The 248,403-nt window shown below is 38.3% G+C and overlaps 1 protein-coding gene and 1 pseudogene across 7 annotated transcripts; both read left to right on the top strand.

Annotated features, from left to right (window-relative positions):
• The first annotated feature begins 5,129 nt into the window (after positions 1-5,129).
• Plch1 (phospholipase C eta 1) lies at positions 5,130-179,031 on the top strand. Of its 7 annotated transcripts, none has more exons than XM_045131691.1 (25): positions 5,130-5,387; positions 27,958-28,076; positions 89,693-89,839; positions 92,416-92,659; positions 100,723-100,852; positions 103,690-103,860; positions 110,118-110,211; positions 112,177-112,380; positions 117,043-117,163; positions 121,350-121,521; positions 126,890-126,997; positions 149,732-149,893; positions 152,371-152,442; positions 154,727-154,818; positions 157,324-157,421; positions 162,460-162,639; positions 162,730-162,837; positions 164,618-164,742; positions 165,896-165,980; positions 169,791-169,937; positions 170,260-170,339; positions 171,922-171,981; positions 172,415-172,769; positions 175,284-175,311; positions 175,569-175,670. In XM_045131691.1, the coding sequence occupies exons 2-24, from the start codon at positions 27,998-28,000 to the stop codon at positions 175,292-175,294; spliced, it is 3,045 nt and encodes a 1,014-aa protein (XP_044987626.1). In that variant the 5' UTR covers positions 5,130-5,387; positions 27,958-27,997; the 3' UTR covers positions 175,295-175,311; positions 175,569-175,670. The 7 variants fall into 7 exon arrangements, with proteins under 7 accessions (XP_044987626.1, XP_044987627.1, XP_044987622.1 ...); XM_045131692.1 differs by having other exon boundaries at positions 175,572-175,647; XM_045131687.1 differs by lacking the exon at positions 175,284-175,311 and having other exon boundaries at positions 5,133-5,387; positions 175,572-179,031.
• A 54,997-nt stretch (positions 179,032-234,028) lies between these two features.
• Positions 234,029-235,046, top strand: LOC101596122 (annotated as a pseudogene).
• Positions 235,047-248,403: the final 13,357 nt, after the last annotated feature.

The following is a 248,403-nucleotide window of genomic DNA, read 5'->3' as shown; positions in this document are numbered from 1 at the left end:
CCTAACCCTAACCCGTAACTCCTAACCCTATCCCTAACCCCTAACCCCTAATACTAACCCTAGCCCTAACCCTAAATCCAGATGCATGTGTCCCTTTACTCAGATAGGAAACATTGTTTCTGGGCATTCCAACCTCTGTCCTGGTCCAGTTTGCTGACAAACGTCTTAATGGCTAAACCATCCCTCCAGCCTTACAATGTGCTTTAAGAAGTTAGTCAATTTCTAAGATGTATGAATCTCATTAATCCCTAAGCAAGTGTTTCAAGTGTTGTAGCATGGTGAGTATCATACAGCATACTTTTTATCCAAGTTGAAGGGAGTCTTCGATATGATGTCTGCGTCTTATTTGATGAAACCACTCGGTTATAGTCTTTATTCTGTAGGTTTTTCTGTCTCAAATGTTTCTTGTTGAAAGGCTTTGTTGCCAATTCTAAATTTTACTAACCATTTTTCAAAGTCCTTGATAACAATATTTATCTCTCCTTAATAGAAAAGGCTTATATATATTTTTTTTCCTTATTAAACCCTGTCAGCTAGAGGGCCAGGTAACATATCTCCCTGTTGGCTCTCAGGAGCTACAGAAAGTATCTGGCAGAGAACAGAAGGCACTGACTCTCAAAGTGAGTGGCCTTCCCCCTTTTTTTTGCTATCTTTCAAGGTTGGAGGATAACAGGAATCATTGGATAGACACAAACTTGTCATGCACCACCAAAGGGGACAAATCAAAAAACTCACAAGAGACACTGAAATAATGTTAACTCAAACAAATCAACCAAAAATATCTTTTAATCTTTTCCTTGCTATGCTTGCTTTTATCACCATAGGACAAGGTTCTGCTAATAATGATAGTTATAATTATTGGGCTTACATACCTAGCCCACCTATTAATAAAGAGTTACATTGGCTTTCTGATCCCAGCCCAGTGTATGTTAATGATTCCCAATGGATTCTTGGATCATATGATAATATAGGTCCTTTGGTCCCTGGAGAAGAAGGAAAAACTATAAGCAATTATACTGTGGGGTAGAGGGAGAGCCAATTTGTATAGGTCATGGAAAGGATTACTTGAAGCCCAAAACTCAAGCAGCATGGTAAGCAATAGTAAGAAATAGCTCTACTAATCCACCCTGGAGATTGTTTTCATTACAGGCTTCTGTATCTGTACACAGTAATGAGACAAAGGAATCTTCTCCTGATTTACCTTTTTGTACCTTGCCAGTGAACATTGAGATTAGTGAAAGGGTACGATGAGCTAAATATAAAGGGCTATATGGTCAAGAACTGGTTAATACTTCCTATGGAAGAGTCATAGATTGGAGTCTTGTAGGCTCTGCTTATATCAAGCTCCAGGGGAAGGAATTAAGATGACATAGAATGCATGATAATGAGAGTCCTATTATTACCACAAATGCTAGTCATGATGACATTGTGTGGCACTGAGGTGGTATATCTCTTCCACACCCGCATGTACCCTCTAGACCCCTACAATCACATTTATGGAAAATTCCCACCATTTTGAATGCAATGCATAGATGGGTTGGAAAAATAAATAAAAATATTACTACCAATTTATCATTCTGTTATTATTTGTATACAATGTTTTCTGTTTAAACAAGCTATCTAATCAAAAGCATATTGTTTTACAATTGCATTTGTGACACACTATGGTTATTTTGATATGATTTTATGAATAAAAGCAGTCTTGGAAGTCAAGAGCATCTGACTGCTCATGACTTTCAGATTCTCTGCAATCAACTCATCTGTGTCTGTTTCTTCTTCTGTGGCTCCATACCTAAACACCTTCAAAAAACAACTCCCCACCTCCCCGCGAAATATAAAGCACCTTTCTCCCCTAACAGTTAAAAAGATTTTCAAACACAAATCTTAAATGTGCAGCTTTCTTTAAAAATGCTCTAAGGTGTGAAGCACAGTGGGCTCACTGTGAGGTATATCAATTGTTTTACCATTTATGAGGCATTGCTTACAGGATTCTGTAATCCTGATGTCAAGACACATTAAATAACAAGGTGAGGTGATATGTAGACATCTGGCAAGTATTTGAAAGGTATCTGTGGCAGAAGCATACCAATATAATTAATGAGAGGAATCTCTCAGAGTGTGTGTGAGACGATAGAAGTGGAAAACATATCTTTCACAAGTTAGTGCCATTAAAAAAAAATCTTATCTTTTTCACTCCTGGGAGATCTTTAAGTCTGAGGAGCCTCTAAAGGGCTTTCAGTGAGTACTGTAGACTTGAGATCCTCTAGCAGGAGGAAGTAGGGAGATTCAACTCCAGACTACTTATCAGGAGTGAATCCAGCCAGTCCCTTACACCTGGAAAATTTTTCAAAAAATAATTACAACTTGAGGAAGAGACCATCCAGTAAATAACTTTACCATACATCTCATTTGTCTAAAATAAGTTTAATGCAGGTTTCATTTTCTCAAATTCTTCTTTAGCTAGTGAAGGAAGATGCTATTATTTGTTTTGTTTTTCTATTGACTCTGGTACTATGGAAGAGTTTGTGTAACCAAAAGAAATTTGTTTATTAGCCACTGCCCAGTTCTGTTGTTATTGTAATCTCTGATTAACGCACCATGCAAAAACAGTTCTTTCCAGCTTCTGAAAATTTAGGAAAGTAAAAGCATCTTCTTTATAGTCAGTGGCTAGTTTCTTTTCCTTTTTTTCCTCCTTTCTTTCCTTCCTTTCTCCTCTTTATCTCCCCCACCTCCCACCACTCCCTCTAAGATAGCATATCTCTCTATAGTTGAGGCTGGGTTGGAACGCACTATGTATCCTCTGCCTCAGTCTCCTGAATGCTAGGATTTACAGGCATAGAACACCATGCCCAACAAATTAGTTTCTTTGATAGTGTTCATTAACAAAGAGTTGGAAATGTAATTCCAGCACTTGGTAGGTGGAGAAAGAAGAATCAGGGGTTCAAGGTTATCCTTGGCTACATAATAAATTTAAGAGCAGCCTGAGCTACAGGAGACCCTGTCTCAAAAGAAAGAGAGAGAAAAGGTAAAAAGGAAAGAAAAAGAAATATTACTGCATATACATATACATACATACATATATATATATATATATATATATATATATTTCAGGACAGGTATGATTTCACCAAATTCTGAGTTACTACTATGTAAAATAGTGGGAGTAAGAAGGGAAAGGAGACAGGGTTTTAGCTGTATCTATGATGGTTTATGGGAGTGGGTAAGCAGAAGAATTATATTACTGTGTCTAGTTTTTGGGTAGGTTTGAAATGTTGCAAAAATAAAAAATTTGACAATTCATAAAATTATGGAACTTAACTGTCAAACTATCAGTCAGTAATGCATGGCATATGAGAGCTCTGGTAAACACGTAAAAACAAAACAAAACAAAACAAAACTTACATCTGAGTTTATTTTAACCTGTGCACCTACATTTTGTAGTTCCAGAAAGACACAGAAGGCTGGCTGGGAGTAGTTGGGATAATTGTAGTTGAAGGTTTATGTTTATTTACTTATTTTTCTCTATTCACCATAGTAATTGCAAGACAAACACATCTTGAAAAAAAATTTGCCTATGCAACAAAAAGCAATTTAGTGACATAAAATTATTTCCTTAATTTCTTTTTCTCTTTTATTTATTTATTTTTGTTTGTGCTTGATTGAACTCAGGGTCTCAAAGCACGCTAAGCAACTACACCCTTGGCCCTACTTACTTTCCTGTAACGTGTCAGATTTGTGTGTGAGCATGTTGGAAGAGGAGGAGGGGGAGGGGAAAAAGGGGAGAGAGGGAAATTTTCTTCCCCTATGGAACCAAAAAACTTGTCTTTTCTAAATTGATTTTTTCCCTCATACTGTGGCAGGAAGTTCATGTGGTTATTCTGGTTATTTATTCTGCTTTCTGAGGAGTTCACAGGATTGCTTTCAGGATAAAGTTTCTTCTTGTCCATAGTGCTTTGCTGTGACATTGTAATTGCCTCTGTTGAATTGAATAATACAAATGGGTTGTTTCTATGGTATCCGTTAAGTGGGATGAAAAGGCGAAATCCTAGATCTTGCGCTAAGAGGTCACAGTGCCATCCCCCTTCCCCTCCCAACACACACACTGTTTGCCAAAGTGGACAGGCAGTCAGGCCTTGCTCTTCAATCTCAGACTTCAGGTTTATTACTTCCTGAGAAAATTCACTCACTTAAAAAGAAAGTGACTTTGGTTTATGTTGTCACAGTCCAGAAAATTACTGCCAACCCCGTGCTGCCACCTTTCCTAGGAGTTTCTTATTGGAGGAAATTTTTAAAACGAGAGGTGAGCGAGGAGCAGTCTTTAAGTCCCTCCTTGCCAGGCTTTGAACTAACAATAGGGCAGGTTGAATGGAAGCTGGAAAACATAAATCCTGGAATCCGGCAGATGTACTCCACCACTGCTTAGGCATATGCCCCACTCTGGTCCTTCCCCTTGTCCTTTCATTCAGTAGATTCCTCTCACAAGCATTTGAGTTCCTGTTCTCTGCAAGTTTTCCTCTGCCACAGACAGATTCACTGAATGTTAGCCGCTCGAACCCATCTGATTAATTGATTTGTTCATGCGAAGGAGTAGCGTTTGGAAGATTGGGGATAACAAAGGTATTTTACCACCTGCACACCCTCTGGTACTTTACTCAAAATGGATCACCTCAGTTTACCAGCACGAACATGATTTATTTGAAACAAAACAAAACAAAACACAGGGGGAGAAATAAGATGGATGGTTCAAATTTTTCTTTCATAAGTGGTTCTACAATTTTGTGAAGCCTGCATAGTTTCCATTCCCTGAACCGTCCGACTTTGTTTCTGAAACTCTCTAACCCTCTCCAACCACCGAGGCATTACAGACCACACCACCCCAAATTGAGGGGATGTTCCTGAATTTGGGCGTAGTTGCAGCTCGTTGGAGAGGTTGGGGGAAAGTCTCCCCCTCCCCCACGCGCTTCGGGTCCTAGCCTAGCAAGGAGTTCTTTAGGAGGGCGTGTAGATGCCAAGGGATCCGTGCTCAACCTTTGGCCAAGTCCACCCCGTCACCTGAGCCCAGAGGCGGCAGTGGGCGCTCCGGTCCACCCTCCCGCGCTCCAGTTCCTGATTTCCCCTGAGCTGCGGGACCGGGAAGGAGGGGCTGCAATGTGAGAGTGAGGATTTGAATGAGAAAGCCGGTTGTGGCGGCGGTGCCCGGTTCTCTAACCAGTTCTTAAGCTTCTTTCGAATTCTGCTCACCAGCCGGCGGGGAACAGTGTGCGAGAGGGGGACGGAGGAGGGGCTTGCTGGCCCTCTGCAGGGCCTTGGAGCCAGTAGCCCATCACCGCTGGGCACTTGGGAGGTTGCCCCTATGACTAGAACTCCGAGGACTGAGAGCTGAAGAGGTCAGTGGTTTGGGGTGACAGAAGGGAAGCGGGAAAGGAGGGGACAACGAGGACTGGTATGCCTGGACCGCGTGCGGGTGAGCAGGTGGCTCGCCTCCCCTCTCGGACGTCCGGGGCGGAGCGCGCGCAGGGGAGCGGCGGTGCGGACCGCGCTGCCGCCCGTGGGGCTCCTCCGTCAGAAGACCGGCAGGGTCCGCGCCCGTGCTCCCAGTGGCGGCTGCGGCTTCGCCCGGGCGGCTCCGGCATCGTGCAGCATGCTCCCTGCACGCCAGGGTCTCGGGGGCCTTCTGGAGACTCCACTCCGCGGGGAGCGCAGCCGCGGCTCCCCTCAAACGGGAGTGCGGTGTCCTTTACAGCTGGGAACCCCCACGGTTTTCCTGCTCCCAGCTGCCCCACTCCGAAGCCTGTCGGGAAGGCGCGGTGCCCGCAGCTGAGGGAGGATTTTCGCGGCTGCCCCCTCCCGGGACCGACGGGGGCCGCGGAGCGACGCGGGGCGGCCGGGGCTCGCGGCGAGCGTACGCGCCTGCGCGGGTTCCCATGGCGACCGCGCCGCCCGCCGCCGACGCGGCGCTTCTGGAAGCCTGGTCTCCCGTGGAGCTTCTGGGCGCCCGCTCCCGCTCCAGACTCTGCCTTTTGTTAGTAGCTTGCAGTCCACTTGTGATCTCATTTTCGCTTTAACCGCTCAGCACTAACGTGATAAACAGCTGAAAGAAAAACAGAATATATACGCTTTTTCTTCTCTGTGTTAATTTAATCATGGAAGGGAAATAGTGGTGAGAAATTGCTTATGGGAGCATAGAAGTTCCCCCCCCCCCCCACTGTCGTGTAAAAGTGGAGACGAATAAGACGTTTTCCTGGTAATGTTTTTAAATTTTACTCAGGTGATGCCCTGAGTCTTAGAACATACGTGAAGTTTCTGGGCGGAGAATGGTGTGCAAAAATGACCCAGCAAGACTGCTTCCTCTTACTGGCACGTTTAGAAGGAGAAGCCCTGCAAAAAGAAGCAAAGTAAAATGCGCATGAATAGAAACAAAGACTTTTAGAAGACGCATTGCTTCTCCAGCTGCCCTAGCGTTTTGATTACTTCTGGTGTTTCTGAGCTGGGGTTACAATCTTATTCACAGAATGAAGGCTTCAAGAAGTCATATTATTGCTGAGCAAGTTTTCTTAAGCCGTCTGTTAAGAGTTATTTTTTTAAAATTGTGTCTTGGTGGCCCCATTTCCTTTTAAATCCCATTTGTTTACACTCAGACGAGCATTTGGCATCTTATAAGGGGGTATGTAGTGGGAGCTGTGGCTTCTTGATGGGAACTTTTCTCAAACGCATTGCTAGTTGACAACATGATTGGGAGTTAGTTATACATAAACATTGATCAGATTTAACACAACTGTTGATAAAAGTTTAAAGTATAGTTCCTTTTCTTGGAATAAAGTATGGCCTAAAATAACCTTGCATTAGGTAACATGTGGGCAATGTGGGCCTGCATATCATACCTTTAAACAAATTGCTTTCTATAATAGCAAGTGTTTATTTGTACTAGGAAATTTTAATATGATTTTATTTACTGCCACAAAGCAAATGGCAGCAAATGAAATCAACATACTATTTTTTTCAAATGATTGATAACATTCTGGTAAAGTTTTCTATTTTTATTATTGATACGTAGGTGATACTGTGCAACTTACATAGCTCAAATATTTTAAAGGTCCTCCTTTTATTAAAAATCTGGAAAAATTAATTTTCAGGTTCAGTATTTTGTGACCTATTAGGTCGCTTGTAACTGCCTCCAATTCCCTATTTCTCAGAACATGTGTTTTTGCTGGTTCCAGGAGGTAAACTACAGTTTTATCAGATTATGGGATAATTAGGTTGGTAGTGCTTGGTGGGGAAGGCTGGGAAGGAAATAAAGGGAGGGAAAGTTGATGGCCATATCCAGGATTTATAGTGGTACCAGATTTGTAATAAAATGTGTTGAGTCATTCTGTTTGACACATTCTCAGTTGATATTCTTCAAAAGCAATCATTGTAGGAATAAATACATAATAATTATACAAATAGACTTATAAAAAAATAATAAAGGTGTTTCATGTTAGGGTACCATAATATAGTGTGATTTTTTTTCTGTATTGAAGATTGAAGGCAGGGCCTCTTGCATGCTAGGAAAGTGTTATACCATAATCCTATATTCACAGTCCCTGTGAAGAGTTTTATAAAATGTTTTGTATTTATCTAGTCATTTAGTAACATATTTGTTGGAAATTTATGTATAAGACAAGATAAATAGCTTCAGATTCCTGCCCTCAGTGAATTAAGAGTTGTGAGTTTTGGGGACTGGACAGATGGCTCAGCAATTATGGTGCTTTCCTGCAAAGCCTACAACCTGGGTTTGATTCCTCAGTACCCACGTAAAGATAGATGCACAAGGTGGCACATGTGTCTAGAGCTCATTTGCAGTGGCTAGAGGCCCTGGCATGCCCATTCTTTATTTCTCTCTGCCTCTTTTTCTCTGTCAAAGAATAAATATATAAATAAATAATAAAAAATTGTGAGTTTTGAAATAATTCTAACCCTATGTATGGTTTCCATGGTGAAGACACTACCTTTGGTACTCTTCCCTTCCCCCCTTTTCTCCCATAATACTGGGATCAGACACAGAGCCTCATTTATGGTAGACAAGCACATTACAACTGAACTTCCTTTAGTATTCTTTGAGGACAACTGATTAAACAAATGCTTAATTTTTGGTTAAAAATGAATATATTGTCTTTGAGTAACTTCGATAAGACTATTGTATGCATTTATTTTGTTATATTTTCATAATGTAGACTGAACCCTACAACTTGTAGTCTTGGAAAGGGCAGTGCTGAGTTTGAGAGAAATCCAGAAACCTTCTTCTCAGGTTTCTTAGGTGAGCGAATCAGTAATCCTTTGTTCTGGCTCTGTGTTTCATGACATAAAGAACCTCCTGCCAGCTCCCTTCCAAGAATAGTGTTGGGCTGCATGCTTGAAAGATCATGACTATTATTTTTCTAAGGAAGAGAGGAGGGCACAGAATTATAGAAGGATGAAAGAAAAATTGAACATATAAATATGTTTAACTTTTAATCTAGAATAATTTATAGATATTTTCACTGAGTTTAGACTTGAAATCCATTACAGCCATGAGAAACCTCTAGCAACCTATGGAGTGGGGTTGAAAAATCTTTTCTTTCATCATTCCTAGGACTTAGAAGGTTAGGGAGACTTTGCTTTTACTTCCTCATTTTTATTTTTTTTGTTCTTCACCACCTCCTCAGTTTAATGAAGGTTATATAATTAGAGAAATTTGCTGAAGAGCATCTCCCATTTGGTTATTGCTCTTTGTGTAGGAAAATCAGACTCAGCTGTGAAATGTGGACCAAGTGGTGCAGAACTCATTTCTTTGAACAGTGCCTCTTCCTCTTGGTAAGCATGTTCTGTCTTCTCACTAGCAGCGGCTTATAACAGGCTGCTTTGGTCACAAGGAAAATCATTTAGACACAGTTCAGTGCACACTCACTCACATGCCTTTGACACCCGTAACCATTTTTGTTTGGGGAGAAATCCAGTATTGCTATGACAGTGGGTACCAAATTAGAAGTGCATTTTAAGAAACTCTTGAAGAAGTTTACACAGCTTTATGTTATCATCATCAAAGTTTCTGTCTTATGCACTTCAAAGTAGAAGAGAACAGGATGGACATGGAAGAAATAACCAAGAAAACTTTTATGGCAAAGTTAAAAGTGTTCTTACCAACTCTACAGTTTGGATGCACTAATAGCCCATTCCTTGAAGTCATTGTAGAGCAGAAAAAGATGACTCTACTATACTTATATAAATTAAGCCAGGAATTAAGGTTACTAAGTGATTATCTTAAAGTCTCACAGCTAGTAAGTGGCAGAGCTGGGATGAAACTGCAAAGTTACTGGTTTTAATCTTATTTACATTCATATGAAATTGGTATAATTATAGATACAAAGTGGTGTAACATCAGCAATTACCCAATCGTGAGTGGAACTGAGAGTTTATGTTCTGACAATATATTTGGTTACCACCATGAAAAAATATTTTGGATATATAAGAGTTCTTTAGTCCTATATATACTTTGGATTAAGGAATTTTGGCACAACAGAAGGGGGGATTTCTGGCAGTTTCTTGTCTAGTAAATATTTTAAAAAGTTCTAGAAGAAAATGATGAGATATTTCCTATGTCTCTTTACAACTCACAATAATCAAAAGGATTAGAGTTATTCAGTGTTACTGATGAGTCTCAACAATATTATTTTCTTTCTTAAGATGTTCATGAATAGAGAAGTGACTTAGAATCTGAACCCAGGTTTGTCTGTTTCCCTTTTGTTATATCATGTCACTTAGAAATGCAAGACTAAATTTATAAAGAACACTGAGTTGGTTTTATTTTCAAATTTGTTACTTTATGCAAAATGTAGTTGGGTAGAAATGTTTCTGATCAGGTTATTGTGAGTGGAGAAGCTTCACTTCCTAAATGGAGATTGGCAGGTTATAAATTTGGGTCCAGTTCCATAAAAACCTTCAAGGCTTTGTTTATAAACTGTTTACTATTTAGAAGTGAGTGGTGTTTAGGATCTCTTCTTCGAGGTCTTTCTACATCAAAGTGCCACTTTCTGTATTGTCATCTTGTGGTAGGTCTGGGAGGACCCTTTGCCATTTTAATGTCCACTCTTTGCAATCTCAGCCAGAACTTGGATTTTGGCTTTAATCATATGTAAACTTTGCCTGCTTAGTTTTTTGAAATAATATTGTAAGTCTTACTGGTTGTGTTATAGGGACCTGGGGTTCAGGAATAATCCTTGAACCTCAGACAGGGAGTTCATGTCTATAATCTAACCAAAGAATTGGATAAACCAGATTGAGAAGAATTATTTCATTTATTTATTTATTTTGAGATAGGATCTTGCTGTAGACCAGGATGACCTGGAATTCACTGTGTAGTCTCAGGCTAGCCTCAAACTCACAGTGATCCTCCATGAGTGCTAGAATTAAAGGCGTGTACCAACATGCCCTGCGAGAAGAATGGTTTTAAAACTAACACATTTTATTTAAAAAATTCTGGGACTAAGATGGAAAGGAAGGGTTCCAGGGCTGAAGAAGGGAAAGGAAAGTGGCTGGAGAGAGGGAAAATTCACCTTGGGGGTCTTGGGAGCCCATGTGGGAGAACAAACATGCGCCCTGGAAAAAAAATGTGCAAAACAATTTTTCTAAAAGGAGTTTGTTTCCAAAGAAAGTAACAGGTCATAAAAATAGTAACCAAGAACTATGTCTTCTCACTCTGGCATCCAGAGTGGGGGAGAACATAGTCTTACCAGCAAGGGACACTCAGGTGTGGAGTTGTAAGCTGGAGTAAAGTATTTGGAGACAGCGCTCCTGAAGAGATTGGCGCACCTGCGTCAGGTGTGTCAGCCAGTTGGCTTAGGCTCAAGATAGAAATAGAGATAAATATTGAGATAAATAGAGAGAGAGAAAGAGAGAGAGAGAGAGAGAGGGGGAATATTTGATTGGATGAGATGAACAAACGCTGAATCCTGCAACTGAGGTAGGCATAGCAAACTGCAGTAGGCAGGGCCACAGTGTGATGTAAAGTTCCTGCCTTGAGAGCCCTCCTAGCTGCCTGAATCAGAAGCTACCTGACTGGTCCCTCTGAGTAGAATGAAGTAGATGATATCTTCAGACGATGATTTTCAAACTGGGGATGAGAGTTGCCTTGGACAGTTTCTGGAAATATCTAAAGTCAGGCTAGAAGCTGACAGTCCTGAAACCGCTGCGCTGGGGCACTGGGAGTTTGCAAGTGGGTTGTACTGGGCAGGTTTCAGGTCCACAGTATTTTGAACCAGATTTACCCAAGTGGAAACTGGGGCTTAGGAATACCCATATCCACACAGCCCATTGGTGGCTGGGTGGGAATATGAATTTGTCTCAGGTATAATCTGATGTTCTTAGTAGCACATCACACATTTGAACACAAATGAACGTAGACCCTGCTTCAGTCACTGCACAGGCCTCTGGGAATTCCTTCTTTTTCTTTCTTTCTTTTTTTAAAAAAATATTTACTTATTTATATTTTAAAATTATTTTATTTATTTATTTGAGAGAGAAAGAGGCAGATAGAGAAAGAATGGGTGCACCAGTGCCTCTAGTCACTGCAAATGAACTCCAGTTGTATGCACCACCGTGGGCATCTGGCTTTACATGGGTACGGGGGAATAGAACCCGAGTCCTTTGGCTTTGCTGACAAGTGCTTTAGCCACTAAGCCATCTTTTTGCCCCCTACTTTTTTATATTTTTGAGCCCAAGTGGGCCTCAAACTTGCTATGTAACCAAGGATAACTTTGAATTTCTGATCCTCCTGCCTCCATCTCCCCAGTGCTGGGATTACAGGCTTGAGTTGTATTTTGTGGCTCATTCTATAGTGCTTTTCTCTATGGCTGGTTCTTCTGAATTTAGCCAGGAACTTACTGACTAGTCTGGCCATTCAGGTACCCAGGCACAGTCGTTAAATTGCGCTGGAAGGGTGAAAGGTCTAGTTCAGTGCTAGTGTATGTGAGTTACTGATTAACCAATGAGAGGCACTCACTGTTTCACTTATTTCCACTTCCTTGTTTCCAGTCTACAGAAATCTAATATTCAAATTTAACTTCCCATTTCCCTTTTCCCACACTCTTCAATTTAGAGAAGGGTACCTCTGGACCTCAGAAGATCTTCATTAATAGTGATAATTAAACCTCTACAAATTTATCCCTGGTAGGAACTTGGAAGATCACAGAGGTTTCAGGGACCAGAATCTTGGAACAGAAGTTAAGTGAATTATTTACTGGTAAAATTGTATGCATTTTTGCTTTCTAGACATTATGCTTTCTTTTTGAAAACTAGTAATTTCTTAACTTTCCGTGACATCCAACCTATTGAAAAGAAAGTTAATGTTTTCAAAAGAGACTTGTTTATTAGTCCCAGTATCTGTGAGGCAGAGGTAGGAGGATCACTGTGAGTTTGAGGCCATTCTGAGACTACATAGTGAATTCCAGGTCAGCCTTGACTAGAGAGTGAAACTCTCTCTTGAAAAAGAAAAACAAAAACAGATTTGTTTACAGAAAAAGGTAATGTATTCAGATAAGGAGTTGGGATTCTCGAGATGTTCTTTGATTTTTATTTAAATTTAAAGGTGAATTGTTCTATACAACTATTTGAAGAAAAAAAAAGAGGTTGAGAGAAAATATATTTTATATGCACATAGAGTATTGCTAAAAGGAAACACAAGTGGGTGCTGAGGGATAGAGGCCAGAGGTTAGGGTTAGGGCTGTTCACTATATACCTTTGTATGACTTGAATTTTGAAACTTTCAAACTATTAAATAAAATTAAAAATAAAAAGGGGTTAGATAGATGGTTCAGTGGTTAAGGCACTTGCCTGCAAGGCCTATTGATCTGTGTTTGATTGCTCAGTACTCACATAAAGCTAGATGCACTAAGTTGTGCATGTATCTGGAGTTCATTTGCAGCAGCTGGAGGCCCTGGCCCACCTATTCTGTCTGTCTGTCTCTCTTCTGTCTCTCTCTGCTTGTAAATAAATAAAAATATTTAAAAAATATTTTTGGCTTTCAAAAATAAAATGAAAGTAACTGCCTTGTAGTTCAATAGTGTTAGAAGTAGGAGACAGGTAAGTAGTATTAACTGAAAAAAAAAAGAAACAATTCTTACTGTTGGATAGTTTCATCAAAGTTCACATTTAGCTTTTTGGTTTTATGAGATAGGGAATGTAGTCCTAGATAGCTTGTTATTCGAAATGTAGTCCAGGCTGGCCTCAAACTTGTGGCAATCCTTTTGTCTCAACCTTTTGAGTACTGATATTATAAGCATTACAGGCATACATCACTATGCCTAGCCATATTCATTAACTATTTTATTTTTTAATTTATTTTCAAGACGAGAGAGAGGGAAAGAGGGATGATCACTATAAATGAACTCCAGATGCATGTACCATTTTGTGCATCTGGCTTTAGGTGGGTACTGGGAAATTGAAATCAGACTGTCAGGCTTTGCAAGCAAGAGCCTTTAACTTCTGAGCCATATGTCCAGCCCCTATATCCAGTAACTTTTATAACTAGTGTAACTATAAATTCTTGGGATGTATATAACACTACTATGAATATTTTTACTGTATTCCTACATGAGTTTTTTTTTTTTTTATTTTATTTTATAAGTCCAGGCTGACCTGGAATTCACTATGTAGTCTCAGGGTGGCCTCAAACTCATGGCGATCCTTCTACCTCTGCCTCCTGAGTGCTGGGGTTAAAGGCGTGTGCCACCAGATCTGTCTTTTTTTATTTTAAATGTTTTGTTTTCTTGAGGTATGGTCTCACTTTAGCCCAGGCTGACTTGGAACTCACTATGTAATTCCAGGCTGGCCTTGAACTAACAGATCCTCTTACCTCTGCTGAGATTATAGGCATATACCACACCCCCCTTTTTTTTTTACAGCTCTTTTTTATTAGATATGAACATACTTCATTTGTAAACAATACATGATGATGCCATCATCTCCCTCATCCCTGTCTCTTTTCCAAAGAGACCCTTCTCTTTTGGGGATGCAGGTCAACCCCATGGGGATTGTGGGTCATGCATTGTGGGGACAGCAGTTAATTATGGGGAGAGGCAATGTCTCTGTGCATAATGTCCAGCTTGAGGCTCTAAAAATCTTTCTGTCCCCTATTCTACAAAATTCCCTGAGCCATGTTTGGTGCATTTTAAGTCTACTTCAGTGATGGGCTCTTAGGAGCCTCTGGATCTCTGCTTTAGTAGGTGTTGAGTGTCTTCTGTGTCTATCTCCTTCACCCTTGTGCTTATAAAAGGTTCACTGAGAAAGCAGCACTCTTATTCATTTCCCCAATTCCTCGGTGGTTTCAGCTGGGGCCAGGGTGAAGCTCACTGGGGCATTTATCTCCTCAGGTCCTGCTCGATGTTTTATTGGGTGGCCAAGAAATCTCTATTCTTCCATGAATTGGAACAAAATTCTTATGAAATAGTGGAGTGACAGTGAATCGAAGTCTAGCCATTATAATATCATGTCTTACCTCCAGTTTCCATGATTTTAGAATGAAAATATTAATTACTCAAGGGGAAGAAACTTCAAAAGGATGTAATAGTTGAAAACATATATGTCAATGACAGTAAGTAGTTCTATGTCTTTTAATTTTATTTACGACTGTGTGTGTGTGTGTGTGTGTGTGTGTGTGTGTGGTGTATGAGTGTGCCAGGATATCTTGCTGCTGGAAACAAACATTAGTCCAGCATTACATGGGTGGATAAGGAACTGAACATGGGTAGACAGGCTTTGCAATAAGCACCTTTAACCAATAATCCAAAATTTTTATTTTTTACAGTGCTAGAAATAAAACCTAGAGCCTTGCACATGCTAGTCAAGTGCTCTATCACTGAACTACCTCCTCAAGCCCTTTATTATTATTATTATTATTGCTTGGAGGTGTTAAAGATTGAATCCAAAACTTTGCACATATTAAGCATACACTCTACCACTGACCTACATTGCAAGTCTTGATTTGCTGTATCTTTAAATTAAACAATTTTTATTATTAAAGAAAAAAGCTCCAAAATCCACATTATGAATTTTATTTGAGGACTCTGAAATATTACTTAACTTTATTTCTCTATTTGTTTCATTAGGGCTTTTTGTAATACCTTTCATCAGCTTCAAACAGGTTGCATATATGTCTGAAAAAAAAAATCAAGAACTTGTAAGTTTGAATAAATCAGCTTAATGTACAATGGATATATTTACTAGCTTCTATTTTTTCTCCGCTTCTTCAGTTTTAAAACTTTTATTTATTTATTTATTTATTATTTATTTGAGAGTGTGTGAGAGTGAAAGAGGCAAAGAGAGACAGGGAGAGAGAGAGACAAGGAGGGAAAGAATGAGCATACCAGGGCCTCTAGCTACTGCAGACAACTCCAGACACAGGCATCACCTTGTGCATCTGACTTTATCTGTATACTGTGGAGTCAAATCCAGGTCCTTATGCTTTGCAGGCAAGAATCTTAAGTGCTGAGCCATCTTTCCAGACCTTAATTCTTTTTTTTTTTTTATGTGTAACTTTTTATTGACAACTACTATAGTTACAGATGATAAACTATGATAATTCTCTCCCCACTCCCACTTTCCCCTTCACAACTTCACTACCCATAATACCCCTTCCCTCTCTCTATTAGTCTCTCTTTTACTTGATGTCATCATCTTTTTCTCCTGTTATGAGGGTCTTGTGAAAGTATTGCTAGGCACTGTGAGGTTGTGGATATCAAGGCCAGTTTCTGTCTGGACATTGCATTGCAAGGAATCGTAGCACTACATTCTTTCCACCACCTCTTCCACAGTGGACCCCTGAGGCTTGGAGGATGTGATAGACATGTTTCAGTGCTGGACACCCTTCCGTCACTTCTTCTCAGCACTATTTTGCCTTTTGGGGCAGTCCTGTGGTCACCACCATCTGAAAACAGAAGCTTCTCTAACCAAAAGTGAGAATAGCATTAGTATATGAATATGAACATTAAGTGTAGTGCTTACAGGGCAGTTTGGTGAACATAATATATACATTTAACCAGACAAGAGCAGTCTTTATACCCCTAAGGCTCTTGACCTCCCTTGCCATAGGCTATTTAAAAAAATTATTTATTTATTTGACAGAGAAAGTGGGGGAGAGAATGGGTACGCGAACACCTCCAGCCACTGCAGACGAATGCCAGACACATGCATCCCCTTGTGTATCTGACTAATGTGGGTCCTGGGGAATCAAACCTGGGTCCTTTGGTGTTGCAGACAAATGCTTTAACTGCTAAGCCATCCCTCCAGCCCTTTCATAAGCTTTGATTAGGTTTACAGTACCAGTCATGTATTCCCTCCCATAGAGCAGGCCTCAAGTCCAATTAAAGAGCAACTGGTTTCCCCCAGAACAGACATGCCACTATTGCACATGTTTGATCATTTGGCCTGTCTGGCAAAACTTCAGGCTTCTTCCAGTGTCCACTGTTTTCACTGCTGATGACTTCTGTCTCCATAGGGCTTCATACAGTGCAGCTTCTTCCAACTTTTAGTTGGCTGGTCTATAGGGAGGAGGTTTTTAGCTCAGCCCCAGCTTGATTTCTCAGTGACCTTGCCTCCCAGGTATGTAGAGTCTTCAGCAATACAGTCTTGCCATATGTTTCTTGTGGGAAACCAAGGGCCTTGGCAATAGCCTGTAATGTTTTGGAGGCAACATGGACCTCCCTGGCCAACTACTCACTGGAAGGTATCCCATCCCTGGCAGTGAAAAGTTTTCTAGTAACAGTCTATGGCTTCTGGATGTGCAATTATCTGAAAAAGGAGGCTTTTCATATGTCTAAAAGAAGTACTTTACTGGGGCTGTGGAGATGGCTCAGTGATTAAGTTGTTGTTGGTGAAGCCTCAGGACTCAGGTTCAATTCCCCAGTACCCACATAAGCCAGATGAACAAGGTAGCACATGAGTCTGGTGTTCTTTTACAGTGGCTGGAGACCCTGGCATGACCATTGTTTTTCTTTCTATATTTGTCTCTCTCACTATTAATAAACACATAAAATATTAAAAAAACTATTTTACTAATTTATTTGCAAGGAGAGAGGGAGGGAGGGCAAGAGAGAGAGAAAGAGAATATGCATCTGCCAGGGCCTCTAGATGCTGCAAACATGCATCACTTTGGCTTTATGTGGGTAGTGAGGAATTGAATCCAGGATGTTAAACATTATAGGCAAGTACCTTAACTGTGGAGTCATCTCTCAAGCCATTTTTTCACCATTGATGGAACTTCCCCTGGATCCTTAAGCGTGAAATAAATCCCTTGCTCCCATAAACTGTAGCTGGTTGGATGTTTGTTCCAGCAACATGGAGCTGACTACATATTTTTGCCATTTTCTTATCATTTTTTTTTCTTTGTGCTGTGCTGGAGATTAAACACAAGGATTTGCACATGATAGGCAAGACTATTAAACTACACTTCTAGTCTGCTAATATCTTTATATGTTCTTAATTGTAGTACAATGTATTTAACAAGCCTACTAATAATGTACCTTGGTGTTTGATATGGTTTGAATTGGTTTGTCTATACCAGAACCCATACTAAAATTTGATTGACCTTGTGGTAGAGTTGGGAGACAAGCTTTTAAGATTCAATTATATCATTAAGAGAATAATGCCTTTCTTTTGAAGGGGGGGAGACTAAGTTCTTGCTCTAGTGGGACTAGACCAGTACCACCCTCCCTGTTTTGTTCCTTTGCCTGATCTTGTTTGCTTTCTACTTTGAGAAAATCAGATGAACCCATATCAATGCCATGTTTTTAAATTTCTTAGTTTCCAGAAACTTTACCAAAATAAACCTTTACTCTTTTTTAAAAATATTTTATTATTTATTTATTTATTAGAGAGAGAGAGAGAAGATAGAGAAAGTGAGAATGGGCATGCCAGAGCCTCTAGCCACTGCAAATGAACTCCAGATGCATGAGTCACCACGTGCATCTGGCTTACGTGGGACCTGTAGAATCGAACCTGTGTCCTTAGGCTTCACAGGCATGCACCTTAACCACTAAGCCATCTCTCTAGCCCCTCCCCCTTTCTTTTGAGAAAGGGTAGCTTGCCATCCTTGAGCCATGCAGTAAGATTAGCATTGGATTCCTAATCCTCCTGATTCTACTCTCACCCACTCCTCCAAATTCTGGGATTGTAGGCAGGTATTACCATACCCAATTTTTGAACTTTTATTCTTAATTTTAATTTATTTGCAAGCTGAGTGCACGTGCATGCGCACAAGAGAGAGAGAGAGAGAGAGAGAGAGAGAGAGAGAGAGAGAGAGGGAGAGGGAGATTGGGCTCTACTATAAAGGAACTTGAGATGCCTGTGCCACTTTGTGCATCTGGCTTTATGTGGGTACTGGGGAGTTGAACCAGGGCTGGCAGGAATTGCCATCTCCAAGCCATCTCTCCAGCCCATAACAACAGAAAGTGGTCTAAGATTTCTTTTTTCTTGATAACCGAGAATAGTTTTTACAACATTAATTTTTATTTGAAATATCTTAATTACTATAATTCTTTTCTTTCCTCTTTTTAATGTATCCTTTGATGTTTGATTATAATCTCCCATCTTCCAGGAATTCTTTTCTGATTGCTTTGATTACTTTTTTTTTTTAAAGAAACTCTGATATGCCCTTTGATGTGATATATTTTTTATATTTGCTTGCTGTTCTCTTATATATACCAGTAGCTTCTTTAGAACTGGGACTATGTTTCAACAAACATTGCCCTCTCCACCACACGCCCTCACTCAGTACCTACAGTATTCCTTTGGCTGTTCCTGTTTACTTTCTACTTTCAGAAGAGCAGATGAATCCATATCAGTGCCATGTTTTTAGTCTTCTCAGCTTCATCAAGTGCTGGCATTATAGGGCTAAGCATATACAAGTGAGATATTTGATTAATAAATTGATTGGGAGTAGCTATAGCCTTTTATATTACATGGGTTCCTGAAAGACTTCAATTTTGGGTGACAAATAGAAAAAAGTGCATCCCTCATGTACCCTGCTGTGTTATTTGGAAGAAAGAGAGGCAATGTTTGGCAGGTTGGAGGTTTATTTGAGCTAGACACTTTCTTGTAGCTAAACCCCTTACTGCAGTATGGAAGAGTAGGGAAACAGGCAGAGATGAGGATCTAACACCTTCCTAATGATAAACTTCTTTTTCTTGCTGGTGTGGAATAGAAGAGAGGGCAGGAGGAGCTGAGTCATTTGAGGATCTGTCCTCTGAGAGGAGTGCTCTTTCTGAGACTAAATTTTATGTGTCATTACATATGCAGAAGTTGGTAGCAAAGATAGACTGAAGTTCATTTCTAATAGTTAATAAGTTTAAATTATTTGTTTAGGCACAATTAGTATGAATCAAGGATTTTTTTTTTTTGAGCGTGTGTGTGTGTGAGAGAGAATTGGCACGCTAGGGCCTTAGCCACTGCAAATGAACTCCAGAGGTATGTGCCTCCTTGTGTGCTTGTGCCACTTGTGCACATGTATCACCTCGTGCATCTGGCTTATGTGGATTTTGGGGAGTTGAAGCTGGGTCTGTAGGCTTCACAGGCAAGTGCCTTAAATGCTAAGCTATTTCTCCAGCCCAAATCAATGATTTTTTTTTTTTATGTCACAACCACACATAAGTAGATGAAATAAGAATTGCAAAAAATAAATGTCTTGTGTGTTATTTTTTTCAGTGTAATTTTAATGTACCACCTGTACTGTGTGCTAACTTTTAAGGTCCAAACCGGATATATTTATGCTTTTATTTTTATTGACAGTGTTCCACTTAGCCCAGGCTGGCCTCAAACATAGTGATCCTCTTATTCTCAGACTCACAAGTGTGGGCATTATAGGCATGAGCCATTATGCCCAGCTGAGGGGATTTTTTTTTTTTTTTAGTAATGAGGATTGCTAATATAGATGTGAATACAAGGAGGCAAGAAGTCCTGCTGAGGGCTCTGGATGTTCCTGCTCACTCTGCCAGAAGCCATGTTTAGCAGGACTTTCCTTTCTGGTCTTTCTCTTTCCTTCTTTTTGTCCATTATCTGCTGGGTAGTGGAGTCACACAGATCTTAAGACTAATCTTTGGAGTTATATTTCCCAGGTTTTGAAGCCTAGGACTATCACTTGATAGCTGTTGGTAAATTTTAATCTCTATATTTGTTCTTCTATCTGTGATACTTTGTCCTTGGGATAATAGAAGGATTATATAAAATAATAATTGCAAATTGCTTACAATGATACTTAGCACAGGAAGTTCTAAAGCATATTAGTAGTTGTTACCAAGTAGCAGGTCCTAAGTTAATATGTTTTAGAGATGCATCAGGTCCTGATTTGACTGTCAAACTATATTCTCTAAGGCCTTGAGTGAGTATTCTGAGAGTTTGGTTCTGTTTCTCATAACACTCACAGTGAAGTAATTTTATATAGTGCTCCATGAAATAAAAAGATCATTTTCTTAGGTGCAATGCTCCAATAAGAAATTAATAAAAACTCAGGCCAAAAGCTAGGTAAAGAGGGGTCAGTTAAACAATGAAAGTGGATCTTATCTTAAAGACATTTGACAGTTTGACAGTTATTTCAACATTAGTTTTCATGATTTCAGGAGACACAAGGTGGGATGAAACATGAGAAAGTTATTTTCTTTCCAATTTGTGGTGGCACATGAGTATAATTTCAGCCCTTGAAAGGCTGCAGCAGGAGGACTTCCATGAATTTAAGACCAGTGTGGACTACATAGTTAGTACCAGGCCAGGCAGGCTACATAATAAGGCCCTGTATCAAACAAAAGGAATAACAAAATAACAGTGGTGCTGAGCAAATTCACTGGCTTATTTGGTCCTGAAAATTTGTACCTGGCAGAAGACATTTCTTTTTTTTCTGCCTCTTTTGGAAAACGCTTATTATACAATAGCATTCTCATCAATGAAATTAGAAGCCAAGTAAACACTTCTTAGAAAAATACACATGTCCCCCCAAAAATTCTAGCTGAGGACAAGAAATTATAAAGAAAAAAAAACCAAATGAAACCTAAAATAAGGAAAATATAACAACTCAGTGGGTTTTCTTAACAGAGAAACCTAGCTGAACAGGGAATTAGCCAAAGAACTTTAATTCAGAATAAGAAGAGATAGAAAGCAAGCAAAGACAACATTTAAAGAGGTAATGCTTATGTATATAAAATTTTATATTTATAAATAAAAATTTAAAAACAAAAAAGCAGAAAAGATGTAAAAACAATAACAACAAAACCCCAGGAAAAACAGAACAAAAAAAAAAAAAAAGAGAGAGAGAAATAATGGCTGACATTTCAAGGAATGGTAAGAAATCATCACATATTCCTGAAGTCAGGATAAGTAAAGGAAAAAATAGATAAAATATACTTAAATTGCAGAGCAGAAAAATGAAGAGAACATGATCATATACAGAGTTAAATATGAAGCAGCTTCTCTTCAAAGGCATGATCAGTTATCATGAGTATGCAACAACAAAAGTCAGCAGACAGGAAACTGCACTAAGAAAAATTAGTCGCTATCATAGGATTCTATTTCCATAAAAATATCTGAAAAAAGGACAAAATAGAACAATCCAAGCTTATTAAAAAACAAGAGTTTATTCCAATAGAGCTGCACTGAGAAAGGATATATTCCAAGGAGAAGAAAATTATACCCAAAAGGAAAGGGATCAGAGAAAACTGGAGAGTTAAACTTTGTGAGTGAAAGCACATTCTGACTTTATAAAAAATAATAATGATATCTTCATTAAAAAATAGTGATATAAGTTTAAAAGCTCATAAAATTAGTATGTCCTAAGATTCTGGGGTAGTTGGGAAGTTTAAGATACCAATTATTGGGGATGGGGATGTTGGTAAGTGGGTAGAGCTCCTGCTTAGAATTCACAAAGTCCTGAGTTCAATCATCAGCTTTGCATAAACTAGGCACGACAGTGCATATCTGTAATCCAATCACTGAAGAGGTGAAAACGGGGTCACAAGTTCAAAGTCATCCTCAGCATAGTGAACTTAAGGCCATCCTGAGCTAGAGGAGACCTTGTCTGTATAATTTAGACTTTGATAAAATATGTTAAAACTTTTAAGGCAACCACTAAAATTTAGCAATAAATAGAAATAAAGTAAAAGATAACATTTTAGCTTACAGAAGTGAAAATGAAATGAGAAAATAATATAGAGAAAAACCAAGAAAGCTAAGAAGAGAAGAGGCATGTCTAAAACATAAAGCTCAGAAGTAAGATAATGGAAAAAGATAAATGACTGATAAAAACTAAAAGAAAACTAGCAATATTGACATAGTACAAAATAATTTTTGCTATGATTTTATATGTATTTTTATTTTTTCTGAGCTTTTAAAATATTTAGCTAAACCATCACTTGAAAAGTATATTTCAGGGCTGGAGAGATGGCTTAGCAGTTAAGGTGTTTGCCAGTGATGCTTAAGGACCCGGGTTCAATTCCCCTGTACACAAGGTGGCACATGGTTCTGGAGTTAATTTTCAGTAGGTGGAGGCCCTGGTGTGCCAATTCTTTCTCTCAAATAAATAAAGAAAATACTTATAAAAAGTATATTTCTAATTTGCTTACAGAGTAACATGTTTCCTTATGGCATTTATATATATAATCAGTTTTGTTTGATTCTTGTTCTCCTTTTCCCTGTCCCCCCCGCCCACACACATCTATTCCTTTTCACTGCCAATATTCCTTCTCAACTTTCATATCTCTACGCTTTTCCTTTTTCTTTCTCCTTTTTTCCTGAGGTAGGGTCTCATTCTAGCCTAGGCTGACTTGGAACTCCCTCTGTAGGTCTAGGCTGGTCTTGAACTCACAGCAATCCTCCAACTTTAGCTTCATAAGTGCTAGGATTCAAAGTGTGTGCCACCATGCCCAGCTTCAACTTTCATACCTTGAGTGTTCTATTACTCTCCCCATGTTCATACTTATAGCCTCTTTAATGGCTGAGCCATCTTTCCGGGCCCCTTAAAGCCTCTTTCTTTTTCTACATGATACTGTGAATAGAACCTTTGTTGCTGGAAAGAGGCCACACCTGCATAAAGCATTCAAGACTGATTAAAATTTAGTGATTGTGGGAAGTTTGAATGCTGTAAGTCGAAAGCCAAGTTATCTTGGGCTATCTTAGCCTCTTAAGTAATCACTCATTCCCCAACTCTGTCTAACCTCGTATCTTGTGTCAGTTAGGTAAAGTAAACCCTTTGGAATGTACAAACAGACCTCTAGCTTCCGACAATCCAAAAGCTGAGAATATTCATTAGATAATATTTGTGGCTTATAGGAGGGATTTCCTCACTTGACTATCATCCACCTATCTGCTGGCTTGACCAATGTGTTTAAAATGTATTGTGATTTATGACTTTCTTTGTTCTATTACTATAAAAAAATTCATGAATTTTTTAACATGATGGAATATGATATTGGAGGTCATCTAAATCCATGTTTCTGGGCCATGTTCATTCATATTTGGCTCTAGAATAAGCAATTTCTTAATGACTTTAAGGTTTTCTTTTTCTTGTTGTTTGTTTGCTTTGTTTTGTTTTGAAAGTAGGTAGGGTCTTGCTCCAGCCTAAGCTGGCCTAGAATTCACTATGTAATCTCAGGGTGGCCTTGAACTCAAGGTGATCCCCCTCTTCCTCTGCCTTCCGAGTGCTGGGATTAAGATGATGTGTCTATTTTGATGTGTCTATCTATTAATTATTTTTTATGCATTATCAGCCCCTTCTTAATTTCATGGACTTTACTCACACTTGTTCCTACCTAAATACACATATTTGGAAAGTAGAAACTAGAATCCCCATATGATAGAAAGCAGGCAGCATTTGTCTTTCTGAGCCTCAATTACCTCATTTATGCTATTTTTTTTTTTTTGGTTTTTTGGGGTAAGGTCTCACCCTAACCCAGGTTGATCTGGAATTCACTATGTAACCTCAGGGTGGCCTCGAAACTCAGGACGATCCACCTACCTCTGCCTCCCAAGTGCTGGGATTAAAGGTGTGTGCCACCATGCCTGGCTCCTTATGCTATACTTTTTAAATAAAGGAACCCAGTAGTTAAATATATCTCCACAAAGGAAAAGTCTAGGCAAAGATTGTTTTAGATTTAAAATTGTTTGTTTGAGCTTGGGTCTCACTGTAGCCCAGGCTGACATCATTCACTGTGTTGTCTAAGGGTGGTCTCAAACTCAAGTTGCTCCTCCTACCTCTGCCTCCCAAGTACATGTTTTTTTATTAGCAAATTTCATTAAATATTCAAGGAAAAATTTCACTGAATGGTCTTCTACCACTCGCAAGGCCCTCTACAAGCCCTCTACCATTTTAATGTCTTTTTTTTTTTTTTTTTTGCCTTCATCCAGCATCCATGACAAAATGTTGATACCCTCAAGATAGTGAACATTATGACAGCCACTGTGAGGACGAGAATGTAATAGCCACCTTGTCAGGATACAACATTCCAAATCACTCCTCCCCACCTTTCTGGCTCTTAAATTTTTTGTTCTGTCACCTCTTTTGCATTGTTCCCTGACTTTTGGTGATTGTGATCAGGATATTTCACTTAATGCTGAGTGTTTAACTATAGTTTCTTCTTAGCATCTTGATGAGTTTTGAGTCTCTCCAGTAGTCACTACCATCTGTGAAAAAGAAGAAACATGCAATTATGAAATTCATAGAAAAATGAATGGATCTGGAAAATAATGTACCAAGTGAGGTAACCCAGATACCGAAAAGTAAACACTGCATCTACCCTCTCATATGTGGTTTCTTGCATTCAATTTTTTGATTTGCATGTAAGTTAGAGAAAGAGTCCATAGTAATGATAGTTTTGAACTCAGATCCAGTTAAAAACTTGTTCAAGCTGGGCGTAGTGGTGTATGCCTTTAATCCCAGTACTGGGGAGGCTGAGGTAGGAGGATCAAAGTGAGTTTGAGGTCAGCCTGAGACTCCAGGTCAGCAAGATCCTACCTGGAAAAATCAAAATAAAAACAAACTTGTTCAAGGTCATTTGTGACACAAGAGTTGAAAGCAAAATAGCTCATTATTGCCAGGTGGGTTATCTATACCTCTGGTTGTGGATGGTAGAAAATGCCACTCCCTGTGGCTTAAACAAAACTAAGTAAAGCATACAAGGTAGATAGCAGTTCATTTAACAAAAAGGTTTAGGGATAGAGCTAGCTTAATGTATGACTTGGTATCAATAGGACTGGATTTCTCTCTGGTCCATATCCAATCACATGTAAATTTTTCCTTTGCATTGAAATATGGTAGCCAAAAGCTCTAGTTTCTGAGGCTCACATCTATACAACTTCAAGTTGAACAGAAAAATAAATTTCTTTTCTCATACACATATTGTGTCTTTCTAACTTAGTGGTCTAGAATAGGTCATGAGCATCTCCTCTACTATGGCCCTGAAGATAACAGTTCTTTGTGACTCTGTGTCTCTGTTTCTGATTCTGTTCTATTCGTCTCTCCCTTTCTTCCCTTTCTATTTTCCTCCCCTCCTCCCTTCTTTTCTCTATTCTTTTCCTCTTTTTATGTTGGAGATGGAGCCCAAGGCCTCACAAATTTCCAGGCAAGTGTTCTACTATCAAGCTAGCCCCAGTCTATGTTCCCAGAGAATTGACAGAGATTTTGATGTAACTGGACAGGTGTGGCTTGAAGTTCAAAGTGATTCCCAGATGATTTTAATATATAGTAAAGTTGAGACTTACTGGCTGTAGGACATACTTTGCAACCACCATATATGTAATTCATTATAGCTATCATGGCTAGAATTGTGGATTTGGAATCTGAAGGTATTGATTGTAAGTATTAATTTTGCCTTTTCTTAGCAACATGGGCAAATCCATCTGTCTAACATCTTCTCTTCTTTGATGTGATGCAAAGAGATAATAATACCTTTCTCATAAGACTAAGAGGCAGGGGAGGGTAGATGAGAACCATGTATGTACAAGTGTTTTTCTAACTATAAACAACTACACATTATTTCACCTTAAGATTCTGCTGTCTTCTTTGTTGGATTGACTATGAGCAGAGAGGGTAAAATGTCACACATGAAACCATCGCATCAACCTAATAAGGAAAACTGGGTATGAATGCTATGTGCTCTATTACTGAGCAGACTTTCTGCCCCAGCTGCATTATTTATATAAGTATCAATACTTTTTAATTTTTAAGAAGACATCTCTAAAGCTGTCTTTATATTAAATTAAATTAATTAATTGATTTATTTTGTTTTTTTGTGGTAGGGTCTCACTCTAACCTAGACTGACCTGGAATTAGCTATGTAGTCTCAGTGTGGCCTTGAACTCATGGTGATTCTCCTATCTTTGCCTCCAGAGTGCTGAGACTAAAGGCGTGTGTCACCACACCTGGCTTAAAGCTGTCTTTATAACAGGAAGTATTGGTTAGGGAGCAGGCAGAGGTGAGGTTGTTTATATAGTCAAATTTTTTCTATATTTTGTAGTGGTTCTACGCGGACTACCCCTTAAGGAGTAGAATTAAGTAGACTTATGTAGGGATGAGATAAGAAGGGGAAGGAGTCTAGGCAAGTATTGAGCCTGAGGAGAAGGGACAAGATGGAGTTAGGTATGATCCCCTTTGGGGATGGTTTAGAATGGGAGCTAAGGAGAAACTCACAGAAGCTTCAGGAGCTCCACCAGTGGTCTCAGTAACAAGTAGACCAAACTGAAAACGCTATTTTTTTTTCCAGCAATCCATTGACTTCATCTGGGGTACTTTTATAAAATAATAGATAGGTGTAATAAGTAGGACAGATGACAAATAATTTCACTCCTGTGGGCTTTACTCCTTGCCAGCTTTGCATGGTTTTGCATAGCTTGATTGTGTGAGTAGAAAGGAGGTAGGAATTTTGAAAAGTTGCTCTAGCTAAACCATTTAGAACAAAGGGGGTTAGGATTATGTACATCAGCTTTTGGGCTTTAATTTATCAGCTCAGATCTCTGCTTTTCATGTTCTGTTAGCATTGTATTGCTTTGTGCCTGGGGAGGGGGAAGTCTTCGCAGGTACAACTAAGCCAGAGGGCTGGTCTAGCACTAGTTAAACCACTAAGTTCAGCCTGGGCTGACCCAGGGGGCTAATAACCTTAAATACATACCTGTAAAACAAAAAAGAGACAAGCAAGCCTTTTAAAAACTCCATAAGGTATACCTGTGGCCTCATGGACATTTTAATAGTTTCTAACATTTTCATGAGTTGCTGCTTGTCCACTAGGATGGTACCAAAACAAAATTCAGGAGTTGGAGCTGATAGTTTCCTCACCTGCTAGTGAAATTTTCTGGAACATTACTAGCATCAACTGGTTTGGATCCTGGTTAATGCAAATGAGGTCTGGGTCATAAACCAGTTTTGGAACTTGCTTGATGGTAGATTTATTTTCTCAGGAATCAGTAGTAAGTGAGCCCTGAAAGGTGATGATTGAAAAAGTTACAGTTTTGGTGTGTTAAGAAACATTCCAGGGCTGGAGAGATGGTTTAGCGGTTAAGCGCTTGCCTGTGAAGCCTAAGGACCCTGGTTCGAGGCTCGATTCCCCAGGACCCACGTTAGCCAGATGCACAAGGGGGCGCACGCGTCTGGAGTTCGTTTGCAGTGGCTGGAGGCCCTGGCGCACCCATTCTCTCCCTCTCTTCCTCACTCCCTCCCTCTCTCTCTCTCTTTCTCTCTCTCTCTCTGCCTCTTTCTCTCGCTGTCTGTTGCTCTCAAATAAGTAAAATAAAAATAAATAAAAAACAAAACAAAACATTCTAGCCTCAGGAAGACTTGTGGGGGTTTCTTAGGAACTGAAGGAGTCCAGGTCCAAGTTGTAGCCCCCTAGTGCTAAGCAACTAATGGCATTCTACAACCAGTGTGAGCGTGTGGCTGTCATTTTCTTCATTTTTGTCTTATTCTATTTCCCTTGGCAGGGCAATTTGGTTTTGATGCTGTGCCAGAAATCCTCTGACAATGAGTTACTGGAACTTGGAGAAAAGAAGCTGTGTGCAGTACCGCCGGCATTTTCTGGTGGACAACAGTGTGTTTCATGGTGAGTTATCTACTGTATTTATATTGTTGGAGCTTTCATTTTGTTTTTTGTTTTTTTTTTACAGTGCTTTTATTTTAGCATTCTGTTAGATTGAACAAAGAGCTGAGTTAACTTGTTTATGGCTAATTACCCACAAAGTTCCAGTGTGCTCATGATCCATAGTTGTTAGCAATAGGGAGTCATCACAAAAACCACAATGGTGTTATTATTTTCTACCTTCAGGCCTTTCTGTATACCAGTGCCCTTGTTGACTCTGACAACATTCCTTTCTAATATTTGTAACTATTTTGGGTAGACCCAAAGGAAGTGTTGAGGAAATGTTTGTGTATACTCATTCAGTGCTTATTACCAAGATGGTGGGTGCCTTCCAAATTCAAATGTTAAAGGATGTTGCTGGTGGTCACCTGTTCTAGTCACTGGTTAAAAAGAAATGTACAATATACTGCTATTTGGGGGCTTTAAAGATTTACCTGTATATCAGGCAACACAAAAACAGAAAATGTCTTCAACAATCAATGGTTGGATTTCTTCCTCAATTTGGTGATAGACTTAATGTGTATTATTGCTTTAAATTAGGTCCTTGATAACAAATGTAATTCACATGCCTAGTTAGCTCTTTGGAATGTATGGAATATTTTTTCGCAAGATTCCTGTATCACCTGGCTATAAAGCTTTCCTGGCAGAAGGTGACTTTATTACATTGGTAAAAAAGGGAAGCAGAAATAAAATGACTGCTCAAGTTGACATAAAATATATGCCACATCAAAGCAAAAATTCCTGCCTGTGATTTATTTGTTTATTTTTGGTTGTTTGAGGTAGGGTCTCACTCTAGCCCAAGCTGATCTGGAATTCACGAAGTAGTCTCAGGCTACTTTTTGAGGAAACTGCCTCCGAAGTACTGGAATTAAAGGCATTTATGCCATCATGCCTTACTAATGATTTTTTTTTTTTTAAATTGCAGTGGTGAAGAACTTTTATCAGGGGAGACATGGGAATTAGGACCTATCACTGTGGAAGTGAAGTTCTGTTTTGCTTTTCCTGAACTTATTGAGTATCCTATTTATTGTTTCTTCTCTCCACTCAAGTCAAGTGGTATTTTCTGTTAGAACTTTTTTTGTAGAGATGGCATTTCACTGTGTTGCCTTGAGTTGGCGCTGAGGTCTTGTGACCTTCCCTCCTCAGCCTCCTAAGCAGCTGGTTTGTCACCATACCAAGCTAACTTCATTTATGCTTACAAAGATTTAATATGCTAATAAAAGAAATGTAAGAGCTAAAAGCACTAGTTTGATTTCTTTTTTTTTTTTGGTTTTTCAGAGTAGGATCTCACTCTGGTTCAGGCTGACCTGGAATTCACTATGTAGTCTCAGGGTGGCCTTGAACTCTCAGCGATCCTCCTACCTCTGCCTCCCGAGTGCTGGGATTAAAGGCGTGCACCACCACGCCTGGCTGATTTCTTTTTTCTGAACTTTATTTTATATAAGTTTCAAAAACCTTCAGATTTAAATACCTTACATTCAATATTATTTTCTTTTAAAAAATTTATTTACTTTTAAGGACATAGAGGAAGGGAGGGAAAGGAAGAGGCCAGCTTTACGTGGGTACTGGGGAATCCATCCTAGGATGTTGGGCTTTACAAGCAAGTGCTTTGAACTGCTGAGCCATATCTCTAGCCCTCAAGGTTATTTTCTTTATTTTAAATTAGCTATTTATTTATTTGGTGGGGGTGAATTGGTACACCAGGGCCTCAGCCACTGCAATAGAACTCCAGATGCTTGCACCACCTAATAGATATGTGCAACCTTGCACTTGCTTCACCTTTGTATGTCTGGCTTACATAGGATCTGGAGAGTTGAACATGAATCCTTAGGCTTCACAGGCAAGGACTTTAACCACTATGCAATCTCTCCAACCTTGTTTTCTTTATTTTTAATGCATTTATTCAGAGAACCAAAAGGCAATTACAATGAACAAAGAAAACAACTTTAATATATTTTATTGTTATATTCCAAGTAGTATATTACTATATTATAGATTTGTATTACTTTTCTTATTCCTTAAGGACAGAAGGGTTTATTTGAGCTCACAATTTAAGGGTACAAGATATGGTGATAAGAGTGGCTCTGGCATTGACAGCAGTGACTAATCAGATTTGTACATGTGTTCAGGAAGCAGAGAAAGATGAATATTCATGTTCAGCTCCCTGCTTTTTTCTTCTTTTTATTCAGTGTGTGACCTCAGCCCACAGGATAGCTGTATCCACATTCAGGGTGTCATCCTTGCTCAGTTAAACCTCTTTGGAAAGAAAGACCTTCACAGGCATGTTCAGGGGTTCCTCCTAGATGATTCTAACCCAGTCAGGTTGACAATGAATGAAAGTTAACCATAACAAGCACTTTATGGATAGAGTTTGGTGAACATTAGTCTATTGAATCTTTTCAAATTCTTTGCGGTATATTCTATTGTGTGGATGGAACTGAAGCTTGGGGAGGGTTATTAATTTATTTTTCTTCTGGTTTTCGAGGTAGGGTCTCACTCTAGCCCAGGCTGACCTGGAATTCATGATGGAGTGTTAGGGTGGCCTCGAACTCACGGCGATCCTCCTACCTCTCTGCCTCCCAAGTGCTGGGATTAAAGGTGTGTGCCACCATGCCTGGCTATGTTAAATTTTTTAAAAATATATTTTCACTGATTTATTTGAGAGAGAGAAACAGAGAGTGAGTATGTGTGCACCAAAACCTTCTGCCACTACAAACCAACTCCAGGCATAGTGCCTTTAGCCACTGAACCATCTCTCCATCTCAGAGTTTTATTTTTGTACTATTCATTTATATTTTATTTAAAGCTGACTATAAGATGAATATGCAACATTTTGGAAAAAAGACTGTCAACTTTGTTCACATGCTGGGCATTTACTCTTAACATTCCTTCATTGGGTTTGCTTACAACATTTTTTTTTTTTTTGTATTTTCAAGGTTGGGTCTCACTTTAGCCCAGGCTGACCTGGAACTCACACTGATCCTCCTACCTCTGCCTCCCGAATGACTACTAAGATTAAAGGAGTGCACCACCTCGCCCCGCTATGCTTACAGCATTTTTATGAATACTTTATTTTTTTTCTTTTTAAAGATTATTTATTAATGTATTTGAGAGAGAGAAAGAGGTATAGTGAGAGAGAGGGAGAGAGAGACAGAGACCGAGACAGAGAGAAAGAGAGAATGAGCACGTTAGGGTCTCTAGCCACTGCAAACAAACTGCAGACACATGTGACACCTAATGAATCTGGTTTATATGGGTACTGGGGAATGTAACCTGAGTCCTTCGGATTTGCAGGCAAGTGTCTTAACCGCTGAGCAATCTCTCCTGCCATACATTCTTCATATAACATATAGTGTGGAATACCAAAAATAAATATTTGATATTAATTCACTAAAATCTCCACAATAGTATCTGTTAACATCAATTTAATGAAAATTGAGATGATGATGTACTTATTAATGTACTGCTCTTAGTGGATCATTAGCTATTCATAACATGTAACTACCACCATTTATTTTTTAAAGACTTTTTATTCCATTTATATATTTGTGATGAGAGAGAGAAATAGAGAGAGAGAGAGAATGGGTACACCAGGGCCTCTAGGCACTGAAATCAAACTCAAGATACTTGCACTACCTCATGGGCATGTGTGACCTTGAACTTGCCTCACCTTTGTGCATATGGCTAACATAAGATCTGGTGTATTGAACATGGGTCCTTAGGCTTTGCAGGCAAGCACTTTACCACTAAGTCATCTCTCCAAGCCCTTATTTGCATTTCTGACACTGGAAGTTAGTCTAGGAACATTCTATAATTTCTAGTCTCAAAATTCATAATTATTCCATGAAATATGATTTTTCAATTGAATAAGAAAGATTTTTTTTGGAGAGATGCATTGAAGTAAATATAAGGGTATGCTGATAACCCCAACAATACACTGACATTCAAAATTTATCCCCACATTGTCAGTTTGTTTTGAACTACAGTTGGTGACTAGATTATAAATACCTACAAAGTTTTTACAAAATGAAGAGTTTTTCTGAAATTACTATTCATAAATTTGTGAGAAAATTACCACCTTAAGTGGTAATTAAGTTTGTACACAATTAAGAGTTTCATAATATAGTAAAAAGCACAAATGACAACATGGTCATTTCATGTATATTTGTTTATCTCATTTGTCATTCTCCAATGACAATGCAGTTTTCAGGATATTCTTGACTTTTGTCAAAGATGAAATAGAATATACAGTAATATTATTTTATAATTTCTGTTGGTTTTGATGACTGTATTGTCATGTGTCCACCTGCATAGTTCCACAGAAAATTGCTTCTTCTCACATGGTTTCCATTTATAAACATCATGTGATATGTATTGATTTTTTTGTTATCCATTTCTGTCATTTTGATTAGTTATTAGTTATAAATGCTAATCTTGGATTTTTTAAGTCATGCAAGTTTCTAAATATAATAACTTTACAGTCACAAACCTATTCAGCTTATTCTATCTTTTGTCCTTCAAGCAAATATTTGTGTTAAATTTGAAATCATGTGGTAGATAAAGTGTGGAGCCAAGCATATCATTTTTATCTTTATTTTTTTGTTTGATGAGGTATGCGGGGCTCCTTCCTGGTCAGGTAGGTAGTGCCAAGGGAAGGACCAGGCCTGCTGGTTCCTCCCTAGGGGTTGAGAAGGATGATGAGTGTCAGACGACTCAGAAACCTCTCCTGGCCACCTGAGAAAAACCATACTGAGTGGGGAGTCTTTTCAATGCAGGAACTCACAGAAACAACTCGTTTTATTACTCTGAGCAGTTGCCTATGTCATGTTGGGGACAAAGGCGGGGATTTTAGGATGGGGGAAGAGGTAAGGGCCAATAGTAAACTTTAAGTATTGAAATGGTAATTACAATTAATACGCGGAAGTGGCAGGCCAGAAACCATTAGGTGTCTTGGTGAGTCCTAGCTGGCCAGAGACAGGATGCCAAACTTTAGCTAGGCTCAGGAAGTTCCACTAGGCCTCATGCCTGGGCCTTTCAGAGCCCAACAGAAGTAGGATCTCGGTCTAGTCCAGGCTGACCTGAAATTCACTATGTCACCTCACTTTGGCCTTGAACTCATAGTGATCTTTCTACCTCTGCCTCCAGAGTGCTGTGATTAAAGGAGTGCACCAACCTGCAGAGCTAAGCATATCATTATGAAGTTAAAGTTGTGCATAGGAAATGAGGTGAATGTGTGTGGCAGAAAGTAAAAAGAGGTGATGCTTACTGGATTCTGAGATATATGTGTGTGTGTGTGTGAGATACCATGTTATAAAATAATAAAGTACCTCATTAGCTGAATTCAACCTTTCAAATGAGAGAGAAACCCCAGAAATGAATAACGGATTCTATACTCAGCATATTTTTCTTTCAAAAGTTAGGTAGGGGCTGGAGATATGGCTTAGCACATAAGGCACTTGCCTGTGAAGCCTAAGGACCTAGGTTCAATTCCCCAGTACCCGTGTAAGCCAGATGCATATGGTGGTACACGTATCTGGAATTTATTTGCAATGGCTAGATGCCCTGGCATGCCCATTCTCTCCCTTTTTCTCTCTCTTTCTCTCCCTATCTCTATCTGCTTCTCTCTCTCTCATAAATAAATAGATAAATATTTAAAAAGTTAGATAGACATTCATGAACTACAAATTATTGTATGAACAAAGGAGAGAATACATAGATAGAACTGATAATACACAGACACTATCAGATTGCAAAAACTCTTAATAGTTCCTTATAATGTTAAGATACAGTTACATGATCTGGACAGCAAAACTTTTATATATGGGGATGGAGCGAAGGACATAAGCCAGATGCACATATATATGGAGTTTGTTTGTTGGGGTAGGGGCTTCGGAAAACCCATATTCATTCTCTCTCTCTCTCTCATAAATAAATAAAAATTAAAAATATCTTTAAAAACTTTTTATATATTAAAATTAATAAAATGGATATGTAAACACAGTGGTATTTTTTTTCTGGGGTACAGTCTCATTCTGGCCCAGGCTGACCTGGAATTCACTACATAGTCTCAGGGTGGCCTCGAACTCATGGGACTCCTCCTACCTCTGCCTCCCGATTGCTGGGATTAAAGGCTTGCACCACCCTCCTGGGTCCAGTGGTAAAATTTATAGCTGCTCTCTTCATAGGTGCCAAGAGATGAAAAAAATCTGATGCTATTTATCTTGTGACTATATTGATATATACCACATCACAAAATAATCAAAATTATCAAAATTATAGAGTTTTATATTTATTTATGAAAGAGATACTGAATAGGTGTGCCAGGGCTTACTGCAAACAAACTCCAGAAGTATGCACTACTGTGTGCACCCATTTTTATGTGACACTGGGGAATTGCACTCAGACTGTCAGGCTTTGCAAGCAAGTGCCTTTAACCCTAAGTCATTTGTACTTGGTGTATTAGTCAGGCTTCTCTAGAGGAACCGAATTGCTAGAATGAATTATTTTAAAAAGGGAATTTATTGGATTAGCTTACAGTAGTCCAATAGCAGTTGCAGGCCCGAGAATCACCGAACCTGGTAGCTGCTCAGTCCACGTGGCCAGATGCCTCAGCAGTCCTGACCCGGCACTGCAGATGGTGCCGGAAAGCCTGGAGGCTTCCTGAGGAGCCGCTGGGTTTCGATCCACGCGGGTCTTCAGTTGATGCTGGTCTTTAGTCTGCACTGGTCTTCAATCCATGCTAGAAGGTAGGGAGCAGCTCCGGCAGCCAAGTGGAAGGAAGGAAGGAAAAAGGGAACTATTCTACCCAGAGCTTCCTTATATCAAGTCCCTCTCTGAGCAGGGCCGCCCACTCTGGGGGAAGGGCTCACCCTGGGAGAAAGACCTCCTCCTTTAGTTGATCCTTCCTATAAGCAGCCTGTGGATTACTAAACAGATCAAGTTGACAACACCTTAACTATCATACTTGGGGAGGTTTTGAAGTGGTGATCTGATACTCAAGTCCTGATTTTCCAGACTCTAAATCTGTACCATTTTTCTTTTTTGTTTTTGTTTTTGTTTCTGGCCTTCTGGGCTGTTAGTCCACTGTAATGGAGAAATAAGCACTCTGAGAAATGTGAGTTCTAGGCAATTATTACTACTGAACTACATCCCTAACTTGAGAGGTCTGAGTTTTATTCAAGAGTCTTTGCTCTTTTACTATATAATAGTGTATGAACTTGAACAATTATACTGATCTCCAGGAATGCAATCATCTCCTCTGTGAAATAAACATGTTGGGCTTGATGGCTTTTGAAGTTATTTCTAGTTCTAACCTCTTAGATTCCTTTGAAGTACTTTTGAGATTTACAATTATATGTTGTATGCTACCATAAAAGATACACAAGGGGGCAGTATAACACTTAAGCTATGAAATGGTTACTTTTCACATTCAAAAATTACTTGTGAAAGGAATTAGGCATATTAAATCATAAAGATTAAGAGGATCAAAGACAGTTAGTGTTATAATTCTGTCCTAAAATATAGCAATAGTTTTAAGGATTTCTGATAGCATAAATTTTCAATTTACCTGACTGAAGAGATACTTAGGACATAAAGGTGCCCAGAAAGATTCCATCTAGGCTCTTTGAGAGGCTCAGTACATTGAAAACTTTTCAAGGAAAAGTTGAAATGAAGGATTAAATAAAAGATATACAGTTAACCCTAAACACACTCTCTCATACGCATACACACATGCATGTGCAAAAAAAAAATGATACATTGAATTAGAAGAGGGACTAACTGGGAATAAGAAGAGGTTTGGTGCAAGGGGAACAGAGATAAGGACAGGAAAGGTAATAGGAGGGGATTATGTTCAATATAGTTTATATGCTTTTATAAAACTGTCAATAAAACAGGTCTTACAGGAGAAAATTTATTTGCGGTGTTTAACTTTTATAATCTATAATAGAACTAGTTCTAGAAGCAGCCTTGCCTAGTAGATTTCTTTTTACCCTCACTCTCAGATTTCCTTAACCCTAACAATGACCATTAGGACATAGGCATTCAGGGCTGGAGAGATAGCAGTTAAGGTGCTTGCCTGTGAAGCCTTAAGGATTCATGTTTGACTCTCCAGGTCCCATGTAAGCCAGATGCACAATGTGACACAAGTACACAAGGTCCTATATGTGCACAAGGTAGCACCAGCATCTGATGCTCAATTGCAACGGTTAGAGGCCCTGGCATTACTCTTTTTCTCTCTCTCATTTTTTTTAAAGGCTAGTCTGTTGGGCTTGCCTTAAAAAATAAAAAATAAAAAAAAGACATAGCATCCAGACCTACTGTCTTTTTAAGTCCTTGATGCTCAGGTATATCTTGCAAAAACACCAGAGGCCAATAATGAAGGTTTGGGTAAAGGAAGTGAGACTGACTCAGTTATGTCACTGTGTAGAGGCTGTTCTTCAGATTTTGGGTGAGTTGTTCTAGTTAGGAATGGATTTTACATACTAGCAAAATGCTGGTTATTGGGCCAATAACCTCTAACCTGTTTCTAACACCTATAAACAATGTTTTCTCCATTTTTTCTGTTTACTGTACTTTGAAATTCAGGGGATTTGGAGAATTTTCTAAGAATTAAATAACCGAATTTATTTATACTGTTTTCTTATTCTTTTGTTTGAGACATTTCATAACCATTCAGCACTTACTGATGTAACTATGTCTAGGTTAAGATACAAAGGAACCATTTAAAGGGAACTGGTCTTTGCCTTCTTCCTCAAAAGGAATTTAAGGCCTAGTTCCTCAGATATGATACATGGAAGAGAGATATAGGAACTAAGTTTAGCATATTGTACCTGGATACCTGTTTGCATGTAGTAAGGTATCAAGACTTTGTCTGATTCCATTAGTTTAACTCTGGTCTTCTCTATCACCAGAGATCTATCAGATAGGACCTGTTGTCTACTTTCAACTTCACCCCTTGTCCATTGCCAATTCCATCTCACTAGTACTTTTCTTTCCTTGTCTCTGAACAACTTAAAGGTATTTTCCACTTCTTTGAGACAGGGTCTCTTGCTGCTGCAGATGAACTGCCAGATTGTAAAGGAATGTCTGACTATCTTACAAATGAGCTTTGGCTTCTCCTGGCTCCACGTTTCATTGTCATACGCTCATTGGGATCACATGTATATGTGATATACATGTATATGAGTATATGAGCCATTTTGCATATGGCTTTATGTGGCTGTGTCTGGGCTTGCAGGCTTTGCAAGCAAGAGCCTTTAACCACTTTGCCATCTGCAGAGCCCTTATGAATCAGTCTTTTGTAGATTTTCTCTGGCTTTTCTAGTTGGTCAGAGGTATGTCCCTCAGTACCACTCCTAACTCAGCATGTCATCTCTTCCACATAAAGGGGCTTCAGGCACTGTGATGTCTGTATGGATGGAGTTTTCTACTCTCTTATTTCTAGAAAGTTTATTGACTCCTAGAACCACTCTATGTAGGTCTTTGTCTACTAGCATTTTTAGATTAGGGTGACTTCATGTCTCTAAAAGCACTGGGATTACTGTGCCTGTTTCTTGAAAGCTTGTATATCTGGGTTGGCCAGAACCGGGCAATGATCTGGATTTATAAAATATCTATATTGATATTACTCAACCTCTTTTCTTCATTGGGAATTTAATTCAATAAAGGAATTTGTCTGGAAAACATTGTCTGGAAAAAATTTCTCTGCCATGTTTTCTATGTCAAGGTCATTCACATGTTATATTGATGGGAGAGATTACTAGACTCCCTGTAGTGTCTAGTAAAATGGTGAATTGCAGATTTGGGAGTGTTGGCACCCTAGGTGGGTGAGAAGTACAAATGTTTATTCTTCTCTTTAGCATTAATTATGTGAAACAAACCTTTTGTCTTCAAGAAAGATGTTTGCCTAGCCATTTTCATTAGATTTCCAAATTCTTTCTTTTAAATTTGTGGCCATTGAGAGGCCAGCTAAACAAAAAGGCCCTTGATTATTTTACTCATTTGTGCTTGGGAATATTAATTTCTTAATTACTCAATTAGAAAGAAGAAATAATAGTCAACTTTTCCTTCAGATTTGCAGACTTCTCACATCTTAAATGGTTACTAAATGAGGATTATTTCCCTTTAGACCTGCGTTACACATTTAAGCCTTTGTTCTTTAAGCCACATCTCCATAATTATAATTTATTTTTCTCTGCTATCTCATTTTTCCAATTATCTCTCACACATTGAACCTAATGCATACAGAGATCGCATACATTAGGCACAGAAAGTGATAAGAAGATAAAACGGCTTTCCAGCAGTAGATTTATAGTTTTTCCAGAGCACCATAGTTATTTAGTTTAGTTACACAAAAGACCCTTAGATATGGACATACTGAGTATGTAAACAGCACATGTTGGTACTATCCTTTCCCTCATCCCTGCTGCACCTTTTCCGAAGAGGCACTCCTTGTTAGGGATACATGGGGATTGTGGGTCATGTATTGTGGGGGTAGCAGTTATGGGAGAGAGGGAATGACTGTGCATAATGTCCCAACTTGTGGCTCTAACAATCTTCCTGCCCATTCTTCTGCAAAATTCCCTGAGCCGTGTTGAGTGCATTTTAAGTCTACTTCAGTGATGGGCTCTTAGGAGCCTTTGAATCTCTGCATTGGTAGGTGTTGAGTGTTCTCAGTTCACCCTCATGTTGATATCAGGTTCACTGAGAAAGCTGCACTCTTGTTCATTTCTCCAGTTCTTCTGTGGTTTCAGCTGGGGCCAGGGTTAAGTGCACTGAAGACCTAGAGTTTTTCTTTGGGCCACAATGTTAATTATTAGCAATTGTATCTAATCATGGAAACATTTTATATTCTAACTATCAAAAAAAAGATTAAAAGAAACCCTACAATTTGTCCCTTTCTAATGTGTAAACAAAAACCCATCCCAATTTTATATTGCCTTGTTCTTTTCATCAAATATATTTCTGGTTATTATCAAATGTAAAAGGTTGATTTCAAATGAATATTCTGTGTTGTGGCTGCAGTGGAACTTGGTTGTCCTGTCCCATCACTCTTCTGCCCATTCTTTCTTGATCCAGTGTCTCTGACTGGTTGTTTACAAGAGTTCCAGTGTCTCTGAAGTCTTTGCTCGCCTATGGGAGTGGGGTTACAGACATGCATGATCATGTCCAGCTATTTGTGTAGGTCCTGATGATTGATCTCTCAGGCTTCCTCACGTCGTCATGCTTATACAAGAAAGTGCTTTTAAGTGGTGAGTCATCTTTCTAGTGCAAAATATTCAAGTCTTTAAGATGTTTCACATGTGCATAGTATTGATGCAGGATTGGGGAATTAGGGGAGGGATTGTGAACCCCATTTTGGGGTCCTTATCTCACTTTCACAAAGAAATGATGAAATAGTCTTGAAAAGGGTAAATTATCAATTATGAGGTTTACTGTAGGGGAAATTAAGATCCAGGAAGGAAGCTAGTTGGAAGACTCAAGCCAGGGGAGAATTCTCCTTTTGTGGTTGGAAAGAAAGAGGGGAGACAGAATCTTCATTACAGAGAAATCTTGGGGGTGAAAAGGCTCTTGGGAAGAAATATGCGCCCACACATGGAAGGCAGAGCATAAGCACCAAAAGATCCCTTCACATAAAAGACCAGAAGGTTAAGAAATAGTAATTAAAGAAAGATCATACATGTGACAAAATGAGAAAGCACCCGCAAAGCAAGAAAGATATAAGAGAGGTAAGATGAAAAATACCCAAGCAGAAGGAAGTGTTCCCCCCCCCACCAAGGCTGGGGAGGAGGAGAGATTTACACACTGGTGTACAGGCAAAACCACAGGGAGAAGAGAAAATTTACACATGTGGTTAGGCTCCTTTATGCAGATCAGACATCCAATTAGGGTGAACCTTGTAATCATGCTCAGATGTGTAAGGACAGACCTTATTGGTTTGTGGACTCAAGGGGCTGACTCAGGAGGGACCAGCAGTTTTTCCAGGACACTTAGATGCGCTGTGCTGAGGTAGAAACAGGAAGCTTCTGCTACCGAGTTTTGTTTAAAGCAATCTTGGATGAGACTGGATCAGACATGGGTCCTAGTCCTGCCAAAGCAGGCTGGTGGCATCCTTGGGCCTTTTTCTCTGGCTGACTGCTTATCAAAAGCTATCTTTCTCCTGTCTTCTCTTTGTGCTGTGTTGTGGTGCTGTATATGTGGCATATGCATGTATATGTGGTGATACAATATCTCATATGTGTACTTGCAAAGGACAGAAGACAATGTGCCCCTCCCCCACTCACCTATTGAATCATAGTTTCTTACTGATTCTGGAGCTTATTATTTTTATTTGCCAGCTCCAGGGATTCTCTCGACTCTGCTCCCCACAGGTCAGAGGTTATAGAAGTGCATGGCCCCATCTAGGTGTTTTACATGAGTGCTGGGGGAAAGCCAACTCAGGTATTCTCAAACCCCCTCTGGCCTTCATGCTTGTGCAGTTAACCACTGAGTACTCTATCCATCAAGTTTTTAGTTTAAAAAGAGTCTACAGCCTGATAGTTGTTAACCTCTGTGACTGCACTTGCATCTCCCATGTATTATGCTCTAACAGCGAGTGTGTTCCCCACTGAGACCCTACCTCAGGTTACATACCTGTGATGTAGTGTTATAGACCTGGGAGGGATTAAATCACCACAAAGATGCCTGCATCTCAAGCCTGTGAACCCCAACTTTAACTGGGGTTCAATTTTCCAGTACCTATGTAAAGCCAGATGCACAGTGGTGGATGCAATTGGAGTTTGTTTGCAGTGTTTGGAGGCCTAGGTGCATCCATATAAATAAATTTTGAAAAATGAAGTGGGATAAAGTAAAAATGCCACTGAAACAAGAAAAAAAGGTAAACACAAGCAGACATTTAGTATCTAACAACTGTAGGCACCATGTTTCTTGATATTAGTAATGTAAATTTTTTCTAGGCTAGAGCAAAGTTCTGTATAAATCATAGTTGTAAATTATTTCTAAATTTTTTTAATTTATATGAAAGGGCAAAATGTTATTGGTTTCCTATTTTATCATCTTTAGTATTCATGAAGAAGAAGCTGTTTCCTTTTTTCTCTAAGGTCTTTAACAAAATTAGCCTTTGTAATCATTTTGTGCTTATTGATTTATGAATGAAGAGAACTAATGAAGCAGAAAATTAAAATACTTTTGATGTTTTAATTTTAAAATTAATCACGAATCTATACTTCAATGCCATTTCTCTCATCATTTAGTTTATTGCTAGAAAGTATTTCTATTTTTCCTTAGCCTTATATAACTAAAAAAAGCTTTATTAGCTTCTAAAATTCTGGCTATTTCAATGACTTGTTAATGAATAAGAATTTTGGGACTAAAATTAATTTGATTATTTTCAGAAATTTTATTATTTATGTTCTTAAACATTTTACAACTCTATGTTTAAAAGTTTATTTTAAGCTAAGACACTTTAAGTGTAGACTGCAGACTGCTGTAGTGTTACTGTAAGCTATACCTTAGCTAAGAAACTTAGGGTATCTTATATATAAATTCACTTTAAGGGAGACTATGAATGTTTTTAAGACTTGCTATAGTATCACACCCATAGTTATTTTTCCTAGTAAAAATCCTCAGTTTTTTTTATCCATATAATATTAGTACTAAAAGACATGAAGAGACTACTTAATGCAGGTAGTTTCTGAGCCCTCTTCTGGAATGAAAGGTCTAGAAAATAGAAGACATGTCCTTAGAGCCTGTCATATCGGAGATGACCAATAAGTATGTGATGAATGAATTGATAATCTCCTGAGTGTTTTTATCAGTGAGTGTCCTGAGGCCTGGGAAGGTTCAAAATTGAGTCTAAGGTAAAAACTGAGTCTCTGGGTTCTTTGGTACAGAGTTTGGTAGCTAATGTGCTATACTGTATGGCATGGTTCACAACTACCTGGTAGTTTTCTGGTCTCTTCAAAACAGAGCACATTGCTAACTTCCTGCTGCTGGTGTAGCTATGAAGGATTTGTACATGCTAGGTAAGCAGTTTGTTAACTGAACCATATCTTCAACCCCATAAAACAAACCTTTCCTTTCTTTTCTATTTTATTTATTTGAAAAGAGAGGAGAAAGATGCAGATAGAGAATGGGTTACATCCAAGCCTCCAGCCACTGCAAACAAACTGCAGACACATGTGCCCCCTTGTGCATCTGGCTTATGTGGGTAATGAAGAGTTGAACCTGAATCCTTTGGCTTTGCAGGCCAGTGCCTTAAGTGCTAAGCCATTACTCCAGCCCTTCTTTTCTTTTCTTTTCTTTTCTTTTCTTTTCTTTTCTTTTCTTTTCTTTTCTTTTCTTTTCTTTTCTTTTCTTTTTCTTCTCTTTCTTTCTTTATCTTTTTTTTGTCTGTGTAGATATGTTTGTATGTGTGTATACATGTTTGCTTATATATGGGAGTATGTGTGTATGTACTTGTGCATATATGCATGTGGAGGTTACAGGTCAGTGTTGGGTTTGAATCCCTTTCCTCTTTAATATGATCAAAACATTTTTTTTTTGTGACAGCATCTCTCATTGAATCTGGAACTCACTGAATAGAATAGACTAGCTAGCTAGTAAGCCCCACTGACCCTCTTCTGTTTGCATCCCCAGTACTGGGACTGTAGGTGCATGCCACCACACCCAACATTTTATGCGGATGTTGTCAATCAGATCTTAGGTCTTCATGCTGTGTTATTATTGACTAAACAATCTTTCAGCCCCCAGAAGGAATCTTTTGTTATTTTTGGGTTTTGTAGTATCTTCCTTCCAGTCCTTCAAAAGATTATAGCCATTCTTGTAGACATGTCTTGCTTTCCAAAGAATCTGTGGTCATTGTCAAGGAGGCAGAAAACCTTGAAGTGTGAAGGGTTTGGGGCGATCCTGTGGTTCTCAAGCAGCTTTGGAGTTTGGCACCTCTTAGCAAAGCCTTGGCTTTGATTTGCCTGGAGAAAGTCCCCAGGCTGTTACTGATTTGACCTATTGTAGATATTGATGACTTTGAATTCAGGGACTCAAGGTTGTCTTCAACTTTCTTTGTACACAGAAAAGCTGTGTGAAGGAAGACTGGTATGGTTTATTATGAATTCTCCACCAAAAGGTTCATGTGTTGAAGGCTTGATCACTAGCTAGGAACATCACTAGCTAGGGGATTGGATCATGAGGCCAGTAACTTCATTATTGACTATTCAGAGATAAGGCCAAGTAAACATAAGTAAGTTATTGGGGGCATACCTTGAAGAATATATCTTGTTCTTGGACTTTTCCTTTATATCTCCTTCCTGGCTGCCACAAGGTGAGCATCTTTCTTCTTCCATGCATTTCTACCATGACATTTCTGCCTTACCACAAGTCAAAAAAACAGTAGAGCTAGCCGGCTATGGACTGAAACCTTTACAACTTTTAGCCAACATAAGTCTCTTCCTGAAATGGGAGGAGAAGCAGTTCTTTTGCCACCACAACTGGAGTAGGAGGGAGCAGCTCTGCTCTGCTGAACTGAATTCTTAGAGAACATCAAAGAATTGTTGGGCTGGAGAGATGGCTTAGTGGTTAAGCGCTTGCCTGTGAATCCTAAGGACCCCGGTTCCCCAGGTCCCATGTTAGCCAGATGCACAAGGGGGCGCACACGTCTGGAGTTCGTTTGCAGAGGCTGGAAGCCCTGGCGCGCCCATTCTCTCTCTCTGCCTCTATCTGTCTTTCTCTCTGTGTCTGTCGCTCTCAAATAAATAAATAAAAATTCAAAAAAAAAAAAAAGAATTGTTGCCTCTAAGTCAGGCTGAGACCATCAAAAGCTGGGAAGAGAGTGATTGGATATTAGCAACAAGCTTTATTTCAGACAATAAAGATAGTAACAACAGAATTTTACTATAAGCAAAAAAGCATTCATTAACATGGATAGGAGCCTCAAAAGTGGGAATCTCCAATTAAGGCTGGATTCAGAGGGTTGCAGTATATTTGGGGCTGTCGCTACCTACAACTGAAGGTGTCTTAAACTAATTGATTGTCTATTGAAAGTTTAGTAGTAGCCAGGAGATCTTTTGTGTTGTGGAGGGAGCAGGGCAGGGCAGAAGCAGTAATTAACTGCCTTGGCCCACCTCAAGTTTTTGGATGAACTTCCAGAGCTCCAACCTGTTCCCAGCCAACCTTGTAGTTTCTTAGTCTCCAAGCCATACATACAGTTTCTAAGTTACTTAACCACATAATTCTCAGAAGTGGGTTTTTTTCCCCCATTCTCCTTTATATTTTTGTCACAGTAGTGAAAAAGTAAGGCATTGAATTTGTTTAATAATCTAGTGTCTTCTGCCTACCCCTCCATGGTTAATTCTATGTTTGCAGATCTCCTGAGACCAGTGTGTATATGCAGAGTCCCAGATAAGTGTTTATCTGCACTATTAGTATTACCATATAAAAGAGCTTTACAGTTTGACCACATGTCCCTTTTATTTGAATGTATAAAATGTAATTCCTGTTTGACTGTAAGCTAAGATGTACCTTGGCAGTAGTATCATTTACCTTTCATTACAATCAGATATCAGCATAGGTCATGGAAACTGCTGTTTCAACCACCAGATATGATAAAGGTGGTTATTGTATAAACAAATAGTCCTCCCTTAGTTGGTGTGCTCAAGAATAACAATACTGAGGTTATTTATTTATTTATTTTCTTTCCCTAGCCATCTACCCAGTTGTACAACTCTTCCTTTAAGGGGAGGAGGACAAGGGTCTTCCGTTCTGGGAAAAGTTACATCTTGATTTCTGTATGGTGAATTTGAACATGTGGTTACCTAAGTTCAGAGAACCTAATTAAAGTGTCAGACCTTAGGGTAGATATTTGTTTCAATATATGTCACTGTCACCAGCCATTACAGGCTCTCATGAACCTACTGTATCTCTGGTTAATTCCTCTCTGTCAATTAACAGTAATGAGAAGTGATGGGATGTATATAAGCTGTGGTTAATGATCTACAAACTCAGGCTAACTAAATGTTTTAAAGTTAATTGTGTGTATGTGTGTGTGTGTGTGTGTGTGTGTGTGTGTGTGTGAGAGAGAGAGAGAGAGAGAGAGAGAGAGAGAGAGAACAAGAGAGCCCATGTGTGCCATAGTGTGTGTGGAGGTCAAAGGACAATTTTTGGGTCAGTTCTCATCTTCTACCTCATTTGAGGCAGGGTTTGTTGTTCACTACTCCATTTCCAAGGTATTTTTTTTTTTTCAATTGTCTTTAATTCCCTTCTCATCATATGTACACTGATTACAGAAGCCTGCCTTAGCATCTGTCCTTTTATGGGCTCTGGGGATATGAACTGAGGTAGTTAAGAGTTTTATGGAAAGTGCTTTATCCTCTGAACTCCAAGCATAAGTAGAATTTTTACCTATCCTGACATTATACCAAATGCATTTCAAGTATATTATGTGTACACTAAATGTCAGCTCATGGCTGTTTTAAGAACCTTTGAGAAAATCCTACCCATGGAGTCTTAGTTGTTTTCTAGTTTTTTCAGGCAGAAATCAAACATTGACTCTATCAGGAATCTTTTTTTTTTTTTTGCATTATATTGACATCTTCATGATTGACAGTGATGTGCCTATACATTTTTATATAAACCTATAAAACTTAATGTGGCACAATCAATAAGTAGTCAAGTATTTCAGACAACAGTGGAAAAATATTTTAAAGCTGAAAGTCTTGAAGGGGAGATCAATAAGTCATCAATGAAGCATCATTTCAAAGAGATGGTTCAGCTCTTTTCTGTGGGACATAGCAAAATCAAATTTGGGTAATTTTGGTTTGAGATTTAGATGTGCAAAAACACTCAATAACTACTTTCCATTGATGCATATCCAATTTTTAACTAGGTGAGCTGTAACTGGTTTATTTGACAAAGATGGTATGATGTATAAGATATGTTCTGCCATTAAAATGTATAGTTATATCCCTCCAGTGATGAATAAAAAGCCTCAGCAAGACTAAATGCTTTCTAACAAACACTCATTTTAACCATTCTCAGTATTTTTTCAGAAGTTATTGGATGAAAATCTGCCCCCCTCCTAGTCTTTATTTTACTTTTTATTTAAAAAAATATTTTATTTATTTATTTGAGAGAGAGAAATAGAGGAAGAGGCAGAGAGAAAAAGAGAATGGGCATGCCAGGGCCTCCAGCCACTGTAAATGAACTCCAGACACATGCACCACCTTGTGCATCTGGCTTACCTGGGTCCTGGGGAATCGAACCAGGGTCCCTAGGCTTTGCAGGCAAATGCTTTAACTGCCAAGCCATTTCCACAGCCCTTTATTTTGCATTTTGTGTAATATTATCTGAGAGCGTTAAACATCTTTGCTATTTACAGGTGTGGTTATTTCTGAGATATCTCAAGTTTTGGCATGTCAGTCTATGTTCAAACTAATGGTTAGTTCAAATCAAATAGGTGCATATAGTCATTTAAAAGGAGTAATAGTAATGATAATAGTATATATGTTGTGATTCTAAACATTTTAGGGATAAATTCTTGCTGTAACATATCAAGGAAGGGATTATTAGCATACAAATGTACAAATATAGAAACCAAGGAACAGAGAATTTAAATAATCTGATGGATCACACAGCTAGTTGGCGACAGAGAGGATTTGACTCTAGTCAGATGGGCTTCTAAACTCTTTTTTTAAACAATTTGTTTTGTTTATTTTTATTTATTTGAGAGCGACAGAGAGAGAAAGAGGCAAATAGAGAGAATGAGTGTGCCAGGGCTTCCAGCCACTGCAAACGAACTACAGATGTGCGTGCCCCTTGGTGCATCTGGCTAACGTGGGTCCTGGGGAGTCGAGCCTTGAACCGGGGTCCTTAGGCTTCATAGGCAAGCACTTAACCACTAAGCCATCTCTCCAACCCCTAAACTCTTAACCTCTGTTTTCTGTAGTAGCATAGATGTATGTTGAGTCAGTCTTGAAAAAAATATATTTTACTTATGGGTACCCAGGCACCTTTAAATTCAGCAATATTTTGAAGAGCAGTTAAGAATGATTAGTGGGGTTTAGATACTGGGGGAAGTAGCATGCAAATTGGGAAGTAGGTGAGTGGGAACTGGTATAGAGCTTAGCACCTTTACATAAGGGCTGGGGTAACTGTGGCCAGCTGGAAAGGTTGGCCTTGAAATGATGCTTGCTTGTGCAGAGTGAAGGAAGTGATTTGAAGTTGAGTAGAAAAAAAATGACCATAGGGGTTGACAATTATAAAGAATTTTGGGAGTAGGAGGTTAATCCTCAGGATGGAAAGAGCCAGTTGCAATGTTCAAATGGAAGATGATGATAAATTGCTTATAAAATGCTTGCCTATGTATCTGGCTAGATATATATTTATTGAATGTTGATTAAACTTTCAAGTAATACTTTATGGGAATACTATATTCTAATAATATGTTAGTTTATTCTTACTTTTTCAGAGTCATTTTATTTACCTTGCTTAGAATATTTTCTTCTTAAAACTAACCTCTTTCTAAGTTGTAAACATTCTAGTCTTTTCTGTGATGCCTAAGATAAAACAAGGAAAAGCTTCAACACTTTGAATAAATATGTGCTGACCATCACTAAAGCAGCCTGTGGTGCTCAGGACTGTGTCTAGTTTATTTTGTAATGGAAGTGTTTGCCTCTTGAAGAGATGTTTGTTTCTGAGAGCGTGCATGTAATCTGTATGTGTATGTGCCTCTGTGTGTCTGTGTGTGCATGCTCATTTTCTGCATTCAGCCTGCGTCACTACTATGGTAATCAGAATCTCTCAGAAGCCTCCTAGGTGAGGAGAGGTCTTTGATGGTTAAAGACCTACACTTCCCATGCATCAAATGTGCATAATGCCTTGAGGGCTTTAAGAGCTGCACTAAGCATGCATGTCTCATACCCAAAGTAGACATAGTGCCTGCATTCCCACAATAGCAGCAGCCCTGAGCAGATGCTTCCACTGTGCTTATCCGACTGTGCTGTTCACTTAGGGACAAAGTTCTATAATCAGATCTCATGGATTTGTTTTCTACAAACTGTAAAGCATGGATTATGAAGATCTCACCATGCCACAAAGGGCAGCATCAGCCAAGTTCTTGGAGTTGCTAAGGATTTCTTTTCTTCCCTCCCTCTTTTTGGAGATGTGTATCAGTAAAAGGCTTTGCCTTTAGAGAGAAATTTTACTGCTCTGTTCAGTAATGTGTAGCAATATCAAATTTAATGGCAGACCTTGAAATGTATAAAAACTTGAGTCCAGAAAAAGGTAAGATCTATACTACTAATTTTAAGGTAAGTGTAATATTCCTAGTAAAAGATGACAAGCATCTTCTTTCATGTTTAGTTAAAGATTTGTTTCAGTTGCTGACAACATACTTGAAATAACTGTATTTTAACATGAATTCAAAGGTAACAACGTATTTTTGGTTAGGTAAAAGTTTTTCCTTGTAAATGAGTATTTTTATGATGGTATAGATGCATGCTGGCAAACTGAAAGTGCTTCATTTTAATAAAGTAGTCAATTATAAAATCATTTGTATTCTTGGGTTATAAGTCAAGGACACAGACAAACCTAAAATTTTCATCTGATTTTAATTTAAACATTGTCAAATCACACTGACTTTGAATTAATGGTGAATACTTACATTTTAACTTTCTATATGGGGAGGGTGATTTCTATTTTGTATCAAGTAAAGAGTGTCATGGCAGAGAAAATAATTAGCTTTATAAAATGGAATGGCAAAAGTATTCAACATAGATAAAATGGAGGCAGAACCTGTGAATCATGTCTTAAGAGCCTGTCAGCTCTAGGCACATGAGAAAAATAAAGTATGAGCTAAGAGGTCAGAAATTTAAAATATATTGAAAATGTTCTTGAGTTATGAGAAATGTTCCTGTCTTGTCAGACAGAATAAATGACATGTCAGGAACTGTCTTGTAAACTTATCTTCAAGCTGAAATTCATCTGTTATTTCAGATTATTCATGTGTGCCAATCAAATGTAATTTTATCAACTCAGTGTCCCATCTAAAAGCTTGTCTGAAGAGTATCACGAGTTTATGATATCTCCTTCAACATGCCATGTTCATAGTGCCAGCACTGATACTTGCTTTTTATTCAGAAATGGAAACTGTATCACAATTGAGATTTCCTGAGTATATTTGAATTTTCCAACTCTGCAAAGGTTCTTTTGTTGAGAAATAGAGTAGGATTTGATTTGCATGATAGACATTTTGTTAGAAGGATTACCATTTAGAGTGTTGTCTTTCTACATTTGGAAACTTTTATTTGTAAAATGTAGAAGTGAATTGTATAACATGCTTTCATGATTGCTTTAATATATATATATATATATATATATATATATATATATATATATGTATACATATATATGTAAATATATATATATGGAGTGAATTTTATTATTTTTACCACATAATATCTTTAAGATCAAAGGTGAAGTAAGTTCTAATTCTTATGCATTATGGAAATTAGAATTAACTTTTTTAGTTAAGGTAGATGTGTTCACATATAAATTGTCTTTAGAGTTTTTTAAAATGTATGCATACATTTGATATTTTACCAAATAGATTTTCTTTGCTTTGTTTTAGTAATTTTTTTTGCTCACTGAAAAATTGTCTTTAATGACTCCATTCTGGTTTGCAATTGTTTTAGTTATTAATAAGCCCATTTTAAGACATATTTCTTCTGCATTCCCTATTAATTTTAAGAACATCTTAAGTTATACAGACTATGAAAAATTAATAGATTCTGAAGTCTCATCAAGTCTGTCTGACTTGCATTACTAAATAGTAACATTAGTGGAAGTGGCTTTAATTGATTGGATTGCAAAGGTGAGAAATATCTGTTCACATGTAGGAAAATCATGGAGAGAAAAGAACAGCTTTGGTGGCCGATCATTAGTCATAAATCTGCTTTATTAAGTGTAAAATGCATATTTGTACATTTTGTATTTATAAGCATAGTTTTACATTTTATATTTTTATACTTTGTATAAATGGATTTTCTATTTACTACATGCTTGGAAAACTATTGTTGTTATTATTGACCTATGCATTCTCTCTCCAACCTACAAGTGGAGAATGTTGGTGATTATTAAAATAATACTGAGAGATGGTGGAATTGTAAAATAAAATCAGAGATCCAAGCAAGTTTGAATCATATGTCCATAACTTCATAATGCCTATGGGCATGAAGTTTTTTTTTTTTTTTTTTTGAGGTAGTGTCTCTCTCTCTAGCTCAGGCTGATCTGGAATTCAGTATGGAGTCTCAAGGTGGCATCAAGCTGACTGTGATTCTCCTACCTCAGCCTCCCCAGTGCTGGGATCAGAGGCGTGTGCCACCATGCCTGATTTTTTTCTGTACAATATAATACTGTTTTATCATAGAGTTGTGAAAAGCATTACTATCAGAATGTCTTTGAAAACATTAGGAAGATGGAAAAGGATTATAGAAATATAAGATTATATAGTTATATATGTATAAGAATAGTATACATTTTGTCTGTTTAATTGAAAGGACATTGTATTTGTGCTGGAGTGCCAATGAAAGTCATTTTGACCTAGTACTTTTTGGTACCATCTGCTTATTTCCCCCATGGCTTAATGTAGCCTACATCCCAGAAGCATGCACACTGTGCATGCATGCCTTACTGAAGGACAGATGTCAATGTAGGGATGAGTCCTAGATTTCCTGAGCAGGAAGAAACCACAGAAGTCTAAGGAGAAAAAGTAGGCAAAGAGAGACTGTATAATTTTCTTGAAGACATTGATCAGATCTGTAGCTAGAATTGACCCCTGCAGTTCCTAGGTTTTTATGGCTAGACCTACTCTGTTCACTTGTATAAAGTTTTCCTTGATACTTGCGATTTTCTTTATGTTATGCCATTTTATTTCCTTGTACAAGTCTGCTATTCAGGGAGAGAGAAATGAGAGTATCTTATGGGAATCTAACTGCTAATGATTAGTAATTAATTTGCACAGTATATATGTATAAACTCACATATATACACAGTAGAGATATATATCAGAGAGATAAGATAGAACACTAGATGCTGGTTGAGGATATGAAGATAAATAAAGTATTTACCTTTTACAATGGCTTATGGTATGAGACAGGGCTTTCAAGAGCTATCCTTTTTTGTTTTTTGTTTTATGAGGTAAGATCCCACTTTAACCCATGCTGACTTGGAATTCACTCTGTAGTCCTTGGCTGGCCTCGAAGTCATGGTGATCCTCCTACCTCTGCCTCTCGAGTTCTGGGATTAAAGGCATGCACCACGATGCTCAGCTTTATTTGTTTATGGGGGTGGGGGGAATGGATGTGCCAGAGCCGCCAGCTCCTTCAAACAAACTCTAGACACATGTAACACATTGTGCATCTGTTTTACATGGGTTCTTGGGAATTGAACCTTGGTCCTTTGGCTTTTCAGGCAGGCGCCTTAACTGCTAAGCCATCTCTCCTGCCCTCTAGAGGTATCTTGACTGTCAAAAAGTCAGCATAAATTCCTGGAGATGACATTTGAACTGACCTTTAAGGATAAAGAGAACTATACTAAGTAGAGAGCATGACTGAAATTTAAGAAGTAGGTGAGGATAGGTACTATAATAAAGATGTGGTAATCCATATATATATGGCAATAGAGGGGTTTGAGCTGGGGAGAGATTAATTAGATACGAGTTTTAGAAGAGTCATCTCTGAGAGCACTTTAGATGGTGGAAGGGTTGGAGCTATGGTAGGGAGACCAGTAGGCCTCCACTGGAGTTAGAAAACTTATTTTTCATGAGAAAACATTGAGCTTTCATTCATTCACAAAGCTGCCCTTGAGTTTGCAATGCTTCTTCCTCTGCATGCACTTGTTATCCACATATTACCTTATATTTAGGATAAGTTAGTTAGAAGGAATTAATTTCCTAATAAGAAAGTTACCATTTGTACTCTAAGTTTGTGATATTTTGTCTATTAGAATTTTGTCTGTGAGTATTCCTGTTCCTCTTTTTCAGAGATCAAAAAACGTGAGAAGTAAAGACAATCCCTCTTTTGGTTGTGGGAATTTGGTTTGAATGTTATAATATTGTAAAATCCATCCAAAGTATTATTAAAGTAGGGAGGTGTCATTGTTTGATTCAAGTGTCCCCCCCCCCCCAAACTTAGGTGTCCTAAATGCTAGGCAACCCAGCTGAGGGCAACTGGAAATTAAAGCCTCCTGGAGGCAGTGTATTGTGGTGGCTGGCTTATGGATGTTACAGCTAGTTTCCTCCTGCAAGTGTTTGGCACACTCTCCTGTTCCTGTTGTCCACCATATGTTGGCCAAGAGGTGATGTCCACCCTCTGCTTATGCCTTCATTTTCCTCTGCCATCATGGAGCTTCACCTCCAGTCTGTAAGCCAAAAATAAACCCCCTTTTCCCAGAAGCTGCTCATGGTTGGGCGATTTCTGCCAGTAATGTGAACCTGACTGCAATTGCCATTTCATGGTCGTTAGTTTTATGGACTGTGCAGAAGGTAGAAAAGGCAGGGAATGGACTCTTTTCCAAAAGCCTAAGGGGAAAGTATGGCTCTGCTGAAACTTTGCAGACTTCTGGCTTCTATTACTTTTTCTTAGTTGAATTGTATTCCATTTACAGTTTGAGGAAAAAAGATTAACCTGTGGACAATGTAGCCTTCCTTTTAGGAACATTGTATTTAAGGTCTCTCTCTCCTCTCTCTCTCTTCTTGATTGGCCTGGAACACTTTTTTTTTTTTTTTTTGGTTTTCCAGAGTAGGGTCTCACTCTGGCTGACCTGGAATTCACTCTGTAGTTTCAGGGTGGCCTCGAACTCGGTGATCCTCCTACCTCTGCCTCCCAAGTGCTGGGATTAAAGGTGTGCACCAATATGCCTGGCTTAGCCTGGAACTTTCTGTCCTCAAATTCATGGCAGTCCTCCTGCCTCAGGTTCCTGAGTGCTGAATTGCAGGCATGACTCAACATGTTTCTGATTAGTTTTCTAAATATATTTTTAATTATATATTTTTAAAATTAAAATAGTTAAAAATTTAAATATAACACTACAAAAGAATCCAAAAAGTGTGGTTACTTTTAGCCCTCTTCATTATTTTCCTTAATCAACTTCTTTAAACTCATTTATTATTTGTTTAATAAGAGTTTTGCATTATTTTCATATGTCTAAATGATGAGCTTGTACTGATACCAATTTCCCAATTTTTTGATATTACCTATTGATTTTCTTCTATAGTTAATAAAGAATTCATTCATCTATACTACTTCAGTTACTTTATTAATTACTTTTTTATTTCTTTGGCACTTCACTTATACTTCATTCTTTCACAGCACTTAGGAGTGGGTTCAGGCCCTCACCTGCTAAGCACATCCTTTATATCTCCAGATGACCACTTACTCTTTGTCTCTTACTCTGACAACCAGAACCTGCTGCCTAATAACCATAGCATTTCTATTAACTCTTTTTAAATCTCTAGCTTCTCTTAATGTAAATAACTTTCCTACTTTTTCTGTACCCATACTTACTGTGTGGACTAATAATTACTTTAGATCATAGGTATATTTTAATAGTTTAATTTCAAGAGACAAAGTAGACATTAGTATGAATACATACATTTTTGTTATTGTGATTATATAAGTTGCTACCAGAGCAAGGTAATTAGTTATTTCAAGTAATGACACTACATCTAAGAGTGGTATTAGAGGATAAGGACATGTTTTGTAGATTTCTATAGCAAATGATAGAATCAAATTCATTAGGGAAAAAAACCTAACAATAACTATGGTGAATAGTAATCTTTGTAATAACTCTATGAGGTATGTCTAATTAGAGAGGGTTGAGGAGTACCTACTAGAGGAGTTAACAAAGAACTTATTTGATGTTAGCTGGAGTTGGGAGACTTGACACTTTAATCTTGTTACTTAACATTGGAGCCTGACTTGCAGTTATGTTTCCTGTATTTGGGATATTACTACTATATTGGAGTTGGGCAGATACTTACACAGGAAACCCTCAGTTGTTTTCTTTGTTAAGAAGTTCTCTACTATCTCTTAAAATACATCTTAGTTCCTTCTACATATGCCTTTTCCCTTGGCAGGTTGGTTTAACATTTCTTTGAATGAATATGCTTGTTAATAAGTACCTCCCCAGTGGGAGAAAGAGAGGTAAATGGTGTGGTTGATTACGCAGAGCTTGTTATAGGGATAAGAATGGGTAAGGTGGGAACAGATCATACAGAATTTTTTTTTTCCATTCAGAAGTTTTTATTGTATCTTTGAGCTTTTGGGCTGGCTTTAAGAAACAAGAGAAGGTGGTAAACTTTGGAGTAGATAAATGATATAAAAGCAGTATTTTAGGAAAAAGAATAAAGTGCTTGGAGAAATAGATACAACAATACAAGGTAAAGGATCCTGCAATCTACATGAGAAATTGGTATGGGCATATCAAGGCTATGAACTCATCATTGAGGCTTTGATAAGTGATGTTCTCTAATGACAAGTCAACAGAACAGAAGCTACCATGAGTGAGCTAGAGTTACTTCAGCTGTCTCTTTGAAGACAAATAAATGATTGTTTCTATTGATCTGTTTAAAAAATTAGACATAGTTACTAATGTGTGTAACATAGATTTTTGTCTAAACCAGTGACCTGTTGCTTCTCCCTTTTCTTAAGATTAATGTATTTTCTGTTTTTCCAATTAGGATATGCAAAGACAAATCTCGAAATAATATATAAGTAAAGGTCTGAGATACCTTCTGTTTTATTCCCACTAAGATGTAAAGCAGAAAAATTAAGTAACAAAATAAAAGGCAGCTCTAAAGGACATTTATTATTCTCTTATAATTTTATTTTGCACATTTGCCTGTGCCTAATTTCATACATTATTATTAATCTTTATTTGTTTTAGTTCAGATATCTAAAGTTATATATAATTATTATCTTATTAACTTCTACATGAACTTTCTCCTTGCATGTCTCACTCCTCAGAAATACTTGGTTAATATTTTGGCATGAGGGTTTGCACTCGTCAGGAGTATATGTTTGTACAGAGACATTAACACAAAAGAGTCAAGTCATATGTGAAGGTATCATAAGGGAACTGAACTTTTGTGTATCAACACAGAAAAAGAACTGCTAAATGTTGTGGACCATTGAAAACTATTTCTACTTACTGGGACTCTTATGAACATGAGATGGTATCTAATTTGGGCTTAGTAAATAAGTACTTCTCATACACTGAGCATTCTTCTGAATTTAAGATTTTGGTGAATTTCAATAACTTTATAGGTATAAAGTTATCCTCTCATCTCATTTTCATATTTTTATTCACTAATTTCTTTCCTCAGGTTCTCACTAAAGTTTGAGAATTAAAAAGACTAGAATATTAACTTTTTTTTTTTTTTAGAGCCATCGAGGCTGTGGGGTTATTTCTCTATAGAATATTAACTTTTAAAATGAAAGAAGGCAGGAATGGGGAATATAGTAGGTACTATTATACAAGTCATAGTGTGCACTCTCAAGATGTATTATATCTCAAATTTTCTATTGATCACTTTGTGGTCATTTGAATGTAGAATGTCCCCATATCCTCATGTGTTGGTGATTAAGCCATATACTTAACCCTCAACTCAACTGATGGAGCCTTTTGGTGTTGAAACCTTATTGGAGGAGGTGTGACATTGGGGACAGGCCTTGAGATATATTAGTCCATCTCCACTGGGTGTTCAGTGTTCACTCTTTACACTTTTTCCTTGCCTCTGTGACAAGCTGATACCAGCTAGCTGTCTCTGTTATGCTTTTCCTACCTTGATAGAAGCTTCTTCTTGAAACGATAAATGAGAAATAAACTCTTTTTTTTTTTTTCCTGTAATCTACCTCTGTTTTGGACTTTCATCCCAGCAATGAGTGGGTAACAATTGCAACTTATTTTTTAAAGTAAAATGAATATTTGTTTGGTCAGTGCTCTTCTTATTTAATCACAATGTGCAGTCATTCTCAACTTAGTACATATTCTCACAACATTTCCTTATAGTCTTCTATCTTGAGTTTATGCCTTTTTTCCCAGAAGAAGTGGTGGATAAAAGCAAAATATGTACAAGGGGACAAAGAGAGAATAAGAGGAATCAAGAACAAAACCATTCCATGTTCTTATGTTTGTATTTCTTTCTTTTCCATTCTAGGAATCTACTTTCTTCTGTTTTTATGATTTTCCTGCCTTTGGCTACTTTCCCCAGATTGTCTTAATCCACATTATTTTTTCATAGAAATCAAAGTTCAGCATATTTGGTTTATAAGCCCAAATGTAAAAATGTGAAGACAAGAATCAATAGTTGGGACCACCCTGGCTCTGACCCTTGGAACACAATGTGTACCATTCATGTTGTGCTAAGGGATATTTCCAAGGTGTGTTCAGTGATTTTTCTTGTTCTAAGTATAGAGCAGCATTAACAATAATAAAAACAAAGCAAAGCAAATATTAGCAGACATAGCAGAAGCCTTGAAGTTCATGGATAACAATAATCTGAAGAATATTTCAGACTTGTGTGACTTGCTATATATTGTATTGCTGGGTTCTGACTAACATTTTCTTTGTAATTCTTCAGTCATGTGACTGTTTTTTGTTTTTGTGGCACCAGAGCTCAAACCCAGGGTCTCATGCAGGCTAGATAAGCACTCTACCACTGAACTATACCTCTAGCCCTTGGGGTGTGACTCTTATTTGAAGAAAGGGTACAGTTTTGAGTTCTACATTAAAAAAGAATGCTGAAAAATTGGCATTTGTTGAAAAGTGCTAATACAATGGGGGAAAGGTCCTTTTAAAGAATAGGCCAAGCCTATCCCAGCCTCTAGGAAGTAGAGGCAGAAGGATTGCAAGTTCAAGGATTTCTTGGACTACAGAGAGAGACTACAGAGTGAGCTCAAGGTAAGCTTGGTGAACTTAATGAGACCCTGCCTCTGAATTAAAAGTAAAAAATGGGCTGAGGATATAGTCCCATGTTAGCATGTTTACCTAGCATGTATGAGCTCTTGGGTTCAACCAACAGAACTACAAAACAACAAGAAAAACAATAACAACAAATCCTAGGTTAAAGGACTAAAGATCATATTATTTCTCAGTTGAGCAAAGCAATTTTATAATATTGTAGTTTTTAACTTTTTTTATTTGCTACTTTTATTTATTTATTTGACACAGAGAGACTAGTGCACTCCGGCCACTGCAAACGAACTCCAGACATGTGTGCCCCTTGTGCATCTGGCTAACATGGGTGCTGGGGAATCGAACCTGGGTCCTTTGGCTTTGCAGTCAAGCACCTTAGCCACTAAACCATCCCTCCAGCCCTATTTTCTATTTTTAAAATAATTTTATTTGCTGAGTATTTGTCTCTTTTCATGTCATTATTTAATTGTGTTCCTTATTTTTTAGAATTTACATACTTTTACTTGAAGAGTATTCTTTTCCATGAGAGAGAGAGAGAGAGAGAGAGAGAATGCCAGAAACTTCTGCCACTGCAAACAAATTCCAGAAAAATGAGTTACTTTGTGCATCTGGCTTTATGTGGGGACTGGGAAATTGACCATCAGGCTTTGCAAGCAAGTGCCTTTAAAGCCAACTCTCTAGCCAGACTTGTAATTTTTTTGATACAATTTTAAGTTTACATTCCTTCTTCAATTTAATTTTTCATTTAGTTCCTTTATTCTCACATGCAAGCTATTTCCTATTTTACCTTGTTGTTTCTTTATGTCTAAGAGGGAGAGGAGTAGCATTTGGGTAGGGAGTTCATTAGACATTCTAATCGAGTATTTCCCCAGTGTTTTGGTTCAATGGGAGTGAGAAGGACATGGAATTTGAAATAAAATAACACTAGAAGCCAGAGATTTTAAAGGCAGCTTAATTTTTAGCCAATCATGTAGTCAGCTTCTCTTAAACACATTCTTTTCATTTTAACAATACAAAATTTGCATTTTAGAGTTGTGTGGATAAATTGAGATAATCTATAATAAGCCTTGCTTAGTGCTCAATACACAGGCCTTCAGAATATATGACATCATTCCTTAAGCTGCTGCTATTACTATCTCTCCTCCACATTCACATGCCTTGTCTGTGTTTCATCCTTTATTTTCTCTGAGGCTTGCTAACCAACATCAGTTTTTTACTGGCATTTCTCCTTTAGGCCTCCTTATATATTTATCCTTTAACTTAGTTATGTTACTCAGGGCATATGAGGAAAGCATGGGAATAATTCTAAGGAAGCAATATGTTAAATCCTTAGTTGAATTTAATTACCACACAGGTTATTACCTAGAATACATAACTGCAGAAACAGATTACCTAGTTAATTCTAATAATTCCAGTCCACCTACAATACTTAATACCTTTTGAAGGGAATTAACATGTGATCATTTGTGCTGACTGCTTTCATCTTAAGCCTTCCAAATACACATTCCTCTCACTTAGCCTAAAATATAAATTCAGCACAGTAACCTTGTTATGGAATCAAAGATTTAATACCTCTTTTAGCACATGGAAAAAGAGCAAAATAAAGAAATAAGGATAAACATAAATATGGAAGAAAAAAAATCAATAAAGAATGTAAAGTTCCCACAGGGGCTAAAGGCATTTGTATGCAATGCATTTTTCATTATCTTTGACTTGTTACTAAAAATGTATATATATATTAGACATGATATATATATATATATGTATATATATATGTGTATATATATGTGTGTGTGTGTGTGTGTGTGTGTGTGTGTTTTAAAATCATGACAATAGCTTCTTTAATTTTAACAAATGTTTCATACCTTCAGAGCCTATCATTGTACTATATAAATAATAAACTCCAAATCAGGAAATAGAAGATTGCAGCTCCAACTCAGGTCATTTGTTGGGCTCTCCCTACAAATTATGCTGATTCATTGATGGGCATTTTTATAATATTATGAGATACTTAAAGCACCACCTTAAGCATATATCATCTTAAGTTGAGTGAGTCTCTAGAAGTAGGAAGTGCCTACTTGCTTAAGTTTTCTCCCTTAGGCCCCTTGGATTGGCCAATGAGGAATAATTATTTGAGTGGTCCCTTATTGATTATATTACTTATCAAAAGGAAAAGAGACAGACCATAACACCAACTATATTTATTTTTATTCAGAATTTTGTGTGCAACTTTGAAGTTTGTCTTTCTTACTGTTGGAATGATATGGAAAATAAAAACTAAATGTCAGAGAGAAAAGAGGTGCAGACTGCCATATAGATATGTCCTTTCCTCCATTTTTATTCAAGGGTCTGGAGATGTGCTTGCTAATAGAAGGTGGTGGTTTTCTTCCCCGTTTAAATATTTCTGTCTCTTTGTACACCCTTTATGAGAGCAGTAAAAACAGATAGTGAAAGACTTGGTAAGACAAATGAAGTGGTCAACTGTGGAGTAAAATAAATTAAAACCTGGGCTCAGAATCTGAGTGACCCATTGACTTTGCTAACGAGTCCTTAGCCTTTGAACTCTATCCTAGCTACACTATGTCTTTATAGATGGGCTGATCAAAATATGTTTTATACCTTAAGACAGAGGTGCTTTGTAATTCATGTAAACATCCTTTGACTCAATGTTAGATTCACTTTGATCTGCTCTTCTCTTCATGAACTCGCTTATTGAAATTGAGGGTCTTTATTTCCTTAGCCAGAAATTAAGTAGGTTGTACTAAATGCATTGTTGGATTGTGCAATGTTAATTGGTTACCTCTTTTATAATATTTGAGGGTGTTCACCCCACCCTGCAAAGGGCAATGTTAACACAGAAGGCAGAAGACAATATTCCCCTATTTTCTAATATGCCAACTCTCCATTTGGCATTATTATGTCTAAAAAGCACAGGAAGTTAAGTAAGGATTTGGCTATATGCAATGTTCTACAGAACACATTAGACCTTTGATATTCACTAAATTTTTTTTTTTTTTTTTTTTTTGAGATAGGGTCTCACTCTGGTCCAGGCTGACCTGGAATTAACTCTGTAGTCTAAGGGTGGCCTCGAACTCAACGGCGATCCTCCTACCTCTGCCTTCCAAGTGCTGGGATTAAAGGCGTGCGCCACCACGCCCGGCTTCACTAAATTTCATAAGAAATTCAATTATATATAAGAGCCTCTCATCCTAAGGTATATAATAATAAAGTCAGTATTTAAATAGGAAAAGGAAAATTATAATTGTCAATTTTTTCCAACAAGAGATTTTGAGAAACTATTTATTGACAACTTCCATAAATATAGATGATATACCATGATCATAAATCCCTCTTACCACTGTCTACTTTCCCCAGCCTAAATCCCTCTCTGCTACATCCCCTCTTCTTTATAACCAGTCTCTCTTCTACCTTCATACCATCACTTTTACCTCCTGTTATACAGATCTTGTATATGTAGTATCAGCCACTGTGAGTTAATGGCTAACAAGACCATTTTGTGTCTAGATGACAGCATTGTAAGCAGTTCCCCCTTCCTTTGGCTCTTATATTCTTTCTGCCACCTTTTCCAAAATGGCCCCTGAGCCTTGCAGGGTGTGAGAGAGATGTCTCAGTGCTGAACACTCCACTGTCACTTCTCTACAGTATGGTGAGTTTCAACAAGGAATTTTTAAAGGGGACCTATTCATTTTCTTTGATAATATAAAATCTATATGTACACAAGATGAGGCAGAATGGGTACTAGAATTATTTCCAACTCCTGTAGCAATTGAAATAACTTAGCTTAAGTACAGGTGCAGCTGTAATTAAATCAAGTCAGTATTTGAATATTAGAAGAAAAGTATACATTCTTCAAAGGCAGAAATAGTGTTATTCTCCTTTGTAAATTCTAACAGTCTTTAGTGAAGTGCTGTGCATATTTCCAAGGGCTATTAGCTATTGCAGAGTCCTTACTATGCAAGCCCCACAGTGGCTTCTCAGAACTCGCCTGGACTTGGTCTGCTGCTATCACCTCAATCTTATGTGTCTTCAGTTATTGTGGCATCCTAAAGAATTTTAGAATTTTCTCTGAGAGCAAGTTCACAGAGAAAATAGTTAGTTAAAGTGACTGCTGACTTCTGAAAAGAATATAGTTCCTATAGCTGGAGTAGCCAGGTGGCCATGAGTACTTTTAGGAAAATTCTGAGTTTCAGTTCTGATCAGCCTGTTAGTCACTAAAGACTGCCATTCCTTTTGTTGTCTACAAGTAGATGCCTCTCAAAAGACTCATCCACTCTAGATGTCTGACTCCCTCATTTACAGGTATAGGTAATGAGTCAAAAGTTAGAAACACTGCCCATCTTAAGTAGGAGAAATAACAGTAGGCCCTTGATAAACCAGTGTCAAACAAAACAAAATTTCAGTTTCCCTAGGAATTGACTGGTATTGAAAGATTAGGAATGAATGGACAGTTCTTTGTCAGGCGCTATACCTGATGTTTCCAAATAAGATTAACTTATTAATTACTTCTGACCAAGGAGGCCTCCTTGGTCACTGAGGCATCATCTCTTATCATAATGACACAGGGACTGAATTATGCCTGCTGCCTTCATACCCATAGTAATGGGTATGTTGGATGCTTTCATGAAGCTGAAAAGGCTTGGCTCCTTTCCACAAAAGTCATGATTCAGGGACTGATGGGTGGTAATGTGACAGCTAGGAAGATGTTTTGACTCTTTCTTTGAATGTGATGCTTCTTTGACCTTTCATTCATCTCAAGTAGTTATGTTGGTTTTATAGTTTACTGGATAATTATGTTTATAAATAAGATTAACTTGATTATTTTGGGTTTTAATGATATATTGTTATATAATATATAGTTACCATTTTATTTCCCTTCCAATTCTCATGTGTTTGTATTTTTTGTCTAATTACATTGACTAATTCTCCCTTTACACATTTGAGTATAGTAGTCTTCTTGCTTTATTCCTGACAGATATTGAATGCCCTTAATGCCCTTCCACTTAAGTAAGGTGCTAGTTTTATGTCGGAGGGGAGATACATCTTGTAATGCTAGGTATCAATGAGGCAAGCACTGTATCACTAAGCTCCAGACCAATTTCAACTTTATTGAATTAAAGTACTCATAAATGTTACTAGATTCTGTTCATGTTCCTGATGATCCTTTTGGTATCTCTAGAGATAAGGAGATGATTTTCCTCTCTATAGCTAACAAATGATGTATTACATTGATGGGTTGTCCAGGACAAAAATGCCTTTGTGTTTCTAAAAATGTCTCATTTTTTTAATTAGTTATGTACACAGTGTATACAGTTGTGTTGGTACCATTGTTAGCCTCCTTCCTGCCCTCCCTCCTCCACAGGGACCCTCCTCATTGGGGAATATGGGTCGTGCATTGTGGTGTTAGCCATCAGTTATGGGTAAGAGGCAATGTCTCTGTGTATAAATGCTGGCAAGGATGTGGAGAAATAAAAACTCTCATCCACTGTTTGTGGGAATGTAAGATGGTACAACCACTTTGGAAAGTAATATGGAGACTCCTAAAAAGGCTGACAATAGAGTTACCAACAGACCCAGTTATTCCCTTACTGTGCATTTACCCTAAAAGCTCCATGCCTCAGTTCAGAGAGATTTGCTCAACCATGTTTATGTCTGCTCAATTCATAATAGCTAAGAGCTGGAATCAACCCAGATGTTCATCATTAGATGAGTGGATAACCAAGATGTGGTATATCTACACAATGGAATTCTACACAGCAGTAAGGAAAAATGACACAATGAAATTTGCAGAAAAATGGTCGAAACTGGAACAGATAATTCTCAGTGAACTCACACAATTACAGAAAGATAATCATCACATAGTCTCACTCATCTAGGGCTCCTAACCTAAATCTACCCAAGATGCTGACATACCTAATAAACAGCTTGAGGGCTGGACATTAGGGTGGGTGGGGCAAAAGGGGAGGGTAATGGTGGGGGTGGGGCACAGAAAACTGGACCCAAATGGCAATGGTACCATAAAATACTACATCCTAAAAGACAGACTGTTGTTGAACCTTCACCATGCCCTTAGAGGGAACACCTGAATCACAAGGCCCTGGAGATGGTATGAATGAAGATTGACCTTAATCTTCTGTTTCTCTCTGTCTCTCTCTCTCTTTTTTTTTTTTTTTGAGGTAGCGTGTTGTTCTAGCCTAGGCTGATCTGGAATTCACTATGTAGTCTTAGGGTGACCTCAAACTCACGGCGATCTTCCTACCACTGCCTCCTGAGTGCTGGGATTAAAGGAGTACACCACCATACCCAGCAAGTTTCACTTATGAATGTAGTACTATTTTATGTGCATATTGGGTTATGTGTGTCTTTATGCTTAAACATACACAGTCACATATGGAAGCAACCTACATGAAGCTCATGCATAGTTATTTCCTTTTCAATTCTTCATGAAAATGAAGTTTAGGCATCCATATTATATCTGTCTTATAAGACCATGGTAGTTTATGCTTTTTCTTGGTTTTGAAAAGATATAAACAGCATACAATTAGCAGAAATCTGATATAGTCTTTGTAGATTTTATGTCCAGATGCATGTGGCACCTTGTGCATCTGGCATATGTGGGTTCTGGGAAATTGAACCTGGATCTTTTGGCTTTGCAGGCAAGCGCCTTAACTGTTAAGCCATCTCTCCAGTCCTGTTTTCTCATTTTTTGAGTAGGTTTGCTAATGCCATTTTGTCTATGTTGTTTTCTTTTCCCCTAAGAATTTTAATTTCAAATTAATTTACTTAGTAATCTTACTCTCGGTTTGATATTTTATTTTGTTGTGTGTGTGTGTGTGTGTGTGTGTGTGTGTGTGTGTGAGAGAGAGAGAGGGGGGGGGGGAGAGGGAGAGAGAGAGGGAGAGAGAGAACTGGTGTGCCAAGATCTATAGCCACTGCACTTTAACTCCATACATGCATAACCATGTGTGTTTGGCTCATATAGGTTCTAGGGAATTGAACTTGTCCCTTAGGCTTTGCAGGCAAGTGCCGTAACTGGTAACCCATCTCTCCAGCACTGGTTTGGCTTTTATCTCTGATTTCTTCTTGAAATCTTTCTTGGTCTTCAGAGTGGGACCCTGTCTTTCTAGATAGATTTGTACCTACCATTCCTGTGTCTCCACAGCTCCTTTCTTTTCCATGCAATTAATGAAATATATTTCTGTGCTGTTTATCATATACATAGAACACTAAATTTGTAGTATTTTTCATTTCCTATTTATATTTTGGGTTTGGATTATAGATGGTTTTATTTACTTTTCTTTGATGTATATATAGAAGAGAATTCAGGCATCTCTTATTATATAAAGATTCTAAAATTCAAAAGACCAATTTAATATTCTAATAAAGTAAACAAAGAAATGAAGCAGAAAAAAGACTGATACTGGGTGTGGAGGTGCATGCCTTTAATCCCACCACTTGGGAGGCAGAGGTAGGAGGATTGTCCTGAGTTCGAGACCACCCTGAGACCCCATAGTGAATTCTAGATCAGCCTGGGCTAGAGTGAGACCCTACCTTGAAAAAAAAAAAACAAAAAATGACTGAAGATTAATATTTTAGGTTGGTTCTAAAAGTGAACGGTTTACAAAGATCCAAAAAGACCTAGACAATATATGACCTTTCTGTAGAGGCCTTAATAAAATGAGAAGTGAGTTATGTTATATCTAAAAGAAAAGTGTTCAAGGCTGGAGAGATGGTTTACCAATTAAGGCATCTGCTTGCAAAGCCTAAGGATCCAGGTTCAGTTCCCCAGTCCCTATGTAAGACAGATGCACAAGGTGGCACATTCATCTGGAATTTGTTTGCACTGGATAAAGGCCCTGGTGCATACGCATGCTCTCTCTCTCCCTCATTATCTCAAATAAATAAATAAAATATTTTAAAAAACTTGTTTAGTAAGAGAAAATACTAAGTACAAATGCTGTGCATCATAATCAAAGATGAGGTATTTAAGGAATAGCAAGGAGATCAGGACAGAGGATACAAAGATGTAGCCAGGAATCAGTCCATGACATTTAGATCCTCCCCACCCCAAAGGTTAGTTGGAAGATATTGTTGGCTTTAAAGTGGAATAGTGACATGGTTTTCCTTTAAAAGACCTCTCAGACTGCTCGATGGAGGATGGACTTATGATTAGCTAAGAGAAGACAGGGAGAGTCCACTTATGTTATTATTGTATGAAAAGAGGTTAGACTTAGAACATGACTTGATATGATTTTGTATTTAGTTGGCTATGGAGTGTGACTGAGCCATTCAGAATAAATGGGGTGATGATGATTCCATTTCTGAGATGGTGAGACCCAAGAGAAGTGGTATGTGTGGTATATGTGTGTCCTAGAGACAAAAGTTCACCTTTGGACATGGTAAGATTGAGATTGTGATTATATATCAAAATGTAGATGTTTCTATGATGTTTGAATGTTCAGTTCTGGACCTCAGGACAGAGTTTAGAATTATCAGCAAATTTAAGATTGTAGTACTTGCTATGATCACTAAGAAGTGAGAAGGTCACACACAAAATGAATCCTTGAATCCTTCAGATTTAGAGCCCAAGGAAAACAAGATCATCAATCAAATAACTTAAAGAGGAATGTCCAGTGGGAATGAGAAACACCAGAAAATATGATATACCAGGTCACCTGAGAAATGGCCACTGCATTTAGGAGTATGGTAATATGGGCAAACTTGATCACAATGGTTTTATTGGAGAGTTTAAAAGCCAGCTTAAGAAATGAAATGAAGAGGGAGGAGGAGAGATAGAAATGAAAAGAGAGAGAGAGAGAGAGAAAGAGAGAGAGAGAGAGAGAGAGAGAGAGAGAGAGAGAGAGGAAAGAATACCAGTTTTAAGAAATTTCCCCCATAATATGTAGCATGGGTACTAGACAGGGTTTAAGATATAAGGGTTTTTTTGGGGGAGGGTCTCAGGGTGGCCTCAAACTCACAGTGATCCTCCCACCTATGCTACCTGAGTGCTTGGGTTAAAGGTGTGTGCCACCATGCCAAGCTAGGGAATTTTTTTTTTAAATATTTTTTTTGTTCATTTTTTATTTACTTATTTGAGAGCGACAGACACAGGGAGAAAGACAGATAGAGGGAGAGAGATAGAATGGGCGCGCCAGGGCTTCCAGCCACTGCAAACGAACTCCAGATGCGTGCACCCCCTTGTGCATCTGGCTAACGTGGGACCTGGGGAACCGAGCCTTGAACCGGGGTCCTTAGGCTTCACAGGCAAGCGCTTAACCGCTAAGCCACCTCTCCAGCCCTTTTTTTTTTTTTTTGAGACAGAGTCTTGCTATGTTTTCTAAGCTGATGTGCAGTGTTCATTCATAGGCATGAGTCCACTATTGGCATAGCATACTACAACTGATCCTCATGCCTCAGTATTCTGAGGAGATAAGACTATAGATATATGCTACTCTATCCTAGGGGTGGAATTTTTAAAGGGGCTTTTTTTTTGAGGTAGGGTCTCTCTCTAGTCCAGGCTGACCTGGAACTCACTATGTAGTCCCAGGGTGGTCTTGAACTCACAGCAATCCACCTACCTCTGCGTCCCAAGTGCTGGGATTAAAGGTGTGTACCACCAGGCCCAGTCTTTTTTTTTGTTTTGTTTTCTGAGGTAGGGTCTTGCTCTAGACTAGGCTGACCTGAAGTTCACTATTTAGCTTATGGTGGCCTCGAGCTCACAGAAATCCTCCTACTTTGCTTCGCCCAAGTGCTGGGATTAAAGGCATGCATCACCACGCCTGGCTTAAAGGGACTTTTAGTAGCATATTTTAAAATTGTTATGAATTAATCAGTAGAAAGGAAACACACTGATAATGTAGGAGGGAGAGAAGAAGCAGAGATACAGGTAAAGATAAAGATGGGGAGCTTGCTACAAAATCTTTAATAAATGAGGGTAGTCCCTTGAAGTTCGTTTGAAGTTCGTTTTTTTTTTTTTTTGGTTTTTTGAGGTAGGGTCTCACTTTGGTCCAGGCTGACCTGGAATTAACTCTGTCATCTCAGGGTGGCCTTGAACGCATGGCAATCCTCCTACCTCTGCCTCCCGAGTGCTGGGATTAAAGGCGTGCGCCACCACGCCCGGCTTGAAGTTTGGTTTTTAATGGCAGTGAGACAAGGTAGCAGGTGTTATAGTGGAAGCTATGCACTTCATTTTTAGGAATGAGAACAGTAGGAAGGCAAGTGAGAAAAAGCACTTGAAGCCTTTCCAGCATATACACATTCTATAAATGATACATGATATGCAGTACCAAATGATTAATGAATTAATAACCTTGAAGATGTTAGGGCATGTTCAAAGTGACCTTATAAAATGTAAACATACTCATTAGGATCCTAATAAAGACCAAAACAGAATGTTCTTTGCTAACCAAAATAGGAATTCTAACCTGCTATACCTGTGGGTAGATTTGTTTCAGCTGACTCTAGAGAACTCTGGTGGATAATAATCTTAGTCTAGCCATGGGTTAATGCTGCCTTCTTTGCTTGCATTAGCTAAATGATGCAATACAAAAATGTAGACTGTTATCAAGCTCTTAAATGATCTAATCTGGAAAGTTTAACAGTGCTTTTTAGTCTAAATGGTATAGCTGTTTGAAGGATATAATAGCATGAATGATTAACACAGCAAAATGTAGTAAAAATGACTATTTTATATGAGACGATTTCTAGGATTTCATAGTCTTGTGCCATTTTATCAGGAAGATTTACTTTTTATGCTTATTCTAATTAAAAGGTCATAGATAAATTTCCTGTATAGAAGGATTTGTCCACATGAAGTGCCTCACCGAGCTTGAGTAGAGAATATATCTGTGCTGTGTATTGCATTTGCAATTTGGGTTAGCTTATTATTCTAGCAATTTTTGCTTATTGCCCAAAGCCTTATCTCCTTGAACCAGAGAATAGGAATCTGGCCTGTTTTCTATTTCATTCTTATTCCCTACTTAGTTAAAAAGTCCAAGCAGAGATTCAGTATATGGAAGAGATGAAGGAAAAGGCAGAGTTCTCTAAAGTTAGCATAAAAGAAAGAATTTATTTATTTATTTAAAAAATTTTGTTTATTTTTATTTATTTATTTGAAAGTGACAGAGAGAGAAAGAGGCAGATAGAGCAAGAAAGAGAGAATGGGCGCGCCAGGGCTTCCAGCCACTGCAAACAAACTCCAGACATGTGTGCCCCCTTGTGTATCTGGCTAACGTGGGTCCTGGGGAATCCAGCCTTGAACTGGGGTCCTTAGGCTTCACAGGCAAGCGCTTAACCATTAAGCCATCTCTCCAACCCAAGAAAGAATTTATTTAGAGTAACTTGTTAGATTCATCCCAGGGATAAGAAGGACTTTAAAGCAATTAATCTCAGAACCATATTCTCAGAAAATGAAATTTAGTGAGATAAACTAATATTAGGTAGTTAACATTTTATTGAATTACTTCCAATATCCACTATAGAAATTATAGAAAAATAGGTCTGTGGAGATAACTTGCTCAGTCAGTAAAGTGGTTGTATTCTGAGCATGATAGCCCAAGTTCAAGCCTCATTATCCATGTAAACATTCTGAGCATTGTGTCTCATGGTTATAATCAGTACTAGGGCGGTAGAGAGAGGATCTTTGGAGCTTGCTGGCTAGCCACTCTAGCCTGCTTGGTGAGCTCTAGTCCAATGTGAGATCCTATCTCAAAGGAGGAGGATGATGTTTCTGAGGATTACACCTGAGGTTGTTCTCTGGTCTTCACATTCACAAACACTGGTATACACACATGCATTTGCACACATATGGACTTGAACATACATACACATGTACATGTACACGTACATGAAGAAAACAGAAAAAAAGGATGCTTTTGGATATATAGTCTGATGTCTTTTTTTTTTTTTGCATATGTATGTTATGTGGTATCCATGTTTTTGTGTGTGTGGGCAAACATGCTCAGGTGCACTCACATAACTTTTATCCTAAATTTATGGTATCTCTTTCTACCTAACCATAAACAGTTTGCAAAGAAAGGTAACAATATTAATAGAGAAAATCAAAATAGCTAATTATTTGATTGTTTTGTAACTACTTTGGCCATTGCCTGCTACTTAGTTGTCTTTGCTGTGCAAGATGATGTTAGGTATATGATTATTCCTTGTAGAGCCAAAGTTGTGCCACAAAAAGAATGTTGTGACCTATTATTATTCTGTACTTTCTTGCACCTGACTCCATTTCTATTCTTTTTTAAAAATCTTGTTTAAAAATTTTTAAAGTTAATTTTATGCATGTACAAAATAATGGGTGGCATCATTCTTTGTTTGGCACAACCTTGGCTCTAAAAGGAATATTCATATACCGATACCATCTTACACAACACGACCTTGGTTTTGTCATGACATTTTTCACATATGTGTATCATTGTTCTTTGCTTATGTTAGCCCCATTACCCTCTTTTGTTTCCTTCCTGTTTGTCACCTTTTCCCTTCAAATAGTTCCCCTTTTGCTTTCATGTTGTGTGTGTGTGTGCATATTTTTATATAAATCTAGATTTTTAGCTGGGTGTGGTATTGCATGCCTTTAATCCCAGCACTTGGGAGGCAGAAGTAGGAGGATCGCCATGAGTTGGAGGCCACCCTGAGACTGCATAGTGAATTCAGGTCAGCCTGAGCTAGAGTGAGACCCTACTTTAGAACCCCCCCAAAAGGAATTTAGACTTTTCATTACTGTTATTCTCTCCAACACTCTTTTATCCTTCTTCTTTCCTCCTTATAACTGGCTCTAATTCTTTACAATAATCATCATTATATGTATATACATATATACATTAATATATATGAGATATTAAAATAAGACATGCACATGTAAGATTTATTTTTTATTTTAAAATACTTTAGTTATTTATTAGAGAGTGAGAGAAAGCAAGCAAGAATGCCAGGGCTTCCAGCTTCTGCAAAACAATTCCAGAACATGTACCACCTTGTGCATCTGGCTTATGTGGGTACTAGGGAATCAAATCTGGGTCCTTAGGCTTCCCAGGCAAGTACCTTAACCACTAAATCATTTCTCCATCTCTGTAAGATTTATTATAAAGACTTGGTTTATATGATAATGGGGGCTAAAATGTCCTATGGAGTCCTCCCAAACCAGGAGTGCTGATGATAATTCCCAAGGCAAGCACAAGAGAATACCAACATCTTAGTTCAGGCAATTATTCAGAGCTGAGTTAATATTCGCCAGACTGTTGCTTGTATGTGGACCTTTAACACATTGGAAGGCACTTGTCCACATTGAGGAGGTTCAGTCTTCTTCACAGAAATGCTTCACAGAAGGCTGGAGGTAAGGCTTAGCAGTTAAGGCGTTTGCCTGCAAAGTCAAAGGACTCAGGTTCTATTCCCCAGGACCTACGTTAGCCAGATGCACAAGGGGGTGCACACATCTGGAGTTCATTTGCAGTGGCTGGCGGCCCTGGCATGCCCATTCTCTCCCTCTCTTTCTGCCTCTTTCTCTGTTAAATAAAAAAATAAAATAAAATAAAATACTTAAAAAAAGGGAAAAAAGAAATGCTTCACAGATATTGGCACACCTACCAATCATTTTCTTTTCTTTTCTTTTTTTTAATTTTTATTAACATTTTCCATGATTATAAAATATATCCCATGGTAATTCCCTCCCTCCCCACCCCCACACTTTCCCGTTTGAAATTCCATTCTCCAACATATTACCTCCCCATTACAATCATTGTAATTACATATATACAATATCAACCTATTAAGTATCCTCCTCCCTTCCTTTCTCCACCCTTTATGTCTCCTTTTCAACTTACTGGCCTCTGCTACTAAGTATTTTCATTCTCACACAGAAGCCCAGTCATCTGTAGCTAGGATCCCCATATGAGAGAGAACATGTGGCGCTTGGCTTTCTGGGCCTCTACCAATCATTTTCAACCAGACATTTGGATGTCCTATAATCCATCAAGTTAACACACAAAATTACTCATTATAATTTATCTTGAATGATGTTTTCTTTTTGTTTAATTTTATTCATTGTAATTTATAATTAAAGTAACTCCTGAACACAGAGTATGGATGACAGGCTCCTATTCTACCACTCATTTGTTATGTGGTTTTAGGGAATGTAGTAGTTACCTTTTGGTGGTTGGGACAAAACACTCTACCAGAAGCCAAGGCTTATAGTTTTCAGAGGGCATTTTATCATGGAGGGGAAAGCATGGCAAGAACAGAAAGCAGAGTATCATAACTTATAATATCAGCAAGGAGAAAGCAGCAGGGTGAGCTAGGTAGCTCTGACAAGTGGGGCTAGATTATAAAATCCCAAGGCCCACTTGCTAGTGACATATATCCTCAAGCAAGGCTCCATCTCCCAAAAGCTTCACAAGTTGGGGATTAACTATGAGTCTTAATTACAAATACATGAGGCTGAGGAGGACATTCCACAGTCAGACCACAACAGGGAATTCATTAATATATTTATGATTTGGTATCTTCTGTTGTCATATAGTGATAATAATAGTGCATGCCTCTTCTAGAATAGGCAAGCACTGTGAAAATATTGTGGGTACTTATTAAGTGATTGATAAACTTAGTATTTTTCACTGCTGTAACACTGTCTTTACCATTCTTGTAACAGGAAAAAATTACTGTTAACCTAACCCTTTTTTTTTAAGTGTGTTAACATTCAGCCACTTATGAGTCTGAATTAGTGTATTTATTTAGATTGACCAAGCAATATTAATTTCTCACCTAAAATTTAATTGCTTCTCTGCCAGAAAAGCTGTTAGGTGTTGTTTTCTTTATTTTTTGAAGGTTTAGTATGAATTTTCATTTGGCAGGATCCAAATGTCTTAAACTTGAGTCTTTTTTGGAAATCAATTATGTTTTTTTGTTTTAATTTTTATTGATAATTTTCATAGGTGTGCATGATGTATTTTGATCACAATTCCTTTATAATACCTTCATTTGTCCCTCTCCCCATCTGAACCTTATTTATTTATTTATTTGTGTGTGTTCATGTGCATGGATACATCAGTATTTTGCTGAAAACAAATGTCAGATATATGTGCCATGGCTTTACATAGGTGGTTGGGGAATTGAACCTAAACTGGTAGGCTTTATAAGCAAACATACTTATCTGCTGAGCTACCTCTCCAGTCCCAAACTTGAGTTTTTAAAAGATATTTTATTTATTTATTTGAGAGAGAGAGAGAAAGAGAAAGAGAAAGAAGAGAGAGAGAGAGAGAGAATATGGGGTGTGCCAGGGCTTCCAGCCACTGCAAATGAACTCCAGATGCATGTGCTACCTTGTGCATCTGGCTTACGTGGGTCCTGGGGAATTGAACCTGGGACCTTACGCTTCACAGGCAAGTTCCTTAACTGCTAAGCCATCCCTCCAGTCCCCAAACTTGAGTTTTGATGAGACCCTTCTCCATCTTCAAATTTTGACCCAAAGTAGATCAAACATACTTTAGAGAACATTGAGTTTGGTATTACACAGAGAAATCTTGAGTAGTATAACATTTATGATTATTTAAATTCAAGGTGGGAAATCTACCAGACATATCACATAGAATACTTGAATTGTTAATATTATTTAAAAAGTAAGTGGCAAGGTCACTAAAGTAAACATAAGTTATTTGTTTTGTGGTTCTTGTTTCAGGTTGAAAGTCAGTTTTAAACATGTGTTCCAGGAGATAATATATCAGCCATGGGCTTGAGGAATTATAGGAAGTTAAGTTCTTTTTTTTTTTTTTGATTGGTTTTTCATGTTAGGGCCTCACTGTAGCCTAGGCTGACCTGGAATTCACCATATAGTCAGAGTGACCTCAAACTCATCGTGAAATTCCTACATCTGCATATCTGCCTCCATCTGGAGTGTTGGGATTAAAGGCATGAGCCCTTCCCATCCTCATTGTAGCACCTGACTTGTTCTCTACGTCTCTTTCACTAGTTTACTACGCTTTTGCTCTCTACTTCTTCACTATTTTACTATTTAGACAGGTTTGGAAGTGTGGTGATCCCCATATCTTAAAGGATTTGGAAACATTTGTAACATTTTTGCTTTTCTACCTTTTAGTGAAGTATCTGCCACTGTTATCTTATGGATTATTTACTTGTTGGACTTTACTTTCAGAGGGTTAGGAAAATACCTCTAATATTTCAGAAGTGTTGGAGCCCAGGTTAAAGGAATAGCAGAGTGCTGTTCTCCAGGGCACTTTTGAAATATGGCTCTGCTAACAAGTGAAAACCTTTTGGCAGCTTAATCTCTAGTCTTGCTCTTAATAATTTAATTACATAATCATGGAGATTTTGGGCTAGCAGTCTAATAGCTCATTGGTGCTAAGGTGACAAAGAATGAATTCTCATGTAATGTTTACAGATGCTACACAAACAATGTCCTTTTGAAGACAAATGGCCCATATGCTTAAATTATTGGTCAGCATCATGCATTAGCAACTGACACTTCCTCAGGACCACAGGCTGTTACATTACCACAAAAGCCTCCTAATTGTAATTGTGCACCATTCCAACACATTCTCTACTCTCAGCAGGGATCTGTTTGTAAAGATGAGTGCCCATCATGGTTCACTTTGCTTAGAACCTTTAGGTGGCACAGAGCACCCTTGGAGGAGGTCCAGACTATTATCACTCTTTTAACCCAACCTTGCCATTTCATTACTCACACAACTTTAATGTTGAGTCATCTCCTGGATTGGAAGATGGCCAGCTTGCAAAGGGGAACTCAGAGCTGAGGTAAACCTTGATGCCCAGCTCTGATCTTTGTGGCTCTCCCTACTGCCGTGCTTTCAGGGTTTCCATTGAAAAAAATCTGAGGGGATTGCCTTTGTATGCTATGAGTTGTTTCCTTCTTGCAGTTTTTAAGCACTTTCTGTTGTGTTGTTTAGAGTTTTAACTATGATGTGCCTGGGAGAGTTTCTTCTTTGGTTCAGTCTGTTTGGTGTACTGTGAGCTTCTTGTATCTGGATGGGTTTCTCTTTTGAGAGAGTGGGAAAGTTTTCATTAATAATTTTGTTGACTATGTTTTCCATGCCTTTGGCCTGAATTTCTTCCCCTTCTGGTATACCCATGATCTGGATGTTCAGTTGTTTTAGGATATCCTGCAATTCCCTCATATTCTGTTCACATGATTTTTTTGAACTTATCAAATTTTTTTGGACTCTCAAACAATTTCTTTTGTCTTGTCTTCCAGATTTGAGGTTCTGTCCTCCACATGATTAACACTTAGTGTTTGTTTTTAGAGAGGAATTTTACAGGCTCTATTTGATTTTTGTTTTCTGTTTCATTTTTCTGGATCATATCCCTTTGTCAAGTTCCAATTCCAGGTCATGCTTTGTATTTTTTTTTTTTATGCTCCTTGGAATTAATTCTTACATTTAATCATGTCTTTACTAAGCTTAAGCATCTGGTTATTGAGATTCTGTATACAGTGAATCACCTTCAATTCATTTATCTCTCTTTGAAGGCCTTTCTTTTTCTTCAATTAAGTTAAGCCCAGTCATGAAAGCTGTATGCTGTCAGAGATGATTATGCTCAGTTTCATTTATGTGATTGTTAGTTTTTTGATGATTTGCTTCCAGTTCACTTGGTCAGGGTAAATAAGCTTATTGTGTTTTCATTTTGGGATTCAATTTCTGTTGTTTCCTCTACGTTTTCATTAGAGACTTCTACTGTTTTCTCTCTTTTTAAAAATTTATTTATTTTGCATTGGGTATTCCCATACTGTGGTGTCCATTTTGCTAAGAAGGAAGCAAATAATTGCCATTGTAGGATCTTCAGTGAGTGTTCTGTTTTGGGTTTAAACTGAATTGGAGTGGGATGGCGCTATATCCACAAATGTGTGAGTTAGGAAGATGGCAAGTACTCCTGTAGCTGTTCACTGGTGGCTGATACCAGAGCTGTGGTGGCCAGTGTAGAATCTCTTCAGCCCAAAATCACAGCCATGTTTTGCCTGTGGGTCCCAGGGGTGGTAGCAATTGTCCCTACTCCCTACTGTATCCAGCTGAGCAGGTTGTAGAGGACTCATTGGTACCACTGGTGGATAGTTGCCAGATATTCCTGTGCTCCTAATCTGGGGCAGGAGTGATGTCCCAAAGGGTCACCAGTAGGTGGGTGCCAGCAGTTAGAGGGAGTAGGGGCAGGGAGTGGGGGTGTAGGGTACTGAGCTCCACAGACCAGTCTGGAGCTCAGGTGTATGGAGTTACTGGTGTAGGGGTGATGGTGTGTTGAGGCAGCCAGAGGTATGGCTTGGCATGATCACATGAGGTGACTGAGACAGGAGGCATGGGGTGAGGTGGGGCATGGCAGCACAGAGTGGGTTCACAGGTCCCAGACTCACCATACCCCTCTCATTCCCTGAGCGTACAGGCCATAATCATGCTGATGGCCTGCACCTACAGGCCCCCAACTCCCTGAGCACCTCATCTGCCTGGCCCCAAATATGCATGTCACTTACTAGCCCAGAGTGCACAGGCCCCCAAACATGCTGGCGCCCCACATGAACAGGCTCCAAACACAAAGAACACCTCACTGGTCTTGAGCCCACTGGCCACATATATGACCTCCTTACCTAACCTGAGCTCACAAGCAGTAAATATGCTGATCACCTCATCACCCTTGAATGGAAAGGCCTCGAACCTAGTCTACCAATGTTTTGAAAGTATCTGAATGGTTTCAGGTTATTTATACTTATAACATAATGAATCTTACTTTTCTCATTTTGGACCCATTGCAAATAGTTTGCAGACTGGCCTAAATCATGGGGTTATATTTTGAGACACCAAATATAATTAGTTAAAATTGAAAAGTAAAGTGTGTAGAGGCCAGAAGTTTATGTTAAGTGTCTTCCTCTATTGTTGTCCTCTTTATTTTGTTGAAGAAGAGTATCTCACTTGAGCCCAGAGCTCACTGCCTCAGCTAATCTAGCTAGCCAGCTTGTTCTAGGGATTCCCTGAATCTGCCTCCTGCTTGCTGAGATTACAGGTGGCTCCACATCCACACACACACATGGATTCAGGTCCTCTTTTGTTTGAAGGACAAATGCTTTATAGACTGAATCATCTCCCCAGGCCCAGTGATCAGTCATTTTCAAAGAACTTACACGAGCATGGCTTTATAGAGATACAGTTAAATTGATATACGCCTGGCCATCTCAGAATACAGAATGAAAGGTACAAAATTATATTTTAAAAACTGCATCTTGGGGCTGGGGAGGTGGCTCAACTGTTAAAGGTTGCTTGCAAAAGCTGACGGTCTGATTCAATTCCCCATACCTACATAAAACTGGATTCACAAAGTGATGCATGTGTCTGGAGTTCATTTGAAGCAGCACTAGGCCCTGGAGTGCACATTCTCATTCTCCCTTACCCTGTCCTTCTCCTTCTCTTTCCTTGCAAACAATAAGTAAAAATGCTAAAACAAACAGACAAACAAACAAGCAGAAAAACCCCTGCATCTTGGATTAGAACATATTCAATTCCAATGATAAGCTACTTTATTAGTATAATGATGGCTGTAGAAGGTAGCAGTTGTTTTCTTCACTTTCCTGAATAGCTCTACATTTTGGAATTAAAGTTTGATTATTAATGGGACTTTTGGTTGAGAGCAAAGTAAAGGGAAGTGTGGGCTAGAGTTGGTTGGAATAGGGTCTCCAGCTAAAGTCAGATTTTTTTTTTTTAGTTGAGGAAGACTTGAAACACTTGTAGCACTTGGGTAGCTGGAGCCACTGGAGTACTTTAGGGGAACATAAGTCATTTGCTGACATGGTTCTATTAAGCCATGTTTTCTTTTGACAGATCTGATAGCCACCATGACAGTATGGGAAGCTACTCTTGAAGAGTCAAGTGGCTAGATCAATTAAGCTTAAAACCTTAACTCACCCATTGCAAGAACTGAAGTAAGAATACACTAATCAGAAATGTATTTTCAGTTAAACCAACCATAGTGAATATTTTAATGTTTCTGACTTGGGTTATTAAAAACAGAGTACTGGTCACTTGTTCATCCAATAGCCTAAAAGTACTAACAGTGGTAATTGTTTCCTAACTGCCTACAGATGTTTGTTGTGTTCTATGATCAAAATTTTCCTCTATCATTCAAGTTGCACTGCATTTAAACAGCAAATGGTTTCTGAAATTTTTGGTGCTTTTAAAATTTTCAAATCTGGAGATATACTCTGATGTTGTAACTGCCCTTGTCTGCTGCCAGAAAAAGATCTCTGATTACAGTACTTAACAGCAACTAAAGTGATGAATCAGTTGCAAAAATTTGAAACAACATGCAGTCTGGGGCATAATTGCCCTGTGAAAAGGCCTTCAATTTAGTTCTGTGGGCTAGTGGTTCTGTGTCTTGGTTTTGCTGTTTATGCCTGTACTGGATGTTATGATGACAAAGGATAGGGAGATCAGGAACCTTGATAAGGCTTGTCCATCTCCTGGGTGCTATGGTATCTTCTACTGCTTCAGGTTCATGTACCGTGCTTAAGCAACATCCCTTCAATTTGATAGTTACCCTAGAATTATGAGGGGAAAGATACTGAAACAGTCCAATAGTATCATCCCATATTATAGCTTATACATTATTGTTTGTTGAACATCTTTTATAATCTATTATAAGCATACTGTGTTCTCATGGATTTATCAAATTTTCCATATTTGTTTTCTATATTTTTCAGTGTTCTGACTGTAAGTCAGATGAAAGTGACTTAAAGGTAGACCAGTTTGATTTTCTTTTCTCTATTTTGACTTTAATAATACATTTGTATCAGAATTTTAGGGCTAGGCAAACAAGTTTTACTAACAAGATAAAAAAGTTTTCCCCTAATATTAACCATTAGAAGTATTTTTTGTGCTGAATAGTAAAAGAATATCTTAAATTCTAAATATTTCCTTAATCACATTAAAACATTTGTTATTTGGGTTTAAATTTCCAAATGAATTTCTTTCTCTCTCTCTGTCTCTCTCCCTCTCCCTCCCTCCAGGGTCTTATGTAGGCCATGCTGGCTTTGAACTTGTTATATAGCCAAGGATGACCCTAAACTTTCTACTTCTACCTCTCAATGGGATCATAAGCATGCAATGACATGCTCAAACTCCCATTTAGTTCTTATTCTATATGGGTGAATAGCATAATTTTAATTTGAAATACTATGAGTGTATTAGAGAAAAAAATGAAAACTAGCAGGGCATGATGGTACACACCTTTAATCCCAGCACTTGGGAGGCAGAGGAAGGAAGATCACCATGAGTTCGAGGCCACCCTGAGACTACATAGTGAATTCCAGGTCAACATGAGCTAGAGTGAGACCCTACCTCAAAAAACAAAAACAACAACAACAACAACAAAAAAAACCAAAAACCCCTGAAAAGTGAATAATATTTCACTCTGTTTATTTTGTATTTTATTTAATAATGCCTTGTGTATATTTGCCTAATTTTCTTTTTGTTTCAGACAATTATAAACAAGTTGATAGTAAACAGCCACATATCTACATGTATATTTATATGTAGGTACTTTAATTCATTTTGTTAATTTCTTCTAAGGATAAACCCCTGCTAATGTGTTTGCAAGGCTGAAATGGTTTTTTGCCTTAAATTTAGATATTGTCAAATTTACTGAAAAATGACACCTAATTCAATTTTTATCAGCTCCCTAATTTTATTCACAATGACTTTCTTCAAATACTGAAATATTTACATATCAGGTCAAATATTGTTTTATTCTCTTTTGAGTTATTTGTATATCAGGTAAAGTATTGCTTTATTCCCTTTTGAGATTTTGGTCACGAGTAAAGTTAAGCAATTTCTTTTGCATTACTTTTAGTCACCATTTTTGTCTATACTTAAACTCACCATCCTGTGCCATTAGAGCTTTTATCTAGCTTTGGCCTGTATTAGATGAAGGGTGGAATTCTTATTCTGGTGCAGAACCCAAGAGGATGGCCTTGGTCATGTGGCACTGCTTGTGTGCTTATAACTACATACAGTGCCTAAAACGCATGTTTTGCATTTTAATGACAACTAATGCCATCGTTGCAGTCAGTTTAAAGTTGGACAAACACCTAACCAGACACAGTTTGTGAAAGGAAAGGTTGTATTTCTGACTTACAAATTCCAGGGGAACACCATCAATGGCAGAAGAAGTTGACTGACATCCATAGATCCAAACAAAAACTATACAAACGGCTGGAAAACACCAATAAGCACAAACAACCAGAGCTCCAAAATGCTCTCAACACATCTACTATGGCTAGACTATAAAATCTGCCACCAGTAGCATACCTCTTCCCCAGCAGGGCTCCACCTGCTGTAGACTCAAGTTGCCTGTTCAGTCTTAATAAAACACCTAAGACTATGGGGCCATACTTTCATACCACCACAGTCATGATGAGACAGTTTTCTCCGTGACATATGTTACTGTGGTTGAGAGTTGTTGCGGTTCCTCTTAGTGTTGTTACCATCCCTACTGTGGTGATTTGATTGAAGTGTCCCTCTACAAACTTTGTGTCCTAAATGCTAGGTCCCTAGCTGGTGGCAATGTGGGAATTGGCACCTCCTAGAGGTGATGTATTGTTGGGGTAGGCATATGGGTGTTATAGCCAGCTTCCCAGTGCCAGTGTTTGGCATACTCTCTTGCTCCTGTTGTCCACTTGATATTGGTCAAGAGGTGATGTCCACCTTCTGCTCATGCCATTGATATTTCCTGCTATCATGGAGCTTCCTCTTGAGCCTGTAAGTGAAAATAAACCCTTTCCTCTCACAAACAGCTCTTGGTCAGGTATTTTCTGCCAGTAATATGAAGCTAACTTCAACACCTGCACACCTCCTACTTTCTTTCTGGAGTGTGGCCTTTGTCTTTTGGTTCTTAATCCTAGCTATCTCCTTCACTATCAGAAAGTGTTTTTAGTTGCTCCTTCTTGGTCCTGCCTCCACTATATTACACTCTTGATATCTTTTAATACTCTTTTTGCCCATCACTCAGGAGTAGAGGAAAATGACTATTTAAGACCTTCTAAGGTTATAAAGCTAGAACAGGAAATTAAAGTCATGAATATTTAAGAGACTTGCCAATGATAGCTGGTTAGTGGCCTAGACAGAACTTGAAAGTGAGCATTACATATAGAGAAATGGAGGTAGCATTGTTCTGAGACTCTAGGGCCCTGTATTAAAGCCCTGACTCTGTCATTTCCTGGCTTAGAATAGAATAAGCAAGATAATGTGTGTTGACAATCATAATAGAGGGCATACAACAGATACCTGGAAAGCTTAAGCAAACAAATCAACAAATCTAGATGCTTAGCCCTACCCCAACAGATTCTGATGTGTTGGGTATTTGTAATCAATGAGTTTTAGAAAGTCTCTGTGATTTTAGTATATAGCTAGTATGAGAACCATGAGTGGGCCTTGTTAGATGAATGTTCTCTATGTACGAAGGCAAATATTATGGCTTGAGAATGTTGTCCTTAAATATTCAGTACAATGTCATATCACTGTATAAATGATGGGTCAGGGTCTGTGGTCCTTTTTAAGAATATTGTTTATTCTCAACTGTGTTATAGTGTCATTTTGACCTCATAGTGCAATAGAAGACTATTTTAGATAAAGCTAAATTTAGTATTTTAAAATATTTATGTATTTTGTGTGTGTGTGTGTATGTGTGTGAGACAGAGAGAGAGAGAGAGAGAGAGAGAGAGAGAGAGAGAGAGAGAGAGAGAGAGAGAAAGAGAGAGAGAGAGAGAGAGAGAGAGAGAGAGAGAGAGAGAGAATGGGTATTCCTACCAGGACTTCCTGTCACTGCAAATAAACTCTAGATGCATGTACCACTTTGTATATCAGGTGTTACATGAGTACTGGGGATTGGAACTCTGGGCTGTCAGACGTTGCAAGGAAGTGCTTTTGACCTCTGAGCCATCTACCCATTGCATGTTTAGTATTTTAAAATTAACTCATATCTCTCTTTCCCATGGAGTAACATTAAATTAAACCATAACAACTATATTGTTATATTGTATTTCACTTGCTTCTCAGGGCTAAAAATTATGGAACACAAATAACTGTTGCATATAAAACAGATCTAATTAAAAATAAAAATTTTATTTGTAAGTCTTCTATAAAATAAAAAAGTTTAGACATTTTAATATTTATTTACTAATACCTTTACATTGTTTAAATTGTTTACATTGTCTAAATTGTCTCTTCTACTTCACAAATATACTATGTATGTATAAGGTTGCAAAAAAATTCCAAAATGCTACTGATAACCAATTTGTTTCTAAAAGACTTTAAAACAATCTTATCTTCACAACAGTGGTTGGTGGTTTAGACGATGGGCAGGAGCTGGGAATCAGCAAACCTCAGATCCTTTACTTTTCACTGGAAAGAATCTTACGTTAAGAGAGGAGGTCATGCTTTTTTTGCAGGCACATTTGTTCTGAGGCTTATATTTGATTGAAGACTCTGCCTCTAACAGGATATACTCTTCAAGGGAAGCCATTCTGTGTGAAGATCTGTTATATTTTAAAATTTGATTTTGTAGTAAAACATCTTGGTCTTATTATTTATTTTTATTTTGTTTATTTATATTTATTATTATTTTTTCCCAAATCAGTCTAAAGTCTTTTTAGCACTAAAATTTGTCTTATTGAAAGAAATAAAATTTACAAAGCTGGATCAGCTATTTTATAATCTCAAAGGATTTAGAGGAAAATACCTTTTTAGGTTCAAGAAAGGCTATTCAGTAACCTTCTGAGATTCACACAGCCAGTTGTTCACAATAGCTAGAAACACAACTCTTTTTGTTCCTCTATACCTCACCCCAAAACTGTGGTCAGATCCTGTCACCTACCTGCAATGCTCATATACTCCCTCTCTCAACACCTACTATAGGATTTTGATTTGTGCTAAGACTTAATCAACTATACCCTTTACTTCTGTGATGGTTTTAGGAATTCCTTTTCTTTCTTTATCAAGAAACTCTGGCTGCCTTATTTGGAACTTTTCCACATAGAAATGAAATTGTTTTCACAAACCAAGCTCTACTTGGCAAGATCAAGTCACATTTTTCATGTACAAAAGAGTCCCTTGCAAGGGACCTGGAAACATTGTTCTTATTTTTTAGTTTTTATTTGCCTGCTAATACGTGTGTTGGAATGTCTTTCAGAGAGACAGAGTCATCCTCCATTTGGTTTGGTATTCACCGAGAAGTTAGAGTATCCAACGTGGTCACAATCATGGCTTCTACTGAGTCAGTGGCTTCCAGGTTCTTGTCTTATGAATTTCAAAGAATGAAATAATACACGGACCACAGAGACAGACTTTATTATATACAGCTTAAGAGAATGAATGAAAGAAGGTAGCGGTCCTCCTGTGAGGCTGGAGGAGGTCCCAGAAATGGGAAAAACCTACCTGATGACTCTGATTGGGGTCTTTTACAAGAATTTGCTGAATAGGGACAGGGCTGGTCAGTCTAGTTCATGCCAGGTATCTGTTGTAATCTTTTAAAATATTTAGTTATTTACTTGAGAGAGAAAGAGAGAATATGGGCATGCCAGGGCCTCCTGCCACTGCAAACAAACTCCAGATGCATCTGGCTTATATGGGTCTTGGGGAATCGGACCTGGGTTTTTTGGCTTTGCAGGCAAGTGCCTTAACCACTAAGCCATCTCTCCAGTCACACTTTGTAATCTTATTCACATCTTCCTGTCATATTCTTAGGGAAGGGGAATTCCAAATCCCTCTTACAGAGTCAGGGTAATTGTTCACTTTTGGCCAATAACAACAGCAACAAAAAACTGTTCAGTTTGGCAGGGGGGAGGTGATGTTACATGAAATGCCTAGCTAATTTTTATCTTCTCATTCCCCCCTCTGAATAGGTCACTTTAACTGCCTCAGTAGTTTGATATCAGATCAGTTTACTAGAGTAGGAGTTGGGCAAGGCCATGTTCTTGTAAATGAATATTTGCCTCAAGATTATCATTGGAACAGAGGCAATTTTAGACAGAGCTAGGAAATACATGCAAGTACATAAAAATATACACAAACATGAAAATACACAAGAATGCATCTGTATAGATTATTTTCTGCTTGTTTTTATGCCCCCTTCCTATTCTTGTTGATTTAATTGCAAATATATTAAAAGAGGTTCACTTCCCTCCTTACCCTTTTTATTAGATTCTCTCCCTTAAGGTTGTAAGACTCTTATAATAGGCATCTGGTTTCATTGTTTTCTGAATTAACCTTATGTTTCTTCTTAAAAATGTTTTAATCTTTATTTACTTATTTAAGAGAAAGAGAATGTATGTGAGAGAATGGGCACACTGAGCCTCCTAGCCACTGCAAATGAACTCCAGATGCATAAGCCACCATGTGCAAGTGGCTTACTTGTGTTCTGGGACTTTGAACCTGGGTCCTTAGGCTTCACAGGCAAGCACTTTCACCACCAAGCCATCTCTCCAGCCCTTATGTTTCTTTTTGTAATGATAAGTAGAAAACTTTATACTTTTATAAGTTTATATTTTTCGTAAACAAAAGTTAGTATACCTTTTCTGCTTCAGTTCCTGCTGCCATTCTAATATCGCATAGTTTACTCCAAATCATGAAGACATGTACACTTATACAATACTCTATTATGTATATATTATTTTATTTTGCTGGTCTTCTGATCAGTATTATTTTTTTAAGCATAATGACCAATGAAAGAGTTTAATGTAATACAGGCCCAGAAAGACATAACTAGTTTTCTCTCATGTGAAGACCCTAAGTTTGAATGTTTGTCTATATTTAAATAAGAGCTTATGAGAATGGGTCTAGGCTATGCAACTAGATAGGAAACCATAAGAGGGGAACAAGAACTGATGAGAAAGCCCTGGGGGGTGCAAAAGGAAACATGTGGCATGAAGGCAGAAAGAAGTCTACAGTGGGAGGACAGCATAGGGGAAAGGAGATGGGGGAGAAATGAAGGGGAAAAAAAGCCAAAAAGCAAATCATTTGAAAAACACCATAATTAAACCTGATTCTTTGTATATTCATTAAAAAACCTCCGTAAATGTTGGGAATCTCCCTCCTAACAATTTATACTTTCTGGCATATTACCTCAAACCACATATGAAATATTTTCTTTCTTGATGGGATCTCAGTATGTAGCCCAGCATGACCTTAAACTCATAATTTTCTTGCCTCAGTCCCCCAAGTGCTAGGATTATAGACATGTACTACCATACCTGACTGGAAGTGTGTGTGTGTTTGTGTATTTATAGCATCTTTTACTTGAAGGATTTAGAGAACTGATAGTCCCTATGGAAATTATACTTATTTCAAACTAATTGTGCCAAGAATAATTGATTTAATTTTTTTAAAGAATTGTATTTTAAGAGACCATATAGACTACATTATTATGCCTTTTAGATTATATTGTAAAGGTATGAAGATAGTTCTCAACTCATCTATTATTTAAATATTTATGTAACTCTGGTAAACACCCATTAAGATGATAATTTTAAAAACTGTGTAGAAATATGGAATGCTATTTATAATACAAGTATCAAAAAGTAAAGCGCAAAATGGCTTAACTCTCATGATTTCAACCAGTGCAGCAAATTAGTATACATATGGATGCCAGAGTTTAACAGACAGAAACTGTGCTTGCAATGTAAGGGGATGTCAGGCATTTTCCTATTAATGTTCTTGCATGTTGCCACAGTGTATTAAAAAGAAACATGTTTCAAAAATCTGGAATCAATACCTGAAGTTAAAAGTCTTTGTTATCCTCTTTTAGGCCCTGCACTGGTTAATAATGATTGTTTTGGGCTGGAGGGATGGCTTAGCGGTTAAGCGCTTGCCTGTGAAGCCTAAGGACCCCGGTTCGAGGCTCGGTTCCCCAGGACCCACGTTAGCCAGATGCACAAGGGGGCGCATGCGTCTGGAGTTCGTTTGCAGAGGCTGGAAGCCCTGGCGCGCCCATTCTCTCTCTCTCCTTCTATCTGTCTTTCTCTCTGTGTCTGTCGCTCTCAAATAAATAAATAAAAAATTTAAAAAAAATAATGATTGTTTTGGCGATTAGTAACTGCTGTACCCATTTCTACTAGAACAAGAAAATTGGTTTATGCTGATACATAAGTAATATAGAAAAGACTAGAAAACTATTTTGTTTCTATCATTGGTGACTTGTACTCACTACAGTGTTTTATAAAGAATTATTGAGAGTATTCTTTTTTGCTTAGCTTTGACTGCAAAGGATTGGCAACAGTCAAGTATGGAGAAGAGAGAAATGGGTTTGAAGTCAATTATGACTTCACTGAACTTTAATTTTTTATGTGATAGGGAGCAACTAAGGAAACAGCATAAAGCAGTTATGTAAACAATTTAAGTAGCACATTGTTTCAGACCCTGACTCACAAGTTCTTTGCAATGATTTTTACATGTGTATATGTGTATGGTATGCAGGTGTGTGCCTGTACGTGTATGCATATTTATGTGTAGTCCAGAGGTTGGTGTTAGGTCTCTCTTTCTATGGTTTTCACCTTATTTATTGAGAAAAGGTCTCTCACTGAACCCAGAACTTACCAATTTATATTGTCTAGGTAGCCACTGAGCCCTTGTGTTTCCCTGAGCACTAGATGATTGTGCCTAGCATTATGTGGGTTCTGGGGAACTCAGGTCCTCATAGTGATATGGCATGCACTTTACCGACTGAATTGTCACCCCAAGCTCTATATTGCAATTTTATATACATGGGGTTACTTGTAGGAACATGAGTGATGGGTTACTTAAAGTAGCTTTGGAGACTTGGGCAGCTATATCATTGAAAAGCCTACACTAGAGTGAGAACTGACAACTCACTAAAGCTGCATACTGCACAATCTCTGTATAACTTGCAGGCAGCTCCACCAAAAAGTACTCTCCAACAGTTGTTTACAGAGTATATAACCCAAGGGTTAAGAAGCTCTGTGAGTATATTAAGTTTTGTTAACTTCCTAAGTCTTACAGCACTCCCTCATGGAGGAGATGTTTTAATCCAGAGGAAAGAGCTACACAGTAGGATGCAGGATTCTTTTCTTGGCTTGCTAATAGTTTTTTTTTTTTTTTTTAAATATAGTCTCCATATAGCAAAGAGAAAGGAAAGGAACAGGAAAAGTGGGGAATGTTTTTAAAAAATATTTTTATGTATATATTTGAGAGATAGAGTGAGGCAGATAGAGAGCGAATGGGTATGCCAGTGCCTCTAGCCACTGCAAATGAACTCCAGGTGCAGGCACTACCTTGTGCATATGGCTTGTTTGGGTACTGGGGAATTGAACTTGGGTTCTTAGTCTTCTTAGGTAAGGGCCTTAACCATTAAATCATCTCTCCAGCCACAGTACCCTTCTTTTTCTTAAATTAAATTTAGCTTTAAGCTGATAGTGATAGAGACAGAGAGATTGGGTGTGCCAGGGCCTCCAGCTTCCACAGATGAACTCCAGGAGCATGCGCTACTTTGTGCATCTGGCTTTACATGGGCACTGGGGAATAGAACCTGGGTTGGTATACTTTGCAGGCAAACACCATAACCAATGAGCCATCTCTCCAGCCCAAGCACCCTTATTATAAGGACACTAATTCCAGTATAGAGGCCCTATCTTATGCCATCCTATAAATATAATGACCTCCCAGCAGCCCCATCTCCAAACACCACCACACTGAGGGTTAGGGCAACAAACATTGTCATTACAATAAATTGTTACCTTTTAATAGTTTATGCTGTTCCAGGCAGTGTTTATTTATTTATTTATTTACTTATTTGAGAGAGAGGCAGAGAGAGAGAGAGAGAGAGAGAGAGAGAGAGAGAGAGAGAGAGAGAGAGAGAGAGAATGGGCACCTCAAAGCTTCCAGTTACTGCAAATGAACTCCAGACATATGTGCCACCTTGTGCACCTGGCTTATGTGGTAACTGGAAAATCGAACCTGGGTCCTTAGGCTTCACAAGCCATCTCTCCAGCCTTAGGAAGTGTTTTTATGACCTAGCTCACTTAATTCACTCCACAATTTGACAGGTAAGTGAAAGATTATGCCCATTTTGCAAATAGGTAAATGATGTCACAGAAAATAAGCAACTTGCTGTTATCTTACAAGCAACAAATTTCAGAGGTGAAATTCTGTTCCAGAGGGTGGATGCCAACTGTGTTCTTAAACCGTAGTTCTAAATTCCACTAGTAAACATCTTTTTTAGAAGTTTCTTTTGGTAAAATTTAAACTCTTAAAGCAAAGCCTTTTTCTTTTTCTTTGCTTCACTTCATAACAGCCTGTGTCTGGAACAAAGATTTGTTCTGTGAACATGTATTTATGGATGTGACCAGTTTATGGATGTGTTGGTGGTCAGTGAAGTCCTCAGAGTTTTTCCTGGGAATTTAGCTTAGTTGGTTTGGATCAATGATTTTATCTTGATTTTCTGATACTCACTTTTATTTTCTCTCTAATTCTTCATGTGAAATAGTCCATACACTTTTCAAGAATTTAAATCTGTACCTTTCTTTGCCCAAATGAATGGTGCTTAGTAGTGAGGTAGATTTTTGAATTTGTGTGCAACTATGGTAGTTTGAATCAGATGTTCCCCATAAATGTTGAATGCTTGGTCCCCAGATAGTGGCAATTTGGGTGATGGAAGAGGTGTGTTGTTGGAGGCAGTCTTTGGGGTGTTATAGCCAGCTTCCCCTTGCCTGTGCTCAGTTCACTCTCGTGCTGCTATCTTCCACCCGCTGTGGCAAGGAGTGAGAACCAGCCTTTGCTAATGCTATGCTTTCCCTGCTCATCATGAAGCTTCCTCTAGATACTGTAAGCCAAATAAACCTTATCCTCCTATTAACTTCTTTTCATTGGCAACATAAAGGTAAGTACAACAGAAACAAGATCTTAAATTTGTGTTTTACTTTAAGGTATGCATTTTAAGTTTCTGTTTCTTTTTCTTCTCTCCTTCCCTCCCTTTTCTCTTCCTCTCTGTAAGAATTAGATCCATGGCCTTGTATAAAGAAGTATTTTAGGAAAATTTTCTGACTCTGAGCTATACCACTGGGTCCAGTTTTCCTTAAGCAATATTTTAATTTTTCAAGTATTTGGTAGGCCAGATAAAATGAATAAGACAATCTATACTTCACTCTCATTATACTATTAAATTTTGAAACTATATGATTAGTTTTATGTAATTCCTCCTTAATTCTACTAGGAGAAGAAGGTAGGTGCATTGACTCATTTTTTCCCTTTAATGGGCACCCTGTACATGTAGTTTAAGTGGTTGGATCAGGTTATCTTTCCTAGTAAAGTCAAAATACCTAGCTCAGTAATGTTGAAGTTTAAAATACCTGGTTTGATGATTATATTTCTTTTATCTGTTGTTTCTCACAGCATCTATTTGACAGGGTGAATACTCAAAACCAGATATTTCAAGTATTTTATTTCTGGCTTATACAAAACAAATCTTGTAGACTCCAGAGGAAAATGTAGTTGATTGTCATTGTCAGGAAGAGAAGAACTGTGATACCTGTGTAATCTTGGGATGGCCAATCTGGAGTATTTCTTAGAGCTTAGATTAAATGGCTCAGTCCCTGGTTCAGCTGATTATCCCCTCAGGGTTTGTGCTCCTTTGAGGGAGTCCTTTTGCTCTAAGCTTAAGTCAGGTGCTGTTCCTTAGCTGGGGTGTGTAATATGAGGGATGTTTCTAAGAAAAAAGTGGGACAGCATTACCAAACAAGATGAAGTGGATAAAACTAGCTGAGGTTCACTTCTGGCAATGGTGACATCCAGAAAAATTGAGTGTAGACAATAAGTAATTTGGATATTACCTGAATTAAATCACTGTTATTCTTCTCAGTCAAAATCCTAGCAGTTTGAATGTCTCAAAAAATGTTTTACATTCATTTGTAAAAATTTGTTTCCTGATTAAATAAAAATGTATTTAACTGTTTCCAAACATACTCAAAATATAGCATGAATCCATATGTAATTATCATCTAACTTTAACAATCATCTGCATTTAACATATCTTAAAACTTGCTTTAAAAACAAATATGTTGGTATGAATTGTTTGTTAGTTTCATACCAACATAACAAAACAAAGATATCTCTGTGCAAAAGTGTGCATGACTTATCTGGAAATCGAATTTATTTTTTGAAAGAGCTCAGTGGAAAAGTGCTTCACTGATATGCTCATGGCTCCGGCACTCCAAAAATGTTCAAGCCATGTATTGTGACTCACATGTAAAATTCCAGTGCCTGGACTGAGACAAGAGGGTTGCCTTGAGTTTAAGAACAGCTAGGGCTATATAGTAAGTTTCAGGATAGGCTCAGCTACAGTGTGAAACCATGTTTCAATTGTCCCCCTCCTCCGCCCAATTTTTTATTTTTGAGTTAAGCTTTAGACTGGCTCAAGATTGATGAATGAAGTCCTTGGTAGATCTCTCTGCAGACTTCATCAAGTTTGTCTTCTGATCCTTGGAGTCTTTGGTCCAGATTTGAAGTTCTGTTTGGCTGTAAGTGTTGAATACCATCATGTATCTGCAATGTATAGAGCTGAATATGTTCTGGTTTCTTTTACAGTTGAAAGATGCATGAATGTGATGCAATCTGGGACACAAATGATCAAGCTGAAGCGTGGGACCAAAGGACTGGTTCGTCTCTTTTACCTGGATGAGCATAGAACCCGCTTGCGATGGCGACCTTCTAGGAAGAGTGAGAAGGCAAAAAGTAAAACCAACCTTTGAATTCTTTGCTTGGGTACTGAAGAATTGAACCTAGATTATCAGGCTTTGTAAGCAAGTACTTTTAGCTGCTGAGCCATCTCTCTAGCCCAAGGGTTATTATCTTTCAGTTTGTCATCCAGGAGGAAGATTTCTGTGGTACTGATTCATGGTGTCATTAGTTTTGTGTATTCCCCTCTCCCTTTCCTCTCTCTCTCTCTCTCTCAAGACCCTTCCAAATCCTGTGTTCTGTTTCTCACCTTACATGTTGAGTATCTTGTCCTCTCTTCCCTCCCTATTTCTACTTTCTCCTAACATCATTCTAGTTCCATGCCAATACTCCTGGTACTTACTCCCACTTAGACACAACTCAAGCTATTCCAAGTTAGAAACTGTATATGAGAGCCACGTATCTTTCTGTGCTTGTGTGACTTCACTTAGTATGATTTTTTCCAAGTCCATCCATTTCCTGCAAATTTTATTATTTCATTTTTCCTTTTCACCAAGTAGAATATATGTGCCACATCTTCATTAATCATTCATCTGTTGATGGGCATCTGGATTTATTGCTATTCCTGGTTATTGTGAATAGAGTAGTGATAAACATGGCTGAGCAAGTATCTCTGTAAAGTAAAGACAGTAAAGTCTTTAGGGTATATGCCCAGGAGTGGTATAGCTGAATCAAATGTTAGGTATATTTTCAGCTTTTTGAGGAGTCTCCAAACTGATTTTCATGGTGGTTGTACAAGTTTGCACATCCATTAGGAGTGAATGAGGATTCCTCTTTCTTCACATCCATACCAGCATTTGTTATCATTGTTATCTCTTTTGATTACTTATGGTTCAAAGTCTATTTTTGTCAAATATTAGTTAGCCCCACCTCCTTATTTCTTTTTTTCCATTTGCTACATCCAGTCATTTGTTCATGGCCTCATAATACACTTATCATATTTCTTTTTGGGATTCTATAGGTGGAGTTTCCTCTATGTTTACATTAGAGCCTTCCATTACAGAACATGACATTTGTCTGTTTACCTTTCTGATAACCTCATGCAGAGTTGACTAACCAGTCTTCATTTCACTAGGTCTTTCTCTGTCAGAAACAGAATACCTCATCTAAAGTAATCTTACATGATAAATAAGTTTATTCCCTCATCTAGCAAGAAATTCAGATATTAGAAGGAGCTGGGCATAGAACATTTTGCCTCTCATTCTGTTCCCTGTAATGAGTGCCCTTGGCTCTGTCTCTGTGTACTAGCATAGCAAACAGGACAGTAGTAACATGTCCTCAGCTATTCTGGGTTCTATGATACATGATATAATAGCAAAAGGCAGGCAAGAAATTTATCTTCCTTTTTAAGGAAAAAAAAAACAAAAACAAAACTCCTTTCTAAACCCTTCTCTCAAGCAGACTTTTCATGCCTGGTTAGAATGGGGTTGAATGTCCATACTAAATCCATATTGAGAAATAGGAAGGAGGGCAGACCAATAGCTTAGTCCTCCTAAGACTTTTCCTGAGGCTGATCATTAGCTTGTTTCCCCATGAAAATTACTTGATATCACTATAATATTGGGATTCTGACATTAAGGCAGAATGAGGAGTAGAAGGCCATCAGTGGATATGTAACATTTTTTATATTCTTTCTTGAAAATAAGCAATTCTTAGCCTCTCAGAGATCTATCTTTTCTTCCTGAGCATTCCAATCAGCAACTTGTTCAGCATCCCTGCTGAGAGCTTTATGCTTCTGTGTTTTCCTACTCCTTCTGGGGTGCCATCTTGTTCCTTTCCATTTCTCCAAACCTTTTTGTACTTTAATTCTCCCTATCAGGGCTTGTCCCATGTACTTGTGCTACTTTGTTATGTATGTATGTATGTATATTTGTATGTATGTATGTATGTATGTATGTATGTATGTATGTATGTAGTGTCTTCTCAGATATTTTGCAAAACACCTTTCAGCTCTAGGTCTCTATACTTGTTCACTACATAAATACGTAAACCACATATTTAAAATCTTTATTGCATATCTTTCCTACTAAGTCTTCTTGCCCTTATGGATATATGCATTTTTTAAGACTTTTTTTTTTTGTCATTTTTATTTATTTATTTGAGAACGACAGACAGAGAGAGAAAGAGGCCGATAGAGAGGGGGAGAGAGAATGGGCGTGCCAGGGCTTCCAGCCACTGCAAACGAACTCCAGACATGTGCTCCCCCTTGTGCATCTGGCTAACATGGGTCCTGGGGAGTCGAACCTTGAACCAGGGTCCTTAGGCTTCACAGGCAAGTGCTTAACCGCTAAGCCAGCTCTCCAGCCCAACACATGCAATTTTTATTTTAAATTTTAGCAAATTTTTAGGGGGACTTTGTCAAAAATGATCAGGAAAGTAAAAAGTTATATGAAGTAGTTTCCTTGCAGGAAATAACAGGGCTAATACTTCTCATTTTGTCTTAACAGCATAATTTACAAGCAATAAAGAATTTTCACTTTTTAAAGTTTAAAAGTTTGTTTTTATTGTTCCTTAATCACTATAAATAAATGCCTTCACTTGCCATATGACTATGTTTCACGCTTCCCTCATAGTACTTATCGACTCCATTTACAAAGTCACAGAGGGCCGGCAGTCTGAAATATTCCACAGACAGGCAGAGGGGAATTTTGATCCCAGCTGCTGCTTCACCATCTATCATGGCAACCACATGGAGTCACTGGATCTCATCACTTCCAATCCAGAGGAAGCCCGTACCTGGATTACTGGCCTCAAGTACCTGATGGCTGGCATCAGCGATGAAGATTCCCTCGCCAAGAGACAGAGGACCCATGACCAATATCCTCCAGATAATTTCTTTTTTGAGATATAAGCATGTGTTTACACAATATGACTGTGTGTGTGTGTGTGTGTGTGTGTGTGTGTGGGTGGGTGGGTGTGTGTTTACAAAGTGAGTAATAGGTCATGTTTTGTTTCTTCCCAAGAATGTGAAGATTAAAACCTCTCTTTTTATTTTCTCTTTCTCTTCCACATGAACCATCTCTCTCCTCCTCACTCTCATCCCAAATGAATGAATAGAAAAAAACTATACCATTATAAGCATATGTGAACTCAGGAGCAGAATTCTGAAGAAACTGAAGTTAGGTCCATAGTTCAAGAGTCTTCTATTAGATATTATTCCCTATTTAGACTACAGAAAATCCTGGTATATCAGAAAGCTAGTTGAGTTTGACAAGCAATTTTAATTAATTAATTTGAAAGAGAGAGAAAGGAAGATAGAGACAGGCTGGACATGCCAGGACTTCTAGCCACTGCAAACTCCAGATGCATGTACTACTTATCTGGCTTATGTGGGTGCTGGGGAATAGAATCTGGGTCCTTTAATTTTGAAGACAAGTGCCTGAACCACTAAGTCATCTCTCCAGCCTGACAAACAGTTTTTGAATTACAATTTTATGTCAGACACTAAGCTCTTTTCAGCGTTTCCCCTTCCTCTTTTAAACTTACAGTATAAAATTTGAATTGATTGTTACCAATGATCTCATCCTACCCCAGGCTGACCTGGAACTCACTCTGTAGTACCAGGCTGGCCTCAAACTCATGGTGATTCTTCTTGTTTTGCCTTCCAACAGCTGGGATTAAAGGTGTGTAACACCATGCCCAGCTCAGTCTGGTTCTTTTAAATATTTTTTAAATTTAATTTGTATATGTTATAAGAAGTTATACACTATTGTTCCCTTCCCCACTCCTGTTACTCTGAGTACCTTCTTCAGTGGAGTTTTGGTAGTCACTGTGGGGTCATGATGGTCCCAGCCAGTCTCTATGGGGCAGTGGGGAACTGTGCCTCATGGTATTCCTACCCACTCTGTGGCTCTTACAATCTTTCTGCTCCCTCTTCTGCAAAGTCCTCTGAGCTATGGCAGGCCTATTGGCAGTCAGTTTTAGTGCTGAGTTCTTTGTAGCCTCAAGATTTCTGTTTGCATAGGTTTTGATTTTACTAAGTGTCTCTCACCATCACCCTGGAGCTGCCTGTCAGACTAGCAGTAAGAGCATTATTTATGTTACTTCTGTAATTTCTCCTGGTCCCTGGAAGATGTGGTAAAGGTCAAAAGTCTCATGGTGGGCAGTCAGCTATCTTCTTATCTAATTGATGGATCTAGGCTCTTCTCCATTTTCCCTACTATCTGTGAAATAAAACAGATTCTTCAACCTAGTATGAGAACAATTTGGGTTAAAGAGTCTATGCAAAGTTGTTCAGGAGGGTTTTGATATGCCAACCCACTCTTTACTGGCTCTGGGATTCTGACTTACTTTCTAGTACCAGATATGAGTTCCCTCCCACTGAGCGGGCCTCATGTCTAATCAAAGAACAGATGGCTACCTGTAGAGGCTATATGTCACTATTGCACAAGTGTATACATCTTGCCTGGCTGGTTGATTTTTCAGGGTCCCCTGCTTATCCATGCTCTTGGTGACTATTATCCAGCAGCTTCAGTAGGGTTCTCCAGCACAATGAGGCCTAGTAGCAAGGGAACTCGTTTCCCTTTTGGTAGCAGCATGGCATTTCAATGTCCTGTGACATCTTCAGCAATAAGGTCTTACCTTTTAGCTCTGGCAGGTAATCAATTGTTTTGGCAATGACCTACATTATATTTGGAGACCTCCTTAGCTCACTGTGGGAGGGAACCAAATTCTGGTCCTGGCATTTACCAGCTGAAGTTTGTGTTTGTAAGGTTAAACTTTTTCTACATTCTGTTCAGACTCTTATCCCTCCTCCCTTATTGGTGGTTACATCTTGTAGAATGGTAGTCACAGTAAAAGTTTCCATGGAACTGATTCTTTATGCTTTCTTAATTTTTGTGTGACTCCCTGCCCACTCTCCCCAACTTCTACCCCTCCAATCCCCGACATTCTAACTCCCCCAACCTGTTGGGAAACCCTTGTTCTTCCCATCCCCCACCATTTCTTAACTTTCCTGGTCTCATTCTAGTTTTATGCCCATATTCCTGGTGTTAATTACCATTTTCTCATTCCTACATAATCCTGGTTAGGAACCTCATATGAGAGAGTACATGTGGTATTTGTCTTTCTGTGTTTCTATGACCTCACTTTGAATGATTTTTTTCTAACTCTGTCCATTTTCCAAATTTCATTGTTCTTTACCACTATGTAGTATTCCATTGTATATATGTATCACATCTTCTTTATACACTCATCAGTTGATGGGCATCTGGGCCAATTCTAGATCCTAGCTGTTATGAACAGAGCTGCAATAAACATGGTTGAGCAAGTATCTCTATAGTAAAGAGTAAAGTCCTTAGGGTATATGCCCAGGAGTGTTATGGCCATGCTGATTTCCATAGCAGTTGTACCAGTTTGCGTTCCCACCAGCAGTGAGTAAGAGTTCCTCTTTTCTCACAGCCATGCCAGCATTTGTTGTCATTTAACTTTTTGGCATATGCCATTCTGTTATCAGATTCTTGATGAAACCTATTCCTGTGGTCCTATTACACTAATAAGATGAATCAGTAATGCATTTGATCAGAAGGCACTTTATTGCAGTGATCTTTCTGGGCATGTGGCATGGCCTGTTAAACCTCAGTTTCCCTATCTATAAAGTGAAGGCATTTGGCTAGTACTCTGCTGTGATTGCCTTCTTTGTGTTTTGAATGACCTAAACTATGTATGCCCCATGTCCTTGCAGGGAGGAGTGCTGCCTCACTGAGGGCATTGCTATGCATGCTGTTCTTTTTTTTTTTTTTTTCCAGGAATGGGGAGGAATTTATGTAGTTTTAGCTGTAATTCCACATTGAGGATAGTGTTGAAGCAGAAGGAAATATTCAACCTATGGTATCTTGACAATATAAAGGCCTGAGCTGATGAGCCACAATATTTTCATCTATATTCACAGGAAGCAAATGAGTGCAAGTGGGATTTATGAATGAACAAAACACTAACTTTCTATGATTCAGTCTTCTGTATTGGTTCTTAACTCTGTAACATTTAGTTTAAAAACAATGAGCAAAACTTCTGAATTAGTATGAACACTTTGTGATGCAAGTAGCAGGAGCCATGCTGATGGTGCTATAGATGCAAAAGATATGTTTTCTTATAACTGAGAGGGCAAAGATGGGAACAGTTTCAGGGCCACTGAAATCAATGACTCAATGATGTCAACATACTCAGGTTTGCATTCTTAGAATGTGAACTTGGTCCCTCAGCTGGCTTATCTGTAGATCAATACATTTTCAGGCAGTAGCTCCAAATACAGCTCACAAATGTAATAGAACAAGTTAGTATACAAATATTTTTATATACTCAATGTATAGTGATATGTTGGTTTATCCAAAACACATGAAGAAAACCCAGCCTTGCACAGGTATGATGATGAAATTAGGGAACTTCATGCATCACACATTCCCAAAACTGTACTTTGAAGATGGCTATAATAAGGCCAAGATTTACTTTTGCCTCTTTCAATTCCTGAATATAGGAAAAATCTATCTTATTACCTGCCCCCCGCCAGGCTTTTGAGATTAAAAATGCATTTGAAATAGTTGAAAGAAATCAAAAAGAACATTTTGTAATGGAATTTGTCAGTGTCTATAAATAAAGTATTATGAAAACATGGCTTTATTCCTTCCTATTTGTATTGTTCACAGGGCTATTTCACATGACAATGGCAGAGTAGAATAGTTGTAACAGACCAAATTGTCTGCTAAATCTAAAAGGTGCTATGAGGCCCTTTATAGGAAGTTTACCCAACCTTACATGATGCCATTTTCCCTACCTTATACAATATCATTTGATTCTTAAATTCTCCTGCAGTTTCTTCATATTAAATATAAGACCATTACTTTTAATTCAATTTTTACCCTCCTAGATTTTTCTGGGAGAATGACTATTTCTCTTAAAGGTATTTGTGTATTGCTAGGAATTATTAATTCATGATTTTATGTTATCTCTCAAATAGTTTTCCATTTTAATTTTTTTTAACAATTTCACACTATATATATATATATATATATATATTACTTTGAACATACCTACTGTCCAATTTACTCTTATGCCCCTCCTACTCCTGATGAACCTCTTCTTTCCACAGTTTACCAGTGATTAGAGGATCCTCAGCAACCATTAAATATCATTAGCTCCTCAGAGAAGGGTATGAGACCCTCCACAATCTATAATGGGATGTTGACTGGCCCTATCTCGTGCAGGCTTTATATAGGCAACCCACTGGATCTGCTGTGAGTTCATGAGTGCAATGTTCTTATCATGTCCAAATGACAGAGTTACATAGCCCTCGTGCCTACTCTCCATCTATTACATTTTTTCTTCTTCTCCTCCTCTATGATGTCCCCTAAGCTTTGGAGAAGGGGGATATAGATGTCTCATACAGGGCTGAGCACTCAACAGTCACTTTGGTCAGTGACTAGTCTGTGCATTAATCTCTGCTCACTAAAACAAAAGAGAGAGAGAAAGACATTTTTTGACTATTGAACCATTGGGCACATCTTGCCTGGTAGCTCAGTATTGTAGTGCACATACCCAATACTGAGTGAGACCATTAACAAATTTTCTCTTTCAGCAGCTTGCATAGTACTTCTCAATCCTATAACAGGTATCCAGCAAGATGGAGACTTCTAGCTTAGTAACAGCTTGATTTCTCAGTGTCTTGCAACCAAAGCATATGGTATTTTCAGTAATAGGGTCTTAGGATCTAGTTCTGGTGGGCAACCAAGAGTAATGGCAATAGCCTGTCTTATTCTGGGGGCCTCTCTAACAACTCACTGGGAGGTATCCCACCTCTAGTTGGGATTTAGTTTCAGGACATAGAATTATTCATCCCTGTAGAATAATTATATACAAACTCTCTTTAAAAATTTATATATCTATTTGAGAGAGAGATAGAAAGAGGCAGATGATAGTTGATAGACAGACAGAGAGAGGGTCTTCAGACGCTGCAAATGAACTCCAGATGCATGTGCCACCTTGTGTGTCTGGATTATGTGGGTCCTGGGGAATAGAACCTGGGTCCTATGGCTTTGTAGGCAAGTACATTAACCACTAAGCTGCCTTCAGCCCTAGCTCTCTCTTAAAAAAATTAATTAGCTAACAAAGAAACAGGTTTTCATATGGCTTATTTATAACATCTTTAGTTGTGGTTTACCCTCTCTCCTTCCCTCCCCTCCCCTCTTCCTCAGTCCCCCTTCTGTAATTCCATGCCTTTCTATACACTCATATTTTTTTAAAAAATTATTTATTTACTTATTTTATGAGAGAGAAAAATGACAGAAAGATAGATATAAAGAAAGAATAAACATGCCAGAGGCTGTAGCCAATGCAAACAAACTCCAGACACATGTGCCATCTTGTGCATCTGGCTTTACATGAACACTGGTGACTTGAACTGAGGTCCTTAGGCTTGTAGAAAAGTACCTTAGCCATTGAGCCATCTCTCCAGCCTGCTTACATCTTCATTACAAAGAAGTGCTTGATGATGTTAGAATAATTGCACTTGTAATTATGTACTAGGTGTACTATATTACTAGAATGAATAGTTTTTCTTTTCATAAAATATTAGAATTAAAGGGAACCTCAGGTTATCTAGTTGTACTCCTTGATTGATATTGTAGATGAAGAAATGGAGGCTCCAAGAGATGATATGAATGACCTGCTTTAACAGAGCCAGATATGTACTAGAACTAAAACTTGTGTGTTTGGTCCTGTTGCACTTCTGTTGCTTTGCCAGCCCATGTCCTCTGAACCCACTGTCAAGGACAGTTGATAGGTATGAAGATGTTATAGAACACAGGCCCATCTGAATAAAGTTGTAGGTGCATCATGCTTTAGGTTTGGCTGTGCTATACTTTTCTCTGGAGAAGTCTTTTAGTTAATAATTCCATAATACAATAAAAATCTTGCTGCCATTGCATTCATTTAATGACTTCTTTGTTCTCTGGCTATATGCTTTGTGGGGCCCAGAGTAGTGATCAAACAAAATGGAGCTTTAATTAGTCCTAACTGGTCACCCTTTTGATTCTGTGGTTATTTTTCTTTTACAGTTAGCTTTAATTTCCAGCTAAAATATATAATGAAGTCCTGACTGAATTCTATAAGGAAAAATTGAAATATTTGTGTTCTTGAATTTTTAAAAATTCTACAGAGGCAATAAAATGTAGTACAAGGTATTCATTCACATTCTGAACCTCATTTCCATTTGATTCTAAGAGGAAGCTGGCTTTACTTTTCTAGCTAGTTTTTCTTTGCTTTAAAACAAATTATACATATTAATGGATTTTATTATGATATATCTACACACACATACACATCTTGTGCTTTTACTTTCTAAGGCATAATCTGCTCTGGTCATCCATCCTTTGAATTACATAGGAAATGTGAATGTGTTTTGTTACCACTGGGAGGTTGGTTGATATTTTGAGTTAAACTGAAAATCTTTCTGTAATGTCATCTGCTTGATAAAGAAATATTATCTATTGGCCTTCTTCTGTAATACACTGCTAATCCCTCTCATTTCTTGGGGTTTGAACCTATGCCATTCCCTGACTTTTATTCTCTGATTTCTTTCTACAACCTTTATTTTTTCCTCTTTAATACCTTTAAAACATTGAAGCCTTATTTAGCATTTTAAGTATGCATACTATTCTTATCTTATATAACCAATAGATTGAGTCATCCTTTACAAACTCTTCTGCTATATGTTAACTGGGAATTTCCAGTTGGTACATTGATTTTGCTTTATTCCTTTGAGGGTCTTATAAATTCTCAGCACACATCATATCTAAATACAATTTCATATCCCCAGTCACTGAGTTTCACATCTGAGCTTTGAGGGCAGCCTCTTGCTCATCAGGTATGTAGTTTATACTACTGACTTTGATCAGAACTGTCAATGCTAATGTTAAAGGAGGAATATAAGATACATGGAAATATGAATGCTTCATTAGGTTGAAAGAGACTGGAGTGAAACCTGGCTTCTTACCTATCCTAATAAAATTTCCACTTTATCTGAGCAATGATAATATCAAACTAAATAATTAAAAAATATATTAGAGTGAAACTCCAAAAAGAAACTTGAAAAAGTATTATAAAGCTTTTGTTAAAAATTTTGTTTTTATTTTTATTTATTTATTTGAGAATGACAGAGAGAGAAAGAGGCAAAGAGAGAGAATGGGCATGCCAGTGACCTCCAGCCCCTGCAAATGAACTCCAGATGCATGCACCCCCTTGTGCATCTGTCTAACGTGAGTCCTAGGGAATCAAGCCTCAAACCTGGGTCCTTAGGCTTCACAGGCAAGCATTTAACCGCTAAGCCATCTCTCCAGTCCTGTTACAAAGCTTTAATAACGGGTTGTTCCTTGTGCGTGGCATCTCTGTATCTTGTAAATGAAGATTCTAACACTACATATGGGAACACAAGGTTTGTATTAAGAGAATGATGGCATAATCAAAAAAAAAAAAGTCATGAAGTGAAAAGAGGTAATGCATAAAATCCTATAGAAATATTTTGTTTTTGGGGTGTTTATTAGTGTAGTGAGTTAGGGCATTATCTTTTCCTCCTAACAGTTGATGAAATAAAGTGCATTTATAACCGTATTTATATTTAATTTGGGTTATATTGGGTAAGAATACATGAATGCATTAAAGCAGTCTGCTTTGACTCTGATTTAACAGTGGAGGTATTCACCTGTACATACTTCCACATTCCTGTGTTTGTTGTTATTATCACTATTAGGAGCTCACCAGAGCCCATGAATTGCAGAGTTCAAAAGAATTTCTTCTATATTTCCATGGTGTTGATTAAGTGCCATGTCAACATTCTGTGAAAAGATTTTATTTTGATGAAAACACAAGTGTTTTCTTTGACCTTTTTGCACATGGGTAAAGCAGACCTTTGAAGAGGCTGATAAGAATGGGGATGGCTTATTGAATATTGAAGAGATATACCAATTGATGCATAAACTAAATGTCAACCTGCCCCGAAGAAAAGTAAGACAGATGTTTCAGGTATGTTTTAACAATTGTGTTGGCCTGATGAGAAAGATTCAAAAGTTACTGATGTACTTAGGTATATTAAAAATACATTTTATTTTGTTCAAGCTGCTTCCTTTGTACTGTTTTATTTTATTTAATGAAGAAGTATTTTGTCTCATTAATTAAAAAATAATCTTCAGAAACCTAACATTCATTCACAGTTTTATTTCCTGTACTTAAAAAAATATTTTTATTTATTTGTTTGAGTGAGAGAGGTAGAGAAAGAGGTACATAGAGAGAGAAAATGGTTATGCCAGAGCTCCAAGCCACAGCAAATGAACTCCAGATGCCTGTGCCACTATGTGCATCTGGCTTATGTGGGTTCTGGGGAATCAAATCTGGGTCATTAGGCTTTGCAGACAAGTGCCTTAACCACTAAGCCATCTCTCAAGCTTCTCAAAAACTTTTTTGTTGTTGCTGTTTTCAGAAAGTCATTATATACTTTTCCTGACACTTAACCAATGGAGTCAAATTGATCAAGTCCTTTTCTTTTCTTTTTTCTTTTTTTTTTCTCCTGAGGTAGTGTCTCTCTTCAGTCCAGACTTACCTGGAATTCACTATGTAGTCTCAGGATAGCCTGGAATTCATGGTAGTCCTCCTACCTCTGCCTCCTGAGTGCTGGGATTAAAGGTGGGAACCACTATGCCTGGCTATCAAGTCCTTTTAAGGGGATACAAATATCTCCTCTGCCTGCCTCACAGGGCAGTTGTGAAAATTAGAATAAAGATCAGGTAACAATTGAGAAATTGCACTTATTTAAGACATAAGTACTTTCCGAAGAGTTAGAAATTTAAAATCATGAGGTTTGGAAGTACTAAACTCTCCTCCAATTTACTGATCTTTCCAGAAGCTCATTCCATGCACCTTGGTGTTACAAAAGATGCTCTTAAGTCCTTGAGACAAGTCTTGGGCTGGAACTTACTCTGTGGCATCCAGCTGTATTGTATTCAAAAGTGAGAACTGTTAAGTTTAAGTTAGGACAAAGACGATGTTAGACGTTTTAAAAGGCACTTCTTTGGAGATAATTTAATAAATAGTTCAAAGTGAAGTTACATGGTGAAAGTTTCCTGCTAGATAAGAGCCAAATAATTTAAAGTTGGCATCTCTCCAGACTGATTATTCAGACTTTTCCCATGAAGGGGAAGCTGAGTGGTACCACTGACATGGTGGCTGTAAGAGCATGAGAACTGCCTGTAAGTGTCAGAGAGATAGGGGAGTTTTAGGGGAAGAATTACATGTGATTGCACTGTGGTTCTGAAATAGGTGAGATACTAGTGGCTTTTTTTTTGGTCAATTTTATTTTTATTAATAGGGAGAATATAAATGGGCATACCAGGGCCTCTAGCCACACACACAAAAAAAAAAAAAACCGAAATGCTTGTGCCAACATGTGCATCTGGCTTATGTGGTTTCTGGGAATTAAACCTGGGTCCTTAGGCTTCAGAGGCAAGCTCCTTAACTCCTCCCATCTCTCTAGCCCAGGACTAGTATTTTTGTCAGTGCATTCTCTTTTCTTTTGTCCTTCATTAAGAGTTCTCTTTTTCATTTTTCTTTTAAAAATAAATCACCTTCTGTGTGTATTATGGCTTCCCTAAACCTCACCACAATGTTGTTGCTCCCTGTTCTTATGTGTAATTTTTTAATTTTTGTCTCCTTTGGCTTAATCTCTTTTTTAGTTTTTTTTTTTTTTTTCTTTTTTCGGTTTTTCAAGGTAGGGTCTCATTCTAGCCCAGGCTGACCTGGAATTCTCAAGGTGACCTCAAGCTCATGATGATTCTCCTACCTCTGTCTCCTGAGTGCTAGGATTAAAGGTGTGCGCCACTATGCCTAGCTTCTTTTTAACTGTTTTGAGTTGAATTATTAGCTGCTGCTGCTGCTCCTGCTTCTTCCTCTTCCTCTTCCTCTTCCTCCTTCTCCCCCTCCCCTCCTCCTCCTCCTCCGCCTCCTCCTTCTTCTTCTCTCTTGTCTTCATCTTTTTCTTCTTTTTGGTTTGGTTTACTTGTTTATTTATTTACTTTATTTTATTTTTGAGATAGGTTCTCCTTATATAGTATAGATTGCCCTCCAACTAGCAATACCTCTGCCTCAGTGTCTTAAGTGCTGGGATTACATGTGGGTGCCACTTCAACTAGCTCCATAGGTTCTGTTTTTAAACAATTCTTATTTATTTCTAATAAAATTTCTTTCAAGCTTCCCTTTAATTGCAATTTTAACTTTATCATTCAAAGCTATTAGATTGTTTTTGCTAATGTTGGGAGTTGAAACTGAAACCAGGGTCATACAAATTTTATTATGTAAATAATTCACTTTGGCATGTTTAATTTAATATCCTATTTAGAAACATAATATATTGCATCCCTGGCATTTTGCTTTATTTTAAGAGCTCAATTTATTGACACACTATGGTCAGAGAAATTGGTTGATATGTGGTTGGTTCATTATATTTGATTGAAATGTTCCTTACGACCTGATGTATAGTCAGTTTTTGTAATGTTCCATGTATTCCTTAATAGAAATATGTACACCTGCCAGGTGTGGTGGCGTATGCCTTTAATCCCAGCACTTGGGAGGCAGAGATAGGAGGATTGCCGTGAGTTCAGGCCACCCTGAGACTCCACAGTGAATTCTGGGTCAGCCTGGGCTAGAGTGAGACCCTGCCTAAAAAAAAAAAAAAAAAAGAAAGAAAAGAAAAGGAAAGAAATAGGTGCACCATTAGTGATTTATGTGTTAGACCTTTTATAATAAATATTACTTTCTTATACTGAATTGCTATTTCAATTTTTCACTGTATTTTTTCTATACCCTTTTAGGAAGCTGACACAGATGAGAATCAGGGAACTTTAACATTTGAAGAGTTCTGTGTTTTTTACAAAATGATGTCATTGAGACGAGACCTTTATTTGTTGCTTTTGAGCTACAGTGACAAGAAAGATCACCTAACTGTAGAAGAACTGGCTCAGTTTTTGAAAGTGGAACAAAAGGTATCATTGGACTGCTGAATGGGATATTTCCTCAAAGATACTGTGAGTCTTATGAGTGTTGTATGTAGGTATAAAAAGTATTGGATATATAGATAAGTAGCACAAGTCCATCAAACCTTATCTCTGAGCCATTTAAAACATGTTTATAAGCCAGGCATGGTGTCAGATGCCTTTAAACCTAGCACTTGGGAGGCAGAAATAAGAGAATTGCTGTGAGTTCCAGGTCAGCCTGGGCTAGAGTGAAAACCTACTTCAAACAAACTAAGAAAGAAACAAAAAAGCATGTTTCTAGGAGCTTTTAAGAGAATTGATATTTGAAAACTATACATCTTTTTATTTTGTATGAATATGCATATTTTCCACATAGAAATTAAGAGTAGGTGGTATATTTTATTTTAGATACAATAGTAATAGTTCCTTTATAGTAATATAAAGAACATTACATTACACTAATATGCTACTAATGATATACTAATATACTAGGATATATTAATAGTATAAATTTAACCTTTGCATTTATTTAAATCAATACAAATTGGTATTAGGAAAAATATAAATTTATATTTATAACTAATATGATTTTTCACTGTGGTACAACTAGCTAGCATTGTAGTATGTCACTGATATTTCAGATAGGAAATTGGCATTTAATTATGTGAAAAGCCTAGTAAATTAGCAATGGGAATTATTAAATCTAGTTAAGATAAAACAATTAATTTTGATTTAATATAGGCTAAATTGTGTTCAAGTTTAGCATATATATATATATATATATACATATATATATTTTACTTATTTGCGAGAAAGAGGGGGAGAGAGAGAGACAGAGAGAGAGAATGGGCATGCCAGGGCCTTCAGACACTGTAAATGAACTCCAGACTCATGCAACATCTTGTGCATGTGGCTTACAAGGGTACCAGGGAATTGAATCTGGGTCCTTAGACTTTGCAAGCAAATGCCTTAACTGCTTAGTCTTTTCTTACTGGTATGTGTATGTATATGCATATGCATGGGTGTTAGTGTGTCATAATGTATGTGGAAGTCAGAGGACAATTTTGGGGTGTCAGTCTTCTCTTTCCACCTTTTATTTGTGACAGTCTCTCTTGTTTGCTGCTGGAAAAGCCAGACTAAGTGGTCCCTGAGCTTTTGGATTCCTAATCTGCCTCCCATTGCTATAGGTACATTGGGATTGCAGACTGGTACATCACTTGTGTCTGGCTTTACATGTATGCTGGAGATCCCAATTCTAGTCATTTGAGCCATCTTTCCAGCGCCATATGATTTTTAAATCTCAAACTCTGTCTGTTTCTCAGCACAATAGACAAATAATGAGTATATATATTTCTTTTTTAAGGACAGTATCTTACTATGTAACACAGTCTGGCCTCAAAGTTACAAATCTCTTGCCTTGGCCTGCTCAGTGCTGGAATTACAGGCATGCATTGGGTGTTAAAGGTTTAGGCTTTATGCTGGACTTTCACAGGGATATTTTTGGTTTTGCTGCAAAGAGGTTTGATTTTCTTTTTTTAAGTTAACTTAATGGGCTCAAATTATCTCCTACATCCATTTTAAATTAAAGGTATTCAGCTCCGCAGTGACATCTAGTATTTGGATTGTATTGTGTAATAAACAGAGAAAGAATTCTTTCTGAAGTACTCATTGTAAATATTAGCCAACCTAGGCTCACTATTTATAACAAAAGACATTCCTGTTACTCAGAAAATTCTATGGATTTTAATAGTTATGTCAAGAACAAGTAATAACAACTAACTACAGTTTTTATTATACAACACCATAACAGACATAGAAGCAGGGAGACAAAAGAGAACTAATTTAAAAGAAAATCCTACTCAAATATATATAGGAGTTATTACCCTAACATACAACATCTGGACATTTGAGAAAACAGCAAAAGCAGAAAGGGTCTTTGATCTTCGAGGCCTTCTCCCCCAAATGTAGGTGTTCCGAGTCAGGGCAAACTACCTTCATTCAAGTGATACCTTTCCTATACCCACAAAGCAACAGCCAAAGATACAAGATGTCAGAGGAATGTCAGGCCTTGCTAAGCTCCCTCTTTATTACCTCTACAATATATGCCTCATCCTCCAACCATATTTCTCCATGTCTGTCCATGCTTAGCCAAACTTATCATCAAAAATATACAGGCTTATCTGTTTCCTCACATCTCCATTTCCATATGAAGTCTTCTCTGTGCCATAAAATATACATTAAATAAATTTGTAGATTCGTCTCTTGTTTTTTTTTTTTTGTTATATGACACCAGGGTGAGGGAAAAAAATAAACCTCTTCTATAAAATTGTAAAATCAAGTGCATGTATGGATACCTGTCCACTTTCAATCTAATACAGCTCTTTGGAAGTGGCCAGATCTATACAAAAAATAAAGATTAGCATTATTAATATCTAGTATGCCAGAAAAATAATGAAAAACATTTGTTTCAATTCTCACATGAATTATCTGCCAAGATAAATAAGAAAAAAATTGTGACTCACAAATTTGAGAATGAAAGCCTAATGTGCTCAAAGTGACAAAATAAGCAGTGCTGTGTAACAAGATATGTCCAATGCTATTCTTCCACACATTCTAGTAATTATAAAAAATTCATTCACACCAGGTTAAGTGTTAGCCTGCTTGAGTGGAGGTGTTTAGTTCTACTAACAAGGAAAGCCTGGAGTGGTGGTGCACATGCAGATCCAACTGCAGACAAGTGGGTAAAACCACATATTACATGTGGTCAAGGGACAGATTCTTTGTCTTGTGAATAATACTAGTGGGAATAGCAGAATAACATTGTATCTCAACCTGTCCTATTACGACCTATGTAATTGTGATCAAATTGGCAGGGATTTTTTTCCCTATAGAAACAGAGAATGAATACAAAATGGACATTTGTACATTGAGGTATGAGAACCATAGCTATCTTCCAGAACTGTCTTCCCATGTTTATCTTCACCACATAGAATATTGATTTTTCCAGATATGGCCAGAGAATATAGTGAGTTAGTAGTGATGTCAAAAGATTTGTCCAGATTCTGATTATTAGTACTTGTAAAAGTTCTAGAGTTAATTAAATGTATGCAGTGTTTACATATATCCAATGATAAGTACTTTCAAGGAGTTGGAAAAGAAGAAATAGACACACATAGGAAACAAGGTAATGTAAAAAAGAAACTAGGGAGTATATATTCCTCCAGTTAAGAAGTACCCTTAATCACTCTCAGAAGCAATGAGAGAGGTATGAAATAGGTTCTCCTTCAGAGTGTCCACAGAAAATTAACCCTGAAGGCATCTTTATTTTGGGCTTCTGGCCTTTAGAACCATAAAAAAATAAAATGTTGCTTTTAAGCCACCAGGCTAGTTGTTATAGTAGCTCTAAACATCTAACATAACAACCCAGTGGTGGTCAAGTAATACAAAAAGTTGCTAGCACCAAAAGATACAAATTTCTAGATTGACAGTGCCCAATGAGGGCCAAGAAGATTGATTATAAGAAGGCCCACTTAAATGCAAATAATCATGAAATTCATAATGTCAAAAATAAAATGGAATTCTGTGAGCTTTCAGCAAGAGAAAACAAACCAAAATTAACTAATTAAGAAACAAGAACAGGGCCAATAAAAAGAAATGGAAGAGGCTCTGCATTAGAACTTCTCTCTGGAAGCCAGAAAACCACCGGAGCAATGATTCCAACCATAAATTTTCTGCCTGGCTAAATCTTCCAAAATTAAAACATAAAATAAAATTCATAGAATAGATAACAAGCACATGCAAAATATAAACAAGTAATTTAATTCCTATAAATTAAAGTGACCGAATAAAATCAGGACAAAAAATGAATATTCTAGAATCCAGACATCCTGTATGATGGTACCATTATAAAGGAAGAAATAGAATTTAGATGTTATTTTTAGCCTCTGGTATATGAAAAAGAAGTAATGAGAAACCCTTAGCATCATCAGGAGGAATGTATGGTAGGTACATTAAAACTCAACTAAATGAATAGAAATCCCCCTTTTTAAAAATGCAAATTTTAAATACATTTGCTGTTATGCAACATATTTGGAAAACAAAGCATTATAAACACTGTGTGCTTTTTCAAATTGGCAAAAACCAGACATATAGCAGGTTTAAATGTTATTAAATAGACTGTTTAGAAAAAGCGGAATTCACTAAAATATAAGTATTAAACTTAAGAGGCAATAGAAACTTAGAGGAATATTATTGATATATGAGAACTGGCTCAAATGATTAGCTTTCTCTACCATTATTCATTATTGATTTTAAATGTCTCAGATTGAAAATGGATCTTTTAATCAAAATATTATTTTGTTTTTCTTATCAGTATTGCTGAGAATCAGACTTTGGTACTTACATTTGTTAGGCAAGTGCTTTACTATTGAGCTATAGCCTCATTCCCTGAGTCCTATCGTATTCTTTATATTGGAATTTAGAGAAATTATTCTTGATGAGTTTATATTCTCCAGTGATGCTAAATGTGTAATGTTCAGGCAAGAACCTTGAGACTGACAATAATAGTAGTATATTATTGTCATACTACCTTTTTTTTTTAAAAAAAAAGTTTTTACATTCATTTTTATTTATTTATTTGAGAGTGACAGAGAGAGAAAGAGGCAGATAGAGAGAGAGCGAGAATGGGCGCGCCAGGGCTTCCAGCCACTGCAAACGAACTCCAGATGCGTGCGCCCCCTTGTGCATCTGGCTAACCTGGGTCCTGGGGAATCAAGCCTTGAACCGGGGTCCTTAGGCTTCACAGGCAAGCACTTAACCGCTAAGCCATTTCTCCAGCCCTGTCATACTACCTTTTTAATGCTATAAAACATTCCCACAAGTATGAATTCATTGAATCTTCACAACTGGCCTATGTGGTAAGCCATCTAGAAAGGATGTGAGTTATTTAAAGTCATACTGTTGATAATATGAGTTAATTGATTTGAACATAAGCCATCTAGTTCCTGAGTTCTTCATTATATTACTTGTCTCAGCTAGCTTTCTATTTCTATTTTCCTTTACTAACCTTTGTGTTCTTGGATCCCTGTAGCACACTGTTGAGTGGGAGATTCGATAAATCTGCACACGCACAGGATAGAATGACTTAGAAACATTCTCTTTTCATAGGGAATACTGTTGAGTGGGAGATTTGATAAATCTGCACACGCACAGGATAGAATGACTTAGAAACATTCTCTTTTCATAGGGAATACTGTTGAGTGGGAGATTCGGTAAATCTGCACACGCACAGGATAGAATGACTTAGAAACATTCTCTTTTCATAGGGAATACTGTTGAGTGGGAGATTCGATAAATCTGCACACGCACAGGATAGAATGACTTAGAAACATTCTCTTTTCATAGGGAATACTGATGAGTGGGAGATTCGATAAATCTGCACACGCACAGGATAGAATGACAGAAACATTCTATTTTCATAGGGAATACTGTTGAGTGGGAGATTCGATAAATCTGCACACACACAGGATAGAATGACTTAGAAACATTCTATTTTCATAGGGAATACTGTTGAGTGGGAGATTCGCTAAATATGCACACACAGGATAGAATGACTTAGAAACATTCTCTTTTCATAGGGAATAGTTTATATACATATACATATACATATACATATACATATACATATATATGGCATAATTTAGTTTTATATAAAACATTTACTTTGCAGGTGTATACTATATAAGGAATGTGTTTTTGCAATGGATTTGCATAAATTATTGATATTATTTCTTCATGTAGAACATTTGTCTCATAGTTGAAAGTCTGTTCCATAGTTGAAGGGCTGTTTCATAGTTGAAGGGCTTTCTATGTCCACTGAATAAATTGGAAAGTTATATAGGAAGGTTAAGATTGTAATTGCTCTCTAAAGATAAAAGAAAGTTATACTGCTAATCTCAAACACTGCTCATATAAGCACTGTATCAAGAATGCTGTAGGGCTGGAGAGATTGGTTAGTGGTTAAGGTTCTTGTTTGCAAAGCCTAAGGACCTCAGTTTGATTGTCCAGTACCTATGTAAAGCCAGATATATAGGGTGGTGCATGCATCTGGAGAGCATTTGCAGAGGCTAGAAGCCTTGGTGTGCCTTTCTCTCTCTCAGAAAATAAAATATTTTTAAAAAGAATACCCTAGAAATCATTGCATGTCACAGTCAGTTGAGACATTTCATGACATTGCATGTACTTTATTACTGTTCTGTTTTGCTTAGATGAGTAATGTAACAACAGAATACTGCATTGACATCATAAAGAAGTTTGAAGTTTCAGAAGAAAATAAAGTTAAAAATGTTCTTGGAATAGAAGGTAAAGTAGCTAATACTTTTAATTTTTCGTTGTTTAGATTCAGTCTGCTAAATTAATTTCCAACACAAAGTTTAGGAGGTAAAATGAAGTGCCATTCGTGGGATTACAAGTAATTCAAACAAAGCCCACAAATCACATATTTTCTAACAAAGTACAGGCTCTGATGTTTGCTTTTCCCTTATTTTTGCAATGCCCTTTGAGCTACTACTGTGAATGATGGATGTCAAGAAATATTTTTTTCTTAAATGTATAATTTTTGAAGATAATCTTATCTTGATGATTACAGCACAGGAAAGTTTGACCTGTAATAAGTAAATTAGACTTGAAAGTAAACACATTTGCTTATAAAATATTAGAAAGAGGGCTTATTTTTCCTAATCAATAGTATTATAGAAACTGCAAGAACCTGAAGTGTTAAAACAATTACCTTTTTTTATAGTTGAGGAAAGAAAGACCAAAAGAAATTAAATAATTTACCTAGAGTTATAAACTCAGAATCTAGTTTCTAGGATGTTATACATAAATAATATAGTTTAAATATATCTACTTGTTTGCAGAAGTTATATGCATTTAAAATGTGTTGGGAAATAAATTGCAGTCTGCAATCCAAGAGGAAGTTTTCCCAAGCAGAACAGATACTTTTAATTAAAGACCACTGGAACTCCTGACTTCCTGAAAAAGTATCAAAATCTATGACTGCTCTTATCTTTTGTATGTGTGTGTGTAGGACGTTATATGTGTGTATGCACATTCATGTGTATGTGGATGTACATGCATATATGTGCATGTGGAGGCCAGAAATTGAGATCTGTTGCTTTTTTCAATCACTATCCACTTTATTTTTTTATATTTATTTATTTATTTTTATGCGAGAGTGACAGCGAGAGGGGGGGGGGAGAGAGAGAGAGAGAGAGAGAAGAGAATGGATGCGGTAGAGCCTCCAGCCACTGCAAACAAACTTCAGACTCATATTTCACTATGTACATCTGGCTTCTGTGGGTACTAGGGAATCAAACATGAGTCTTAAGGTTTCACAGGCAAGTGTTTTAACTGCTAAGCCATCTCTCCAGCCACTTTATTTTTTGAGACAGGGTCTTTTACTGAACCTAACCTCCTAATTTGGCTAGACTGTCTAGTCATCAAGCCTCAGGGATCTCTTGTCACTGCCTCCCCAGTGCTAGAATTGCAGGCACTCATTGTAGTTTCACATGGGTGCTGGGCTGATGTTCCTTTTGTGTGTCAGGTCATGACCCCAGCATTGATATTACCACTCTTTATTGTATACCACCAATATTTGCTGTTCCTATAATTGCAAGCAGAGATGGATAGAGACAGAGTCAAGACAGAGAATGAGAGAGTGGGCGTTGGGCACACCAGGGCCTCTTGCTGCTGCGAATGAGCTCCAGATACTCTAGATGCATGTGTCATTTGGTGCATCTGGCTTTACATGGATACTGGGAAATAGATCCTGGGTCTTTAGGCTTTTCAAACAAGCATCTTAACTGCTCAGCCATTTCTCCAGAACCAATGCATAACTTTTGATATGTTACCTTACTGTAGACATTGTCTGAACTACTTTCAAGATCACCTTAATATCTCATCAGTTGTTGGTTGATCAAGGTACCACTTGGAATAAATGTAGCTATAACACATCACTGGTCTCCCATGAAGTCACAATGCATAAGCATAGCTTGAGTTTAGTAGTTACTAAATGGCTTTGCTATGACACCTCCATCTGCAAGATTCCTAAAAAGTCAATTTATTTTTCCGTAAGTGACCACTTACCAAAGTCATATTTCAGTTTCTTTTTAATGTCAAGTCAATCTCTTATTGCCACATTGTCTCTATGAAAGATGTTCTGGTAATTGCTGTGAATATTCTTTGTCCTTTTTTTTTTTTTTTGTCTCTGTTGGTTAATTAGATATTCTTTGAGGGCTATAGCACTTCACTCTCTTTCTTTCAAAGGCTTCACAAACTTCATGCGTAGTCCTGCTTGTGATATTTTTAACCCATTACACCACGAAGTGTACCAAGACATGGATCAGCCCCTCTGCAACTACTTTATTGCTTCCTCTCACAACACATACCTGACTGGGGACCAGCTCCTTTCTCAGTCCAAAGTGGATATGTATGCACGGGTGCTACAAGAGGGTTGTCGCTGTGTGGAAGGTATGTGGAATTTGAACTTTGGTGAGATTGGTTAACAAGCCCTCTAAGTAAGGAGGGCCTAAAACTTGTATGTCTTTAATTAGAGATATTTGTCCAATTACTGTGAATTCACTCATAATTTTTGATACTCTTTGTCTCCTCCTTATTTTTCAATCAGGAGGGACATAGAAATGTACCAATAGTTTGGAAACATGTCTTGAATTGATGAAAAATTGTGTCTAAACTTATACTGTACCTGAGAGATATCTTTTTTTCGTTTTTGGTTTTTTGAGGTAGGGTCTCACTCTAGCTCAGGCTGATCTGGAATTCACTATGTAGTCTCAGGGTGGCCTTAAACTCACAGTGATCCTCCTACCTTTGCCTTCCAAGTGCTTGGATGAAAGGTGTGTGCTACCACACCCGATTCTGAGAGATATTTTTAATTAAAATGGCAAAAATAGTTTAGGAGAGTTATTACCATCTGCCAACATTTACGAAATACTTAGTGGATTTTGGGTGATGATACAGATATAAATAAGGCATTGTATCTGTCTTTGAAGAGCCCTCTTTCATTGCTGGGGGGCATGTACATAGAAATATTAGTATGATGTGACAATTCCATCAGTTGAGCCATAGTTGTGGAATAAGAGTAGTAGTGTAAAAAATAGAGTGAGGCAAATTCAATGAGAAATTAAGCAGGCTAGTCTCAGGTATCAGAGGTTTAAGACTGAGGTAATTTTAGCTTTGGCATTTGGTAATGGGGCCAGTGAGGAATCCCCCTCACCTGTCTAAAAGAAGGTTTTATTGTGGCTCACTGTTTGAAGGTGTATTATTCATCTTGTCAGGGAAAATATAGTGGTAGAAGTTCAAGGTTGCTTGTCTTATTGTGTCTTTAGTCAGGAAACAGAGTGTTGTTGCTTAGCTCACTTTCTCACTTTTCCCCATTTCATTCAGTCTGAGCTCTGATCCCAGGAGTTGGTGGAAACCATATATTTTTGCAGGGTGTGGGGGGGACTTCCCTCCTCAGTTAAACCACAGATGTGCCCAAATGTGTAGCTCATTAATGTCTTAGCTGTTTTCTAATTCAGTCAAGTTGACAATTGAAACTAACCATCACAAATTCATCCCTTGTCCACTATATACTGAAACACATCAGTTTCAATTACGATATCCCACCCTTGGCATCTAAAATCTCTCATGTTTATCTAAAATGTGAACTGTATTTAGGTCATCTGTAAGATTCTCCAAAGTCTCTTACTAGTTTCAACACTATTCAATATCCAAAATTGCTCTGAGGCTTAGGAATTTCTCTTAACTATGAGTTCCCTCTTAACGATCAGACCAGTGACAAACTCTGAAATCCAGTAGGGTAAACACCAAACTTTGCACCTGTACTGGTTTAACATTTAGGGGGTTTTGTGGCATTATATGGGTTCCAATAGGCTTCAGTGGCCCTGCCCCTAAAGCTCTGTTGTTAAGTACATTTGTCATTTCTTTATTAAAAATATTTTTATTTATTAGCATGGGGAAGAGAGAGGGATAAAAATAAAAAAAGGAGAGAGAGAAAGCATGCCCCAGGGCCTCTAGCTGCTACAAATGAATTCCAGATGCCTGTATCACTTTGTGCATCTGGCTTTACATGGGTACTGGAGAACTGAACCCTGGAGGTTAAGCTTTGCAGGCAAGAGGTTTAACTACTAAGCCATCTCTCCAGCCCTGGCCTTTCTTGAGTTGGCTTCATTCCTTGCCTGTAGCTTTCCTCAGTGAACATTTCATAGCTCTGGCATCTCCATTATTCTGTGCTCTTGAAATCTTTACCTTTGTCTCAGTCAACTTCATGTTGCTGTGATGCACTTCTAAACGAGGCAGAAGTTATGGGAGGAAGGGGTTTATTAGAAGCTTATAGATCCAGGAAAAATTCTATAATGGAGGAAGAAACTTGGCCTCCTTTCATAGATCTGCTCAGAGAGAAATACCACTAGCAGTACCACAAGCAAACACACTTCATGAACCCCAGGCAGAGCTCAATCACTCTGCATATGTTTAGATTGGAATTCCAGATCTGCCCACACACCTTAGGGCTGGACCCTAGGATCCACCAACAGTGACATCAAGTTATAAGCTTAAATAAAACCCATGAAGCTAGTGGGGGACATCCATTCAAACTACCACATTCTGCCCCTAGCTCCCAATAGATTCATAGCCATCTCATATTGTATACTATATTTGGTCCAACTTCAAAGGTCCCCATAGTCTTATCTGAGAGATTTTTTTATGATTATCTCTTAGCTGTGACTCCAGTAAAATCAAAACAAGTTATTTGCTTTTAACATACAAAGGCATAGAGTAAACATTTCCAAGAGAAAAAGTGGTACCAGGACATAAGTGGTCCACCATTTAGGAGGTAGGAAGAGCACAGACAAAAAGCAAGGACAATTGAGCAAAAGTGATCACATAGAGCTAAGGGCTGAATCAGAGAAATGCAAATTAAAATCCCTTTGAGATTCATCTCATCCTACTCAGAGTGGTTGGCATTAAGAAAAAATAATAAAAACAAATATTGATGATGTTATGGGGAAAGGGTAACTCTTATTCATTGTTGGTGGGAGTATAATATGGCACAGCAAGAGGTCCTGCTATGCCTACATATCCCTCACTCAAGATAAATAAAAATAGGGTTAGGAGATCCCTTAGCAGTTATGGCACTTGTCTGCAAAGTCAAAGGACCCAGGTTCAATTCCCTGGGACCCTGGTAAGCCAGATGTCTGAAGTTTGTTTGCAGTGGCTGAAGGCCCTGGCATGCCACCATCTTTCTCCCCACTCTCAAATAAATAAATAAAAATAAAATATTTTAAAAAATAAAAATAAAAATAAAATAGAAAATTTCACTGCAACTTGAACCTGGTCATGAACATCACATAGTAAGAAGCTAGTACTGAATTCTAACATAAAACATTAGAAGCTGCCTAGGCAAGGAATTGTTATTCTGCCTATGTTTTAAACATAAGCAAGATAATATTTTCATTCATGACTGACTGTGTGTTAAAGGAGTGGTTTGATGTGGATATAAGGGGAAAAATCAAGCACTGAACTTTCTAATTTACTTTGTATTTTTTGTTTGCATTAATTGTATTATATTTGACTTCATAATTCATATAATGTATTTTGAAAATGTTCATGTCCTTTTACCCTCTCCTATAATCCTCCCTCTCACTACACCCCTTCTTCTTCCCAACTAATCCCCTTTCTACTTTCATGTTTTATATTTATGACCCACTGAGTAAAATTAAGGTTGTGTACATAAGCATAGGTGAGGGAGTTATGAAGTATGGGCAACTTACCAGTGGCTATACCACTGAAGAACATACCACCACCACTACAGCCATGATTAATTGTCAACAGCTATTATGTGAAGATATGATTTTGAGTCCTTCCCCCACCTATTATAACATATTATTGTGCTCAACCATTTGTAAGTAACCATAGTTGTGAATTAATGAGTGTAACTGCCATGTTGTGTCCTCCCTAACCTCTGGCTCTTAACAGTCTTTCTGTCCCCTGTACCTTGCATACACATTAGTAACTTAGTCTTGCCACTTTTGCCAGCTACTTTGCATTTTTTTTTTGCGATATTAGTATATTTATGAGGAACTCTGTTTTACCTTTTCTCCTCCAAGCTGGCACCATAAGTCTGGGTACAAGTTGTTAAAATTATACAATTATGAACTGCTTAACTATGGGGATATGTTTTAGGAAATGTGTTAGGTGATTTCACCAAATCTCTGACTATACATACACAAATCTTAGTGGTGTTGGTCAATCATTCAATATCACTTTTTAAGAACTTTAGTAAGCAAGGTTATGTGAAATCCAGAATACATGTAGATTTTTCAAGCAACAATTTATATATCCATCTTTCTGACATGTGGCTGTGCTATCTTTGGCACATGAAATTTAAAGTTATTACAGAAGAGGAAAGGAGCTAAATGAGAATGGAAGGCAGGTTTCCACTGAAAAGACCTGAAATTGATACACCTTGCTTCTGGTCTCATGTCAGTGGCTATATCCTACTGCAGGGGAAAGCTGGGACCTAGGGGTGAAGCAGTCAGGAACTGCTATAAGATATTTATTACTTAATTTAATGTATATTTACATGCCACCTGCTAGGATGCTGAGTTAAATGTTAAGGAGACTTTCAAACAAGGAGTGACCCTGACATGACCAGAGTTTTAAGAAATGAATCTTATGTAGAATGTAAAACAAATGAAGAAAAACCTTGAATTGGGGAGAATGGTCCAGAAACTGTTGTCTGTTGCTGGGAGCCTATGAAATTGTCCCAGTACATAGAAATGCCCACAGTATCAATAACAATAGCAGGCTACATGCAATGTCATAGCAACTTTTTGGGTATTTCCAACAAAGCTGTTGGTTAATGCTAAGCTTCTTATGAATCTGATTTTTTTAATTTTTTTTGTAAATCATGAGCACTAAGCAAAGACATTATCTGTAGTTTATTTCCTGATAACTGTGCCAGAATGCCCATTTCTTTGTTTTCATATCATTGTTAGATTGTTAAATGTATGATTTCCAACAACAAACTTGAAATAATATATCTAATATTTCTAGAAATATTAAGAAAAAGCAGAGACTTTAGATTGTTTATGAAAGTTCTGTTTTTGACAGTTGACTGTTGGGATGGCCCAGATGGAGAGCCAGTAGTACACCATGGTTACACTCTCACTTCAAAAATCCTCTTCAGAGATGTTGTGGAGACTATCAACAAGCATGCCTTTGTGAAGAATGAGTAAGTAGGGCTGGAGAGGTGGCTTAGTGGTCAAGGCACTTGCCTGAGAAGCCTAAAGACCCAGGTTCAATTCTCCAGGTCCCATGTAAGCCAGATACACATGATGGCGCATGCATGTGGAGTTCATTTGCAGTGGCTGGAGGCCCTGGTGTGCCCATCTTCCCTGCCCTGCCTCTTTCCCTCCCTCTCTCTCAAATAAATAAAATTATATATATAAAGAATGAGTAGATACAAAACACCTGGGAGCCAAGCTCTATGCCTTACCTGTGGAGTGTGTCTGAAATTAACATGATTGTGGAACCATATGCTCTTCTTTGGACTCCACAGCTCCATTTCTACTACCTGGTCCTCCCTCTTTCCCAGCAAACCATTGTGAACAATGGGGTGCTTGTTTTTGCTTTTTTGTGCTCCACTTATTCCTTATCCCATTTGCTCTCATCTTTTCTTCTTTATGATGAGCTTGCAAAGAATAACCTCTATGGGCTGAAGAAGATGGCTTAGTAGTTAAGCGTTTGACTGCAAAGCCAAAGGACCCCAGTATGATTCCCCAGGGCCCAGGTAAGCCAGACGCACAAGGGGGCACATGTGTCTGGAGTTCATTTGCAATGGCTGGAGGCCCTGGTGCACCCATTTTCTCTCTCTTCTCTCTCGCTCTCCTTCTCTGTCTCTCAAATAAATAAATAAAATATATTTAAAAAAGAATAACCTCTAAATTTCTAAACCCACAAACTTAGAAACATTATTATACATTATAAATAGCATTTGATATTACATTATAATACAATAAAATGATGGGTGTCTTGAAGTGTGTCTGGGATATATATATATATATAAGTCATATATACATATGACTTATACACACACACACACACACATACATGTATATATATACACACACACACCCCAGTGCTTATAATTTTGGCTCTCATTTTTGTAGCATTATACCTTCCATAGCTGTTATTGCATTTCTCTCCTTTTGGTCTGTGGCCTTCAATCCTATTTTCTCATTTCTATAATAGTTACTATTTATTAAGACATTGCCCTTGTTCAATTCTTTGATTGTTTAATTAATTCCATGCCTACGAGGTTTTTTTTCCTCCTAACTTTAAGATTCATACAGACAAAAATCTTTATAAACATACATCTGAGAAAGCCACACATCAGATGGAGCCTCCACCCCCCCCCCAATCTGAGCTCAGAAATTATTTCTGCTGAACTTCCATTTACCTCCTACTGTAGTACTTTTTAGTTTGAGGAAGCTGTTCTATTGGTGGTTGAAGCTAGAAATCAGGAGTATTCTAACTCCAACCAACTCCTCTTAATTTTACTTTCTAAATATTCTTGGACTTCATTGCTTTTACTTCATTGTCAATTTCCCTTTGGTTCATCCTCTACAGGGTGCCATAATTTTATTTCTAAAGCCTTCATGATAAAAAAAAAAATCCTTGTTCTGAGCTTCAGGGATGGCTTAGCAGTTAAGGCATTTGCCTGCAAAGCCAAAGGATCCAGGTTTGATTCCCCAGGACCCACATTAGCCAGATGCACAAGGGGGCACATGAGTCTGGAGTTTGTTTGCAATGGCTGGACGCTCTGGCATGCCCATTCTATCTCTCTCTCTATATATTTATCTATCAAATAAATAAATAAAATGATTTTTTAATCCATGTCCTATATTCCTTTCTGACATGTCTTCATGCTCTTTAAAGCATGGCTGCTTCCTGCTCTTTAAGTGTCCTGTCCAATATTGTCCCACAGAGACAACATTTTCTATCAATTACTGCCTTTCATCTTCTCCAGGGAGCCTGGAGATTTTACTGCTCTACATCTTCACATATGCTGTTCTCTCTGCCTGGAATACCCTTCCCATCATGCAAGCCACATGGTTCATTTTTATCCCACAAAATTATATAAGCACTGCTCTGTTGGAAAATATATTGACCCACTAGCTAACTTACCTACTCTTTCTCCATATTTACCAATATATTGTTAAATTACCTATTAATTCTGTGTCATGGTAAGCTTATTGAAAATATGGGTGAGGGCTGGAGAGATGGTTTAGTGGTTACGAAACTTGCCTGCAAAGCCAAAGGACCCAGGTTTGATTCCCCAGCACCTATGCAAGCCTGATGTACAAGGTGGCTCATGTGTCTGGAGTTCATTTGCAGTGGTTGTAGAACCTGGCATGCCCATTCTCTCTCTTTCTATCTCTCTCTCTTCTCTCTCCCTCTTTCTCACTCTCAAATAAATAAATAAAATATAAAAGTGGGTGATATCTTAATCATTTCTTATTTATTTCTTGTTGCTTAGAAGGTACCCTTAGTATACCAAGCTTACAAGAAAGGATTTTTGAATGAAACAAGCAAATTAAAATTACAGATGTAGCTGGGTGTGGTGGTACATGCCTTTAATCCCAACACTCAGGAGGCTGAGGTTGAAGGATCACTATAAGTTTAGGTCAGCCTGAGATGAAGAATGAAATTTAGGTCAACCTGGGCTAGAGTGAAACTCTACCTTGAAAAACAAACTCCCTCCCCCCCCAAAAAAAAGAAAACCATAAAAATTAATAAAATTAATTAGAAGTTAGTAGCCTTTAAAATTCCCAATATTTGTTTTTATAATTAACCACTATGTTAAAATGCTATTCTACTAAGAGATTCTCCTTGCATAACAGATGGGGACTTATGGTAACTTTTACATGGATGAGTCATGTGTACTAAATTCTAATTAGTCTTCACAACCCTGATTTCCACTAGTGTTGAATGTCTGTATTTTCCAACATATGGGATAGTTCACTGAGATGGTCTGCCACTGATATACCTTAGAGGATCCTTTGGTAATTTGAATGTTGACTTCAAATTTGGAAACTCTTAGAACACATGTACTTTAAGTGAATTATATTTCATATACTCATTTAGGACATTAAATAAATTGACCTTTTCTTTTCTTTCTTAAGCTTCAGTTGTTTATTTTCACAAAGATTTCTGGAGTTTGGCACTGTCATCATTTTAAACTAGATAATTGTTGTATGGAACTGTCTAGTACACTGTAAGATATTTAACAGCAACATTGGCTCCACTCAACAAATGTCATCAGAACTCCCAAATTGTGCCACCAAAAATGTCTTCAGACATTGACAAATATCTGTTGGCAGAAAGTGGTCAAATTCACCTCCCCATTGAGAATAATAGCTTTCCTCTAAGTATCATTAGACACTAATTGGATTTTTTTGATTTTTGATAAGTGATTAATAATATAAATTTTTAGTGTTAAAACTTGTGATGGGACATGGGATGAGCTGGGTTTGCCTACTTGGTGTTCTTTTGTCTTCTCTATGTTAGAATATGAATAGCAAACAGAATATAGTTAATTACCAAATCAACATCAGTCATAAAGGTTCATCTGTACTATAACCTCAAGCATCAGGATTTAATTTAAAGAAATCATTCCCATATGAGTCCAGAGAAAGATTTTACTTCACATAAACATATTAGGCAGCTAAAATACCAGTTTGTATGTTTGGAAAGATATATTGCACATTATTTCTGGAGATATGTGATAGAAAGAAAGAAAATATTTATAAATCTGAATTTGAAATATTTCCTTATTCTGAAGAAAAAAAATTGGAGAGAATGTAACTGACTCTTTTTGCTTTGGCCACCAACCTCTCAGACTGTTTTTGGTAACCATCTTACATTTCTATACAGAAGCTTGCATATCAGAGGATGAATGCCTGGCTTCTTGTTTTAATTCTAAATATTGGTTTTCAAACTGGAAACCTAATTTTTTTTAGAGTAAATAACTGAATTTAGTGATAGGCAGCAATCTCTTAAATTTATCTACACTTGAGTAAATAAGAATATATTAGAAATTTTCTTACCTCAGGCTTCTCATTTGTCTTAAGATATTCTTTTAAAAACACTCTCCATTTTTTACCATGTACTAAATATTAAACTATTATTCTGGATAGGTTAGTATTTGTTTAATCATTATGCCTAGTTGGACATATTTGCTCAGAGGAATTGTTAACTGCATCTCTAATATTTCTTATTTTACCAGCATTTTAGTCATTATTAGCATTGCCGGTGCTATCACTAAGATGGTAAGCGTGCAATAATACAGAATCATTTTCCAATACCCTGCAAGTTGCCTATGTTTGATGCCCTTAGTACTGTGGCTGTTTTCTTAGGTTTCCAGTTATATTGTCTATTGAGAATCACTGCAGTATCCAGCAGCAAAGGAAGATTGCTCAGTACCTGAAAGGAATATTCCAAGACAAGCTGGACATCTCATCTATAGACACAGCAGAGTGCAAACAGCTTCCAAGTCCTCAGAGTTTGAAAGGCAAAATCCTAGTGAAGGTAATTATTTCAAGGAATTCTGCCAGAGGCATTAATGATCAGCTAAGTCTTTCCTCCTGTATTGACAACTTTTCCTCCCCTTTAAGCTCCCTGCTTTAAAAGGCAAATAATAGGGCTGGAGAGCTGGCTTAGCGGTTAAGCGCTTGCCTGTGAAGCCTAAGGACCCCGGTTCGAGGCTCGGTTCCCCAGGTCCCACGTTAGCCAGATGCACAAGGGGGCGCACGCGTCTGGAGTTCGTTTGCAGTGGCTGGAGGCCCTGGCGCGCCCATTCTCTCCCTCTCCCTCTATCTGTCTTTCTCTCTATGTCTGTCGCTCTCAAATAAATAAATAAAAAATGAACAAAAAAAATTAAAAAGGCAAATAATAATAAATAATTAGAGTAAATACATGTGAAAGATTATCTAGATCTGTATGTGTATTTTATTTCAGCTTATAGTCATACCTTCAGTGGAAAAATATTGCTGAATGACTAGATGGTTGGGGATTTGTTTTATGAGCATCAATACAGTGTAAGACTAAGCTAAATATATAATATTTTAGTGTAGAAGACTTTCACTGGAAATGTGTGTATGAGAATGTGAGGTGCAAGAAAGGAGAATTTTCTCTTATTCTATATCTGAAAGTATGTTGTTTAGATTCTTTTCTCATATTTTAAGCTCCAATAACTGTCTGTCAGAAGAAAAAATCCTTTATGGTTGACCAGTCTTAGTTATGTAAGAGAGAAACACTTGCTTCAAACAAGAATACAGGCACAGACATACTGCCCCAGAGGACTCTTGTGTAGATGGAAGTAGAGTTAGATTAACAAAATGACGTTTCATCAACAGATTTTCTGAGGGAGAAAACTTACTATATTGCATATTATTAATGTAAATAGTCAGAAAGATAATTTCTTGTGTTTTCTGATACATGGCTTTGTGATTTCACTGAAACAAGTGACTTTTTAACAAAACCTTGTGTGGTTGCATTGTTTGAGATTAACAATTTATAGAACAGAACAGTAGTCTGGTTATATTTTACTTAACTGGGGTACTTAGCACATAGAAGTAGGTAAGTGAAGGAAGCAATGTGTTTCATTGGCTTGAAGGGAGGGTAGCACACTGAAAATAGATAAAGTAGTAATCATCAGAATTAGTGAGCCCCTAGGCATTTGTATGTATAAATGCATTTTGAATAAAAGCTCCAGATAACACAACAGTGAATTCAAGTTCAGTTTGCTTAAGTCTTATTAAAGGTAACTGCTATGTTAGAAACTGATTTCTAGGAAATGTTACCTTTGTAGTACTGTAAACATTTCTATGTTTACTAATATTCCTTGGTCAGCAGTCAGGATATTAAATGTAGTCTAAGTTTATTTGATTGAAATATTTCCTTTGGTACTATGGACCTTAAGTGGATATATGATATGAACTAATTAAGTAAGTTGACTTTCCATCATTTGGCACAAGATATCTCCAGGCTTATAAACACCAGGATGAACCAGGGGCAAAAGAGGCCATCGTTGAAAGGGCTGGCACAGTGTAATCTGCAGATATTTCCCATGCATCTGAGACTCACTTGTAATCAGTAATATTTCTTAGATGTTAAGGAGGAAGTTTGACATGTGGCATATATCTTTATCCTAGCACTCAAGTGGCTGAGATAGGGTTATGAGTCTAAGGCCAGCAGGGTTATAAAAAGAATCTGTCTTAACAAATAAGAAAAATAAATCTAAATCTTTTTTCTTTAGAAAATAGATTGTTCTTTGTATCAGCATGTTCACATTTATAGCAACATCAAGAGGACTGATGTTCTTGTGTGCCTTTGGATTCAGAGCTGTCTTTCATCCTGGACATCATTGAAATGGCTACTTGTCATTTATGATGTCCACTTGTTGTTTTTCTTTTTTTTAAAAAAATTTTTTTTAAATTAATTAATTTATTTATTTGAGAGAGACAGACACAGAGAGAAAGACAGATAGAGAGAGAGAGAGAGAGAGAGAATGGGCACGCCAGAGCTTCCAGCCTTTGCAAACGAACTCCAGACGCGTGCGCCCCCTTGTGCATCTGGCTAACGTGGGACCTGGGGAACTGAGCCTCAAACTGGGGTCCTTAGGCTTCACAGGCAAATGCTTAACCGCTAAGCCATCTCTCCAGCCCTGTTTTTCTTAATATAACTTCATACCTCCAACCAAGCATATAAATGCATTTATCTAAAACATGAAGATATAGATATGTTAAAAAGTTGCTTTTGAACAAACATAGCAATAAATTTCATAAAGGATTCCCAGAAGGCACCTGAGCTATTCTTCACTTAAAACTATTCTGATTAAATTCATGAAGTCACACAAGATTTTACCTCATTTTATTCTTCCACTGTCTTTAGGAGTAACTCCATTTATAAAACATTAGAACAATGCTTTTAGCAGGGTGTGGTGGTACATACCTATATTCCCAGTACTTGGGAAACAAAGGTTAGAGATTTACAATTTCAAGGACTGCTGGGGCTACAGAATGAGACCATGTTTCTAAAAACAAAACAAAACACAAATAAATATCAATGCTCTTTTGCATTGCATTTCTTCCTGCTTGCCTGGATAAAGTATCTTTTGCAAACTAGGAAAATGGAAAGGATAGCAGATAATATGGTCATGAGGGTACAGGATCTGCTAAATAAAATTTAAAAGAAATGATGAGGTGAATATTCTATTTCTTTGTATTCCCTCACCTGTGCCTCTTTTTTTTTTTGTGGGGGGTTGGGGTTTGAGGTAGTATAGTCCAGGCTGACCTGGAATTTACTATGTAGTCTCAGGGTGGCCTTGAACTTACAGTTATCTTCCTACCTCTGCCTCCTGAGTGTTAGGATTAAAGGTGTATGCCACCACGCCTTGCCCACCTCTGCCTCTCTTAAGCACAGGGGAGGTGAAGTTCATGCTGCTACCCTGCCTGCTCTCACTTGCTTGCTGCAGCATCTTTCCAGTTATGATGCTTCAATTGTGTGTGTGGTTTGAGGATTATTGTTCCTAACTTGATGATGGCATGTCTGTTTATTTGTTTTGTTCCAATGAACATTTCTTTTAAATGGCTTGGTTTTTGATGCCTTTCAAAAAATGTGAGTGCTGCCATAATAAAGTGTCTGTGTGCAGGACCATCTTGGTATCTGCCATTGTACCCAACAGAAAGTTGACTCAATAAGTAGTTGATGTTGAGTAAATGAAAGATGGTCATAACTGCATATATAAATGTCTTTAATGTGTCTGGCCACTGCTTAATTGAGTACCTTTTTTCTGGTGTTGTCATGTTGTCTTTGTGAAATGTACTCTAAAATAAAGTAAAATTGACTCAGTTTTTGGGAGCTTCCTAAATTAGTCAGACTTACATGTATTTGAATGTCTTCATTTTTTATTTAAGTATTTTTATATCTTATTTTTATTTATTTGAGAGAATGGGTATGCCAGACCTCTAGCCTCTGAAAATGAAGTCCAGATGCATGTGCCACCTTGTGCATCTGGCTTACATGGATTCTGGGGAGTTGAACCTGAGGCCTTTGGCTTTGTAGACAAGTGCCTTAACTACTAAGCTATCTCTCCATCCCTGAATGTCTTAATTCTGAACTCTGAACTATGAACTATGCTCAACTAGATCCCATCACTTTAGTCTTTTACATAATTTTCTGCAAAATAAGTTTCTAGGACCTGGTAGCTTTGATTCTAAATATAGATTTTATTTTCATTACATAAGTTATTTAATCATTTTTGAAGTTATCACTCTACTGAAACCCCAAGGTCAAGAGCCTTGTGTATCTATGAAATGTAGGAAAACAATCTCTCAATCTCACTCAGATAATATTCTGTCCAGTGAGAAGTTAGCTTGGCTGCCAAGCATGTGAACAGCTTTCTAAGGAATTTTGTGTAGGAGTTTAAAATGCTGGGTATTATTTTTGACCTTTCTTAAAGGAGGAGCTAAATACCCTATCTTCTCTCCTTCTCCCCACCAATACTTAGAAACTACCAATCATACTCCAGACATTGAAGTTGAAACAAGAGGAGTCCAAGCTGGGCTCATCCTGTTGAGTAGGGTGGAAGTGGTCACAGATTATGTATATGATAAAGTTGCAAGCCCTGCACTCTTTGTTTTGGAAATGGTATTTTAACTGCAAGTGTTAACCCAGCTTTACCCTTTGAGGAGTGCCAGCTGCTATTGGAGGCCATAGCCTGAATGTTGTATTATCCCTTTAGGCTGCAGTAGCAAAGAGCCTTAGATTTGGTGACTTACAAACAAAGGAAGTTTATTACAGTTCTAGCATTGGGAGGTACAAACTTGAAGGAGGTGCTAGCACTATTGGTGTCTTCTCACTATAAAGAACAGTGTCTTACTCTATCTCAGGCTGGCCTGGAACTACATACCTCATGTTGGCCTCAAATTTAGCTCAGATCTTCTGCCTTAGCCTCACAAGTGCTGAGATCACAAGCATGATCCATCATGAAGAGCTTTATGTGTTGGGAGTCTGGTGAGAAGCTGTTTCTTATAGAGAGCACCTATGTGTCCTCTCATAATAGAAGGGACAAGGATGCTGCCATTTTTTACTGCTATCATGCATAAGCCCATAGTATCACATTCCAACATATAAACTTTGGGGGCTATTCACATTTACATATAGCAGTTGTTCGTTGTTGGATGGGGATGATGGTTACTGTCATGACATATATGTTTTAGAAGAGAAACTTCTCTGTTTTTGAAATACAATATCTCTAATTAATTAGATTTAATTAAAAGTAATATGAATGCCTTTATTTGTCTTTATTTTGTTGCTCTATGGACTGTCTGCTTAGTCAGTTTGAAGTAATGATTGACCAAGGAACACCTGATTATATTTTCAGTTTTCTCTTCAAAATTATGGAAAAGTACATATATCACAAAATCTATTTTATATATAACTATTTTATATTTTATATAACTATTTCAAGTATACAACTTAGTAGGTTTAAAAACATTCAAATTTTTGTGCAATCATTTTCTAGAATTCTTTTCATCTTTAAAAACTAAAATTCAATATCTATTCAACAACAAATGCTTAGTTCTTTTCCCTGCTAACCCCAACTGGTCACCAATCCACTCTGTCTCTATGAATCTGTTATTCTTGGTACCTCATATAAGTGGAATAATTCAAATGTGTCTTTCATTTTTAACTTATATCATAACATAATGGGTTATTTATATTGTAATATATGCCAGAATTTCTTTCCTTTAAAAGCTGAGTAACATTCTACTGTACATGGAAGGCACATTTTATTTGTGCGTTCATTTTTTAGTGGACACTTATTGCTTCTACCTTTGGGTTGTTGTGAATTTATTTTCATTTTCAAATGGAATATTTTGATCCATTTCAGGGCAAGAAGTTGCCTTATCACCTTGGGGATGATGCAGAGGAAGGGGAAGTCTCTGATGAGGACAGTGCGGATGAAATTGAAGACGAGTGCAAGTTCAAGCTGCATTATGTAAGTTATGGACAATTACATTGCTTTTTACTATCTGTATGCTGTAGTAAAAATAAGGTGTCAAATTAGTCCTTACAGATATTGTGGCTGTAGTGTGAAAAAGGCATCCTTTTAATATTATTTTGGGTGTTGGCACAGAACCACATACTTTGTTGAGTAAATGAGTCAAGAGTTTTTTTTGTTTTGTTTTGTTTTGTTTGGTTGGTTTTTGCCTTACAACTGGAAGAAATGTTAGTGATGAAACCCCATTGTGGTTGAAAATGTCAGTGCTTTGGATGAAGTAGGCTGCCTTTAGCATCATGACCCCAGCCTCATGTTGTTTGCCCACTGTAGTCCCTGTCAAGATTGGCTCAAAACTCTAGCTGTATGTGGGGATGTTTTCCTAAGATGTCAATACCCACTTTAAGAAAATATAACTTGGCCCAGGCACTTTCCAAGTCCTTCCAAGCATGGGACTCTTGGCTGAATGCTCAATTTGCCACATCCTAAATAAATAGGAATAGTTAGTTGCTTGGGGCTTTAAACTCTTTTCCTAGATGAATGAGTAGCTTTGTAGAAATGCAACATGTTTTGCCTGTATGATCTGAGAAAGAAACAGGCTTGAAGAGGTGCACCCTCCCTCTTACCACTGAGACTGCTAGTAGTACCACAGGAAAGCCCAACTGCACCACAGCCTTTGCAAGTGGAATTTCATTTCTACAGAGAAGTGGATGTTATGTGGACATCCCTATTATTACTCTTCCCCTTAGATAAGCAGACACATTTTGTATAAAATTTCCTAGTTTATACTATGGCCCTGAACTGAATGATTATACTGTCAACAGCAGTATACTCTCTTCTAAATTATGATACCTCATAAGGGATCAAAGGGGACAAAAATGTAATGACCTCTGAGATCTCAGTGGACACTTCCTTTTTGGCTTTAAAATATTTTAAAGGAGTTTGAAATAGAGGAGACTCAGCTTGATGTGAAAGCAAATTAAATAGTTTGATTGTAGGGTAATGGCCACAGAAAAATCTAACAAAGTTATATAACTGAAAACACAGTTTATTTAAAGTACTTTTTTCAAATCTGCTATCCTAGACATTTGCTGGTTTTGTAATGAATTACTTGTTACTATGGATATAATTAACTTTCATCTTTTAGTTTTTACCGGTATGTATGTATGTATGTATGTATGTATGTATGTATGTATGTATGTGTGTGCATGTACCTGTTCATATGCATGTGAGAACACATGTTTATGTGGTTGTATGTACACATATGTGCATATGGAAGCCAGGTGTCAGAGTCAGGTTTCTTCTTCAATTGCCTTCCATTTTATTATTATTTGTGTTTGAAGCAGGGCCTTTTACTGAATCTTGGCTAGACTAATAGCCCCATGGAGTCTTCCTGTCCCTACCTCTCCAGTTCTGGGAAGACATGCATGTGTTGTCATGCTCAGCTTTTACATGAGTGCTGAGGATCTAAACTCAGATCCTTATGCTTACATGGCAAGCACTTTACCCATTGACCTATTTCCCCATCTCCAAATAAGTTAACTTCTCAGTATTATTTTATAAACCAAAATGTTCTGGTTCTCATTCTTTTGCATCTGTTCCTCATATCACTTTGTTGATATTCACAGAGTAATCTATCATGTGACAACAGGAAGCAGAGGAGCTCCACTAACTTCTGTGTTTGGGGAATACTCTTTTTGGCAAAAAGGAGGGGTGGAGATTTAATTACTAACACAATGTAGTCATGTATTGCTGAGTACAAACCAAATTCCCAAGCCCACTCAGCTCTATTAGTATTTTCTCCAAATGTGGTAAAACACTTTTTTGGGGGTGGGAGGGTTATACTAGGTATTAAGTCCAGGCCCTCATGTGTACTAGGCAAGTACTCTATCATTGAACCATATTCCCAGCTCACTTTTTACTTTTTTACTTTGAGACAGAGTCTCCCCAGGTTGCCCAAGTTGTCCTTGAACTCAGTTGGTAGACCAGTAGGTTCTGTATTTGCAATCTCCTGTTTCAACTTCCTGAGTAGATGTATTATTGGTCTATATCACTATACCTAGTAAAAATTCAATTTTCTATGGTAAATATCTGTGATAATGAAATTGCATTGAAAATCCACTATAGTTTTATGGGACAGATAACTAATTCCATCTGACAAATGCAGTGACATTCCTTTCATGTCTGAAATCTTAGATGACTTCTATGCTTCCATGTAAGTAGGCACTTAAGAATATGATTCCATAAGTGTAGACATGATCTTTTATGTAGACTCTTTCATTTGATGTATGTTGATAGTACTTTATATGTAAGGCTTTATACATGCCTCTTTATTGTACTTTGAAGAGGAAAATGCATAAGGAAACCAACATTTTAGTAGAAATATACAGTGTTATTACATTACCTTTTGAAAATTTTTTCCCTCTACCTTCAGCTCAAGTTCAGATATCCAGCATCCACAAGTGTAGGGCATAGCAGTGCATGCCAGTAATAGCAGCACTTAGGAGGAAGAGACAGGTGGAACACTATTGTAAGCTGACTAGATAAACTAACCAAATTGGCAAGCTCTGGGTTCAGTGAAAGACCCTGTCTCAAAAAGTCATGTGGAAAGTGATTCTATGGTCTCTACATGCAAACATAGTCATGTGCATCTGTGCATACACATACACCCATGCATATACAAACATACACACACATGCATGCACACTACCCACATATACACAAGCAAAAAATAAATAAAAGATCTTCTTGTCATGAGTTATCTTATAGTCCCATGGTTAGCAGAGAGCTCAACTGTCTTATCTGCTGGGAAATTTAAATATACTTGAGGATATTTCTACAAAATGATATATGCTATAGATCATTTATGTAACCATGATGTTACAGGAAACTCTTATCCTTTGTTTAAAGTGAAAAGTATGCGGCTAGACCTATAATTTATGGCTGAATTATTGTAATAAACAAATATTTTAACTCAGCATGCATGACACTGGAACTAAAACTCTTATGAGTTAATGTAAGATTCTTTGTACATTCATCAATTTTATTTCTGTTCTGTTTTTATTGGAGATGTGTCCATTGCCAATGCTTGTGCTGGGTAATATCTGAGTAAATAAAATAGATTAAAAGGTTAACTAATAAATATTAATGAGAGGCTAGGTAAGAAACTAGGCAAAGAAATCAATCACACTTATACTTCTATTAGTTACTTTCTTATTGCTGTGACAAAATACCTGACAAAAGCAACTCAAGTAAGGAAGGGTTTATTTTGGCACACAGCTCAAGGATCAGTATCATGGCAGGGAAGGCATGGTGCAGGAACATAACGCAGCTTGTAACATTCAATCCTTAGAAAGCAAAAAGAGATATATGTTGATGGTCTGCTAGTGTATTTATTACTTTCTCATTTTTGTCACCAAATAGCTGACCAGAAGCAATTTAAAGGAAGAAAATACTTATTTTAGCTTACAGTTTAAGGTTACAGTCCATCATGGCAGGGAAGGCATGGTGGCAGGAACATGGGACAGCTGGTCACATTCAGTCCAAAATGAGGAAACAGAGAGCAATGAATGCTGCTGCTTAGCTTGCTTTCTTCTTTTATGTCCACAACCACCCTAGCCTATGGAACAGTGTCACCAATAGTTAAGGTGGGTCTACCCAAATTAATTAACCTAATCAAGAAAATCCCTAACAGTCATACCAAGCAATTTGTTTCCATGGTGATTTGAAATTATGTCAAATTGACAACCAGAGATTAACCTTGCAATTGACTTTCTTTTTATTCAGCCTGGAATTCAGCCTGTGGTGCTACCCACAGGTAGGGTTGATATTCCCTTCTCAACCTACTCTAGAGACCCCCCCCCCCAGCAGACATATCCTTTATTTCCTAGGTGATTCTGATCAAATCAAGTTGACAATAGAAATTAACCATCACAAATCCACCCTTTGTGAACTTGATAACCACACAGGTCCTTCTACTCCTTGTCCCCATAGGCTTATGAACACCCCCCAACAAAATGTTATCTTCAATAGTACCCATATTCTCTAGTAGGCCCAACACTGTTCAAAAGTGTAAGTCTTTTGAAACTGAGCTTCTGTAACATCAAAGCATAAGTTACATGCTTCCAATATCTAATAGTACAGAGTAAACATCCTTATTCCAAAAGGAAGGGATACTGGGATTGTAAGGAAACATTGGGTCAAAACAAGACTGAAACCCAGCAGAGATAAAAACAAATCCTACAGCTGATATCTAGAGCTCATGAGAGAATCAACTGGGCCCCAGTGGGTTTGGGTAGCTTCATCCCTCCATCTCTGATGCCTGAAGTACACATAGACTGTCTTTAAGGGTAGCTCCATTCCATGCCTGCAGCTCTCCTTAGCAGGTAGCTCACTATTCTGGAATCTCCAGTATTCTAGGGTCTCCACTGTAACTTAGTGTATATATTTACAGCTTTAACTCTGGCCTCTCAGCCCCTCCTTGCAGGGTCTCTGACCTTGTCACACATTGCCTGCTTCAATAGCTCTCTCAAATCATGGAACAAGTGCCGGGCGTGGTGGCGCACGCCTTTAATCCCAGCACTCGGGAGGCAGAGGTAGGAGGATCACCGTGAGTTCAAGGCTACCCTGAGACTACAGAGTTAATTCCAGGTCAGCCTGGACCAGAGTGAGACCCTACCTTGAAAAAAAAAAACAAATCAAATCATGGAACAAGTGTCTATGAACTCCTCTGTCTTGTTCAAAACCACCACTATGTTGATAATATTGTCAACTTTTGCCAGTTTGGAATAGAGCTTGACTCTTGGACCACAGTTACATTGGCCTCTGTGCCCTCTAGGCTACTCCTGGGGAAAAACACTTCCTTAGACAGTTGTTTATGATGGTTAACCCCTTCACTGATATTATCAGTTCATGTTCTATCCTTTCAAATACATTTGGATTTTCATAAAATGGAGCCTCTGGTGGGTGAGTCTTGCCCTCAGAGTACTTTTCTTAGTATCCCTGTGTAGTATAGGAGGTTTCTCTTTAATAGTGCTGATCTCTAACAATTACAGCTGTTTTTTTTTTCCAATATATCTTGTTTGCATCCATAAACTCCATCTTTTCTCCACCAAATGATACCCTTTTCCTATCATTTTTTCTCTGCTTGTTTCTGTTTTTCACTATAAATCTGGATCACAATAGTAAGCAACAACTATGACACAGTTTGAATGCTATCCTATTTTGAGATTTTCTCTACCAAAAAAATTAGTCCATTATTTCTGAATTCATCCTCATTCAAGTTCTCAGGACAGGTGTAGAATGTAGCCATTTTCTTTACCACAATATAATATGAACAGCCTGTAGTACCTAATAGAGTCCTTGTTCCTCTGTGAAAGTTCATGAACTAGGGCTCCACTTCTCATGTTTCTCTCAACATTCTACGATTCAAACTCATCAGATCAAGATCCACTTATAATATTCTAGAACTTTCCTAGTTTAGTGTTTCCATCTCTTATTTACTCCTCTTTTAAAACCAGTTTCAAAAAACTACAAACCACAAGGTCAGGCATATCATAGCAACAGCCCAACTCCTTGTAACAAAGACATGTATTAGTTACTTTTCTCATTGCTACAACAAAATATCTGAGAAAAGCAACTTAAGGAACGGATGTTTTACTGGCTTACCAGAGGGTATAGTTCATCATGCTGGAACTTTTATGGGGGCAGAAGCTTGAAGCAGTTAGTCACATTGTGTCTGCAGTCAGGATGGAGAGCAAAATAAATGCTGATGTTCAGCTAGCTTTCTCCTTTTTATTCAGTCCGAAATCCCAGCCTATGAGACAGTGCTGCTGTGTACAGTTAGGTTGTGTACCTCAATTAACCTAACCTAAAATCTCCCCCACAAACATCCCTAGAGATTTTTTATTTCCTAGATGAGTCTGGATCCAAATAACTTGACAATAGATATTAACCATAACAATAGTATATTAGACAGTGAGTGGTAAAGAAAAACAAGTGTGTGGAGGATTTATTAAATATTCAGAGGCCATGCACAGAGAAGATATATATATCCAAAGATCTTAAAGAAGTAAAGAATTAGGCCAGTACCTAGAGAAGAAGTTTCCGGGTATAATTAACCACCAGAACAAGTTCAGAAGCAGCTTTTATGTCTTACTCAGCATTACTAACCTTGCATTAAAAGCTGGAATTACTATTTCTTTTAATCTACCTCTTTTTTTGTCAGATATTCAAACCACAGTATAAGTCATCCACTTATGTAATTAAATGCTTTCTTTCTGCTGTTGAATTACTTGACTCCTTGTTAGTCTAAAACTTATCAGCATTTTTAGAAAGGATGAACTACCTCTCCAGGCTGTAAGGTCTTGCCATTGCATATGTTTGCTCTGTGATGAAATGCCACATTCTGAGCATGAGATTGTATCCAGGCAACAAGGAGGGTGATGGAAAGAGGGTGATGGAAAGCATGACCTGGAAGATTATAGTACATGATATGACTGGTCCTTGAACAAAAGAATGTTTTTAAGTATGTGTTTGCTTAAAGGAATAAGAAAGAGACAAGAAAGGACAGAAATGAATATAGACTCAGACTCAAATGGTTGAAAAGCACCTGAGATGCAGCCTATGACCTTGAAGAAATTGGCTCAAAAATTTATGAGGCACTTCATGAGGCAGATAATATATTATTCTTCCTCTTGCTAAATTGCAGCCCAAGGTGGGGGAGTATATATGTTGAAAAGACCCTAGAGATGTTGAATTTCTCCAGTTTCTTGTTTTGTATTGTTCAATTAAAATTTTTTTTATTTATTTGCAAGTAGAGACAGATAGAAAGAAGAGAGATACACACAGCAAATGGGTGTGCCAGGGCATCTAGCCACTGCAGATGTACTCTAGATGCATGCACCACTTTGTGCATCTGGCTTTTGTGTGGGTACTGGGGAATTGAATAGAGGTCATTAGGCTTTGCATGCAAGTACCATTAAATGCTAAGCAATCTCTCTAGTCTGTATTATTTTATTTTATTTTTATTCTTTGTTTATTTTTATTTATTTACTTGAGAGCAACAGACAGAAAGAGAGAGAAAGAAGCAGTGAGAAAGAGAGAGAAAGAGAACGGGTATGCCAGGGCCTCTAGCCACTGCAAACAAACCCCAGATGCATACACCACCTTATGCACCTGGCTTACGTGGGTCCTGGGGAATCGAGCCTTGAACTGAGGTCCTTAGGCTTCATAGGCAAGTGCTTAACTGCTAAGCCATCTCTCTAGCCATTGTTTCATTTTTAAGGAAAATGTCCTTAACTTTATCTTTATGTTGATAGGACAAGGGAGCTTTGAGAAATTCCAGTGCCTGGGTCCTAACTCAGAGATTCTGCTGTAATTTTCTGATATGTGGCCTGGAAATTATATACACACCCCATGGTACTCAAATGTATAGTGAAACATCAGTCTCCTCTGACCCAGTTTTTCTGATTCCTGCTCCTTCTCAGCCTGGAGTGTGACAGCCTTCTGTTCTCCAAATACTCTTTTAGTTCTGCTGGGGACAAAACAAAAATGTGTTTGATTGCTTTCTTACTTGACTGACTGAAAGGAAAGAGATTCCTAGAACAGACTTACTTCTCAGAAAAGGGAATTAATAACCCTAGATACACCTCTAGTAGAAGCTGTTCCTCATCATATTAAATGGATGCTTACCCCTTTCTCCTGGCTGTAGCACCTTTCCTCTCCCACTGACTTGGGGAACAAAAGAATGAAATACATAAGGCTCTTAACTTTGGTCTCCAGCACAACTGTGGGGCAGCTGCTAGGTCTTGAGGTTAGGTGTCTGTCTCACTTTTCTTTCAGTAGTACAATTGGATTCCAACACTGAATTCTAATATTGTTATGGGGTCTGGTGTCGCATAAGTAAGACCATCAACCCACGGAATGTGAGGCAAAGTTTTATTGGATAAAAAAAGATAGAAAAGGGAAACTAAGGATAGTCTGATATACCAGATCTGCTTCCCAGAGGGCATCTCAGGGGGACAGCAGTCATGAACTGTTCAGTGTCAGCTTTCATCGGGAATAACCACATGATGTTAGAAAAAGAAAAAAAAAAAAAAAAAGAATGGGAGTTAAACCGTAAGTCACAATTTACATGTGATAGTTACAGCCATAACTTGTAAACAGATCTGTTGGTCAGTTACAGGAGGTGCCACTTGGGGCATGTGAGGTAGATCTGTGACCAGGAGTCCTGCTTATCTTAAGGAGTTTGTTCAACCCCAGGAAATACTATTCATCTCAGCAGAGCCTCTTGTTTACCTGCTATTAGCAGTGCCTACTGTTTGTCTGCCAGCAACAGAGCCTCCTGAGTTCTGTATTTGTCTAAGCTAGGTATAAAGACATGTAGAGAAATATAACATTTTGCTCTCTTTACATTTCCCCCTCTGCATGGCACTGAGTTAAATCTTTGACTTGTAAGAAATAATGTCTAGGGTTTGTTCAGTTGTAGGTAGGGGGAATATTGTGTCCATAATACTGTAAGTTTAGCAGAACAAATTATATATCATACACACACACACAGAAACACACATATACATATACATACATACGTATGTATATATATATATATGTATATATATATACATATATATATATACATATATATATATACATATATATACATATATATACATATATATATATATATATATATATATATATAGAGAGAGAGAGAGAGAGAGAGAGAGAGAAAGAATTAATAATGCAGGGTGTTATGGTAAAGCCTAAGAGTAGTAGTATCAGGGGCCAAAGGGAAATTTGTCATGGAGGTCAACTAAACATAGACTGAAACCAATTATTATTTTATCTAAAGCCATACATAGGCCCCCTTGTTTTATAAGAAGTAAGTCTAATCCTCTTTTATTTTGTCCCCTTCACTTTCACAGCCATTGGATTGAGAGAAGCAAAGTAACTAAAGGTTTAGAGAACCATGTGGTGGGGTCCTTAAGCTTACAGTGGTCAAGCTGTACCTTGTTTGAGTTTTAACATTTTGGTTAACAACAGTTTATTCATTAACAGCAACAAAAAATCCCCAACATTTTTGTCCCAAGACCACTTATATCTCCCAAAGTTCAGAAGTAAAGAGGTTTAAGGCTAGACGGTTTTGAAGTATCACACCTGTTAGAGAGTGTAATAGTCTCTGGAGAGATTTGAGGCTGTTGGTCACTGGAGGCACCCAGAGACAGTGTCACACTGAAGCCCACCTTCAGAACGATGAAAATCTCTTTCAGGTGGTGCAGGCGGAGTTTGTAGGCTGCTTTTTTCTCATAGAGATACATCTGTGAAGCAATCGAGACTGGGGAACAAAAGATGGGAGAGGAAATATTTATGTATGGGGTGATTACTCCTTTTGCACCAAAGGATGTATGGGTGTCTTGACACAACTGGCCCTGATTATGGAAATATTAAGCAGGCATTCAGCTCTGATCAGCTTAGAGCTGGATAGGCAGAGAGACATAATTGACTGGCATCAAAGAGGGCAAGGCCTGTCCTTTGCATAGCCAGGGATGTGGAACACACATGGAAAAATAGTTCTTTGGAACTGGGCAAGAGATAAGAAAAACTTTCCTCCCTTTTTACCTTCAGGGTCTAGTCACCCTAATTCTATCCCCCTTTATTTCTCCCTCTCATGAGAACTGCTGTTAGAGGACAAAGGATGAAGACATGAGATCACTTACCATTTCCTGCTAAATGGGATACAAAGTTGTGGCTTGTGGCACTTAGAGTTTCTCCCAGAGAGGGGAACTATTCTAATGGTCCCCAGAGTGCAGGAAGATAGTCTTGGAAGAGAACATTGGGGAGAAAGAATAAAAGTAAGGAGTTAATGAGAAGTGAGCACACAGAAAACGGGTCCTTCTTGTGGTCAAAGGAATCCAGGTAGACAGGCTTGGATTGTTTCAGGACCATCTGAACATGAGCTGGCTGAGATTTTTTTTCCAGATCAAATGGCACAGTAGCATTTGACATGGCTTGTAAAACAGATGAGATACTAGCAGAGTTATCAGAAATATATATATACAATATTTAGCTTTGAAAATAGAGAGCCATTGGGTGTCATAAAAGGCTGTAAAATATATTTTTTTTGGTCTTAGAACTTATTTATACATTTTAGATTTGAAAATAACCCTTTTGACATCTATAGCTGTTTTTCTTTACTAAAGAACTAGAACTATGGGGGAAAATGTCTTAAGGTCTTGTTTGTTTTCCCTCTTGGAAAGCACTTGTATTACTTAATAGGCCATTTATATATTTAAGGTATTTTTTTATCTTTGGCTATACATTTCTCTCTGAGTGTTTAAGACCAAGCAGCCAAAATTTATTCAGGGGTTAACTTTGGAGGTCACCAATGGCTCTCCAAAGAGACTTTAGGGACCCAGGAGTAGCCCTATAGTCTACTGGTGCTTTTTGTCTGTTAGGATGAGTCAGGGCCATGCTAACCAAGTAGTTTTTCCTTCTTTGGGCAGTCAGGAGGACTGATTGCTCCTCGACTGTGACTCTCCTGTTTCAGACTGTACACCAATTTTGTTTGGGCCTCCATATCCTCCCTGCTCAGGAAGACAGGTGACCAGTGTAGAAGTGTCCCATCATCTTCAATGGCCTCATGACCTGAGAGAATAGACAAAAATATTGATGCTTTTTGCTCTGCTGATTCCATTTGGCTTTGGTTTCTACATAGGTGATTAACACACGTAGAAAGGAAGTTACACAAGCCTGGGTATATGTACATTTGATTACTGAGCACATTTGATTACATAGAGCATATTTGATTACTGAAATAGATTTAGTTAAAGAATGGCATAAGAGCTTCTAAAATTATTTTGTTCAACCTTTTAAAATTTTGTTGTACTGTGGCAGCATAAGCCATATCTGAGGCATAGAAGGTAGGTACATCTTACATTTTAACTACCTAATAGCTATAAGTACAGGCAGAACCTATAACCAGTCTCAATAACAGTGCCAATTAATTTACAAATAAATGAACCAATTAATTTAGCCTAGAAATTGTCAGAAAAAGGAAAAGTAAAACAGTATAAAGTCTTAGCACATGTGTTTGAAAACATCTTTGGTTAATTTAGATAATTGTGTGGGTATCAATTACCCAGAGAAAATTTGAAACAGAACCATAAACCTTGAAATTATTTTCCTCAGATGAGAATCATTGTTTGAGCATGAGACTGTACCCTAAAGTAGGGAATATGTCTTAAGAGTGAATTTTGTTATAAGCATTGGACTTAAGATGTCAGAAATGAGATGGTTACTTTAAATATAATAAAGCAGAATATGGTCCTTTTTAGATCTCTGACATTCATACACATAGCTTTTTATTTATTTATTTATTTATTTATTTATTTATTTATTTATTTATTTTTGGTTTTTTGAAGTAGGGACTTTCTCTAGCTAAGGCTGACCTGGAATTCACTGTGTAATATCAGGGTGGCCATGAACTCATGGCAATCCTCCTACCTCTGCCTCCCAAGTACTGGGATTAAAGGTGTGTACCACCACACCCAGCATTACATACACACATCTTTATCCACATACTTTTACATTTTGATCCAAGTTCCATTCAAAAAACAGTTTTAACATGCATTCTATGTCCAACATTGAAAAATACCTTTTAGTTCCTTCAATAACTCATCTTACCCCATAAGCGACCATCTTTTTATAAGACTATTAAGAGAAATTACACCAAATTAATTAATCTTATTGCCCATTGACAAAAAAGCAAGTAGTTTGGCTTCAAAGAGTTAACCATCTTATTATTGGAAATTGGTAGAGGAAAAGCCTTCCTTAGTATTTAAATCATCAAAAAAAGCTCTACTTGACAGCCAGGCTTGCTTTATAATACCAGAATATATACTTTCAGATTTTATATAACCTATTGATTTGAGATAGCTCCTATTAATAAACTCCATAAAATACCTTTTCTATGAATACAGTCCAAGACACAACAGCCATTTTGGGGATAATCTTTATCAATACCTTTAACATATTTGGAAATGCTTTTATTAGGAGTAACTAAGGCAAATTCTTGTTTCTATTTTGAGGCAGGCTGGCCTAGAACTCAGGCCAGTTGCCTCTTCCTTTTAAGTAGCAGGACATTATAATCTTTAAGACTACCTGGCAAATTAAGGTCATCATCTCAGAGAGAATTTTGGTTTTTTTTTTTTAATTTTTTTGTTTTATTTATTTATTTGAGAGCAACAGAGAGAGAAAGAGGTGGGGGGGGGAGGGAGAGAATTGGTGTGCCAGGGCCTTCAGCCACTGCAAACAATTCCAGACACGTGTGTCCCCTTGTGCACCTGCCTAACGTGGGTCCTGGGGAATGGAGCCTTGAACCAGTGTCCTTAGTCTTCACAGGCAAGTGCTTAACCACTAAGCCATCTCTCCAGCCCTTATTTTTTTTTTATTAATTAGTTTTGTATTCAGCAAATACAGTCAGTTTGGTACCATTATTAGGTTCATCCGTGACCTACCCTCTCCCCTTGGCCCCTCCTTGTTGAGATATATGCGTCATGCATTGTGGAGTGATCCCACAGTTATGGGTAGGATCAATGTCTCTGCATATCATGACCCAACATGTGGCTCTGACATTCTTTCTGCCCCCTCTTCCGCAAAATTTCCCTGAGCCATGTTGGGTTCATTTTTGGTCTGCTTCACTGATGAGGTGTTGGGGGCCTCTGGGTCTCTGGATATCTGATTTGGTAGGAGTTGATTTTTCTCTGTGTTGATCTCCTTCTCCCTTGTGCTGGTACCCGGTTCACCAGGAAAACAGCACCCTTGCTTGTTTCGCCAATTTTTCTTAGTTTCAGCCGGGGCCCTTTTGAGGTATGATGGGGTGGCTCTTTCCTTAGGATCTACATCTGTCTGAAAAAGAGAAGCAGATTCTTCAACAGAGAGTAGGTTAGCACCAGGACAAATGAGATAACATTTAATTTTTTATAGAGAATTTAATAGGTGTAGGCCCTCTTGTAGTCCAAGATTGATGGTAGCTTGATAATGGAGAGTGGGCTTATGTTTGGATATGGTTCTGAATTGTTTACCAGCTCCAGCTATAGGTCCCATACCACTGAGGGGATCAGTTAGCTGAATCAAGAGCAGTTGGTTCCCCACCATGGCTGTGTGCTATTACACTTGTGTGGGCATCACAACAGGTTCTTTGCTGCTAAGTAGGTTAGACCATGAGTTGCTTGGACAGATATTGGTCATTTTCCCCCATTTGCCCATGTAGCACCTTCTGGCACTAGACGCACTGACTGTCTGGGGACTGACTCTCTTCTGACTTCCAGCCATACCATTGCATTTTACCTGTCAACCACATAAGGTGTCTTCAGCAGTAGGGTCTTATCACTAACCTTCGGTGGGTCATCAAGTACTCAGCCAGAAATCTGTCTTTCTTTTAGGAAATCTTGTAGGTCTCTCTGATCAAAAGCTCATTGTGGATGATAGCCACATGCTGGTACTGGGAGTTACAGGTCAGTGTCCACTAAGAAAAGGAGGAAACAAATAACTTATATACAAGAGTTAGAGAGAAGAGAGAGAGAGAAAGAGGGAGAGGGTGGGAGGGAAGCTATAGAAGATTAAATTTAGTCTTATTGGTTTTTTAATAATAATAAATAATAATAATCCTCTATGTAAGTTGAAGTTGACCTAGAACATAAATTCAGTAATTATATTTGATATCACATGACAAAGTATGGCATTGTTTAAATAAAATTTTAGCTCACCATAGGCTATAGTTAAATCTGACTTTTAAAGACAAAAATCAAAAAGTCCTTGAAGTAAATCAAATGCCAACAAAAACTTTAGGAGAGACCTGTTGGATTATTTGGATTGATAAAGAAACCTAAAGGTGTCTATAAACTACATTTTATTTGTTTACAGCCCAAACAAAAGAGAAAATATCAGGTACAGTTCCAGTTAAAATTATGTCCTTATTTTTATTAAACAATTTAAAAATCACATGGTTTAAAATGTAGAGTCAGGCTATCACATTGGAACCTCCTGTCTCAGCTCCCCAAGTAGCTAGGATAATAGGCCTAACTCATTTTATTGTTTATCTTTTTTTAAGTGCTTTTTAACCAGTTTCAAAGGAGATTTTTCAACATAGTGATTTTGACCCATATCTTCAAAGATGAGGAGAAGAGGAACATGCCACCAAACAAACATGCTAGCAATAAAGGCTCTTCTGACATTACCAGGTGGCTATCAAACCAAAACTGAACCAGAAATAGACCTCCTTTTAAAATCTCTGAATGGAGCCAGGGAGAGTCAATGGTGGCCCCTTGATGCCTCATCCAGGGCAATTAATGCTGCATCCAGCTTCCCTCTTAGACCCGGGGGGGGGGGGGGGGGGGGTGAGCGTGGAAAATCGGGGAAAAAAAAAAAAAGGAAAGGGAAAAGAAGAGTGAAAAAAGCACCTTTGGAGGTTTCTTACCCAATAAAGGATGGGGCCCACAGACCTAGGCAACAGTTCCCTGTCAATGGCTTGCTACCAACTCCAACACCAGGAACATGCAGACTGATAAACAGATCTTTTGGTCAGCTACAGGAAGCACTTGGTCAGTTACAGGAAGTGCCACCTGGGGCTTATGAGGTAGGCCTGTGACCAGGAGTCCCACATATCTTTAGGAAATGCCACCTTGGGGGTGTGAGGTAAGCCTGTGCCCAGGGGTCCTGCTTATCTTAAGGAGTTTCCTCAACAATGCAGGCCCCAGGAAATGCTACTCATCCCAGTACAGCCTCTTGTTTACCTGCTATTAGCAGTGCCTCCTGTTTGTCTGCCATCAACAGTTTCCTGTCTTCTATATTTGTCTAGGCTAGGTATAAAGAAATGTACAGAAACATAACATTTTGCTCTCTTTATAATATGATAACAAAACCTAAGCAACACATCCATTTGTTTTTATGATTATTATTATTTCTAGTTTACTTTGTATGAACACATCAGGAGTTGGTACCATAATTTCCTTCCTCCCTTTCCTTATTCTGCTAAGGGTCCGCCTTAGTGGGTTTTCTGATATTCCCCATGGGGTTTTGGATTATGAGTTGTGAGAGAAGCAGTCAGTCACTGGGGAGATAACTAATGCCTCTGTGTATGCTGTCCCAGCCTGTGACTCTTATAATATTTCTGCCTAAGCCATGGTAAAGACAAAGGATTTTATGGTACCAGTTCATTTTGTGTTTAGTTTTGTGTTTCCTCTCCAGCTTCTCCTTCCCCCTCCCCACAAACCCTTCCATCCCTATTGTCTGGGCCTCAAGTTGCCTGTCATATGGCAGCAACTCTTTTCCATGGCTACAGATTTCTTGTGCAGAAAATCACAGAGAAGTTAAAAAAGATCAACAGGCTGGGATATTATTCCTTTAGCAATTCCCAATTTTTATAGGATATGAGATGAATAATTATAGCCTTTGTATTAAGCACTTATTATTCCACCAGCACCAGTCAGTTTTATAGTTTGGGCTCTGCTTTGTTGACATGCCTATAATACATATCCTCATTTTGCCTATTTGTGAGACTCTGAACAAGGAAAGGAAATTGTCATGTGGAGAACTTTGTGTTTGACACTAGACATACCAAGTGTTCCAACAAGCTTTCTCTTACTGTTGCTACAGTAATTCCTATCAACTAGGTTGTAAGTCACCTGGTCAAATGAATTAGGGATTAGAGACCCAGAAATCTTTGCTTAGTGCCACTTTTTCCCTTAAGTGAAACTTACTGTTTTCCACAGAGGGCTTTCAGAATATCTCCCATGTCTTACAATGGAAATAATGTGTGGTTTTTTTTTTTTTTTAAATATGAGCCTGTTCAGCATCAACTGGACTCAAGCATTCATCTCTTTCTGTAATGATATAAAAAGAATGGCTGCAATTTTGTATGGAGAAATAAGATTAAATTTTGAATGGGATGTGCTAAGGTCCACAAGCCAAGGAATGCATGAGGCTCCTGTAAGTGGGAAGAGGCAAGTAAGGATCTTTCTTAGAGTTTCAGAGGGACTATATTCTGTCAACACCTTGGTGCAAATGTTTGGTGTCCAGCCTAATGTTTTGTAGTTTCGAGGCACTGAGTTTGGGTAATTAGTTATAGAATTCACAGGAAACAAATCCTCTCATCTTTTAAGACCCTGAGGCTCAGGAGCCTTTTCATCCCAAAGCAGCTATATTAGTTACCTTCTCATTGCTGGGAAAAAAAAAAAAAATGCCTGGCCAAAATCACATTAAGGGCAAAAGGTTTTATTTCACCTTATAGTTTCAGGTTATAGTCCAATGTGGAAAGAAAGACATACTGTCAGGAACTTGACAGAACTGGTCACATTCAGCCTACAGCGAGGAAGCAGAATATAATGAATATTGGTTCTCAGCCAGTTCTCTCCTTTTTATGTAGTTTAGGACCCTGGTCCATGTAATTATGCTACCCACAGTTAAGGTGGGTCTTCCTGCCTAAATTAATCTAATCAAGTTAAACCCCAGAGTGTTACCTAATCTATATAGTACCTCACAAGAAATCCTAAATCCTGTCAAGATGACAATCAATATAGCATGGAGGTTCCTCTCTTGTATTTATCCATGATACCTTACAGATATCACTCAAAGCTGCTTGTATGGATACTTCTCCATAACAATGATCAGTGTGTGGGGCCTTATTAGTACTTCTTACCTGGCATGTAGCAGAAGTTCACTACATATTTATTTTATGCAAAATAAGGGGTTTTGCCTCATATATTGTCATCTTTATTAAATGCCTAGCATCTTGGCCTAGATGCTTTAATGCCTACCATAGAAATAAGTGTGTTTGCATTTTCATCTGTAAATGTCTATCTTTCAGAATATGCTGTTAGATTTCTGTTATTTCTTTTTAAAATTTTTTTAATTTATTTATTTGAGAGCGACAGACATAGAGAGAAAGACAGATAGAGGGAGAGAGAGAGAATGGGTGCGCCAGGGCTTCCAGCCTCTGCAAACGAACTCCAGACACGTGCGCCCCCTTGTGCATCTGGCTAACGTGGGACCTGGGGAACCGAGCCTCGAACTGGGGTCCTTAGGCTTCACAGGGAAGCGCTTAACTGCTAAGCCATCTCTCCAGCCCAAGATTTCTGTTATTTCTAAAGTACCACTTGGCACTTGTCTGAACAGAACTCTCAGCTGCTCCCCACCTCTGACTTTGAATTCTTTCTAGTACTTGAAGTGCTTTACTTTCCTCTGTGAACTCTTGCTCTGAGAAAATGCAGGTGCTTCTTGTGTTGATAGCATGTGCTTTACTCACATAAATCCCTTGATCTAACTGTGCATCACAGGGAAGCCTTTCTCTTCTTCATTGTTGAAATAGCACTTACCTCTCAATTCCTACCTTTTCTTTAAGACTTTCTCAGACATTTATCTGGGATGTCATGTTCTTCCCAGAATTCCTGTAACTGCTGGGTTGTGGTTTTTTAGACCTCTATACAGAACATGATAGGATATTTGATGACATGTCTTTGCTAGCTTAGATGTTTACTTTTGGCATTATGTGCTGGCTCTTTCCATCTTTGTGTTTCCAGAATGGAGTGTTTCACTAATTAGGCATGTTAAACATATTATTGAATATAATATTAACACAGGGAAATTTAGTACTCTATTTCAATGTAGATTAAAAAAAAAAAAACATTTCCTATGGCACGCATGTCTTGTTCTTACAGGATTTTTTGAAATGCATGCCTTATCGGAAAGTACCCATTCTGCAAGGGTCAAATATAATGGCCTCTTAGTAGTAAATTTTCAAATGGAAAAAGGGAGCATTAAGAATTTGGTGGACTTGTTCTTATGAAATGCACCCTTTTATCTCTTCGCTTTAACTCTGAGTTGGGTTTGTCTTTGGAAAATGACTAGAATTTGTCAAGAAGCAATAGAGAAAAGAAGAAGTGGAAGCAAAGGAAAGGAACAATAATATCTTGGAATATCACTAACCAAGGAAGTGAAAGACCTATACAAAGAAAACATAACACTGAAGAAATAAATTGAGGACATGAAAAGATAGAAAGACCTCCCATTCTCATATATTGGAAGAGTTAATATTGTGAAAATGGCCATCCTACCAAAAGCATTATATAGATTTAATGCAGTACTGATGGAAATTCCAGCAACATTCTTCATAGAGATAGAAAAAAAAATCTCTCAAAATTCATGTACAAGAACAGAAGGCCCCAGATAGCAAAAAATATTCTCAATGAAAGAAATACATCTGGAGGCATCACCATACCTGACTTCAAGATATACTACAAGGTCATAGTAAACAAACCTGCATGGTATTAGCACAAAAAAGATGCATATATCAATGGAATGGAATAGAAGACCCATCCCTAAGTCCAAGCTATTACAGCTACCTGATCTTTGATAAAAGAGCCAAAAATACACACTGGAGAAAAGTCAGCCTCTTCAACAAATAATGCTAGAGAAATTGTATAACTGTGTGTCGAAGAATGAAATTAAACCCACTACGCTCACCCTGTACAAAATTCAACTCTAAATGGATTAAGGACCTCAATATAAGACCTTAAACTCTAAAACAACTAGATGAAAAAATAGGGAGACTATTTCACAATCTAGGTGTAGGGAAAGATTTTCTGAATAAGACCCCAACAGCACAGGAAATTAGATCAACAGTCAATCACTGGGACTTCATGAAATTAAAATGCTACTATATAGACAAGTAAACCATCAACAGAGTCAATAGACATCCCACAGAGTGGGAGAAAATCTTCACCCACTATACCTCAGACAAAGGTCTAATATATAGAATTTGCAAAGAACTCAAAAATCAAATAATTAAAAAAATCAAGCAACTCATTCAAAAATGGTATAGAGAATTAAACAGAATTTTCAAAGGAAGAATCACAATTGTCTATTGCACACTTAAAGAGATGTTCAACATGCAAATCAAAACAACCCTGAGATTTCATCTCACCACAGTCAGGATAGCATTCATCAAAAATTCAAATGACAATGAATGCTGGTGGTAAAGGAACCCTTACTAATTGCTGGTGGGAGTACAAATTGGTGTAACCACTATGGAAATCAGTATGGGGACTTCTGACAAAGGTGAATATAGAGCTACCATTTGATCCAGCTATATCACTCCTGGTCATATACTGTAAATACTCCACTTATTACTGCAAAAAATCTTGCCCAGCCATATTTGTTGCTGCTCTATTTACAATAGCTAGAATCAGCCCAGATGCCCATCAACTGATGAATGGGTAATGGAGAATTGGTACATATACACAATGGAATTCTACTCATCAGTAAGGAAAAATTAAATAATGAAAATTTCAGAAAATGCATCAAATTGGAAAACTATCATTCTAAGAGAGGTCATATAGGCACAGAAAGACAAACACTGCATTTACTTTCTTATCTGCTGTTCCTAACTAGGATCAATTGAAAATGAGGACAAATGATGGTGAGCAATGTGAATATGAGCACAGAACTAGAATGAGACCAGGAGAGAGAAGAAATAAGGAGAGAGGAGAGAAGGCAAATATTTCCTGAAAGGCTTGGGGAAGGATAGAACTTCAGGGGTAGGGGGGTTTAGGGGAATAGGGGTTAAGGAGGGAGTGGAGGAAGTTATACAAAAGTTAAGAAACACAAATCAGTTTCATAGAGACCCTCATTCTGGCTAACATTCTACAAGATATAACCACCAAAAAGGGGGAGAAGGGCAGTCCAGACAGAAGCTGGAGAAAACTTAACTTTAAACCCATGGGCTCTGGCAAGTAAATTACAAGCCCAGAATTGGGTTGCTCCCCACAGTGAGCTGTTGGCTATGGAGACCCATGAGTTACCCAAAATAATGTAGGCTGTTGCCAAAGCACTTGATTACCTGACAGAGCTAAGAGGTAAGCCCTTGTTGCTGTAGGCACCACAGGCTGCAGACACAGGACATCAGAATATCATGCTGGAACTGTAAAGGGAAACTAGCTCCCACCTGATTAACCCGCATAGTGCTAGAAAGCCCTTTGGGAGCTGCTGGAGGAAAACAGCCATCAACCATACGAACAAGCAAGGGATCTTACAGACTATGAACTCAACCAGACATTCAAGAAGTTCTCATTTGTGCAATAGTGGTGCATAGCCTCTGTGAGTATCCAACTGTGTTCAGATTGGACACGAGGCCTTCTCAGTGGGAGAGAACCTATATCTTGTACTAGAAACCAAGTCAGAATCCCATAGTCTGAAAACTCAGATTTCAGGAGAAAACTCCCACTGCTCTGTGGAGAAGAGTGAGTTTACACACCAAAATAGAAACAAAACAAAACAAAACTTTCAAATAAATTTGTATACTCCCTTTAATCCAAGCTGCTTTCTTGTTTGGTCAGTCTGCTTTATTTTACAGATGACAGAGAACACAGAGAAGAACAAAGACTATCAATAAGACAGGAAGATACTTGACTGCCCACTATGAGATATGTCACCTCTACCACATCTGCCAGGACCCAGGAGAAACTGCAGGGGAAGTGAGATCATGAACACTGCCCTTACAGTTAGTCTGACAACCAGCTCTAGGGTGATGGCAGTAGACACAGTGATCAGTCAACACCTATGAAAGCGGGAGTCCAGAGGCTACAGAGAACTTGACACTAAATCAGACTGCCAACAGGCCTGCCATGGCTCAGAAGAGATGACTGAAAGACTGTAAGAGCCACAGAGTGGGTAGGAATACCCTGAGGCACAGTCCCCTGCTACCCCACTAAGACTGACTGAGGCCTTCATGACTCCACAATGAATTTCATAACCAGGGAAATGGGAGATGGGGTCAGTGCATCAAAGGGTATTACATGTTTATAATTTATATAAAATTCAATAAAAAATTAAACTAAAAAAGTAATCATAATCACAGATCACAGCACAAGTCAGTATCTTATTCTTTCTCATTATACAGTATGGTTGAAGATAGGAAAGATTTTTTTTTTCCCTCAAAGTAGTTCTTAACCCTGAAAATTTCCATAAAAGTAATGTAAAAATAGCATTTTTTCCAATTGTAACTACGTAAATTTATAAAACTTTGTCTCAAAATTGTCCTTAAGCTGCCCTCTATTGAAAGCATGATACATGATATGAAGGAAAGATGTTTAGTCCTGTAACTCAGTAACCAGCTAGCTTTTCAAACCTTAGCAAATTACTCAGTTTTTCAAAACATCAAACTCATCACTGAAGTGAAAAGATAGTAAAGCTGTGAGTCTGAATAAGGGTTGAACAAAGAATGCAATCACATGGAGAGTAGCTGGAAGTTTTTTTTTTTTAATTAAAAAATATTTATTTGTGGGCTGGAGAGATGGCTTAGCAGTTAAGCGCTTGCCTGTGAAACCTAAGGATACTAGTTCGAGGCTTGACTCCTCAGGACCCACGTTAGCCAGATGCACAAGGGGGCACACACATCTGGAGTTCGTTTGCAGTGGCTGGAGGCCCTGGCATGCCCATTCTCTCTCTCTCTCTCTCTCTCTCTGCCTCTTTCTCTCTCTGTATGTCACTCTCAAATAAATAAATAAAAATAAAAAAAATATTTATTTGCAAGCAGAGCAAGAGAGAGAGAGAGAGACATAGAGAATAGGCATGCCAGAACCTCCTGCCACTGCAAACTAACTCCAGATGTGTGCATTACTTTGTACATCTGGCTTTACATGGGTACTGGAGATTTGAACCCAGCTACCAGGTTTTGCAAGCAACACCTTTAACCACTGAGCAATTTCTCCAGAAGGATTTGTTGGCCAGAGAAGCCAAAATGGTAAAATGGTTATATTAAATTCTTACAGCTAATTGAGTGGTAATGTAATTATAATATCTACATTGGTAGGGCATGGTGGCACACACCTTTGATACCAGCTCTCAGGAGGCAGAAGTAGGTGGATCGGCATGAGTTTGAGGCCACTCTGAGACTACAAAGTGAATTCCAGGTCAGCTTGGGCTAGAGCAAGACCCTTGGAAAACAAAACAAAGCAAAACAAGAAACAAAAAAGAATGTAAGAGCCAAAGGAAGGGAGGACTGATTATAATGCTGCCTTTCAGAAACAAAATGGCCTTGACATTCATGACCTCATCATGCTTGATACTGCATACACAAGGCCTTCATAATAGGAGGGGAAAAAAATAAGTAAAATAAGATCTCCATTGTCTTGGTCAAAATATGTATTCTATTTGATTCTGTAATTTTTCACATTTTATTTTGTATATTTTATAACAGGTTTTACACTTTTAGCCCCTTGCCCCAACTCCCATTACCCTTGTGGCCCTCCTCAATATGGTTATTGTAATCATTGTGGGGTCATGAAGGCCTCAGTCAATCAAGCATTGCCAGGGACCATATCTCAGGGTATTCCTACCCACTCTGTGGCTCTTACAATTTTTCTGCCCCCTTTTCCACAATGTTCTGTGAGCAACAGGCTTGTTGGAAGTCTGATTTAGCATTGAGTTCTTTGTAGCTGCTAGATTTCTGCTTTCATAGGTTTTGATTAATCTTCATATCTGTTATCATCACCCAGGGGCTGGTTGTCAGGGCAGCAGTAAGAGCAATATTCATGATATTGCTTTTTCTGCAATTTCTCCTGGGCCTTGGCAGATGTGATAGAGGTGGCAAGAGTCATGATGGACATTTGGCTATTTTCTTGTTTTATTGATGATTGATTCTATATTTTTAAGGGATTTTTTTGTATTTATTCTTTTCAGAATAATGGAACTACTGAGTATCAGGTAGAATCTTTCATAAGAAAAAAGCTGGAGTCACTGTTAAAAGAATCTCAAGTCCGAGATAAAGAAGATCCTGATAGTTTCACAGTGAGAGCACTACTGAAGGCCACACATGAAGGTTTAAATGCTCACATGAAGGAGGTATGTGATTTCTTATATTTGTCTTTCAATAAGAAAATAAAATGCATTTTTCACTTGTACATCTATCCTGAATATTTGAATAGTCTCCAACTCCTTCCATGTTTATCCTCATATTACTTGAGAAACAAAAATCTGCAAAATGATGTGAGAAATCTTTTAAAGTGGCTATATGTGGAGGAAAATGGTTCAAATACTGCTTAATTCATGCCCTCAAAATAAAGCCTAATATCCTTGCTCTTTAGTAAAGGAAGAGGCTCATGACTACAACCTGCCCTCTCACATGTTGAGCCAACCTCCATGTACTGATTTCGTGTTCTCAATGTGTTTCCTTCCTGTTCACTTTCTTTGGTCTATTTGTGTCCTAATGCTAATAAATTTCAACTCTCTCTTGTGCTTCTCTTGTTCTCCTTCAGTCTAATCTCTATTCAGAAATCAGTTTGATGTTTAAAAAATGGAAATCTGAGCATGTTTCCTACTGTTTTAGACTAGTCAGTGTCTTTTACTTATGCTTGGGAGTAAATCTGAAACTTTTAAACTAGGTTTTTGAGGACCTGCTTTAATGGTGTCTTTGCCTGTCTTAGATCTTCCCAATGTCTCTCTCCTACCATCTCCCACATCATTATAGTAGCCACAGTTGTATTCTTCATATTCCATTCCTCTGCTTACAGCCCTCCATTTCTAATCTTCTCTGCTCCTTCCTAGTTTTTTAAAAAATATTTTATTTATCTATTTATTTTAGAGAGAGAGGGGGGGGGGGAAGAGGCAAAGAGAAAGAGAGAATGGGCATGCCAGGGCCTCCAGCCCCTGCAAATGAACTCCAAATGCATGTGCCCCCTTGTGCATCTGGCTTACATGGGTCCTGGGGAATGAAACTGGGGTCCTTAGGCTTCCCAGGCAAACACCTTAACCCTTTTTCCCAGCCCTCCTTCCTAGTTTTTTTTATATCTCAGTTTCAAGGTGATATCCTAAGTGAGTCCTGCTTTGGCTTTAGGATTTGGTTAGCTAGTCATTCTTTAAGTTGTCCATGTTGTGATATCTTTTCTTTATTAAGGCTTTGTCTACATATCTGTAGTTTTTATTCAGTATCAGCCTTCTCTTCTAGTCTGCAGATTATATGAAGACATGAAGCATGTCAGTTTTGATAATTACTATTTTTCTGGCTTATATAGTATCAAGACTCAAGAAGGCCATAAATAGTTGTTAATTGGGTGACTGGCTTAGGACCTGGAGAAGATTTGAACTTTATTTCCTAATAAAGATATAAATGGTTAAGGGAAAAGAGTGGATTTTTTTTTTGGATGCTTTCATTGGAGGTTATTGAGTGCATTTACTTTGTTACTAAGGGGATCTATGCAGTTACTAGGTGGGCTAATGGTGGCCTTACCTGTCACTTCTTCCCACCTTGTGCATATCAAAGATCTTAGGCAGAAAGAAGAGCATGTAGGGGTGACTACCCTTAGATATTAAGGGATCACATGGCATTGGTGATTGCTTTCTAGAGTTTAGAAACGTCAATCCATTTAATCAGTAAGTGATTTCCTGGATTTTTCATAGTGGCTTATGTGGTAAAGAAAGATTTTGACTTAGAAACTGGCAAACTTACTGGCAGAGCGGTTTTCAAGATGGGCTTACTCTATTAGCTCAACAGTATTATCAGAGAAATGTCTTCATGGCCTCCACTTCAAAATTTTCAGAGGCTTAATAAACTTTCTGCAGTGTTTACCACCAATGCACAGATAATCTTTGCAGTGGTTTACTTTAAACAAGCAAAAGTGATCATTACCTCATAAATATGCTTGGGTTTTGTTTATTCTTAATTTTTCATCTTGTCAAGGCATCAATTTTTAACTTTATTGAAAACTTCCACAAGTATAGACAATATACCATGAGCATAATCCTCTCCCATGACCTTTATTTTCCCCTTCCAAATCCCCATCCTATTGAAACTTTCTTCTTTCTAATTAGTCTCTCTTCAATTTTGATGTCATATGTAGGTCTTATGTAGGTAATGTCAGCCACTGTGAGATCATTAATTTGATATTCATAACCTTGATGGCAACTCTGTGTCTGGAAGACAGCATCAGTTTTTATTAAGAATTTTAATACATGAATATACTGTAATTTGATCATCATACTCCCCTCCTATTACTCTTTTGTGTCTCCCTCTCTTATCCCCTAAAAGCAATGTTCAATGTAAGCACATTATACATTCAGCAGATTGGGCTGTTAACTACTTCTGGTTATTCTCTAAAACTTCTTTTTAATTGAAAATAAGTCATCAATATGCAAAACATTCAAAACAACAGTTTCTGCTTTGTAGACAGCCTGGAGAATAGGCACTGTGAGGGCCACCCCAGCTGGAGGTATGGACTAGGAAGAAATGAACAGATAAGGAGGAGATGGACTCACCCCACCATTTTACCAGAGTTAAGAAAAAATAACAAAGAAAAATTTTGTTTTATTGTGTCTTTAATCAGAATTCAGAGGTGATAGAAACTGGAAAAAAGTCTCATGGGCGATCCCTGATTACCAACTTTGGAAAACACAAGGTATGTATAAAAAGTAGTAATAGGTATAATTAATAAATTTAAAGATTCAGAAAGGTAAAAAGGAATATTATGGCCACAAAGATTTCTTAAACTGTACCCCAGAAGAGAAAAAAATTGAAAACTAATATTTTTTAATTTAAGAATTTGTATTTATCTAAAGATAGCAAAAGGTAAATTGCATGTTGGGAAAGAATATTTTAAGTACATCTATCCAACAAAAGATTCATATCCTGAATATTTGAATAGTCTTTACAAATCAGTAAGAAGAGAGGCAACTTACATTTCAAAAAGAAATGGGGGTCAAATGTAGACTAGGGGGATGTCTCAGCAGTTAAGAATGCTGAGTACTTAAGCATTAGGGCTAGGGCCTGGACAGGTATAAAATTGCCTGAGTTCGACTCCATAGACCACAAAATGATGGACATTACTATGTATGTCTGTAACCCCAGTCTATCACAGAGGGTGGGGACTAAGACCAGAGAATTGTTGGGACTTGCTGACAAAAAAAAAATTAAAATTAAAATTAAAAAATGGCAGTTCCAGCTTGAGAGAGAGACAGACCTTGTCATAAGTAAGTACATAGATGAGCAATAGAGAGGAACACCAAGTGTTCTCCTTTGGCCTTGCATCTACATACGAACACATACATATACTACACATAACACAGTATACCACACATAATCTATAAACACACATACACTCAAGCAAATGTAAATAAATATGTGTGTAAAATTTTAAGGGTTCAAAGGCCTTAAATACATCCTCCACAAAAGAAGATAACCAAATGGCTAACAAAAAGACACTCATCCTTGCTAGTCATCTGAGAAATGTAAATTAAAGTTGCAATGAGATTTCATATACACCACAATAGATGACATATAACAACTACAAAATGTTCAACAATTTGAACAACACACTGCTGATATACATTTGTGAAATTACTTTGGCAATCTCTGCTAAAGCTAATACTGCAACTTATCAGTTTTATTGTTAGGTTCATAGCAAAACACAGCAACAACTATTTTTTTTTTTTATTTATTTGAGAGTGACAGACACAGAGAGAAAGACAGATAGAGGGAGAGAGAGAGAATGGGCGCGCCAGGGCTTCCAGCCTCTGCAAACGAACTCCAGACACGTGCGCCCCCTTGTGCATCTGGCTAACGTGGGACCTGGGGAACCGAGCCTCGAACCGGGGTCCTTAGGCTTCACAGGCAAGCACTTAACCGCTAAGCCATCTCTCCAGCCCAGCAACAACTATTTTATAGTGACATTATTTGTAATGGTACAAATAGGAACAGCTCAAATGCCCATTATCATACAATTTGTAAAAATTGTGGCATATTCACAAATATTTAACAGCTATAGAAAGGGTAAAATTGTGACTGTATGTAATTATATGATACTCTTTATAAACATGATGTTGAACAAAAAAAAAAAAAAAAACCTCTGGAAAGTATATAGGATTTGATTTCATTTGTATGAAACTCAAAACAATTACCAAAAGCAAAACCAAAATACTCTACAGAGTATACTTTTTTTAAGTTACTACAACTCTTATAGAATCAAATCTGCCTTTTTATCATTTATTTATGTATGTATTTATTTTGATTTTTTTTAAAGGTAGGGTCCTATTCTAGCCTGAGCTGAATTGGAATTCGCTATGTAGTCTCAGGGTGGCCTCGAATTCATGGCAATCCTCCTACCTTTGCCTCCCAAGCGCTGGGATTAAAGACATGCACCACCACACCTAGCTTTTTATCATTTATTAACCAAAAATAAACTTCCTATATAAAAAGGCCTTTCTCCTTATGAATAGACACTTCAATAATTATTACTATTTTTTTTTCATTTTTTTCTTTTTTCAAGGTAGGATTTTGCTCTCATAGTGACCTTTGGTCTCAAACTCACAGCAATCCCCTTACCATTGTCTCTCAAGTGCTGGGATTAAATGTGTGTGCCATTAAGCATGGCTTGACACTTCAGTTTTGACTCTTCCCTTTGTAGACACCTTCAAAATATATGACTACTAAAATTTTTATAAGACTTCAATTTTATGTGACTAAGAAGCCAGCTTCAGAGTATGAAGCCCTAAATATTGTATTACTGCTTTAATATAAGGCTGACCATGAACATGTTTGTATTTTAATGGTAGAACAAGTGGCTATATTTGTTTATTTTTCTTCCAAGTTGGGTGTATGTGTGTATATTAAAATTAGACTCACTCTGTATGTTTTAATGTACCTGATGTGGTAAATTTAGTAAGATTTTTTTTTTTTTTGTATAGAAATCCACAAAATCACATTCTAAATCCTACAATACTGATGATGAAGAGGTTTCACAGCAGAATCCTGGCAAGGAGGGTGGCCAGTTGTATAGGTAAGAAAGTATCTCTGTGCTTCTTACTCAGACTCTTAAGGCCTCTCCATCCTTGTCATATTGGCTATTTTATTTGCAAAGGTTAGAGAGTAGTATCACAAGGTAAGGTGTTTGTATGAAATGTGAAGATCAACCACATAGTAGGGAACTTGGCATTAATTAGGTACTCAGCAAGTGCTAGCCATAGTAGTTATCAGGTGAGGTATCTTCAAAGAGGAGAAAGGCCAAGAATTGTTTAGAGGGCTGACACAGGGAAATAAGGTAGGATAGATGCTGAAAGCCAGGGTCTGAGAGCAGCCAAACTTCAGATGCCTCTTCCTCCACTAAAACTTAACCCAAATAAATAAGTGCTCAAAAATACTAACTACTGGGTATTTTTTAAAGTTTAAATTATTTCCAACATTATTTGTATTAATCATATTTTCAGGACCTAAATTATTCATATGATCTGATATAGGATTTTTTGGCACTTTATACTATCTCATAAGAGTGTAAATTGTATCAGTTATAGGTAGATAGATATAGATATGCAACACACACACATACATTATCTCTCTGTCCTTTTATTGTAAGGTGAAAGTAAAGCCAGAGAATCTCTGTAGGAATTGAACTGTAGTGTTCAGTTAGACTTTATTTTTGCACTCCAACAGAATTTCTATACATAAAACACTAGTTTCTAAACATAGGCAAGTGTGGCTCTACCTTTAGGGAACAGATTATTGAATATTAGTTACAGTGAAGGATAATGGAGAAATCAGAGTACCTTTCAGAAGGCCTCTGCACTGTTTTTAAATAAAAGCATAGTAAGGTTTAACTCTAAAATAGAGAGATATGGAAGGACAATACTTGAAGAAAGCCACACTAATCATCATTCATTCAAATGACATGTGGCTGCAGGTTTACATGAAATCATATCCTATGCCAATCTTGAGTCATGTAGAGATTTTCTCATAATACTTTTCAGAACTTGAGCATCAGATGGGTGGTTATACAGGTCTATAGAATCATATCACAAGATAGGATAGTAAATGTTAACCTAATTCACTCCCAGGAACAATATTATAAAGAGCTTACTTTATATAGATTTTCTCCATATCACAGACTATCTTGGAAAGTTTACTGCTGATTTTTAAACATGACTTTACATTGATGTATAATCATTAGCCTTTTAGATTTTTACCAATAGCTATAGAATTTCCTAACTATATAGTAAAGGGTGAGCTACATAGTAAAAGACATTTTTCTCCCTACTCATGATTGTACAAATCTGTGCTCATGTCTCCTTTCTTGGCAACATGAACATTTTTAAAAATATGATTATTGAGTTGATTTAGGGAGACATCAAAATTTGTGAGGCTTATTTAGTTGGACATTGGTATTTATGAAAAGTCTGGGGCAGTTCCACTAACAAGTGGAAGATTGGACATAGAAGGCTCTTCAAATAATAGACCAGAGAGGATTAAGAAATAGTGAAGTATTCAGAGACCAAAAATAAGTCTTCCATATAATCAAAATGAGAAGGTACCCCAAAGCAGGATACAGATACAAGACAGGAAGAAAAATACTCACCTCAAGATCAGTATTCTGTCCTGTCCAGCCATACTGGGAAGGAGGGACAGACTCACATGGATACCCAGGCCAGGTTACAGAGCAAAAAGAAAAGCCAGATAGACCATGTAGGTAACCTTCTTTATATGGATCAGACATTCAATCAGGGCAAAATGAACTTTTTTTTTTTAAATTTTTTTTTATTTTTTTTATTTTTTTTAGATAGAGTCTCACTCTGTTCCAGGCTGACCTGGAATTCACTATGGAGTCTCATGGTGGCCTCAAACTCACAGTGATCCTCTTACCTCTGCCTCCCGAGTGCTGGGATTAAAGGCATATGCCACCATGCCTGGCCAAAATGAACATTTTTAAGGAACATTTTATTGGATGTCTTTAAGCATCATTAGGGTGGTGATTTTTTTTATCTGATTTGTTTACTGTTTCTGTCATCAATATCTAATTCTAGAATCTTTTCATCACCCTAAGAAAAAAGTCTGTAATTATCAAAAGTTACTCTATCCCCCTCTCCTTAGTCTCAGGAAAATATTAATTTACTTTCTGTCTCTATAGAATTGCTAACATTTAGCCTTTTGTTTTTGCTTTGATCTATTTTGTTTGGTATTCATGTGTTGTATGTGTGGTATGTGTATACTTAGTACATGAACATGTGTGCAAATGCAGGTGTCCCATACTTGGGTGCAAAGGACAAAGGAGAACATTGGGTATCCTCTTCCACATTATTTCCTCTCACTTAGACTTAGAGCTGCCATTTTTGGTCAAATAACTAAACAGAGAGCTCTAGTGATTTTTCTGTCTCTGTCCCTTCCACTACAGGATTGATGTTAATTTCTGAGGCAGGCCACATATTCATTTTCTTAAATAAGGAAGGTGGGATAACCAAAGCTCATACCTCTTCCAGCTCTATGATGTCACTGATTCTGTTTGTGTACACTGCAGGCTGAGCCATCGAAGGAAAACCATGAAGCTCTGCAGAGAGCTCTCTGACTTGGTGGTGTATACCAATTCTGTGGCAGCCCAGGACATTGTGGATGATGGTAAGGCCTCACAGTATCCTGCACTGGGTAAACATTCTTGGCCTTTCTTGTTTATTGTTAGTTAATTTTTTGTCAATCATGTCCTTAATGCACTTTTCTGGGACTGTGCAGATTCCTATTTGAGTGTCAGGAAAACCATAGCTGACATGATTCTGGGCTCACATGCAGGTCTGAATTAATTATGATGGCTTCCTGCTTGCATGGAGGTCAGAGAAGTTCCCTACAGGGCTGAGAAAGGTTTTGTCATTCTGAAAAGACAAAGACATCAGGTCAAGGTCTGACTCCAGTATTTGTGTTGTGGAAACCTGGCCTGACTTCATGACTGGGTCACAGATCACCATTCTGAGTAAGGATAACCAGAGGAAAAAATAAATTAATTGGATATAATACCACCTTGGAAAGCCCTTATTTTATCATTAAACATTTTGATGTTGATTAAAACAGTTGATTCCTCTGATTGAAGTTTTAAACAAAAAGAACAGAAACTTCATTGCCACTGATTTTTCACTGTTTTTCAACCCCTGGTTGCCGTTTTGAGTTCAGAAGGTCCAGTCACAACTACTCTCCTAGCTGCACTTCCTCTGTGCTTTCTCTAGTTATCAAATGCTTACTGAAATAACCTAGAGCCCTGTAATACTTCAATCTAACTTTTTCTTTAGTGGAAATAAACCACAAATCAGAATCTCCAGTTTCGAAGCAACAATAGTACAAAGACAACACTATCCTGGCAAGTCTTTTATTCTCACAAACCGTCAGGCTTTTTCACTGAGCTGTTTTTTCTTTGCCACATTCTATAAGTATAACTTTTTCTGTTTGCAGAAAGATTTCTTTTCTTCCCTGTAAGTTGCAATTCCTTCTTCAAATAAACACATTTGTACAAAATTTGACTGCAGATGTAGTTTTGTGGTACAGCACTTGGCTAATAGGTGTGGTGCCCTAGATTCTATCCCCAGTATCACAAAAAGAAATTTTCATATGAGAAAAATTGACCTTCCCATCTAATAAATAGTATATTCTTAACAACTCATAGCTCAAAAAGAAATTGGTTGAATGAAGTTCAAGGTATATTTGGCTTTGGGAATAAAAAGTTTGAATAAGTGCCTTTGGAAATTATATCTCTAGTAGCTTAGAAAATAATGCTGAGTATTATCTAGATCCTAAGCTGTTTTTGTCTTTTGTTTAAAACACTAAATAATCAATACACAATTAATATATAGCATCTTTATGCAAAACAACTCAATTCTTCATATACTAATTAATATGTTCCTAGTAAGGACATTTTAGCAATAATCTACATATTTATGTGAAGAGATGAGAAAAAACACCAAATGATAATGATTACAGTACTGTTTCTTCTGAACTTTGCTTGTTAAAAAAATGAACATGGCATTAGTTACTTTTATCATTGCTGTAACCACATACCTGACAAAAAGCAGCTTAAAGAAGAAATACACACACACACTCTCTCTCTCTCCTTGAAGATAAATATTTACAAACTTTTTAAAATAATTTTTTGTTCATTTTTTTATTTATTTGACAGCAACAGACACACAGAGAAAGGCAGAGAGAGAGAGAGAGAGGGAGAGAATGGGCGTGCCAGGGCCTCTAGCCACTGCAAACGAACTCCAGATGCGTGCACCCCCTTGTGCATCTGGCTAACGTGGGACCTGGGTCATCGAGCCTTGAACCAGGGTCCTTAGGCTTCACAGGCAAGTGCTTAATCACTAAGCCATCTCTCCAGCCCATTTACAAGCTTTTTATGGGCTTGAGAGATGACTCAGCAGGTAAACCACTTGCCTGCAAAGCCTAACAACCCTGGTTTGATTTCCCAGTACCCATGTAAAAACAGATACACAAAACCTGGAGTTTATTTGCAGTGGCTGGAGGCCCTGGCACACTCATTTTCTCTCTCTCTATCTCTCTCTGCTTGAAAATAAATAAAATCAATTTATATTTTTTAAGAAAAAAAGAGTTTATTTTGGTTTACAATTCCAGAGAATATAGTCCTTCATGACAGGGAAGGCATGGTGACAGTAGGAATGGTGGCTGTCATATTGTGTCCACAGTCAGGAAGCAGAGCATGTATAGGGAATAGGACCAGGCTATAACACCTTAAAGCTCACTTCCAGTGACTCACTTCCTCCAGAGAGGCTCCATCTCATAAAGGTTTCATAATCTCTCCAGACGGCAGCATTAGAAGGAGCCAAGTTCTTAAACACATTCACCTGTGAGGGACATTTGACATTCAAACCACAACTATATAATGTGTGTGTGTGTGTGTGTGTGTGTGTGTGTGTGTGTGTGTGTGTGTATGTTGGTTTTTTTCAAAGTAGGGTCTCATTCTAGACCAGGCTGATCTGGAATTCACTATGGAGTCTCAGGGTGGCCTCAAACTCACAGCAATCCTCCTACCTCTGCCTCCTGAGTGCTGGGATTAAAGGCGTGCACCGCCACACCTGGCACAAGTATATTTTTTCCTACCATATTCAGGTCATTCTCTATCTGCACATAAATTAAAATTTAGTTTTCTTGAGAAGCATAAACTAGGTAATACATTTTTTATATATTTTTTTAAATTATTTATTTATTTATTTGAGAGTGACAGACACAGAGAGAAAGACAGATAGAGGGAGAGAGAGAGAATGGGCGTGCCAGGGCTTCCAGCCACTGCAGACGAACTCCAGACGCGTGCGCCCTCTTGTGCATCTGGCTAACGTGGGACCTGGGGAACCGAGCCTCGAACCGGGGTCCTTAGGCTTCACAGGCAAGCGCTTAACCGCTAAGCCATCTCTCCAGCCCTAGGTAATACATTTTGTCAATAAAATATATATAAATATTTTTAAGAAAGGGATCTGTGCTAGAGAAATCACAAGGTTCAAAGTATATTCCTCTAATTTATTTTTCTTCGAGAGTGTCACTGTGAGTCATTTGGCAAACTTTTAACATGTAAGCTATGTTATACTCCCACGGATGATAGGTACTCTAACAGACCACATTGTCAACAAGAATACCCAGTTGGATAAGATTCAGACTCAGCTATACTGTACTTCCACTCCATCTTTTCCTGGATTCAAACCTACTTGCCTTATTACAGTTTGAATAAGAAGGAAGTTTTCAGCATGGTTTTGTCTTTATCTGGGTTGACCTTTTCTTTTGCAGCAGGTCCAGAGAATATAGTAATAGTGGTTTTGGGAATAGGATATAAAAGTTTGCTGAAGTATAGTAATTGGAGCATTGTAGAGATGGTTCAAAAGATGAATTGGGACAAAGGAGGGAATATTAAATGCTTAAAGGTACACTACATCGTGACACTCAAACTTGCAGCTTCATACATCCTAGACTGAAAACTTTGATAATCCTAGAAAAATTAGTATAGGCATCATGTACTTTTATCTCTCTTCATGTTTATCATCTCCTTCCCTTCCTCCCTCCCTCTTTCTCTTCCTTCCTTCCTTCGATTTCCTTCTATGTCTCTTTCATCTCGCTTTCTATCCTCCCTTCCTTCTTCCCTCCCTCCCTTCTCCTCTCCTCTCTGCCTTCTTCTTTCTTCCTTCCTCTTTCTTTCTTTCTTTCTTTCTTTCTTTCTTTCTTTCTTTCTTTCTTTCTTTCTTTCTTTCTTTCTTTCTTTCTTTTTTGATTTTTCAAAGTAGGGTCTCACTCTAGCCCAGGCTGACCTGCAATTCACTATGGAGTCTATGGAGTCTCAGGGTGGCCTCAAACTCACGGCAATCCTCCTACCTGTGCCTCCCGAATGCTGGGATTAAAGGCGTGCGCCACCACGCCTGGCTTCTTTCTTATTTTCTAGCTTGCTTGCATTCTTCAGGGAATTGAACTCAGGGCTTTGTTAATGTTAGTCAAACACTCTACTACTGATCTACATCTCCAGCTCTGTTTTTACATTTTATTTTCAGACAGAGTCCTTCTAAGTTGCCTAGGCTGTCCTTGAACTCACTGTATAGCACAGGCAAACCATGACCTTGCAGTCTTCCTGCTCCTGAGCTGCTGGGATTACAGGTGTGCACCACCAAATCTGGCTCTGTTATTCTTATCTTCCAAACAGGTTTTTATTGGTTTCGTGATTCTATGCAAATGAGATTTAAAATCAAGTTTTCTTTGCTCTCGATGGCCTTTTTCTTTAATTTTGGGGTCCTGAATATTTGAAGTTATTGCATGTTTCTCATATGTACCCCTTTTTATTGTTTTAGAGAGAGAGAGAGATAGACAGACAGAAAGAAAGAAGGAAAGAAAGAAAGAATTGGCATGGCAGGGCCTCAGTCACTGAAGTCAAACTCCAGATGTTTGTGCTACCTAGTGGGTATGTGCAACCTTGCACTTGCCTCACCTATGTGCGTCTGGCTTATGTGGGATCTGGAGAGTCGAACATGAGTCCTTAGGCTTTTCAGGCAAGCGCCTTAACCAGTAAGCCATCTCTCCAGCCCTCATATGTACCTTTAAATGACTGTCTTGTTTTCAGGAATAAGTTACATACAAAAATGATTTTATACACTACTGTTTGTGGCAAAGATATTATGTTTGAGCCATATATCTGAAAAGAATTTTCTCCCTGCTGCTTCACTCTAAACTGATATGAATTAGTAAGCTTATTAAATTCTGGGGAGAATATGGGATTTCAAAATGGGTGGGTACTTTAGCAAATACAGCTCTGATTTGGTCTCATACTTGAAAGAATGGACTCTTAGGGTCAATCACAAGTTGACAACTGTTCAAATTATGTTCAAATAATATAGACATGTGTTATCACCAAGTGTCTTTTTTTTCTCTTGATCTAAATATAACCTACCATGTAGTGGAGTAAGTCACTCTGAAACTTTTCTAGTGCTGGGTGGGTTTTTTTTGTGAGTATCCTTGCTCAATTAAACTTGGTTCAATTTAATATGTCTAAAGCTTTTCATTTAGCAAGCTAAATTCATCTTTCTGCTTTTTGCTTCTGGAATACTATGCCATTATATAGTCTTTTGTGAGGAGTTTTGTTTGTTATATCTCTCACTTACCTTTTGTATTTATTAACAACTGCTAGGAACCACAGGAAATGTGTTGTCCTTTAGCGAAACCAGAGCACATCAGGTGGTTCAGCAGAAGTCAGAGCAATTTATGATTTATAACCAAAAGCAGCTCACAAGAATTTACCCCTCTGCCTACCGCATTGATTCCAGCAACTTCAACCCTCTTCCCTATTGGAATGCAGGTTGCCAACTAGGTATGTATGTTCTGAAAGGAATGATCCTTTGTGCATCAAGATTCTACCTTGTAGTCCTGCCTAATTGTCCCAAACTCTCAATTTGTACAGTGGCACTAAACTACCAGTCTGAAGGGCGAATGATGCAATTAAATCGAGCAAAATTCAAGACAAATGGCAACTGTGGCTACATCCTCAAGCCCCAGCAAATGTGCAAAGGTGTGCATTAATCTCATAGCTATATCTCTGAATGCAGATGAACAGTATCAAAAGATACTCTAGTAATATCCCAATATTTTGTAACATTAAAAGAATTTATTCTTAATTCATATATAGTAACTTTATGCTTATGGGCCCCAGTGTATAATACATTTTTACAATGTGTAATGATCATATCAGTGTTAATTGGCATGTATCCTCATTTATGGTGTAAACATTCAAGATACTCGGTACTAGCTACTTTGAAATATTCAGTTGATTATTGTCAACCATGGTTGTCATATTATGTTTTAAAGAATATTAGAAGTTACTCCTATCCAAATTTACCTTTATATACATTAACTATCTTGTCCCTCCATCTCCTCTGTCAGGGTCTGATAACCAATATCCCATTTTCTACTTCTTGATATACTTTTTAGCTTCCATCTATAAGTGAGAACATGTATTTGTCCCTAACTTATTTCATTTCATATAATTTTCTCCATTTCTATCTATGTTGCTGTAAATATCAAAATATTATACATTTTAGTGGCTAAATATTTCAGTGTGCATATATACCACATTTTCTTTATCCCTATCTGTCACTAGACACACACATTGATTCCATTTTTTGCCTTACTGTGAATAGTACTAAAATAAACTTATAAATATAGGTGTTTCTTTGGAATATGCATTTCAATTCCTTTGTATATTTCCCAGTAGAGGGATTTCTGTCTCATATGGCAGTGCTTCTTTTAGATTTTTGAGGGATTGTCACATGTTTTCTATATTCAAGATAATTTTGTTTGAAAAGATAGGGCTTAAACTTGAGTGGAGCTCAGTAACAAGAGTATTTACTTATCATGCTCAAGGCCCAGAGTTCAATTCTCAGCACTGCCATGAAAATATTTTGTGGCATTTGGATGCAGCACAATGTCTGTGTGTGCATGAATATGCACACATGCACATGTATATGTATTGATGTGTATGGTATGTGTGTATGGCATATTCTCCTAGCTTTGCTTCCCATTGATGTAAGCATGTTGGGATCACAGGATGCATGTGCCACTTTGTGCCTGGATTTACATAGGTGTTTGGAAATTAAACTCTGAGCTACCAGCTTTCAAGCAAGTGCCTTTAGTAAGTGAGCCATCTCTCCAGCCCCATGTACCAGAATTTTATCAAAACACTTTAGTCATATAGTCTGATTACAAAAAAGAAAAGTTAATGTAACCTTAGACCAGATAACAATCTTTTTATTCTGTTCACTAAAATTATTTTAAAATTTTCTAGGTTAAATTTGTAACAGGTAACAAAGTATTAACAAATGTGCCCTAGCATTTTATGTACATTTTCTTGTTCTGCTCTTTACTTAATTACAGGTCTTCTTTCTGTTTATCATATTTCTTAGACCTGAGGCAGCCTAGACAATTACTTGTATTTGATGTAAGTTGCCTTCTTATACTACTGGCATTCAAATAAAATGTTCTTCACCCATGCTATGGTTGTAGTGCAGATATTTGCTTTAATTTGCCCTTTGGGAGGCTGGACTCTAATGAAAACTATAGCTATGGAAATGCCAGCTGCTGCTGACTTCTACTGTCTGTCTTTTGGCAAAAGCTGTACTGATAGTTCTGTGATAATTCCTTTGTTTCAGGAGACAATAATAATCAACATTTGCTGTTTCTTTGTTTTAGAAGCTTAAACTGTGTGTGTGTGTGTGTGTGTGTGTGTGTATGGGAGAGAAACAGAGAGATAATATGTGTTTTTATATTAAAAGCCTCTGTTTTACTTGGCCTAGGTACCTTCAACCCTTTCTCTGGTGATCCACTTCCTGCCAACCCCAAAAAGCAGCTCATTCTCAAAGTGATCAGTGGGCAGCAACTCCCCAAACCTCCTGACTCCATGTTTGGAGACCGAGGCGAGGTAAGCTGGACCAGACTGGCAAGTGGTTAGTTATATGACTATTTTATTGTATTTAATTACCATCTGAAGTCTCTCTCTCTCTCTCTCTCTCTCTCTCTCTCTCTCTCTCTCTCTCTCTGTGTGTGTGTGTGTGTGTGTGTGTGTGTGTGTTTACAAGTGAGCACTGACTTCTGCACATGAGAAGATTTTCTATCAAATTCCACATGGTTCCTTTGGTACTATATGTATCTCCTATTTTGGAGGCTGGAAGAATGATAGTCAATTCACAATTCAAGACTGATGTTGGCAATACTAAAGTTGAGGTGCAAAGGGCAATTTTATTATTGGCAGAAAGATTGTCCAAGAGTATGTCTTAAACCTTCCATTCACACTCCACAGCTCCTGCTATGCTCCTTACTGCTGCTGGCTCATAGGCCACATGCTTACTCATCATCAACTACTGTATCTCTATTGCAGGAGACAACTAATTTTTTCCTTTCTGGATTCTATTATTCCCACTACATCTTATCCTGACCTTTTATTCTCTCCCTGTCAGCCTGTACTGTACTCATGTCCCTTCTCAGAGCTGTTCAAGCACTCCAGGCTCCATGTACCCTCATCTAAATTTTCACTTCCAAGTCTTACCACATAGTTCTGCAGGTTGGTCACACCATGAATGCTTTGTGTCAGACCTTAATTGGTCTATGCAGGCAGTTCTATACACATATACTACACCTTCATAATCTAATTCCCCACAGTAGCTATTATCTCTGTACATTTAATCAACAACAGATGGCAAGCATCTTATTCCTCAAAGAGGAGAGTATCAGATGGGATTCTCTCTTCCATCTCTGTTACCACCAGCCCTCAAGTTCAGTCCTGGCCACCATCATCTTTTGTCAGTTCTGCTATAGTAGGGCCCAGTGACTGTTCACTCTGCTTCCCTTCATTATGCTATATTCTGCTTGGCTTTCAACCAGCAAAAAATTATTTTTAGTTTTTTTCCTCTTTCATATGTCTAAATCTGCTACACTTGGTGTCAGTTCAACAAGCATATAGTAAAAGCAGTTGTTATTTATTGAAATGGGACCATTTTGCCAATAGTTTCAAAATAGTTGACACTTGTAGGGAGAGATATACCATTTAAAATAATAACTTTTATTTATTTATATAGATCATTGACCCTTTTGTTGAAGTTGAAATTATTGGATTACCAGTGGATTGTTGTAAAGATCAAACTCGTGTGGTGGATGACAATGGTAAGATATTAATCTATATTGATTCTAATTGAAGACATTCTACAACTATAATTTGTGCTGAAGAAGAAAAATGTGATTTTCAGTAGAGAAAAAAAAAAAAAAAAATCCCTAAAACCTGTAGCCATGACCTCAATTTTTGTTAAGGTCCTTCTTTTTAAACTTTTAAAAAAAATTATTTATTTGAGAGCATGAGAGAAAGAGGCAAACAGAAAGAGAGAGAGACTGTGTGTGTGTGTGTGTGTGTGTGTGTGTATGTTTGTGTGTGTGTGTGTGTGTGTGCACACCAGGGCCTCCAGCCACTGCAGATGAACTCCAGACACCTGTGCATTGGCTTATGTGGGTCCTGGGGAGTCAGACGAGGTCCTTTGACTTTGCAGGCAAAGACCTTAACCAATAAGCCATCTCTCTAGCCTCTATGTTAAGATTTTCTTAATGCTCAAAATAAAGTAACTGGGATTGATACATGGTATGTTTTGGTGGTGTTACAATCTAGGTTCTCAAGACTCATTCTAGTAAAAAAAAAAAAAAAAAGCATGAGTGGTATTTTAAAGATGCGTGTTTAAAATTCATTTAAGGAAACATCTAGTATATTCTATTGTGTTCTTAGAATGCACATCTTACTTATGAAGTCTACATGTCTGGTTAATTCGTTTTTATGTATGTATGTATTGTAGAAATTCTCTAGAAAGATCACCCCAATGCCAGAATGAGTGAAAGTAGAGGGGTTTATTACCCCGGAGCCAAAAGGTTTGAGGTAGCCCTCCAAAGAAACTTTGGCCCTGAGCAGAGATTTTTATTTCCATTCTACAGTTTTCATAGCCAAGGGGAGGGGTAAGTGAACAAACAAGGTGTGACAATTTGCATATCAATCATTTGTATAGTCAGGCCATCCTGACAATGAACTCCATTTTACTTTGTGTTAGCCTAAACTGTCTTTCCTTCTTATCATCTATTGCAATCAGGTCTGCATTGCTGGTAGAAATAACGCAACCAAGAGCAGCTTGTGGGGGAAAAAAAGAGGTTTATTTTGTCTTATACACTCGAGGGGGAAGCTCCATGATGGCAGGAAAAACAACAACATGAGCAGAGGGTGAACATCACCCCCTGGACAACATAAGGTGGACCATAGCAATAGGAGAGTGTGCCAAACACTGGCATGGGGAAACTGGCTATAACACCCATAAGCCCACCCCCAACAATACATTGCCTCCTGGAGGCATTAATTCCCAAATCTCCATCAGCTGGGAACATAGCATTCAGAACATCTAAGTTTATGGGGGATACCCGACTCAAACCATCATGTCATCTCTTTGGGCCCTTTCTGGACAGTTCCTTCTTTGGGATTTTTCCATCTATTGACAAAGATAAGTTTTAGCTCCTCAGCTATTAATTCTTATGGCAGCTCAGTGAATCAATTCAACTTTTAGCTTCTTTTCTGCCATATATGCATGCATGTAAATCTCTAAAGATAAGTACATATGCTCAAACAAACATACTTCTTCTTTTTGTGATGGGGGTTGGAGGCAGGGTCTCACTCTAGCCCAGGCTGATCTTGAATTCACTATGTAGTCTCTGGGTGGCCTTGAAATTACAGCCATCCTCCTACCTTGACTTCCCAAGTGCTGGGTTTAAAGGTGTACATCACCGCTCCCGGCCAAGTATGCTTGAATACATTCATGTGGAGAATGTTCAGCATTTTCCCAATAAGTAAAAGAGTGCATTGCTTTCTTTACCCAAGTCTTATATCTTTTTCTTAGTAATCTAAGATTATATTCATTTGTTTAATAATTAATATAAACATATGTTTCTAAATCCCTAGTAGTTAATATTCTAAAATAATCTTAAACTATAATCAGCAAAACATTTAAGATATCAGCAGCTCATAGGAAGTCCTTGAAGAAGCATAGGTGTTCAAAAATTGTAGATCTATTCCTTGGGAAATTACATGCTTCAAGAAAGCAACATGTCTATATTGTAGTTTCCTACTAGTGCTTAACAAATTATTCTTTTAATAGCTGAATAAGTAATTGAGAAGTAATTGCAATGTCAACAAAAAGATCTCTTTTGTTAGGAAAGAGAATCTCAGAAATTTTCAACCTGTCAGTGTTTAATTAGCTCAAGGTTTTTTATAAGGCAAAGTGGTTAGCACCTCCTGGATACATACATTTGATAAAACATTTTAATTTTTCAGTATGAAAAACCAGAAACTTAGAAGGCACTTGGATTTTTATCTGTTTTTCTAGTTATTTGCCAGAGAGATTTCACTTAGAAATGTATTTTTGTTCTTTAGTAAGTGCCTTAGTACATTTTTCATTGCTATAATAAAAATTCTGAGGCTGGATATCTTATGAAGAAGTTTATAGAAGAGCTCATAGTTTGGGAGGCAGGAAGTCTAAATAGCATGGCACTGGCTGTGGCTGAATCACATCATGGAAAATGGCATCATGGTGGGAACATGTGTGAGAGTGGGAGATTACATTGCAACACAGGAATCCAGTGGAACAGGATTATAGACAGGCTTAATCTTATCAGAACTTAATCGGGGACCCATGAGTCTTACATCAACATTTTCTGAGGGCAGCACTTCCAGTGGTTTAACATCCTTATACTTGGTTCCATAGGCTAACATATTCACAACTTAAAAGTCCTTAGGGGACAAATCACATCTAAACCACTGAAGTGTTTGAACTGAGCATGCATCTTCTCTCCATATATAGTAGGTATGAAAGTCTAAGAAGTCATTGTTTCATGAGCAGTCACTAAGAATCAATAGTGTAACTGGGTCTTATCAGTCATTGTATGACCTTAGGCATACTTTTAAAAAAAGCTATTTAATTTAATTTAATTTATTTCCAAGCAGAGAGACAAAGAGCGAGCAAGCACACCAGGGCCTCTAGCCACTGCAGACAAACTCCAGATGTATGTTGTGCATCTCCCTTTACATGGGTATTGGGGAATCAAATTTGGGTTCTTAGGCTTTGCTGGGAAGCACTTTAACTAATGAGCCATTTCTCCAGCCCAGATACATTTTCTGTGCACATCAATTTGCTCAACCATATATTGAGTTATAGATATTTTCTACTTTAATCATGTGTTGTATAAATTTGAAATTTTACGTAATTTTGAAACTCAGTTATCTGTATAATTTTTCAATCAGTCATTTAAAACAAGCTGGGTATGATAGTATAAGCTTAAAATCCCAGCACTTGGGAGCTAGAGGTAAAAGAATCATGAATTCAAGGATAGCCTGGGCAACAGAATGAGAACCTATATAAAAACAACAACAAAAAACAACAATCTCCAATCCCTGCCTTGTCTCTCTTAGAAAATTGCTCTAAGAACTTAATAGGATATTATGTACTATAGCATGGAAACTTACAAAACCCCTTATGAAATAGTTGTGGGTGGTCATTCTAGTAGAAGAATCTGGTGGGTGAGATATATGATTCCCTTAGGGGAAACATTCAGTGCTGTTTTTGCTAAAATGGTCTTAGGATAGTGGCATAGTTTTTTAAATTATTGAATCATCCTGACAATTATAAGACTTCCTCTATAATACTGTTGGGCTTTGGAAATTAATAGAACTGATGTGTGATAATTTACAGGCAATTTTCTTACCACTTGTTTTCTAGCAGTGGGGTAAATTCATGGGCTTTCTTTCAACAAGGCATCCTGGAGAGGCTCAGTCATCTTCATGGGTTTAATAACCATCACAAGCTATTTTCACTGTATGCTCTCCAGATATTGCTGCCAAATCTTTTCCTACTAAGCCCTTTGCTTTTATGATTTTTCTTTTCCTGTTTCTTCAAGGATTTAACCCAGTGTGGGAAGAAACCCTAACATTTACAGTGCACATGCCAGAAATAGCTTTGGTTAGGTTCCTTGTATGGGATCACGATCCCATTGGCCGAGATTTTGTTGGACAAAGGACTGTGACCTTTAGCAGCCTATTGCCTGGTAGGTATGAGCTGGCCTTTTCTCTCTAGATTGGTAATTCCATTTTTGTTTTTTCTTGTTTATTTGTTATGTTGAGAACTGAATCCAGGTACTCACATACATTAGGCCAATCTGTTTTCTTTGGAAGATGGAATATGTGACATGAAACTTAAAAGATATTTAAAATATATACTATATAAATTATATATCATAATAAATGTGACTGTTAATGTGCTCTATAAAATGTAAAGGATTGTAGTCAAGATAGATAATTATATTATACCATCAGGAAAACCAACTACAAAGTTGACTAAAAGGAGACAACTTTCTTGGCTTTTATCAGGCTACCGGCATGTCTATTTGGAAGGACTCACAGAAGCATCCATTTTTGTCCATGTAACAATCAACGAAATATATGGAAAGGTAAGAAAAATCATAAATATACAATAATAATATGGTTCTCAAAAAATTACTAATTGCAAGTTATTCTTTCATGGAAGCCTGTGGGAGCCCAGCAAGTCTATTCAGTTCTCTAGCCATGTCCTGCTCTGCTCAGGGGTGTGTGCTCATTTCTTTCTCCTAGAGGTCCTCTCTGTACTGAATAGATTTGAGAAAACTATCATGTTGTCAGGAAATCATTTAGTTGATGAAAATAATGAAGCTATAAACTTTGAATTTTATTGTAATCCTCAAAAAGAACTAGTTTTCTACAGTAGGCAATATAGCATCTCAGAGGTTTAATGAATTTTCTATTCTAATCTGCCTATAAAATCTCACCTAGTTCTGTGTAGTAGTTCATCTATAACTACTGTAACTAAAGGTCTAAGAATTATTAATTAATTAAAAAATATCCACAGGAAAGATAGGGGAGGAAGGGAGGTAGGGAGAGAGAATATAACAAAAATGTTAAAAAAAAAAAAAGTATTTACTTCTCTCTTGCTACTGTTCTCTTTATTGTAGAAATGTCTGGTGACTTATACATCAGTAGGTAGTCATTCCAAGTGCTGGAAACTTGGCCCCTGCTATGAATTTTCAGGGCCAGGTGTGACTTGGATGACTCAAACCTGGGACTGCTCAGTGCTACTATTACTACACAGTCTGCTCTGAATTTCTTGTAGCTTTTCCAGAATATTGTGCATTCTGCCTCACAAATAAATGTATATTATCCTTCTGGCATAAAGCAAATACTTAAAATGTTAGCTACAATTAATATTATTGGGACTATAATCCAATTAAGGATTGGATTAGGGAGTATATGTTTATGCTTAGATCATTGTCAAATGGAGCTAAGTATTTTTATTTTTGAGGAGGGTGAAACTTTGTACCACATCTTTCAATGTTTAATACTCAGTTTCTACTTATACTACTTGTTGCTTTCTATTGACCTAAACCATACACACAAATATAAATAATTTTAAAATGATTCTTGAATTCTAGAAATCTTAATTTAACTATATAACATTTAATCAAAATGTCATGGTGGGAAACAGTAAAATTCAGAATTTGTTTAAAACTTGATTCTGAAATAAATTAAAATATGGAGCTGAAGAGATGGCTCAGTACTTAAATATGCTTTTTGGCCTGGGTTTGATTCCCCAGTACCCATGTAATGCCAGATGCAGAAAGTGACACATGCATTTGTAGATTTTTTTTCTTTCTTTTTTGTGGCAGGAGTGCCCAAATTCACTCTCTCTTTCCCTCTCTCTCAAATAAATAAATAATAATATTTTTAAACTATGAGGAAAGTGTTCTATAGTACTTCCATTTTCTTTCCTTAATAATTGACCACATTTTGGTTATTTTTTATTTTCAAGGTATGCTTGGTTTGGGGTGAACATCACCGTAATGTGGCAGTGTTGAGTTGCTCAAGTAATGAACATAAAACTGAAAATTACCAAAAATGGGAGGAAGGGTTTACAGACGTATATGCAGTTTTTCTCTTTTGTGTTTACTGGTCCCACTTCTTGAATGAGCCCAAATTGTATGTTTGTTTTCTCCCTTCCAGTGGAGCCCTTTAATCCTCAATCCCAGTTATACCATATTGCACTTTCTAGGAGCTACAAAGGTAGTTTTTTGGCATGGCACTTTGTTCTTGCTAGCATATTCTGTATTAGTAATTACAGGTGGCATGCTTCCTCACATCACTCCATCTTCTGCTTACCACTTTAAACCATACATCTGTTGCTTACAGGTCACTGATGTTTGTAAAAGTCTGTTAACTGTGGACACTTTTCCTGTCACCTTTCATGTATGGTTAAGAAACTTCTGGGGAAGGTTAGTCATGAAATTGAAAGGCTGCCTTCCTCATAAAATGAGGTTATAAGATATGCATTGTATCATGCAAACGTGCTGTGAGTTGTTGCTTTCTTGTTCTGGATGCACTTACTGGCTTTAAATTTTCACTGTGTGTTCATTTTTCTTAAACCCATCATTTCAAAGGTAAGTTGTTTCTGTAGTGATACACACTTAATTTGTGGATGGCCCTTTAATGTCTTCAGAACAGGCAGCTCCAAGGTCTGAAGGGACTATTCAACAAGAATCCCAGGCACAGTTCTTCAGATAACAATTCCCAGTGCATTCGAAAACGATCCATTGGAGATAGAATTCTGAGACGGACAGCTAGTGCTCCAGCCAAAGGCAGGAAAAAGAGCAAAATAGGCTTCCAAGAAATGGTTGAGATAAAAGATTCTGTTTCTGAGTCCACACAAGATCAAGATGGTATCCTAAGGAGGACCACACGGAGTCTGCAAGTGCGCCCTGTCTCTATGCCTATTGACAAAAGTCTTCTGGGGGCTTTGTCACTGCCTATAATGGAAGTAGCAAAAGATACTGAAAGAAAAGAAAACCCTTTGGGTGAGAGTCTTTATATTTCTCTAAACTACATTGTGTTCCCTTTTATTATGACATAGCTGTCATTCTGCAATTAAATGAAAATATGCTGAAAAGTAAATATGTCTCTTATGTTAATTCTCTGCCATAAGACTTTAAACTTTAGAGGAGAGAATAACAAAGGCCTCCTCCCATAAGGTCTTAAAATAACAATTCTGTCTGGTAATGATGGTGAGGCATAAGAAGTGTGAGCATCAGGTATGATAGCATGTGAGTCTGTGAGGTAGTGTAGAGGATAAGGAAAGCTGAAAAACGTGAATTTAATATTGGTTTCCCAAATGGTACTATATTTGGAACTGGCAAAAAGATTTAAAGTAGTAAGTGTATTTTTCTTTGATAATCATAGGTTGACTAGAATTTTACTGGCTATTATAGAGGTAAATATGGTTCCATTGCTTTTCCCACCATATAGTACATTTCCTTAGAAATGTTTATGGGGAAAGAAAACAAGCAAACTAACTTGTTCACTTGAAAAATAGCTTTATTTTACAAGATGTGAGTGGGATAGTGTTTCCTGTCACCTTGCTTCCCTGGTCTGTGGATGGTGGAGGGAAAGTGATATGCCTATGGTTCCTTCCTGGTTAAAGGTTCCACAAGCATAGGAAACAGAAGCTACCATCTTTTTCTTAATTTGTTACATTGTGGACTCATTAGAATTTTGATAAAGAGCAATGACAGCTTTAGAAAGAGACAAAGAGCTCTTGACTTTTGCTCATGACTCCCCATCCTATTCCAAATTGTGTCCATTAAATGAGTCTGGAATCATCTCAAACAAGTAGACTGTGATGCCTGATTTCTTTATCAAAATTATCATTTTATCAATGTAGTTTTCACAATATTTTTCCCCAAATGCCATTTTACTTGTATTGATTTATGTTGTAAAATATTCTAGGGAGAAAAAAGTAATTCTTTAATAGTTTATTGGGAGAATAAGAGTTTAGAAGTTAAAATTTTTCCTAATATGGGGAGTGCTCTAAATTCAATCCCTAGGACTGAAAGAAAGAAGTTTGGAAGTTTGCTAAGAGTAATTTCAGAAAAGGGAAATAGTAACTTAAAATTCATTAAAAAAATTATCTTCAGGGAATAAAGCTATATTCAATAGAAATTTGTAAGCACTAGTCTTGCTAAGTCTGCAGTTATAGTGATAATGCTTTCTAGGAGAGTTAGAAAGCAATCATGACATAATGTTTCTTTCCTACACTTTAAAAAGATATATAAGTGCCTAGGGAGATGGTTCAATGGTTAAAGGTGCTTGTTTGAAAAGCTGGATGGCCCAGGTTCCCCCAATACCCGAGTAAAAGTAAAGCTAGATGCACAAAGTGGCACATGCATCTGGAGTTTGTTTACAGCAGCAAGAGGCCCTGGCATGCCTGTACATTCTCCCTCTCACTCTCTGTCTCTCTCTCTCTCATAAATAGATAGATGATTAAGATTAATAGAAGGTACATTTAAAAGGTTATATGAGTTAATCATATATATATAGTATATATATAATGGAAAATGTGGACCAATACTTTATTGTTCAATGATTAAAGTTATAATAAAAGAAAAAATTGAATGGAGAAATTGCAGAATAACAGTTCTAAACATTAATGTGGGTCTTTGAAAAAGGGGCTGTCTGTGAAAGTAATGTGATAGGATGGTTTTTCTTTACAGTTTGAGGAGGCATAAATATTTTATAATTAAGAAAAATTTTTAAATATTTTATTTTTATTTATTTATTTGAGAGAGAGAGAGAGAGAAAGAGGGAGAAATACAGAAATAGGCACGGAGAGAGAGAGAAAGAGAGAATATGGGCGTGCCAGAGCCTCTAGCCACTGCAAAAAAAATCTCCAGATGTGTGGGCTCCCTTGTGCACCTGGCTTACGTGGGTCCTGGAGAGTCAAACCTGGGACCTTTGGCTTTGCAAGCAAGCACCTAAACTGCACTTCAGCCTGGAATTAAGAAATTTTTAATTAGGAAGATATTTAAGTGATATAAATTCTTACTTCTTATATATCATGACCCTGGAGGAATTAGAAGACTATTAAAATAATCTGACCAAGAATAATTAAACATTTAGTATTATCTTAGTACTTACTAGCCATCTGAGGCATTCCAGATTACTGTGAGTTGTGTGTTACTGTAGTATTCCTTACTGATACCCTGTTACAATTTTAGAGGGTCATGCAATGTGAAATTTATATGTTATAAACAAAAATATGCTTAAAGCATATTAGATACTAGTGATGACACAGAATTGAACAATTCTTTATCTTTACATTTTTGTGAATAGATATTGATATCGTGATACATTTATTGTGCCACACAATTACTTTAGAAATTGATTAAACTGTTTATTAAAAGGTCATTTAAAATTATATTATTTGTATTATTTTTAATAACTTTGAAAGCTTATAGTATCTTGTTTACAGGTACCACAATGCTTTGTTTAACAGAGCTGTCTTGTTCTGTTTTTATTGCCATGCTTCTGTGTAGTACAAATCTGAATAGGAAACAACTTAAGGTAATCCTCACTATAAAAGTATAGTAACTCATTGACATTTTTTGACAATGAATATTACATCCTTAGGTGATGTAATAGACATTCAAAGGAAGCTTCAGTGAAATTCCTATAAGTAAATATTTACCATCTATCCATCACACAAATTTCTATAATCCATAATTATATTCTACAGATTTACATTCTCCATGTGTCTGTCTGAAGACAAATGTGAGTGTTTGCAGGTCCTACATGAAATAATGCACTTTTGTTTCATTCAGCAGACAACAAGGATGGCAGAAGAAAAGGAAAGGCAAGCATGAAAGACCCACCTCTTCTAAATTTCAACCAAAAGTTATCCTCCTCAAATTCTCTCCTCTACAAAGATGTTAACCAAGTGAACTCCAGTGTTCTAACTGCCAGTGTGTCAATTATAGGAGAACAAGTTGGAATGCTAGTTCCTAAAGGTGGGAGAACCAAACCAAATGTGTCTAGTGATTGTCAGGGAAACCACTATGCAGACAAAATCCTTTCTCCAAAGAAGCCTTTGGCACTTGATTCTACAATGAACCAAATACAAGATCTGCATGGTACGAAAACCAAGGAACCCAAGAATGTACAGAGCTTTGCAGGAGGAAAAAACATGTTGTCAGAAAGCATCTTTTCTCAAGGCACTCTGGAGATTGAGGAGCTAGGGGACAGCAAAGCTAATGGCAAAGCTACAACCTCCTTCTCTCTATCTGACACCTCCATCCTCTGTTCTGACATACCTGGCTTACATTCAACTGCCATTCTGCAGGACAATGAAATTTCCCATCTTATTGACAATGTCACATCAACAAATGAAGGTGAACCAGGCAGTTCTATCTCAGCATTGATTGGCCAGTGTGAAGAGACCACCTGTCAGGCTAACTTTACAGTGGCTTCCCATCCTCATAACACCACTATGCCATCAGACCCTTCTCCTTTGCCTACCCTCAATCTACAAACTCCCATCAAGCATAGTTTACCCCAGGGGAAGAGCAAGGCATCCTTCTTGTGCTCATCTCCAGAGCTGATGAAACTCTTGAGTACTGAGACCAACAAGCCTGCAACTTACACAGTTGTCTATGGAATGATTGGCTCTCCCATCTCTAAAACCAAACCAGATAATGACCTTTCTGGTAAGTCCAGGACAAGACCTATGGAAGGCAACTTGCCTGAGTCCCCAAATGGTTCTTATGACTGGTTTCCTAAAAGTCCCACCTGCAAAGAGGACCCAGGACTACTGAAAAGCAGCAACCCTGCTATTAACACTGAAGCACTGCTGGAAGATATTAGAAAAGATCCCACTATCTGTGTAAATTCTGCAGAGAGCAGCCTTGTGGAAATTTGTGGAGAGTCTGAAAACCTGTCTCTAACAACCAGTGAATATAGCAGAGAAAGCACAAGTCACTTGGATTCTCCTTTAAAACTAAAGTACAGCCAAACTATGGCAGAACACTATCAAAGAAGCCTGAGAAATGGCTTCTGTAAAGAGACTCTCTGCCATTCTTCCCCTGAAATAGTCAACAATATTCAATATGTCAAAAATCAGTATATTTCTTGTCTAACCTATCAGGGTGCTGGCTTTCTGCATAACCATTTCTCACATTCAGATGCAAAATCAAACCAAATATGTGGGCCCCAGCAGTCTAGTGTTGAAGATTTGCATGCTCCAGTACCCATGCAGTCAATACATGTACCTTTACCTACTTTGAAATTGCCAAGTCCTTGCAAATCAAAAAGTTTAGGGGACTTAACATCAGAGGATATAGCTTGTAATTTTGAGAGCAAGTACCAATGTATTAGTAAGAGTTTTGTGACAAATGGCATTAGAGACAATAAAAGTGTAACCATAAAGACAGAGTCACTAGAGCCTTCAGATGCTCTAACTGAGCAGCTTCGGAAGCTGGTGTCTTTTGACCAGGAAGACAGCAGTCAAGTGCTATATCCAAAGCAAGAAGATAATCAGTTTCCTAAGATGTTGGTCAGAAAGTTGTCATCCAGAAGTCAAAGCAGAGTACGCAACATTGCCAGTCGTGCTAAAGAGAAGCAGGAAGCTAGCAAGCAAAAGGCTGGGACCTGCAGCACTAGGGGAGGAGTGGTTCTTAGAAACAAACACTCAGTGCCTGCCCTGGCTGCAAACCGTCACTCCACTGGCTCATACATTGCAAGCTATCTGAGGAACATGAAAGCAGGTGGTCTGGAGGGCCGTGGTATCCCAGAGGGAGCATGCACAGCCCTTCACTATAGCTACATTGACCAGTTTTGTTCAGATAATTCAGTTTTACAAACTGAGTCAAGCAATGATGACAAGCCTGAAATTTATTTTCTTCTGAGGCTATGAATTTTATAAAGCTGCATTTTCAACATTACAAGGAATCCTATAGAATTATCACTTGTCAGTAAATATGATCCTTGTTTTTGAGAGATTTTCCAATGTATTCTTAACTTGTATTTTGGTCTTCCTTTCACTTCATGTGTTCTTCCATTTTATGTGATTGTACATAGATTCTGTGATATTTCCCAGGAGCTTATGATCTTTGTCCCCTGAGGTATTATAAACCATATCAGTATAAAATATGTGCATGTCCTAAATGTGAGACTTCTCAGCAGTTTGGGTTACAATGTACTTGTGTTTCACAAAGATGCTCTTCACTGTGACCTCAGATTCTAGTCACAAATGCTGTCATCTTTACTTTCTAAATATTGAGCTGCTTAAGAGGCTACAAATGACAAAGAGATAATTTTTTTATTTGAAGCCATTACTATTTTTTCTTTCTAAGTTGAGAAGTCCAGATTCATTTTTATAATTTGGTTAAGTGTTTAAAATAGTTCCCTTGCCTTTTTAAGATTTCCTTACCCCACCCAAAATGAGAATGAAAAGGAGTTGGATAGCTTTTCCCCAACCCCACTCCCCCATTTTAGAATTGGATGTGAGGAAGAGAGCATATTTCTGTATTGTGGAAAACAAACATTTGTTTTACATAAATTTTGTTACATATTTTTGTTAATGGCTTTGTACATAACAGGAATCCAGTTGCCAAGGTATCTGCCACACTTGGATTATCTGATGTGATAGATTACAGATAATGGAGATAATGCAGAGCGAGAGATGTCCATCAGACTTAGACCAAAAGTATCACAAGTTAAAAGCTTTCAGGAAAAAAACACTTTTTCATAATAAAATCTAAGTGAATTGATTATTAGAAGAAATTCTTTCAGGGAACCAAGTAAGTATATTTTAGAACTGATACACATTATTTTCACTGTGAGTCCATTTTGGGGGGAGGAGGTTGAGGTAGGGTCTCACTCTAGCCTAGGCTAACCTGGAAGTCATTCTGTAGTTCCAGGCTGGCCTCAAACTCATGGCAATCCTCCTATCTCTGCCTTCCAAGTGCTGGGATTAACTGCATATGCCACCACACCCAGCCGTGAATCCATTTTCTATTGCACATTCACATATCCTTTGTTTTTGGTAACATAAAGTGTAATGATGTTCTTCCTGGAATTCATGAAAATATAATTAAAGTTGATTTATGAACACTTGGATTTTTTTAGCAATTTAAGTTCATATGGTAGCTGTTGAATAAAGGACACAGAGCATTTGGACTTTCTAAGTCTTTGTAGTAGAACTGAGAACTGACTATATAAGCTAGCTTTAATCAGCAATTTATGACTCTTAAATGTTTATATTATGTTAAAGAGCTTAATTCTTTAATGAGGTAAGGTAACTGTAAAGTATATTAAATAAGATCTGTTTCTTTGCATTTAGTATTGATATTGCAAATTAAAAATATAATCCTTGCCAACTGGTTGGTGATGATGATTGTTTGTGGGTAGGTGGGATTCATGTAGAAAAGTCAGGTGGCATGCTATTTCTAGCAAAACAGGGTGTAAAGCTTTGTGATGTGGGGGAGTGTAGCAATCAGTTCTTAGCTCTGAGCTTTTCCCCAAGGTTGCGGTCATCTTGGTTTTTTCACAGACAGTACAGATCTGCTGGAGGCAAGAATGAAATGGTGAAAGGGATAATAAGACATTTCTGTGCCCTGAATGAGCCTGAATTCTTTGTCTTCCTTGGATCTTTGAAGCTCTAACATTCTATTCTTAGATGTTGGTTCATTTTTAGATTATTTTATAAGAAACTGATATAATTCAAAGATGTTGAAATTAAATTGCAAATGAATTGATTTTAGCTGCATTTTATGATTTGGTAGCTCTGTTTGAAAAACAAAAGAAAAGGAGAAAAGGAAAAGAAGTCCAATTTTACACTTGAATGTTAACTCTACTTCTAAGGGCTCTAGACATAACATAAATTTAGGATAGGGATATCACAGTGATAGGGAATAGAGCAGTCCTTTATGTATCCATGTGTGTTCATCATCCATGCATGCTGCTGTCTTCCACCAACATGAAACAGGAAAGATGAGAAAGCAATTTCAGTATAGTGATTTAAGGTATTGTGTAATAAGCAGGAGGTGGCAATAAAACCTACATTTAAATAAAAGCATTTGATACTTAGATTAGACTCATTAGGATTTTGCTTGTACAGAGGATGGATAAGGGTCTCACTCAGTCTCAAGGAAATCAGACAAGTGAGTTCTCAATCAAAATATTAACCAATTTTATAATACCTTCATTTTGAGAGCTAGAGTACAGTAAGCCCATGTGTCTGAAAGTCTGATTCAAGCAAGCCCATTGGAGCTTCAGTTGTCTCATGATTCTTAAAGGCTTCATGTCATGTTCTAAAGCTGAACAATAACAGGTGGCTGGAAGAGTTGTTTGTAGCAGTAGCAATATCTACACAGGAGAGAAACAAGCTGTTTATCATAATTCTGATCAAGGAACTTTTCCCACTTCAGATGGTTTAATGGGTCCTCTCACCTTCAGAATAAGGGTTTATAAATTTTTATCCATAATCTTTAATTTAGTGCCTTTGTCTGTATGCACAGCATCATTTCTCCTACTTTAGACTATCCTCATTTTTCCATCACATGTTTCAAGATACTTCTTGGAGGATCCTTTTCTCTAGGGAGATTTCCCTGATAATTATTGCCTCTTCTTCAGTTTTTCCCAATTCTTCAAGAATTATCCAGTCCCATTTAGGGGCCTTTAGTGCATTGCAGAACTTTAGGTTCCATTCCATTTTGCTTGTCTGTTCACACTTGCCTCCTCTGTTGGACTCAGAACAGTGACAATGACTTGTACCCTTTTCTTAGTTTAGGATTTAGCACCTATGTTCATTTAATAAATACTTGGTTCATTGGGGAATAAAGAAATTTAGGAGATATGTGAGAGGAAAAAGCATGCCTGATGTCTCAGTTTGTTGTATTTTCAGGAGAAAGAAGGATGAGCTTTTGTTTCAAGTAGCTTTATGTGGTTATAACTGCATTATCTTTTCATATTTCCTGCTAGTTCTCCAATTTTATCCAGATACCTATCTCATCTATTTTTCCCATTAAATCTAGTGGCATTTTATTGCTTACTCAAATGAGCTGCGAGAAATCCAAGTTACAGGTTAACTTTTTTTTTTTTTTCCAGTTTTTGAAGATAGGGTCTTGTTCTAGCCCAGGCTAACCTAGAATTTACTTTCTCAGGTTGGCCTCAAACTCACAGTGATTCTCCTATGTCTGCCTGAGTTAACCATTTTGATGCATTCTCTACTACTATTCAGCTTTAATTCCAACTGCCTGGCCTTCTACCTTCAGGATCTTCCCTTCAAATGGTTCTTGTTTGATATATTGATCATATAATCCTATGGCCCACCAAAGAGTCATCTTGGCTTTCACAGAACACCTTAAAATAACAATAAACTAAAATAAATAAATAAATAAATAACAATAAACTGCCCCAAACCTATCAAGGATTTCAGTATCATCATAACTAGGCAAACACAAACTTCCAGGTAAAATGGTAGAATAGAGGCTACTTCTAGGTAACTCAGCCAAGTAGAGAGTCAGAATAAGAAAAAAAAAAAAAGTACTATTCTAAGTAGGGAGAGGAAGAGCTTCAGAAATCCATGAAGAAAGTGAACAGACATCCAAAAAGAACAGAGAAAAGGATAGACAAAGCAGAGACCTTTCCTGGTATGGGGAGGGAAAGCAGGAACTGTTTCCAAAAGTAAGTCAAATGAAATATTGGCATTCCTGCCCTGAAGACAAGCTCATTGCCCTCACAGTTGCAGGTTTTAATGAATTATAGGCAGATTAGTTCTTATTAAAAGAAATAGAATATGTTCATCTATAGAAAAATACAATTTATTATCAAATTAACAGAGGAAAGAAATCACTCATGTCAAAATTTTTCACTTGTTTCCCATTTACATTTTTCTTAATATTTCCAAGATCTTCAATAAAGTTTTTAACTTTGAATTCTTTTGATAGTTATTCTTGGAATAAGTGATTATTTTACATACCTATTCATGCTTTTTTTCATTTTCGTATCTCTTTCTTATTTCCATTCATTTTTCATAGTGAGACCACAGCTTGGGCTGAGCACAATGTAATGTCAGAAGGCCTACTCAACATTCTGAATATGTTTTATGTTTACTCCTTTTGTGTCTTCCATCTCCATTTGCTATGTTAGTACAATTTTGTATAATTTTCTATTATTTTATTTATTTTTTGTTGTTTAAAACAATCTAATAATGTTACAGTTCTTCAGTGAACCATAGCCAATAAAAAATAGATAACAAAGGGCTGGAGAGATGGCTTAGTAGTTAAGATGTTTGCCTGAAAAGCCTAAGAACTCATGTTTGAATCTCTAGGTCCCACATAGCCAGATGCATAATGACACAAGCATACAATGTTGCACATGCACACAAGGGGGTTCACACATCTGGAGTTTGTTCACAGCAGCTAAAGGCCCTGGCATGCTCTCTCTCTCTCTCTCTCTCTCTCTCTCTCTCTCTCTCTCTCTCTCTTTCTCTCTCAAAATAAATTTTAAAAATAGATAATAGAGACATGTGAGATGTTAGAACTGGCTCATATGATTATGGAGTTACTTTTTCATTGCTAGGACAAAATAGCTCACCAGAAGCAACCCATATAAGGAAAAGGATTTAATTCAGCTTACAGTTCCAGAAGGTAGTTTATCATGGGGGAAAAGCATAACAGGAATAGGAAAACTATCACAATAGCAGGGAGTAAGTAGAGAGAAAACAGTAAGTGGACATTGACTATAAATCATACCTCAAGGCCTACCTGAAGTGACACACTTCCTTCCACAAGGCTCACCTCTGAAAGGGTCAAAAACCTTCCCACACAGCATCAAGAGCTAGGGATTAAGTATTAAAACATGACAGCCTATGGGGTCCATTTTACATTCAAACCATCACTATTGCAGGCCCAAACAAGTTGATGTTAATAGTACCACGAAACATTGAAAGGCCTGAGAAACACAAGAATTGATCATGTGAGTTCTAGCTCAAGTTTGAGTTCAAAGGCAGGTGAAGGCCATGTCAGGTTAAAAACAGGCAGAGGGAAGAATTAGCCTTTTTTTTTTTTTTTTTTTTTTTTTTTTTGGTTTTTCGAGGTAGGGGTCTCACTCTGGTCCAGGCTGACCTGGAATTAACTCTGTAGTCTCAGGGTGGCCTCGAACTCTTGGCGATCCTCCTACCTCTGCCTCCCAAGTGCTGGGATTAAAGGCGTGCGCCACCACGCCCGGCAAATTAGCCATTTTTTACATAGGCAGGCTTTTGACAAACTGGCAGAGAACCATCTACATTGGGAAGAGATAGCTCCGTTATTCAGTCTATCAATGCAAATGTTAACCTTACCAGACATATGCATAAGACACACCCAGAAATACTGTTTAAACAACTATTTGGGCACCACAGGGTCCAGTCTAGTTGACACATAAAATCAATCATCATAACTTCTCAACATAGCAATTCAAAAGGCATACAATGGCATTTTGTTTCATTATTGATAATATTAACTTAGGTCACTTATATAAAGCAGTCTTCCAAATTTCATTGCTAAAATGTTAACAATTTAGTCTGAGCATTTGATACGTGTTTTAGTAAAATATTCCTGGCAATGTAAATACCCTCTTTTTGATCACACTCATTAATGATTGTTCAGTAAAATCATTATCACTCTAATGTTATCAAATGATGTTTTAAAAAATGATGATTTAATAGTTTCATCATTCTAAATAAATTTGGATTCTGTAGTAGACAGGTTTAGTTTTGTTGAGATGAATTTCCAGACCAGTTATGGAGGAAGGGAGTTTTTGAAGCTTATAGGTCCAAGGGAAGTTCCATAATGGCAGAAGAAGCTGGCCTCCTTTCACAGGCCCAAGAAGAGAGAGAGAGAAAAGCCATAAGCCCAAATAGCCAAAAGCCACAAACACACAGCACACTTTGGAACTAAGCACTTTGCATATCTTTAGATTGGAATTTTAAACCCACCACCACACCTTGGAGCTGGACCATAAGATCTACCCAGTGACATTGCCTCTAGCCACGTGGCTGCAGATGCAAACTACAAACTAATAAAACACTAAACATATTGGAGGCCATCTATTCAAACTACTGCATTCTGCCTCTGGTCCCCAATAGATTCAAAACCATCACACATTTTAAATTTTATTTACTCTAATTTTAAAAGTTCCCACCATTTTGACTGACTTAAGATAGTTTTAAAGTCTCAAGCCTCCTCTGAGATTTAAGGTTTTCTCTTATCTGTGAGTCCTGTAAAATCAAACAAGTTAAATACTTTTAACAGATAAAGGCACAGAGTAAACATTTTCAACTGGTATAAGGCATAGCAAGGAGACACTAGAACAATGTCAACTCAACAGACGTCAAACTTCTGCAGTTCAAGTCCAATACAACCAGACTGACTGTCTCTAGATTTTTCAGTTCCACCTCTCTAGCTGGGCTAAGTAACCAGGGTAAACTTCCATCTTTAGCTAACAGCCTCCATGGTAGCCCTTTCACAGTCCTTGTATATCCAAAATGTCTTCAGGTCTCCATGGCTCTTCCAGCCTATCAGGGTCATCATGCCCTGTATCATTCCACATCTCATCAGCAGCTCCTGGAACCATGTGCACTTTATGACCATTCCACACATTTTTCATGCTTCCAAAACTAATACCAGGTATGCAGGACACAGCCATATTCTTAATTTATGGACAAAATAAATCATAACCTTGAAAAGCAGGTTCCTCCTCCAGTCAACTCATTCCAATGGACTTTGTAATTCCATCATAGTCTTTCTTCTGGCATCTTTTTCATTGTTTTAATGTAAAGCAGTTGGGCCATCTTCCTTAAGATTGCTAATGTGTTTGACAACAGCAGCTTCAGTAACCTAAAACCAATCTCAATGCCAGTAATTTTAAACTTGCTTGTTTTTCCAACTTAAAATATTGAATTTCTCAGTCCAATATATTTAGCCAATCACATCAGTCCATTACAAATTAAACTTTGATCAAACTCTGGGTCTGGGCAGCAGAATGCAGTCAGTACTTATGCCGGTAGCCCAGTTCCAACAAAGTCCTCTGCAGTCTTTTCTTCCCCTTAGAACGCTCATAAGCCAAGCCTCTAACTTCAGTACTGTCAGCACTTAGCATTCTCAAACTCACAATAGTGCATAATACTTAGCTTACCACTCCAGAAGGCACCTTTGGTTATAAGCACCAAGGCCATTCCTGTTGAACTAAAGTTCTAAAAAACCAAAATCCACATGGTCAGGTTTATCTCACTCCACTTCTGGTACCAATTTCTGTAGCAGACAGATTTAGGTTTGTTGGGATGAACTTCTAGACCAGGCAAACTTTCAGAGAAAATGATTTTCCAACGCTTATGGATCAGGAAGAAGTTCCAAATGGCAGAAGAAGCTGGCCTGCATTCACGAGTCCAAGCAGAGAGTGAGAAGCCACAAGCCCAAAAAGCCAAAAGCCACAACCACACAGCACACTTTGGAACCAGGCACTTTGCATATCTTTAGATATGCTGTATCTTAGGATGGACCCTAAGATCCACCCAGTGAAACTGCCTCTAGCCAAGTGTCTAAAGATGCAACTACAAACTAATAAAACACTAAATATACTGGGAGCCATCTAGTCAAACAAAAACAGATTCTAATCTCTAATTCTAATGTATTAATTTGTATACATCAGCATGGATTTATGAATAAATTTGTTTTATTTTGGGGATTATAATCCATGACTATTTTGTTGCTTTACCACTCAGGGGTACTATTTAAAAGTAAAATGTGAAAAAATATGAAAACATTAATATTCTAAAGTAGTTTCTATAGACTGGTTTTATGATATATTTATGATATAGCACTTGGTCCTAATACTTTTTATAATTAATTCATTTTTATCACAAAATTTGCTACTTGAAAGAAGCATAACATATCATTTATATTCATTGGTTTCTTTTACCTTGAGTTATAGAAAACAATTCTAGCTATCTCATTCTAAAATGAGTTTATTGAATGGATATTCAGTAAATCACTGCATGGGCTAACTGACTCAGAAAAGGCATGTGTCATAAAGAACTTCAGGAATCCATGGAGGATTTGAAAAGCTTCTGAACATAATATGTATGATTCCATTCCAAAGCCAGACATAGGCTGGAGGGATGATTTAGCAGTTAAGGTACTTGCTTGTAAAGCCAAAGGACCCAGTTTCACTTCCTCAAGTCTCATGCAAAGCCAGATGCACAAGGTGGCACATGCATTTGGAGTTCATTTGCAGTGGCTAGAGGCCCTGGTGCACCCATTCTCTCCACTGCTTGCTCTCTCTCTCTCTCTCTCTCTTTCTCTCTCTCTCTCTCTCTGCTTTTTTCTCCCTCTGCTTTTTCTCTCAAATAAATAAATAAAATTAAAATTAAAAGGAAGCAAAAATCATGGGCTGGAGAGATGGCTTAGCTGTCAAGCACTTGCCTATGAAGCCTAAAGACCCCAGTTCAAGGCTCAGTTCCCCAGGTCCCACGTTAGCCAGATGCACAAGGGGGCGCACACGTCTGGAGTTCGTTTGCAGAGGCTGGAAGCCCTGGCGCGCCCATTCTCTCTCTCTCCCTCTATCTGTCTTTCTCTCTGTGTCTGTCGCTCTCAAATAAATAAATAAAATTTTTTAAAAAAAAAAAAGGAAGCAAAAATCAGACACAAAAGGCAAAGCATATGTACCTCGATTGACAGCCCTAAAATGATTGGATTCATTTGAGAGTCAGGTATGGATATGCATTCCTGAAATCCCAGCAGTACTAAGGCTAAAGGCAGCAGGTTTGAGACCAATGTTTCATACAGCAAGACTCTGTTTTAGAAAAATGGGTATGGAATTTCTGGGAGGATGGGTCAGAATCTGCAGATGCTTATGAGCAACATGTGATGGCCCAGGTTCAATTCCCAAGCCACCCATCTAACATGACACAAAAAGTGGTGTAAGCACTGGCATTCATTTGCAGTGCAAGAGGCCCTAGTGCACTCCACCCCCACATGCACATACATTGTGCGAATAAGTAAATAAAAATGGGTCACTTGGGGATAATGTCTTGGTTAACCCAAGCCAAGTCTGTAACAGGTACTCATGAACAAATGGGAAAGAGGCACGGAAGGGAGAGAGGTCAGTAAATGATGTTTTAAAAGTAGTTACCACTCTGGATAGTTGGTGTTGGAATGTTCATCAGTTATCTCAAGTGACAGGTAAAGAAAGTAAGATGCTTTCTAACCACATTCCTTTATGTGATTTGTTGAAGACTTCTGGAACATTAATTCTAAGACATCTTCGCTGCTTTGTGATCACAGCCAGACACAAGATTTTTAGTTAGAGAGCCCTAGAAGTTTACAGAAAGCAGTCTTCTATGGTTCAAAGTAAGTGCCAAGGGCTGGAGAGATGGCTTAGCAGTTAAGCGCTTGCCTGTGAAGCCTAAGAATCCCGGTTCGAGGCTCGGTTCCCCAGGTCCCACGTTAGCCAGATGCACAAGGGGGCGCACGTGTCTGGAGTTCGTTTGCAGTGGCTGGAAGCCCTGGCGCATCCATTCTCTCTCTCTCCCTCTATCTGTCTTTCTCTCTGTGTCTGTTGCTCTCAAATAAATAAATAAAAAATGAACAAAGTAAGTGCCAAGAAAAAGACATACACAGATCACAGATTGTTTTTCTTGAGCCAAATTGGGATGCTATAACTAGAAAGAAGCTGGAGGCTGGGATGCTAAAAATGATATCCTTGGGCCAGAAAGATTGCTCAGTGGTTAAAGCACTTGCCTGCAAAGTCTAAGGACCTGAGTTCACTTTCCCAGTACCCATGTAAAGCAAGATGCACAAAGTGGTGCATGCATCCAAAGAAATTTTGCAGCAGCTGGAGGCCCCAGTGTTCCCATTCTCTCTGACTGCCTCTCTTTTATCTCTTTCTCTCTCCCTCTCCCTCTTGCTCCCTCCCTTCCTTCCTCTCTCTCTCCCTCCTTTGCCCTCTTTGCTTGCAAATCAATAAATAAAACTATTTTTTTAAATGATATCCTGCCAGGCATAGTGGCATATGCCTTTAATCCTAGCACTTGGAAGGCAAAGGTAGGAGGATCGCCGTGAGTTTGAGGCCACCCTGAGACTACATAGTGAATTCCAGGTCAGCCTGAGCTAGAGTGAGACTCTACCTCAGAAAACAAAAATAAATAAATAAATAATAAAGATGTCCTAACATCATGAGTGAAACTCTCATTTCACAGAAATAATTGCTTACATGTCAAGTTGCTGAGTGTCCTGCATCATTTAGGGTGCTTTCAGCTGCAAGTGGGAGCATATCAAACTAGCAGTGGCTTAAAGTATAGAGATTGAGCCAGGCATTAAAGGCTATATTATATAGAACAAACTTCATTGGTGGCTTAACACAGCAAAAGTTTATTTCTGACCTACAGAGTCATCTGAACCACATACAAGTTCCTATAATTACCACTGTGTTTCTGTGTGTCCAAAATTAAGGAAGAATGGGAGATTGTCATACAGAAGTCATAGATACCCCAAAGTCAGACAGATGTTGCATTGACTCCGGCATTATCAAAGACAGGTACTTTTTGAGGAAACTACACAAGGATTTCCATGGTCTCTGGACTAGTTTATATTCCTAGCAGCACTGTAATTTTTGTCCATGTCTTCACTAGCATTTGTTATAACAATGCTTTGTTTTTAATGTTTATTTATTTTCAAGGAGAGAGAAAGAAGGAGGGAAGGACAGAGAAAGATGGGCACATTGGAAAGAACTTCAAATGCTTATACTGTTTTGTGTATCTGACTTTATATGGGTACTGGGAAATTGAATAAAGCCTGTCAGGCTTTGCAGCAAGTGCCTTTAAACCCTAAGCCATCTCTCCAGCCCTGCTTTATTTTCTTTTAAATACTTTTCGGTGTGTTGTTGGGTGCATGCCACAGCATGTGTGTGGAGGACGACATTGAGGTGTCTATGCTTCACCTTCTTCTTTTTCCTGCTAAAATGAACTGCTACACTGCAAAGTAACATTAGAGTAGCTGCCCAGTGAGTTTTGAATTGTCCTGTCTTCATCTCCCATTGTCATAGACATATTGAGATTTCAAGTTCATGTGCCATTTTGCATCCAGCTTTATGTTGGTGTTGTGGATTGAAACCCCAGCTTGCAGGCTTTGAAACTTAGTGCCATTAACCACTGAACAAGCTACCTAGGTCCCTTCTATTTTCTTTCTTTGTTAATTTTTTTGTTTATTTTTATTTGAGAGCAACAGAGCAAGAAAGAGGCAGAGAAAGAGAAAATGCACACATCAGGTTCTCCAGCCACTGCAAACGAACTCCAGATGCATATGCCACCTTGTAAATCTGGCTTACATGGTTACTGGGTAATTGAGCCTTGAACTGGGGTGCCTAGGCTTCACAGGCAAATGCTTAACCACTAAGCCATCTCTCTAGCCCCCTGTTACTTTCTTTCTTAATCACTGCCATTCTGACTGTGGTGAGAAGGAATCTCAATGTAGTTTTGATTTACATTTCTCTAATGGCTAGTGAGGTTGTACATTTTTCATGTGTTTTTTAGTCATTTCTGTTTAACTTTTTAAAAATTATTTTATTTATTAGAGAGAGAGAGAGAGAGAGAGAGAGAGAGAGAGAGAGAGGGAGAGAGAGAAGCAGATAGAGCATGCACATGAGAAAGAATGGGCATACCAGGGTCTCTAGCCCTGCAAACAAACTCCAGATACATGTACTACTTTGTGCATCTGGCTTATGTGGGTCTGGAGAATTGAACACAGGACCTTAGGCTTCACAGGCAAGCACCTTAACTGCTAATCCATCTTTCCAGCCCTGTTTCTCTTTTTGAGAACTGTCTGTTAGTCCAATTATTGATTGAATTGTTTGATTTCATGTTGTTTGGTTGTTTATCCTTTATATATTAGTGCTTTGTCAGTTGTATACTTATACTCCCGTTCTTTTTTGTTTGTTTGTTTGTTTTTTGTTTTTCAAGGTAGTGTCTCGATCTAGCCCAGGCTGACCTGGAATCTACTCTGTCGTCTCAAAGTGGCCTCAAACTCACAGTGATACTCCTACCTCTGCCTTCCAAGTGCTGGGATTAAAGGCGTGGGCCATCACACCCGGCTTCTCCCATACTTTATTTTGTTCAAACAACAGTTTTCTTTGCTGTGCTGAACGAAGAGTATCCTACTCCTGGACATTGACTCAAAGGACTTCCATTCAACACATTACAGAGATACTTGTACATGTCCAGCAACAGAGGATTTGGTAAAGAAAATGTGATGTATATACATAATGGTATATATATATATATATATATATATATATATATATATATATATATATATATATATATATATATATATATATATACACACACACACACACACACAACACACACACACACACACATACATACACACACATACATACAGAAGCAATACTTCTAGAGGAAGAAAGGGAAGTAATGGGAGAGGCAGCAATAAACAAGAGGAGAGTAGAGGGGATAGAGAATATGCTCAATGTACAAAATATATATATATACGAAAATTTACTTATCTGACCTAGTACCATGCACAATGAATATATATAATTTATATGTGTATGAAAATATACTTATTTGACCAAGTACCATGTACAATGAAGATATACATTATATACTTACATGAAGATTTACTTGTCTAACTCAGTATTATGCACAATTATCCGATCCAATTTTAAAGTCAGGTGCTTCTTGTTTAGGTCAAGATATAAAAGCCTAAATACTTTGAACAAAGTGAATATGAAAAGATCTTAAAAGCAGCCCCAGAAGTAAAATCTTTTTGACCTCCTGTCCTCCTGCCTTTGGCTTCTTATTCTCATCTCAAGCAAGTCTGAAACTAGAATTCCTCCTCTAAGGGACTTATAAAAACTAGAACACTTTACCCCTAAAGCCATAAAAATTAGAATTATCTCTCAGACATTCATCCCTATTTATCTTAGAGATAGCCTCAAGGACATTTTCTGATTTTGTCTTGTCTGATAATAGCTTATAAGACCCTTGTTCCTGAGGGATTCTGCGCATACTTGGAAGGAACAAATGCTAAAATTTGAGAGGCCAAGAAAGACCTGGATAGATAAGTCTTGCTGGGTGTCCCCACTCCATTTATTGTGTATTCTTTTAATCCAGTCATATTTCCACATGACTGCACTACTTTGTTGAATCTAAGCATAAAACAGACATTTTCCCTTGTGTTTTTGAGTCTTCCTTCTGAAGATACTTGTGTCAAATAAAACTATAATCAACTGAATGTGTTGCAATTTTCTCTAGTTAACCTATAGAACTTTCATCTATAATGAGGAGAAAAAGATTACCATGATCTATCCTATACTGTCTTGTCAATCTGATATTTCTGATTTGCCAGGAACATCCATTTGTCACAAAATGGCTACAGTAATGCCAATGTCACTTCCTCTCACCAATATCCAAAACAAGGAAAAGAGGATCAAGGACAATCTGCTTCTCTTTCTCTATCCCTCATTTCTATTTCTCTCTTTTAAAAAAAAATATTTATTTTTACTTATTTGTGACAGAGAGAGAGAGAATGGGCATACTAGGGCCTCTAGCCACTGCAAACGAACTCCAGATGCATGCACCACCTTGTGTATCTGGCTTATGTGGGATCTGGAGAATTGAACCTGGATCCTTAGGCTTTGCAGGCAAGTGCCTTAACTGCTAAGCCATCTCTCCAGCTCCCCCCATTCAATCAGGTGAGGTAGAGCTTTCCTCTCCTCGCCCTCCTCTCTTCTCTCCTCTCCTCTATTCTCTTCTCTTTCCCTTCCCTTTTTCTTCTCCACTTATATTTATTTCTCTCCCTCTCCCTCCCACCCAGTCTCTCCTCTCTTTCTGCTCTCTCCTCTCTTCTCTCATCAGAGAAAAAAACTTTCCCAAAGAGCCTCATAACATATTTACTATTATATCTCACTAGTAACAAATATGTGGGTACCCTTAATTGTAAGAGAACACCCGATACTTTTAGCTTTACTCATGAGAAGCAGGCTCTTATGTTCAGAGACAACAGGATACCAAGTGTCCACAGTACTGAAACATAATACACCTAATCTCCACTGTGTGGGACTGTAAACCACAATCACAATTACATTGTGGTTGTAATCAACCACAACATACTACTCCTGAGAATGTTTGAGCACTTCCCAAGAGGCTACATCAAGCAATCTGAAAACATCTACTTAGTTGCTTATATGAAAAACAATGGCTTGGGCTGGAGAGATGGCTCAGCAATTAAAGGTGCTTGCTTGAAAGCCTGATGGTTCAATTCCCAGGTACCCATGTAAGGACATGAGCAAAGTGGTGCATGCATCTGTAGCTTTCTCAAAGGGAGGCCCTGCCATGTCCATGCTCATTTGCTTTCAATCTCTGTCTCTCTCTCTCTTTCTCTCAAGTAAATAAAGAGGGATGGAGAGATAGGTTACCAGTTAAGGCATTTGCCTGCAAAGCCAAAGGACCCAGGTTTGATTGCCCAGGACACATGGTGGTGCATGTATCTGAAGTTTGTTTGCAGTGGCTAGAGGCCCTGGCGCACTTGTTCTCTCTCTCTCTCTCTCTCTCTCTCTCTCTCTCTCTCGTAAATAAAAAAAATTAAAATTAATAAATACATTTAAAAACCTGGTGGCTCTTCAAGTTGCAATCATCTAAAAGAAATATCTGCTATACTGAGTTTTTCAGAATGTGTATGCAAAATGGTGTATAAAAACAAGCATGAAACCACAGCTTGATTGTGAACATTTTCCTTCTTGAAAGACAATTTAAAGCTTGGTTTATTTTACAAAAAAAAAACTTATTGATCATAAGCTTATAAACACACTAAAAAAAATCTATCATTGTGCATTGTAGAATCATATGTATTACCTGAAACTTTAATAATATTTCAACAATAAAGAAGATGGTAGCAGGGACTCCTGTTTCAAGTAACAGTTGTTTAATTATCTTGTGATTACAGCAAAAGGGAGGAAGCTTACAATTCAATCAAAAGTTAAATCTTACAATTATTGTAATAAATAACAAAAAATCATGAAATCTAAAACAAATGGAGCTGAACTGAGAATAACCAACAGAATGAGAGCAATAAGACTATACTCTATTTCTCTATCTGCCTCTGGGGCCGAATATCAGCATCTGTACCAACCACACAATGAACACTTGCTTCTCTGAGACACCTACCCTAGGCCTATATATTGAAATCATATCAGTGATCTTTATCTCCCCATCTTCCCTACTACCCTGACAAAGAAATATAGCACAGGATATATTAAAGCTGCAGCTCTGGAATCTAGTGCACAATTGTTTCCATCAGTCAGATTCTGTGAGCTGGGCAGGTAGAAAAAGTCCTACTATCAATACATATGGAGATTGCAAAGTTCCCTGCATTGTATTAACTATAAAAAGTCCTGTTCTGCCTTGTGCTACTGGCAATAGTTTTTCTATGCCTGTCCAAACAACCAGGCCGTTCCTCTTTCTGTTCTATGGGAATGAATAGAAAAGAGAAAAATCATCATCCTTTTGAAATATGCCTAATTATACACTTATTTTCAGATCTTAAGTAATTTTTGAAAATAACAAATAGAAAACGTAAGTTCTATGTATTTTTAAATTCTGGAATGACAGAAATTGTTTATATAAAATTTCTAAAAGTTTTAAAAGGACATTGAAAATTATAAAACAAAATTAAAAATAACAAGGAAAGATATCATGAGTTCAGTCTAAAGAAGTTCAAAACTCAGTAATTTCCAGAGACACTCAAACTGTTTAGTATCTACAAATATGTGTGCATAAGTTATCAAAGAAAAGGTCTAAGAAATATTGCAAAATAAAGGAATGTAAAGCCTTTCCCAGCAAATAGTGGTGCCTCTCTTCAAATGTTGCAGCTAAGGCATTAAGGACTCCCTAGAGTAAGAGATAACACAGGTGTATTAGTCAGGGTTCTATAGGGGAACAGAACAGCTAGAATGAATTATTTGTAAAAGGGGATTTATTGGGTAAGCTTACAGTAGTCCAATAGCAGTTGCAGGCCCAAGAATCACCGAACCTGGTAGCTGCTCAGTCCTCGTGTCCAGATGCCTCAGCAGTCCGGAGCCGGAACTGCAGATGGTGCCAGGAAACCTGGAGGCTTCCTGAGGAGCCGCTGAGTTTTGATCCATGTGGGTCTTCAGTTGATGCTGGTCTTTACTCCGCGCTGGTCTTCAATCCAAGCTGGAAGATAGTTAGAAGCTCCAACAGCAAAGTGGAAAGAAGGAAGGAACTCTTTTTACCCAGAACTTCCTTATAACAAGTCCCCCTCTGAGCAAGGCCGCCCACTCTGGGGGAAGAGCTCACCCTGGAGGAAAGACTTCCTCCTTTAGTTGATCCTTCATAGAAGCAATCTGTGGATTACTAAACAGATCAAATTGACAACACCTTAGCTATCACAAGTTCACCCCTTGTCAACTTGACATCAAATCATGTCTCCTTACATACTTAATTTCCAAATGAAAACAGGAACAAGCTCATAATTCTGCCTAACATCGCATAACTATCCCATGTACAATCGAAACCGCAAAATTTCCCCCCCAGCACAAACCTTAGTCTCTAATATAATGGGTCTAATATAAATTCAACAGTTAGCTAATGATATAATCATAATATTGATGTATATACATACAAAAACTCTGTTCTCAAGGCAGGACAGAAACACTGCAATCAGAGTCCTCGTTTCTGTAACTGGTCAGTGGCCTTAGCTGGTATTTGTAGCTGGCTTTTTCTACTACCCATTCTGTATTTCCTTCACCTTCAGCAAGCACCTCATCAGGTTTTGGTTCTTTACCTGGAGGGGTAAACCATACCTTCATTCCTGAAGGATCTGGGCCATTTGGGTTGTTGCAGTCGTCCATTGATTTTGACACCAGGACATGGTAACACTAACAGACACCCTAAAGGATCTCCTGCACTCCAGGCATAATCTTCCTTACCTCCATTGTGGAGGAGCAGTCCAATATCCCCCTGGTAATCTGGATCAATCATCCCTGCTGTCACTGTAACTCCTTTCTCAGCCTGTTAACTCAAGGGCCTTAGGAGCCCAAAGTGACCAGGGGGAAGTCTTAGCTTCTAGTTCACTGGTATGTTCTTTGTGTCTCCTGTCAAAAGCACTCCCCCATCTGGACCCAGAGTTGTAGTCCAGCAGAGCATAAGGTTGTAGAAACAGGAAGCAAAAATCTAGCTAATGGGTCACTTGGGGTGATGGTAAGTGGGACCATTCCCATTTCCACCCCTTGATTCCTGGACCCGTGAATCTGGGCTATAGAAGAAAGAGTACCATATATAGGATGCTGATTCAGAGCGTATACAGCCTGCTGGAGGACACTCCCCCAGCCCTCCAAGCTGTTGCCACCTAGTTGGTGTTGTAGCTGTTTCTTCAAAAGGCCATTCCACCGTTCTATCAAGCCAGCTGCTTCGGGATGGTGAGGCACATGGTAAGACCAGTGAATTCCATGATATGAGCCCACTGCTGTACTTCCTTGGCAGTGAAGTGAGTTCCTTGGTCAGAAGCAATGCTGTGTGGAATGCCATGATGGTGAATAAGGCATTCTGTAAGCCCACAGATGGTAGTTTTGGCAGAAGCACTACATGCAGGAAAGGCAAATGCATACCCAGAATAAGTGTCTAGTCCAGTAAGTACAAAATGCTGCCCTTTCCATGATGGAAGAAGTCCAATGTAGTCAACCTGCCACCAGTTTGCTGGCTGGTCACCCTGAGGAATACTACCATATCGGGGGCTCAGAGTTGGTCTCTGCTGTTGGCAAATTTGGCACTCAGCAGTAGCCATAGCCAGGTCAGCCTTAGTGGAAGTCCATGTTGTTGGGCCCATGCATAGCCTGCATCTCTGCCACCATGGCCACTTTGCTCATGGGCTGATTGGACAATAACAGGGGTGGCTGAGGAAAAAGGTTGACCACTGTCCACAGAACAGGTCAGCTTATCTACTTGATTATTAAAGTCATCCTCCAATGGGGTCACCTTCTGATGAGCATTAACATGGGACACAAGTATCTTTATATCCTTTGCCCATTTAGAGAGTTCTATCCACATACACCTTCCCCAAATGTCGTTTTCACCAATTTTCCAACAGTGCTCCTTCCAAGTCCCAAACCATCCAGCCAAACCATTGGCCGCAGCCCATGAGTCAGTGTATAACTGCACATCTGGCCATTTTTCCTTCCAAGCAAAATGCACAACCATATGCACTGCCCAAGTTTCTGCCCATTGTAAAGACTTCCCTTCACCACAGTCCTTCAGCGTTGTCCCAGAAAGGGGCTATAATGCTGCAGCTGTCCACTTCTGGACAGTGCCTGCGTAACATGCTGACCTATTTGTAAACCATGCCCTAGACGTCTTCTCCTCAGTCCATTGATCATAGGGCACACCCCATGGTGCCATAGGTGCATGCTTTGGGACAGAAGGCATTGCAACAGGGGGAGCAACCATAGGCATTTGGGCAACTTCCTCATGTAACTTACTCGTACCTTCAGGGCCTGCTCAAGCCCGATCATGTATATATCACTTCCACTTGATGATGGACTGCTGTTGTGCATGTCCAATTTTATGGCCTGGTGGGTCAGATACACCCAGCTCATAATGGGCAGCTCAGGTCACATAGTAACTTGATGGCCCATTGTCAAATGTTCAGTTTCCACTCAGGGCCTAATAGCAGGCCAAGAGCTGTCTCTCAAATGGAGAATAATTGTCTGCAGACTATGGCAGGCCTTTGCTCCAAAATCCCAATGGCCTCCGCTGTGATTCACCTATGGGGGCCTGCCAAAGGCTCCAAACAGCATCCCTGTCTGCCACTGAAACCTCAAGTACCATCAAATCTGCTGGATCATATGGCCCAAGGGGTACAGCAGCCTGCACAGCAGCCTGGACCTGTTGAAGAGCCTTCTCTTGTTCTGGGACCCACTGAAAACTAGTCACTTTCTGAGTCACTTGGTATATGGGACAGAGTAGGACACCCAAGCGAGAAATGTGCTGTCTCCAAAATCCAAATAGGCCCACTAGACTTTGTGCTTCTTTCTTAGTGATAGGAGGGGCCAAATGCAACAACTTGTCCTTCACCTTAGAAGGAATATCCATGCATGCCCCACACCACTGAACTCCTAGAAATTTCACTGAGGTGGAAGGTCCTTGAATTTTGGATGGATTTATTTCCCATCCCCTGATGTGCATATGCTGTACCAGCAACTCCAGAGTGGTTGCCACCTCCTGCTCATTTGATCCAATTAGCATTATGTCATCGATATAATGGACCAACATGACACCCTGTGGAAGAGACAGGCAATCAAGGACCCTGTGAACTAAGCCATGACACAGGGCTGGAGAGTTAATGTAACCTTGAGGTAAAACAGTAAATGTGTACTGCTGACCTTGCCAGCTGAAGGCAAATTGTTTTTGGTGGTCCTTATGGACAGGTATGGAGAAGAAAGCATTTGCAAAATCAATAGCCACATACCAGGTACCAGGAGATGTGTTAATCTGCTCAAGTAAAGAAACCACATCTGGTACAGCAGCTGCAATTGGAGTCACCACCTAATTAAGTTTCCAATAATCCACTGTCATTCTCCAGGATCCATCCGTCTTCTGAACAGGCCAGATAGGAAAGCTAAAGGGAGATGTTGTGGGAACCACCACCCCTGAACCACCACCCCTGCATCCTTCAAGTCCTTTATAGTGGCACTAATTTCTGAAATCCCTCCAGGGATATGGAACTGTTTTTGATTCACTATTTTCCCTGGTGGTGGGAGCCTCAATGGCTTCCATTTGGCCTTTCCAATCATAATAGCCCTCACTCCACTGAGAGACCAGAAAGAAATAACACGTAACTAATTAAACAATGACACTGCCATTGTAGGACAAACCATTGTGAACAAAGGAGGATCCCGGGCTCGGCTCAAATAAGGAACTAACTGATTAAAGTGCCGACCTTTGCTTCTGTAACTCATGCTCGCTTGCTCAACAGGACATTCCAGAAATACTTAGCTCTGGGGGCCTCCGGCCCCTTGCAAAAGATAGGATCTGCAAGCAGTCTGCTGACCAGAGATGAGCAACTAGAAATGTTCCCGCGCGCGCCTTCTTGGAACCAATCATTTTAAAAGATGCTATGTGATGTAACCCCTTTTCCCTCTTCCCACTCTTTTCCTTTATAAACCCCTACTTTTAGAAGGTCGAGGCTCTCTCCCACTCCCGCTGCATCGGTCTGTGTGGATTGAGTCCCTGCTTAAGCTTGACATTAAAAGAAACCTGTTGCTTTTACATTCGAGTGTCTCGGCTTCTGTGGCGGTCCTCTAGGTGATTCCTGGGTGACCGGGGGTCTTGGCTCCTGGTCAGGGGTCGTGGCACAACATCCACAAGTTAGGGAACCAATGTGGGGGTTCTGCTAACTCCTAAGTGCATCTATCCCAATTATGCATTCTGGGACTGGGGAAATAACCACAGGGTGAGTTCAGGGACCCACTGGATGCACTGTCAGTCTAACATTTGCAAAAACTCCATTGATCACCTGACCTCCATAAACACCTACTTTAACTGGAGGGCCATGGTGCTTTTGGGGTCTCTTGGAATCAATGTCAATTCAGAGCCAGTGTCCAGTAGGCCCCAAAAGGTCTGATTATTTCCTTTTCCCCAGTGTACAGTTACCCTAGCAAAAGGCCACAGGTCCCTCTGAGGAAGCATAGGTGTAAGTTTAATATTGAAATTTTTGGTGGTTGCAGGAGGGTCCTTCCTCAAGGAGACCCAGCCACCCCTTCAATCAAGGGGCTCAGGATCTGTAAACTGGCTCAAGTCTGGAAACTGATTAAGAGGTCTTGATTCTCTGTTGCTATAATTCAGTGTCTTTATGTTCCCTTGCTCTGGAACTTTTCTGCTTATACAGATCAAGAAGAAACACAATAGGCTTCTTATCTATTTGACTTCTGGGAACACCATGATTAATCAGCCAATTCCAAAGGTCCATAGGGAGTTCTTTAGGGGTGTACCTCACCTGCTCCTGTGTCACACTCTGTATCTCACCTTTAGGGGCCTGCCTAGCCTTCCATCTGGTTATAGGCCTAGAGGCAAAGATGGGTGGGAACTGAGAAGCACCAACACTTCCTGCTGATGCCTGAGACAAAGAGGGATGAATTCCCTCAGGAAAGGGTGGGGAGGGTAATACTTCAGGATGTGGGGTTGGGAATACAACTGCTGCTAAGGGAGGGAAGGTCATATTTTCATCCAAAACATCTTCTTTAGAATCTAACACTTTGATGTCCCCAGGTTCTTCAGGGTCTTCCCACACATCACCATCCCAAGTCATAGGATCCCACTCTTTTCCAATCAGTGCCTTCATTTTAACTTCTGATTGTTGGTGAGGCTGAGATTTGAGTTTACTTTGCAAGTTGGCCAATCTCACAATGAAAGCTTGGGTTTGGTTTTCTGCAATCTGAGCCCTATTCTAGCTAGAGAGGAGACTCTCCTCTAGGGCATCTTTAGAAACCTTGAGATCATGTATGTGGGTCTTAAGCTTGGAATTTTCCTTTTTGAACTTCTGCTGTTCCCTCACTAGTTTGTCCAGAGATGCTAAAAGCGACCAACCAGCCTCATCATTGGTCTTACTTTTCCACAAATATTCAAATGTTTTAAATACAGAGTTACTAAATTCCTTGCTCCTCACAAGACATGACTCTGGGTCACCAAATACATCTATCTCATGGAGTTCTTGAAATAGTGCACACCATGGATTATTAGTGCCCTCCTTATTTCCAGGAAAAGTGCTTTCCTTATCACCATTAGGGTCTTTAGTAGCATTGAAATTGGAGAGCCAACCCAAAATAGTACTAAGCCCACTAGAGAAAACCATCCTTACAATTCTGTTTCTCTAGAACCACTTCTGGTACCAAAATCCGTGTTAGTCAAGGTTCTCCAGAGGAACAGAGCTGCTAGAATGAATTACTTTTAAAAGGGGATTTATTGGAAAAGCTTACAGTAGTCCAATAGAAGTTGCAGGCCCAAGAATCACCAAACCTGGTAGCTGCTCAGTCCTCGTGTCCAGATGCCTCAACAGTCCCGAGCCAGCACTACAGCCTGGAGGCTTCCTGAGGATCCTCTGGGTTTCCATCCATGTGGGTCTTCAGTTGATGCTGGTCTTTAGTCCGCACTGGTCTTCAATCCACGCTGGAAGGTAGCGAGCAGCTCCAGCAGCCAAGTGGAAGGAAGGAAGGAAGGAAGGAAGGAAGGAAGGAAGGAAGGAAGGAAGGAAGGAAGAAAGGAAGGAAGGAAGGAACTCTTTTTACCCAGAGCTTCCTTATATCAAGTCCCCCTCTGAGCAGGGCCGCCCACTCTGGGGGAAGGTCTCACCCTGGGGGAAAGACTTCCTCCTTTAGTTGATTCTTTCTAGAAGCAACCTGTGGATGACTAAACAGATCAAGTTGACAGCACCTTAACTATCACACCAGGGGATGGAAAAACAATTATAGTACCATACTCTCATAAGTTTCCAGTGAAGTTTAGTATTTATTTCAATCATTGTTGGCAACAACAACAACAAAAAAGCGGCAAAAAGTAACTAGAATAAGCTCTTTATTCCTTAGCTTTCAGATGTTTATCACCACCCTTCTTTCCATAAAAACTAAAGATACAAGCAAACAAAACCTGGTTGTTGTTTTTTTTTTCATAGCAGCCACAACCAAACAGAAAATAAAAGGAAAAATTGATTCAATACCAAATAGTCACTAAAAATATAATTTTATCAAATCAATACTATATAATAAAGGTAAGTATTTAATTAAAGGACATAAAAGATGACCAGAAGGAGATTTTGAAAATTAGATATCATTCTGTGGGACTCTCAATCTCTTTTCCCATATAAAGCTAAAATATAATAAAATTTCAATAATTTAACAAATGAATTAGAAAAACAAACAGAAACAACAAAAATTGCAGGATGGTCATAAAGAAGGATATGTACAGGAAATTTTATTTTATCTTGCATCTTTAATAAAGAAGAGTGATGATTCTCAAATCTGTGCTGTAGGCACAAATTATTTTTTTTTCCTTTTTTAAAACTTTTATTAGCATTTTCCATGATTATAAAAAAATATCCCATGTTAATGCCCTCCCTCCCCCCCACACTATCCCCTTTGAAATTCCATTCTCCATTATATTACCTCCCCATCACAATCATTGTACTTACATATATACAATATCAACCTATTAAGTACCCTCCTCCCTTCCTTTCTTTTCCCTTTATGTCTCCTTTTTAACTTACTGGCCTCGCTACTAAGTATTTTCATTCTCACGCAGAAGCCCAGTCATCTGTAGCTAGGATCCACATATGAGAAAGAACATGTGGTGCATGGCTTTCTGGGCCTGGGTTACCTCACTTAGTATAATCCTTCCAGGTCCATCCATTTTCTGCAAATTTCATAACTTCATTTTTCTTTACTGATGAGTAGAATTCCATTGTTTAAATGTGCCACATCTTCATTATCCACTCATCAGTTGAGGGACATCTAGGCTGGTTCCATTTCCCAGCTATTATAAATTGAGCAGCAATAAGCATGGTTGAGTATGTACATCTAAGGAAATGAGATGAGTCCTTTGGATATATGCCTAAGAGTGCTATAGCTGGGTCATATGCTAGATCAATCTTTAGCTGTTTTAGGAACCTCCACACTGATTTCCACAATGACTGGACCAGATTGCATTCCCACCAGCAATGTAGAAGGGTTCCTCTTTTTCCACATCCCCGCCAACATTTATGATAATTTATTTTCATGATGGTGGCCAATCTGACAGGAGTGATATGGAATCTCAATGTAGTTTTAATCTGCATTTACCTGATGACTAGTGATGTAGAACATTTTTTTAGATGCTTATATACCATTCGTATTTCTTCCTTTGAGAATGCTCTATTTAGCTCCATAGCCCATTTTTTGATTGGCTTGTTTGATTCCTTATTATTTAACTTTTTGAGTTCTTTGTATATCCTAGATATTAATCCTCTATCAGATATATAGCTGGTGAAGATTTTTCCCATTCTGTAGGTTGCCTCTTTGCTTTTTTCACTGTGTCCTTTGCAGTGCAAAATCTTTGTAATTTCATGAGGTCCCAGTGATTAATCTGTGGTTTTATTGCCTGAGCAATTGGGGTTGTATTCAGAAAGTCTTTGCCAAGACCAGTATGTTGAAGGGTTTCCCCTACTTTTTCTTCTAGCAGTTACAGAGTTTCAGGTCTGATGTTAAGGTCTTTAATCCATTTGGACTTAATTCTTGTACATGGCAAGAGAGAAGAATCTATTTTCATCCTTCTGCAGATATATATCCAGTTTTCCCGACACCATTTGCTGAAGAGGCTGTCTTTTCTCCAATGAGTATTTTGGGCATTTTTTATCGAATATCAGGTGGCTATAGCTACTTGGGCTTACATCTTGGTCCTCTATTCTGTTCCACTGATCTACATGTCTGTTTTTGTGCCAGTACCATGCTGTTTTTGTTACTATGGCTTTGTAGTATAGGTTAAAATCAGGTATGGTGATACCACAAGCCTTATTTTTGTTGTTCAGTATTATTTTAGATATTCGAGTTTTTTTGTGATTCCAAATGAATTTTTGGATTGTTTTTGCTATTTCCATGAAGAATGCTTTTGAAACTTTGATAGGGATTGCATTAAATGTGTAGATTGCTTTTGGTAAGATTGCCATTTTCACAATATTGATTCTTCCAATCCAGGAACAGGGGATGTTTCTCCACTTTCTAGTGTCTTCTGCAATTTCTTGCTTGAGTGTTTTAAAGTTCTCATTGTAGAGATTCTTTACTTCCTTGGTTAGGTTTATTTCAAGGTACTTTATTTATTTATTTTTTTTGATGCAATTGTGAATGGGAGTGATTCTCTGATTTCATCCTCTGTGTGTTTGTTGTTAGCATATATGAAGGCAACTGATTTATGTGTAATTATTTTGTATCCTGCTACATGGCTGTAGGTTTTGATCAGCTGTAACAGTTTGCTAGTAGAGTTTTTAGGGTCCTTTATGTATAGAATCATGTCATCTGCAAATGATAGCTTGATCTCTTCCTTTCCAATTTGTATACCTTTTATGTGTGTCTCTTGCCTTATTGCTATGGCTAAGACTTCCAAAACTATATTAAATAAAAATGGGGACAGTGGACACCCTTGTCTTGTTCCTGATTTTAGTGGAAAAGCTTCCAGTTTTTCCCCATTTAGTAATATGTTGGCTGTAGGCTTGTCATAAATAGCTTTTATTATATTGAGATATGTTCCTTCTATTCCCAGTCTCTGTAGGACTTTTATCATGAAGGGATGTTGGATTTGTCAAATGCTTTCTCTGCGTCCAATGAGATGACCATGTGATTTTTGTCCTTCAACCGTTTATATAATGTATTACATTTATAGATTTGCATATATTGAACCATCCCTGCATCTCTGGGATAAAGCCTACTTGGTCAGGGTGAATGATCTTTTTGATATACTCTTGTATTCTGTTTGCCAATATTTTGTTGAGAATTTTTGCATCTATGTTCATGAGGGAGATTGGTCTGTAATTTTCTTTTTCTGTTCTATCTTTGCCTGGTTTTGGTATCAGGGTGATGCTGGCCTCATAGAAGGAGTTTGGTACAATTCCTTCTTTTTCTATTTCCTGGAAAAGCTTAAGAAGCAATGGTATTAGCTCTTCCTTGAAGGTCTGGTAAAATTTAGCAGTGAATCCATCTGGGCCTGGGCTTTTTTTAGTTGGGAGATTATTGATAACTGTTCAGATCTCCATGTTTGTTATAGGTCTATTTATGTGATTAATCTCATTTTGATTTAATTTAGGTAGGTCATATAAATCAAGGAAATCATCCATTTCTTTCAGATTTTCATACTTTGTGGAGTATATGCTTTTATAGTATGTCCCTATGATTTTTTTGAATTTCTCTGGAATCTGTTGTGATGTTACCTTTTTCATCTCTGATTTTATTAATTTGTGTCTCCTCTCTCTTTCTATTGGTCAGATTTGCTAAGGGTTTATCAATCTTGTTTACCCTTTCAAAGAACCAACTCTTTGTTTCATTAATTCTTTGGATTGTTTTCTTTGTTTCTATTTCATTAATTTCTGCCCTAATCTTTATTATTTCTTCCTGTCTACTGATTTTTGGTTTGCCTTGTTCTTTTTTTTCCGAAGGCTTTAAGGTGAAGCATTAGGTTGTTTATTGCGACCTTTCTAATTTCTTAATATAGGCACTTAAGGCTATAAATTTACCTCTAAGAACTGCCTTCATTGTGTCCCAGAGATTTTGATATTTTGTGTTCTCATTATCATTTGACTCTATCAATTTTTGATTTCCTTCTTGATTTCTGCATTGACCCATTCATCATTTAGTAGTGTATTGTTTAGTTTCCATGATTTTGTGTATGCTCTATAGCCTTTCTTGCTACTGATTTGTAGTTTAATTCAATTGTGGTCAGATAGAATGCAAGGAATTATTTCAATTTTCCTGAATTTGTTAAGATTTGCTTTGTGTCCTAATATAAGGTCTATTTTAGAGAATGTTCCATGTGCTGCTGAAAAGAATGTATATTCTGCAGCCTTTGGATGAAATGTCCTGTATATATCTGTTAGGTCCATAGCTTCTATGACCTCATTTAGTCCAGATGCCTCTCTGTTTATTTTTTCCTGGGATGACCTGTCAATTGATGAGAGTGGGGTGTTAAAGTCACCCACCACCACTTTGTTTGGTGTTATCTGTGACCTTAGTTCTAATAGTGTTTGTTTGATAAATTTGGGAGCCCCCATGACAGGTGCATATATGTTTAGGATTGTAATGCTCTCCTGTTGGAGTGTGCCTTTAATCAATATAAAGTGACTTTCCTTATCTTTCTTGACTAACGTTGGACTGAAGTCTACCTTGTCAGATATTAGGATAGCAACCCCTGCTTTTTTTCTAGGCCCATTTGCTTGAAACACCATCTTCCAACCTTTCACCCTAAGATAATGTCTGTCCTTTGTAGAAAGGTGAGTTTCTTGGAGACAACAAATTGTAGGATCCTGCTTTTTAACCCAGTCTGCAAACCTATGTCTTTTCATTGGGGCAATGAGGCTGTTGATATTAAGAGACATTATTGAAAGGTGTGTATTTATGTTTGCCTTTTTTTTTTTTTTTTTTTTTTTTTGTGGTTCAGCTTCTACCTCTGCTTACTTGTATTAACTAGTATTTGAGTATTGCTTGTTTTTTCTAGGTTCCTTATATTTGTGCTTTTCCTTTTCTTCAGCATGGAGGATTCTATCAAGTATTTTCTGTAGAGCTGGTTTTGTCTTCAAATACTCCTTTAACCTGCTTTTGTCATGGAATGTCCTTATTTCTCCGTCTATTTGAATGGATAGCTTTGCAGGGTAAAGTAACCTTGGTTGGCAGTTGTTATCTTTCAGAACTTGGAATATATCACTCCAAGCCCTTCTGGCTTTAAAAGTTTTTGTTGAATAATCTGCTGTAGTCCTGATAGGCTTGCTTTTGTAGGTAACTTGATTTTTCTCTCTGACTGCTTTCAATATTTTTTCTTTGGTGTGTGTGTTTGGAAGTTTGATTATAATATGGCGAGGAGAGGTTCTTTCCAGGTTTTGTCTGGCTGGGGTTCTAAAGGCTTCCTGTATCTACATTGGCACCTCTTTCCCAATTTGGGGGAAATTTTCTTCTATGATTTTGTTGAAGATGCCTACTATGCCTTTGGAGTGGAATTCTTCTCCTTCTACTATGCCCTGAATTCTTATATTTGATCTTTTCATAGTGTCCCAAATACCTTGAAATTCCCACTCATACTTTTCTATAAGTTTGTCTTTCTCTTTGTTGGACTGTATTAGATCTGTCACCTGGTCTTCTAGCTTAGATATTCTGTCCTCTCCTTCATCCATTCTACTGGTGAGATTTTTTACAGAGGTTTTTTTTTATTTCATTAACTGTGTTCTTCATTGCTAGTAATTCTGACTGGTTTTTCTTTATTATTTTTATTTCCTTATTTATGTCTTGTATTGCCTTCTTTATTTCATGAAATTGGTGTCCTGCTTCTTCTTTGATTCCTTTGATTTCCTCTTTAAGTTCCTCTTTGACTCCTTTGATTTGTTCTCTGACTTCTTTGAACATATTTACAATCATTCTTTTGAAATCTTTCTCAGGCATTTCTTCTAACTAGTTCTCACTGGAGGTCATTTCTGATGCATTAATACTTTTAGGTGGATTTCTATCGTCTTGTTTTTTAGTGTTTCTTGTGTTATAATGTATATATTTTTGCATCTTGGATTAAGTTAATGCTTGGATTTTCTAGCTAGCTGGGTATTCTTAGCTGTATCAATTGATTTGATGTTATGTATTTTCAGGGTAGGAGCTTAAGGTGTTAGGTGTGGCTCTGAAGACTCTCAGAGTATCTACAAACCTAGGGGTTGAGTTTCCCTGCTATGGGAGTTTTCAAGTAGGCTGAGTGGAATAAAATACAGGTAGATTCTAAAAGTTAACTAAACACTGTACCCTTTCAATCAAAAACAGCCCCAAGTATGTATGCCAGAGTCGTTATTATAACAACCAGATCCTCTATCAACATAGAGGTTAAGATTTCTGGTCTGTTGAGCGATCCAAGTCCTCTTGTGACCAAGTGAGACCCTTCCCTGCTGTAATCCCAGTTACGTTGGATGATTTTGGTCTCAGTCAAGTTGCTGCCTGGTTGTCAGGCTGCTGTTCTGATTTCTGGAGCTGGGCACTGGCTTTTCCTGTGGGGCAAACTGAGCCTGGCAACTGTGGCCCTGCAAATCAGCACCCCCGCTGCTGGAACTCCTGCTGCTAAAGCTGCCACTGCTGGGTCTGTCAGCAACTGGAGCTGCTGCTGCTGGGTCCACTGCTGCTGCTGCTTCTGCTGCTGCTGCTGCTGCTGTAGCTGCCACTTCTGGAGCCACTGCTACTACTGAAGCTGCTGCTGCTGGTTCCACTGCCGCTGTTGCCACTGAAGCTGCTGCTGCTGGGTTTGCCGCTCCTGCCGCTACGTATGTGCTGCTGTTGGGGCCGCTGTTACCGGTGCCGGAGCCGCTGATGTTGCTGCCAGACTCTGCTCCTGCTTGGGTCCCACTGTCGGCCCAAGTTGGCATGGCTGGGTCCCGGGAAGCTGCTCTGTTCGCTGGATCTGGGCTCAGGCAGTGGGTGAGGGGAGGGAGCTGCAGCTGCTCTGGTTCTCTCACTGTTCCACGTGTCCTTCTACCTCATGGTCTGCTCCTCCCTTGCTCACTGCCACTCTCCCTTCACGTTTCCTGAGTTGCGGGGAGCGCCAGTGTGAATGGAAGCTCCCTGCACCTGGCTTTTTCTGTGGCTGGAGCCGAGCCTGGTGGTTTTGTGGTGTGCCACCACCACCGTCGCCGCCATGGTTGGCGCTGCTGCCGGGGCCACTTTTGCTGGCCTGTGCAGGTTCTGGATGCTCTGGATCTCTTCTACTTCTCCACTGCTGCTTCAATTTCCTATACACCTCACTTTTTAGTAAAAGTGTGTATTTTGCTGAGTTGTTTTGGTCTTTTTCCCCCCAGGCTGCTTTGGCATGGTACCTACACCACCATCTTAACTGGAAGTCTTGCACAAATTATTTAATAAATCATTGGTAAATTACTTAACTTTCTATGGTGATGATAGAGGAAAACAGGTATGTTCGTTCTTGACACTTTAAATATACTTCAGATTTACTTAATTAATATTGTATGCATGTGTGTATATATGTTTGTATGCATATATGCATGCATGTATGTATGTGTGTATGAAAGCATGTATATCCAAAGAAAACATAAGTAGACATTTATATAGATTTGAGAAAGTAAACTCCCTGCTCAAACAAACAGTAAAGTTAGAAATGGTATGGAAAGTAAATAAATTTGATATTGTATTGGTCATTTTTTTGTTCTTGTGAAAAGATACCAAAATAACAACTCAAAAGGAGAAAAGTGTCTATTCTTCTTGATTGTGGAAGTTTCAGTCTAGGGTTGTGAATAGGTACAACATCCTAGCAGAGAGTGCATGGTAGAGTAAAGCTGTTGCCCTATGACAGCTGGAAAGTGAAGAGAAACAGAAGCAGAGAGGTAAGGTCAAGGGTGCCAATATCCCCTTCAAATATACATCCTAACTTAACTTCCTTCAACTAGTTCCCAGCCCTTCAAAGTTCTACCACCTTCCTGTAGTGCCACTGGCTGATGATGAAATCTTCATTGCATGATCCCTTGGGAGGAATTTCCCAATCAAAAACTTAGCATTTTGTCATGAAACTTCTAATCTATGGGTTATTAAAATACTTTAAAATATAAAGCTATTTGATATTCTAAAAGAAAAATGTTAATGATACATATAAAAATTTGTTATCCTTAATATATAAATAGGTCTTATATGTTGATGAGTAAAAGGTAAATGCTACAGGTGAGAAGGTATTCAAAGGGAACAATAATTAAGTTGGCAGCATATTTTTCAACTCAGAATCAAAGAAATTCAAACTAAAACAGATACTTCTTTTTTCAATTTTTTTTGTTTATTTATTTATTTGAGAGTGACAGACAGAGAAAGAGGGAGAAAAATAGAGAATGGGTGTGCAAGAGCCTCTAGCCACTGCAAACAAACTCCAGATGCCTGTGCCCCCTTGTGCAACTGGCTTACATGGGTCCTGGGGAATCAAGCCTCAAACTGAGGTCCTTAGGCTTCACAGGCAAGTGCTTAACCACTAAGCAATCCCTCCAGCCCACATACTTCTTTTAATTATTATGTTGACAATGAAGGCCTTGATTTTTAAGAAAGCATAGACATTACATTGGATAGATTTTCATATATTTCCTATAGATATATAAATTAGCCTTGGTTGTGTATCAAATATAATTTCCCCAAAATTTTAATAAAATAATTACAATTAAAAGGTCACTTATGACATGATTTATAGTGTGAGACATTTTCATGTGCTATTTTTATGTGAAAATTATACATGATTAAGTGAAATGTTTTGCAACTTACACAAATTACTCTTTAATAATAAAAAACCTATTGGGTAGATATTAGTTCTTTCAGCAATTATATTGTATTTGATATTGTCTTCTCTGAATAAAAACTTGAAATATTCCAGAAAATCCATTGCAATATTACTATGTTAAATCTGAGATATAAGTTTCTTAAATTTACAGACTATTCATCTAAGATATATAAAAATATTGCTTAATACAATCATATTAACATCATGTATTCTGATGCCAATAAGCATTTATCAAGGGAGAAAATAACAAAATGACAACACAAAGAAGCAAAAAATGTATTCTATACTGCCTCATGTAATTTTCACAAAACTTATTATTTAGTTGTTTTAAGGGTTGGTAAACTGATAATCTAAATATCTCTAATACTTATGTCATTACAGTGTGGCATAAATTATATGCAACTGTAGAAGGGCAATTATTCCTTTTTTTGTAGCTTAAAAGAATGTGACTCCCAATTTTGCCTATTCCACTTCATTCCTCTTATATTGATGCTCACTCTCATTCTATCCTCAATAATGAGATTCTAGATCAATTTAATCTAAATGTATGGGAGAATCTTAATGTTCTAGTCCATTATCTTATCTTAGAAGTTAAGAGGATAAAAGCAAGAATTTTGTGCTGCACATTCCATTATAAGCAACACTAGAATGATCCTTCATAGAGCAAACACTGCTGAGTAGAAATACATACTGGTTTCCAGTATAGCTAATTTATCTGCTGTGACAATGAGAAATGAATACCCATTTGTATGACTAGAGTGAAGTAAGTCCCTTGGTGGTTTGATTCAGGTGTCCCTCATAAACTTAGGTGTTCTGAATGCTAGGTTCCCAGCTGATGGAGATTTGGGAACTAACACCTCCTGGAGGCAGTGTATTGTTGGGGGTGGGCTTATGGGTGGTATAGCCAGTTTCCCCAAGTCAGTGTTTGGCACACTTTCCTATTGCTATTGTCCACCTTATGTTGGCCAGGGGGTGATGTCAACCCTCTGCTCATGTCACCATTTTCCCCTGCCATCATGGAGCTTCCCCTTGAGTCTGTAAACCAAAATAAACCTTTTTTGTTGTTTTGTTCTCAAATGCCACTGCTGGTCAGGTGATTTCTGACAGCATTGTGAACCTGACTGCAACAGTCCATTAAAAGCCAGCTGTTGTATTTCATGCCATTCCAGGGGACGTTGAACGATGATAATAAATCCTCAATTTCTGATAACTTGCTTGAGTGGAACACCAGAAGACAGAACATGGTCAAAGGACATGAGGTGACATATTTGTTCAGAAGATGCTTTTAGGAGCTTCCTCTAAACCAGTACCATTTGAGCTATGGTCCAAAAGGAGGGACCTTCTTATGGCCAATCATTTCATTTGAAAGACTACCCACCACATCACAAAACTAGATGACTAAATAGTTTATGTAAGTGTTAAATCCCAAGGCATCGTGTGTACTGTTCCAAAAGAAACATATGCAAATTAATATACACAATCCACATTATGGCGATGCTAATTGAGTCCATTGTATTAAGCAAGGCAAAATAGGAAATTATACTTGGGGTTGTGGAACCCAGAGGTAGAGCTATAAGAATAAAACTGGGTTCTACTATTACTGTCAGTTTCCCAGACTGATATCTGATGTGTATCTGTATCTAATGTGTCAGGTACAAGTCCAAAAGAGTCAATTCCTTGATTGTTCAGAACAAATGATATAGGGAGAGACTAAGGGCTCACCTAGGGTACATTTCTAAAAATACAGACTAAACCTAATAAAATTAGAATAGAAAATGGTATTCTGTAATGAATTGTACCATAAAATGATAGTGGACACCAACAAGCACTCTTAGTTATTGACTCTATCAGGTATTCCTATCCCATCTATTTCTCCAGCAACAGTTGGTTTAACTCAAGTACTAGAGTCTCAGATAACCTCAACCTTTCTGAAAACATCAGAATACTAAGTGTTTCAAGCTTTTTCCCTAAAATCTTAAATAAAAAATTGAAATACAGGGCTGGAGAGATGGCTTAGCTGTTAAGCACTTGCCTGTGAAGCCTAAGGACCCCGGTTCGAGGCTCGATTCTCCAGGACCCAAGTTAGCCAGATGCACAAGGGGGCGCATGCGTCTGGAGTTCGGTTTGCAGTGGCTGGAGGCCCTGGCTCGCCCACTCTCTCTCTCTCTCTCTCTATCTGCCTCTTTCTCTCTCAATCTCTGTTGCTCTCAAATAAGTAAAAATAAGCAAAAAAAAAAAAATTGAAATACAAAAGTGACATCTGCTTCTCAGATTTTTATCTAGAGTTAGTGACAGAAATAATCTTAAGGGAAACTAAATTAGTTCAAACTTTATGAAAAGAGAATCTTCCTAGGATAGGATTTTTGGGGAAAAACTGGGGCTTAGATTTTATCAAGCGTTGAATATGAAAACTGATTATAGTTTCTGAAATAGACTCTAGGCCTGAGGAGCAGGAGTGATTCTGAAATTTCAAGACTGTGTAAAACCAATATTCCTAAAAGCCTCATTGCCTGTCCTGGTTGATTTGTCTGACAGTACCATTTATAAAAAGGACAGTGGAACTGAACTGAACTAACTCTCTTTCTCTTTCTCTCTCCAGGTATAACAAGTTCTAATGTAAGCAAAATTTTCGACTTTTATTAAACATAATTTTAATGGTCACTGATGCAGCACCTAACTCTGAGCCCTAAGCTAGAATGAGTATCTGCTTGAGTGATAATTTGTTGTATCGTGCATGAATATCAGAGCAAGTTGGCAATTGCCTAGACAATGAAAAATAGAAAAAAAATACTGGCAAATAGATATCTCATTATCTATACAACTTTGCTTACTCTGGCATTTGTCCATTACATGTTAATTCATGAGAATTAATAAATTTTAGTGCCTCCATAATTATACACAACATTGCACAAACATTATGAAGAAAATAATTTAAAATACCAAAAAGTTTCTAAACTTGACCCATTTGAATGGATAGCTTGAAGATGTGAAATTGATGTTAAACATAGCAACCGAATAAAATATGTGTTCATAGTCTGTGTAATTGAGAATTTCAGTGAATTAATAAGGTGTGCTTGCAATGTGGTTGAACATTCACTTTTCTGCTTTTCGCAAAGATCAAGAATGAAATTTGGGATTTTATACATACATACTTGCATACATACACACACATATATCCTCAATATATGTCAGTTGAGTATCAAATAAAAATTTATGAAAAACTGTTTTTTAATTGTTAGTGAATCTCAGAGATCATTATAGTTTGGCTCTAAGATGATACCCTAAAGCCATGTGCGAAAAGGCTGTGGCACCAGTCTATGACACTTAGGATACAGTGTGACCTTTAAGAGGAAGGCTTAATTGGAAGAAGTAGATCATTATGGGTTTGCCCTTGAAGGGAATACTGAGAATCTGGCCCATTTCTTCCCTCTCTGCTTCCTGGATATCATGAAGTAAGCAGCTTTGTTCCTCCATGTTCTCCCAATTGTATGTTTTACCTTGCCACAGACTCACAGCAAATGGAGCCAATAGAGTATGAACTAAAACCTCAGAAATTGAGAGCCAAAACAAATTTTTCCTTCTTCAAATTGATTTTCTCATTCATTTTAATACAGCACTGAAAATATGACAATTACAGTAGTATAACTTCATCTTTATGCTTTCAGCTAGGACTCTTGAATTGTGAATTGTCAGTCCTGTGGTGGCACTGTATGTATCCACTTGTAAAAGAAAGATGTGGGCAGTTGTGGTGGCACACGCCTTTAATCCCAGCACTCAGGAGGCAGAGGTAGGAGAATTGCCATGAGTTCAAGGCCACCCTGAGACTACATAGTGAATTCCAGGTCAGCCTGCGCTACATTGAGACCCTACCTTGTAAAACCAAATGATAATAATAATAATAATGTGTTCAAGTCCTAACCCCAATTCCTTAGAATATCCTTTCTTAGTTCTTGCAGAAGTGATCAAGCAAAGTCATTAGAATGTACCCTAATCAAACATGACTATGTTCTTAGAGACAGACAGACATTTGGATTCAAAGATAGCCATTTATAAAAAGTAAACATCAAGAGTCAGGAAGAAGATGCCATTTACAAGCCAAAAATACAGCATTTTGGAGTAAACCTTTCCTCACAGACCTCAGAAGGAACTCACCCAGAGAACATCTTGAGATTCCTGGCCTCTGGAACTGTGAGACAATAAACTGTGTTGCTGAAATCATCTAGTGGCTAATACAGGTTGGTTAGAGGTTGGTTAGGATGTATCTTAAAAATTTTGTAGAAGACTGTGTTTGTGAATGGAAGACCATGCCTTCTTTTCCCCTTCTCTTCCATTGGAAAAGCAGCATACTATGATAATGGATGGAAGCAGTATTTTTGTTTTTTTAAAAATATATTTTATTTATTTATATATATATTTATTTATTAGAGATAAAGAGGGGGAGAGACAGCAAAGAAGAGAATGGGTACATCAGGGCCTCCAGCCACTGCAAACCAACTCCAGATGCATGCACCCCCTTGTGCATCTGGTTTATATGGGTCCTGGAGACTTGAACCAGGAACCTTTGGCTTTGCAGGCAAATGCCTTAACCACTAAGCCATCTCTCCAGCCCCAACATTTTTGTTTTTTATGTGTGTGTCAGTAGAATACATATGTGGTGTGGTGTATATGATGTGTGGTATATGCATGTATGCACAGATATGTGTGCCCCATGTACATGCATGCAGAGACCAGAGAATATCAATTGTCCTTCTCTTATAGCTCATCTCTGTGTTGCTTGAAATCAGGTCTCTCCTTTACCTTGAGCGTCTGTCAGTTAGAGAGCCCCAGTGATTCTCCAGTCTCTCCCTCTGCATAGTAGGGTTGCAGATGTGTGTGGCCACACCTAGCTTTATATGAGGGTTATGTGGAGTTGAACTTAGTGCTGTCCACATGGAGAGGCTCTTGTGCTTAAGCAGCAAGTGCTCTTGATCATTGAGCTGTCTCCCCAGTCTAGTAAGAGGTCTTTAAGTAAATCATATTGTATTACTTCTCTCATTGCTATGATAAAACACCTGACAAAAGCAACATGAAGAAGGGTTTCTTTTGGCTCAAGTTTGTGGGAGTATAGTCATTATAGCAAGAAAGGCATGGTAAAGAAAGCATGGTGTCAAGTGTGACTCTAGTTGTGGCAGAAGGAGTATGAAACAGTGGTTGCAGATAGTCATATCATACCTTAGTCAGGAAGCAAATAGAGATTAGCTGGCATTCCACTCACTTTTTCCCTTTTATTTAGTCAGGGCCCTCAGAACATATACTGCTGCTACCCACATTCAGGGTGGGTCTTCCCTTTTCAGTTAAACCTTTCAGGAAGTGTCCTCACAGACATGCCTAGATTGATGTCTATCAGGTGATCCTAAATCTAGTCAACTAGGCATTGAAGATTAACCATCACATAGTAATATTAAATAAATTAGTAAAAATAGATTAATACATAGTGTTGCATATTCAGAAGGTCTTAATATACAATCACTTTATCAGATCTGAAGACTGTCTAATTTGGCAACCTTGTAGGTCTCATCAACCAACAGCTCAATGTGGGTGTTACCTATTTCTGCTACTGTGAGTTACAAAAAGAGCCAAAAATTTCAAAGTTAGGATTCATACCATCCTCCCCAGGACCCTTTTATCAGGCACTACCCTATACTACTGTTGAGGGTTATATCTTTTAGTATACCTTCAAGGAGAGAGGTTTCTATTGTAACAGTTCATTTAGGGTTAGTTTTGTGTTTATTTTCCCCCAACTTCCCCTTCCCCTCCCCCAAACCCTTCCATCCCTATTGTTTGTGCCTCAGGTAGTTTATCTCATATGCTAGCAATTCAAACTGATCCAGATTAGGAACCACAGATGAGTGAGAACATGTGGTGTTTGTCTTTCTGTGATTGTGTGTGCTCACTGAGTATGATCTGTTTTATTCCATCTATTTTCCTACAGATTTCATATATGAGATTCCATTGGTTGAAAGATTATTTAATATCCTGGGCTGATGGACTATTGTTCAGAAACTCTTCCCTACTCCTATATTGTGGAGAGTTCCTCCTATTTTTAATTCCAGTAGCTGAAGAGTTTCATGTCTTATATTAAGGTCTCTGATCCATTTGCAGTTGATTTTTTGTGTATGGTGAAATGAGTGGGTCTAGTTTATTTTTCTACATGTGGTTTTCCAATTTGTGTAGCACCATTATTTTGAAGATGTTTTCTTTTTTTCCAGTAGATGTGATTGGCACATTTGTCAAAGATCAAATAGCTGTAGCTACTTGACCTAATGTCTGTATCTTCAATTCTGTTTTATTGGTCTATCTTTCCATTTTATTCCAGCACCATGCTGTTTTTCTTACTTAGTAATACAGCTTTAGATCAGGTATGGTAATATGATGCCTTCAGAGGTGTTTCTTTTGCTGAGGATATATTTGGATATCTCAGGCCTCCTGCCATTCCATATGAATTTTGAGATCATTTTTTCTATCTCTGTGAAGAATGATGCTGCAATTTTTATTGGTATTGCATTAAGTCTGTATATTCCTTTAGGTAGAATTGCCATTTTCACAATATTAATTCTACCTATCCATGAGAATGGGAGGTCTTTCCATCTTCTCGAGTCTTCCTCAATTTCTTTCTTGAGAGTTTTTACAGTTTTATCATATCAGTCTTTCACATCCTTGGTTAGTGTTATTTCAAACTACTCAATCCTTTTGTTATTATATGTGAAAAATTTGTTTTAATCACATGAAAAAACACTGCATTTGTCCCAAGTGCTAATATTTATAATTATAGAAGACCCTGGGATAATTTTTATGATGAATATTACTCTGTAATGGGAGTTTATGCATTTAAGAAAATAAGATTTACTAATGGAATTAAGATCCCAAACAATGGAAATGCTTTTCTCTTTGTGAGTCCAAATTTGCATCTAAACAATGAATGGACTAATTATAATTCTGATCCAGTAAAGCACATCATTTTCCTATTCTTCTTTCAAGTAGGTTTATTTGTGTTCTTTTTAAGTAATTAAACTCTATTTCTTTAAAAAAATTTTCAGATCCATCAGACTGGCATTTGTTATCAAATAGGAGATAGGATTTTATATTTTTGAAATTATCTAAATCCAGATAAAGAGAACAAAATCTGGGGCTGGAGGGATGGCTCCATAATTCAAAGTGTTTGCTCATAAAGCCTAATGGCCCAGGTTTTATTCCCCAGTGTGTACATAAATCGAGATGTATAAAGTTCCTCATGTATCTGGAGTTCATTGGAAGTGGCAAGAGTCCATGGGGTACCCTACTGTCACCCCCACTTCCTCTCTCAAATAAATAAATAAGTAATACATAAAATAGATTTTTTAAAATAGGAACAAAAACTACAGAAATGGAGGAAAGGAAGGTGGGAGATAAAGGGAGAAGCTCAATGTTCAAAAGGCATAATTTTGGGGGGTAAGCTAAGTGGATTAGTGAAGGACATAGAAGACAGAGAGGAAGGAAGAGAAAGAGAACCTAAGAGGCACTTTAGTAGAGAAATGTGCTCCATGACTTCATTTATTTATATGCATATGTATGTGTAATATAGTGGGGCATGTGTGTGTGTGTGTGTGTGTGTGTGTGCGCACAGTGTGGTGTATGTGCATATGTAAGTGCTCATGCAGTGCCTCAAACATTCAACTATGGAAAGGTGAACTCATTTGCAATGGCCAAAGGGGAATGTTGGCTATCTACCCCCATTGCCATTCTTTCTATTTTTTTAATCTTTTTTTTTTTTTTTTTTTTTTACATATGTTATAGTCTTATGTCCTTTTTCCTCTGGTCCCCCTTTCTCTGAGTGTCCTCCTCAGTAGGGTTATTCACTGTGGGGTAATTAACATCTGAGTCACTCTTCCTCCCTTTCTTGCACGAGCCACAGTCTCATTGAGCCTGGAATTTGTGCCCCACCCCCTTTTTATGAACTATAATGATTTTCTTGTCTTTGCTCCCCGCCAGACTGGGGGATATAGACACATGTACTTACACCCAGTTGTTGGTGTGGGTGTGAACTCTAAGGCCTCCTCAGACTTATGCTTGCACAGGAAGTGTTGCTAAACCTCTGAGTCATCATTTCATGGCTTTATTTTTCAAAAATGTAAATCAATACGTTTATGTGGCTGTCTACATGCTTTACATATTCAAATTAAAGTTTACAGATCCATGGGAGGGAATTCGTGCCTGATACTAAAAGTTTAGTCAAAAACCTAGGGCTAGGGAGGTCATAAGCTCTGAAAGGTAGGGAGAGCTACTACTGATGTCTGGCTAAATGAATATATTATGCCCACAAAACTGCCCTCTAAACACTTATGTATGGGGCCATATATTAATGCTACTCTTACTTTTGGTTAGAGAAGCTTCTCTTTTCAGATGGTACTGACCATTGGGATGACTCAAACTCATCATGGTACTGAGAAGTGAGAGTAGAGTTTTCAGCACTAAGTAAGACATCTCTATCACAACCTTCAAGATTCAGGGACCATGGCAGAAAGAATGTAAAAGCCAAAGGAAGAGGAGAACTGCTTATAATGCTGTCTTCCAGACAAAAAGTGCCTTTGAGATTCATGACCTTATAGTGGCTGACACTGCTTACATAAGACCTATATAATATGAGGGAAAAAATGATGACATCAAAATAGAATAAAGACTACTTGGAAAGGAGGAATTCAGTGATGGAGGTATTCAGAAAGGGGAAAAAGAGGATGTTGGGAGATGATGATGATCATTGTATATTATCTATATTCATGGAAGTTGTAAATAAAAGGTTTTAATAAAATGCCCTGAGGTATCTGACCTAATGTTCTTTTGAAGGGCTTATCCAAATTTTGATTGATAACCTCTGACAATTTTTGAATTGTTTTTATATGTTATTAACCACACAGGATCAAACAGCACATGATCCTGAGCTCTGCTCTCTGCATGTCATTCCAAACTTTAGGTATAGTATTCTTCTATATTTCCATGCAACTTAACTTGAGGTTTTGAATTAAATCCTTGTCATATATAGTTATAAAAGCTGTTTTAATTTTTTGGTTTTTTTTTTTTTTTTGCCTCTGACCATTGGAGTTGTTGACTGTAACAATCATATTTGCCTGCTCATCTGTCCCAAATCCCTCCATTGCTTTAGGGAGAATTTATGCATGTCTCATAGCATCAAATTTAGCAGCTGTTTGGACTGTCCCTTGAGTGTCCCTAGCCATCAAATCAGGCTGGATAAGGTACAAAGCTTATCCTCCAGGATATTGAGAAGTAATCTGTTTTCCAGGAAAGCCACCAGATACTGGGACGTGAACTAGTCTACTAATGTAAGATTATGAAGACAACTATGGATATGCAGAAAGGCCTGCTTCACTTGATAGACCCCCCAAATCCTTGGTCTGGAATAAATCTGTGTTAGGATGAAGCCCACCCCTTGGCTGTAGAACATCAGGATAGTCTCCAGGGACTGAGTAGCCACCACTTGGCACTTGTGGGTAGGTGCCTCCTACCATTGGAGAAAAGCATAAGGTTACTGATCCAAAAGGGAAGGGTAGAAGATAGTTGACCCATGGAAGTGTAATCCAGGGAGAATTGGGTAGCCTGTGGGAGAACAGCCTGGGGATGGCATTCTTATCTGTGAAACAGGGTCAAAGTCCATTGCATTCTCCAAGATGGAGCTAAAGCAGGCTGGAAATGGGGATAGCATTGTAACTCAAGTATAAAATTTAATTCAAATTGAACTGATACCATAGAAACCTTTATCTTTGGAGATAGCCTAAATATATATAACCCTCAAAAGGAGTAAGGGGGAAGCACCTGAAAAGTAGGGCTCTGGCAAAGGTAGGATGAGGCATAAGCTTAAAAGCAATATTTTTTTTTTTCTGTCCCTGACCTGTAACTCCCAGTACCAGGTTAGCAAAAAAGGTATATAAATTTATTAATGTATTTACGTATGTTGGAACCACACAAAATAGAAAATGCAAAGGAGGACCAGATGAACAAAGCTTGGTTACTCATATCACTGGCTAGATGGATTATTGTCTCATGTAGGATCATACAAAGGAACATGCATAGTAGAGAAAATATGTCATTACTCAAATCTTTCAAACCAGGCCACCACCCAAACAGTGCCCCTAGCTACTAGTCAATCTTCCTGTCAAAACCTTATAATGGAAGTTTCAGACACCTTCCTGGTGCCTTTGAGCACTTTCCACTCTACCTCTTGTCAGTGTATTTAAAACCCACCTTGCTCTTAATAAAATTTCTTGATGCTTCACTACTTGTATATTCTTTTCTTCAACTCTTTAAGATGCCAAGAAAGAGAGAGAGAGAGAGAGAGAGAGAGAGAGAGAGAGAGAGAGAGAGGGAGAGAAAAGAAGAAGAAGAAGAAGAAGGAGGAGGAGGAGGAGGAGGAGGAGGAGGAGGAGGAGGAGGAGGAGGAGGAGGAGGAGGAGGAGGAGGAGGAGGAGGTGGAGGAGGAGGAGGAGGAGGAGGAGGAGGAGGAGAAAAAGAAGAAAGAGGAGGAGAAGGAAGGGAGGGGAGGGGAAGAGAAGCCAGACTCCACTAGAAATATTCCAAGGGCTTTACATTTGTTGTGGTCTCCTAGCTTGATGTAGCTAACTCAACCTGCTGCTGGTCCCAACCCACTATGTCTGGAGTCATCTCTGTAACTTGAACTAGCTCTGTGTTGTGAACTAGATCTTTGCCTTAAACTCACTCTGTGCTTTGGCAGCTGTGCAGCTGTGCAACTCTGGAATTAATGTTAGTATGTTTTTTAACTCCTGCAATAATTCTCTTTGGATCTGCATCAGCTTTTACCTCTTTTCTTCGATGAAGCCCCTTTAAATCCTGAGACTCTAATAGTATTTTCTTAGCATTCCTGTAACCTATATAACATTGTTTGAAGTGCAACATGTGATCTGAGAGTTATTAATATTGGTAAATAAGATTGGAATGGAACCTTTTTTAATATTTTATTTATTTTTTCATTTAAGAGAACGAGAGTATGAGGAGCGTAGATAGAGAGAAAAGAAAGAATGGGTGTGCCAAGCCTCTAACCACTGCTAATGAACTCCAGCTGCATGTACCTCCTTGTGCATCTGGCTTATATTTGTACTGGGGAATTGAACCTGAGTCCTTAGGCTTTGCAAGCAAGCACCTTAATTGCTAAACTATTTCTTCAGCCCCTGGAAGGGAATCTTGATTGAGTATTAATTGAACCTGTGTATTTTCAGTGGAAATGAGCATCGAGTGCAATTAGGAGTACCTGGGAATAGCTTACATTTAAAAAAAATTATTTTAATTAATTAATTAATTAATTTGAGAGACAGAATGGGCAGACCATGGTCTCTAGCCACTACAAGTGCACCACCTTGTGCATCTGGCTTATATGGGTACTGGGTAATCAAACCTGGGTCCTTAGACTTCACAGGCAAGCACCTTAATCACTAAGCAATCTCTCCAACCCCAAACTGACATATTTTCTTAAATTAATTGTTTTAAAATAAATTTTGACATTGTAAGAAGACACAAATGTGTTTATGTTGTTAGTATGGTTTGTTCATGACATGACAGGGCCTATATTTGGCTGGCTCCCTGTCTCCTTCTTAAGGGTGCATGAAACTCCTTCTCTCTCTCTCTCTCTCTCTCTCTCTCTCTCTCTCTCTCTCACGGAGGAGGGCACTTTTGAAGATATAATAAATGAGTATTAGGAGTAATGAATGGTTTGAGATAAACTCTTCTGACATGTGAGAGATATGGCGACAAATAACAGGAAGAAAGGACAGAACTGTATTAGAAACAGAAACTATTTTTTTTAATTTATTGAGACAGGATCTTGCTGTGTAGCCCAACATTTCCTTGAACTCATGATCCTCCAGTCTAAGCTTCCCTTGAGATGGGGTTATACACCTATGCCTCTAGGACCAGCTCAGATTTTGTCCTATTTTAGATATAAAATCTCTCAGGTAACATCCTCAGGAGAATACATGATATAATTAGTGTAGGTAGGTAGAGACATCTTTTTAGGTATTTTAGACACCTTTTCTGTTCCCTAGTTAATGCAATTTTAGAGTGGGAGTCTAAGACAATTGCATTTATTTTAGAATCACTTCATTCAATCAGATAATAGAATTTGAAAGATAGCCTCTTCCTGTGTTCCAAGGGGGAGGAGCCAGGGAAGGTGACAGATATTGACTTAAGGAAGCCTCTAAGAGTTTTAATTTCTTCTTTAACTAAGTTTTAGCAGGTTAAAGTGTCATATATTGGCATTGCTTTTTGCATTTCAACAGAGCTCCTGGGTGCTACTCTTGCTTATACTGGCCCTTCTTCTGTTCTTAAGTGTACGGAATTCTTTAATACTCAGGTGCTACCAATTTGCTATTCCATCTGTCTGAAATGCTTCTCTCCACACTTTATTTTTATTATTTATTTATTTGAAAGGAGAGAGAGAGAGAGAGAGAGAGAGAGAGAGAGAGAGAGAGAGAGAGAGAGACGGAGGAGGAGGGAGGGGGAGAGAGAGAAAGAGAGAGAGAAGTGTACTAGGGCTTCCAGCCACTGCAAATGAACTGCAGATGCATCTGCCACTTTGTGCATCTGGCTTTATCGGATACTGGGGATTTGGATCCAAGCCATTAGGCCTTGTAAGCAAGCCACTTAACAACTAAGACATCTCTCTAGCCCTCTCCACTTATTTTTTTTTTTTGTTGTTGTTGTTCATTTTTATTTATTTATTTGAGAGCGACACAGAGAGACAGAGGTAGATAGAGAGAGAGAGAATGGGCGCGCCAGGGCCTCCAGCCACTGCAAACGAACTCCAGAAGTGTGCGCCCCTTTGTGCATCTGGCTAACGTGGGTCCTGGAGAATCGAGCCTTGAACCGGGCTCCTTAGGCTTCACAGGCAAGCGTTTAACCGCTAAGCCATCTCTCCAGCCCCCTCTCCACTTCTTTACTTCGGTGGATGTTGCTCATTCTTCACAGGCCTCCACATCACTGGAGACACTGCCAGAATCCCAACGTGTACCTTACTCACTCTTCTGCTACTTTATATTTTTCCTTTGTAGTACTTATCACAGTTCACACCACATACTTATTTGTGTGCTTAATTGTTTAGTATCTGCCTTGCCCTTGGGATAATAAGCTTCCTGGGGGCATGGATCATTTCTGCCTCCATTTCTCTAAATTCCACAGGAGTAGTGCTTGATGCAGTAGATACACAATCTAGTTTTAATGAATGAAGAAAATGGTAATCAACATTGTGTTTGTTCTCCTCCTGAATCTGTTTTCCCACAGAGTAACTTATTAGAGTTTCTCTACTGTGTTCCAAGGCACTCTACTCAGGCTCCCCTAAGTTGATATGTTTTTTCATTACTAATAAATAAACTGCATTTATTTTCCTAGAAACCTAGCTCAGGCTTTTCTTGCACTCTCCAAACCTTCATTACTTTATTCAATCCTGTGACATTATTCTTTACAGGAAGAGGAGCTTCGAAACAGCAGGATGACCTTCTCTGTTGACATTTAGAAGTAGGATTCAGGGGATGAAGAGATGGCTTAGCAGTTAAGGTGCTTGCCTGCAAAGCCAAAGGACCCAGGTTCACTTCCCCAAGACCCATGTTAGCCAGATGCACAAGGGAGCACACATGTCTGGAATTTTTTGCAGTGGCTGAAGGCCCTGGCATGCCCATTCTCTCTTTCTATCTCTCTCTCTTTCTCTGTCAAATAAATAAATCAAGTAAGATCGAGGTACCACAAAGTCTGAAGGAATGGCAGCTCTACTGAGGGTGCATTTCACTGGGACTGGGAGAGCAGCAACCATTTCTGTGCATAACACTCACATATGTTCTCTGGTGAGGCTGAAGAACTGTTTTATCACTGGGAGCACAGGTCTTATGAGGACTAGTGCTCAGGCCAACAGTTATGCCATCTGCTGTTTCTCAGAACAGCTACTGTCAGGACTGCTGGCTCACAGCTGGGAAGAGTCTACATATACATAGAACAGCATAAGTGGCTCCTCCTTAAGTCTGCAATGCAGGTGGGTGTTTCCCAACAGCTACTGTCAGAACTGCTGCTCACAGCTGGGAAGGAGCTACATGTACACAGAACAATGTAAGTAACTCCTGGAGTCTTCAGTGCAGGTGGGTGCTGTTGTGCATTTTTACTGGCACTTCATTCTGTTTTGCTTATGGATAAAAACATAAATTTAAAAGTTGTCCCATGGATTTTGAAATGAAATTGTCCATGGACCTTTAAGAAGTGACAAGCATTAAATACTCTATAGGAATGTTTTAATTTTTCAAGTTAATAATCAGAAAATATCAGACTAAAATGATTGTATTGGAAAGATTTGTTAAAATCTTGAAGTTTCCATATAGCTAATGCAAATCTGTGAATTTCTTTTTTCATGGTAAGGTCTCACTCTAGCCCAGGCTGACCTAGAATTCACTTTGTAGTCTCAGGGTAGCCTAGAACTCAAGACAAACCTCCTACCTCTGCCTCCAGAGTGCTGGGATTAAAGGCATATACCACCACATCTGGCTAAATCTATGATTTTTTTACATCTTTCTCTTTATTTTGCTATTGTATGTACATATGTGCTTATTTTTTTCTTCAAGACAGTATCTTAAGTTCATTTGGGATTAGTTTAAATAAGCAGCGTCCCTTCAAAAGGCTCATATGTTGAAGATTTGCATCCCACCTGGTAAAGCCAGTCATCATTGAGAGGTGGATGAAACATGAGGGCTGTGACCTAACTAACCAATTGATTACCCCTGGTGGAGTCAGGATATAATGATAATATTGGGAGATAATGGAAACTTTCAGAAGTAGGTCCAGTTTGAGGAAGTAGGTCATTGAGAGAATGTTGTTGGAGTCTGTGAGATGCGTTGGTACAGATAGACAATCAGGGGTAATCTCACTGTGGTTGCATCCAGCCTGCAGAGTACAATGCAGCCCAAAGGAAGTGCATGCAGGGTGTCTTCCTGCTGTGGGAGAGCCCAGCCCTGTCTAGGATGACTGCAGTGTTAGGTCCACACACTACTCACTGCCACTCCAGTCCCTGTGCCCCCTGGGTGAATAGTCCCTGTGAACCAGGCAGGCCAGGTTGGGCTTGTGGCTGCAATTGTGGCAGCTTGGAATTGGGGGCCACATCAGGCAGATAGGACTGACAGAAACTTATATTCCACCAGAGGAAGTGAAGAAGCTCCTCAACAAAAGGGCCCAAAAGGAAGATAAGGAAAAGGATCCATCATTAACCCCTACCTGGAGCCTACTGAGATAGATTACCAGCTCTGGGGCCTCTCCTATCCAGATGGGAGCTTTTGTCCACAATAAACCCTTCATCTTTATTGCCTCTGACTTTCAGTCTGTCCTGGGACATTCAATTCTTTATTTGCCCTAAGGAATGAACTCCAGGCCCATAGTCCAGAGGTTCCCTACATCAGCTGAATCTTGCCCCAGGTACCTCTTTGTCTCTTCTTGGTTGCCTACTGAAACTTTGTTCCACCAAGCCATTTTACCAGAATTAACTGAAACCTCTAAACATAAGCCCCAAATAAATTTTTCACAGTAATGAATGGAATAAGAAGGGGGAGAGAAGAAGAAAAAGAAAGGCTATGAATTCAGTGCTGATCATCTTTGTTACTATAACAAAATGTCTAAGAAAATAAACTTATAAAGAGGAAAAGTTTATTTTATTTTATTATTTATTATTTTATTTCATAGCCAGGTAGACCCATTGCTTTGGAGCTTGTTGTGAGGCAGTCTCTCATGGTCAACAGTACATGGTAGGACATTAACTTCACAGCCAAATTTTAAGAGATAAACGCAGAAAGGGACTGAGGTCTTAAAATTTCCTTTGAGTGCATATTCCCTAATGACTGTAATCTCTCACTAGAGCCTACTTCTAAAAGGTTCTAACACCTTCTAGTAGGACCACCAGCTAGGGACCAAGCCTTTAACATATAGGACTTTGGATGACACATCCATGTAGCAGATTCTTCTGATACATTTTTGTTGGGAATATTTTCCAATTGCACATAAATTAGAAAGTTTAAACAATTGTTTGCAAAACGCTTGCATATTAAATGCATGGATGGTTACTTATAGGTCTTGTGATGGAAAAAGCACCACTATATGATCATGGACAAGAATCATCAGGTAGGAAGCTCTTAGAGTGATACTACTAAAAAATTATGAGTACTGAGCCAGGGAACTACCATACTATAATGGTTCACTATGGCAGGAGTAGAGACTGTGAAGGCATAAGAACACAGCTATGTAATGTTTATTCCCATTGCATTTCTCTCTTAGCTTTCTTCTCCTTACAGGTGGAGAAAAGTCAAATGCCTATTTTTTCCTGCCTTTCTTCCACCTCTATTAGCCCATATAAACTGGTTCTGTACAGTGAAATTTAAGAGGGATCAATGGAGCTGGGCCTGGTCTATCACATCAATAACCTCAGCTGAAAACACAAGATCATGTGTTTGAATCTAGTTTGCACTGCTTAGTGAGACCCTGTATCCAAAATTACTGAACAAATAAATAAAAAGGAAAAGAAGAAAGAAAACTGTCAGTAGAGATGAGATTCTCCAAAGATTATTCTCATAGAGAAAAGGAGAGATCATACCTCCTTGAAATGTTCAGCTATTTGCAAAACCTTGCTTTGTACCTATTCCTGTTGACCTGATATTTTCATTTGCAGTAGCTACCTTGTGATTATCTGAGGAATGCTATACGAACTGCAGAGATCCTAAGAGATCTGACATTGTGTTGTTTTTAAATAAGTTTTGTAATTGCCTATTTCAGATTTAATTTCTTTATGCTCTAAGACACTCTTTATTGTTGTTTCTTGCAGCCTAAAATGTCTCCTAAGAATTTATACAGGATTTAATGTAGATTCCATTAGTCCAATGAGAAGCAATATAGACCACTGAGAAAAGGCCTAGATTTTATTTAGAATCAGACAGCCCTGGGTTCAAATCCTGATTTTCTCACTTACTAATGTATGTGTGAGCAAAACAATATACATAATAGAACATAAATATCCTTATCTGTTAAATGAGGCAATTGGATAAATGGATGCTAATATCATACACTGGAATAAAAGATCATGTCCTTAAAAGGATCAAATTTTCTCTAGTTTACAGCTAGGCCTAAGTTTCACTTTCCTGGAGAGCCAGGCAAGACTTCTGGGAAAAACCACAAAGGGCTGTTAATCAACAGTGACCCTGATATGTGGCCTGGGAAGATAGCCACCCAGGGGCTTGAGTCAGTTCCTGCAATACCTCTGGACTATAACCAGAAAAAAAAGGACTTGGCTGAGATAGAGGGCTCCAGGGATGAGTCAGTTCCTGAAAAGTCCCTAAAACATGTCTAAACATGTCCAAGGATGGTAAAATCTGGGCCACAGCCAATCAAAGGTGTATAAATGTAACTGCTGGGTGCTTAGCCAATCACATTAGAAGATGACTTAACCCTCCTAAAATTTCCCTAGCTGTGCTTAAAAAGGGCCTGCATGCTCCTCTCAGGGTTGCCATTTTGTATGAATGGTTGATCCCTGCATGCTGGCTGATTGTGCAGAATAAACACTCTGCTTTTACATACTATTTGAGTTTGGGATCTTTGTTCAACAATTCTCAGAACCTCACAATCCTGATGGGCCAGGTAAAAAAAATGAAAACTGAAATAAAGTGGTGGAAGAATTATAGTGTATACTGCAGGGACAGCTAAAGGAATACACTCTCAATGTTCCATGAGCTGAGTTTAGTTGCCTCCAGACATGACCTGAACTATGCATCTTTAAAAGACAAACAAGGAAGTTAGCCACGGCAGATATATTCTTGCCCAAAGCCTACCCCAGAGCATGACACCATCTGCAGCAGTTGGCGGGGTTGGGGGGAAGGGGGTGTTGTTGCTTTTATATATAATTATGGCCACATCTTTTTATTGCTGTCAGCTTCAAGGACCTGGTGTCTGTGGAACCTCTGCAGCATCTGAGGCTTTGGCTGGCTGGATACCATGGCAACAGCTACATTCCTCATGCCAGAAATGTGCTTGTTTTTCAAAATGATTGGCTTCCATTTCTGGGGGAAATAAGCTTGTTGCTTACTCTCCTAACTAGACAACTAAACTGCCTCTAATTACCTGCTCAGATAAACTCAGTGGATTGAGAATATGTGGTAGAATTTTTGATGTGGACTTTGTTTCTTTAGGATACAACTACTTTCTTGATCTAGCAAAGTGCTACATCTGAAAGGGAAAAAAGGCATTTCAATGCCTTTTTTAAACTTCAGATTATTTTGGAGTCATTAGGAAAATTTGTTTGCATTTTTTTTTCCATTGGGCAAATTTTTATCTGTTGTTTTTAGAAACCCAAATCAATGCTGCCAAGAAATAAGCTATCTAAGTAAAAAGTCAGATTCAGGCAAAATTTTAACTGTAGGTGCTTGGAAATTAAAGTCTATACATGACTTTATTTACCAGAGGTATTTAACTGCTGGCTACTATGGTGCCTCCTGGAGCTCAGCTTCTAATTTACATCAGTACCCCCCCCCCCACTTGTTCCCTTTGCACACTGCTAGCATTGGAGGAAGCAAAAAGAAAAAAAAAAAAAAAAGCATGATAGAAATTGGTGAAAGCCAAGATTAGAGCCTTTGCCTACATAGAACCTTGAACAACCTCAGCTCATTGAGTTTCTCATCACAAACTGAGAACTTAGGCTGGGGCTGGGGCAGAGCCTGGGAAGATGGATCAGCAGCCAGAGGCTCTTTCTTGGCAAAGCCTGTCAGCCCAGGTTCAATTCAGCAGTACCCATGTAAAGCCAAATGCACAATATAGAATTCCTGGCATACCCATTCTCATTTTCTCTCTCTCTCCAATAAATAAAATAATATTTTTTAAAAGGGATAACTGGCAGATATTCATTTTTCTGTTTGGTAAAGATATTCAACTATGATTGCATATGTCTTATTTGTTTCAACCTTGTGCCTAACATTGTGGGTGACAGAGTAAAGTAAATTGGGACTGGGCCTTTGTGAGCAAATCTAGTATTAGTATTAGTGGGCTAGAACCATATGAAGTCTATTTGCATGTGAAAATGAGAAATGAACCAAAGAACTTCTCCTAAGGGACAAAGAAATAGGACAAGCTAGGCCCAAATTTATGACCTCTACCATGTAGGGAAATTTTAAGTCTCTTTTTTCCCTTCTGGAGTTTCAATAAAACTCTATAAAATGAACCCATTGTAAACAGATTAACAGGAGAAAAATGAATGAAAATGTGTTTTGTACACATGCATGAAAATCAGATACAAATATGAGAGTAAAGAAAGAGCCAGATGGTTTAGGTTGTAGTTCATTCCAAGGTACAGAAAGAAAAGTGCTGAAGATTTGGGCGGGGTGGGGTGGGGGGAGAAGCAATGAGCAAGGGGAGGTTGAGAAGAGGAATATGATGTGAATAAACATTATTTTACCATGAAAATAAAATCTCTCAACAATACTTCCTATATCTTTTCAAGATCATTTTAAGGAGATAAAAAGGAGCTCTGGAGAGAAAGCCTCTTTTCACATTTATTGCTTAGTCACTAATGTAGATTGATGCATACTTCTTTTACAAATGAGATGTTTTTCTAGAAATTTCTGCTGCAGTTTCTTTGAGCAATCCTGTTAAAATGTACCACAGAAATATATTTCAGGATAGCATAAGGGGTACCACCATCATTACATAAAAGGGTGATTTTCAGAACAGTGCTTGTACCCTATTTATAAATCAGATATCAGATGTGTTGGCAAAGAGCAGAAGCTGAATGTTCAAACCAAAATAACTCGGAAAGAACTGCTTTCACACACACACAAAAAAAAACCCCACAAATAAACAAACCAATACTCTAGAATGTGGTTGTAGCATATCTGGTTTATTTTACACAGTATGCATTAGATCATACCTCAGGAAAATCATGAAGGATTAAGTGGGCGCCACAAGATGTGAAGCAGTAGTAGTTGGTATAGGAAAGCAGCTCAGTACAACTGAAGTGATCTCCAGATAAGACTTCAGCAGATTGTGCAAATGAACACTTGTTCATGACTTCCCAACTGCAATCCCCCAAATATGGGTGGTAATTTCAAGATGCAGGAGGTACAATCTGAGTGGGCCAGCACCAAAAACCCATAGTCCATTTGGTTAGGGGTTTTGAGCTAGCATGGCTTTAGCCACAGTCCTTATACATGCATACAATTTCTATTAGTCTAAGTGTCATGAATGAAGAAATTACAAGACAGTGGGAACATAGCAGAAATGCCCTCCAACCAGACTGTGAAGATTAGGGTAGCTTCCAAGAACAGGCAGTTGTATAAATTGTCCTTGAATAATACATAGGAACTGGTGAAGTAAAAGTATCAGGGAGGGTGCTCTGGGTATCAGGTGGGGAGACAAGAAGCATGATCAGAATAGGGACTGAAGGAGACTTAATGAGAGTCAAATGCAGCCTCCTAGGAGAGCAGGGTGGGGATGGAGGTGGCTTACGAGGAATTACCCATATAGGCAGATGGCAAGTTGGCAAATGTTAAGGAGTGTAGGATGTATCTTAAAGGCTGAGGTGAGAACTTTTAGTTGGATGTGTCCTGATAAATTTTACTTTTTTATTCATTTAGTTATTTGAGAGAGAGAGAGAGAGAGAGAGAGAGAGAGAGAGAGAGAGAGAAAGAGAGACAGACAGACAAAGTGGTGGTAAGAGATAAAGAATGGGCACACCAGGGCCTCTAGCCACTGCAAACAAACTCCAGGCACATGTACCACTTTGTGCATCTGGTTTTCATGGTTACTGGGGAATCAAACCTGGGTCCTTAGGCTTTGAAGACAAGCACCTTAACCACTAAGCAATCTCTCCAGCCCCAAATTTTACTTTTCAGGGAACTAATTCTAGCAGCTAGAGAGATGGCACAGTGAAGAAGTTCTTACGGAAAGTTTAGCAATCAGTACTTCAGGTATTACCCCAGAGAAGGCCAGGCCAGACTGTTAAGATGTAATGTAGCTTTTCCTGGGTCACGACATTGTGATGTTCTAGGAAAATAATTTCCTTATGAAGATGGACTTGTGTGCAAATCCCAAGCTATCTTCAGCAAGAAAACATATGCTTGTTGTCTGAGTTCATCTTTGAAAAAAATATGGATTTATTTATTTGGTTTGATGAGGTAGAGTTTCACACTAGCTTCGGCTGGCCTGGAATTTACTATGTAATATCAGGCTGGCCTTGAACTCATTGCAATCCTACTACCTCTGCCTCCTGAGCACTGGAGTGCTAGAATTCAAGGCATGTGCCACCATGCCTGGCTCTAACAAATATTTTAAAAGGGGGTTAATGCTACCAACCTGAAAATGTTGTGATGATTGATTATAGCATGAAGTATATAAAAATCTTCCACCACTATACTAAGACACCTATTTTTCCTGCTGTTCTTTTTTTCCCTAGTACCTCAGTCTCTTGAGTGCTGGGATTTGTGTCACCATGCCTAGCCTGAGGTTTTTTTTTTTTTCTTTTTATTTGTGTGTACATATATATGTGCATGAACCACATTGTGTGTGTGTGTGTGCGTGTGTGTGTGTGTGTGTGTGTGTGTGTGTGTGTAGGTCAGAGGACAACTTTGAGGTATCTATGCTCCATCTTCTTTGAATCAGGGCCTCTTGCCACTGCAAACAATCTGCTAGACTGCCAAGATGAATGGGAATGTCCAACTTGCTGGTTCCAGAGTTTGGAATTCTTTCTCAGCCTTCCATTGTCATAAACCCCTTGGGATCACAGATACATGTGCAACTTTGCATCTGAATTTACATGGCTGCTGGGAATTGAACTCAGGCCAGCAGACTCTGCTAGCAAGCCTTGTCTTTTTTTAAAAAAAATTGTTTATTTTCATTTATTTATTTGAAAGAGATGGTCAGAGAGAGAGAGAGAGAGAGAGAGAAAGAGGCAGATAGAGAGAGAGAGAGAGAGAGAGAGAGAGAGAGAATGGGCGCACCAGGGCCTCCAGCCACTGCAAGCGAACTCCAGATGTGTACGCCCCCTTTGGTCATCTGGCTAACGTGGGTCCTGGAGAATAGAGCCTTGAACCAGGGTCCTCAGGCTTCACAGGCAAGCATTTAACCACTAAGCCATCTCTCCAGTCCGCAAGCCTTGCCTTTAACTGCTAAGTTCCAGACCCAGTTTTAGACTTTTAAAAATATTATTTTGGAGACAGGGCTTACTCTGTAGCTCAGGCTAGCCTAAAACTCACTGTGTAAACCAGGCTGGATTAAACTCATAGTGATTCTCCTGCTTCAGCCTCTCAAACACAATGTCTCCACTCTCAGCTTTAGTTGGGGCTATAGCCTCCAAAAACAGAAACCAGGCTGATCTTGAATTCACTCTGCATTATCAGGCTGGCCTTAAATTCACTGTGAACTTCCTACCTCTATCTCCCTAGTGCTGGGATTAAAGTGTATGCCACCACACCCAGATAAAACCATGTTTTAATAAAATAAATAAATAAATCTGGCTGGACATGGTGGTATATAGCTTTAATTCCAGGAATGGGATATGAGGATCACCATGAATTCCAAGCCAGCCTGGGTCTACAGAGTGAGTTCTAGGTAAGCATGGGCTAGAGTAGGAGCCCTGATAATTCCTGGAAGCTGACTTTTTCCTAACCTTCATTGGTTCTTGCTTTGATCTGCTTTATAATTAGAATGATTGCTAGGCATAATGGTGCATTTTTGTAATCCCAACTTCTCAGGAGGTTGAGGCAGAAGAATGGCAAGTTTGAAGCCCACCAGGGCAACTTGGCAAGATCCTGTCTCAGCTAAGCATGGTGGCCCATGCCTTTAATCCCAACACTTGGGAGGCTGAAGTAGGATGTTTTCTATGAGTTTGAGGCCAGCCTGGAAATACAGAGTGAGTTCTAGGTTAGCCTGGGCTAGAATAAGACCCTAACTTGCAAACCTCCCCCCTTAAAAAAAAAAGAAGCTGAGGTAGGAGGATCATCTTCAGATTTAGGCTACCATGGACTACAGTGAAAGGCCTCAAAAGGACTGGAGCTTGATATAGACTGCTTGCCCAGCATGTGCAAGGTCCTTGGGTTCAATCCCTAGTACCACAAGCAAAACCTGAGGTGGGGGTGAGAAATGTGCTGTCTTCTCTGAGATGCTTTTCTGCTTTATTAAAGTTTCATACTACCTCAGGCTGCTCAATACTAAATAGTCTCCTTGTCTGGCTCTCCAACTAACCCCAAGTTTTCTTGGAGGTGGTAATCCCATGAACCTGGAATACTTTGCACATCAGACAGCAGCAATGAACCCCATTATTTCAGGATACAGGGACCAAAGCCAGAAGGAAGAATTGGGGGGAGGGAGGGAAGGAGGGAAATCTTGCTGACACAAATCACGAAATCATGGCCATTTCTTCTTATGAAACACTTAAGGACACATGCCATGCTATTAAATCGTAAATGCAAGCTCCAATTATTTTTATGCCACATCTCTTTCCCATTTAATTCCATCTAAACATTACAATGGATACATGACTCTCTCAGAAAAGTGAAGGAAAAGGTTGAAACAATAAACTGTTATTATATCCTCTTGTGAATTTTGTGACTACATAACTATAAAACAAAGAGATGTGACTTTTGACACTTCCTTCTCTTTCAAAGAAGAAAATATAATGAAGTAAACATTTTATTTGAAACAAAAGCATGCATCTGAAAATCTTGGAGATAAAGTATATAGATTTACTTTTGGGTATTTTTAAAATATTGTATATCTATATATACATATATGCAGTTTATAATGTTTTATCCCCTCTCCCCTGGTCCATTTCCCTGGGGCCCTCCCAATGTGGTTATGGGATTCACTGTGGGTCATGAAGACCTCAGTCAGTCCCTATGTGGTAGTGGGGGGGACCATGACCCAGAGTATTCCTACCCATTCTGTGGTTCTCACAGACTTTCTGTCCCCTTTGGCAATGTTTCCCAAGCTACGATAGGCCTGTTGGCAGTCTGATTTAGTGTTGAATTCTTTATAACCTCTGGTTTTCTGCTTTGATAGGATTTGATTGTTCAGCATGTGTGCCACCATCACCCTGGAGCTGGTTGTCATGCTGGCAGTAAGAGCAGGGTTCATGGCTCTGTTTCATTGTGAGTTCTCCTAGGACCTGGGAGACCTGGAAGAGCCGGTAAGTCTTTTTCTGCCTATCCTTAGTAGGCACTGACCTGTAACTCCCAGTACCAGCATGTGGCTATCACCCACAATGAGCTTTTGATCAGAGAGACCTACAAGATTTCCTAAAAGAAAGATTTCTGTCCAAGTACTTGATGACCCACCAAAGGTTAGTGGTAAGACCCTACTGCTGAAGACACCTTATGTGGTCAACAGGTAAAATGGAATGGCATGGCTGGAAGTCGGAAGAGAGTCAGTCCCCAGACAGTCAGCACGTCTAGTGCCAGAAGGTGCTACGTGGGCGAATGGGGGAAAATGACCAATATCTGTCCAAGCAACTCATGGTCTAACCTACTTAGCAGCAAAGAACCTGTTGTGATGCCCACACAAGTGCAATAGTGGCACATAGCCATGGTTGGGAACCAACTGCTCTTGATTTGGCTAACTGATCCCCTCAGTGGTACGGGACCCATAGCTGGAGCTGGGAAACAAGTCAGAACCATATCCAAACATAAGACCATTCTCCATTATCAAGTTTCCATCAATTGTGGGCTACAAGAAGGCCTACACCTATTAAATTCTCTATTAAAAAGTAAGGTTATCTCATTTGTCCTGGTGCTAACTTACTCTCCCTTGGAGAATCTGCTTCTCTTTTCCATATCACATAGATGTAGATACTAAGGAGAGAGCCACACCATCATACCTCAAATTGGCCCCAGCTGAAACTAAGAAAAAATGGCAAAACAAGCAAGGGTGCTGTTTTCCTGGTGAACTGGGTGCCAGCACAAGGGGGAAGGAGATCAACAAGAGAAAAATAAACTCCTGCCAAATCAGAGAGCCAGAGACCCAGAGGCCCTCAACACCTCATCACTGAAGCAGACCAAAAATGAACCCAACATGGCTCAGGGAAATTTTGCAGAAGAGGAGGCGGAAAGAATGTCAGAGCCACATGATGGGTCATGATATGCAAAATAAAACAAAAACAAAAACAAAAACCTTATTATGGTGGATGTAGCTCACAATCAACTTGAACACCTTGCAAAGGAGATTTGAAACTGTACACAGATAACCAACCTTGACTTGCAGCACAATGAATTCCTAGACCTCCCAGATACTATAAGAAACCTGTCCAGTTTCAATTGCCTTGGTCTGAGGTACACTAGATTGTCAGCAGTACCCAGATCATTAGCAAAATGCAGTGTACTTGAATAAGTAAATTTAGAGAACAATAACATTTCTACTTTACCTGAGAATCTTTTATCCAGTCTTATAAAAGTGAATAATTTGATCTCAGCTAGAAATTGCTTCCAGTTATGTCTAGTGGGTGATCCATCTTAGTTTTCTACCATCTATTCCCTCAACATGGAACACAATTGAATCAACAAAATACCATTTTGAATTTTCTCAAGAGCAAAAGTATTAAGTAAGTTCAATATGAAGGACAATCAGTTAAATCACTTCCTTCAGATTTTGGAACTTGGACCAGTATGGTAGAATTGAATTTAGCCACAAATCATCTCACAAAGATCCCAGAGGATGTATCTGGTCTTGTTTCTATTGAGGTTCGAATATTATCAATCTTCTAAAGAAGCTTCCCCACGGTCTTGGAAACCTGAAGAAATTATGTGAGTTGGATATAGAAGAGAACAAATTAGAATTCTAGCCAAATGAAATTGTTTATCTTCAGGATTTATAGAAATTATTTTTGACAAACAACCAGTTCACCACTCTTCCCAGAGGCATTGGTCACCTTACCAATCTCACACATCAAAGACTTGGAGAGAACCTACTTACTCATCTGCCTGAGGAAATTTGTATGCTGGAAAACCTAGAAGAACTGTATTTGAATGACAAATTCAACCTGCACAGCCTTCTCTTGGAGCTGGCTCTCTGCAGCAAGCTTTCAATCATGAGTATTGAGAACTGTCCACTTAGTTATCTTCCACCTCAAATTGTTGCTGGAGGGCCTTCCTTCATCATTCAGTTCTTATATCATGCCATGGTCTGATACAAATCTACTGGTCCCACACACTGCTCAAAAATAGACTGCCATTGGGCACGGTGATATATGCCTTTAATCCCAGCCCTCAGGAGGCAGAGGTAGGAGGATCGCCATGAGTTCAAGGCCACCCTGAGACTGCATAATGAATTTCAGGTCAGCCTGGGCTAGAGTGTGACCTTACCTCGAAAAAAAAAAAAAAAACAAACCTGCCATTAATGTGTCCTATCTATATCTGTATCTCTGTATAGATATTGATATATGGCAGATTTATAAAGACTGAATTGTGTGTTTCTGCTAATAGAGGAATCATAGCCATTTAGATTTTTTTATTCTGTAAAAAAGGGCTGATCTATGTTTTCTTTAGTAAATTTGATGGATATTGTTCTTTGTATAGTCTGATAATGTCAGTTTGCTTCAAATATTGCCAACAAATGATTAAGTTATTAAATTAAAGGGGCAGAGGTAGTATAGTTAGATATATGTTTTTCTTTTTTTAAGGAAAAATATGGGCCAAAAATTTTATCACAATCTTGCATATACATTTTTCCCTTACCAGTTGTCAGATCTTTATAGTATCATAGGCCCTGAAGGTAGAATTGTTCTTTAACTTATTTCAATATTTGAAATTTAAATATTATATATTGTGTGCAGTCAGATTAAATCACTAGATTATTTGTTTTAATTTGCTCTGTTTTAATCAGTTAAATAAACAGTTTATATCTTTTGTTAAAGAATTGTATCAGCTAGTTTAAATATTAAAGAAACAACTGGCAAAAGAAAATATACATTTAGAAATCTATAATTCTATTAATTTTGCTTCTGTAATAAACAGTGAGACAACATATCTGAAGTCCGTCTGGGTTTGGGGTTGTTGAGATCTGTCCTGGCATAAATGTTTTCTTAAGTTTGAGGGAACAGAAACTAGTGGTCAAAAGGTTTTTTGTTGTTGGAGTTATTTTTTCCCATTCCTAAATGTTGCAGATCCACAAAAATTGACAGGAAAAATTAGCAAATAAATAAATTACACATAACACACTTTTTACATAAATAGATACAATGCTATATAGATATATATTTACATGTCATAAACTACAATAGGTTACTTTAAAGATTTCTCCCTGTCCTTGTACAATGAAGTGAATGTTTTGCAGACTGCAAAAAAAAAAAAAAAAAATCAGTCTCCAAATTATTCCTAATGGGGAAACTTTTAGAAGTATAGACTATACTTTGAGCTTTGGAAATATGTAGGAAACCCCTACAGGGCTTATTGAAGCACAGATTACTGGGGCCCCAGCTACAGGATTTCTGATTCACTGGGCCTGGGGTGGGATCTGGGTGTTTGTGTTGTTCAAAAAGTCCCCATCAGATGTTGTGTTACTTTGCAATGACAGCTATAATAAAGTACCAATTAATAGGGCTTAAATAACAGAAATTTATTTTCTCATAGTTTTCAAAGATGAGAAGTTGAAGACCAAGGCGCTGGGATTCTCTTCATGACTTGCAGAAGAGCCATCTTATTGTGTCTTCATCTGGTGAAGGAAGCGAGACAGATGGCAAGAGCATGAACCAGAGCATGAGAGGTTATGCATGGTCTCTAGTTCATCTTCTTATAAGGAATGACATTGATCCTACTAAGTGATCTACCTCAACATCTCATGTAACCCTAATTACTTCCCAAAGTAATTCCTGGTCTTTGTTGAAATGACTGGTTATTTCCATGGTCACACACACACACATACACACACGTCTCTTTTTTTTTAAATTTATTTATTTATTTATTTGAGAGTGACAGACACAGAGGGAAAGACAGATGGAGGAAGAGAGAGAGAATGGGCGTGCCAGGGCTTCCAGCCTCTGCAAACGAACTCCAGATGCGTGCGCCCCCTTGTGCATCTGGCTAACGTGGGACCTGGGGAACCGAGCCTCGAACTGGGGTCCTTAGGCTTCACAGGCAAGCGCTTAACCGCTAAGCCATCTCTCCAGCCCACACGTCTCTTTATGAAACAACTGGTCAACCATCTTTAGAATTCCTTTCAGGACAAGATTTTCATTGTTTGCAATATATAAAAGTTTCTAGAGCTTCTGGTTAAGATGGCGGCATAGGCACCATGCCAAAGCAGCCTAGGAGGGGAAAATGACAAAAAAAACTCAGCAAAATACACACTTTTACTAAAAAGTGAGGTGTATAGGAAATTGAAATGGCAGTGGAGAAGAAGAAGAGCTCCAGAGCATCCAGAGCCTGCATAGGAGGGCAAAAGCTGCCCCAGCAGGTCTGCCGCCGAAGTTGCAGCTGCGGCAGCACACCAGAAAGCCACCAGGCTCAGCTCAACCTGCAGGAAAAGCCAGGTGAAGGGAGCTTCCACCCACACTGGTGCTCTCCGCAAACTCTAGAAATGTGAAGGGAGAACGGCAGTGAACAATGGAGGAGCAGATTACAAGATAGAAGAACACATGGGACAGCGAGAAGAAATCAGAACAGCAGCCCAGTGACCCAGCCAGCAACTTGACTGAGACCAAAACTATCCAAAAAGGTAACTTGGATTGTACCAGGGAAGGGTCTCACTTGGTCACAAGCTGACTTGGATCCCTCAACAGACCAGAAATCTTAACCTCTTTATTGATAGAGGATCTGGTTGTTATAATAACTACTCTTGCACAAATACTCGGTGCTGTTTTTGATTGAATGTGTACAGTGTTTAGTTAAATTTTAGAATCTACTTGTATTTTATTCCACTCAGCCTACTTGAATACTCCCATAGCAGGGAAACTCAACCCCTAGGAACACCTTTGTAGATACTCTGAGAGTCTTAAGAGCCACACCTAACACCTTCAGCTCCTACCCTGAAGATATATAATATCAAATCAATTGATACAGCTAAGAATACCCAGCTAGCTAGAAAATCCAAGCAATAACTTAATCCAAGATGCAAAAATATATATATTATAACACAAGAAGCACTAAAAAGCATGACAATATAAATCCACCTAAAAGTATTAATGCATCAGAAATGATCTCCAGTGAGAATGAGTTAGAGGAAATGCCTGAGAAAGACTTCAAAAGAGTGATTGTAAATATGTTCAAAGAAGTCAAAGAACAAATCAAAGGAGTCAAAGAGGAAATCAAAGGAATCAAAGAAGACGCATGACACCAATTTCATGAAATAAAGAAAGCAATACAAGACATAAATAATGAAATAGAAATAATAAAGAAAAACCAGTCAGAATTACTAGCAATGAAGAACATAGTTAATGAAACTAAAAAAAAAAAAAAAAAAAAAAAAAAAAAAAAAAAACTCTGTAGAAAATCTCACCAGTAGAATGGATGAAGGAGAAGACAGAATATCTAAGCTAGAAGACCAGGTGGCAGATCTAATATAGTCCAACAAAGAGAAGGACAAACTTATAGAAAAGTATGAGTGGGAATTTCAAGGTATTTGGGACACTATGAAAAGATCAAATATAAGAATTCAGGGCACAGTAGAAGGAGAAGAATTCCACTCCAAAGGCATAGTAGGCATCTTCAACAAAATCATAGAAGAAAACTTCCCCCAAATTGGGAAAGAGGTGCCAATGCAGATGCAGGAAGCCTTTAGAGCCCAAGCCAGACAAAACCTGGAAAGAACCTCTCCTCGCCATATTATAATCAAACTACCAAACACACAAACCAGAGAAATAAATATTGAAAGCAGTTAGAGAGAAAAATCAAGTTGCCTATAAAGGCAAGCCCATCAGAATTACAGCAGATTACTCAACGCAAACTTTAAAAGCCAGAAGGGCTTGGAGTGATGTATTCCAAATTCTGAAAGATAACAAATGTCAACCAAAGTTACTTTATCTTGCAAAGCTATCCATTCAAATAGATGGAGAAATAAGGACATTCCATGACAAAAGCAGGTTAAAGGAGTATTTGAAGACAAAACCAGCTCTACAGAAAATACTTGATAGAATCCTCCATGCTGAAGAAAAGGAAAAGCACACATATAAGGAACCTGGAAAAAACAAGCAATACTCAAATACTAGTTAACACAAGAAAGCAAAGGTAGAACTGGAACCACAAAAAAAAAAAAAAGGCAAACATAAATACACACCTTTCAATAATATCTCTTAATATCAAAGGCCTCAATGCCCCAATGAAAAGACATAGGTTTGCAGACTGGGTTAAAAAGCAGGATCCTACAACTTGTTGTCTCCAAGAAACTCACCTTTCTACAAAGGATAGACATTATCTTAGGGTGAAAGGTTGGAAAACGGTGTTTCAAGCAAATGGGCCTAGAAAACAAGCAGGGGTTGCTATTCTAGTATCTGACAAGGTAGACTTCAGTCCAATGTTAGTCAAGAAAGATAAGGAACGTCACTTTATATTGATTAAGGGCACACTCCAACAGGAGAGCATTACAATCCTAAACATATGCACCTAACATGGGGGCTCCCAAATTCATCAAACAAACACTATTAGAACTAAGGTCACAGATAACACCAAACAAAGTGGTGCTGGGTGACTTTAACACCCCACTCTCATCAATTGACAGGTCATCCTGGGAATAAATAAACAGAGAGGCATCTGGAGTAAATGAGGTCATAGAAGGAATGGATCTAACAGATATATATAGGACAATTTCATCCAAATGCTGCAGAATATACATTCTTTTCAGCCGCACGTGGAACATTCCCTAAAATAGACCTTATATTAGGACACAAAGCAAATCTTAACAAATTCAGGAAAATTGAAATAAAAAATCTTCGCCAGCTATATATCTGATAGAAGATTAATATCTAGGATATACAAAGAACTCAAAAAGTTAAATAATGAGGAATAAACAAGCCAATCCAAAAATGGGCTATCGAGCTAAATAGAGAGTTCTCAAAGGAAGAAATACGAATGGCATATAAACATCTAAAAAAATGGTCTGCGTCACTAGTTATCAGGGAAATGCAGATTAAAACTACATTGAGATTCCATCTCACTCCTGTCAGATTGGCAACCATCATGAAAACAAATGATCATAAATGTTGGCGGGGATGTGGATAAAGAGGAACCCTTCTACACTGCTGGTGGGAATGCAATGTGGTCCAGCCATTGTGGAAATCAGTGTGGAGGTTCCTAAAACAGCTAAAGATTGATCTAGCATATGATCCAGCTATAGCACTCCTAGGCATATATCCTAAGGACTCATCTCATTTCCTCAGATGTACATACTCAACCATGTTTATTGCTGCTCAATTTATAATAGTTGGAAAATGGAACCAGCCTAGATGTCCCTCAACTGATGAGTGGATAATGAAGATATGGCACATTTATACAATGGAGTTCTACTCAGCGGTAAAGAAAAATGAAGTTATGAAATTGCAGCAAAATGGATGGACCTGGAAAGGATTATACTAAGTGAGGTAACCCAGGCCCAGAAAACCAAGCGCCACATGTTCTACCTCATGTGTGGATCCTAGCTGCAGATCATTGGGATTTTGTGTGCGAAGGAAAATACTTAGTAGCAGAGGCCAGTAAGTTAGAAAGTAGATATAAGGGGAAGAGAAAGGAAAGGAGGAGGGTACTTAATAGGTTGATATTGTATATATGTAAGTACAATGATTGAGATGGGAAGGTAATATGATGGAGAATGGAATTTCAAAAGGGAAAGTGAGGGGGGGAGGATATTACCATGGGATATTTTTTATAATCATGGAAAATTTTAATAAAAATTGTGAAAAGAAAAAAAACAAAATTAATATTGAAAAAAAAACGTTTCTAACCATATAAGTTAGTTTATATAAGTTAGTTTTCCTTTTTGCTTAACAGTTTATGTATTTTCTCTCACTTATTTAAAGTAATCAGTTGGAATCAAGTCACCTCTTCAATACTTTGTTTAAAATCCTCTCAGCTAAATATACAATTTTATTGCTGCTATATTCTATCTTCCACAAAACACCAGAACAGGATGAATTCATGTTCTTTGTAACAAAGACTGTCTTTCCTACAGTTTTCAATAATCAGTTCCTCCTTTCTACTTGGGATCTTTTAAGAACCTTTATCCATCAGTATTTTTGATACTCTGTTCCCAGCAATCTAGCCTATTTTCCAGTGCTCCTAAAAAATCTCCCAGTTTATACTCAGTTACAAAACTATTTCTACATTTTTAGGCATCCGTTAAAGTAACACTTCCTTTCTTGGTACAAAATCTGTATGCTAGCAAAATATCACATACTGGGTCTTAAACAAAGATAAGAAGTCCAAAATCAATGTGCTATCTGATTCCATTACTAGTGAGGGCTCTTTTCTTGACCTCCAAATAGCCATGCTCTCATGGTGTTCTCACAGACAAGTACTACTCAAGTCTCATCCCATGCCTACTAAATCAGTCTAGAGAGAGGACCAGAAAGTATACTTAAACAAACCCTCCAGATCACTATTTGCTGTAGTTGGAAAATCACTGTGCTATACCACTTCTCAAATTTTAATTAGCATATAAAAAAATTCTAGGGTGATATGGTTAAAAATGAAGTTTCTGACTAAATGCTAGGAAATAAGAGTGTATGATTTTGCAGAGATATTGTATATGTTTAAGGTGTATAACTTGAGTGTTTTGTTGGCTTAATATTTTTATTTATTTATTTGCACTGTGTGTGTCTGTGTGGGGTGGTGGTGCCAGGATCTCTTGCCATTATAAACAAACACCAGATGTTTGCACTGCTTTTTTCATCTGGCTTTACATGGCTGCTGGGGAATTGAACCCAGATTTGCAAGCCTTATTAACAAATGCTGCCAAGCACTGAGCCACCTCCACAGTCTTTGGGGGGTGGGGAGACAGGATCTCAATCTCAGGTTACTTTAACTTTATTATGTAGCTGAAGATGACCTTGAACTTATTTTTTAAAGTATTTTATTTATTCATTTGTTTAAAAGAGAGAGAGAGAGAGAGAGAGAGAGAGAGAGAGAGAGAGGCAGATGGAGAATGGGCATGCCAAGCCCTCTAGCCACTGCAAATGAACTCCAAACACATGTACCACTTTGTAAATCTGGCTTATGTGGGTATGAGGGAATAAAATCTGGGTCCTTTGGCTTTGCAAGCAAGTGTCTTGACCATTAAGTCATGTCTCCAGCCTGACCTTGAACTTCTGATGCTCCTGCCTCTACCTCCCAAGTGCTGAGATTGTAGGTGTGTGCTACCATGGCTTGTTTATGATGTACTGTGGATTGAACTCAGGACTTAGTACATGTGAGGTAAACAATCTACCTTTGTGAAATGATTACAACCATGAAACTAATCAACATACTCATTATCTACACATTGTTCTATTTTTGTAATGTGTGTGTTGAGTCACTGACCCTATTTCAAGCAGCTAACCTACAAATGTCTAAGAGAGATGTGAGACTCAAGGAAAAAAAAAATCTTTGCAATAATGAATCTAGATCCATGGGTTCATTGCAGCCTTATAAGGTCCCTTACCTGTAGAAACTGTGGGAAAAGGATGTCATGAGTTCAAGGGCCAGATAGAGTACACTGTCATGCCCATGCCTAGCAGTGAAGGATTCTGGGTAGATGGAGGTTAAATTCAGCACTGTCTGGGATAGGAAAGAGATAGGGTTTCAAATTCTGAAATTATCTGTAACCAAGCTTTAGAAAAACAAAGTATTAATATTTCTTGTATTCTTGATATTTTGGATTGAGATTAGTTTCTACTACATGTACACACTGGTTTTTAGGGGTGCCATTCTAACATACCATAAACTGTGTGGTTTTAGTAACAGAAATTTGTCTATCCCATTCTGGAAGGTAAGACAATAAAGATGTTAGCAGGTTTGGTTTCTCCTGAAGCAGCCATCCACTTTGTCACTATGCCTGCATGGTTTTTATCTGTGTGTGAGGAATCCTAGTGTGTATTCTTCATATAAGTAGCTAGTCATATTGGACAATGACTGTACTTTCTTTTATTTCCTCATACTTCAGGTATTTTATTCTTTGCCTTTAAAGATACTACCATCTTACATGATTTGTGACTACTAAGGTATACCTTTTCAATGTGCTTTGATGAATCTTCTTTGTCCCAAACTTCAAAACATTTCTTTTTTATTATTAGTTATGGACTTAATTAATAAAGCAGACTTTGAAGAACAGGACTCCTTGAGCACTCAGGCCCCTTCAAAAGAGTCTACATTCTTCTTGTTGCCCCAGCGCAGGTCAGCTAGCCCAGTCTCAAAGGTTGTAATCTCTCAGTTGCAGCTGAATGGGCAAGAGTTCACCCAAAGATTTTTCTTTCTGTGCCATATCCCTCTGCTTACACCAGTTCATTTCTATGCAAAGCAACCCTGCACAACTTCTCAGGACACGGGCACAAGAGCAAGCTTCTCACACAAACTGCTAGCCCAGTCCAGGCACAGCTCTTTCTCACCCTCATAAGCCAAACCTCACAGTCCATAGTTCTTACTGCATTCAGGTCTTGGAGCTCAGACCAGAATAGTCCTTTAAGCTATACTTACAGCACTGCAAGGCATCTCTTAGGCCAAGGTTTCAAGTCCTTCCACATTCCTCTTGATAATCAGCTCCAAAAGGCCGAAGCCACATAGTCAGGTGTCTATCAGCAATCCCACTCCTCGGTACCACTTTACTGTTGCAGTCCGGTTCGCATTGCTGGTAGAAATCACCCAACCAAGAGTAGCTTCTGGGAAAAAGAGGTTTATTTTGGCTTGCAGGCTCGAGGGGAAGCTTCACGATGGCAGGGGAAAATGATGGCATGAGCAGAAGGTGGACATCACCCCCTGGCCAACATAAGCTGGATCACAGCAACAGGAGGGTGTGCCAAACACTGGCATGGGGAAACTGGCTATAAAGCCCTTAAGCCTGCCCCCAACAATATACTCCCTCCAGGAGGCATTAATTCCCAAATATCCATCAGCTGGGGAGCTAGCATTCACAACACCTAGGTTTATGGGGGACACCTGAATCAAACCACCACAGTAACAGATGAACTTCATCTCCTGGGAACACATCCAAAATCAAGAATACCTGCTTACATTACCATCCTTGGTAGCGAGTATGGATGCCTTTAGGGCAGGAAAAAATATGTACCCTTGGGGTCCTCCATTTTCGTGGCCAGCTTAGTGCAGTCTTTCTTTGTTTCAACACAGTGAGTCTCTCCTATAACTTGGACTGGCAGCCCAGTTAAGCAAGTTCCTCCTGTTTTGTTAGCTAGGCTCTGGTTAAGGAGTTCATGACTAGCATATAGTAGGGAAAACATCTTGAATAGGGGTGCTTTACAGCCAAACAACCATTGGCTGGACTAAATGTTGAGGTTCCATTTTTGTCCAAGGTATCCAGGGAGTTGACTTTACTCACCAGGATAGTAACTTGTCTTATTGACCACTGGAGAATCATGGTGGGTCATTGGCTTTCCCAATCATTTAATGCAAGTCTGTAAGTTCCCCAAGTAATGGGACCCTTAAAGGTCAACTCTATTTGGATACCTCTCCTTTTATTTGTGGGAAGGCCCCTGATATTTTGTACTGTCTATCTGGAGTCAGGTGTTCCTCTTACTGCCCTGCTACTAAAGTAAATACATGTCTACCATTTTAGATGATACCAAGAACCTCCCCCAGTTACCATCTGATCTGATCATTTGGTCCCATATGCTAAAGCCATTCGACCTATAACAATTTCTTTTCCAGTAATTGTCCTGTTTACTACAATTCTGATTTGCTCCTTTAGCTATGGGAGGGGAGTGCCTCATTCCATTTGTCATCTAAATGAGATGGTTCAATGGCTATTCCCTGAAAAAAGCATTTTAATAAAATCCTGAATATATTGGAGAACATCCATTCAAACTACTACAGGGCCTGTGCATGATTGGAAGCAGTGACTGCTACATGTTTGAATGCATCCCTTTCCTGGGGTCTTTTCCTGGACATGTTTATTATTTCCTCCCATTGTGGGAATTTGTTCTTCCAATTGCCTCTGTTCTTACAATGAGCAAATTGATTTTTGCCTGAGGTGGGGTGTTACCCTCTTCCCCTTGTTTCTGTCCTGGATCTGCAGGGCTCCATGGCTTCTTTCATGGAAACTACAAGTACTTGAGGTCTCCTGTCATTTCATCTATCCTTTTCCTTTCTGGCAGCAGCCTCTCTGTTGGCAACTACCTTGGAAATAATTTCAAGAAGTTCATTTACGTGCTTTCCAGCAAACCCTACCATGCACTGCAATTTGTGTCTCACATCATAGGCTGATTGGGTTATAAAGGCTGTGTTAACCATTGACTAGTTTTCAGGGGCCTCTGGATCACATGAAGTATACCTGTGGTATGCATCACAAAGTCTCTTATAGAACTGGCTAGGGGGCTCTTGTTTTCCTTGGATCACTACTCCCATTTGTGTCAGGTTGGTGGAGCTCCATAATCCCGCCCTGGCCCCTTCAAGAATAGCTTGTTTCATCTGGTTGAGAGACTGGGCCCTGTGTCTGTATTTGGGTCCCACTTTGGCGGGACATTAGGTTAGGCACTGTTTGCAAATCCTTCTGGGTTCAGTGTTCCAGCTAGAACCTGTGCAGCCAGCCATGTTCTAACTGCCTGGAGGATTCGTGACCTTTCTTCAGAGTCAAAGAATATGGTAAGTAGGTGATGACAGTCATCCCAGGTTGTTCTGTAGGTTTCCATAATGGCCTGGGACTTCTTGGGTAGGGTGGGGTGTGCTGCCCCCAGTTCAAGAGGTCAGTAATGGTGAAGGGTTGGTAGATGAGAGTTGCTTGTCTGGTGATGTATGTATCATTGTTTCGCAAGAGGGGAGGGCCTGGCATCTTTCTTAGAAGGCAGAGTGGCATGTGTTCTTCCCTGGATTTTAGTTGATTGGAGGCAGGGAAATGGCTCTATTTAGTTACATGGTCAATGGTGTTGCCTGAGCCAATTCAGGAGGGACTGCTGGGTAGAGGGCCAGGGTTGGGGCTGATGCCATTGAGGCTGGTTCTGGGTCATCAAGGAGAGAGAAACTTCATCAAGCTGGTCAGCAGGAGGGAACTCAACTGCACTGGAATCTAGTAGGAATGTGGTAATGTGTCCTCTTTCATCATGGCTGGGAGTGGTGCCAGTTTTGGTTTCATAGACTCAGGTTCAGCATTTGCAGCCAAGATAGCATGAGCTGAGGAGCCTTGGGTCTGGTCACAGAGCCAGAAGGGGCTGGTCCACTGGCTAGCATATAAGTCAATGTATGTGAAATGTTCTGGATGACCTGGTATTCCCATCCAGATTTTTCAGACCCAGGGCTACATCCAAAGTTTCCTCTGATGACTTTCCATCATGGAATGCAGGCCAGTTAATTTCACACAAAGTCCTCAGTTTTGATCCCATAGTTGCCAGAAAAAGCTCACTTGAAATTATCAAGCATGGTCTACAGGACCAACCCAGGAATTTCCTAATGGGGACTGTATATGTGCCTAGCCCTGTGTGGTGCATAGGGTGAGGTGGAGAGAATTAGTCTTTCCCTCAGCAGAAGCCCATCTGGACATCCCCCTGGAGGGGGCTCAAGGATGCCTTACCATAGGGCCATGTGTGTAAATCCCATGCCTGGTCAACTCTTCTGTTATGGAGGGTTGAGTGCCCACTGAGGCAAAACAGCTTCCAGTGGAACCACAGGTTAAGTTCCAATCAGATTTTGAAGCCACAGGGCTGTGGCACCATCACAATCATTAACACATTCACTCACCATGCATGCAGAAGTGCTTATAATTCCCACTTTAAATTCCTGTTCTAACCTGACCTCTGTACAGCTTTGAGGCTTTCAGCCTGACCCATTACAGAGACCAGTGCCACCTTGGTACACCTCAAGGCTTCTAATGCAGTTTCCTGTAGGTTGGTCAAGCCTGCACTGGCTCCCAATTTCTAGTTACCCTGTGGGCCCTGACCTTGTCCAGACATCTTCCCTGATCTAGTCTTCTTCTACCCAAGGTGAGGCTCCAACCCAGGGAACTGCTGTCCTTCTGGGTTGCCTGGAAAGGGAACCTGGTATACCATTGAGGATGCTCACTTCCAACTGTTCCAGGGACCTCCTGCAGGTTGCTGAGTCTGTGAGTAGCAGCCCCTGACCAACAGGGGTCTTGGCAAGGGAATCTTGCTGGGGCCTCTAAAATAATGCAGAAATACACTTTCAGAAATTGATGTGACACAAAATTGGGTGGAAAAGAGGAGATTTAGTCACATGTGATCCTGAGTCAGGATAGCTCCTAAATGTCTCCAGCCTCCAGCATAGTATGTCCTTCCAATTTATGTTTTGAGTGATAAGTGGAGCCAAGCAAGCAAGTGGGCATTACAACAGCAGATACTTAGAAGTTAGCAGCTGCAATTCACACAAAGAGATGGGAAGGGGGTGTATAAGGGAGAAATTCCAAAACCAAGTACTTGTACTTCTTATCTTTAGCAAGCAGAACTGGCTGGTCTCATGTCTTTGGACAAGAAGGGGTTGCCATAGTAAACCTCAGTCCTTCTTTCTTAGCAACTTTATAATTTTCCATCATTCTATAACATTTATTCTAAGTAGTGCATCATTTCACAATGATCTCTACCTCTGCTTTTATATATAAATTCCCATTATTATTGAGTTAAGCCAATTTCCCACATTGCAAAACCTTTCATTGCAGTGGTCTCAATGCCTATCATGATGGTGCCAAATAAAGTCTGCCTTATTTTTTTTTGGGGGGGGGGTAGGGTGGGAGATTCGAGTTAGGGTCTTACTCTAGCCAAGGCTGACCTGGAATTTGCTATGTAGTCTCAGGGTGACCTCAAACTCATGGCAATCCACCTACTTCTGCCTTCCCAGTGCTGGGATTAAAGGTGTGCACCACCACTCCTGGCTCTTACTCTCTTTAATACATGTCACTAATAATGTTTTCCTTAACTGTGGGTATGAGGTTGTATTGTGCTTGTATATACTTTTGCTATTGATGCTATTTTAAAGCTCTGGGTCTTGTCTTAAAATTTATGTTTTCTCTGGGCAAAAAACAAAAACAAACAAACAAACAAAAAAAAAAACAAATTATGGCTTCAGTGAACTAAAATGGCAAAGAAAATAAGAATTAGTTTTCATTCCATCTTCAACAAGCCATTTTAATGGCTTATTTGAGGTGCAAGTTTCCCCTAGGAGAGCTCCACTTGAGAACAATTGGTAGACAATTTCCTCAGCTCTGAATGATCTTTTGGGATAGCAAAAGCTTTTGATGAATGATGAAAATAATAATGACAATAATCATAAAGATGTACTGTAAGATGCCTTGTGTTAAAAGATGGAAAAATTCTCAGACATTTTTTAATGCTATATCTGGTCACTATACAAAAACCTGTCAGGTTCATGCTGTTTTCAGTCAATTTCACAGTAGGGAGGAGAGACTGGCTA

The sequence above is a fragment of the Jaculus jaculus genome, chromosome 12 (assembly GCF_020740685.1).
Source record: "Jaculus jaculus isolate mJacJac1 chromosome 12, mJacJac1.mat.Y.cur, whole genome shotgun sequence".
NCBI classification, from domain to species: domain Eukaryota; kingdom Metazoa; phylum Chordata; class Mammalia; order Rodentia; family Dipodidae; genus Jaculus; species Jaculus jaculus.
Note: the sequence above shows the minus strand (reverse complement) of the source record. Positions and strands in the feature narration are given on the sequence as shown.

Bases quoted from the DNA above. Each gene is read 5' to 3' on its own strand.
- Plch1 (XM_045131686.1), top strand. From the start codon at position 27,998: ATGAGTTACTGGAACTTGGAGAAAAGAAGCTGTGTGCAGTACCGCCGG. The intron at 28,077-89,692 runs GTGAGTTATCTA...TTTCTTTTACAG, and splicing joins GGACAACAGTGTGTTTCATG to TTGAAAGATGCATGAATGTG. The intron at 172,770-175,568 runs GTGAGAGTCTTT...TGTTTCATTCAG, and splicing joins AAGAAAAGAAAACCCTTTGG to CAGACAACAAGGATGGCAGA.